Raw genomic sequence first — 257,482 nt, 5'->3', positions numbered from 1 at the left:
AGGTGGTACAGAGGCTGAGCAGCAATATTTGCACTGTGCGCTGTCCTGGATGGATCTGAATTGTTTTTGTAGGGGGTTGTGGTGGTATTGTGTTCCCCAAAATATTGTGCACCCTAATAAACTTATCTGGGGTCAGAGACAGAACAGATACACTAGATACAAAGGCTAGAAAATGGTGCGACTCACACCTTTAATCCTAGCATTTCAGAGGTAGAAATCCCTCTGGATCTCTGTGAGTTCAAGGCCACAATGGAAACAGCCAAGCATGGTGACACACGCCTTTAATCCCAGGGAGTGATGGTAGAAAGGAAAGATATATAAGGCGTGAAGACCAGAAACAAGAAGCATTTTGACCTGGTTAAGCATTTGGCCTGGTTAAGCATTCAGGCTTTTGAGCAGCAGTTCAGCTGAGAGCCATTCTGGATGAGGACTCAGAGGCCTCCAGTCTGAGGAAACAAGACCAGTTGAGGATCCGGCAAGGTGAGGTAGTTGTGGCTTGTTTTGGTTCTCTGATCTTCCATTTCACCCCAATACCTGGCTCAGGTTTGGGTTATAGCTGGGGCATTAGAGCCTATATTATTGTTTCTGGGATTTTGGCTCTTCCTTGAAAGGGACATTGTTTGCTGATATGTCCCATTTGTCCACATTTAGGCCCTATATCCCTTTGGTTAGGCTGTTTCTGTTGTTGGTTTTTTATGAATTCAGTTATCGTGCATCCTGGTAATGCGGCTGCAATTGCCACACTTTGAAAGTAAGAGGGCCCGACATCCACGCATGCTCTGATGTAATCAGAAATGCTTCCCATTTTCTTTACTTGTCTCAGTAGAGATTCACAAGTAGTGGAGGCATTTTCATAAGCCAATTGTTTTAAAATTATATCTCTTGCTTCAGAGCTGGGGACCATTCTCTCCACAGCTTCCGTCAGTCTGGCAACGAATTCTGTATATGGATCTTCTGGATTCTATGTTATATTAGTAAGCCCTGTGGTATTAGCATCAGCAGGGGGTAAGTGTTTCCATGCTGTAAGGGCTGCTGTGGTAATTGCCTTCAAGGCATCTTGTGGTAATTTTAATTGTTTGGCTGTATCAGCATATCTCCCTGTGGCCATGAACATTTCATAAGTTAAACGTCTCCTTGTCAGAGATTTGGCTGCCTGCTGTCTGGCTGTTTCCTCATATTCAGTCTTTTATAACAAGTAGGTACCTCCTGATAAACAAGCCTTAGTTAGCTACTTGGAACCAATCACAAGGGGTGAGCCACTGGTAGGTTAGACTTTCCACCAGGGTGAGCTTATATGGAGAAGTTGGGCCATAAGCAGCTGTTGCCTATTTTATTTCTTTTAGCAGTTTAAAAGGTAGGGAGGGGTTCCCATTGGGCTTCGCCTTCTATGCCTGGATAGATCACAGGGAAGCATCCTAGTGTTTCCCCTTGGAGGCAAACTTATAGGTGATAGGGTAGGGAAAGCCTGTAGGTTACTAAAAGTTAAAACACTTTTTTCCTCTGCTGCCAGTTTCCTGACAGGGTGAGGGAAGAGTACTGATACCTAGTCAATCTGCATCACAGCTTGAAATGCCTGGTAAGAGGAAACCCCTTTTGATCTAAGAAGTTCTCTGGGGTGGTAAGAGAGCTGGGCAGGAGGCCCTGATTTGCACAAGAAACAAAGCTTGTCCATCTAGTGGGCAGGCACTTGGCCTGTGAGACAAGTTGTCTCAAAAAGGGCATTTTATCTTAGTTGGGGGCCGGTGAGAGGGGGTTCAGGAGTCTAACAGATGGCCTGGTAGCTATCTGTTCCTTGGGGGTCTTTTAAGGCTTTGTTTGGGGTTGACTCTATCTTAGGAAGTAGCTCATGGAGGGTATTTGCAAAATGCAGATACCCAAAACAAATGCTAAAGAGGGGCCATGGAGCTCAGAGGCAGAAGGTTCTGTCTACGTGACTATCCAGGTACCTTGAAATGGAGATTCATATACACATACACATTTTAGGAGAATTATGAGCACAAGGAATTCATAGCAAGGCACAACTGAATATTAAGCTGCACAACACCAATAGACCCTGCTGATGGGCTTCCCACTTGACTGACCCTTGGTTTGGTCAAGGTATAGCTTATAATATACAGCTGGACTTCTATTTCATATTTCTCTGGCTCACCACAGTGCATAGATTATTAGAAATGGGTTAACTGAAGTTAAGAAAGTTAGCTACAAACAAGCCTAAGCTAAGGCTGAGCATTCATAACTAATAGTAAGTCTTCACGTCAGGGTTTGGGGGCTGGCAGTACAAGAAAGCCTGCTACATTTGAAGTCCAGTGTGTGGGCTGTATTTCCTTATGGGCCAGAAAAAGCTGGAAAAAAAAGAAAACAAGATAGAACCCAACATGGCTTCCTAGTAGCCTGGTACTTGTAGCATTTAGCATACACAGGCACAATTCTGCCATACTGCAAGCAGTGGAGCAAGCCAGAACATTAAGTTGAAACAGCCTGCTAAGAAAAATCACCTGCTGCAGCACAGCACCAAAATCCTAGAGCTGGGGCGGCTAAATGCATCTCCCAGTTAAATGCAGCTCTCTGGCCAGGCCCACAAATAAGGCTGGCTCTCATGGACCTGAGGAGGAAGCAGAACCAGCTACCAGTGTCAAGTGCTAAGTGGAGCCTGGTCAGTTAAGGCTTGGCTCTGGAGGTCAGAAAAGACTACAGACATGCAGTAAAGGCAAGTCTAGATGGGAAAAACCTCTAAACAGGTTATAGTGTACATAAAATGTGCTTAAGTGCATAAAAAAGAAAAGACACTCATGGAAAAAATAAATAGCTTATAAATAATAATGTAAAGTTTTTAAAGAGAGAATAAAGTAATATAAAAGAAAAAAACACATAAAGATGGGAAATACACAGAGAGTCTGGATCCTGTATGGTGTTGTGTTAACTTTGAATTTTTTAAATGCTGATGAGTGAACAACAGCTGCTGGGAGACAGTTGATTTGTAAAAGGGACTGATGAATTAAACCATCCTAGATATTTAAGGGATGCCTTAACTTTAAAATGGAATACAGGATATATGGAATACATATATATGGAATGGAGTTGACAAACAAAGTCTTTGCTCTAGAAAGACTACTCTCTTGAATGTAATTTTTGAATATTAATAGTGTATCATGTGAATTTATTATGCTCCAAGAGATGATCCTCATAATTATTTGAATGTTTTTATACTGATAAAAGAATCAACTTTTAAATGTTTGAAAAAGAAACCTGTTGTTTTAAAATTACAGAAATTTAACACTTGGGTTTTGGACTGGAGCTATGGCTCAGGTGTTAAGAGCACATAATGCTTTTGCAGGGAAGTCAAGTTTAATTTTATGACCTATATCAGGCAGAGATAACTTGACTCAAAAAAATGAACACAGATATAACTTTAAGATTTTTTGAGATGGGCTCTCACTATGCAACACTAACTCGCCCAGAACTCATGATTTCCTCTTTGGGAAAGAATAAAGAGAACAACAGAATTATAATTTGCATTAATTAATAAATTAATATAGAATCAATTTTGCCATATGAGGCCAGGAAGCCCAATATGTATGGCCTTACTGACACAGGCTAATGGACCGCCTTGACATATACATGCAAATGTGTTAATGACAGAGACTATACACCCTGCACAGAATTAACTGCGGATGAATCTAACACCTAAATGTTCAGTGCCGGAGTGTAGAACTTCCAGAAGACACTAGAGAATCCATGCCTCTGCACCTTAGCGAATCTGCCTCCCAAGGCGATAATGAAAGCATTACATGCTCGCGCCCTGAACAGTGTAGTCAGCAGTAAGGACAAATCTGCACACAATTCACCCAGGCCCAAGTTCTCTGCAGACACAGACCACGATGGAAGACATTCAAAGGCTGCCTGGACCAGAGAGTGGCAAGGACAGCAGGGACGTCAGGGAACTCATGTGACCTCAAGGGGCTCCTAGTCCAGTTACAGGTTGCCAGGGGCCAGGGATCCCACACTGGCTCCCACAGCTCCTCCCCTTTGGACACAGTGGCCGCGTGCTCACCGTGGCCGGATTCTGATAAGCTCCCCCGAGAGAAGCTCGCCTGACTTCCCTCACAGCTCCAGGCAACAGGACTCAGTTCACCACGGAGAGCAGCAAGTGCCTCACTCAGGGAGTCTGCAGCATGGCGGACTGGAAGTACCCTCCCACATTCTGACTGGTTAGTGTGGCCTGAGTGACAGGAGAGAGCTCCTATAGGGAGAGAGTGCTGTGAAGGGAGGCAGCACAGTGGTTCACAGCCCTGGTTTCCACCCCAGGCACAGAACTGCCCCAGACCTGCAGAGACTGGCATTGCAGCAGAACTTCAAAGATGTCCATATTATGCAACAGTTTCAATATTGTTTCAATGTCCAAAGTTTCTTCTGAAAATCAAAGCAATGTATTGAATGTGGCATCTTGTAAAATCAAAACACAAATTATACACGCCCAACATACATTAGCACACTATACACATTTCCTTTACAAAGAGGTAAGGAATTATTGGACCAAGGCAAACCTTGCAGAGAAATCACCAAATCATGCAACTGTGTAGCAGGCACATGGGGTTTCAGTTTCAAAGGTATCAGATGTCTCTTTCTCTCTGTAACTTTCCACACATCTCTCTTGGCTTCTTCCACTCCCTTCATGCATCTATTCTTGGCAGTGTCTCATAACTTGGGTCACTCAATATGTTATACCATCCAAATGCAACTCATCACAGGCTTCATCACAGATTCAGCAGCAAACTCTCACAGTCTACTCACTGGGATAAGGATTCTGCCAAACAGGTGACTTAAACAGTGCTAAATTGAAGCACAGAGGAAGAATCCATGAACTTTAAGTGTTGCCCCTTCCTTGTTGCAAGAAAAAGTTGCACATAGATTTCACCACCACACAGGGTTCTAGCTTTGGATGGACCTGGCCCTGTTGTAGGAATTTTACAGAGTCACTCTGTCTGGGGTAGACATTAGAATGGACAGCTGTTTTTTAGAAGTACTTTGACCTTACTTGAATCTTTGTGAAAAACAGTGATTCTTTTCCATGATTTGTAGAATCATATTGCTGAAGGGGCATTGCAGCCATCCCATGACTTTGGTCACAAGAGGTCTCAGGCACACCTGAACCTCTAGTATTATTGTGTGTTTAAAATGATACATAATAAAGGAGTAGAGTCATGGGGGCATGTGATACTTTCCATTTGTAAGAAATATAATTAAATTATGGGCCTTGGTTTGAGGAAATACTTTGTGTAACTATCAATAAATACACTTTTGTATGGCTGTTTGGGGTTCAGTCCATCAGAGAGGCTGGCCTTCCTGAGGCCACATAGGCCTTACAATTTCACCTTGGAGTGCCTCCTTTCTTCAACAAAACTGGACAACACAGTGCACCCTAACATGGCCCCATTCAAACAGAGCAGAGCAGATTCTGTATGAAATTGGTTTGGGGTACCTTTCTTTTCTTTCCTTAGTTAAATGGTTGGCTGGGTGGACAATGCCCTTACAAAAACATTTCTATATTTCCAGAGAAGAGGAGTTGCCTTCTCTTGAATGGCCCTAACTTCCCTGATAATTACAGCCTCTGTTTCAGCACATGGCTGCCCTCTGAAAGTACCCAGTGTTGTTTTACTTTCCAAACTAAACAGATTTCATGAACTTCTCCCCACATGGTTGCTCTTTTTCACAATAGGTCTGCATGAGTCATCAGTAATAACCATGCCATGGAATAAATGTTTTGTCAAGACAGTCCATTACTCTCTAATTAAGACTTGCTCAATTTCACAGGACATAGGCACAATACAGAGAAGTAATACTCCAAAATATTAGACAGACTACCTGTATATTGACTGTTCTATTGCTGTGAAGAACCACTATGACCAAGGTGACTCTTATAATGGAAGACCTTTAATTTGGGCTTGATTAGAGTGACAGAGGATTAGTCCACTACAATCATGAATGGAAGAATCACAATGGACAGCCTTGGCACTGAGACTTACATACTTCCAGAAAGGCTGACAAGCAGAAAGAAACATTTGTCTTGTACTGGCATTTTGAAACATTAAATCCCACCTACAATGACACACCTTAACAAAAAGGACACACCTACTCTCACAAATATTGTGGAATATTACTTTAACTCAATAAATATGACGACTTAGGAGGAAGGTCAGATGGGTTATTTTCCTGTCTCTCTGAGATAGCAGGCTTTCATACCAAATATGGCTCTGAAGGATTTATTGATAAAATCAAATGATTGAGACTTAATTACAAACAATATTTGGAGCTCCAACATGTCACCACCAAACGGACAGAAAAATCACACCAGCTGCAGACAGTCTGAAAAGCTATAAGATTTTGTATGAACCTGGTAAGTCCTCAAGGAGAAAGTTAAGTAATATTAGAAAGAAAAATCATTCTCATGTAAAGGATGGGACATATGGAATTAGGATCATATATAGTGCTATTTTAGATGCATTGAAAATAGAAGAAGAAAAATGAAAAGATAAATGATATTGATATTGTACCAATTATATTTAATATCAATCTGTTAATACATATTTTATCTTTAATAGCCATAATGCTTTTTTGTGCCAAATATGAAAAGTGAATTGACAAGATACAAGCCTTAGAAAGACTTATAAATGAAAATAAGAAAAAATACTTAGACCCAGACAGAAGAATTTAGACAATAACTTACCATGCTCCCTCATGATGGAATTGAAGAGAGGCAGACCAACGTTGTTAGAAAACCAAACTTAGTTTTTCCAGTTATTATAAAAAAAACTACCAATAGATGATAGGTATGCCCAATGTTATGAAGATGTTAAATGGGATCCTACAAAAATATTAGAGTTGAGATTGAAGGAAGCAGTCATTTTATATGGTATGCATTCACCCTATGTGAAGCAGATATTAAATTCAGGGGCAAGTCAGAATTTTCCTATATTTCTATCCCCTTCTAAGGCTTCAGCCACACCCAGCCTCTGATCTAGCCCCTAGCCTCTGGCCCTTGACTCAGATTCTGCCTATCTTCATAAAGCCATTGGTGTATACTAGGCAGCAGATGGTACTATATTACTCTTATAGCACACACTAATATTCCAGTGCTATGGCCAATGTTAATCAATTCATAGGTTTTTTTAATCAATGAATATCAATTATATTCTTGTACTTTTTTACCAGAACCTATTAAGTTTCATACATATTCAAGGTGTATGGAGCCTGTGATGGAAGGGGTGGGGAAGGTCAGGAAGAGAGGGGCCACAGCATAGGAAGAGGCAACAGGAGGCAGAGTAGGAGCTGAGCAAGAGAAAGCAATGGGAAGGACCAGGAAAAAGTGGGTGGAGATCAGTGCAAGACTGACCTTAGCACACAAGAGCTTCACACAGGCACCATGGTGCATCCACAACACCCCTGCCACACAGTCTCCGATAAACCCACACACCTATGAAGACTTCTCCAAACATGCACACATGCAAAGATGCTAGCCATGTTGACACATGCATCTCACATACCCTACACATATATCAATCACACACTGCCTAATCCCCACAAACATACAATCACATGTTTCTCAAAATGTGCGATTTGAGTCAGGGAGATGGATCAGCTGATAATGTGGCTTGATGCCAAGAGTACTGACCTGATTTCACATCCCACATGATGAGACCCAATTTTCAAGTTGTCTTCTGACTGCCACTTATACACTGTGGCATGTGCACCACCTACAGATATGCACAAAATAAATGTGATAAAATACCTTTATTAGCACATAGTTATAGCTGGTGTTCTCTCTCTCCTTTGAGGGATTCAGTGCAAATAGACCTTCAGGTCCTACTACAATGAGGGGCTAGGAGACATGGTCAGATGTGGATCCCCTACCTAGCATCTCTCAGCAAGTAGATGGGTGTGTGTCTCAAGTTGGGAGCCCTGTCACTGCTGTAGAGGCAATGGGACCTGAAAGAATGGAGTTGATAAATGAGACAGACTGAATATTCAGAGACCCAGACAATTTATACTCTGAGGATTGAACAGTTCACATGAGTAAAGTTCTCATGAGTTCAAGCTGTATACAGTAATAAGGAGATACATATGCAAAAAACAAGTATTCTCATAGAAGTATAAACATTTAATTTAAAATAGCAGCAAGAAATAATAAATAATCTAAAGTAAACTCATTCTATCCACTAAATATTTGAGGAGCCCAAAACCACTTTCCAAGAACAATTCTGTGTTTTGAATAAATAGAGGTTACATGACCCTTGTCATAATTTCCTGGGGTGTAATCACAAGCACACAGAAATCTCACAGTACTCCATTCCTGAATGGTGTTTCAAGACTTCCCCATTTTTTAATTTTTTAAATGCAGTATATCCAGACAGGTTTTTTTTTTTTTTTTTTTTTTTTTTTTTGGTTTTTCGAGACAGGGTTTCTCTGTGTAGCTTTGCGCCTTTTCCTGGAACTCACTTGGTAGCCCAGGCTGGCCTTGAACTCACAGAGATCCACCTGGCTCTGCCTCCCAAGTGCTGGGATTAAAGGCGTGCGCCACCAACGCCCGGCCCCAGACAGGTTTTGATTTAAGATTTTATAGATTAGTTTAATTCTCATTTGATGCATGAGTATTCTATAAGCAAGCAAATTATAAATATAATGAATAATATTAGAACAGTGAAATCATTGTGTGGAATAATTTGCCACCAAGAAGAAGGAATCATTATATGTTAAGTACTATTGGTTATATTACCATATTCATCAGAAAAAGCTAGAGAACAGCTTGAAAAAAGACACACATGATAAACAATTAGGATATCTTATAGAACGTAAGTCCATATTTGCTTTTAATAGGAATATGAATGTTATTTTGTTCAATGCAGATGGGAAGTTATCCAAATCCCCAGGAAAAATTAGATGCAGTTCCTTTTTTTTAGATGGATGAATAAATGTATTCTGGTCTCAAGATCCAGTTATATACAGAGTCATTAGTAATAATGACAGAGCCTGGATAAACATGTTCAGAGGCACTTACAGCAGATGCACAGGGCAAAGAAGATAGCATCATTAGAAAGACATTCTGATGAGACATGGGGCTTTTTGTGTTTCATAGAATATGCTCTCCTTTGGTATATAGGGCCTTAAAGTGATCCTAGGTGGGCAGTCATGAATTCTGATGATATGGTCAATAACTCCGTTTGCTCTGAAGCTGGAGATTTGCTATCTTTCTGGCAGTTAACACTGTCTCCCCACACTTCACCATTGCCCTTGATTGCTCAGTGTTGGAGGAGCCAAAGAGGAATTAATAATGTTTCAGTATTTCTATATGCAGTGAGAGATGTGCACCCCTTCACAACCAACCCAATTTTCTTCATCCAATTGGGCTTCTAGGTCTCAAATTGCTTAAACTAGTCAGACCTATTTACTGCAACTTCTTTTATTGTTTATTAAAAATAAAACTCAGGAGTTAAATATTAGGAAAATATATATCCTGAGAGATCCAAGAAGCACCAGAGAAATGATGATTACCTGCTCTCCTTTCCATCTCCCCTGATTGAAAAGACCACACATCACTTTAAGCCCCTCCATAATTATTCTGTATGTCCTCCTAGCTTCCTCTGAGTCCACCAGAAAATTCGATGGGCCACTCCCGCAAATTTAGTGTGGACTTCACCCCCTGAACCAAGGTCCAACTCTATTGGCAGTCTTGGAGGGATAGCACAAACAAATCTTTTTTTTTCTTTTTCCCTTTTTCTCTAAATAAAAAGAAAGGGTTTTAACTCTAACATGATAAAACCATACACAATAAGAACAATTATCAAGTAATAAATACACTCACAATGTCCAGTCCATTAGTATTTTGCAAATTCAAAGAAAATACTCCATTATCTATTCTTAGGGAGTTCAAAATTTTGTACCTGATTGAGTTTCTATGATGACTACAGAAATATGTAACTATATCTAATCTTCAACTCCATTAGAGACCCAAGGATATAATATTACCTGATTGGACAAGAAGTGCAGGGCAAACAACTTCCAAATCTAGGAAATGACAGAGATATCTGGCTGTCTGGACAGTCATTCCAAGGTTCCTCTGCAATGATGGAGCATCCATCTTCAGCCTATAGGTATAGAATATCTGAAAGACATCTCTGTGAAGCAAGAATTTTGAAGGATTGCCCAACCTTGTCTTGGCAAATTTGGCAGTTGCCTTCTTTTGTGTCCTGCTTATTCAATTTGGACAGCATACTGTCAGCAGTCAAGGTAAGGTGAATTTCTTGCCTAATGGCTAACTTTCCCAAAGATGAAAGCAAACTCCACATGGAGGTTCTTCAATGTTTATCATCCTTGTTTACAGTAGATTGGTGCTGCCAGGAGCAGATGGGTCTCACTGTCATGAAAAGCTTTGTGTAATTAAAACATTTTAAATGTCATACTCTGTAGGTATCTGAAGTATTTGAAGACTGCCTAGCTAAAGTATATTTTTATTTGACCTTGAAAACTTACCTATCATGACTATAAATTTGATTGTTACAGAGGAATAACTACCAACCTATAATTCTTTCATAGACTAAAACCTTACATTACATTTTTAAATGAGCTTCATAGGTACAATACCTTAAACAAGAGTGGAAACATATAATACAGTATAACAAAAATGACCTTAAATTGTATCAATGTACAAAAATACCTTAAACACGTATAAAAATTTATGCACAGCATAACAAAAATAACCTCAAAATTGTTATCAGTATACAAAAATCCATGCCAATGTAGAATATTTGATACTAGTAGTTACTCTTTTAGTTTTAAAGTAGATTCAATACCTTTCTACCCTTTTATTCTATCATTTCTATATCCCCCTTTTTATTTTCAGAAAGAGATCCATGAATCTACTTTCCTTTGCTTAGTTTTCTCCCTGACCATGACCAATGACAACTTGTAACCAAACCCCCTAAATGATGCAAACATTCATCTAATGACCAAACACCACCTTCCCCATTTCTTGAGAACATGGGCACTGTGTTCTTAAAATTACTTCCTGTTATCTGGGGGGAGATATTGGAATCTTTAGAGGACCCTAAAAATTGAGATAAAGATCAAGTTCTGAGAGAGCTAGATGTTTTTCAGTCTTGGTGTGATGGGAAAGTGCAGGGCTTATCTGAAGTCCTAGCTGGAGTAGTCTATGAGGCTGGACCATCTTAGCTAACTGCTTTGAAGTTGTCCTTAGCAGTTTGTAATCCAAAGCTGACCTTTAGGCGATATTTGTCAGGTTAATGGAATTATCACAATCCAGGTGGATTCATAATTGTGAGGCCCCAGCATTCTTTTGGAGACTTCAAAGTCACTATAAGGAATGGTCATGTTTCACTGCAGAAAACTTAAATATTTTAGATGTCATATGCAGCAGATCTCAGAGAGATTATAGAACCATCATCTACTGAATATATCCAGGGTACACAAGCTTAATTCCTACTTACCTGCTTCTGATTCAAACATGAAATCAGGTACAGGAAGCTAGATGAAGCCTATTTCTGGAATTAGTATTCTATATGACCATTAATACCACAATAGAAAGTATATATATATATATATATATATATATATATATATATATATATATATAAAATCTTATAAATTTTGAGATAATATTTATACCTTAAGGAAAGTTTTAAAGAGTCAAAAAACCCCAAAGATTATGAGATTAGTGCAATAGAATAGTCCCTTAATTTGGTTTTCTTCTATCCTATACCAGGTAGCTCTTTTGATATGGGACAGACTTTGGATTTTCATCTAACAAGCATGCTTGGGCTTAGAGAAGAAGGGGCCACATTTCAACTCCAATGCTAGTTTTAAATTTTAACTGAGTTGTGAATACATAAAGACCATTACCTTATACATCTGTAGAGAATAGTAGACAAAAGATTTGGGAAGATTTATGGTGTGTTTTTTCTGTTGGAAATGCATTATACCATTAAGCCAATTTACTATTTGTTTGGGGACTTTGTTTTCTGGATGGTTTATCCTTCAGATGTCTCAAGTCCAGGAGTCTTCAGATTCTTCAGTTAGATGCTTTTATTCTTCTGGGAAGCTAAAACTAAAACCCTCCACCAACCTTAACTCTGCAAAGTTTCCCTTCATGGCAGGTTATATCTGATAAATGAAAGACATTTGTTAGTTTTATAAGTTAATTTAGATGGAATGGCCATGAATTAATAAACTGTCACCTATCCTAATAAAGAAGTCTCTCCTGTTCAAATCTAATCTTTATCAATCTTGATGGTATCCACAGACTTTCTTCTTCTGTAGAAACAAAAGTAAAACCTCTTATGTAACATAACACATATCCTTCTTTACATTCTGAGGTCAACACATTTTGAAGTATATAGGCTTATTTAATTCAACAGTTTTCCCCATCATTTAATGTCTCTACACAGCTGTTGTTTCTTTCTCATTAGTATTTGAAAAAATTTAAAGTTAATAGGGCATGGTGTAATCTACCTCTGGGGATTATTTTTTACCCCTTTCTGTTTGTTAAACTTATCTTTTAAAGTGTGATTAGATCTCTCTATAATTATTTGTTCTGTAGGACTGTGTAGTATACTTGTAATATGCTTTATATTGTAATATACAAAAAAAAGTGTCATTTTATTAGGGACATATGCTGGAACATTGTCAATCTCAATTTGTACAAGTATCCTCATGATGGCCATAACTTCTAACAAATGTGTAATTACAGAATCAGCCTTTTCATAACTTGAAGCAGTTTCCATTGAAATCCTGAATAAATATATATGGTATGGTGTACATATATTAATTTTCCAAACTCTGCAAAATGAAACATACCCACTTGGCAAATTTCATTTTTTAGAGTTCCCTTTGGTAATGGAGGTAATGCAGATAATGTAGATAATGGAATTTGTTTATACATAAGAAGAAAAATTTCTTATAATTTCCTTTGCTTGTTGCTGAGTGATAGGAAAATCTTTCTTCAAACCTTTGCTATTAACATATTTCTTATAAAATTCTGAGGCCTCTAGCACATTTCCTGTGAATAGCTGATCAATTTCATCATTACTTTGTTCTAGAGGACATGGTAAATCTCCATGGGATTTGATATGTGTTATATGCAAAGGATGATTTCTATTTCTGATTACATGCTGGAGTTGAACAAATAGCCAAGTTAATACTGAATCATCTGGAAGAAGTGCAGGGTTACAATATGTAAAACAGCTCTTTCTGCATATTATGAGTCATTAACTATATTAAAAGATTTAGGAAACTCTAATGATACCACAGGAATTGCACACAGCTTTGTTTTTTTAACTGAATAATAAAGGCTTTTATCCATTTTATTTTCCTGCCTTTGCACATTTATTTGCATCAGTAGAGAGTTCTGAGACTCCATAAATTGGTGTCCCTTTTACTATATGAGGGAGAATCTAATTAGTTCTCTTTATAAACTGAAGTCTCTGAGATATTTGTTGTTAATATCTTAAAAAAATTATTGTAAGCTCTTTGCCAATGTTCATTTTCTGCCCATAATGAGGAAATCTCAGCATCAGAAAAACATATAACAATTGCTGCTGAGTCTATTTTTGCTAATTAATGAAGTCTCATTTTTTCTTTCAGAAAAATTTTCCCTTCAGAAAACTTTTCTGCATGGGTCTTATTTTTTCAGTCTATTTATGTGCTAAAATTATCCATTCTCAAGGATATTAGATATCTAATATATTCTAAGATATTATCTTCTCTCTGCATAAGAATTACTGGAGGAGAATGAGAAGGCAAAATAATTAAAATACAACCAAGTTGTGTATTCAAGTTATTCACATGTGCATCCTGTAATTCCTTTTCTACCAGAGTAAATTCTCTAAACCCCAGCTGATAATTATCTCAGACTATTTAAGTACTTACCACCTTGTAAGATTTGAAATAAATTACTTAGCTATTGAGTACATAATCAAATTCTGGGCTGAAGCCAGTTAGTATCTACCAGCAATTTTGAAAATCACTCAGAATTTGTATTTGATCTCTTCTGATTTGTACTTTATGTGGTCAAATTATCTGTAAGCCTATCTTATATCCAAGATAATTGATAGACTCTGTTCTTTCTTTTTTTTTTTTCAGGAGAAATTTGTAAACCCCAGCAAGGCAAAATTCTTTTTACTTGATCAATTTTTTTTAAGGTATCTGGGTCTAAACCAGCTAGTAAGATATAATCCATATAATGAATAGTCTAAGACTGAAGAAGCCATTTATGAATTAATTCTCACAGCTTTGTACAAAATATTAACACAAGGTGGGGCCTTTTAACATTCCATGTGGAAGAATTTTTCACTGAGACCTTTTTAACAGTTTGAACATTTTTATAAGTAGAAACTGTGAAGACAATCTTTTCTCTATCTTTTCATAAAGGTATGGTAAAAAAGTAATCTTTTAAACCAAACACTATAATAGACCATCACTTAGGTAATAAGGCAAGGGAATCTCAGGCTGTAAAGAGTCCATTGGTTGAATCACCTTATTTATGACTCAAATCTGTTAACATTCTCCATTTTCCAGATTTCTTTTTAATGACAAATAGAGCAGAATTCTGAGGACAGGTCAATTCTTCAGTATTTTGAGCATTTAACTGCTCCTGTGCCATCTACTCTCGCATCTGTAATTTTTCTGATTTAAAAGCCATTGTTCCACCCACACAGGTCTGTCAGTTAACCATTTTAAAGGTAGATCATCTGGTAACTTTGAAAGACCATCAGCCATTGTGTCCTGCTTATGTATAGCTTGAAGAGTCTGTAACTGTTCTTGATAATATCTTTCAATATTTCTCTCAGAAGCATTCTTTATTTTATGGTTTATTTCAGAGATTGAGAAATGTTAATCTGTGGTTTCCATTGCTGCAACAAGTCACATCCCCAGGAATTCCTGGCTATACTAGCCACAGATGGCTTAAAATTTTATATATGTCCTTCTGGCTCCATACACTCAATCACTCTTGCACATTATTTTATCCAAGAGAAAGCTCTAATACCTAGATGATAAATATTTACCTCATGGAGAGGAAAATCTGGATGCCAAGATTTTGGTGAAATTATTGTTAGATCTGCTCTTCTGTCTATTAAACCTTCCATTTCAATGCCATATATTGGTATGTTAAGCTTTTGTCTCTGTTCATTTATGGAAATTTGCCAAAATACTTGTTTTCTGATCTTTCCTGAAATTTTGTTTTCTCTACAGATGCTGTTCTGTTCTTGATTACATTCAAAACGTTGATGTTTTTAACAACAGGCATTAGAATTAGTTTTCTAATTCTTCTTTGGATGAGCTTCTCTGAAGCTGATAGGGAATGATTTTTTTCAAATTTGATATCAGAACCTGGGGGATGCCCATCAAAGAATTTCCCAATGGTAAAGGATTACTTTGCCTGTCCTTCATTGATCTGCATTCATTAGTCAATGCCCAGATTTGCCACACCTTCTGCATTATCCAGAATGCTTGGATCTTCTTTCTGGATTATCTCTAGAAAAAATTGTTTCTAGGAACACCTTTCTTACAAATGACCTCACTTACCAAAATTAAAGAATGAGACATTTTGATTTTTCATAAAATTTTTAGTAATTACTTCTCCTATTAGAGTAGCATCATACACATTAGATTCATTATCAGCCATATTTCTAGACTCTTCATCTATTGCTGCTGATCTTACCTCTAAAGGTGTAATGACCCTATTGCATTCTGAGTTGGAATTTTCAAAAGCCAACAATTCGATAAATATTTGTCTGACTTCTCATCTTTTACTGTTCTACTTACAGCTGAAGTCAATCTTTGAAAAAAAAGTGATGACTTCTATTGGGCCTTGTATAGTTTTAATAAATAACTCAGACTTCTCCTGATTCTTCAACCTTATTCCAAGGATTTAAAGCTGCTAAAGGATGAAACACCAACCTGTAATCATCAAATTCATTCTGCCTTTGTAACTCAGCTTATTGACTTTCATCTAACAACTGAACTTGGTAAACATTACTGCCTCTAGCCTTATTTCATTGTATTCTGGTCCTAGCTTCCTTTTTCCACTATGTTCACTATTGTAACTGGGGACTAGCTTTTATTATTGCTTTACCAAATCTTCCCAGTCTTGGGAGTTTTTCTTTACTGAGTTCCCATGAATTTAACATCTACTTCACATGTGGTGAATGCGTACCATATGACATGACTGCTACCTTAAATCTCCTCAAATCTAACATTTCTACAAGATTTTATTTAGCTTCTTCATAACCTTGGGGTTGCCTATCATGTGCTAGAAGTTATTGTATAGTAACTGGATAAATCAACATTGGTTTTCTAACACCCTTAGGCCTCTCCTCTTCAGTTTCATCAGGCAGTGACATGATAGGTTCTTGTCTAAATTCCACTGTCTATGTTGGAGTATTTTTCTTATTCTCATTTAAAAGTCTTTCTAAAGCTTGTATCTTATCAATCCACTTTTCATTTTTGGCACAAAAAACCACTATGGCTAGTAAAGATAAAATATGAATTACCAGATTGACAGTAATTATACTCGATATTATATCAATCTCAGTTGAGTTATTTATATTTTCATTTTCTGATTTTATTTTCAAGCCATCTAAATTAGCATTGTAGAGTCCTAATGCCCTGGATTACATTTTCCTTTTTTAACATGGGAAAGATTTTTTCCTTTTAATATTAGTTAATTCTCACCTTGAAGACTTTCCATGTGTCTTACCAAGTCTGATGGCTTCTCAGTTTGTGCACAGCTGGAGTGATTTCTCTGTCCCTCTGGTCACTTTACCCATTGGAGTACTAAGTGTTGTGTTTGACTAAATCTCAGTCATTTAATTTAAATGATAAAGACTCAGGAGCCAGATGCTGGAGAGAAAGTCTGCTCTTTCAGAGAGCCAGTGGAAGCAGCAAGCTGACCTTCCTTCTCTGCTGATGTCCCCCCAAAAGACTCCCTCTTCTCCTCTGCCATCTCAAAAAAATCCAAATTGAATGTCCCTCTTTTCTACTTTCTGTGCACCTCTCAATATGTCTTCCTGACTCCCTCTTTCTCTCTGTTTATTCTTATTCACTTCTGTCAACTTGTTACTTGCCCCAATTCTTGACCTATGCTTGAATTTATTTAATCCTGTTTACAATAAGCAAAAAGCTTTGAATTAAAGGTGCGTGCTAGGACTGAGCCACACCATAACTAGAAACAGTTTTTTTCAATAAATAATGCAGCCTTGAGATACACTTGAGATACAGTGTGATCAAGTATCCTTCAACACAATTAGAGTACCAAAAGGGGAGGTGTCCAGGGTGATCACCTGCAATGAGAAGATAAAGATTCAAAGTTTGGGATCAGTAGATTTCCTTTAAGCAGATGGCTCATGTTTATCTGAATATGGTCCAGGCATGGAGTCATGTTGGAATTCTCAAATGTTGGCTAATTGTCCTAAGTCTCACTATCTGTAGAGAGGTGACAGGGCTTCACAAACAACCATGCCCCCAAACCATCACTGAGAGATTCTATACAGAAGCTTAATGCCTAATCCATTCCCCAAGCTCCTCATTAGAGATTCTAAGCAGAGACTTTATCCCTAAGAAATGTCCCAAGATCTTCATTAGGGTTTTCTAAACAGGGATTGAGTCAGATTAACATTCCATGTTTTCTTTAAATATTGCATAGCAGTGGTGTTTATTGCCATAACTGAGTTTTGGGTCCAGAAGCTCAAACTATCATGGGCTCTCTCCTGCCCCATCCCTGCCATCACCCAGTGTTCCACACTGGTTATATTTCCCTTTCACAGTGAGTTTCCCTTTCACAGTGAGCTTATAATTTTTGGTTGAATTGTTGTGATGTGGGTGGTATAACAGAAGTTGTAATACAGTCAGTTGTAGCAGAGTGATAAACATCAGAGGGCCAGAATGGAGCCAGTCATGTCATGATGGGGCCAGTTGAGCACCATTGGTAAGGACACAGGCTGGTCTCCTAGTACATAATGAATCCTGTTAATTACCCTGCAAGCTAAGGAAGATGGTCCCTGAGGTGTCAGCTTGTAGAGGTGAAGGATAGAGGCTAAACAGCTGCACTGTGTCCTCAACAGCCCTGGGCCTGCACCAGCTGCATCTATAGCAAGACACAACCATACACCTCTGCACCTGAAACAAAACCGTACTTTCAGTGGCCATAGATGGCTGAAGCAGGGACATGACCCAGGCTGGATCCTGAAAGCTATGCCTCTCTGTACAGCAATTGTTCTCTCTCTATGTCTCATCACTTGACTGGCCTCCACAGAGCCAGCAGTGCCTCCATCCTCTGCAGGAAGTCTATCATTTGGCCTCTTAGTTTCTCTCCCTCCTCAGATCTAGCCAGGATAGCCTGCTGCACGTTCAAAGCCTCCTTTGACATAAAGGCATCTTTGGCAAATTCTGCAATCTGGAGTGGGCAGGAGGCTTCATGAGCAGCCACACTGAACCAGGGAGAAACCAGTGACATTTTCACTTGCCACATTGGTACAGGGTCACAGGTTCAGGACAGGAACTGAGCTAATTCAAGACTTCTATTTGTATACCTAATATGCTGAACATGTCCCTCATGTTTGAGAAGGAAAAAACATCTAAAGAAAGAATAATTTTGTGACCCCTGAAGGGATTCCAAATTGCATTCTGATGTTTATCAACAAAGTTTTAATGACTCACTGCCTTCTCTATTCACAGAACACAGAAACCAGTCACTGTGTGGCCTACAGGTCATCAAATACTTTGTCTATTTGGCTTTTAATAGAAAGTCACCATGCCTTCTCTGTTCTTAGGGTCTCTGTTGGCACATCTTGGGGAACACTGGAGTCTGGAGATGTCTGACCATGCACAATAACCCATAAAGTCAACTTGAATTTTATTATCAATTTATGGGATGCCCAGTGTTGATTTGTGACCTCCACACTTGCACATGCACACACAAAGCACATAAAAATGATAAAATTTGGGGCAAGTAAGATGATTCATGGGGTAAAGAAACTTGCTGTCTATCCTGTCTTTTTACCTGAGTTCCATTCCTGGGATGCATTGTGGGATAATTTTTACACTGTGTAAAGATGTGTTACTGTGATTGATATAATAAAAATCTAAATGGACAATAGCTAGGCAGGAGAGTATAGGCAGGACTTCTGGGCAGAGAGAAAATTCTGGGAGGTAAAAGAGAGTGAGAGTTACCAAGAAGATGCAAAAAAGTAAGACATACAGAATGGGATTTAGGTAAAATCCACATGCAGACATAAATTAATAGAAATGTGTTAATTTAAGTTATGAGATAGTTGGAAACAAGCCTAAACTAAGGCCAAGCTTTCATAATTAATATGAAGTTTCCATGTCATTAATTAGGAGCACACTGGAGGGACAGAGAAAGACTCATTACAGGGACCCACATGATTGAAGGAGAAAACTGATTTAGGTAAGTTGTCCTCTGACCTCCACACATGCACCCTCATATCCCTACTTTAATAAATACATGCAATTTTTAAAAACTTTGTAAGGGTGTACATGGGAAATGGTTTCAAATTCTGTATTATGATCCATTTACTGACTGTGTGACTGTGAGTGGTTTCATCTCCCCATGTGCAAGTGTTACAGCTCTGGAGGGAAAGGCATCCTGACTTGTCAGAAAGTCAGTCTATACCTGCAATTATTACAGCTCTGAAGGGAAAGGTATCCTGACTTGTTAGTAAGTCAGGCTACACCTACTGCTGTGAAGGGAGGTATCCTGAATACCTATATCTGTGAGGAGAAAGGTATCTTGACTTGTCAGGAAGTCATGCTGGGGTGTGGTAGAGGATGATCTCCCTGCAGGATGTGGCAATCTTGCTTCTCTCCCAGAGAAAGCCATTACAACTGAGCTCTGCTTCATTCCCAGCAGAAGTATCCATTTCTTCTCAGCTTCAACCCAAGATGGTACTTCTTCTGCTTCACTCTGCTGAGGGGGGAAACCTCTGCAGAAATATAGCAATCTGCTCTGGCTCAAGCAAAAACTTACTTCTGCTCCTTTCTCCAGGGAATGTCCCAGCAGAGGTATCAGTTGCTTCTTCTGTTCCCCCCCCCCTCCGCCCCAAGGGAGCTTCCCAGCAAAGATTCTGCTCTACTCTGATGAAAGAAGGTCTTCACTCAAACTCTTTCAGGAGATTTATTTGGGAAGGAAGAATCCAGGAGAGTGGCCGCTTCTGCCAGGGTGGAGAAGGACAGCTGCCAACTGAACAGGAAGAGGAGCTTATATAGGGCTTCTTAGGGGCAGAGTTTTTCCAGGGAGATTTTCAGGGAGGGAATTGGTCAGATTTCAATTTCCTTGAGCTTGGACAAGCTCAAATTGGCTAGATTTTGTGCTCAGAGATTAGCTGGTTTTCCTGGTCAGGGATTGGTTGGTTTTCCTGGTCAGGGATTGGTTGGTTTCCTGTTCAGTTGGTCAGGGGCAGATTTGGCTCTGGTTTCAGGGCCAATGTGTGTTTCTTTCACTGGCCCTTTTCAGCCTTTGGCTATAGTTTCAGGGCCAGGGTGTATTTCTTTCACTGGCTCTGGTTCCTAGACCAAAGTGTATTTCTTTGCCTCTGATTTCAGGGTCAGAGTGTGTTTCTTTGTTTCTCATTTCATGGCCAAAGTGTTTCTTTAACTAGCTCTGGATTCAGGGTCAGGGTGGCTTTTTTTTTGACTGAAACTGGTTTCAGGGACAGGCTGAGTTACTTTGGCTGGTTCTTTTAATCTATACTTTTTTTGAGACAGAGTCTTTCTCTATTACTAAGGCTGGCCTTGAACTAACACTGTTGGCCTTAACCTCCTGTTCCTTTGCCTTAGCCTCCTATACATCTGGAGAACAGGCCTAGACCACCAAGGGAGGATACAGGGCACAGACAGGCTTAACTGTATGTGCAGGAATACACAGCTAGTTGCCAGAGTTGCATGGCAAGATCAGAATGTTCTTAGGGTCTTTTATTAAAAGAGATAGGTAAGCTCTCCAAACTTGTTACCATGGTTACAATAACCAGATGGAGCATCATTACCCAGAAATGCTCTAGCTGAGACTCTCTTCCATCCATGTACCTCAATTTGCAATGTGAGAAGTCAGAGGATTTTGCAATATCTTGACATCTGGGAGGTTCTTTAGTTTTGTATAATTACAGCCTAGTGCACCATGACAGCAGAAAGGAACCTTTCTGCCATTCTCTTTGTCCTTGTCCAGGGACTCCTGGATACAACTCTGGGCCTTGTATGGCCATGCAGCTTCTCTGTGCCCTGGCTTCCTCACATGGTGGTCCAGGTCTGTTTTTCAGGTACATAGGAGGCTGAGGAAAAGGAACAGGAGGTCAAGGGCTACAGTGTTAGTTCAAGGCCAGCCTAGGCAACTGAGAAAGACTCTATCTCAAAAGAGCACACAATTTCTTTTAACAAAAATGCTTGTTTGCAGAAAATTGTTTGTTGTTGAGACAGGGTGTCAGTGTGGACCTTTGTATCACCAAGTCAGATACATCAGTGTTTTCAGCTCAGATGGATCTCATTGGGTAGAGCACTAGCTATGGTGATATTTTATTTGTATTAAAATGTTATTTGTATGTTAATAAATAAAGTTGCCTGGGGGTCAGAGCTATTAGCAAGCCGTAGGAAAGCAGGGCAGTGGTGGCGTACGCTTGTAATCTCAGCACTTGGTAGGCAGAGCTGGGTAAGTCTCTGTGTGTTCAGGGATACAGTCATTATTGGATACACATGCCTTTAATCAATACCAATCATGGAAAACCTGGAGGCCTATACAGACAGGCCGTGAGGAGGCGGTCATGTGGTTGGGTTTACAACCAATGAGAAGGCAGAACAGGAACTCTATATAAAGACTTTAACATAGGGGTATCTCTGGTTCGGAGAGGTAGGACCACCGCAGGAGGAAGGGTAAGGTTTTAGCTCTTAGCTCTGACCTCTTGGCTTTCTTCTTTGCATTGGTTCGGTGTTTCTTATTTAATAAGAAGGTTGGTTACATCTACAACTAGCACAGTATGCACCGGGCCTCTGCACAAACATAGCATAGTAGTGAAACCTGTCATCTCAGAAGTTGGAGGTGGATACAGTAAGGTCATGATTTCAAAGTCTGCTGAACTTCCTAAGACTCTTTTTTAAACAAAATCCCCAAAACTATGATTAAAAAATATGAGGACTCAGTGAATGCTCTGGCCTGTCTCTGTTGGTAAAGGTGTTTGCAATCAAGTCTGATGGACATGGTTTGGTCCTTAGTATACACATAGTAGAAGGAGAAGACATAGGCTGTCTTCTGACTTTAGAACTATACTATTCATGTGCACACACAAAGACAAGAATGATAAATTAAATCTTAAAAGAAATATAAAGAGTGAGAGATGGTTCAGCAATTTGTTACCTGGCGTGGACTGCAAGGTGAAAATTGCATCTTGACAAAGTTCTGGCATTTTGACTTTACAGATCACAATTCCCCAGCACCTTTTTAATTCCATTTTTAATAATTCTCACTACTTGTTATTGGAGTTTGCTTATGCATTTTGCTTTGGTAAATTTTGTGAGGGCTTCATTGGAAGATGAGGATGTATACAATGGCAGTCTCTTTAAACAAAATAATTTCTTTGGAAAATATCCACATCATCCTGGAATCATGTAGCATGACAACTCTGCCTACTTCTACACAAGACACCCCATTGTCCATCCTCCACACACATTCCCACCCCTAATTACACCAAGACTAGAAAACTTAAAGATTTACTAACTGGACAATGTCTTCTCAAGGATGGAAGCACAATATGGAGGGAAACAATGAGTTCACACCTAGATAGGCATTTAGATACTTGCTGAACTTATCACTTTTTGTTTCATGAAAAATGCTGTGATAAGGTTGATGGATGCTTTCATCACAGAATCATTAAGTCCTCTTTCAATCTCATTTCTGGCTAAATTATTGTGCAAATATAGAGTATAAGAGGTGTAGCATTGTAGTTGAAAGTTTTCCTGTATCCCACCTGGTCCACAGCTGCTTAGACCCAAGTATACACACAGAGGCTTATATTAATTAACACTGCTTGGCCATAAGCTCAGGCCTACCACTGACTAGCTCTTACATTTAAACTCAGTCCATTTCTGTTAATCTATATGTTGCCACATGTTCTGTGGCTTTACCTGTGTGCCATCACATGCTGCTTCCTGGATGGTGGGCTGGTGTCTCCTGACTCAGCCTTCCAGCCTTCCCACAGTTCTTCTTGTCTGCTTATCCCGCCTATACTTCTTACCTAGCTACTGGGCAATCAGCATTTTATTTATCAGCCAATCAGAGCAACACATTCACAGCATACAGAGCAATATCACTCATCATTTCCCCTTTTCTTTCTATTTAAAAGAAGGTTTTAACTTCAACATAGTGAAATTACATACAACAAAACAGTTATCTAGCAAGAATTACAGTTACAATATCTAGTCCATTTGAATTTGGCAAAATTAAATATTCTATTTATCCTATATTTGTGAGTCTAAAGTTTCATATCTAATTTATCTGTTATTATAACCTAGGAAAACTACAACTTTCTAGGCTTCAACTACATCAAAGACCCCAGAAGGATATAATATTACCTAAGTAAAAAGGAAAGGCATTGTAAGCAACTTCCAAAATTCTGGAAATGACAGAGACAGCTTGCTGCCTAGACAGTCACCCAAAGTTCCTCTGCAACATTGGGGCATCCATTTTTCAGCCTACAGGCCTAGAATCTCTCAGTTGCTTCTTCCTGCATCCTATAGAATGTCTGGCAATTTCCTCTGCGAAGCAGGAACCCAAAGGACCATTTAGCCTTGTTTTGGCAAACTCAGTGGTCATTTTCCTATGGGTCCTGCATGTCCAGTTTATACAACATATTATCAGCAGTCCAGGAAAGAGCAGTTTCTTGCCCAAATGGCTATTTTTGCCAGGAAGAAGATAAACTCCATATGGAGTGTCTTCGATGCTCATCTTTCTCTTTGAAGTAAATCAGTGCTGCCAGGAACAGACATGTCTCACTGTCCAGAAAGTCTAAGTTTTTAAAACATTTTAAATGCCATATTCTGTACATCTATGAAGTGTTTAAAGATTACCTACCCAATTGAAATATATCTATGTATACCTAGAAAACTTAACTAACATGACTATAAATTTGACTATCATAGACTAATGATTAATCTGTATTTCTTTTTTTTTTTTTGGTTTTTTGAGACAGGGTTTCTCTGTAGTTTTGCACCTTTCCTGGAACTCACTTTGTAGACCAGGCTGGCCTCAAACTCACAGAGATCCACCTGGCTCTGCCTCCCGAGTGCTGGGATTAAAGGCGTGCGCCACCACCGCTGGGCTAATCTGTATTTCTTAATTATCCATTACAATTTAAATGAGTTAAATAAATATAATACCTTAAATGAGAATAGAAATATATATATACAATACAGCAAAAATTAAGTTTAAATTTATAATAAACTAAAATCTATAGCAATGTAAAACATTTATCCTGTATTTCTATATCATATCCCCCTTTCTTCTTTTAGAAAAAGATTTTATTTATAATCAACCTGCTTTAAATAAAAATAAACATTCATAAACAATATTTTAGGAATTTGGGCATAGCTTCTCATATTACTTTCTATGGTGGTATTGTGTTCCCCAAAATATTGTGCACCCTAATAAACTTATCTGGGGTCAAAGAACAGAACAGCCACTAGATACAGAGGCTAGAAAATGGTGGCACTCACACCTTTAATCCTAGCATTCCAGAGGCAGAAATCCCTCTGGATCTCTGTGAGTTCAAGGTCACATTGGAAACAGCCAGGCATGGTGACACACGCCTTTAATCCCAAGAAGTGAGTCTTTAATCCCAGGGGGTGATGGCAGATAGCAGAAAGGTATATAAGGTGTGAAGACCAGGAACTAGAAGCATTTGGATGGTTAAGCTTTCAGGCTTTTGAACAGCAGTTCAGCTGAGATTCATTCTGGATGAGGACTGAGAGGCATCCAGTCTGAGGAAACAGAATCAGCTGAGGAATTGGCAAGGTGAGGTAGCTGTGGCTTGTTTTGCTTCTCTGATCTTCCAGCATTCACCCCAATAACTGGCCTCAGGTTTGTTTTTATTAATAAGAACTTTTAAGATTCCTGCTACAACTTTCTGCTGATAGAAGGGGCTGGTAATCTTATGGGGATCCTGAGAATATTAAGAATTATAGTTAAATCTTGGCTGTAGCATCTGTGAGGATGGATCATCTCAGTCAGTTGCTTTGAAGCTGATTTTGGATGTTGGATGATCTGGGCCATGGCGTCATCAGAGACCTTTCAGGGGGTCTTGACTGATCAAACCATGTATGTCTAGAAGCAATCCATAGGTTCTCATCTTCTGTGGAAACAAAAGCAGAACTTTTTTCCCAAAGCAACATATCGTTAGACACAAAATTTGAAGTCAAGATACCTTTAAAATGTACATATTGGTTTAACTTAGAGGCCTTTACAATAAAATGTCTCTCTGTAGTTAAAAATTCCAAAGACAATATAATCCAGACTCTGTGTGTGATTTCCATCTTTACATGGCTTATTTTTTATATTACTTTTACTGTTTCTTTAAAAGACTTTATTTTTTAAAACTATTTATTTATATAACTGCATATATTCCGTTTCCTCTCTCTTCTAAGCCTACATACATTTTTACATATAATGTAAACCATTTAAAATTTTATTCCACCTGAATCTGCCTTATTGTGAATCTATTGCTTTAAACTGCAGTGGCTAGTACTGAAGCAGACTGACTGACTCTGCCCACTTCAGCTTCCCAATATGGTGGTGGTACATTTGCCACCAACTCTGGGGGCCATGCACACCACTAACTCCTGGAAGCAGTGGGTTTATGCCTTCATCAAAGCAGCATGTAGCCCAGAAACTTTTTTTGTCTGTACTAGCAAAAGCTAAATCCACCATGCAGCATACTGCACAGCTTGGAGAAACCTCTGTATAATTTGGCGGCAATCCACCATGCATGCTGTAGCTCTAGCCAGCACACTAAGAACCTGCCAAAGCTGGGGACACATCACTGTACCTCAGTCCGCCATGAGTGACATGAACTAGGAAGGTGCTAGTTAGCTACATTTATAATCTTGGCTACACTTATAATCTCTTCTTAAGCTCTCTCAGGTTTTAGGTGGAAACTTGTCACCATGCCTGGGTGCCATTTGTAGCCAGAAAGTTTCTCTGGTCCCATCAAGCCCCCACAGTCCCACTGGCCTGCTTATAAAATAATAACTCATAAGCTTATATTAATTATAAATGATTGGCCATTAGCTCAGGCTTATCACTGACTAGCTCTTACACTTAAATTAACCCATAATTCTTATCTATGTTTAGCCATGTGGCTTGGTACATTTTCTCAGTTCTGCCTTGACATGTTGCTTCCTCTGTGTCTGGCTGGTGACTCCTGACAAAGGTAAATTTCCAGCTACATAGCATTTTTTCAATAAAGAATTAGTTATCCTGATTCTCCCTCAGACCATGTCACTCTCCTTCCTTCACTGACTCCACACCTCCTCTTTGGGACATCAACTCCACTAGAATTGGACTCTGGCAAGTATCTCTTTGCAGAAAACAAATCTCAGTTTCCACATGGCACCCACAGCACACATCTGTACCTCCAAAGTTCCAAGGGATTCAACCATCTCTTCTTGCAGAATGGACAGTGACCTTGTGAGTGGACAGAAATGCAGACAGATACCCATGCTCACTGTGAAATATACCTTAATGAGAGTCTAATGGTTGAGGCCACTCATCTGGAAGACCTTTCACTTGTCCTCTCATACCTGGACCCCAGATATACCAGATGCTTTTGTAGCTGGGTTATGTGGTCTGGCAGGATGCCCAGAACATGTGTCCTAGCATTTACTGGCTTCATCCCAGGTGGAGCAAGGTATGATCAAGGCTTCCACCACTCCCCAAATTGATGAGTATCTCTGTGCATGTTTTTATAGTTATATACTTGGTAAAGCTATTTTATCACATTTTCTTTCTATTGTGTGTATCTGCTGGTAGGTGCACAGATGACACAGAACACAGGTTGCAGTCAGAGGACAGGTAAGAATTGGTTCTCTCCTTCCACCTTGTGGGAAGCAAAGTTAGGTCAGTAGGATTGTCATAAAGCCACATTATTGGCTGCTCCATCTTGCTGAGCCTGACTTTGAGCAATATGGGAGTATATTCTTGTGGTATGTATTTGAGAGGGACTGGTACATTTATATTTGTAGGCCATGTGTAATGAATGTGTCAGTTTGGCTGCTATCTTTCATGCATGTTTGGAGAAGTCTTCATGGGTGATTTGGGGTTGTGTGTGGCAAAGGTGTTGCTAAGGCACAATGTTGCCTGTGTGAAGCTCTGGCATGTCAGGTTTGGTCTGGCAATGACAAATTTGGCCAAACTTATTAAGCCAGCCCAGCTATCTTTGTTCCACCCAACTCTGCACTTGTAGTTCCCATTTCTTTCTCTGGCTCAGCCTCTGCCATACACACTACTGGACCCTCCTTGGATGTGGTCCTGCCCATCCTGCCACTGCCAGCACTGGATCCACCCACTGTGACAAATTCCTCACTCAACCCTGTCCAAATTCTTCTGCAACTTTCCCCTAACTTCATCCCCATCCAAGTCTCCAACCACATTTAGAATCTGTTCCTGATCCCGGCATCTGACCCCACTCTGCCCAGTCTGTCTCTGTGCCCACAGATGCACCCCAACATTCTCATCTCACCCTCTGGCCTTAATACTGCCAGGCCCCATACACTTCCCTGCATAATACTTGGAAACAGAGGGAATTGTAATGGGAGTAGAAACCTTAGGTATATTGGCAACTTCTTCTTGTAACTTGCTTGTGCCTTCAAGGACATGCTTAGCCAAATCACAAATATATCACTTACATTTGATAATAGATTCCTGCTGTGAACATTCTAATTTATGACTTGATGAGTCAGATAGCACCCAGCTCATGATGGGCAGGAAACTCAGGTTTCATATGACATTGTGGCCCATTGTCAAATGTTCAGGTTCCACTAAGGCCTAAGAGTATGCAAATAGCTGTCTCTGAAACAAAGAATAGTTGTCTATAGATGGTGTTAGAGCCTTGCTCCAAGTTCACAAAGGTTTCATCTTTGATAAAACTATAGGATACAAGCAAAGGCTCCTAAGATCATTCCTATCTGCCACAGACATTGAATCCCATCAGGTCTGCTGGTCCAAGTGGTAGAGAAGCCTGCATAGCAACCTGGGCCCATTGAAGACCTTCTCCTTTTCCAGGACACATAAACCTTGCAGATTTCCAAGTCACTTGGTCTATGGGCTGGAATAATACACCCAAGTGCTGTCTTTGGAATCCAAACAGGCACACTAAATGTTGTGCTTCTTTCTTGATGGTGGGAAGGGCATGGTACAATAACTTTTCCTTCATCTTAGAAGAAATATCTCTGCATGTTCCACATCACTAAACTCATAAGCATTTCAATGAGGTAGAATACCCTTGAATTATGTCTCATCCTCTAATGGGCATATGTGTTACAAATGAGTTCAAAGGGGTTGCTGCTTACTGCTCATGTGGTCCAATCAACATAATAGTTCACCAATGTGATATTTTCTGAAAGTGTCAGGAGATTGAGATCCCTTCTAACCATGATATGACACAGTGAGGGAGAGGTAACTTATTATAGGTGTTAAACTGTGAAGGAAACAGCCTAATGCCATTTTTCATTCCATAGTTTTAAGTAGATTGGTTAGTACATGGTTAGATGTTAAAATTTTTGATTTTTCTGAAATTGCACTGGAAATAACAATTGCAATTCATGACGCCAAAAAGGAGTTGGTAAATGAAGTTAGCTTTCCCACAGAATCTCCTTAGTCCTCATCAAAATGGAGAGAATTCAAGATTAGACTGATTAGTAAATTACTAATCATGATTCAGGATCTTTTTCAGAAAATGGAAGATATGTATATAAAAGAGGCTCCAGTAAGGAAGCCGAGGGAGCTGTCATCTTCATTCATGTCAATGGTGCTTTACTTTTGATTTTGCCTGAATAAAGAAATTCAACTTTTTTGCTTCTTTTATCAAATATAATGTTTGGTCATTAAGTTTATATTCATTCCAGGAATATTCCATGAATATCACTTCTTCATGATTAATATCTTCCTTAATTATTGGACCAATAGTCCAAGTTAATGATCAAGTAACCCAAAATCAAACAGGGATCTTTCCCTTGTTTATATGTCTTTTCATTTCCCTTTTGAACTCTGTCACACACTTCATCTGAACTGCCTTCTTCTGGAAACCAGGGCTTATAAACAATTTTCAGGTAATGTAATAGTTGTGCTTTTAATACTGGTGCTCCTCCTTACTTTTAAAATGATTCACTAGCTCAACATAAGTCAAAGCCTCTCCAGGTTCTGCACCATTATTCTCACTCACCTCCTTCTATGAGAGTCCTCATTCTCTTATCTTGTAGCCAATTACTTGTCCCTGTTAAGGAACCACCTGTAAACATTCTAGAAACTCTGGAAGAATTGATCTGATAAATGAGGCACACTACAGTCTTATACAATAGTCCCTTTATTCAAAGCCTGAGATCATTTATTATCTTAGGGTTAAGAAAGGTCACCTGAGTAAAGTTTTAGGGTGTGCAAGCTGTATACAGTGACAAAAACAATCCACATTGGACATAAAGACATATAAAACATAGTTTAATTGAATAACAAAATTATAGAGTATGAGTAACATGAAGGAAACTCACACCTAACTGCTGTATTGGGAGGAACACAAAAACATATTCCAATGACAGTTCTGTGTTTTGAAGAAACCGAAGTCACAATTGTCTTGTTTTATTTTCTTGAAGTGTACACACAAGCAGTAAAAATTCTCTTCACATGACTTCATTCCAGGACAGTGTTCCAAAAATAAACATGAATAAAAGTAATTTTATTTAAAAAAAAATAACAAATACATGAAGAAAACTCTTTTCAAAATATGGAGTCTCCTTTTCTCATCATTTTGCCACACACAAAAATACATATGTACATGTACACATATACATATACATATTTCTGCCTTTATACCATTAACATTCCTGGTGCCCAAAGAAAGCATAAAATTGCATCCAACCTGCTTGATTAGGATTTACAGGTATTTCTGATCCACCTAATTTGGGTGCTAGGAACCACACTTGCAGCCTAACAGCAGCAATGCTACTGAGTCAACTCTCCAGCTCCCAAATATGTCATTATAATTCAGAAAATGAAGATATTCCCTTACACCTTCTGCCTTCCATCATTTGCAGGTGACAAAAGTCCCTGCTACCTGATCAATGAAGGATTGAGTGAATTTCCATTCCTTTGTAAATGGTTTCTACACATCGATTATTTTAATTGTTAGTACAATTCTCTTGATGTGAATGACCACAACTGATTTAGCTGTGGAGAGATGAGTTCACATTATGCTAGGGAAAGTTCTACAATGTTGTTTATACTATTAAAATGTGATTTTTTTTTAAAATTTAAGGTGAACAAGTCTTTTGCCTGCATGTATGTCTGTTTGAGGGTATTGGATCCCCTAGAACTGGACTTAGAGACAGTTGTGAGCTTCTATTTGTTTGTTTGTTTTGCTTGTTTTTGTTTTATATTTTGAGACAAGATTTCTTTGTGTAACTTTGCAGCCTGTCCTAGAACTCACTTTGTAGACCAGGCTGGCCTCAAACTCACAGAGATCCACCTGCCTACTGAGTGCTGGGATTAAAGGTACACGCCACCACCGCCTGGCTCAGTTGTGAGCTTATAGCTGGGTACTAAGTATTAAACCTGGGTCCTGTGGAAATGTACCCCTTTCCACATTACTTTTTTGGATTTTTTTTTTGAGAAAAGGTCTCTAAATATACCCAAGGCCTTCCTGGAACTTAATATCATCTGGCCATCAGGCTTTGCAGCAACGATATTGACCTACTGACAAAATTTTCTGCCATTCACTTGTGCTTCTGAGAATATGTTAAGAACAAATGTTTAGTCATCAGAATGAAGTAACATGATTCAAAAATAATGGATGACAGCATAAATATAATTTTCATTTGCAAATATGCTTTACTATTCAAAGAATCATATGTTTCTATATTCTTGGAGTATAATATGTTTACAACTTGTAAAGGAGACAGTGTTTTAACTGTGACTCTACTAATCCTACATAATCACCAATGAGATAGCTCAGTGGGAAAAATGTATGTGGACTGCAAGGCTTTACCTCATTTATTAGGTTCATGGAGATTTTCACCAGTGTGAATTTTTCATGATTTTGAAAGTTACTGCAACATGCAAAGACTTTACTACACTGATTACATTCATAGCGTTTTCCACCAGAATGTCTTCTTTTATGTATTTGGAGATAACTGGAATGTGTAAATATTCCATTGATATTTATACCTTTTCATTTTAGTGTGAGTTGTATGTATTTAATGAAGACTGTGACAAGCAAACGATCTATAACATTGACTATTCATAGAGTTTTCATTCCAAGTAAGTTCTTTGGTGCACTCTTAAGGAGGAATCAGATCAGAGTTTATCATGTTGACTACATTCGTAGAGATCCTCTTCATTATTGGTTGCTTTCTGTGTTTGAAGATACCCTTAATGGCTAAAGCATTTAGTGTATGGTTCACATTTTTTACTCCCCTTCCCATATGAGGTTTTTGTTTCTTTGAAGAGAACTGGAAGGACTCAGAACTTTGCTACAATGATTGCATTCATAACATTTTCTGAGACTGAGTGCAAAGTGATCTAGTATAGACAGACAAATTTCCATATTCCTTGTAATCATAAGGGTTTTCTCCAATGTGAGTTTATTGATGTATTCCCACTGAAGTTGGAAAATCAATTAGTTGTAAGTTTGTATCACAGTCATCATGCCTTCTCATAGTAGGGACTACTACATATCTTCCAGCTGTTCTGAGAGAGACAGAAGTACAATGTTTCTTTCCATATCCCTTATGCTCAAATGGCTTGTATCCAGAGTGACAGATGATGTACCTGGTAAATTAAGAATTAAAAAAAAGATTTTACCCTTGCATTCACATAGTCTAATATCTTGTGCCTCATACAGATGTTGATATTGATTCAGGTTTCTACACCATGACAACCTCATTGTCCCTCATGAAGTGCTCCTAAGAGCACCAATCTCCAAAAAGGGTTGTCTTCTTATATTAAAAAGTGATGGAAAGCTTACATTCTTACCCTTAGATGTGAGGTTCCAGTAGATTTCCAGCATCACATCTTTGTAGAGACTCTTTTGGGAAGGGTCTACCAAAGCTCATTCTTCATGAGTGAAGTTCACATGCATATCCTCATAAAGAATTGCATTGTATCCTAAAATATCCCATATATATGTATATATATACATCCCATATATATATACACATATATATACACACACAATAGAAATATTGAGAATGATACACTTCATTGACAATATATTTACATAATTCTTTGTGCTGGATAAGCTCTATGACACGGGTCATTAATAGCAAGTGAAGACACTAATGCATTTTAAAAGAAAACAGAAAAGGAGAATGACACCTTCCATTTGTGTGCTTACCAAATAGAATATGTCATTCCAGGAGAAATGCCTAGTAAAATATACAGAGAGACATGCGAAAAGAGTAATACCGTTTAGAATACATCCACAAAATTTTATTACAATTGTTAACTTCAGAAAAGGATTGACAATATGGGCAGAACTTTAATCCCAAATCTCAGAAGTCAGAGAGAGGTGAAATACTGTGATTTCCATGACAGCTTGGTCTATGTAGAGATTTCTGGGACAACCTAATGTACATAGTGAGACCCTGTATCAAACAAATAAACAAAAATAGCAAGCAAACAAAAAATAGAAAGCACTCAGTGCTCACTCACAATTCCTCCATAGAATTAAACGTTCACTCAAATTCTGTACTTTTCTATCATAAACTGCAATGATTCCTTTAAACTATGAGGCTAATAATTCCTAGGAAGGAAAGTATTTTTAAGAAGTTACTGACTGACAGTTCAACAAGTTTTCAAAAAAATTAGTAAAGAAAATGCTGATCCTAAAGTAGTAAAACAAACAACATCAACAAAGGGATGAAGTATATTAAGATGGCTCAAAAAATAAGATCACCTGTTGCTTTTGAAGAGGTCCTAGATCAGTTCCCTTGAGGTTTTCAACTATTCCTGTCATCAGGTCAAGAGAATCCAATGCTCTCTTCTGATTTCTGTAAACAATTGGAAGACAAGCCATAAACACCCATATATGTGTGTGTGTGTATACACACATATATATGCATATATGTGTGTAAGTATGTATATATATGCAAAAGATTTACACATTTGAAAACAATTTAAAACTTTAAAAGCATACACAAAGTTAGGGACAACAGTAGACACCTGCAATTCAGTGATTAAGAAGATCACTACTAATTTCATGAATGCATGTATTCTTGGTCTGAAAAATGACACTCAAAAGTCATGAGGTGGATAAAGTTCAGTACTTGCTTGACATGTACAAATACCCGATTCAATCAGTGAAAAATATAAACATAAAATTATCAGACAAAAAAAATTAATTATCAAGGAAAAGCAATTGTTTCTATTTTACTTTACATTATTTAGGAATTGGAGTCTGTAATGGTGTTGATTGTGTGGTTACATGAGAAGGAAGGGGGTTGCTTATTATCAACCACACAAAGAAGTGTGGTGATGGTATAAACACTCAAAGTCCTTCCCCTGAAAAGACTTCCTCCTAAGGGTTTCATAAGTCACTAATGAAGACCACAAACCTAAGACAAATGTTCAAATACAGCATAGTATCTGGAAGTTTTTTCATTCAATCCTCTATATTTGAGACAGATCATGATAGGCTCACAGTCAAATCATGATGCAAAGTGCATTTAGCCTAATTTCAAAGATCCCTATATTTTCCAACTGTCCCAACATTGTTCTAATGTTTAAAGTTTCTTCTGACACTCAACTCAAATCTCTGGACTATGATATCTTGTAATGTCAAAACACAAATTATATATACCCGACATGTAATGACACAAAATACACATTTCTCTTTCAGTGAATTAAGGAAATGCTGGAAGAAGACAAGTATGAAACCCTATAGGGCAAACACCAAATCCTGCAGCTCTATGTCAGCCACCTGGGGTTTTAGTTTCACAGGGCTTAGTTGGTTCTTCCTTACTGCAATACCTCATACATCTCTCTCTTTGGCTACTTCCAAATCCTACATGAATCTTTCATTGCAGGTGTCTCAAAGCTTAGGTATCTCAACATATTCTTACCTGAAAATGCAACTCAGACTTCATTTCATGGCTTCATGCAAGGAAGTCTCATAGTCTCCTCACTGAGGTGAGGCCCCCAAGTTCTAGACCCAACACTAAGGCTGTAGGTTATTATTATCATTGAGACAGGGTGTCCTGTAGCCCCAGGTAACATTGAATGCCTTGTTTAACCAAGATAGCCCTGAACTTAACCTTCCTTCCTTCATTTCCAAGTGCTAGGATTATCAGCTTCAGGGCTACAGTTTTTAAAGTGGTTAGAGCAGAGCTACCTCATTAAATGACACAAAGAAAATAGGGATACATGAGATTTGACCATTATTGGCAAAGGGAAAAACAGGTGCAAATGCCCTGAGGTGATAATGTGCTTGACAACCCAAAGCACTGCAACATGGTTAAAGCAGTATCAGCAGAGAACCATGAAAAACAATGGACTTGGGAGGACTTGATGTTATAACGAACTTTATTTGTCAGGCCTTTGGTTTTGAGAATAAATAATGTGAATAGTAACATGACCTAATTTGTTGTTTAGATCTCTGGCACATTACACATGGTTCAGTGGTTAAAGAAAACTGCTGGATTTTTCAGAGGACCCAGGTTTGATTCCATGTTACCCAATGGACACTCAATGATCAGTAACTCTAGTTCCAGAGTAATCAATGCCTTTTCTGACATTCTCAGACTGCAGACATATACATGGTACATGGACATACATGCAGGCAAATACCAATACATATACCATAAAACAATAATTTACAAAAATAGAAAAGGTCTGACTGCTGAGTTAAAACATAAATGTTTGAAGAACTAGAGATTTTTGGACGTGATTAGAATAAGTTCAAAAGGGCCATAGGAATGGCTAAGTGGTTACCAGCACTTGATGCTCCTCCAAAGAACTTGGGTTTGGTTTCCAGTACCCATGTTGTCACACAAAAACACCTATATCTCTAGGTCTAGGAGATCTGAAACTTTTCTGGTCTCCATGGAACCAGGTATACCATCTGTACATAGGCATAAAAGCATGAAAAACATTTATACATAGCAAATGATATTTAAAATTCTATTAAAAAGAAAAAGATTATAGGACCTGAAGATGTAGCTCAGTTGGAAGCATACTTGCCTAGCATGCATGAATCCCTCAGTTCAATTCCTATTCCATAAAGAGGACAAGGATAGTGTGGTGGTTTGAAAGAAAATGGCCCTCAAAGAAAGTGGCAATATAAGGAGGGGTGACTTTGTTGGAGTAGGTGTGGCATTTTTGGAGAAAGTGTGTCATTATGGTGGTGGGCTTTGAGGTCTCATATATGCTCAAGATACTACCTGGTGTCCCAGATCATTTCCTGTTCCCTGCAAGATATAGGACTCTCATCTACTTCTCCAGTACCATGTCTGCCTGCACACTTCCATGTCCGAGCATGATGATAATAGACTGGCTCTTTGAACTGTAAGTGAGCCATCCCCCCAAAAGTGTTTTTCTTTATTAGAATTACCATCGTCACCGTGTCTCTTCACAGCAATAGAAATCCTAAGACAGATAAGGATGCCTGTCATTCCAGCACTTAAGAGGTGGAGGTAAACTGATCAGAAGTTCAAGGTCATTCTTGGGTTCATAGGGAGTTTGAGGTCAGCCTGGGCTATGAGACTCTGCCCCAAGAAACAAGAACACAAAATGAGTCACAAAAGAATATCCCAGGAAAGAGAAGAACAAAGCATTTAGGATGCATATCAAAAAGGAGTTATGAAAGATCACAAATCTGGAATAAGTGTTGATTTCATTCATAGTCAAAAGAATTGGCAACCCGAGGGTGTGAATTGAAATTGGTCCTAAGCAAACTTCATATGCACACTTACCACTGAGCAAACTTTCCAGCCTATTTAAACTGTTTAAGTACAACTACAATGTAGTTTTGGCTTCTGAATGTTATTACCAGAAGACATATACATGTTTATCTTGGAGGAAGAACACTTTTAAAATGTCCCAGCAATGGCTGCATTTAAAGGAATTAGAAATTTACTTTTCACAAGCAACAGTCCATAGAATTAAATGAACAATCTTTCTTTGTCAAATTATATCCATTATATCCCTATATAATTATATATGGCTCTGAAAATAAAATATTGAGTATTAGGCTAAGGACTGTAGCCTGCAGAACAGAGGTCTCACTAAAATTTATCTTTAGTGAAATGTCTTTGTCAGGTAGATATGGAATCCTGACATCTGTCATCATTAACAGGGATGTGGAAACAAGAGAATTTGGAGTTCAAGGTCAGTCTTAGCCCATTGAGATCCTACCTAAAAAAAGTTTCTCTAAGTGACACATAAAGGTGCCAATTGATTAAAGGGAGTTATAGGAGAAATAGAGAAATAGTATCACATAAAAGCATTTCATTTTCATTGTATTAATTATCTCTTAATCATACATATTCATAAGTTGAGTTATGCATCACTAATTGAACCAGGTTAGCATTAGACTTCTTGCCCTGCCACCAAAATACTAGGATGAGAAGTGTGAGCCCTTATGCTCCATTAAAAAATATACTTATTAAATTCATGTATAATACATATATATATATATATATATATATGGGTATCTATATCTATCTATCTATCTATCTATCTATCTATCTATCTATCTATCTATCTATCTATCTATGGCAACCTCTAGGAGAAGGGCAAAAATAAAGTGAAAGTGACAGATTAGTTTTAAAATATTTTAACATTTGCCAATGGAAAGTCTAACCATGAAACAGTCATCACCATTGGGTCTACTAGAGGCAAGAAAAACTTTGCACTTTATTTCTCAAGAACATAATGTGGAATTTGCACATAATGTGCCCAGGTGAGATCTTAGTCCTACAATAAGGAAATTGTTTTGTGTTGTTGGACCAAGGTCTCATTCTGTGTTCTGATCTGACCTCTAGCTAGTGGTGATCTTCCTGCTTCAGCTTTTCAAATGCTGGAATTACAGGTGTGCGTCACCATGACTGACTGAAGGAAATTTGGTGTAAAAATTGACTCAGTAGTACATTATTTGCCTACCATTTGTGAAGCACTGGGGTTTGATCTTTAGCCCACAGGAGCTCATTGCTGTGGCTTCATTGCTCATCCAAATGCCCATAAGCATATAAAATATCTGTTAGTGTCTTCAAACCAAAATTAATCAAAAGAGATGGGGAATGACAGTATACAGTCATCAAAGGAAAAGTCCACCATGATGATGTCTCAATTTTTTTTTACATGTACCACATTTTCTTTATTCTTTTTTTTATTTTATAATAAAATTCAGTTCTACATATCAGCCACGGATTCCCTTGTTCTCCCCACTTCTGGCCCCCTCCCCCCTAACATACCCCCATTCCCACCTCCTCCAGGGCAAAGCCTCCCCCAAGGACTGAGATCAACCTGGTAGACTCAGTCCAGGCAGGTTCAGTCCCCTCCTCCCAGGCCGAACCAAGTGACCCTGCATAAGTCCCAGGCTTCAAACAGCCAACTCATGCAATGAGCACAGGACCCGGTCCCACTGCCTGGATGCCTCCCAAACAGATCAAGCCAATCAACTGTCTCACCCATTCAGAGGGCCTGATCCAGTTGGGGGCCCCTCAGCCAGTGGTTCATAGTTCAGGTGTTTCCATTCATTTGACTATTTGTCCCTGTGCTTTATCCAACCTTGGTCTTAACAATTCTCGCTCATATAAACCCTCCTCTTTCACACTAATTGGACTCCCAGAGCTCCACCCGGGGCCTAGCCATGGATCTCTGCATCCAGTTCCCTCAGTCATTGGATGGGGTTTCTAGCACGACAATTAGGGTGTTTGGCCATCCCATCACCAGAGTAGGTCAGTTCGGGCTGTCTCTCAACCATTGCCAGCAGTCTATTGTGGGGATTTCATTGTGGATTTCTGTGGGCCTCTATAGCACTTTGCTTCTTCCTATTCTCATGTGGTCTTCATTTACCATAACCTCCTATTCCTTGTTCTCCCTCTCTGTTCTTGATCCAGCTGGGATCTCCCCTTCCCCCAAGCTCTCTTTCCCTCGACCCTCGCCCTACATTACCCCCACTCATGTCCAGGCTGTTGATGTAGATCTCATCCATTTCTCCATCACTGGGCAATCCCCGTGTCTTTCTTGGGGTCTTGTTTTCCAGGTAGCCTCCCTGGTGATGTGAGTAGCAGTCCAGTCATCCTTGTTCCACATCTAGTATCCCCCTATGAGTGAGTACATACCATGTTTGTCTTTCTGAGTCTGGGTTACCTCACTCAGGATGATTTTTTCTAGATCCATCCATTTGCCTGCAAACCTCATGATGTCATTATTTTTCTCTGCTGAGTAGTATTCCATTGTGTATATGTACCACATTTTATTTATCCATTTTTCAGTTGAAGGGCATCTAGGTTGTTTCCAGGTTCTGGCTATTACAAACAATGCTGATATGAACATAGCTGAGCAAGTGCCCTTGTGGTATGATTGAGCATTCCTTGGGTATATGCCCAAGAGTGGTATAGCTGGATCTTGGGGGAGATTGATTCCCAGTTTTCTAAGAAAGCATCCATATTGATTTCCAAAGTGGTTGTACAAGCTTGCATTCCCACCAGCAGTGGAGGAGAGTTCCCCTAGCTCCACATCCTCACCAGCATAAGGTGTCTTCAGTGCTTTTTATCTTCACCATTCTGACAGGCTTAAGGTGGTATCTCAGAGTTGTTTTGATTTGCATTTCCCTGATAATTAGGGATGTTGAGCAGTTCCTTAAATATCTTTCAGCCATTTGAGTTTCCTCTGTTGAGAATTCTCTGTTTAGTTCTATAGCCCATTTCTTAATTGGACTGTTGGGCATTTTGATGTCTAATGTCTTGAGTTCCTTATATATTCTGGATATCAGTCCTCTGTCAGATGTGGGGTTGGTGAAGACCTTTTCCCATTCTGTAGGCTGTGGCTTTGCCTTGTTGACAGTATCCTTTGCTCTACAAAAGCTTCTCAGTTTCAAGAGGTCCCATTGATTGATTGTTTCTCTCAGTGTCTGAGCTACTGGTGTTATATTTAGGAAGTGATCTCCTATGTCAATGCGTACAAGACTACTTCCTACTTTCTCTTCTAGCAGGTTCAGAATAGCTGGATTTATGTTGAGGTCTTTGATCCACTTGGACTTAAGTTTTGTGCACAGTGATAGATATGGATCTATTAGAAGCCTTCTACACGTTGATATCCAGTTATGCCAGCACCATTTGTTGAAGATGCTTTCTTTTTTCCATTGTACACTTTTGGCTTCTTTGTCAAAAATTATATGTTCATAGGTGTGCAGATTAATGTCAGCATCTTCAATTCGATTCCATTGGTCCACATGTCAGGTTTTTATGCCAGTACCAAGCTGTTTTTATTACTGTAGCTCTATAGTAGAGCTTGAAGTCAGGGATCTTGATGCCTCCAGAGGTTGTTTTATTGTACAGGGTTCTTTTGGCTATCCTGGGTTTTTTGTTTTTCCATATGAAGTTGAGTATTATTCTTTCCAGGTCTGTGAAGAATTGTGTTGGTATTTTGATGGGGATTGCATTGAATCTGTAGATTGCTTTTGGTAAAATTGCCATTTTTACTATGTTAGTCCTGCCTATCCATGAGCATGGGAGATCTTTCCATTTTCTGACCTCTTCTTCAATTTCTTTTTTCAGGGACTTAAAAGTTCTTGTCATATAGGTCCTTCACTTGCTTGGTTAGTGTTACCCCAAGGTATTTTATGTCATTTGTGGCTATTGTAAAGGGTGATGTATCTCTAATTTCCTTCTCAGCCTCTTTGTCAATTGTTTATAGGAGGGCTACTTTTTTTTTAGTTGATCTTGTATCCTGCTATGTTGCTGAAGGTGTTTATAAGCTGTATCAGTTCCTTGGTGGAATCTTTGGGGTCACTCAAGTATACTATCATGTTACCTGCAAATAGGGAAAGCTTGACTTCTTCCTTTCCAATTTCTATCCCCTTAATCTCCTTATGTTGTCTTATTGCTCTGGCTAGAACTTCAAGTACTGTATTGAATAAGTATGGGGAGAGTGGACAGCCTTGCCTCGTTCCTGATTTTAGTGGAATTGCTTTGAGTTTCTCTCCATTTACTTTGATGCTGGCTGTTGGCTTGCTGTAAATTGCCTTTATTATCTTGAGGTATGTTCCCTGTATTCCTGATCGCTCCAAGACCTTTATCACGAAGGAGGGGTGTTGGATTTTGTCAAATGCCTTTTCTGCATTTAGTGAGATGATCATGTGTTTTTTTTCTTTGAGTTTGTTTATATGGTGTATTACATTGACAGACTTTTGTATGTTGAACCGCCCTTGCATCCCTGGGATGAAGCGTACTTGATCATGGTGGATAATTGTTTTGATGTGTTCTTGGAGTCTGTTTGCCAGTATTTTATTGAGTATTTTTGCATCAATGTTCATGAGGGAGATCAGTCTGTAGTTCTAATTTTTCGTTGTATCCTTGTTTAGTTTAGGAATCAAGGTAATTGTAGCCTCATAGAAGGAGTTTGGTAATGTTCCTTCTGTTTCTTTTGTGTGGAACAATTTAGAGAGTATTGGTATTAACTCTTCTTTGAAGTTCTGGTAGAATTCTGCACTGAAACCATCTGGTCCTGGGCTTTTTTTGGTTGGGAGACTTTTAATGACTGTTTCTATTTCCTTAGGGGTTATTGGACTATTTAAATAGTTTATCTGGTCTTGATTTAACTTAGATATGTGGTACCTATCCAGAAAATTATCCATTTCTTTTAGATTTTCCAGTTTTGTGGAGTAGAGTTTTTTGAAGTATGACCTGATGATTCTCTGGATTTCCTCAATGTCTGTTGTTATGTCCCCCTTTTCATTTCTGATTTTGTTGATTTGGATGCTCTCTCTCTCTGTCTTTTGGTTAGTTTGTAAGGGCTTGTCTATCTTGTTGATTTTCTCAAAGAACCAACTCTTTGTTTCATTAATTTTTTTGTATTGTTCTCTTTGTTTCTATTTTATTGATTTCAGCTCTCAATGTGATAATTTCCTGGCATCTATTCTTCCTGGGAGGCTTTGTTTCTTCTTGTTCTAGAGATTTCAGGTGTGCTGTTAAGTCACTAGTGTGAGATTTCTCCAACTTCTTTATGTGGGCATTTAGTGCTATGAATTTCCCTCTTAGCACTGCTTTCATAGTGTCCTATAAGTTTGGGTATGTGTCTTAATTTTCGTTGATCTCTAGGAAGTCTTTAATTTCTTTCTTTATTTCTTCCTTAACCCATTGGTGATTCAGTTGAGCATTATTCAGTTTCCATGAGATTGTAGGCTTTCTGTAGTTTTTGTTGTTGTTGAAATCTAACTTGAAACCATGGTGGTCTGATAGAACACTTGGAGGTTATTCCAATTGTTTTGTATCTGTTGAGATTTGCTTTGTGGCCAAGTATGTGGTCAATTTTAGAGAAGGTTCCATGGGGTGCTGAGAAGAAGGTATATTCTTTTTTGTTAGGATGGAATGTTCTGAAGATATCGATTAAGTCCATTTGAGTCATGGCATCAGTTAAGTCCTTTATTTCTCTGTTAAGTTTCGATTTGGGGGATCTGTCCAGTGGTGAAAGCGGGGTGCTGAGGTCTCCCACTATTAATGTGTGGGGTTTTATATGTGGATTAAACTTTAGTAATGTTTCTTTTACATATGTGGGTGCCCTTGTGTTTGGGGCATAAATGTTCAGAATTGAAACTTCATCTTGGTGGATCTTTCCTGTGATGAGTATGTAATGCCCTTTTTGATCTCTTTTGATTGATTTTAGTTTGAAGTCTATTTTGCTGAATATCAGGATGGCTACACCAGCTTGTTTCTTAAGACCATTTGATTGGAAAGTCTTTTCCCAGCCTTTTATTCTTAGGTAGTGTCTATCTTTGAATTTGAGATGTGTTTCTTGTATGCAGCAGAAAGATGGGTCCTGCTTTCGTATCCATTCTGTAAGCCTATGTCTTTTTATAGGTGGATTAAGTCCATTGATATTAAGGGATATTAATGACCAGTGATTGTTCATTCCTGTTATATTTTGGTGGTAGTGTGTGTGTACTTCTCTTCTTTGGGGTTTACTGCTGTGGCTTTATCTATTGCCTGTGTTTTCAAGGGTGTATCTGACTTCCTTACGTTGGAATTTTCCTTCTAGTGCTTTCTGTAGGGCTGGGTTTGTGGATAAGTATTGTTTAAATCTGGCTTTGCCTTGGAATGTCTTGTTCACTCTGTCTATGATGATTGAAAGTTTTGTTGGGTATATTAATCTAGGCTGGCATCCATGGTCTCTTAGTATCTGCATTACATCTGTCCAGGTCCTTCTGGCTTTCAAAGTCTCCATTGAGAAATCGGGTGTTATTCTGATGGGTTTGCCTTTGTAAGTCACTTGGCCTTTTTCCTTAACTGCTCTTAATACTCTTTCTTTATTCTGTACGTTTAGTTGTTTAATTATTATGTGGTAAGGGAACTTTTTTGGGGGGTCTAGTCTGTTTGGTGTTCTATAGGCTTCTTGTATCTTCATAGGTATTTCCTTCTTTAAGTTGGGAAAGTTTTCTTCTATGATCTTGTTGAATATATTTTCTGTGCCTTTGAGTTGGTATTCTTCTTTTTCTATCCCTATTATTTGTAGGTTTGGTCTTTTCATGGAGTCCCATATTTCTTGGACATTTTGGGTCATGAGTTTGTTGGCTTTAGTGTTTTCTTTGACTGATGAATCTCTTTCTTCTACCGTATCTTCAACACCAGAGATCCTCTCTTCCATCTCTTGCATTCTGTTGGTTATACTTGCATCTGAAGTTCCCAATCGTTTACTCAGATTTTCTATTTTCATCATTCCCTCTGTTTGTGTCTTCTTCATTTTTTCTATTTCCCTTTTCAGGTCTTGGACTGTTTCCTTCATTTGTTTCATTGCTTTTTCATGATTTTCTTTCAGTGCTTTATTGTTTTCTTCCAGGACTTTATTGTTTTCTTCTACTTTATTTGTCCTTTCCTCTAGTTTTTTATAGCATTTTTCCCAGTTTTTGTCTTTTCCTCTATATAAGCCTCTACCTTCTTCATGATGTTATTCATAAGGCTGTTTTCTTCTGCTTCTTCCAATTTTTGATGTTCAGGTCCAGATGTTGGAGGAGGGCTAGGTTCTGGTGATGCTTTATTGCTCTTCATTTTGTTGTATGTACTTCTGCCTTGATGTCTTTCCATCTCCTTGTAGTTCGTTCTTGGTCTTATCAGCACACTTGGTCCAGATAGAGGTGACAGATTCAGGAAGTCTCTCTCTCTTGTCCAGATGGGAGCTCTCTTGTCCAAATGGGAACTCTGGGGCAGGACGGAAACTCTTTTCCAGACAGGAAGTCTGGGGTAAGATGGGCGCTCTTGTCCAGAAGGGAAGTCTCTTGTCTAGAAGGGAAGTCTGGGGGCAGGATGGGAGCTGGGGGCCGGTCTCTAAGTCTCAGGAAGTGGCTGGGGTCTCCGGCGGATGGGCGTGGGGGCAGGGAGTGGAGACTGTAGGGTCTGCCGGGGGTCTTGGAGAAGGGGAGCCCTCCCGGCAGGGCCAGAAGGGAACCTGCCCGGTGGCCAGAACCCGGGGCCAAGCTGGGCAGGCCTTCCCTGGAGTGGCTGGTGCCCAGGGATGGGGTCTAGGCTGAGCCCAGGCACTTACCTCTGATCCTGAAGGGAAGTCCGGGGCAGGATGGGAACTGGGGGCTGGTCTCCAAGTCTCAGGAAGTGTCTGGGGTCTCGGCCGGATGGGGGCAGGGTGTGGAGATTTCAGGGTCTGCTGGGGGTCTAAGCGAAGGGGGGTCTTCCCAGTAGGGCTAGAAGGGAACCTGCCCCATGGCCAGAACCTGGGGCCACGTTGGGCAGGTCTTCCCCAGAGTGGCTGTTGCCCAGGGATGGGATCTAGGCTGAGCCTAGACACTCACCTAGCAATGTCTCAATTTCTGACATCTATTCTCCAAACACAAGAGCACCCTCATTTGAAAAAAGAAAGACTACTACAGCTTAAATTGAATACTGACCTTCACACCCTGATAGTGGAAGATGTCAATACCACATTCTCACCCATGGAAGGCAATCTAGATAAAAACTAAACAGAGAAATACTGAAGCTACCAGACATTATAAACCAAATAGGACTAAGTAATATTTACAGAACCCTTCACCTAAACACTAAAGAATACACCTTCATCTCAGTCCCGTAAAATGTCCCAGACCTTAGGAGGACCCCAGACTTTAGCACAACTGAATTATGATGGAAATATAATACAGGCTGTAAAACTGAGCATATATACAACACCACCTGCCAAAACTAAAAACAAAAACATAGTAAAGCAAAGTCCAAATTTATGCCAAAATCTATAAATGAACTAACTTTGCTCTTTAGGTTCTATAGTTCTGCTTCTGGCTATCTGTTCTTGTTAACTGAAGTATGTCAGCTCAGAATGTGATTTTTGTGCATAAAAACTCATCCTGAAAGAGGAATGGGGCTACATTGGGAACACAAACCTTCAGTGTAGTTCCAGGCTGGCTAGTAAAGACATTTTATTGTCTAAAATCCATGCCTGAATAGTATTCTCTCATGAATTTCCACATTTCTGGATATCCTACTGAGTTCACAGAGACCAGACCACAGAACACCAGGTGTCTCAGGGAGGAGGAGGAGTGCATGCTCAGGTGACTACTAGAGGGTATCCAACCACAGATATTCCAGGTCCCCAAGGGTCATAGTTAGGATTTTATTGCTATGAAGAGACACTATGACCAGGTCAACTCTTATAAAAACTTTAATTGGGACTGGCTTACAGTTCAGAACTTTAGTCCATTATCATCACAGCAAGAACCTTGGTGGCATACAGGCAGATATGGTGCTGGAAAAGGAGCTGAGAGTTGTATGTCTTGATCTACAAGCAGCAGCAGCAGGAGGAGGAGGAGACTGAGACACACAGATTTCAAAACCCACATCTACTGTCATTCATTTCCTCAACCAAGTCTACATCTACTCCAACAAGGCCACACCCCTAATAGTGCCAGTCCCTATGGGCCAAGCATTCAAACACATGAATCTATGGGGGGCCACTCCTATTCAAACTACCATATCCCATACCTTGGCCCTCACAGGCTTGTAATCATAACATAATGCATTCAGTTCACATTCAAAAGTCCCCACAGTCTATAACACTCTCAAACTTGTTTAAAAGTCCACAGTTCAAAATCTCTTCTAAGATTCATGTGCTCTCTTAACTATAACTCCCTGTCAAATCAAAATATAAAAGCAGATCATATACTTCCAACATACAGTGGCACAGGATATACACTACCATTACAAATGGAGGAAAGGGGATCATAGAAAGGAAACACTGGACCAAGCAAGATTGACACCATTTGGGCAAAGTCCAAACTCTGCATCTCCATCTATGATGTCAAAGTACTCTTTAGAATGCCAACTCCTTTCATCTGTGTTGACTGCAACACACATTTTTCTCTTGGGCTGGTTCCACTCCCTGTTAGCAGTTCTCCTTGGCATGTATCCCACAGTTCTGCATCTCCAAATCTACAAGGCAATCCAGGCTTCACCTTGATAGCTTCACACAATAGCCTCTCTAGGACTCCATTCAAGGACACCCCTGTCACATGCCTTTGGTGCCCAGACATGGGACAAGAATTTCCACCCAAAACATGAAAAAGCTTTTAAAAAGGCTTCTAAAATGGAGCCAAGAGCAGCTTCCTAGTTGTGTCTCTCAAAAAAGCTGTGATACAGAGACGCTGAGGCCTGAGGGCTTGAGTTACAGTATGGTGGGTTTGAGGCTTGTTGGCTGAAACACAGCATGGCAGATTCCTGCTGCAGTACACAGAGGCATCTCCAAGCCACACAGTACACTGCATGATGGATTTAGCTTTTGCTAGTTACATTTGAAAAAAAGGTTTCTGGGCTACATGCTTCTGGATGGAGGCATGGACCTACTGCCTCCCAGAGTCAGCGAAGAGCATCACTCCCAGAACTTGTGGTGAATTACCCTGCCATGTTGGAAAGGTAAGGTGGGCAAAGCCAGCAGCCAATGCTGTTATTTTAGTCCTAATAATGCTGCAGTTTAAAGCAACAGATTCACAGTAAAGCAGATTCAGATAAAATAAACCTCTAAATGGTTTACAATTTGTATAAAAATATACATAGGCTTGAAAGAGAGAGAAAATATATAGACAGTTATATAAAGAAATAGAAAGTCTTAAAAAATAAAGTCTTTAAAAAGAAAGTAAAGGTAATATAAAAAATAAGCCATGTAAAGATAAAAATTACACAGAGAGTCTAGATTATATTGTCTTTGGGATTTTTAACTGTAGAAAGATATTTGATTGTAAAAGCTATTGAGTTAAGCCAATATATACATTTTAAAGGTATCTGGACTTCAAAGTTTATGTCTAAGGATATGTTGCTTTGGAAAGATGTTCTGCTTTTGTTTCCACAGAAGATGAGAACCTGTGGATTGCTTCTAGGCTAATATGCTTTGACTAGCCAAGACCTTCTGAAAGGTCTCCAATGACACCACGGCCCAGATCATCCAACATCCAAAATCAACTTCAAAGCCACTGGCTCAGAGAATACAGCCTCACAGACTACTCCAGTCAGGACTTGACCATAATTCTAAAATTTTCTTTGTATCCCCATAAGATTACCAATACCCTCTATCAGCAGGAATAGCCTAGAAAACTATGCTCACGTTCCCCAAAAATGGATTATGGATGTTTGTCTTTGTTTAGGTTGTTGGTTACAAAATGTTTTTGGTCATAGTCAATCTCCTCCCAAAAGAAGAAAGGGGGATATGATATAAAAATATAGGATAAATATTCTACATTGCTATAGATTTTAGTTTATTGATACAAATTTAATTTTGTTATACTTTATATATATTTCTACTCTTGTTTAAGGTATTATGTTTATGTATGTAACTCATTTAAATTGTAATGGATAATTAAAATACAGATTAATAATTAGTCTATGATAGTCAAACTTATAGTCATGTTAAGTTTTCTAGGTATACACAGATATAATTCAATTACTAGGTAATCTTCAAACACTTCAAAGACCTACAGAATATGACATTTAAAATGTTTTAAAAACTTAGACTTTCTGGACAGTGAGATATGTCTGTTCCCGGCAGCACTGATTTACTTCAAAGAGAAAGATGGGCATCGAAGACACTCCATATAGAGTTTATCTTCTTTTTTTTATCTCAAAAATAGCCATTTGGGCAAGAAACTGTTCTTGCCTGGACTGCTTGACAAAATGTTGTATCAACTGGACATGCAAGACCCATAGGAAGGCGACCACTGAACTTTACAAGGTGAGATGGTCCTTCAGGTTCCTGCTTTGAAGAAGAAACTGCCAGACATTTTACAGAACACACACACACACACACACACACACACACACACACACACACACACACACACAAATGATTGAGAGACTAAGTCTATGGGCTAAAGAATGGATGCCCCAACGTTGCAGAAAAACTTTGGGTAACTGTCCAGATAGCCAGCTGTCTATGTCTTTCTGGATTTTTGAAAGTTGCTAACAATGCTCCTCCTATTTACTTAGATAATATTATATTCTTCTGAGGTCTTTGATAAAGTTGAAGACTAGATAGTTATACTTTTCCTTGGTTATGAAGCTTAGCTGAGTGTGATCATGCCCTGAAGTTGCCACTGTCTTTATTCCATTTCTTAATCTGTTTATCTCCCTGAAAATAGGACATAGCCCCATTCTTCTTCCTGGTGCCCCCTTTCTCTTCAAATTGTACATTTTTAATTTTTCATTGTTCACCTTGCTCCTTTTCATTATAAATCATCATAAGAGTGAAGACTAGTAACCACACCACAAAGTCAATCTAGACTGTTTTGAGATTTCCTCTGTCAAAGGAATTAATCCCAAACCTTTCACTTTAGCCACAGGCAGACTCTTAGGACAAGGGCAGAAATCACACACATTCTTCACCAAAATATAACAAAACCAGTTTCTTGGCAATATACTAACATTCTTCTCTTCTCAAACCTCTTAAGCTGGGCACCCACAGTTCAAATCACACCTCATCACCACTGTCCTCCATGCTCTAACATGGTCTATTAAGCAGCTCTTAAAGCATTCCATTGCTTTCCTAACTCAAAATCCCAAGGTTCAAATTCCTTCAAACAAAAACACAGTCAGACCAATCACAGCAATAGCCCAGTCCCTAGTACCAATGTCTCCATTAACTAGGGTTTTATTACTGTGAAGAGACATCATGACCACAGGAATTCTTGGAAAGGAAAATATTTAATTGTAACATTTAATTATATTTCAGAGGTTTAGTCCATTGTCATCATGAGAAGAAGCATGGAAGCAATATTCTGGATAATGAGCTGAGAGTTCTACATCCTGATCAGCAGGCAGCAGAAGGAGACCAAAGCACATTAGACCTAGATTTAGCATTTGAGACTTGAAAGCCTACTACACATTGACCCACTTCTTCCAACAAGGCTGAAGATGTTTCCTAAACCTCTGTACAAAAATTGGTGAAATGGCTTTTAAATATTTTTAACACCTGAAAGGAGACAGCTGACTCTTCTCAGCAGGTTCAGCTACAACAGAAGGCTGTGCTCCAAGTTCATGCCCTGGCAGCTGCTCTGAGGCCATTGGCACTGCCGCAGAGGGAACAGGGGAAGTCCACAAGGGTCCATCCCACTAGGGCCCAGCTAAAGTCAACTCCACCAGGGGCCTGCTTCAAATACGGGGCCAGAAAGGCCATTGGTCCTGATGCTGCCCTAATCCTCAGCTACAAACAAGGACATGCCCTGTCTGCCGGCAGCCTGGCCACTGGAAGTCAGAATGCCCCCATGCAGGCTCATCCTATATGCCATGCCACAGAGGTCCAGCTCCACCAGCACAGGCATCTAAGACTCTTCCAGCCTTTGAGCTCCTCAACCTGGCAAAGGACTGATGGCACCCAGACTCAGGGACTCCCATCACCCTTGCCAAGCCAAGGGTAATGCTCCAGGTAGCAGATAAGTCCACCATGCTCCTGGTGGGCATGGAGGCTAATTTTTCTTTCTATGTTGACCTTTTACTCAATACCACAGTTCCCTTGCCGATTTCTGTCACAGGGGTGGATGGGACTCCCTCCTTTCTGCCTAAGACCCTGCCACTCCCTGGCATTCTTGCAGGATGATTCTTTTTACACTCTTTTCTAGTCATACCCATTTGTCTGATATATTTATTTGGCCACTGTATCCTCAGGCAATTTGGGGCCTCCCTCTTCTTGGCCTTCACATTCTCTTTCAACTCCCATCTTCTTTCCTTAATTGCCTCACAGGTCTCTGCAACCCTTCTCCCTGTCCCTTCTTCCTCTGATACCCCTTCCCACTTCTGCCTGGAGATCTGTGGGGGCCTTACACTCATCCTGGCCTAGTCTCCTAGACCAGCCTCACACAGATCCCTATTTCACTATCTTTGTTAATGGAAGCTCCTTTATAGACAGATCAGGAAACTGCCAGGTGGCTTATGTGTTAGTCACTTCCACTAAAACAGTTGAAGCAACCAGCCTGCCAGTGGGGATCTCTTCTCAAAAAATTGCCTTAACTAGAGCACTCCAAATAGCTAAGAGTCAATGGGCTAACATCTACACCAATTCTAAATATGCCTTTTTAGTAGCACTTACCCATTGGAAGGAAAGTGTCTTTCTCACTACCAAGGGCACTCACATTGTCAATGGATCCCTTATAGCGAAGCTCTTGGAGATCCTACAGCTCCCTGCAGAGGTATCTATAATCCACTGCTGGGGACATCAGTGCTCCAAGGACCCATTGGCCTTAGGCAATGCCAGAGCTGACTTGGTAGCCCAGTGACCAGCCTCCAGGCCCACTGGATCAATAGTACATGTATTGTTTTTGAAACCCTCCTATCAGCCCTGTTACCAACCAGAGGAGAGAAATAAACTCCCAAATAAAGGGGCCATACAGACAAAAGATGGATGGTTCTACATAAACAAATGCCTCATCCTCCCTCAGGATCAGGCACTCTCCATCATTTTAGACATCCACCAAACCTTATATATATATATATATATAGTCCCCAAGGCTTTGTTCCACTTCTTAGAGACCCTCTTTTTTTTTTTAATTTATTTTGCAATACAATTCAGTTCTACATATCAGCCACGGATTCCCTTGTTCTCTCCCCTCCCGTCCCCCTCACCTTCCCCCCAACCCCCCCCCCCCATTCCCATCTCCTCCAGGGCAAAGCCTTCCCCACAGACTGAGGTCAACCTGGTAGACTCAGTCCAGGTAGGTCTAGTCCCCTCCTCCCAGGCCGAGCCAAACAATCCTGCATAGGCCCCAGGTTTCAAACAGCCAACTCATGCAATGAGCACAAGATCTGGTCCCACTGCCTGGATGCCTCCCAAACAGATCAAGCCAATCAACTGTCTCACCCATTCAGAGGGCCTGATCCAGTTGGTGACCCCTCAGCCATTGGTTCATAGTTCATGTGTTTCCATTCATTTGGCTATTTGTCCCTGTGCTTTATCCAACCTTGGTCTCAACAATTCTCGCTCATATAAACCCTCCTCATTCTCGCTAATTGGACTCCCAGAGATCCACCCGGGGCCTAGTCATGGATCTCTGCATCCAGATCCCTCAGTAGTTGGATGAGGTTTCTAGCACAACAATTAGGGTGTTTGGCCATCCCATCACCAGAGTAGGTCAGTTCGGGCTGTCTCTCGACCATTGCCAGCAGTCTGTTGTGTGGGTATCTTTGTGGATTTCTGTGGGCCTCTCTAGCACTTTGCTTCTTCCTATTCTCATGTGGTCTTCATTTACCATGGTCTCCTATTCCTTGTTCTCCCTCTCTGTTGTTGATCCAGCTGGGATCTCCCGCTCCCCCAAACTTAGAGACCCTCTTTTATTCCACCCACCTTTGAGCCCATATTTTACCAGTCTACTCCTGACAGATGTGTGCCAATGCTAATCCACAGGGGACCCTCCAGACACACCTGATATAGCACCAGTTCCAAGGATACCAACTGGTTAAGGACTGGCAAGTTGACTTCACCCACAGGCTCATTCACAAAAAACTCCGCTATCTCCTAACTCTTACTGACAATTTTACAGAATGGATAGAGGCATTCCCCACTTCCAGAGAAACAGCAGATGTGGTGGTCCAGGATCATCAAGCTCATGTCTGAAGCCCTCAATATCTCCTGGAAACTCCATATTCCCTACCACCCACAATCCTGAGGAAAGGTGGACAGGGCCAATGGACTCATCAAACAACAACTCAACAAGCTTTCTATTGAACTCAACTTTTCTTTGCCTTCCCTCCTTTCCACTGTACTTACCCAGATCCAGGCCACTCCACACTCTCATATAGGCCTATCTTTTGAGATGCTTTACAGAGGGCCATTGTTCCTTAGCCACCATCTCTTGGCCCTCCATTGGCCAAAGACCTACCCTACTTTTCCCTCCTATGATCCTTTCTCCATTCACATGCTGACAGTTATCTCCCTGCCTCCATGCCAACAGAACCAACTGCTCCTGAGCCCACCCCACTCTCCCTGAGGAACCAGGTACTCCTCAAGAAATTATCTTCTAAGTCTCGAGAGTCCTGGCAGGCAGGACCCTACACTGTGATCCTCACTACCCCTTCAGGTGCCAAGATCCTGGGACATCAGTACTGGTACCATCTCTCCAGGCTCTAGCAGGCTTCTACCCAAGATGAATGGTTTGTAGAGCAACTGAGACCCTCCACCCTCTGGTTTTCCAGAATGTCTCAAAGAGAGCCATGATGGTCAGCCTATCTGCTCTTCTGTCTTGTTCATTTGCCTTTGTCTATTTTGTCTTATGTGCTATACTTTCCCCCAAAATGTTCATATCTTTTAACCCAAAGCCATAGCCTTTGCTATGACACCAAGGTGTCAGTCAATCTGTTCCAGCTTGAATAGGCACCTGCATATTTCTGGGTAAAGAGTATTGCTACTGTATCAATGAATCTGGCCCGGTGGAATCAAATATTGATTCACTTCAGAAATTGTTTGAAGACCTTTGCCAATACAACCAGGACAAATCTCTATTCCATTCTTTCTGACAATCTTTATTCTTCCCATAGCTAGCCCCATTCATATGGCCAGGGGTAATACTCTATTTTTTCCTCTAAGCATCTTGCCTTCTCTGCTTCCTCCCATAATGGATTTCTGAGGTCTCCAGAGTGGCTGTTAATGGAATGCTTCTTCACCCCTACCTCCTGCTGAGCATAAGCCCTCTGACTCATGACTCCCCTCCCCACATCATCACAAGTCAGAAGTAGTGAGATTTGAATCAGCACCCATGTCCCCCAAAATGTTGGGATGTTCAGCTGGAACCTCCAGATCACTCCTGCTTGATACAGAAAGCACCATTCCTCTCTCTCCAGACTCCACCTTCTCAAAGAATACCGAAAAAAGTAAAAGTGCCAAAGAGCCAAATTCTGCATTCTTGAAGGCTGCAGCAGCTCCTCCCCTAAAGTTGCCTGCAGCCCAAGTCCCTATCTAATGTGCTCAGCTTTTGACCATACTTGGGCACAAACATAGCTTATGGCAGACATGTCATCACCCCTCGCCTACAGGCTATATAAGCTCCCTACTTTAGTTTGGGTGCATGACTTCTCCAGCCCCAATCTCTGGAGCTGAAGGACTCTCTCAGGAGTTGCTTTGCTCAAATATACATATTTGCTTTTTCAATTCAGCATGATCTGGCTTACTCTGTCAATGAAGAAACCTGTTATTACAATACAGAAAACCTATTAACCCATATGGTGGGGGGCCAAAAAGGGCATAGCAGGAGAGAGGACACTTACTAAGCAGGGGAGGAGAGATGGATGGTGAAGTAAGGTGGATGGAAGATGCAGCTGAAGAGGCAGACTCTAGAGTCAAATGTGATAGGTGGCATGACAGCAGAAGCAAATGACCCATACATATCTTAGGAGAGTCAAATCAGCAGCTTGGTTCAGAGCCACAGAGTTCCTTGGGGAGGGAACGCATATAAGCCACTCATGGATTTTACTGTTACACCTTGTCTGTTGTGTGACACAATGAAAGAGATAGAAAAGCAGCTTCATGAAACAGCAAAACCTTTATGAAATCACCACACAATCAGAGTTGATGGTTGATCAGACCTTCAGGACAATGACTGGGGAGCCTTACTTTTCCTTGACAGCCTTAAGCAGGACAGAAACAGGGCTTATAAGCATAAAACCATAACTATTTGTTGCCACATTACAGTTATAATTTTCACCAATTAGGAGTCAAAGATTAGGGAATTTCCTTGTGTGTACCACCATTGTCAACTGACACAACATGTAAAATTTTCAATCTAACCAATCATTCAATTTGTTGTTTCTGCTGATAGAAATAGACATATTTTAGAGAACTTAGGGGTATAACAGACCATTTCCATTGTCTAAGGAGGAGGTTTTTCAACTATTGTGAAGTTCCCAGCTCCCCTAGGGCTAGGAAACTGAATTTTATTTCACCCTACAGGTAAAATAGAATCTGAAGTCAAAATGGCAGTGCTTAGTACAAGGTGCTTTTGCCTGCTCCCTTGAGCATCAGATGAATGCCAAAAATAAATAAAAGGGAAAGAAAATGACATGACTGCTCCTAGGTGTGTTGGAGGAGAAATTTTATTGTAGATGTGTGGGAGAACATAGCCACAGACAGGGACATCTGGGAGATTCCAGAGTGGCTATGACCAGACTGAGCTGAGCCATGTGTAGAGGGGGAAGGGGAAGAAAGAGAGAGGGCAGAGGGAATCCAGTTGGAGCAGCCAGGAGGTCATAGGTCCAATGGAAGGGTGGGTGACCAAAATGTCTCTGGATTATATACTGAAGAGCCTCTTAATGAAGGTAAGCTAAACCCTTGAGATAGAGAGTTCAGGGTAGGGGGTGGGGTATACCAGCCATGTCCTGTAGGAACTGAGGGATGCTGGGAGAACCTGGTGGTCAGGTTTAGCTTTGATATATTAAATAGTCACCTCAGATATTTGTCCAGGGTTTGAAACTTAAAACTACTCTTATCTGTTTATGACTATTGAGTATTTAGATTTTCTTCTAAAGTTCTTTTGGGAAACTCTCAGTTAATTCTATAAAAATATAACACCTGAAATAGAGCAAGTTATTAGCTTATTAAATAATGTGCCTGCTAAAGCAGTAGCTCATAGAAATGGTTTCTTACTAGTCAGCAGCCCACAAAATTCTTGTTGCACTGAATGAAATGCTGGCAAATTGTTTATTCCACACTGGTCATAACTGGTAGGTCACAGTAACATATTACTAAGGAACTTTTAAAAAATAAAGATCTTTGTTCCAAGACAATATAAAAATACTCTATGAGTATTGCCTACAGTTACATCTTAAAACCCTAATTGGGTATAGTGATACAAGCCTTTTATGACAGCATTAGGGAGGCAGAGGCAGGCAGACCTCTGAGCTCAAAGCCAGCCTGGTCAATAAAGTGAGTTCCAAGACATCCAGGGCTAAAAAGAGAAACTGTGTCTTGAAAAAGAAACAAAAATCCTATAGTATTTGCTTTTATAGATGGCTCTTGAAAAGGACAAACAGCAAATTTACACCCAGATTCCATGATCCACACAAAAGATTGTACCTACTCTGGGTTATACAGAATAAAAGTATAATATTGCTGTAATCAATCAGCTTTTATTAGATGTTTCTCATCCATTGAATATTTTCTATATTTGTTTGTTATTATTATTATTATTTTTTTTTTTTTGCTTTTAGAGATGGGGTTTCTCTGTGTACCAGACTGTCTTGGAACTCATAGAAATCCACCTGCTTCTGCCTTTGCCTCCTGAGTGCTGGAATTAAAGGCATGCACCACCATGCCTGGCTGTCACTGAATCTTTTTACTGACTTTGCTGTTTATTTAAATTTGGATCATAGTTTTTTTTGGATGGACTAAAAAGAATCAAAGGCTTACAGTCACAATGGATAGCGTTGAAACCCCCGTTTGCACATCTTTCTCCAAAATGGGTATCCTTCCTCCAAAATGGTTCAGCATTAACTGATCTCATATATAAATTAGCACATAAAGGATAAAGATGCACTAAGAGGAGAAAGTGATCTAACTTGAGAGAAAAAAATATTGCAAATGGATTGTGAATGTAGAAAGGATATAGTAGAAGAAAACATTTGGAATGAGGTACTTGAGAATGGAGTCTAGTTCGCAGAAAGTTGAAATGGATGGAACATGAGTAGTTTGGAGAGAGAAATGTAAAGGAGACAAAAATTGGAACAAAGGACTTAATGTACTCTATCTGTTTCCTGCTTAAAAAAATAATAATAAATGAATAAATCCAATCTTACTGAAGGATGAGAGCTGGTAACTCCATCTCTCTAAAACACTAGCAGGAAAAACCTGCCAAGAAGGAAAGCCAGGATCATCTGAGACTGTTGTTGTTGTTAAAAGGCAGCATCTATAAAATTTATTAGTCCTAATGAGTCCCCTGCTTATTATTTTATCTATTTTTTAAACTATGGAGACAATAGCAATTCTCCAAAATATTTTAGATTAGAATGGATTTTGTACAATGATAAATTCCTAAGGATATAAAGATATACTCAAGTTAACAAAAACTAACTCTGTGTGTGTGTGTGGTTCCTGTTTTGGCAATTTGTATCTTTCCTAAGGCAAAATTATTTCTGGCAGCATAAAAACTACTATCTTTCAATTAGAAAATACCATTGTAATTTTGAAACTAGCTATACCTTAGTATGTATGGATATATATGTACCTATATTCATATATATATATATAAATTCAAGTTTTAATTGTATTTATTTTTAGATCACAAAGGACGTTCTCTTTGCATTTCCACCTGCTTTTTGCAAGCAGCATTTAAATTTAAATCACTGTAATTCTTATGTGCCTTCCTCTTCCTCTCAAGTGTTGGAATTAAAGGTGTGTGCTTCCCAAGTTCTATGATTAAAAGAGTGAACTACTACTTGGCTACTAATTCCTTAAAACTGTTATTCTCATAAGGCTGTCCTAGTTTAATTTGGTTCTCCATTTCCCTCTATTTTTTAGTATTAGGAGTGAACTTCCAAGTTTTTCCAATGTGTAATCTATCATTTTTGCTGATTTATTCTGAATTTATTTCCTGGAAGATTTTTATATTCTAGTCTTAAACACATCACCAATTTGCCCACTATTTCATTATTTTCAGACATTTTGTCTGTCTTGCCTGTTTGAGCTACACAGAATTTGATGTCCTTGCTAAGTCTTTCTAGGTTTTGCCATTTCCAGTCATGTCTCCCATGAACAGATATCTTTGCCATTTAGCTGCCAGTTAGTGGTTTTCCAATTTGATGACCATATAGCTATACCATTGCACATGCCCCATGAATGGGAGAAGATAGTGATTTTCCTATTGTTTTCCTAGTTGTTTGTCTTATAGCCAATAGTGCTGTGCTGATTTTGTGATTCCTTCCTCAGTAATGGCCATTCCATCCCCAGGTCTACAGGCGGCCACTTTCCATTTAGTTTATGTTCCATCTATGGTTGAAGAGTCATCAGTAAAACATGAATTTGCCAACTGTTGTGACCATTTAGTTGGCCCCCACAGTACAATATGTGCTTCTGTTGGGGGAGGGGTAACCAGTTTATAGATGGGGATTATGGGCAGCTGAGCTATTTCCTCAATGTGGGAAAGGCACAGACCCTTTTGCTACCACATTCTGGTCACAAAGGAATACATTTCCACAGTAATACCTTTCCTTCCATTGCTAAGTCTGGAAAGGACTCTGCCTTCAAATGGATCCAATCCACCATTGTAAGCAGCACCCTTATGAGCAAAGGGTAGTTTGGCAATGACTGTATATAAGGTTCTCCATTCCTCATAAAATTTCCAGATTTGTTTCTTAAAGACAGAATATTCTCCCAATATGGAAATCATTTGTAATAGAAACCAACAGGCAAATGTTGATGGCTCCTTTTGGCTTTATGAAGAGTCCCCAGTTGCCAATTCACCAATAATTATGACATCCATAATTAGGGTATCATCTTGTTCAATATTGGTCAGGGTTGTGTAACACTGTAGAGGGATTTTAAAACATAACCTATAAAAATGACATGTGATTTCTTTAGTGCACAATCATACCAATTAGGAGCTATATCTGAGTTTTGTTCTTGGGTGGCAGGAATAAAGGCGTTCACCACCAACTTTTCACTGCAACACTAGAATTTAGAAAACAACTAACTTATAAAGATCTGGGTATCTCTGCTGGGATTAAAGGCATGAACTAAACCCACCCAGCTCAAAAAACTTATCTTATCTCCAAATCACTCTAACTCTTAGAGATTTGGAAAACTAGTTTGAACTGTAGTAACCATTTGAACTTACTTAAAACATTCTAAAGCTCTTAACTGTGTTTTGAATAACAATAAAATATCCTTTTATTTAAGGAGAAAGTTCAAAAGCTGATGTCCAAGATGGTGTGGGCCACATGACAATTTACAGTCTAGCATTCTAACATGGAATTAATAAAAGTGGTTTAAAAAATATCTTGCCGGTAAGGCAAGAGTGCCCTTGGTAAATTATCACTAAAAATTATTATTATAGCTTATTTTTAATTATTTCACGTTTGATCAAATGAAAGACATTTGTTAGCCTTTTAAAGTTAGTTCGGTTCGAATGACCTACCTGTCTGATGAACCTCTTCTCATTCAGGAGGTCTCTCCTGTTTGAATCTAATCTTTATCAATCTTGATGGTATCCACAGCTTTTTTTATCCTGTAGAAATAAAAGCAAAACCTCTTCCCCAATGTAGCACACATTCCAGTTTCCATTCTGAGGTCAACACATCTTTAAAATATACAGGCTGTTTTAATTCAGCAGGTTTTTTTTCATATCCAATGTCTCTCTGCAGCTGTTGTTCCTCCCTCATTAGCATTTTAAAAAATTAAAATTAAAACAGAGTTGTGTCACCTATCCCTGAGGGTCTTTATTACTCCTATCTGTTTGATAAGCACATCTTTTCAAGTGCAATTAGATCTTTCTATAACTATCTTGTAGGATTATCTGGTGTACCTGTGATATGTTTTATGTTGCAATATTTTCATTTTACTAGAGACTTTTGCTGAAGCATTGTCAGTCTTAATTTGGTCATGTATCCCCATAACGGCCATGACTTCTAATAAATGAGTAATTATGGAATCAGCCTTTTCAGAACTTAAAGCATTTGCCCATTGAAATTCTGCATATGTATCTATGGTATGGTGCACATACTTTATCCAAACTCTGAAAAAATGAAACACATTCATTTGCCAAATTTCATTTTCTTGGGCACATTTAGGTTACTTCCTGCAAGTAATGGAGTTTGGATATACAGGGAACAAGTAAGTCATTTCCTTATAATTTCCTTGTGTATTCCTTTGCTATTAACATGGCATTTTTTACAAAATTCTGAGACTTCTAGCACATTTCTTATTAATAGCTGATCAATTTCATCATTACCTCATGCTAGAAGGCCTGTAGATCCCTATGGGATCTGATATGTGTTATGTACAATGGATGATTTCTATTTTTGATTACTCATAGCAGTTGAATGACTAGCAAAGTTAATATTGAATCACCCGGAATAAATTTAGTGGTTTCAATATGTAAAACAACTCTTTCTGAATATTGAGTGTCAGTAACTATATTAAGAGAGTCAGGAAAATATAATACTACTACTACGAGAATGGCATACAGCTGTGGTTTTCTAACTGAATCCTAAGGACATTGAGCCACATATTTTTCCTGAATTACAACCTGCCTGTCCTAATTTATTTGATTAGTTGAGAACACAGGTGCTCCAGAAATTGGTGTCCTTTTTATTATACAAGTCCCTTATACTATTTACAATTAGTTCTTTTTATAAACTGAAGTCTCTTGCTTTTGGGATATTTGTTGTTAATCTCACCCAAAAAACTTACTGCAAACTCTTTGTCAATGTTCATTTTCTGTCCATAATGAGGAAATTTCAGCATGAGTAAAATCTACCACAATTTCTGCTGGTCCTATTCCTGATAATTGATGAAGTCTCATTTTTCCTTTCAGAATCAATTCAGAAACCTTTTCTACATAGGTCTTTAGTTTTGGACTCTGTGTGCTAAAAATATCCTTTCTAAGATATTATCTTCTGTGTAAGAATTCCTGTGAGAATGAATACAAGGCAAAATAACTAAAATTCAGTCAAGGTTTGGGTCCATGTGATCAACATGTGCATCCTGTAATTTCTTTTTTACAAGAGTCAATTCTCTCTCAGCCTCAGCCGTTAATTTTCTCAGACTATTTAAGTCCTTATCACCTTCTAAGATTTGAAATAAATTACTTAGTTCTTGAGTAGCTATTCTAATTGTAGGTCACAGACTGTTAATACCTTCCAACAATTTTTGAAAATATTAAGATTTCATAATTGATCTCTCCAGATTTGTACTTTGTGTAAACTTATCTTATATCCTAGTAATTCATTGGATCGCCTCTTGGTATTTTTCAGGATTAATTTATGATCCCCAGCAAGGCAAAATTCTGTATAGGAGAGTAAGGCATGTATACACAGAATATGGAAAGATCCTCAGGAATAGGCATTGTGCCAACTATTGAGAGAAAGTTCCCTGGACACCAATCATATAAAATCAATGATAAGATCTAGTATATTCAAATGGGGGAAACGCAATGTAAAATAATGGATGGAAAGATCTATCTTTTACAATACATAGGAGCTTATATTAGTGGAAGAAGTATGGTATCATGAGATGAGGAAAGAGTGCCTTATCAAAGTCTGCCTTTTATAGAGACTGAGACATAAGGGCCTCTTGTAGAAAAGAGAACTGTATGCAATCATATCTTGCAGACATGAAACAAATGTCTGGGTTTGAAAATTGTTGTCCTTAAAGCATCGTGCCCATGTCTATTACTTTTTAACTTTGTAACTGCAAGTAGCTGCCAGGTGACGTAAGTACAGTGAGAACAGGATGTGTCTGGTTCAATATTTAGTTAAGCTTGCAAAAATGCTGAACTCTGTGTCTAGACCAAGGTTATGTAGGTGGTGGGAAGATGTATTTGGGAAAGCATAAAGGGGAACTATGGAGGCTTTCATAATAATTATGATGCATTCCTTAAAATACACTCTATTTCTTAAAAGTCAAATATAGGAGGCAATAATAAAACTGTTTCTGTAAGCCTGGTAGAAAAAAAAAACACTGTTTAAGTATAAATAAAGATGGTCAAAACTATTTGGGGTCACTTGAGTCAATCCATCTGATGGTCAAAATTTTTCCTTACATCAATACCCCATCCTTGCCTAAGGACCTGAAACCAAGCTGTAGGCGAACCCTGGCAGATAGGGAATGATTTAATCAAATTTAATATTGGAGACTGCAGGAGGCCTATCAGGGCATTTACCAATGGCAAATAGTTATCCTGACTGTCTTTTGTTGATCTGAATTTATTAGTCCAATGCTGGCTTTTGCCATACTTTCTGCATTTTCCTCAAGACTATGATCTTCCTTGTGGATTATCTCTAGAAAAAGTACTGTTTCTGGGAACACCTTGCCTATAGTCCCTTTTCAAATGACCTTGACATTTTGATTGTTTTTAAACTATTAGAAATTTCTTCTCCTTTCAGAGCAGCATCATAAACATTATATCCAACATCAGCCACATTTCTAGTTTCTTCATCTATTGCTGCTGATCTTGCCTCTAAAGGTGTAATGACCCTTTTGCATCCCGAATTGGAATTTTCAAAAGCCAAAGATTTGATAAATATTTGTTTGACTTCTCATCTTTTACTATTCTATTTACAGCTAAAGTCAATCTTTGTAAAAAAAAAAGTGATGACTTCTATTGGGCTTTGTATAGTTTTAATAAATAACTCAGACCTCTCTCCTGATTCTTCAACCTTGGTCCAAGCATTTAAAGCTGCTAAAGGATGTAACATCAACCTGTAATCATCAAATTCAATCTGCCTTTGTAACTCAACTTATTGACCTTCATCTAACAACTGATCTTGGGAAACATTAATACCTCTTCACTGTTTTATGACCCTAGCTTCCTCTTTCCATTATCATCACCACTGTAACTGAGGATCAGCTTCCAAAATTGCTTTTGCCAAATCTTTCCAGTCTTGGAGGTTAATTCTTTTCTGAGTTCCCATGAATTTATCTCTGCATCACATAGGGTGAATGCATACCATATGAAATGACTGCTACATTAAATCTCCTCAAATTTAATATTTCTATAGGACTTCATTTAACTTCTTCATAATCTTGGGGTTGCCTATCATGTGCTAGAAGCTCTTGTATAGTAACTGGATAAACTAAGGTTGATTTTCTAACAACTTTGGGCCCCTCCTCTTCAGTTTCCTCAAGCAGTGGCATTGTAGGTTCTTGTCTAAATTTCACTGCCTGTGTCTGAATATTTTTCATATTTTCATTTAAAAGTCTTTCTACAGCATGTATCTTATCAATCCACTTTTCATTTTTGGTACAAAAACAACTATGGATATTAAAGACACAATATGATTCACCAGACTGATAATTACAGTAATTATACTTGTTATTATGTTGATCTCAGTTGTCATTTATCTTTTCATTCACCTTCTATTTTCAAGCTGTCCAAATTAGTGTCCTAATGTTATGTATTGTGACATTTTCCATCTTTAACACGGGATTTTTTTCTTTTAATATTTCATAACTTTCTCCTTGAACATTTCTCAGGTGTCTTACCAAATTTCATTTGGCCCATAGCTAGAGTAATTTCTCTGTCCCTTTGTTCATTCCACCCATTGGAGTGCCAAATATTGTTTTTGACTAAATCTCAATCATTTCATTTAAACAATAATGACTCAGGAGCCAGATGCTGGGGAGAAAACTTGCTATCTCAGAGAGGCAGAGGATGCAGCAAGCTGACCTTCCTTCTCAGATGACATCCCCCCAAAGACTCCCCTTTCTCTTCTGCCATCTCAAACAGAAACCTCAAATTGAATGTCCCTCTTTTCTACTTCCTGTTCATCTCTCTATATGTCCTCCTGACTCCCTCTTTCTCTCCATGGTTTTCTCTTGCTCACTTCCGGTCAACTGGTTGCTTGTCCCAATCTTGACCTATGCTTGACTTTATTTAATCCTGTTTACAATAAGCAGAAAGCTCTTGGATTAAAGGTGTGTGCTAAGGCTAAGCCACATCATTACTAGAAACGGGATTTTTCAGTAAATAATACAATCTCGGGATTCACAGTATAATCAAGTATCCTTCAACACGATCAGGGTCCCAAAAGGGGTGTGTGTGTTCAGGGTGATCACCTGTGATGAGAGAATGTTTGAGATCAGTAGATCTTGCTTAAGCAGATGCTTCATGCTTGTCAGAACATGGTCCAGGCATGGAGTCATGTTAGAATATTCAGTTGTTGGCTACATTGTCCCAGGTCTCACCATGTGTAGAGTTTACAGGGCTCCACCACCAACTATGTCCATTGCCCAACACTGAGAGAGTCTATACAGGAGCTCAATGATTAACCTATGTCACAAACTCCTCATTGGGGATACTAGGCAGAGGCTTCACCCCTAATAAATGCCCCCAAGATATTCATTGGGGTTTTCTAGACAGGGACTTTACCCCTGAGTCACAGCAACATTTCATGTTTTTTTAAAATATTACATGGCAGTCATGTTTATTGCCATAACTAAGTTTTGCATCCAGAAGCTCAAACTGTCATGGGAGCCCACCTGCCTCATCCCTGCCATCACCCAGTGTTCCACACTGGTTATGTTTCCTTTTCACAGTGAGATTATACTCTTTGGTGGATTCTTCTGATGTAGGTGGCATAACAGAATTTGTAACATGTTGAGTGTAATAGAGTAATGAGAATCAGAGGGACGGAATTTAGGGAGCCATGGTATGACAGGGTTAGCTGAGCACCACTGGTAAGGTCCCAAGCTGGTCTCCCAATGCATAATGAGTCCCATTTCTCACTCTGCTGGCTAGGGAAGGTACATAATGATTTCCATTCAACAATATGCTCCACAAGACTTCAGTTTGCAGAAATGAAGGATAGAGACTGAATGGCTGTACTGTGTATCCTCAATAATTGTGGATATGCATCAACTGCATCTCTATCTACACCTAACCACACACCTCTCCACCAGAATCAAGACCCCACCATCAGTGGTCATAGATGGCTGAAGCAGGGACCTGTCCCTTATGCATCACACCCTGGCTCGATCTAACAAGCTATCCCTGTCTCTCTATGCCCCATCAACTGACTGTCCTCCACAGAACCAGCATTACCTCCACCCTCTGCAGCAAGACTGTCATTTGGCCTCTCAGTGCCCTCCCCATCCTCAGAGCTAGCCATGAGGGCCTGCTGCACCTTCAATGCCTCCTTTAGCATAAAGACTTCTTTGGCAAGTTCTGTAATCTGGAGGTGGCAGGGGCTTCATGAGTGGCCACCCTGAACCATAGAGAACCCAGTGACATCTTCCCTTGGCAGCTTGGTACAGTCTCATTGATTAAAGACAAGAGTTGAGCCTACTCAGAACTGGTATTTTTATATCCCAGGTGCTAAAAATGTTCCTCATACTTATAAATGTTTGAGACAGAAAAAATCCAAAGAAAGAATTACTTTGTGACCCTTGAAGAGATTCCAAATCACATTTTTATGTTTATCAATAAAGTATTAATGACTCACTGTAAGCCCCTTCAGTCAATGAGTGGCCAAAACCCTCCACTGAGGACCTCTAATTGCCAGGTTCCACCCGCAGAGTACTCTAACTGCTGGAATCTGTCTCCACCCTACAATGTAAAAATCCCAATCTCTGGACATGAAATCCCACCAATCTCCACCCTGGATAGCTCCATCCTGAAAAGTTCCACCCCCTTCCCAAGAAACTCAATATAAGCCACATATTCTCTTCAGTTTGTTGCTGTTTCTCACCCAAGTAGAGGCAGCCACCATCTTTTTTTCCCCTCCCAATAAATCTCTTGTGTGAGGCTTGTTGTTCAATATGACTTCATTATATTCCTGGCTCCTGACTGCCAGAATACCCTTTCATCCAAGCTTCAGTGCTTACATTTGGTGATGTTACTTGATACTCTCTCCTAGTGCCTGCATTTTCCCTTATGATCTAAGCTGCACTGGGCCCCTAACCCTCATCTCCATTGGTGATTGGTGGACATGGAATCCGACCAATCTCCACCCTGGAAAGCTCCAACTCAATAAGTTCTACCCCTTTCCAAAGAAACTCTATATAAGTCCTGCATCCTGTTCAGTTTGCTGCTGATTCTTCCCTGAGCAGAGGCACCCAATCTTCTGATTTTTTGTTCCCAATAAATCTCGTGTGAGGTTTGTTGTGTGGTGTGACTTTGTGGTAGTCTTTGGCTCCCAGCTGCCAGGATTGTTTTCCATCCAAGCTGTAATGCTTACACTCATTGCTCTGCCTACCTACAGCACAAAGAAACCAGACACATCACCTACATGTCATCAAATACTTTGTCTATTTGGCCCTTCATAGAAAACCACCATACCTCCCCTGTCTTAGGGTCTCTGCTAGCACATCTTTGGTAACACTAGAGTCTGGAGATGCCTAGTCCTGCCCAGTAACCCTTAAGTCAACTTGGATTTTATTATCAATTTAGGGGATGCCCAACATTGACCTGTGACCTCCATACTTGCATATGTACACAAACAGCACACACAAATGATACAACTGGGCACCACTGAGATGATTCTAGGGGTAAAGACACTTGCTGCCTAGCCTGTCTTTCTACCTGAGTTCCATCCTTGGGACCTACTTTGGGATAGTCTTTTCACCCTGTGTAAAGATGTGTTGTGATGATTGGTATTTAAAAAGCTAAATGGCAAATAGCTAGGCAGGAGAGCATAGGTAGGACTTCCAGACAGAGAGAGAACTATGGAAGGAAAAAGAGAGGTTGAACCACCAGCCAGATGTGAAACAAGTCAGACATACAGAATAGGAGGGAAAAGCTACATGGCAGAACTTAAGTTAATTGAAATGAGTTAATTTAAGTTATAAGACCTAGTTGGAAACAAGCATAAGCTAAGGCCAAGATTTCACAATTAATAAGAAGTCTCCATATCATTATTTGAGAGCAGGCTGCTAGGACAGAGACTCATTATATGTACCCAAATGGTTGAAAGAGAAAAACAGATTCATATAACTTGTGCTTGACCTCCATACATGCAAGCCCTCACCACTACATTAATAAATACATGCAATATTAAAAACTTTATAAGGGTAGTTGGGAAATGGGTTCAAATCCTAGTTTATTATCCATATGCTGGCTGTGTGATTTCTGTGTAAGTAGCTTAACCTCCCTGTGTCTGGTATCAACAGACAGAAGTAAAGCTTTCCACACTTGTTACCACAGTTACAATAGCCATATGGTATTGTATGGTTATTGTACCCAGAATTGCTCTAACCGAGACTCTTCTTCCTCTGTGTCTCAGTTCCCTAAATGAGAAGTGGAAGGATTTCATAATACTGTGCCATCTGAGAGGCTCTTCAGTTTTGTGTAATAGCTCAGTGGGCCCTGACATTGAGCAGAAGGGAACCCTCTTTTTTTCATTCTCCTTGTCCTTGTCCAGGGACTCCTGGGCACAGCTCTGGCACTGATATTCACACTTTACCTCTATATAGAACAACTAGAGCTGCTTGGCTATGGCCAGGTGGGCTTCAGTTGTGTGCGTCTCTCATTTCATAAACAATGCCTCACACTGTGTTTGTGGCTCTAGCCCACATGAAACTCTCAGAACATGTAGACCTGAAAAAGGATAGGACCTCAGCCTGTTCTTATCCTCCCATTCTGAACTGATGACATTCCACCACAAAGAAGGTACTGGATTCTGACCTGACCCTAAGAACATTCTGATCTTGTCATGCACCTCTGACAACTAGCTGTGTATTACTGGACACATAGTTAAGCCTCTCTGTTCCTTGGCTTCCTCACTCAATAGTACAGACCTGTTCTCCAGGTACATAGGAGACTGAGACCAAGGGTCAAGAGTTCAAGGACTACCGTGTTATTTTAAGGTTAGCCTAGGCACTGATAGAGATGCTCTCTGAAAACACACACATACACACAATTTTGTTTAACCAATTTTTTGTTTGTTTGCAGTTTCTGTTTTTTGGACAGGGTTTCATTGTGGACCTATGTATCACCAAGCCGGCTACATCAATGTTTTCAGCTCAGATGGTACTCATTGGGTAGAGCACTATCCCAGCATGCACCAGGCCTCCGCATAAACAGAGCATGTTGGTGAAACCTGTCATCCCAGAGTTGGAGGAGGAAGCAGGAAGGTCATGATTTCATGGTCATCCTGAACTTCATGAGCCTGTTTTAAAAACAACACCCCCCAAACAATGATTAGCCAAAAATATCAGGGCTCAGTAGATATTGTAGCATGGCTCACCAGGTAAAATTGCTTGCAACCAAGACTGATGGACATGGTTTGATCTTTAGGACCCACATGATAGAAGGAGAGGACTGGGTCATACAGGCTGTCTTCTGACATTAGAAATATAGTATTCATGTACACATACAAAGACAAGAATGATAAATTAAATCTTAATGAAATAAAAAAGGGTAAGAGCTGATTCAGCAGTTTAGTACCTGGTGTTGGCCACATGATGACCATTGCTGCTTGACAATTTTCCAGCATTTTGACTTTGCAGATCACATTTCTCCAGCATCTTTTTACTTCCATTTTTAATAATTCACACTATGTTTTAAGGGAGTTTCCTTATGCCTTTTCCTATGGGAAATTTTGTGAGGGCTTTGGTGGAAGATGAGGATGCATACACTGGAAGTTTCCTTAAAAAAATAATTCCTTGGAAAAAAATCCCCATCAGCAAGGAACCATAAATTGTGATAACCCTGCCTACACCCACACAAGAATACCCATTGTCCTGCCCTGATTACATCAAGAATGGAGAAGTTGAAGATTTACTAACTGGACACACCTGGTCCCAAGGATGGAAGCACACTATTAAAGAGAAACAATGGGCTCGTGCCCAGATAGGCATTTAGATACTTGATGAACTTGTCACTTTTTGCTGCAAGAAAAATGTGATAAAGTTGATGGCTGCTTTCATCCTGGAATCATTAATTCTGCTTTTAATCTTGCTTGTGGCTAAAGTATTATGCAATTTTAGAGTATAAAAGGTGAAACTTTTTTTTTTCAATAAAGTGGCAGCTATCCTGATTCACACTCAGATCCTATCAGCCTCCTTCCTTCACTGACAACACACCTCCTCTTTGGAACCTGAACCCATTGGAGCTGGATTCTGGCAAGTACCTCTTGCAGAAAACCTGGTTCTGTTTTCAGTACCTACATGGGGGTTCACATGTGTAACTTCAAAGTTTCAAGGGATCCAATCACTTCTTCTTGCTGAATGGATAGTGGCCTGTGTGTGTGGACAGATATGCAGACAGATATCCATGCTCAGGATGAATGATACCTTAAAGATAGCAGGTGGCAGAAGACATTTGTGTGGAAGACCTCACTCATGTCCTCTCATGCTTGGACACCTGCCCTAACAGCTGCTTCTGTAGCCAGGTTATGTGGTCTGGCAGGGAGCCCAGACAATGTGCTCTATCTCTTACTGTCTGCACCCCAGGTAGAACAGATATCCTTAAGGTTCCCACAACCTACCAAACAGATAAGAATCTTTGTGCATGTGTAATTATGTATTGGTAAAGATATTTTATTACATTTTATTTCTTTTGTGTACATCTGGAGGAAGGTACACATGCCACAGTGCATTTGGCAGAAAGGAAAACTTGAGAATTGGTTCTCTGCTCCCATTATGTGGAGAGCAAACTTAGGTAAGTAGGATTGGCAACAAGCCACATTATTATTATTATTATTATTATTATTATTATTATTATTTATCTTGCTGACTCTGAGTATACATTTTGGGAAATATGAAAGTATATATTTATAGTATGTATCTGAGTGTGACTGGTATATTTATATGTGTAGGGCATGTGTGTCAGCATGGTTGACATATTTGCGTGTGTGTGTAGTAGTTTTTAATGGTGTTTGGGTTTGTGGGAGTCTTGTGTGGGAGATGTAAATGCACAAGGCTGCCTGTGTGAAGCTCTGGCATGTAAGGCTTGGCTTGGCACTGACAGACTTGGCCAAACTTATCAAGCCCAGCCCACCTAGTTCCACCCACCCATACACTTGTAGTTCCCATTCATCTCTCTGGCCTAGCCTTTGCCCTGCCCACTCCTGAACCCCCCTTGGATGTAGCCCCCCCAACCCACCTCTGCCAGCATTGGCTCCACCCACTTTGATGAATGCCCCCCATCAGCCCTGTCGAAATCCTCCAACTTTAGCCAAATTTCAACCCCCTTACAAATCTCCAACTACTTCTAGCCTCTTTTTCTACACCAAGTCTCTGACCACACCCTGCCCAGCCTGTTTTTGCACTCACACCAACAAACATTCCTGTCCCTACTTTTTCCCTCACCCACCTCAGTGAGTCTATAGTCTATATATATACACTTAGCAGCAGAGGGAATGGTAATGGGAGTAGAAACCTTAGGCATTTGTGCAATTTCTTCATATAACTTGCTTGTGTCTTCAGGACATGCTTAGCCAAATCACAAATGTATCACTTCCACTTGATAATAGATTGCTTCTGTGAACATCCTAATTTATGATTTGATGGGCAGGTAGCTCAGGCTGCATGGTAATGTGCTGTCCAATGTGCAGTTTCCAATAAGGCCCAATAGCATGTCAATAGCTATTTCTAAAAGGGAGAATAGTTGTTGGCAGATGGTGGTAGTATCACTCCAAGATCCAAAAGTTCTTTTCTTTGATACAACCACAGGGGACCAGCAAAGGCTCCTAAGGGCAGCCCTATCTGCCACTGACATTTTGAGTAGCATCCACTTGGGTGGTACAAGTGGTAGAGCAGCCTGAACCTGTTGAAGACTCCTGTTCCAGGGCCACAAAAAGCTAGTAGCTTATCAAGTCACTTGGTATATGTGCTGGAATAATACTCCCAAGAGAGGAATATGCTGTATCCAGATTCCAAAGAGCTCCACTAAATATTGTGCTTCTTTCTTGGTAGTGGGAGGAGACAGGTACACTAACTTGTCTGTTACCTTAGAAGGAATATGTCTGCATGCCACACACCAATGAATTCCTAAGAATTTCAATGAGGTAGAAGGTCTTTGAATTTTGGTTGGACTTGTCTCATCCACTGATGAGCATATGTCTTACCAATGAATTCAAAGTGGTTGCTTCCTCTTGAACACATGGTCCAATTAACATAATGCCATAAAAGTAGTTTCACCAATGTGTTTTGCGGAAGAGTCAGGCAATCAAGATCCCTTCTAAGTTATGACACAGGAGGGGGAGGTAAAATATTATTGATATAAAACTGTGAAGCAAGACAGTCCAGTGATATCTATTCTTCTATAGTTTTAAAAAGATTGGTGAATAATTAGACATTAAACATTTTGACTTGGCTGCAACTGCACTGGAAATAACAATCACAGTTCATGAGGCCAGGAAGGAATTGATAAAAGAAGTTAGCTTTCCCAGGGACTCTCTTAAGTCCTCATCAAAATGGAGAAGATTCAAGATTAGATTTATTAGTAAATTACTTACCCCATAATTTAGGATCTTTTTCAGAAAATGGATGATATGTATCGAAAGGAGCCTCCAGTAAGGGAGCTGTCACCTGCATCCATGCTTTACTTTTGATTTTACTTGAATAAAGAAATTCATCTTTTTTGCCCCTTTTACCAATTTTAAAGTTTGATCATGCAGCTTAAAACATGGAGTTTCTCTCTCTCTTACACACACACACACATACACACACACACCTATACACCATCACCATACCTGGTACCCAAAGAAGGCAGAAAAGTTCCAGTCCTCCTGGACCAGTATTTACAGGTACTTCTGAGCTACCTGATGTGGGTGCTAGGAACCAAATTTGGATACCCAACAGCAGCAGTACTACTGGGTTCAGTCTCCAGCTCCGAAAGATACCATTATAACACAAAAAATGAAGATTCCCTTTGCCTCTTCTATCTTCTATTATTTGCAGGTGATCAAAGTCCCAGCTACTTGGTCAATGAAGGACTAAACGGTTTTCAATCCCTTTGTGAAAGGACTCCTCACATTGCTTATTTTAATTGTTAACATGATTCTTAATGTGAATGAATTCAATGAGAGATTTAGTTGAGTAGAGAAGAGTTCACATTATGCTAGGAAAAGTTCCATAATGTGATATATACTTTTTAAAAAATGTTTACTTTTATTTTATGGGAAAATATGCTTTGCCTGCATTTATGGCTGTATTAGGGTGTTGGATATCCTGAAACAAACTGTCCTCAAATTCAGAGATATCCACTTCCAAGTGCTGAGATTACAACAGTGCATCTCTAGATACAGGTGAGATATGTTCTTTAAATGATCTATCTTTGAATCAGATACTGAAAGAATAATATAAGTTAAAAACATAATATAAACAGGAAGAATCTTTTTTAATGAGCAATAATACTTCTTGGGATTTTTGAATATATTAATCCGGTAAATTGTATCCTATGTTGTCAATATTTTGGCTAATTCTTTAAATTGTAAATGTCCTTCCTTTAAAAACTTTTTAACTGGCTGGATGTTGGTGGCACATACCTTTTATCCCAGCACCTGGGAGGCAGAGGCAGGCAGGGTTCTTTGAGTTTAAGGTCAGCCTGGTCTACAGAATGAGTTCCAGGATAGCTAGGGCTACTCAGAGAAACTTTGTCTCAAAAAGAAAAAAACTAATTATGTGTAAATATAGTGCCATGGTGTGTTGTGGGAATTTCATCTGTTCAACCAATGGCTTTGGGTTAAAAAGCCCTAGGGCGTGGTCTTGTCTGGGTATGTGACTGCTCAGGAGCTGAGGAGGAGGGGTTATGCACTCTCCTGGGGGTCGAAACCAGATCAAGCTGTGGAGAGCAGCTTGGGTTTGGTCCTCATCACCCTCGGACAGAATGGCAGCTGGATCAGCAGTGGCATTTACTTGTTCCATATTCATAAGTGTGATCCCCATTTTATTCCTTAATAAATAAGTCTTCTTCCCAGACATCTGCGGATTTCTCGCATTAATGGTGTGCATGTGCCCATCAGAGGACAACTTACTGGTGTCTGTTCTCTCCTTTCACTATTTGAGTATTAGAGATCAAATTGAGGCAGTCAAGTTTGGCAGTAAGTGCCCTAAATTGTTGAATGAACTCATTGGACCTTATTTTACCTTCAAAAAATATACATGGTGTGTTGGTGTGTGAGTGTGCATACAACCCAACTATAGTAATCAGAGAAAAGCTTCTATGATTAATATGTTCATTATCCCAGAGAATGAACTCAGGTCACCAGGCTTAGCAGCAACATTTACCCACTGATAAAATTCTCTTCCATTCATTTGTGTTTCTGAGAAAATGTTAAGAACAAGTATTTAGTCCTTGGAATTAGTAACATGATTCAAAAATTATGGATGACAACATAAATATGATTTTCATTTGCAAGTAGGTTTTATTATTCAAACTATCGTGTGTTCCTGTATTCATCAAATGCAGTATGTTTACAACTTGAAAAGGACACAATATGTTAATGGTGGACTGGCTCTATTAATTGTACTCAAGCACTAGTTAGATATAGCTCAGTGGGATAAATATAGGTTGAGTGCAAGTCTTTACCTCATTTATTAAGTTCATGGGGATTTTCACCAGTGTGAATTTTTTCATGATTTTGAAGTTTTTGGCAACATGTAAAGACTTTATCACACTGATTGCACTCATAAGGTTGTTGTTGAGCCTGATTTCTTTCATGACTGTGAAGATGACTTTTATATGCAAAGGATTTACCACATTGACTCCATTCATAGGATTTTTCTTCAGTCTGAGTTCTTTCATTTATTTGAAGATGATTGTTACATGCAAAGTCTCTACTACATTGATTATATCCATAGGGTTTCTCTCCAGTGTGACTCCTTCCATGTCTGTTAAAATGACTTTTATATGCAAAAGCTTTACTACATTGACTGCATCCATAGGGTTTCTCTCCAGTATGACTTCTTTCATGCCTATGAAGATCACTTTTACATGCAAAGGCTTTACCACATTGATTACATTCATAGGGTTTCTCTCCAGTATGACTTCTTTCATGTATTTGAAGATGACTGTTCTGTACAAAGGCTTTACCACATTGATTACATTCATAGGGTTTCTCTCCATTATGACTTCTTTCATGCCTATGAAGACTACTCTTTTGTGCAAAGGCTTTACAACATTGACTACATTCATAGGGTTTCTCTCCTGTATGACTTCTTTCATGCCTGTGAAGATGACTTTTATATGTAAAGGCTTTACCACATTGATTACATCCATAGGGTTTATCTCCAGTATGATTTCTTTCATGCCTGTGAAGATCACTTTTACATACAAAGGCTTTACTGCATTGACTACATTCATAGGGTTTCTCTCCAGTATGACTTCTTTCATGTATTTGAAGATAACTGTTCTGTGCAAAGACTTTACCACATTGATTACATTTATAGGGTTTCTGTCCGGTATGAATTATTTCATGCCTGTGAAGATTACTCTTCTGTGTAAAGGCTTTACCACACTGATTACATTCATAGGGTTTCTCTCCAGAATGACTTCTTTTATGTCTTTGGAGATAACTGGGACATTCAAAGGATTTATCACACTGATCATATTCATACCTTTTCTCACTAGTATGAGTTTGACTAACTAGATGAAGACTGTGACATGTTAAAGCTTGGCCACTTTCACTATATACATAGGGTTTTAATTCCAAATATGTTCTTTGGTGTACTTTTATAGAGGAATCAGATCTAAAAGATTTATCATGTTGATTATATTCATAGAGATCCTCTTCATTATTGGTTGTTTTGTATGTTTGAAGATATCTATAATGGTTAAAGCCTTTAGTAGATGGCTCACACTTAGTATTTCCTCTTCCCACATGATTGTTTTTATATCTTTGAAGAGAACTCAGAGTTTTACCACACTGATTGCATGCATAACATTTTCTTATACTGTGAGTCACACCACATGTGCAAAGCAAACCAGTATAGACAGATAAATTTCCATATTTCCTGTAGTCATAAAGTTTTTCTTCAATGTGTGTTTGTTGATATATTCCTACTGAAGTTGGAAAACCAATTAACTGTAAACTTGTACCACAGTCGTATCTTCTCATAGTGGGGACTACTACATATTTTCTAACTGTTCTGAGAGAGACAGAAGAACAATACATTTTTCCACATCCCATATGCTCACATGGCTTGTATCCAGAGTGACAGATGATATACCTATTAAAGGAAGAATAACAAATAAAAGGTTTACACATTGCAGTCACATAGTCTAATGTTTTGTGTCTCATACAGGTGTGGTACAGTGATTCAGGTTTCTTCACCATTGACAGTCTCCTTGTCTCTCATAAAGTGCTTCACTCACTAAAATATGCTGTCACTCACTTCAAGTACTTGAGGAACACTAGCTTTAATATGAAAGATTTATATATAAAAGTTCTTAGACATACACTAATCCCCTTATCAATGTGAATACCTTTTATGATAATTGAAACATATGAAAATAAGTAGACTGACACCCTACAACATGACTCTCATAAGGCCATGATTTAGTTGTGACATGTTATGGTGTTGTTTGCTGGTTTTGTCCTTAAAGAAATGCTTTGCAAACCATGATCAGCTACCTAACACTGGAGTATATAATGTTGTGAGAATTTAATAATCATCACAGAGCTGTGCTTATTTACACTGTTATTTTTCATTAAAAGTTAAAGGTAGTTGGGTGGTAGTGGCACATGCCTTTAATCCTAGCACTGAGGAGACAGAAGCAGGTGAATCTCTGTGAATTTGAGGCCAGCCTGGTCTACAGAGTGAGTTCTAGGACAAGCTCTAAAGCTGCACAGAGAAACCCTGTCACAGAAAAAAATGATCAGGGTACATTAACATTTCTTCAGAGGTCAATATGTATTAGCTTACATATAAAAATTACCTTCCATGTCTTCTAGAACTCTGACCATGTTCTTTAATATTGGTGTCTTCCCATTTGTACCCTAAAATACAGTATCAGAAAATATATATTACTAGAAATTAGGAACAAAGGAAATTATTATCTTTCATGAACCTTTGGAAAAAAATGCATGATTTATTTACCAGATTCTTCCTCTTTAACATTCAAAATTATAAGAGAGTACCAATGTACAAGGAAGATTTATCCTCTTAAGTTAAAAAGTGACAGAAAGCTCACATTCTTACCTATAATAGTGAGGTTCCAGTAGGTTTCCTGCATCACATCTTTGTAGAGTCTCTTCTGGGAAGGATCCAGCAAAGCCCACTCTTCATGAGTGAAGTTCACATGCACATCCTCATACGTCACTGCATCCTAAAGTATCTCATATATGTACATAATAGAAATGTTGAGACTGTCCGCATTGCAAATGTACACTTCATTGAGAATATACTTACATAATTCTGTGTGCTTGATACAGTCTATAACATGGGTCATAGAATTTCAAATGAAGTTACCAACCCATTTTAAAAAGAATTAAAGAAAGAGAAAGATATCTTCCATTTCTTTGCCCAGTGAATAAATAGGCAATGCAAGAGAAATGCCTAGTAATATATAGAGAGAGGCATGGAAACAAAGATTTTATCAAAATTATTAAGTTCAAAAAAGGATAGACAGTATAGGTGTGGTGGTGCACATCATTAATCCCAAATCTCAGAAGGCAAAGGTTATGTGATTACCAAGCCAGCCTAGTGTATGTAGAGATTTCCAGGACAGCCAAAGGTACATAGTGAGACCCTGTCTCAAAGGAAAAAACAAACAAAAAATAGAAAGCACTCAGGGGCTTACTTGAAATTCCTCCACAGAATTAAACATCCACTCCAATTCTGTACTTATTTATCATAAACTGGAGTGACATCTATTAAACTATAAAGCTAATAATTTCTAGGAAGAAAAGCATTTTAATAAGTTTTTGACTGACGGATCAAAGAGTTCTCAACAACATTAGTAAAGTAAATGCTGATCCTAAAATAATAAAGCAATAAAAAGTGATGGCATATATAAAGTTTAGTTAAGAGGTAATATCACCTCTGGCTTTTGAAGAGGTCTTAGATCAATGCCCATCACTCGGTGTAGGTTAGAAACTATTCCCAACATCAGGTCAAGGGAACCCAGTGCTCTCTTCTGATGTCAGTAAATATCAGACACACAAGTGATACACATCCATATATATGGACAAAAGATTCAGACATTGGAAAAGTTAAAAAATGTAAAAACATACACAAAGTTAGGGACAATGTTACACACCTGCAATTCCCTGATTTAGGAGATCACAATTAATTTCATAAATGCATACATTCATGTTCTGAAAAGTGATACGCTCTGCCAAAGTTTGTAAGTCATGATACAGGTAAAATTCAGCACAAGAGCAAATACTTGACATGTACAAAAACCTAATTCAATCAGCCAAAATTATAAACATAAAAATATCACACAAGAAAAATAGATTAGCAAGGAAAGGCAATGACTTTTATTTTACCTTACATTATTTAGGAATGGAGTCTCTAATGGTAGTGATGGAATGGCTACATGAGAAGGAAAGGGGGCTGCTCAGTTTCAACCACACAAGGAAGTGTGGTGATGGGTGTAACCACTCAGAGCCCTTCCACAGAGACTACATTACTCTGGAAGGGCTCCTCCTTCTAAGGGCTTCATGAGCCATCAACGAAGGTCATACACCAAAGACAAGGGCTCAAATACAGTATGTTTTTATTCCACCCACATTTTGACACAGGACACAATAGGCTCACAGAAATCCACCATCATGCAAATTGCATTTAATCTAATTCAAGAATCCTATATTATGTAATAGCCCATACACTGTTGGAATGTCTAAAGTTTCTTCTAACACTCAATGCAAACTCTTGAGTGTGACATCATGTAGTGTCAGACACAAGTTATATCTACCCAACACACAATGGTACAGAATATACATTTCCCTTTCAAAGAATTATTGAAAGAAGACAAGTCTGAAACCCTGCAGGGTTAATACCAAATCCTGCAGCTCTGTGTCAGACACCACGGGCTTCAGGTTCAAAGGGCTTAGATGGCTCTTTATCTCTACAACTTCTCTGCAATCTTTCTCTTTGACTACTTCCACTTCCTACATGCACCCATGACAGGTGTCTCAAAGCTTGGGAATCTCAACATACTGTTACCTAAAACTGCAAGCCAGGATTAATCTTCATGGCTTCATGAAGGAAGTTTCACAGTCAACTCACTATGGCCCAGGAGCTCTAGACCAAACACTAAGAGTGCAGGTTATTATTATGATTGAGACAGGGTGTCATATAGCCACAGCTAACCTTGACTGCAATTTGTAATCTAGATAACACTGAACTTGATCTTGCCTTAATTTTCAAGTGCTAGGATTATGGGCAACATCCACTACTCTGGTTAAAGTGGTTGGAGCAGGGCTTCCTCATTCATTGACACAAAGGAAATAAGGGATACATGAGAGTTGACCATTCCTTGCAAAGGAAAAAACAGGTGCAAAGCCCCTGAGGTTATAATGTGCTTGACAACCCACAGGACTGAAGAACGGTTACAGCAGAATCAACAGAAAGCTAGGAAAAACAGTGGATTTGTAAGGAGCTGATTCCCCAAGGACCTTCACTGTCAGGCCTTCAGTTGTGAGAATTAATAATGTGTATAGTAACATGATCTAATTTGTTGTTTAGATCTGATACTTTACAGTTGGCTCAATGGTAAAGATCACTGTTGACTCTTCTAGAGGATCCAGGTTTGATTCCTTGTAACCCCATGAAGAATCAATGATCAGTAACTCCAGTTCCAGAGGCTTCAATGCCCTCTTCTGGCATTCTCAGATTGCAGACATGTACATACTACACGGTCATATATGAAGGTAAAATATCCATACTAAACCATAAAACAATAATTTACAAAAAAGAAAGATCTGATACTGAGTTAAAAGATAAATGTTTGAAAAATTAGAGAATTTGGGGGTGATTACAATCATACTACCTGGGGCCAAAGTGGTTACCAGCACTTGATGCTCCTCCAAAATGACCTGGGTTTGGTTCCCAGCACCCATGTGGTCACTCACAACCACCTGTAACTCCAGTTCTAAGAGATCTGACTCTTTTTCTGGTCTCCATGGGCACCAGGTGTACACACTGTACACAGGCATATAAGCAAGAAAACATTCATACATAACAAAATTATAATTTAAGTCCTATTAAAAAGAAAAAGAATAAAGGATCTGAAGCTGTATCTTAGTTGGTAGCATACTCATCTTGCATGCATGAATCCCTCAGTTCAATTCCTATTCCACAAAGGGGATAAGGATCAGGATGCCCGCAATCATCTGGATAACAATATTACCGAGCACCTGCGACTGCTTGGTGGGCATGTTTCACTAAATGTGCCTCTTCAGATGCTTTTGAAACTAAGTAGACAAGTTGATCGGGCCATGATGGTATTAAAAGTTGTCATTTCTGAATTAAAACAAGTTAGATTCCTTTATGAAAATGACCCTACAAAACTTAAAAGGCTTAGACTTACTTATCATGACATAAAGGAAACTATGTATGGCTTTGGAAAAATGTGTCATTTCTATGCTGATTGATCAGGAGTGGTTTTTAAAAATATTGCCATGGTTGGGGACATGACTGATAACAGTCTCTGTTCTCTTGGTCCCCCTGACTAATTACTTTGATATCAGCACTGATTGAGCCTTTTACTTACATTCTAATTGGAATAATGTTGGGGCCCTACATGTTAAACTAAAACAGAATGAGTCCATGATTTGACTCATTAAGTTCAGTTGGGAATGTAACAGGCCCCTGATTTTAGTAAGCCCCTACACCTTAGCATAACTGACTCCATGATGTAAGTGCCATTCAGGCTTCAAAACTCAGCACATAGAAAGCACCACCTTGCAAAAAAAAAAACCAAGGCCTAATCCATCAAAGTCCATATTTATGGGAAGTCTATAAACACAGTAACCTTACTTTTTAGTTTATAGTTCTGCTTCTGGCTAACCATTCTTGTTAACTGATGTATGTCAACCCAGATCAGGGATTTTGTGATTAAAAGCTCATTCTGAAAGAGGTAAGCAGCTACACTGGGATCCAGAAAACCCATTGTACTAGCAGGCCAGATAATAAAGACCTTCTATTGGCTTACATCCATGTCCCAGCAGTATTCTCTGGTGAATACCCCACCACAAGTACCTCATGGAACGAATTTTCTCCAAAACTGATCCCATATTCAGACACAAAGCAAGTCTCAACATATACAACGAAATTTAAATAACTTCTTGCATCCTGTTAGACCACCACAGATTAAAGTTAAATATCAACAATGGCAGAAGCATCAAAAAGCTTACAAACTCCTAGAACCAGAACACCTCTCTAATGAATGTAAAATGGGTCAAAATAGAAATAAAGAAATTAAAGACCTTTTAGAAATAACTATACAACAGACTGAATGTTTTATCAAGAAATATGTCTATTACTCTTTAATTTAGCTTTACTTGATTTCACAGGACATATACAGAATGCAGAGAAATAATATGCAAAAATATTACACAAAGAACCTTAGTTCTATTGCTATGAAGAAGCACCATGACAAAAGCAAATTTTATAATGGAAGGCCTTTGATTTGGGGATTGAGTGTTGTGGAATGATATTTTTGTACACAGTAAATATGTATTACTCTCATTGGCTAATAAAGAGCTGATTGGCCAATGGCTAGACATGATTTTCGGGACAGAGAAAATGCTAAGAAGAGAGTGGAGTCTCAGGAGTGAGGAGGAGACACCATAAGATACAGAGGGAGAAGGATGGAAAATACATACATGAGGTAAACGAGCCAGAGGGCAACACATAGATGAACAATGGGTTAATTTAAGTTATAAGAGGCAGCAAAAGACAAACATAAGCTATTGGCTGAGGATTTATTAATATTGGGTCTCAGTGTGGTTATTTGAGAACTGACTGTCTGGAAAGAAAAGTCTGCCTACAAATGGTGCCCATTGTGGGGCACCTACATCCATGTAAGACCTGAGAAATCTTCACAAAGGTTCTAACCACTTAAAAATGGTGCAAAATGTGGCTTCCTAGTCTCATGTCTCTTATGCTTTCCTCAGTACTGAGATGTGTCTCCGAGCTGGTCCCTGTGGGTTTGAGGCCCCATTGCAGGCCCCTCCAGAGCAAGCTCTGCCAGCATGCCATGAACTAAGCCACATGGTGGGTTTAAGTTTTCCTCATGCTGAGAGAAAAGATTACAGTTACATAGTTAAGACAGCTCCAGATGGAAAAAACTCTAAATGGGTTAAAGTATGTTTAAAAATGTACATAGGCTTGGGAGAAAAAAGAGAAATTATATACAGTCAGAGAAAAAATAGTTTAAAAATAAAAAAATATATAAAAAATGTTTATATAAAAAATAAAGTAATACAAAGAAAAAAGCCACATAAAGATGGAAAATACATGGGGAGTCTGGATCCTATATGTTATTGTCTTTTCTTTAAATGTTGTCTTTTCTTTGAATGTTTTGACTACTGATAAAGGAATGATAGCTGATAATAGACATTTGATTATGAAAGCTGCTAGATTAAACCAACCGATTTATTTTAAAAATATATTGATTTCAAAATGTAAGCAAAAGGTATGTTGTTTTGGGGGAGAGGTTATACTTTTATTGCCACAGGAAATTAGAGACTATGGATTTATTCCATATGGGATGGGATATGGGTCAGGTTTGATTGGAGAAGACCCCTTAAAAATTCTGGCCACAGACATAAAGAAATAAACTTAGAAAAGCTACAAAACATGTAACATATATTTTACCTGTACAAACATAAAACAAGAAATCATCTTTGGCTACCTTGTGTATAACACAGAGTCTATATGTATTAATATAGACATGTATGTTACCTTTAAAAGTTTATGAATTTTCAGAACAAGGGGACCAGATATCAATGAAAACAGATGGCCCAAGTGACTCCACATCTCAAAATGCTTCTGTTACAGTCTCCTCAGAATTCTGCCTCCGGAACAGCTTCAAGGTTGCTGGCTGAGATAGTCTACCTCACAAACTACTCCAGCCAAGACATAACCTTTATGCTTATTTTTCTCAAGGTTCCCCCAAAGATATCAGTGCCCACAGACAACAGGAAGTAGTCTAGAGAATGATACCCACATTCCCAAGAGATGAGGTATGTGTGGGTTTTGGTTATTCAATGGATTATAAATGTTTGTCATTGCTTAGGGGCATTGGTTACAAGATGTTATTTGTCATAGTCAGGAAAAAAACTAAAGAGTTAAATTCAAAGATCTCTTTCTAAAGGAAAAGGGGGGGGGAAATGATATAGGAGTGATGAGATAAAAGGGTAGATTATTGAATCTACTTTAATCCAAAAAGCAACTATTAATCTTCAATATTTTACATTGGTATGGATACAAATTTAAAGTTACTTTTGTTATTTTGTATGTTTCCACTCTGAAGATATTTTTGTAAATTGACACAAATTATCATGGTATCTCTCATCGCATTCTCCCTCCCTCCCTGTTCCACCTCAACCATCCTATTCCCTTATGCCCTACCCCTTACCCCTCCATTGCCAACCCTCATCCCTAGTATACTCATGGAGATCTCATCTATTTCCCTTTCTCAGGGCAGTCCATGAGTCCCTCTTTGGGTCTTCCCTGTTAGTTAGCTTCTCTGGAGTTGTGGGTTGTTGCCTGATTACCCTTGCTTTATATTTAGTATCCATTTATGAGTGGGTACATACCATGTTTGTCCTTTGAGTCTGGGTTACCTCACTTAAGATGACATTTTCTAGATCTAGCCACAACAGAGAGAGACATCATGGGGATAGAGAGAAACCTGGTACTAGGGAAGTTGCCAGGAATCCATAAGGATGACTCTAGCTAGGGCTACTAGCAATAGCAGAGAGGGTGCCTGAACTGAACTGGCTTGCCCCAGAGATCAGACTGGTGAATACCCTAACTATCATCACAGAACTTTTCTCCAACGACTGATGGAAGCAGATGCAGAGATCCACAACCAATCACTAGATAGAGCTCCAGGAGTCCAATCAAAGAGAGAGAAGAGGGATTCTATGAGCAAGTGCATCAGGATCATGATGGGGAAACATTCAGGGATGACCAAACCAAACTAGAGGGACTCATGAAAGTTGGATCAATGGCTGTAGATCCTACATGGGACTGGACTAGGCACTTTGCATGGTGAGCCAGTTGTGTAGCTTGATCTGTTTGGGAGGCCCCCTGGCGGTAGGATAAGAATTCATCTCTGTTGCATGACTGGGCCTTGTGGAGCCCATGACCTATGATGGGACACCTCATGCAGCCTTGAGGCAGGGGGAAGGGCTTGGACTTGCCTCTACTGAAAGTGCCTCCCCATGGGAGGCCTTGCCTTCTTGTGGGGGGAGTAGGATGCTGGAGGGGGGGTGGGAAGAGGGAAGAGGAGGGTCTTTGATTGGTGTGTAAAATGAATGAAAAAATTTTCTTAAAGAAAGGAAATTGACAGAAATTTAAGGTTATTTTTGTTATATTGTACATATGTTTATACTTTTGTTTAAGGCATTGTACCTATGCAGCTCGTGCTATACATTTCATTTAATTATGCAAGGTAATGTTTTAGTACTTGAAAGATATTTATGGGCCGGAGAGATGGTTCAGTGGTTAAGAGCACTGGCTGCTCTTCTAAAGGTTCTGAGTTCAATTCCCAGCACCCACATGGTAGCTCAGAACCATCTGTAATGAGATCTGGAGCCCTCTTCTGGCCTGCAGGCATATATACAGGCAGAACACTATATGCATAATAAATAAATAAAAAAGAAAGAAGGATATTTAGGATAATAAAGAAATACAGGTCAATAGTCACCCATAACTATCAAACTTATAGTCATGTTTGTTTACAAGATTATATAGAGATATATTTTAGATAGATAGGTGACCTTCAAACATGTCAAAGACCTACAGATAGAATATAGCATTTAAAATATTTTAATAACATAGGCTTTTCTTGACAATGAGACATGTCTGCTCCTGGTGGCACCAATCCACTTTAAAAAAAAAAATGATGAGCACTGAAGAAACTCCATATGGAGTTTGCTTTCTTTGTGGAAAAAACTAGCCATTTGGGCAAGAAACTGCTCTTGCCTCAACTGCTGACAGTAGGCTGTTCAAATTGGACAAGCAGGATACACAGAACAGTCACTGGTGAATTTTGCCAAAACAGGGGAGAACAGTCCTTCAAAATTTCCTGCTACACAGAAAAGTTTGTCAGATATTCTAGGCCTGTAGGCCAAAGATGGATGTCCCAGTGTTACAGAGGAACATTGGGTGACTGTTCAGGCAGCCAGCTGTTTTTGTAATTTCTTCATTTTGCAAGACGTTTGCTCTGTACTTCCTGTTTATTCAGGTAATAGTATATTATTCTCAGGTCTTTGATGGGGTTAAAGACTAGATAGTTACAGTTCTTCCTAATCATGGTAGAAAGTCAATTAGGTACAAAACTTTGGACTCTTCAGAAGAGGACAGCTAACGGAGTAATCTCTCTAAATTTTCCAATTACAAATGGATTCGGCATTGAGAATGTATTTCTTACTTGATAATTGTTTTCATTCTATGTAGTTTCATTTTGGTTAAGGTTATTACCTTTCCTTTCTCTTTGGACATTACCTGATAACCATTCTTATGGTATAGTTTTACTATGTTAGTTAGAAAGTTTCCCTTTTAATTGGACAAAAAAGGGAAGAAGTTACAGGAATCTTATCTACACTGTGGCCTGATGTCCACTTAGAGTCAGGTGTTGGATTAAGTGGTGGGGTTTACATTCAGCTGATCAGGATGGACCATAGTTTCCCCAGACTCAAGAAAAAGTGGCCTCAAGAGAAGGGGAGGCAGAGTCGGAAGGTTGTGTGGGTGTGTCATGGCCACAGTGATTGTCTCAGGTTCTTATCTTATATTTGCCCCCGAGTTTTATATTATAATAAATAGTAAAAGAAATCACAATAATTGAATATAGTGACAGAGGGTTAGTCCATTATCATCTTGAAAGGAAGCTTCAATAGGCATGCATGAAGTTGAGTGCTGCATCCTGATACACAGGCAGGCAGGAAGAAAGAAGCACTTACCTTGCCTTGGTCTTTTGAAACCTCAAAGCCCACCTACAGTGGCACACCATAACAAACAAGACACACCCACTCCACAAGGGGATACCACTCAATTTTACACAATTACTTCCACTAATTGGGGACTAAGCATTCAAATATAGGAGACTCAGGCTGTTGACTAAATATAAACCATGAGAGGAACAGAGCCTAAGAAGAAAGAGCTCTAAAGGAAAAGAGTAAACAATATTAAAGCAAACAGAGAGAGAGGAAGAGGGAAAGAGACAGAAAGACAGGTAGAGAATAAAGACAACAGGCACAAGCACCTTGGCCTAAGTACAGTCATTTTGACTTCAGACGCCATTTTACCTGTAGGTGAAATGAAGCTCAGGTTCCCAATCCCTAGGAGAGCTGGGAACCTTCTCAGAGTGTCTGACCTCATCCCTAAACCATAGAAATAGTAATTATGCACCTTTAGTTGTCTCAAAACATTAGCTGTTCCTAACAACAAAAGGAACAAATGAATCTGACTGGTTAGACTGAAAGACTGACATTGGATGTCAGTTGACAAAGATGGAACTCTCAAGGAATCTCCTAATCTCTAAATCCTGATTGGTAACAACTGTAACTAACTTGGCAACAAATGTTTGTGATTTTTGTGCTTAAAAACTCCAGTTCTGCTCCCCCCCCCCCACTTAGGGTTGTCAAGAGAAACAAGGCTCCCAAGTCCTTGTCCTGCAGTCCTGATTGATCAGTGACCCACTTATGAGGTGATTTAATAAAATCTTTGGAACATAAAAGTGTTGTCTCTCTCCTTCCTCATGGTGCATAATGAGCTACATGTAAGAGAGAGAGAGAGAGAGAGAAAGAGAGAGAGAGAGAGAGAGAGAGAGAGAGAGAGAGAGAGAGAGAGAGAGAGAGAGAGAGAGAGAGGAGAGAAGGGAACAGTGTTTCCTTCAAATAGGAGTGAGCCAACTCCTCTGGCTGGGCAATAGGCTTCCTTAATATAACCTTCTTTATCCCATCTGAGGAAAGATTAAATAATTCAAGGCCTCCAAATTTAGGTTTAAGTACCTACATTTTCTTTGAGTGCATGCATTCTCCCCTGTTTCCTGCCCTACTGAGTTCTCTCAGAGAGCCTGCAAAACCTTAGACTAGGTCTGGTAGAAGCAATAAAGGCAGTCTCTCAGAAGGCAGTCACTTGGTGTGGGAAAATGTGACTGTTGAAGACGATGCCATCTGGAAGCTGCACTTCTAACTGGGTAGAAGTGCCTCACAAGACTATTAGGAATTTAAATTTGATTTAACTATTTTTTTTTCTGAGGTTTCTCTGTGTAGCCCTAGCTGTCCTGGAACTCATTCTATAGACAAGGTTGGCCTGGAACTCAGAGATCTGCCTGCCTCTGCTTCCAAAGTGCTGGAATTAAAGGTGTGTACCACCACAACTTGGTTGATTTAACTACTTTAACAAGTTGTAATCCAAAGGTCTTAAATTCCCACCAACATGGAGAGTCAGATTTGTCTGATCTGATCACAGCTCAGACCATACTCAACTGAGATAAAATGGGGCTAGCAACATTTTATGTCTGAGGACTGAGAAGATGGTGAAACATCTGGATGAAAAATGCTTGGCTTCCACAGTTACAATCTGTGTGGTAAGAAACATGGATGGATTCAACTGTCTCTACTTGATGCCACAGAATTCTTTCCTCTGTTGCTTAGCTGTGTGGGGCCTACCTGCCAAGGCCATAGGTACCATTTCCTATATTCATGCTAACCTAATTAAAGTGTCTTTTTAAAGGAAAGGGTTTAACTGTGCATATTTAACCTTTGGGAAATTAGAATCCACCAGGTCTTGTACCTGATGGAGGATGGGCTCACCTTAGCAGTGAGTTGGGCTTGAGTAGAAATCTACCTTGTGGCTTGCTGCCATCTTGGCTAATATGTTAATATTAGACAATAGAGAATGAGAGCTGTTGATTCAGTAAAATTCCAATAAAAAGTTTGACAATTAAAAGCCAGATGTTGTGACATGTGCCTTTAATCCCAGCACTCAAAGGCAGTGGATCTCAGTGAGTTAAAGGCCAGGCTGGTCTACAAAGCAAGTTCCAGGACAGCCAGGGTTGTTACACAAAAAAAGTCTGTGTGTGTGTTGTGGGGGCGGGTGTCAAAAGTCTAACAATTTATGCTACCAACAACAGAAATTGGATAAGAAAAGGTCACCATGAATGAAAAATGATCAACACATGAATAAACAGTACACAGAGTGACATCACCTGACTTCAAACTTCCAAATGCAACTGCAATAAAGACTGTACTGTCACTGGGCGGTGGTGGCACACACCTTTAATCCCAGCATTAGGTAGGAAGAGGCAGTAAGATCTCTGAGTTTGAAACCAGCCTGGTCCATAGAGTGAGTTCCATGATAGCCTGGGCTACATAGAAAAACCCTGTCTTGAAAAACAAAACAAAACAAAACAAACAAACAAACAGGGACTGGACTGTCTGTGAAAGAATAAAGAGGTCAACAGACAGAACATGAGAGCAAACTAAGAAATAAAAGCAAAATTACTATAGAGTAAATTTTGACCCATGAGGCCAGAAAACCCAGTAAGTCTGGCATAACACACATGACTGGACCACCCTGGCATCTATACTCTGTGTTAATGACACAGACTTTACACCCTGCACAGAATTAACTGCAGAAGGATACTACACCTGAATGTTCAGTGCCACGTGCAGAACTTCTAGAAGAAACCAGAGCTCTGTGACTTAAGGAATCTGCCTTCCCTGGCAACAAGGGCTCCTGTAACCCATGCTTTGTGTAGGCATAGCAGGAAAAGCTAAGTCATTCAGAGGTCCCATTTCTGCCTGGTAGTTGCAGGGACCTCAAGGGACCAGACTGAATTGCTCTAAATACTGAGATTCCGGCCACTGGTTCCCACAGACCCAGGACAAACCCTAGATGGGCTACTGCAACTCCAGGGCATGGAGACTCCTTACTCACCATGTCTGGATTCCTAGCTTGACCTGTTCTCCTCACAACTCCCAGCAGCGGGTCACAGCACAGGACAGATCAAGAAGGTCTCCCTCAGTCTGGAAAGGAAGCCTGGAGCATGGCAGACTGAAAGTACCTACCCCATTCTGACTGATGTGTCCTGCTGGAGGCTGTGATTGGCTAGTAAGGTCCGAGTGACATGTCCCTTAGGGACAGAGTTGTGAAGTGTCACAGCACAATGTTTCCTAGCTCTGCCTTCCAACCTAGATACAGAACTGTCCCAGACTTGCAGAGAAAGGCATTGCAGTGGAACTTGAACCTGGACTGCAAAATTGTCCCTGAAAATTTCCTGAACTCAGTAGGCACCTCTTCTTTGTCTGTACACAGGGGCTCTAGCATACAATGGTCTTAAAACAACTTTCAGTGGAGCAAATCCACTGTCTCACAGCTTAAAGTACACTCAGTCCACCCAAGTCAAATTTAAACCACTGGATTGATATTCCTCAGGCATTGGCAATTTTAAAAAGACACATGAGGATTTCTCACTCCTCTCAGCTGCACATTGCTATCCACAACACTAACAATTTCCAACCTTCTGTGGTGACACTGACCTAGCACAGTCTTTTTTGTTGGTTTGTTTTTGTTTTTCAAGACAGGGTGAAGGCAGGACTTCAAAACTTTAAGCCTGATATATAGTGAGAATTCCAATACAGGCAGGGCTACACAAAGAAATGCCATCTTGAGGGAAAAGAATTTAAACAAGCTGGGCCTGTGACACCGAACTCCAACAGCGAGGGTTCATGTGATTAGGGTGACTGGAATGAGATGTTCAAGACAGAAGGTTTGGGATCAGCATGTCTTGCATAAGCTGATGGCTCATGCTAAGCAAGTTAGTTCATAAAAAGTACAGACTAGCCAGACACTGTGGTGCGCACCTTTATTCCCAGAACTTGGGGGCAGAGGCAGGCAAATCTTTTTAATTTCAGGGCCAGCCTGGTGTACAAAGAGAGTTCCATGGCATCCAGGGCTGTTACACAGATGGAACCTTCCCTTAAAAAAAAATAAAAAAGGGGGGGGTCCCCAGCTGTTACCCGGGAACACCCAGCCAACTCGGTCCCAGTTGCTGGCCAGCAGGCAGGGCTCCTGCTGGAAGGCTCCCCATTCACCACCAACATCCCTCAGCAGCAGACCCTGCAATCTACATGCCCTGCCCCCATTCCCATCTGCCAGAGACCCCAGCCACTTCCTGAGACTTGGAAACCAACCCTCAGCCCTATTCAGACCTAGAAGTGAGCGACTGCTTTCATACCCAGAGAGGCCCACCCCTAGGATCCATCACTGGGTCTGAGTCATTCCTCCGGAACACCCGGCCAACTCAGCCCCAGTTGCTGGCAAGCAGGCAGGGCTCCTGCTGGAAGGCTCCCTGTTCACCAACACCCCTCAGCAGCAGACCCTGCAATCTACATTCCCTGCCCCCATTCCCATCTGCCAGAGACCCCAGCCACTTCCTGAGGCTTGGAAACCAACCCCCAGCTCTATTTGGGCTTAGAGAGAGTGCTCTCATTGGACAAAGGGCTGTCATTGGACCAAGAGTAACCTCAGCAGACAGGGAATCTGACAGCCCTCATTAGACCAAGAATGGTTTTCTGAGAAGTAGAATCCGCCACCACTCATTGGACCAAGAGAGGCTTCCTGAAACATAGAATCAGTCAGCTTTGACTGGACCAAGAGTCCTGAGAAGACCAAGAAAGCATCTGTGACTCACAGAATCAACTAGCTTGGGTTGACCCAAGAGCAGCTCCCTGAGACACAGAATCTGCCTGCTCCAATTAGACCAAGAGCTAAGATTAGATCCAGAAGGGTCCCCTGAGACACAGAAACAACAAGCAGAGAATGGACCAACAGCAACTCACTCAGACACAGGCACCTCGTATAACCATTAGAGGAGGAGATGGGCAGACGTCAAGGCAGAAGTACATACAACAACATGAAGAGCAATACAGCATCACCAGAACCTAGCTCTCCTCCAACAGCAAGACCTGAACATCACAAGACAGAAGAAGCAGAAGAAAGCGACCTTAAGAATAGTACCATGAAGATGCTAGAGGCCTTTCAAGAAAAAATGAAAAATGAAATTGAGGAACAATAAACAAAAAAGTGGAAGAAATCAATAAAGAAATTGAGAAAAAGACAAACAAAAAAATTGGAAGAAATAGAGGAAAAGACAAATAAATTGGAAGAAAGCAAAAAATCCCTTAAAGAAAACGATGAAAAAGCAATGAAACAGGTGAGGGAAACAGTTCAAGATCTGAAAAGGGATATAGGAACAATGAAGACACAGAGGGAATGCTGGAAACAGAAAACCTGAGTAAACAAACAGGAACTATAGATACAAGCATAACCAACAGAATAGAAGAGATGGAAGCGAGAATCTCTGGCATAGAGGATATAATACAGGTAATAGATTTGTCAGTCAAAGAAAACACCAAAGCCAAAAAAGTCGTAACACAAAACATCCAAGAAATCTGGCACTCCATGAAAAGGCCAAACCTAATAATATCCCTAATAATAGTGATAGAAGAAGGAGAATACCAACTCAAAGGCACAGAAAATGTATTCGACAAAATCATGGAAGAAAACTTTCCCAACTTAAAGAAGGAAATACCTATGAAAATACAAGAAGCTTATGAAACATCAAATAGACTAGATCCCTCACTACATAATAATTAAACCACTAAACATACAGAATAAAGAAAGAATATTAAGAGCAGCAAAGTAAAAAGGCCAAGTGACTTATAAAAGCAGACCCATCAGAATAACACCTGACTTCTCAATGGAGACTCTGAAAGCCAGGAAACACAGATGCACGCATAACCAACAGAATACAAGAGATGGAAGAGAGAATCTCTGGTGCAGAGGATACAATAGAGGAAATGGATTCGTTAGTAAAAGAAAACACCAGAGCCAAAAAAGTCATAACACAAAATGTCCAAGAACTCTGGGACACCATGAAAAGACCAAACCTAAGAATAATAGGGATAGAGGAAGGAGAAGAATACCAACTCAAAAACACAGAAAATATATTCAACAAGATAATAGAAGAAAACTTTCCCAACTTAAAGAAGGAAATACCTATGAAGATACAAGAAGTCTATAGAACACCAAACAGACTAGACCACCCAAAAAAAGTCCCCTTGCCACATAATAATTAAACAACTAAACGTACAGAATAAAGAAAGAATATTAAGAGCAGCAAAGGAAAAAGGCCAAGTGACTTACAAAGGCAAACCAATTGGAATAACACCCGACTTCTCAATGGAGACTTTGAAAGCCAGAAGGACCTGGACAGATGTAATGCAGACACTAAGAGACCATGGATACCAGCCTAGACTAACATACCCAGCAAAACCTTCAATCATCATAGATGGAGTGAACAAGACATTCCAAGACAAAACCAGATTTAAACAACACTTATCCATAAATCCAGCCCTACAGAAAGCACTAGAAGGAAAATTCCAACCTAAGGAAGTCATATACACCCACAAAAACACAGGCAATAGATAACCCCACAGCAGTAAACCCCAATGAAAAGATGTACACACACACTACCACCAAAAGATAACAGAAACTAACAATCACTGGTCATTAATATCCCTTAATATCAATGGACTTAATTCACCTATAAAAAGACACAGGCTTACAGAACGGATATGAAAGCAGGACCCATCTTTCTGCTGCATACAAGAAACACACCTTAATTTCAAAGATAGACACTATCTCAGAATAAAAGGCTGGAAAAAGTCTTTCCAATCAAATGGTCTTAAGAAGCAAGCTGGTGTAGACATCCTAATATCCAGCAAAATAGACTTCAAACTAAAATCAATCAAAAGTGATCAAGAAGGACATTACATACTCACCACAAGAAAGATCCACCAAGATGAAGTTTCAATTCTGAACATTTATGCCCCAAACACAAGGACACCCACATATGTAAAAGAAACATTACTAAAGCTTAAATCACACATAAAACCCCACACATAGTGGGAGACTTCAACACCCCACTCTCACAACTGGACAGATCTGCCAAATCGAAACTTAACAGAGAAATAAAGGACTTAACTGATGTTATTACTCAAATGGACTTAATCGATATCTACAGAACATTCCATCCTAACCAAAAAGAATATACCTTCTTCTCAGCATCCCATAGAACCTTCTCTAAAATCAACCACATACTCGGCCACAAAGCAAATCTCAACAGATACAAAAAAATTGGAATAACCTCCTGTGTTCTATCAGACCACCATGGTTTAAAGTTAGATTTCAACAACAAAAATTACAGAACGCCTACAATCTCATGGAAACTTAATAATGCTCAAATGAATCACTAATGGGTCAAGGAAGAAATAAAGAAAGAAACTAAAGACTTCCTAGAGATCAATGAAAATGAATATACCACATACCCAAACTTATGGGACACTATGAAAGCAGTACTAAGAGGAAAATTCATAGCACTAAATGCCCACATGAAGAAATTGGAGAAATCTCACACTAGTGACTTAACAGCACATCTGAAAGCTCTAGAACAAGAAGCAAAGTCATCCAGGAGGAATAGACTCCAGGAAATAATCAAATTAAGAGCTGAAATCAAAAGGCTGGAGAGATGGCTCAAAGGTTAAGAGCACCAACTGCTCTTACAGAGGTCCTGAGATCAATTCCCAGCACCCACATGGTGGCACACAACCATCTGTCATGAGATCTGACACCCTCTTCTGTGTACATAATAAATAAATAAATCTTAAAAAAGAACAGTTTTAAAAAAGCCGGGCAGTGGTGGCACACACCTTTAATCCCAGCACTTGGGAGGCAGAGGCAGGCAGATCTCTGTGAGTTCAAGGCCAGCCTGGGCTACAGAGTAAGTTCCAGGGAAGGCACAAAGCTGCACAGAGAAACCTTGTCTCAAAAAACAAAAAACAAAACAAAACAAAAAAAAAGCAAAAAAAAAAATAGAAACAGAGAACAAAACAAAGACTCAATGAAACAAAGAGTTGGTTCTTTGAGAAAATCAACAAGATAGATAAGCCCTTATCCAAACTAACCAAAAGGCAGAGAGAGAGCATCCAAATTAGCAAAATCAGAAATGATAAGGGAGACATAACAAATAACATTGAGGAAATCCAGAGAATCATCAGGTCATACTTCAAAAACCTATACTCCACAAAACTGGAAAATCTAAAAGAAATGGATAATTTTCTGGATAGGTACCACATACCTAAGTTAAATCAAGACTAGAAAACTACTTAAATAGACCAATAACACCTAAGGAAGTAGAAACAGTCGATAAAAGTCTCCCAACCAAAAAAAGTCCAGGACCAGATGGTTTCAGCGCAGAATTCTACCAGATCTTCAAAGAAGAGTTAATACCAATACTCTTTAAATTGTTCCACACAATAGAAACAGAAGGAACATTACCAAACTCCTTCAATGAGGATACAATTACCCTGATTCCCAAGCCAAACAAAGATGCAACAAAGAAAGAGAACTACAGACCAATCTCCCTCATGAACATTGATGCAAAAATACTCAATAAAATACTGGCAAACAGACTCCAAGAACACATCAAAACAATTATCCACCATGATCAAGTAGGCTTCATCCCAGGGATGCAAGGGTGGTTCAACATATGAAAGTCTGTCAATGTAATACACCATATAAACAAACTCAAAGAAAAAAAACACATGATCATCTCACTAGATACTGAAAAGGCATTTGACAAAATCCAACACCCCTTCATAATAAAGGTCTTAGAGAGATCAGGAATACAGGGAACATCCCTGAACATAATAAAAGCAATTTACAGCAAGCCAACAGCCAGCATCAAAGTAAAAGGAGAGAAACTCAAAGTGATTCCACTAAAATCAGGAACAAGATAAGGATGTCAACTCTCCCCATACTTACTCAATATAGTACTTGAAGTTCTAGCCAGAGCAATAAGACAACATAAGGAGATGAAGGGGATACAAATTGGAAAGGAAGAAATCAAGCTTTCACTATTTGCAGACGACATGATAGTATACATAAGTGACCCCAAAAATTCAACCAAGGAACTCTTACAGCTTATAAACACCTTCAACAATGTAGCAGGATACAAGATTAACTCAAAAAAAATCAGTAGCCCTCCTATGTACAAATGACAAATGGGCTGAGAAAGAAATCAGAGATACATCACCCTTTACAATAGCCACAAATGATATAAAATACCTTGGGATAACTCTAACTAAGCAAGCAAAGGACCTGTATGACAAGAACTTTAAGTCCCTGAAGAAAGAAATTGAAGATGTCAAAAAATGGAAAGATCTCCCATGCTCATGGATAGGCAGGATTAACATAGTAAAAAGAGCAATCTTACCAAAAGCAATCTACAGATTCAATGCAATCCCCATCAAAATACCAACACAATTCCTCACAGACCTGGAAAGAACAATACTCAATTTCATATGGAAAAACAAAAAACTCAGGATAGCCAAAAGAACCCTGTACAATAAAACAACCTCTGGAGGCATCACGATTCCTGACTTCAAGCTCTACTATAGAGCTACAGTAATAAAAACAGCTTGGTACTGGCATAAAAACCGACATGTGGACCAATGGAATGGAACTGAAGACCGTGACATTAATCCGCACATGTATGAACACCTAATTTTTGACAAAGAAGGGAAAGTGTACAATGGAAAAAAGAATGCATCTTCAACAAATGGTGCTGGCATAACTGGATGTCAACATGTAGAAGATTGCAAATAGATCCTTATATGTCACCATGCATAAAACTTAAGTCCAAGTGGATCAAAGACCTCAACATAAATCCAATTACTCTGAACCTGCTAGAAGAGAAAGTAGGAAGTAGTCTTGAATGCACTGGCACCGGAGATCACTTCCTAATATAATAACACCAGTAGCACAGACACTGAGAGAAAAATTAATAAATGGGACCTTTTGAAACTGAGAAGCTATTGTAGGGCAAATGATACTGTCAACAAGGCAAAGCGACCACCTACAGAATGGGAAAAGATCTTGACCAACCCCACATATGACAGAGGGCTGATATCGAGAACATATAAAGAACTCAAGAAATTAGACATCAAAATAACAACAGTCTAATTAAAAAATGGGCTATAGAGCTAAACAGAGAATTTTCAACAGAAGAAGCTCAAATGGCTGAGAGACATTTAAGGAATTGCTCAACATCCTTAGTCATCAGGGAAATGCAAATCAAAATGACTCTGAGATACCATCTTACACCCGTCAGAATGGCTAAGATGAAAAACACTGAAGACAGCTTATGTTGGAGAGGATGTGGAGCAAGGGGAACACTTCTACACTGTTGGTGAAATGCAAGCTTGTACAGCCACTTTGGAAATCAATATGGCGCTTTCTTAGAAAATTGGGAATCAACCTCCCTCAAGACCCAGCTATACCACTCTTGGGCATATACCCAAGGAATGCTCAATCATACCACAAGTACACATGCTCAACTGTGTTCATAGCAACATTATTTGTAATAGCCGGAACCTGGAAACAACCTAGATGCCCTTCAACTGAAGAATGGACAAACAAAATGTGGTACATATATACAATGGAGTACTACTCAGCAGAGAAAAACAATGACATCATGAGGTTTGCGGACAAGTGGATGGAACTAGAAAAAAATCATCCTGAGTAAGGTAACCCAGACTCAGAAAAACAAACATGATATGTACTCACTCATAAGTGGATACTAGATGTAAAGCAAAGGATAACCAGACTGCAACTCACAACTCCAGGGAGGACAGCTAGTAAAGAGGACCCTAAGAAAGACACAGGGATCGCCCAATGACAGAGAAATATATGAGATCTACATGAGCAAACTGGGGGTGGGGCGGTAATGGAGGGCAAGGTTCGGGGAAAAGAGAGCTTAAGGGAGAGGGAGGTCCCAGCTGGATCAGGAGCAGAGTGGGAGAACGGAGAGGGAGGAACCATGATGAATGAAGACCCAAGGAGAATAGGAAGAAGCAGAGTGCTATAAAGGTCCCCAGAAATCCATAAAGATACCTCCACTCTAGACTACTGTCAATGGTTGAAAGAGTGCCTGAGCTGACCTGCTCTGGTGATCAGATGGCCTGTCATGATAGAACTCTCATTCAGTGTCTGATGGAAGTGGATGCAGAGATCCATGTCTGAGCCCCAGGTGGAGCTCCGGGAGTTCAATTAGCAAGAGAGAGGAGGAATTGTATGGGCAAGAGATATTGAGACCATGGTTGGAGGAAGCACAGGGACAAACAGCCAAACTAGTGGAAACGTATGAACTGTGAACCAATGGTGGAGGAACCCCCATGGAACTGGATCAGGCCCTATGGATAAGTGAGACAGTTGATTAGTTTGAACTGTTTGGGAGGCCCCCAGGCAGTAGAGCCAGGACCTGTTCTTGGTGCATGGGCTGGCTTTTTGGAGCCTGGGGCCTATGCTGGGACACTTTGTTCAGCCTTGGTGTGGGAGGAGGGGACTGGACCTGCCTTGACTGAGTCTACCAGGCTGGGCTGACTCCCCAGGGGAGACCTTGCCTTGGAGGAGGTGGGAATGGGGGGTGAGATGCGGGGAAGGGCTGGAGGGTGGGAGGAGGGAGGACGGGGGAATCCATGGCTGATAGGTGAAATTAAGTTAATTATAAAATAAAAATACTATTTTAAAAAAAAAGCTGGATGGTGGTGGCACACACCTCTAATCTAGCACTTGGAAGGCAGAGTCAGGGGGATCTCTGTGAGTTCGAGGCCAGCCTGGTCTGCAGAGTGAGTTCCAGGATAGGCACCAAAACTTCAGAGAAATCCTGTCTGGAAAAAAACAAACAATCAAAAAAGAAGTACAGCTCTGATACACTCTTTGCAAGTGGAGAATGCGGCAGTCAGCAGAAACATAATTTAGCATTGTTGGGAAGAACACAAATAACCTCAGACTGAGCTCACAGCGACCATGAGAATGATAACTGCAGCCTCTCAGGCTGAAGAGCCTGGTTCCCTTGACTCTTTTTGATCAAGCACCAGACCAGAACTTTCCAAGTCAACTCCTGGTCAAGGACACAGAACTAGTGTACCCTTGGTACTTTCATCAGGGCCTCTGAGAAAACCTTTCATGGGTCTCGCTCCCTAAAGGACCAATTCCAACCCAAACAAGCAAAAACACACATGAAAATGGAAACATTAAGTATCAATGCATGGAAAGATAAGGCTTAGAAAGAAGGGCTGGTAGAGACTGGAGATTAAATCAACATAATAGGTAATAAGAAACTACTAATGACACCAAAAGTTCATTTTTAAAAATCATAATTGACACACATTTAGCTCTGTTACTTTTAAAAAGAAAGACTCAAATTGTTCTTCTCCCACATGAATTTAAGCTTACAATGGTGGTGCAGCCCTGGAATCCCACCACATGAAAGACTGAAGTAGGCCCATCACAAGTTTAAGGCCTGCCACGGCTACAGACTGAATTGACAATACTTGGGCAACCAGCCCCTGACTCAAAACAACTTTTTTGTTTAGGGCTCAGTGTAAAGATGCTGGTCACGCGTGGGTGGGGTTTCAGATTGAGTACCTAGTATTTTCAACCCCCAAGGAAAATAGAGCTACTACAGTCAATACTCTTAAATAGGTGGTTAGAAGGTAGTGTTGTAACTGGAACCAGCTAGTTGGCTGAGTAAGTCATTTGCAACCAAGTCTCAGGACCTGAGGTGAACACCCTGGAGAGAAACCACTTCTTCAGTTTGTCCTCTGACCCTCACACATATGCTTTGGCATATGTGTCCACATATGTCTCAAAGGCCCAAATTCAGAATTCTTAAAAAGAAAACTGAAAACAATATGAAAAACAAAAAAGCAGCAAATTTAAAATTCCAGGAAAATAGCTAGCAACGTGTTAGTATGACCGTTTACCAGAATGGAACCACACTGCCAGGACGGCAACAGGAAGTCAGGCATTCACAGTTAACTTCCTACCAAGTTATCAAGTTATCTCTGCGCAGCTTCCTTAAGGTACAATGGGAACAAATGAAGAGTTTTTCATGGAAATTTTTATCTCCTGGTCACTTTCTTTTTATTAAACAAATAACTCTACTCCAAGTTGGCAAATAAAAGAAAAACAAAGAAAGAAAGACAGAATGCAAAGAAATTTGTAATAAAATGAGTAAGAATCACAAATACAAATCCAATCCTTAGCAGGATGCACCATGGTCTGTCTCTGTGTATGGACTTTGCCTCAGGCCTGCTCAGGCAGTGCTTACACAGCATCCAGACTGAAGATTGAGTCTCCTCTACTGCCATCAGCTCATTACAAAGCTCCTTTGTGACAGGAACATTTATTGTGGGCTCTTCTCAAATCTGAGGATCTGGGACCTCAAGAGTGGGCCGTTCACCAGACACCTGGGCAGTGACTCCCCCAATGGCTAAGGTGCTGTCATGTGTGAGTCCTCCATACTGCTGTCCTGTGCCTATGACATACACTACTGGGATATCCACACGCTGCCAGGTGGATGAAAACCCCATGACCAACCTTCTACTTTAGTGCTGTACAGATGTGGGACAGGTGCCAAAGGGTTTGTCTTCATGCTTTCCATCTGACAGACTCCATTCTACCATCCATAGATTCACTAAAAAGCATCATTATGACGCTGTGCCATCTAACAGCCTTCATATTCTTGAAATACAGGCCACCATAGTCTCAGGCTGTGCATGCAATCCACTCTGGGACTCTTGGCTGGAAGGTGAAGTGATATCTTGATCCTTTCCCCAGCCCTGCAGTACTCCTAGAATGTTCCTTTGACATCTGGGGACAGACAGTAGGGCCTGTTTTTTAAATCTTATTTTACATGTATGGGTGCTTTGCCTGCATGCATGTCTATCTTCCTTGTCTATGAAGTGCCCTTGGAGGTCAGAAGAAGCTTTTGGATCTGCTGGGATTGAAATTACAGATAGTTGATGTCCATTATATGGGTGCTGGGAACTGAACCCCTATCCTCTGGAAGAAAAACCAATGCTTTTAACTGGGAAGCTATCGCTCCAGCCCCAGTGGAAGTAAGTTTTCTAACCAGCCTGCAATGAAGTGTTTTGGCTTAAAACTTTGACCCCCGAGTTCCTGGGAATAAAAATATAGTATTAAGTATCTGAATAAAGGACAGGTGAAATGGTTCATCCTGGTCTGCAGAGGACCAAATTTCAATGCCTTTCATCTACATGGCAGCTTAAAGCCATCTGTAACTGCAATCTCAGAGGACCTGACACTGTCCTCTAGCTTTTTCAAGGAACTGCACCCACATGGTACACACACATACATGTAGGAAAAACACTCATCCTCCTAAATAAAATTTAAGATTTTAATATGAGAAACACGGAATCATTTTTTTTTTAAATGTAGTGCAGGGAAATACATCCCAAGTCATCACAAGGCCTGCCCAAGCAACAGAAGGAATTCTAGGTCAGCCTGCCCCACTTTTAAAATACTTTGTTTTCATGTTTGTGTGAAATGTGGGGGGTGGGTGCATGTGAGATGTGGGACATGTGCATACCATGGTGCTTGTGTGGATCCAAAGATGACTTTGCGGAGGATCTCCTTACAACTTTTAGGTGGGCTTTGGGGATTGATTTTAGGTGGTCACATTCTTTGTATGCCTGCAAACACATCTTTGCTCACTGTGCCATCTCCTTGGCCTAACCTATCCAGTTTTATGCACCTTGTTTCATTTGTAGATTGGTTATGTCATTGAGACAGGACCAAAATATGCATTCTTGCCAAACTGAAACTCACCGTTAGACCAGGGTTGCTCAGAACTCAGAGAAATTTGCTTGTCTCTGCCTACAGAGTCCTGGGATTAAAGGGATGCTGTTAAGAAACACTGAGCTGGTTGCCTTGGACATCCTATTCTAGATCTGTCAGCACCATTGGCACAGCACAGTTGCTTAGCTGTGCCTGTGACATCAGGGAAATGAGCACGTGGCTATTTCTAGCCCAGTGTTCAGAAACCAGTGAGCTCTAAGAATGGATTATAGCCTGACAAGTTGCAGAGCCATGATGAGGTAGCACTGGGGTTTGGCTTTGAAGGTGTTGGCCAGACCCCAAAGTCCACCCTCAAGGGCTCACCATAGGGTTGCATAGTCAGAATTTTAGCAAGATTTGGAGTTAGAGGGTGTGGAACCTGTGTTTTCTAGGAGACATTCAGAGGGGACAAGAAAATAAGAGGAACTATCCATCTTTTTTCATCTTCCAGATCTGGAAGCCAGGAAGAAGGCCTAGCTCTTGCCAATATGACTGGTCAGAATGGGTGCAGATATGATTTTAGGTCATGGGCCTTAGGCATGGCCTCTGTAACTTCACCAGGGAATTGCAGGCTTTAGGCAGCTCCTACATATCTCATCTTGGTAGCCCATGTCCTAAATTAACATCCACATTTTACTTGGCTTGAGTTTGACTGTACTTCCAAGACTGGTGAAGTGGTGGCACTAGGGGTGGAGGGTACTCTAACACTTATGATTTCCATCAACCTAACTGCACATTTCCTTAGAACTGATAATTATGTAGGAGGAGTAAACTGGATGTAGGTACAAATGAATAGGTTACTTCTACAAAAGTAAAAATACTGCTGGACTTTAAATAAAAGAATTTACACAATGAACCCAATACTCTGATATTCTTAACCAAAAGTGCTCACAGTAAAATCTGAACTGAAAGGATGGTGTCAAGATCTTGGTACCCACTGTCTTGTTATCTTAGAGTCATGAGAAGCTATTTAAAGGTTAAAATCTAGAAGATGTGATGATTAGATTTGTGTTTGAAAAACTAGAACCCTAAGAATTTACTGGGAGTTGGAAAGTGTCAAAACTAAAGCCAAATTCTGGGTAAAATGATTAAAATAGAACTTAGTATACTGTTGACATGGGAATAAGAATTCACTGGAACTAAACCTAGCCTGAAATTATAGAGGTATTTAACTAGGAGAATTGGGGCCATTAAAGGGGTGTAAGGGCTGAGTAAAGACAGGAAAGTGAAAATGTGTGCAAAAGTAGATAAGTGATGATGAGATTGGCATCCTCAGATTTGATCTGCCTACCCAGTCTTTTAATGGCTGGGAAATCTTACTTTGTTTCCCAGGACCCACGTGGTAGAAAGAGAGAGCCAACTCTCACAATTTCTTATCTGGGATCCACATAGGACAACGACATTGGCATGCTCCTCCCCATACAAGCTAACAAACAGATACATATGATTTAAAAAAGGAAATGTATCTATATTCTCATAAGGAAAGCCACTGATCTCCTCAAACTTGGCAAGGATCCTGCCTGTTTCCTTCCCCATGGCAAAGATCAATGGTGTGTTCCACATTACTCCACTCCTACCTTATACTTCAACTTGTTGATCATCTGTCTCATTCAAAGCACCCTATTCCTGAAACAGATCCTCAAGAAAGAAATCCAGTTCATCAGCAACATATAGCTTATATCAGAAGGAACCAAACTGAAGCCATTTTGGATAGAACTGCCATTTTAAATAAAGATCAAATAAAGTTTAAGTTCCCAAGACCTAACTGGTTGGCAAAGTGAGACATGAATGGTGGGCAAGCCATCCTGTCACATAAGTAAACCAACCATGTGGGAGGCCAGCTCCCACCTTTTAAAGGGTTCCTATCAGGAGGAGAGAGAGACATATGAAACTTTTAGATACAAAGAATAGCTTTAGGAGGATCTGGATCAAGACCCAACAGCACCTTCTGCCTCTTCAAAAGGGCTTTTTATAACAATGCAGGGAGGCAGGACAAAACACCTCCCCCTTGCTAGATCAAAGCACACCGCACAGCCACGTGTAGACCCTTCCAAACACCTGGTAACCACACCGTGGTCAAATCATCCCCTTATGGAGCCCTGCTGTGTGAAGCAAGCTCAGATTCTTGGACCCTGAGTAAGTTCTCACTAGGAAACCTCTGTGGGTCTCTACACAACCAATGAGAAAAAGATAAGTGTATCACAAAGAAACGTTCCTAGAAGTCTCTAATCCCTGAATCCTGATTTATGAAAAGTGTAACTTGGCACAGATATTTGCAGTTTTCAGGGTTAAAGCTCTGTAATATTCTGCCTAGGGGTCAAAGTTCAGCTCCTGAGTCTCTTTTGTGACTCTAATCAATCAGTAGTAACTTGATTACAACAGTTTTTTTCTGCAATGACTTGGTGTCTGAGTTGTGTTGGCTCCAAGTAGACTCCATAATGTTGTTGGGTGGAAGCCCCCTAGTAGAGACCACTTTCTACTTGTGTCTGTTTATATCACCAAACATAGAATAAATATATTTCTTTTTTCTTGTGAAATACTCCTTAGATATATTTAGAACTTTGGAAGTGGAGTATGAAAGAATATTGTATGATGAAGCATTTCATTATTAGTTTGAAGTGCTGAGTAATACTGTGAACATAAGAGAACACTGAGCCCAGTCTTTCAGTCTTTCAGTATCATTTGTGCTAGCTAGTGTTTCAACCTACTTATTAATTTATTTGTTTACTCATTCATTTATTTATTCATTTATGGGACAAGGTATCATGTATCTCAAGCTTGCCTCAAAAGCCCTATGTAGTCAATGACAACCACAAACATTTGAATCTTTTTATTTCATTGTTTGGTGGTGTGTTGTGTTGTATTTTGTTTTACTTGAAGACAAGTTGTATTACTGTAGTCCATGTTGGCCTGTATTTGCTCTCCACTTGTCTCAGGCTCCCAAGTGTTGTCATTACAGCTGTTCACCTAGTGTATGCTACACAGAGCACAAATCACAAACTTAGTACAATGCCAAGCCAAAACTCCACATAAAGAGCTTCAAGTCCAGATTTGACGGTTTTTTGTAAAGTGTAGACTTTTGTATTGAGAAAAGGAAAGACATCTTTATGAAGAATGTAGGGCCTCCAAAACCTGAAAGTGTAAATAAAGTGATTCCCTAGTGAAGGCAGGCTTCACCACTGCTAACATAAACACCAAGAGCTGTCCTAAAAGTTATGCAGTAGGAGAAGGTCACCAAAACTCACAGTTGGTTTATACCTGGTTGGTCAGAAGGACAATGGACATCCCAAGTGTGGGCTCTTCTGGTTCTGAACACTTTACTTTGTGAAATCTAATATTTTACAGGTAGTGTCAGAAGTGGATTAAATTATAGACAGCTTGTGCCAAGAGAACTGATGATATGAGGGAGATCATATGCAGTGTCTGAAGTATATGTAGATAAAGTATGTTTCAGGGGCTGAAGTTGTAGCTCATTTGGTAGACTGATTTTGTAGCATGCAAGAAACATTGGGTTTAATTCCTAGCACTACATAAAATAGATATTATTGTGCATGCCTACAATATTGGCAATTGACACAGAGGAGCAAGAGGATTGGAAGTAAAATGTCATCCTGGAACATATAACAAGTTTTAGGTCACCCAGAAAGACATTAGATCTACCTACTCACACATACCCAATCAACTAGATGGATTTTAAACTTAAAAGAACTCGGGTAAACAAGCCCAAAGCAAAATTGAGCCCATTATTCCAGAAATTAAAAATGACAATTGGCCTAGGGTATCAAAATTTATCCTAGGGGCCACTGTCCACTGCTGACCCCATTAACCAATTGCTTTTAAATGTTGAGAGAATTGTAGTTGCTACCTGTCTGGTGGAGGAAAAACCCAAAAATAGGATATGTAAAGCCCCCCACCAGTCCTTGAGTCACCCAAATATTTGTTGTTCAGAAAATATCAGGCTATAGGCTGTTACAAGACCTTAAAAAATTAAATGAAAATCTTGGAGTCTATGGGAACTTTATAGCCTGGCTTGCCATCTCCCACGGCCATAAGATATGCTTGCATATTTCCACAGGATGCTGACTTGCCTTATGGATCATGGATCGCTTGATCACACCATATAACCAGGCTGCTGCAGGACAAAGGCACTCCTAGCTGACAGTCTGATTACAGGCTGTTATTTACCTCTAGATTCCTAATAATTGGGCTTCTACTTTATAAATGAATTGATACAATTCCAGATCCTTTTGATGAACTGTTCATCAATGATATCAAAACGTATAGATCTGATATATTTATAAATGACACATTTCAGATTTCTTCCTCTAGCTGCTGTTTTGTTGAGACTTTAAGGAGTTTGGGCAGAGACCTTTGCCAAGACTTTCCCTTAGGAGGGTTGAGCAGAAAAAGTAACAACTTTTCACCAGAACCGGAGGAAATTGCTACATTTCTGCAAGGGATTCCCCTTTAGCAGAGTGTCCCAGAAGAAGTAACATCTTGGGCTGGAGCTGAGAAGAAATGGACACCTCTCTTAGTACATTCACTTAGGAGAACAGAGCAGAAGTGGATAGCTTATCTGCAAAGGCTTTATCACATTGATTACATTCACAGGGTTTCTCTCCAGGATGACTTTTTTCATGCTTGTGAAGATGACTTTTCTGTGCAAAGGCTTCACCATACTGATCACAGCCATAGTTTCTCACCAGTATGATTTCTTTCATGCATGTGAAGAGGACTACTACATGCAAAAGCTTTACTACATTGAAGCTTTATTACATTGATTACATTACAGGGTTTCACTCCAGTATGAATTCCTTCATGACAGAGTAGACTACTTTTATATGCAAAGGCTTTTCCATATTGATTACATTCATAGTGTTTCTTTCCTCTATGACTTCTTTCATGACTGTGAAGATTACTTTTCTGTGTAAATACTTTCCCATATTGATTACATTCATAGGGCTTCTCTCCTGTATGACTTTTTTCATTACTGTGAAGATTGTTCTCTGCAAAGGATATATACTTTTTAAGTTATTAATTTTTACTTTATATGAAAAGTTGTTTTGCATGCACATATAGCTAATGAGGCTGTCATATCTCCTGAAAAAGGAATTACAAACAGTTGTGAGCTTCTATGTGGATGATAAGAATTGAACCTGGGTCTTGTGGCAATGCATCCATATTTCCGGTTTTTCTTTTTTGATTTTTTGAGAAAGGACCACTCTATATACCTACAGCCATTCTGAAACAAAATACCAGGTCATCAGGCTTAGCAGGAAACACATTTACCCACTGATAAAATTCTCTGCCATTTGTTTCTGAGAATATGTTAAGAACAAGTATTTAGCCCGTAATAAAGTAACATGATCCAAAAAACAACAGCTAACAACTTTGGTAGTTTGAATATAACTGGCCCCCATAATCTCATAGGGAGTGCCACTATTAGGTGTGGCTTTATTGGAGGAAGTGTTTCACTGTGGGGGTGGCCTTTGAGCATAGGTTTCCTATGCTCAGGATACTGCTGAGTGTCTGTTGGCTTCCCGATGCCTGCAAGGTGTAGCACTCTCAACTCCAGCACCTCGTCTGACTACACGCCACCATTCTCCCTGTCATAACGATAATGGACTGAAGCTCTGAAACTATAAGCAAGTCATACCAACTGAATGTTTTCTTTATAAGAGTTGCCATGGTCATGGTGACTCTTCAGAGCAATGAAAACCCAAACTAAGACAACAGAATAAGTATCATTTTCATTTGCAAATAGGCTTTATTATTCAAATTATCCTGTGTTCCTGCCTTCTTGAAACACAATGTTTACAACTTGAAAAGGAGACAATATTTTAACAATGGCTTGTCTCTATGAATCTTACTCAAGCACTGGTGAGATAGCTCAGTGGGAAAAATGTATGTGGACTGCAAGGCTATACCTCATTTATTAGGTTCATGGGGAATTCTACCACTGTGAAATTTTCCATGATTTTAAATGTTACTGTAATGTGCAAACATTTTACCACATTGACCACATTCGTAGGATTTCTCTCTAGTATGACTTCTTTCATGCCTGTGAATATGACACTTATCTGCAAAGGCTTTATCACATCGATTACACTCATAGGGTTTCACTCCATATGACTTCTTTCATGCATGTGAAGAGGACTACTACATGCAAAAGCTTTACTACATTGATTACATTACAGGGTTTTACTCCAGTATGAATTCCTTCATGACAGAGTAGACTACTTTTATATGCAAAGGCTTTTCCATATTGATTACATTCATAGTGTTTCTTTCCTCTATGACTTCTTTCATGACTGTGAAGATGACTATTACATGCAAAGGCTTTACCACATTGATTACATTTATAGGGTTTCACTCCAGTATGACTTCTTTCATAACTGAGAAAATGGCTTTTACATGCAAAGGCTTTTCCACATTGATTACATTCATAGGATTTCTCTCCTCTATGACTTCTCTCATTACTGTGAAGATTGTTCTCTGCAAAGGCATTGCCACACTGATTACATTCATAGAGTTTCTCTCTACTATGCCTTCTTTTGTGACTGAGAAGATTAGTCTTCCATGCAAAGCCTTTACCACACAGATTACATTCATATGGTTTCTCTCCAGTATGTGTTCTTTCATGACTGAGATGACTTTTATTAGCGAAGGCTTTATAACATTCATAGGTTTTCTCTCCCCAATGACTTCTTTCGTGACTGAGAAGATTCTTCTGTGCAAAGTCATTACCACATTGACTACATCCATAGGGTTTCTCTCCAGTATGACTTGTTGTATGTATGTGAAGATAAGGCAGACATACAAAGGCTCTACCACATTGATGATATTCATACCTTTTCTCTCTACCATGAATTCTATGTACTTGATGAAGACTGTGACAAAGGTGTTATCACTTTGATCATATTCCCAGGGTTTTACTTCCAAATGAGTTATTTGCTGTACTTCTAAAGAGGAATCAGATATAAAGGCTTTATCACATTGATGACATTCATAGAGATCCTCCTCATTATTGGCTGTTTTGTGTGTTTGAAGATATCCGTAACAGCTGAAGTCTTTAGTAGATAGTTCACATTTACTACTTCCTCTTCCCATATGTATTTTTTCATGTCTTTGAAGAGAACTGGAAGAACTCACAGTTTTACCACACTGACTGCATTCATAACAATTTCTTATCATGTGAGTCATGCTACAAGTGCAAAGGGATTTAGTACAGATAAATTTCCATATTTTTTGTATTCATAAGGTTTTTCTGCAATGTAAGTTTGTTGGTGCATTTCCACTGAAGTTGGCATGCCAATTACTTGTAAACTTGTATCACAGTCATCATTTCTGCTCATAGTGGGGACTACTACATATCTTTTAATTGTTCTTAGAGAGACAGAAGAACAATGTTTATTTCCATGTCCCTTATGCTCACATGGCTTGAATCTATAGGGGCAGATGATATACCTAATTAAAGGGAAAATAATCAAGAAAAGGTTTTCACATTGCATTTACATAGTCTAATGTTTTATGTCTCTTACAGATGTGGTATAGAGATTCAGGTTTCTACACAATGATAAATTTCTTGTCTCTCAGAAACTGCTCTTCTCACTAAACTATGGTAAGTTACTCATTAAAAGTATATGAGGAATACTAGTTTTGATATGGAAGATTTGTTTATAAAAGGTCTTGGACATTCACTAATCCACTTATCAATGTGAATACCTTTTATGATAATTGAATGGTATGAAAGTAAGTAGATAGACTGTTCTACAGCATGCCCCTGATATGGCTATGATTAAAATTGTGACATCTGTTGTGGCATTGTTTCCTTGTCTTGTCCTTAAAGGAATGCTTTGCAAACAATGATCAGCTACTTGACACTGGAGCACAAGTGTTGTGAGAATTTAATAATCATCACAAAGCTGAGCTTATCTGCATTGTTGATTTTCATTAAAACGTCAGGATACATTAACATTTCTTCGGAGGTACATATGTATCAGCTTGCACATGAAAATTACCTTCCATGTCTTCTAAAACTTTGACAATGTTCTTCAATATTGTGGTCTTCCCATTTGTACCCTAAAATACAGTACCAGAAAATGTATGTGATATATTACTGGAAATTAGGCACAAGTGAAATTACTATCTTTCTTGATCCTTTGAACAATGCCTGATTTATTCACCAAATTCTACCTCTTTCACATGCAAAAATCACAACCACAAGTATCCAAGAAAGTCTTATCTCCTTAAGTTAAAAAGTGACAGAAAGCTCACATTCTTACCTACAGCAGAGAGGTTCCAGTAGGTTTCCAGCATCACATTTTTGTAGAGACTCTTCTGGGAAGGATCCAGCAAAGCCCACTCTTCATGAATGAAGTTCACATGTACATCCTCATAGGTCACCACTTCCTAAAGTATCCCATATATGTACATAATAGAAATGTTGAGACTGTCTGCACTGCAAATGTACACTTCATTGAGAATATATTTACATAATGCTTTGTGCTCCATATATTCTACAACATGGGTCATAGAATTTCAAATGCAGTCACCAACTCATTGTATAAGGAAACAGAAGAGGAGAATGATGCCTTCCATTTCTATGCCCGCTGAATAGAATATGGCATTGCAGAAGAAATGCCTAGTAATATATACAGAGAAACATGCAAACAGTTTAACACTATTTAGAATACATCAGCAAAATTTTATCCAAATTGTTAACTTCAAAAAAGGGTAGACAATATGGGTGTGGTGGTGCACACCTTTAACCCCAAATGCCAGGAGGCAGAGACAGTTGAAACTATTATTCCAGGCTAGCCTGGTCTATGTAGAGATTACCAGGACAGCTAAAGTTAGACTAATGTGAGACTCTGTCTGAAACAACAACAACAAAAAAGAAAGCACTTAAGGGCTCCCTCAAAATTCCTCCATTGTATTAAACATTCACTCCAATTCTGTACTCGTGTATTACAAACTGGATTGACCCCTTGTAAGTTATAAGGCTAGTAATTCCTAGGAAGGAAGGAATTTTTAATAAATTACTGACTGCTGGGTAGTGGTGGTACATGCCTTTAATCCTAGCACTCAGGGGGCAGAGTCAGGTGGATATCTGTGAGTTCGAGGCCAGTCTGGTCTACAGAGCAAGATTCAGGACAGGCACCAAAACTACACAGAGAAACTCTGTCTCAAAAAAACCAAATGAATGAATGAATGAATGAATGAATGAGTAAATAAATAAGTAAATAACTGACTGATCAAAGCATTCTCAAAACTACTACTAAAGCAATAAAACAACAAACTACAATAACAAAAATGATGGAATATATAAAGATGAACCAACAGATAAGATCATCTTTTGCTTTTAAAGAGGTTCTAGATCTATTCCCAGCACTCACTGGAGGCACACAACTATTCCTATTATCAGGTCACAAGAATCCAATGCTGACTTCAGTAAATGCTAGGCAGAGAACTGATAGTCACTCACAACCCCCTGTGCAGGATTAGAATCAAACCACATGGGGCCAAAGAGATGAGCAGTGGTTACCAGCACTCAATACTCAAAGTACCTAGTTTTGGTTCCCATCACCCATATGGTTACTCACAACCACCTGTAATTCCAGTTCTAGGGGATCTGACTTTCTTCTGATCTCCATTGGCACCAGGCATATACATTGTACACAGGCATGTAAGTGGGCAAAGCATTCATATGTAACAAAATTATAATTAAAAATCCAATTAAAATGAAAAAGAATAAAAAGGGTGAGGATTCAGCTTAATTGATAGCATACCTGTCTAGCATGCATTAAGCCCTGAGTTCAATTTCTGTTACATAAAGGAGGCAAGGATTGGGATGGCTATAATCACAACACTTGAGTGGTGGAGGTAGAAGGATCAGAAGTTCAAGGGCATTATTGGGGACATAGGAAGTTTGACACCACGACTTAAGAAGGAAGAACACAAAAATAATCACACAAGAATATTCCAGGACAAAGAAGAGTAAAGCGTTTGGGATACAAGTTACTAGAGTTATGAAATGACACAAACCTGGAATATTTCATTCATAGTCAAAAGAAATGGCAAATTGGGTGTGGGAACTGAACTCTGTCTTCTGCAAGGCCCATATGCACACTTAGCACTGAGCCATCTTTCCAGCCCCTAGAAACTACATACAGAGTAGCTTTGGTTACCAGCAGAAGACATACACATGGTTATCTTGGAGTAAGAAGACATTTAGAATACCCCAGCAATGGCTTGTATCTAAAGAAAACCAGAATTTACTGTCCACAAGCAAGAGTTCATAGGTTCAAAACAGTCCTTGATTCTCAAGTTACATCCATCACATCCCTATATAATTATGTATGATTCTAAAAATAAAATACTGAGAATTAGGCTAAAGAGTACAGCCTGCAGAATAGGTCTCACTAAAATCAAGCCTTTATTGAAAAGCCCTTTACAGCTGGGCATGGAGACCTGACAGCCCTGATCTCACCAAATGGGAGGTAGAAGCAAGACAATCGAGAATGTCTTAGCTAGTCTTAGCCCAGGGAGCTTCTGTAGTTCTACTTCTGGCTAACTGTTCATGTTAACTTAAGCATGTAAACCCCAAACATGGTATTTTTTTGTGCTTAAAAGTTCATCCTGAAAGAGGCATGGGGCTACACTGATATCCTAAACACTCAGTGAGTACAGACCAGCTAATAGACATTCTATTGGCTTAAACCCATGGCCAAGCAGTCTTCCCTGGTGAATACTCACAACATTTGGAGATCCCACTGAGTTCCCAGAAACAAGACCCTCAGAAGACTGAGAGGTCTCTGAGCCTCTTGGAGAGGGGGGGAGTGCAATGGTCAGGGGACTACTAGGAGTGTGCAACCTGAGATAATCTAGGTACTCAGGTGTCTAAGCTGGGATTGTACTGTTGTGAAGAGACATCATGACCACAGCAATTCTTATAAAGGTAAACATTTGATTGAGGCTGGCTTACAATTCAGAGGTTTAGTCCATTATTGTCATGGTAAGAAGCATGGTGACATGCATGGACATGGGGCTGGAGAAGCAGGTGCAGAAGACAAAGACACACAGATCTCAAAGCCCACCTCCACAGTCATTCACTTCCTCCAACAAGGCCACATCTACTCCAACAAGGCCAGCCTCCTAATAGTGCCACTCCTTATAAGTCAAGCATGAGTCTATGGGGGTCATTTCTATTTAAACCACACCAGGGCTCCCTTTGATCAAGTACTGCCTAATGCTTCAGAGGGGTCTGCCACCTCCACCACAAAAGGAAACAAATTAGAAACTCCCCTGTTCTGTCACCTTTGAAGGTTAAGTCTTACTGAGGTGCCTTCTGTTTAGACACAAAGAAGAGGCCAGATATGCATGCTGATCCACCCCAGAAACAATGGATCCCTTTGTCTGTTCAGTTGTATGAATATGTGAGGGCCACCCTGGTTGTTTTTAATGAATGTCTGTCTCTCTCTGTGTGTGTCTCTACATGTCTTTCTATGTGTTTCCATAAGTTTTGTTTCACTGTATTGACCAGAAGCTTTCTCTGGTGTGAAACTCTCTTCCAGCAGGTTGAAGAAGTACACTCTTTCCTGCGGGGGACTCAAATCCTTTTGGCTCTGCCAAGGCACCCATAAAAGAAAATGAACCTCTCCACCTGTCCCACTCTAGAAGCACTTGCTCATTTTGTTGTTTGACTCCTGCTCACATTCAATGTTGGTCCCTAGGTCCAGATGGGGAGGGGTTGGGCCTCTACTGCAAGCCCCAAGCCCTCTACCATGTAATTGAAATGCACACAGGGTGGGGGGAAATAGTTTCCCTAGGTGAGCATTCCCTCCACTTTGTGCTGCTCTAAGTAGTTCCAGGGGAAAGAGAAAACTCCTCCTGGGCTGAACCAAAATGAAAAGAGAAAGTTCCACTACTGCCTCTTTCATAACTTATATCTCTTTTTCACCAATGATCTGTAAAACAAATCAATCTCTCTGAAAAAAGTAAAAACGCTGCTCCTGGGCTGGGCAAGGGAATTGCTGCCAGGCAATGCAGCCTGGAAAGAACAGATATTCCCTTCTCTCTAAAACTGACCAAGGAGACTTTAAGCAATTTCACAGTGTACTTTTTAGAAAGATTAAAGACAGCTGCTAAAAAGATTTCCTTTGTCACTCAGCCAGTCAGGGTATTTGAAAAATGTTATAAAAGCATAAAGAAATTTAGAGGTATAAGCAGGTCCAAGTTGCTGTAGGTAGTGCAAAACCTGGTTTAAGAACAAAAAAAGCAATCAGGACAGGAACTTTTGCATGAACTGAAAGCCATCATCACATTCTTTGATAATGAGACACAAAGCAAAAGTTTGGTATCTTCCCCTCTATCAGAAGAATATCTCCTAGCTGAAAGTTCTGTCTACAATCAAAAGATAAACATTACCCATGACCGTGGAAACAAAAGGGGAAATTGTAGTCCATATTGCCTAGATTGAAGAGACAAGCATCCTGGTGCCCTGTCAGTCACAATGGAATATGCTTCTCCTGCATATAAAGAAACCTGGGACCTCTAATTCCCAGGAGTCTGGTTCTTCCAGAGAAACAGGTATACACTGTCTTGGACATCAAAGATGAATTCTTCGGTCTCACACTGGTACAGAGATGAGTCACCCCTTCTTTGCTTTTAAATGGACGGACTCAGGGAGAGGTTACAGTGTGCAATATCCCTGGACAAGGTTGCCCTAGGAGTTAAAGACACTAAATGCAGAGTTCCTGACCTTCCTTTAGAGCTTTCCTGGGAAAGCAGATTATAAAAGGGCCACCGAGGGACTGCTGCAAGAGTTACAGACCTCGGACTACAAAATGTTGGCTAAGAAAGCCCAACTTTGTAGAAACCTACCTAATTCACTAACAGCTGAAGGAAGGCAAAAGGAGCCTGCATCAGAGGATTGCTTCCATCCTTCAGACACCAATTCCAAAGACTAAGAAACAGGTTCAAGAGTTCCTAGGAGTAGCTGGATATTGCTACCTCTGGATTACCAGTTGGTAGAAATTGCAAAGCCTCTATCTACCAGCACCAAGGGAGGCACTGCGTCTCTAATCTGGACTGAGAGTAAACAAAAGGAATTTAAGGCTTTAAAAAGTTTTGCCTTACTCCAGCCATAGAATTTCCAGATGTCTCCAAACCTTTTCATCTGCTTCTCCATGAAACAAGACAAAAGGGGTTTTAACCCAAACTTTGGGGCCATGGAAATGAACTGTGACATACATGCACAAAGGATTGAACCTTGTATCCACAGGTTGGCCCACCTTTCTAAGAGCAATGGTAGCTAATGCTAGTGCAATGAATGGAAACAAAAACAAGTTGACTCTCAGTCAAGATCTTATACACACAGCACACAACATGGATGATGCCTCCTATGAGGAGCACCAATACACTGGCTGTGTAATGCCTGTGTGATCCAGTACCAGGTCCTACTCCTGGCCCACCCAAAACTCTAATTTGAGTCACCTACCATCATCAATTTGTCTATACTCTTGCGTGTTGACACAGGGGCTCCTCCTCAGGTGATGAAAAATGAAACCAGGTATGTGGGAGCTGCAACAGCTCCAGTAACTGAAACAATAAGGACTCACAACAGGTACCTTAGACCAGAGAGCAGAACTGATTGATCTGACCCAGGCTCTCAGGTAGAAAAAAGGAAAGTCCTCTACCATATACACAGTCACTATGCTTTTACTGCCGGGCATGTCAACAGTAGGATCTACAGAGAAAGAGGGCTTTTCACTGCTGGGAAAAAGCATATTAAAAAATCTTGGCCCTCCTATAGGCTATTTGGCTTCCCCTACAAATTGCTATCTCCCACTGCTAGGCTTCTGATCTGGCTGCCCACCAAACCAGTGGGGTCTGTTGATATTCTGATGACATACCATGACCCTTTACTGCCTGAGACGCCATGGTTAAAAAAAAAAATGGGCAGCTCAAAACCATAGAATGATGGACACCAGAGGGAAGGACCATTCTCCCCAAAACAACTGATTGAGCTGTTGGTAATTACTCTTCACCAGGATACTTATCTGGAGTCTACAAAACTTCCTAAGGTGCTCAGACCAGGGCATATTTGGATAGCCTAGTGTGGTGGTATTATGTTACCCAAAATATTGTGCACCCTAATAAACTTATCTGGAGTCAGAGAACGGAACAGCCACTAGATACAGAGGCTAGAAAATGGTGGCACTCACACCTTTAATCCTACCCTTCTGGAGGCATGGATCTCTGTGAGTTCAAGGCTACACTGGAAATAGTCAAGCATGGTGACTCATGCCTTTAATCCCAGAAAGTGAGCCTTTAATCCCAGGGAGTGATGACAGAAAGCAGAAAGGTATATAAAGTGTGAAGTCCAGAAACTAGAAGCATTTGACTGGTTAAGCTTTTAGGCTTTGAGCAGCACAGCTCAGCTTAGAGGCTTCCAGTCTGAGGAAACAGGATCAGCTGCGGAATTGGCAAGGTGAGGTGGCTGTGGTTTGTTCGGCTTCTCTGATCTTCCAGCATTCACCCCAATAACCGGCCTCAGGTTTGATCTTATTAATAAGACTCTTTAAGACTCATGCTATACAGCCTAGCAAGGGATGTCTCAGGCAGATGACAGGTTTGTGCTCAAGTGAATCTAAAACAGAGAGCCCCTACCCAGGAAAGCATCCAAATGACAGAACAAGACCCCAAGATCTCTGGGAAAACTGACTTCACCAAGATCCACTCTGCTTGGGGAAGTTAAAAGTACTTGCTAGTTTTTATAGATACCATCTCTGGATCAGTAAAAGTGTTCCCGACCCAGACTAAAACTACTCAGATAATACCTAAAACAGCTCCTTCAGGAAGGGGTCCCCTGATTTGGCCTACCCCAAGCAAGGAGGTCTAACAATGGCCTGGCTTTCATCATCAAATTTCTCAACTAAGAGCTAAAGCTTTAGATATAGAATGAAAACTCCATTGTGAATACAGACCTCAGAGTTCTGGCCAGGTAAAAAGGATAAAAAAGACATTTAAAAAAAAAAAAAAAAAACCACTTTAACAAAACTCTCATTAGACTCTACCAAAGAATGGGCGGCCTTCTTCCTGTTCTTTGTTTCTGCCAGCAGCAATCCATACAGGGAGGGATTTAGCCCCCCTCAGAGATGATGTTTGTAAAAACCTTCCCAACTGTTTCCAAGGCCTAGAAAACAAACAGTCTGCTGAACTCTAACCACTAGTTTCTCAAGTCACTACAGGCATCCAGTCCTCCATAATGGCTGTTCATTGGATTATCTTAGAGACCCAGCTGACCTCTGAGTACACCGCAAGTTGCCCTTGTTCCAGTTCAATGATACTGTTGGGGTCAAGTGAGTAGCCAAAGGAACAGTGGAACTAACCCAGAAAGGACCCAAAAAGGTAATTATCTTCATTCCCATGGCTGTGAAGATAGCTCGCATTACACCATTTACCTACCACACTGAGGTCCAGAAAGTAGAAGCCAAAGATGCTGCCAAATGGACTGTCTCTGGACTACAGACCCATTAAAGTTAGGTTTCATTGGGTACCCAAGACTTTCAAATCCCTGTCCCTCTACCTCCTCCTGAGTCTTACATTTCATTTGGTATGAGTGCAGCGTCAGGGTTCAACCACCATTGCCTGAAGGCCTGAACTTGGGAACTAAGAAGACAGATACACAAAAGTAAGTACAAACCAGCAACCCATATTCATTTTGACCTTTGCTCACCAAAGCCCACTTTAAATGTCTGGCTATATTAGAGAAAAGGAAGATGGGGGTTTATCTTTTGAGATAGAAATACAGAGTTTACAATTCTATGCATGGCCATGTGGCTAGGCTCCATGGTTGCCAGAAACAAGGGAGTTTCCATGAAGAAAAAAAAAGGGTTTGTGAACTGAAGATTCCTGGCAAAGTTCTTTAAAAAGATTCTGGCCTTTAGGAAACTGAAAAATCAGATTCTATGCCACAGGAAGGGACCATGTGAGTGGAGTTAATCATTCCCAGCCAGAAATTGGCCAGGATTGTTGGCTGTGCTTAGACACCTGGCCCCCATCATACTACACAGGGATAGGAACTAACCAGACTGTCAGCCTTTGACTGACAATACTTACAGTGACTGACAGTAACCCAAATTAATGTTCTCCTTTATGGGTTAATTCATCAGGATAACAACAATATTACTGAGCCACTGAGACTACTTGGTGGGCATGTACCAATGGTTTCACTAAATGTCCCTCTTCTGACACTTTCCAAATTAAGTAGACAGGTTTATCAGGACCTGATAGTATTAAAAGTTTGCATTTCTGAATTGAAACAACAGTTAGAGTCCCTTACAAAAAAGATCCTACAAAATTGAAAAGTCTTAGACTTACTTCTCATGATATAAAGGAAACTATGGCTTTGTAAAAAAATCTGTTGTGTCTATACTAATTGATCAAGAGTAATTAAAAAAATATTGTGGTTGGAAAAATAATTGATACCAGTCTGTTCTCTTGGTTCCCCTAGATAACTACTCCATTATTGTTCTGATTGGACTAATGGCAGAGTCCCTGAATCTTAAAATAAAACAGGATGACTTCATGATTTGGTTCATTCACTAGGTCCAGTGGGGAATGTAACAGGCCCCAGACCCTCAGACCTCATCACAACTGACTCCATAATGGAAGTGGCATTTAGGCTGTAAAACTCAGGAGGTAGACAACACCATCTGCCAAAAAAAAAAAAACAAAGGCCTAATCCATTAAGATTCATATTTATGGGAAGTCTATAAATGTACTAAACTTACTTTTTAGTCTGTAGTTCTGCATCTCGCTAAACATTCTTGTTAACTGAAATATGTCAACCCAGAACATGGTTTTCCTGCTTAAAAGCACAAACTGAAAAAGGCTCAGGCCTACATTGGGATCTAGAACACTCAGTGTAGCAGGATGGCAAATAAAGATTTTTCTGTTGGCATAAATCCATGTCCTAGCAGTCTTCTCTGGTGAATGCCCCACAAGCACCTGATGGAACTTTCTCCAAAATTGACCATATACATAGACACAAAGCAAGTCTGAAGAGATGTAAGAACACTAAAATAATTCCGTGCATCTTATCAGATCACCACAGATTAGAGCTAGATATCAATCACAGCAGAAGCATCAGAAAGCTTACAAACTCTTGGAACCTGAACATCCCTATAATGAATGAATAAAGGGTAAAAATAAAATAAAGAAATAAAGACATTCTATAAATAACATACCACAGATGGAATGTTTTCTCAAGAAATCAGTTCTTTACTCTTTCATTTAGCCTTACTTGATTTCACAGGACATGAACAGAATACAGAGAGGTAATATGCCAAAATATTACACAAACAACCTATCTTACTGACTGTTCTATTGCTGTGAATAAGTACTATGACTAAGGCAACTCTTATAATGGAAGGATTTTAATTTGGGGATTGATTATAGTGACAGAGCATTCATCCATTATCATCTTGAAAGGAAGCTTCAGTGGGTAGGCATGGGGCTGAGTTTTATATCCCAATACACAGGAAGGCAGGAGAAAGAAACACTTCTCTTTCCCTGGTCTTTTGAAACCTCAAAGCCCACATACACATCTTAACAACAAGACACTCCTACCCCCATAAGGGCATACAACTCAATTTTACACAATTACTTCCATTAATTGGGGACTAAGCATTCAATGATAGAAACCTGGGGGTGTTGAGCAAATATACACAATGACAGGATACAATCTAAGATAAGAAGAAAGAGCTCTAAAGGAAAAGAGTGAAAGTTATTAAAGCAAACAGAGACAGGAAGAGAGGGAGAGAGGAGACAAAGACAGAGGGAAGGAAAAAATATTTCCAAATATTAGGAGGAGCCAACTTCTCTGGCTGGGTTACAGGCTTCCTTAATATAACCTTCCCTACCCCATTTAAGAAGAGATTAACACATTTCGTACTACACATGCTATCTGTTAGGGGACCTCACAAGTTTCCTTTCCTGTTTTGCGTGTCATCTGTTAAGGACCCCCATGAATTTTCTCATGTTTCAAGTGCCATCTGTTATGGATCTTAGATGTAAACACACTGTCTTGTCCACATGGAAAGGAGCGATCTCATGGGTGGAAACTGCAGGTTAATGTATGAAAAATTATATAATTGCAGGAACCCATTAAGCACTGTAGTTACACTGTATTTTGGTCATTCAAACAGTCTTCGTCTTCAAGTTCCTGGCACTTTTGGAAATGCCCTTGCTCAGAATAAGGAGGGAAACCAACGAAACTGATACACTTCTGGAAATATTTAATAATTTATCCAATATTCCTAGTGAGATCAAAGATGTGGATGACTGTTTTGATGATTCTGGAGATGATTCTACAAACAGTGAAATTATTAGCCCTGTAAGGAAGAACAAGGTGGTGGTGTTTTCAAGTGATTCCAACACTGACGAAGCTACTGATAACTGTTGGTTTGAAACTGACACACCACCACGCTTACAGATGTTTGTAGGTTATGCTTAGGTCACTACATTTCTGACTCAATGTGACTCTGTACCCTCCATTACTAATCTTTTTTTGGTGATGAATCTTTTGAGATGTGCAAAGAGTTGCCCAACTATCATGATCAAATTGTAATGAAATGCAAAACACCATCTAGAACACTAAAGTGGTCTCCAGTTACACAAAAGGACACCAAGAAATTTCTTGGCCTAATTATTCTTATGAGTCAAACAGGAAAAGACAGCTTGAAAACTACTGGTGAACAGATCCTTTGATATGTACCTCTATATTTTCACAGACCAAGAATTGCCATAGATTTGAGTAAATATGGACATTCTGACATTTCAACAATCATGCCAAAATGGACAGTCACTCGGAGATATTTTCAAGATCCAACTTCCGGTGGATTATTTCCTGCCTAAATTTCACATAATATACAAACCAAAGCAGCAGTTTTCTTTGGACGAGGGAATGATACCATGGAGAGGACATTTAAAATTTCACATGTACAACCCAGTGAAAATAACAGAATACAGTTTACTTGTTCAGATGGTGTATGAGAGTGACACCGGCTATATCTGCAATATACACTGTTGAAGGAAAGAAACTGTAAGAAACTGTTCTTTCAGTCCTTGGACCCAGTCTTGGCAGATGGCATCATATTTACCAAGATAATTATTGCAACGCTACATCTGCTGATGAACTGCTGCTACAGAACAAAGCTAGAGTCTGTGGGACTGTTAGGGAGAGTAGAGGTGTACCAAGAAATTTAAAAATGAAAGCATCAAAAAGGAAGAAAACTGACATTCTTCTCCTAGCATGGAAAGACAAGGGGGTTGCCTGAATGATATCAACAATCCATGACACTTCTGTCTCAACAACAGGAAAAAAAAAATAGAAAACGGGAGAGAATATTGTAAACCCACCTGCATCAAGGAATGGAAGGCGCTGACACTGCAGCTCAATTCCTTTCGTGTTGTTCCACTCTAAGAAAAACCATGAAACGGACAAAGTAGTGCTGTATCTTATAAACTGTGGTCTTTTTGATTCCCTTAGCGTGTACAACGTCCTCAATCCACAAGCAAAACTGAAGTACAAACAGTCTCTGCTCTCGGTGGTGAGAGACTGGATAATAGATGACAATAATGAAGGCTCTCTGGAACCAAAGGCAAACCTGTCCAGCCCTTCCCCTGGGGTTGGAAGGACAGCACTTCATAACAATCCACTGAAAAGGCTGTCAGGTGATAGGAAGCAGCATGTGGAAAGAACTTCATGTACTTCAGCGAGTAGAAAGAAAAAAAATTCCTATGAGACCCTGTAGAATTTGTACTGCCTATGGGAAAATGAGTTAATCTAGATACTTATGTAAATTTTGTTTGATCCCTCTTCATAGAGGAAAATGTTTTTACTCAGTACCATATGTTATAAAAGTACTAGGAACTTTGTTTAATTAGTTGTTCAATTGTCTTTGTAAATAAAAATGTTATAGCTACTGAAAAACAACACCTAAAGTGCATTATGATCTGTAATTATGATGATTTAAATAATGTGCAGTTTGCCCCAAAACGTGCTGTTCCAGGCGTATGTCTTAAGAGATTTCTATGCAGTACAAAATACATTAAAGAATTCAAGGCCTCCAAACTTAGGTTTAAGTCCATATCTTTTCTCTGAGTGCATGGCATTATCCCTTGTTCCCTCAGAGAACCTGGGAAACCTTGGATCAGGTTTGGTATGCTGAAATGTGACTGCTGTAGATGATGCCATCCAAAGCTGCATTTCTAAATGGGCAGAAGTGCCATACAAGACTTCGAAGGTTTGAAATTTGATCTTACTATTTTAACAAGTTGAAATCTTAAGGTCATCCATTACAGCCAACACAGAGAATTAGAAATCTGTCTGATCACAGCCCAGACCAGACTCAACTGGGATAAAATGGGGCCAAGCAACATCTTGTGTCTGGGGACTGAGAAGGTGAAAGACCTACATGACAATTGGCTTCCACAGTACAATCTGTGTGGTAAGACACATGGAAGGACTCAACTGTCTCTGCTTGAAGCCATGAAATCTTTCATCTGTTCCTTAGCTATGTGGGACCTACCTCCCTAGGACAGCAGTACCATCTCATGCTAGCCTAATTAAAGTATCTTTTTAATGACTCAGCAATTAAGAGCACTGGCTGCTCTTCCAGAGGACCTGGGTTCAATTCCCAGCACCTACATGTCTGTAACTCCAGTTCTAGGGGACTCGATACCCTCACACAGATATGCATGCAGGCAAAACACCAATGCTATGTAAAGTAGAAAATAAATAAATAATTAAAGTATCTTTTTAAAGGAAAAGGTGCAATCATGCACAATTAACCTTTGAAAAGTGGGGATCCCACTGGGACTTGTGCCTAATGGAGGATGGGCTCGCTTTAGCAGAAAGCTGGGGTAACCTTGAGTATAAAGCGCATGCCTTTAATCCCAGTACTCAGGAGGCAGGGGCAGGTGGATCTCTGTGAGTTCAAGGTCAGCCTGGTCTACAAAAGCAAGTTCCAGGTTTTTAGCAAGAGCTACACAGAGAAACACTGTCTCAATAAACAAATAACAATAACAACAAAAAGACTGTGCTGTCTGGGAAGAGATCAACAGAACATGCAAGCAAACTTAGAAACAAAAACACTATTAATAAGACACAAGACCAGAAAAACCAGTAAGTCTAGCCTTACTGACATAGGTGCTTGGACCACTGTGGCGGCTACACGCAAATGTGTTAATGACACAAACTTTACACCTTGCACAGAATTAAATGTGGAGAGATCCTACACCTAAATGTTCATTGCCAAGTACAGAATTTCTAGAAACACTTGAGAAACTGGGGCTCTGCAAGGTGGCAAATCTGCCTTCCACAATGACATAAATAGACTGCAAGCACATGCTTTGAAACATGATGTCAACAACAAGGATATTTCCACAACTGGGCTCCAACTCCCCTGGCTCTGCCCGTGGAGTAATGTCATTCAAGTCTGCTGGTTCCTTCAAAGCCGCGGGAGTGACAGTAACAACACTGTTACAGTAACACCTTCCACAGTAAAGATGAAAAGGGCACATGCTAGCCTTGCATGATGCCATCAGCAACAAGGATGTTTCCACACAAGGGCTCCACTCCCCATGCTCTGCACAGGCGTAGTCAGCAGAGAAATGCCATTCAGAAGTCCTGTTTCCCCTTGGAGTTGCCAGCTATCTCAGGGAACCTGAGATCTCTGGCGACATTGAGGGTCCAGTCGGTTCCCACTGTCCTGCTCCCAGGACTCCTCCCTGCTCCCCTAGCCCCTCCCCGTGGGAACCCAGGCTCCTCACTCACCATGACGCAGACTCCGACCTGGCCCCACTCTCCTCACAGCTCCCTGTAGTGGGTCACAGCGCAGCACATAGAAATACACGAGTATCCTTAAGGCACAGAGCCCAAGAACCTGCAGCATGGCAGACCAGAAGTTCCACCCCCATTCTGACTGGCAGTCTATCTGGAGTCGCTGATTGGCTAGTGATGCCTGAGTGACATGGGTAGCTCCCTTAGAGACAGAGTGCTGTGGTTCCCAGCCCAGGCTTCCACTCCAGGCACAGAACTGTCCCAGAGCAGTAGAGACTGGCATGCAGCAGAACTCGCACCTGGACTGCAAAGTCGTCCCCGCACTGTACCCGCACTCAGTAGGCACCTCCTCCTGGGCACAGGGTACCTAGCAGACGGAGATCATTAAACAATGTACAGTAGTGTGATCGCCCTGCCTCACAGCTGAAGGGGAGGGAGACCAGTCCACCCAGGTCAAATATAAACCATCTGACTGATATTCACCAGGCAGGAGCAAGCAATATCAATAAGGCACACACTTCTCTCAACTGCACACTGGTAATCAAGACTGTAACACTTTCCAGGCTTCTGTGGTGGCACTGGCCTATCATGCCAGCATTTGAGAGGTGGAGGGAGGACATCAAAAGTTTAAATCTGGTCTAGAGAGCTAGTTCCAGGACAGCCAGGGCTACACAAAGAAACCCTGTCTCAAAGAACCAATAAATAAATAAACAAACAAACAAATAAATAAAATTAAATCAGCTTGGTCTGTGACACCGAACACCAACACTTAGGATCCCCAAAGGGGTGGGAGGTGACCAGGGTGACCACCTGGGATAAGATGTTAAAGATAGAAGGTTTGGGATCAGTATGTCTTGAATAAGCTGTGATGGCTCTTGTAAGCAAGTTCATTAAGGTGTACAGGGCTGATACAGTATTTGCAGGTAGAGAATGGGACAGTCAACAGAAAGATAACTTAGCAATGATGGCAAGAACACAGGATACCTCAGACTGAGCTCACAGTGCCCATGAGACTGAAAACCACAGCATCTCAGCCTGAAGAGGCTGGTTCCCTTGAGTCCAAGAGGCTGGCTCAAGCACCTGACCAGACCTTGTCAAGTCAGCTCTTGGGCAGAACACAAAAGTAGTGTTCTTAGCACTTTCATCAGGGCCTCTGAGAAAGTTTCCACAGACCTGGCTCCCAAAAGGCCCACCTACAACCTAAACAACAACAACAAAAAAAACACATGTGAAAATGTAAAAAAATACAAAAATAAAAAAAAATTAATGCATGGAAAGGTAGGGCATAGAAAGAAAGAATAGTAGAGATTGGAGATGAAATAGACACAATAGGGAATAAGAAAATATTAACAACACCAAAGGTTTATTTTATTTATTTATATATTTATTTATTTATTGGTTTTTCTCTGTGTAACAGTCCTGGCTGTCCTGGAACTTGCTCTGTAGACCAGGCTGACCTTCAACTCACAGAGACCTGCCTGCCTCTGCCTCCCAAGTGCTAGGATTAAAGGCAGGCACATGCCATAACTGATATGAATTTAGCTCTATTACTTTTAAAAAGAAGGCAGTCAAATTGCTAATCTCCAAAAAGAATTTCGAGCTGAATGTGGTAGTGCAGTCCTGGAATCCCAGCACATGGAAGGTTGAGGCAGGTGCATCCTAAGTTTAAGGCCTGGTATGGCTACAGACTGAATTAACAAAAAACTTGGGCAACTTAACCAGACCCTCCCTCAAAATAGTGTTTTGTTTAAGGCTAAGTGGACAGATCCTTGCCAAACATGGGAAGGGCTTTAGACTAAGTACCCAGTATTCTCTACCCCAAAAATAAAAATAGAGCACCTACAATGAATATATTGAAATAGGTGGATTAGAAGGGAGTGTATGACAGGAACCAGCCAGTTGTTTAAATGACTAAAGACACCTGCAACCAAGGCTGAGGACTTGTGGTCATCCTAGGAGAGAACCCATTCCTCCAACTTGTCCTCTGTCCTTCACGAGTGTGCTGTGGCATATGTGTTCATACATGTCTCATTGCCCAAAGTCAGAACTAAACAAAACCCTGAAAACAATGAGAAAAAAAAGCAGCAAACCAGCTTAGCTATGTGGTAGTTCAACCTTTGAACAAAATAGAGCTCTTTCACTACACTACCAGGATGGCAGTAGGAAGCAAAGCATTCATAGTTAACTTCCTACCAAGTTATCTCTTCACAGCTCCCTTATGTCCTGCCCACTTTCTTTTGCGTTAAACAACTAACTCTATTATTCCATGTTGGCAAAGAGAAGAAAAAGAAAGAGAGACAGAAAGCTTTGTAATAAAATGAGTAAGAATCATGAATACAGGATCTGTCAAATCAATCCCTTAAGCAGGATGCACCAAAGTCTGTCTCTGTGGTATGGACATTGTCATAGGCCTGCTCAGACAGTGCTTACACAGTATCCAGACTGAAGACTGAGTCTGTTTTATGGCCATCAGCTTATTATCGAGCTCCTTTGTGATGGGAATAGTTTATTGGGGACCCTTCTCACCTCTGAGGATCTGGGACCTCAAGAGTTCACCATACATCTGGGCAGTGACTCCCCCAGGGGCTAAGGTCCTGAAACTGCTGTCCTGTGACACTTACATATACTACCTGGATGTACGTCCAGCTGCTGGGTAGATGACAACCATCCATGGCCAACCTCCTCCTGTGCTGTTGCATAGATGTGGAGTAGGCACCAGAAGGCTTGCTTGCATGCCTTTCATCTGAGAGACCCTACTCTGCAGTCCTGAGATTCACCACCAAGCATTATCATCATTCTGCACTGTCTAGAATTTCCCATATTCTGGACTGTTAAAACTGAGGATAGGCCACCATTTCTTGACAGATCTGCAGGTAAGCCACTGAGGGTCATCGCTTGCCTGGCAGATGAAGTGATACATGATCCTTTCTCCAGTCTTTCTGTGCTCCTAGACTTTTCCTTTGACATCTGGGAACAGAAAGTAGTGAGTGGTAGAAGTACCTGTTTTTTACAACCTTATTATACATGTATATGTGCTTTGCCTGCATGTATGTCTGTCCTCCATGTCTGTGATATACCCTTGGAAGTCACCAGAAGCTTGTTGGATCCGCTGGGACTGGAATTACAGAAGGTCCATGTGGGTGCTGGGAACTGAACCCCAGTCTTCTGGAAGAACAACCAATGCGTTTAACTTCAGAGCCATCTCTCCAGCGCACATAGAAGTATGTTTTCAAACCAGCCTGCAATGAAATATTTTGGCCTAACACCCAAGTTGCTCCTGGGAATAAAAATACATTATTATGTATCTGAATAAAGGTCTGGAGAGATGTCTAACATGTTCACAGCACTGGCCATTCTTGCAGAGGACCAAATTTTAATTCTTCCCATCTACATGACATCTCAAACCCATCTGTAATTGCAGTTCCAGAGGACCTGAAACCCACTTCTAGCTTCTTCAGAGCATTCCATGCACATAGTGCAAAAACACATATAGGAAAAATACCCATCCACCTAAATAAAATTTAAGATCTTAAGAACAGAAACACAGGATAATTTCTGGATCCATGGTGCAGGGACACACACCCCAATTCATATCAAGTCCTGCCTGAGCAACAGAAGGAATTCTTGTCTCACTTTTAAAATACTTTGTTATTGTGTTTCTGTGAGTGGTGGGGGAGCATGTAAATATCACGGCTCTTGTGGCGTTCAAAAGACAACTTTGTGGAGTCTCTCCTTGCAAGTTTTAGGTGGGTTTTTAGGACTGAATTCAGTTGGTCATATGCTTCATATGCTTGCAAACAACTGTGTTCACTGAGCGATCTCCTTCGTTCAGTCTGTCCAATGTAATGCACCCTGTTTTGTTTGTTGTTAGGTTTGTTGTTGAGACAGTACCACACTATGTTTTCTTGCTGGCCTGAAACTCACCATTGGAACAGGGTGGCCCAGAACTCTGAGGAATCTGCCAGTGGCTGCCTCCAGACTGCTGGGATTAAAGGGATGCTGCTCAAAATGCTGGGCTGCCCTCCTTGAAGATGCTGTCCTACCGCTGTCAGCACCACGGCACAGCACAGTTGCTCAGCTGTGCCGTGACATGGGGGCAAAGAGCAAGTGGCTATTTGTAAGCTCAGTGTTCAGAAGCCAGTGGGCACTAAGAATGTTTCATAGCATGACATTTTGCAGAGCCATGTTGAGGTGGCCCTAGGGACTGACTTTGATGATGTTGGCCAGATCCCAAAGTCAGACCTCAGGGGATCACCAAAGAGTTGCATGGTCAGCATTTTAGCAAGATGGATCTTTGGAGGTGGAGGAGTATGGAAACTGGCTTTTCCAGAAAACATTGAGAGGCCAAGAAAATCTAAGCAACTATTCACCCCTTTTCATCTTCCAGGTTCAGAAACCAGGAACAAGGCCTACCTCTTGGCCACATGGCTGATTGGGATGGGTGCAGATATGATTTTAGGCCATGGGCCTCAGGTGCAGCCTCTGTAACCTCACCAGGGACCTGCAAAACCATGGAAACAGGCCTTGGGCAGCTCCACACATCTCATCTTGGTAGCCCAAGTCCTAAATTATGAATTATTGTCTTGAGTTTGACTGTACTTCCAAGATTGGTGAAGTGAGGTCTGTGGTAGTGGCATTAGGGATGGAGCGTCCTCTAAGACTCAACATTTCCACCCACTCAACTGCACATGGCCTTATCACTGATAATTATGAAGGAGGGGCAAACTGGGTGTAGGTGCTGTGACACATATAAACATTTCTGCAGGGGTTCCCCTTTAGCATAGTGAAGCACAAGAAGCAACATCTTGGTCCAGAGACAAGAAGCCGAGATCTGCTGGGAAGCCCCTTTAGAAGTAGGAGGGCATAAAATAGCCAGTCACCGATGGTTCAATTAAACTGGATTAAATGGAAACCTGGATGAGTAACCTCTGAAGTGGAGAACAGAGGGCAACTGCCAGAGCCTATGTCCTGCTGAATTTAACTCCTGGGGCTAGAGGAATGTAAATACATTCTGCTGTTACTACTTCTGTTTGATTAGGAAGTCTTTACCCAAACTCTTCAGGAGACTTTTAAACAATATATCAAGGTGAAATGATACATGCCTGTAATTTAAGCATCAGACTAGCATGGGCTGCACAGGGAGGTGCAGGAGATCAGGGGCCACATTAAAGGATTCTATCTCATTTTGTGAGGTGCTACAATGCGACCCAGAGCCTTGTATATGCTAGGTCAAGTGCAGTACCCTTCCCCTACATCCCCAACACTCTGGTTTCCATTGCAAGTCTTACTTGGAGGAATTTTTTTCCACAGGTTATGACATCATGCCTGATTTTTTTGTTGGGCACAAGGTTTCACTATGTAGACCTGACTGATCTGGAACCACATGCAAACACTAGGTTGAACTTACTTTGATCCTTCTGCCTCTGCCTCCTGAGAACTAGTATTACACTTGTGCACCACCACTCAGAGCTGTTTCTGTGTTGGAGAAACAGGTCTCAACTAGCCCATGCTGGCCTCAAGGTCAATAACCAACCAATGTTAGCCTTGCATTTTTTTCCCTACCAAGCTACATCCTCCAGGTAGCAACATTTCAATAGTAAACACTGAGGTTAGGCATAATGACATGCACTTTTATTATCAGCACTGGAGCGCATAACAACAGACACAGAAGAAATCCAGACTCATAAGGACATACTTTAAAAACTGTACTCAGCCAAATAGGAAATCTAAACCAAATAGATAATTTTCTCAATAGGCACCACTTGCTAAAATTAAATAAAAATTGGATAAATAACTTAAATAGACATACAACACCTAAGGAAATAGAAGCAGTCATTAAACTATCATCCCTCCCTCCCCCACACCGCCAAAGAAAAAAAACCCAGGGCCAGATGGTTTTAGTGCAGAATTCTACCAGATGTTCTAATAAGAGTTAATACTAATACTACTCAAATTATTCCACAAAATAGAAACAGAAGGAACAGCCTGGCAGTGGTGACCCACTTTAATTAATTCAAGTGGTGACCTTTAATCCCAGCACTTGGGAGGAAGAGGTGGGTGGATTTTTCTGAGTTCAAAGCCAGCCTAGTCTACAAAAGCTAGTTAATTTCATGACAGCCAGAGCTGCTGCACAGAGAAACCCATCTCTAAAAACCAACATATATTATTTTTCTTTTTATTTGTAACATAAAAAATCATATTATTAAATTATATTATCATAAATTATATATATATATATATAGAAACAAAAAAAGGAATATTGCCAAATTCATTTTAGGAGGACACAGCTTGAAACCCAAAGCACATAAAGACCCAACAAAGAAAGTTATAAACCAACTTCCCTTATGAACATAGATGCAAAACTTGTCAATAAAATACTCACAAACCAAATCCAAGAACACATCAAAAAGATTATCCACCCATGATCAAGTAGGCTTCATCCCAATGCAGAAATGATCAACTTACAAAAATTAAGGAAAGTAACCACCATGTAAACAAACCGAAAGAAAAGAAATACAAGATCATCTCATAAGATTCAGAAAAGTCCTTTGACAAAAATCGAACACCCCTTCATGACAAAAGTCCTGCAGAGATAAGGGATACAGGTAACATACCTAAACAAAATAAGGGCAATTTCCAGCAAGCATACAGTCAACATAAAATTAAATGGAGAGAAACTCAGTTATTCACCTAAACTCAGGAACAAGACAAGACTGTCCACTTGCACCTTATCTGTTCAATATAGAACTTTAACTAGAGCAATAAGACAACTAAATGAGATCAAGGGGATAAAATTGGAAAGGAAGAAGCAAAAGTATTTTTACTTGCAGATGATGTGATAGAACTAGTAAGTGGCCCAAAAAATTCCACAGAGGAACTCCTATGGCTGATAAACACTTTCAGCAAAGTGGCTGGATATACAATTATCTCACAAAAATAAATAGCTCTCCTACGTACAAATGACAAAAGAGCTAAGAAAGAAAACAGGAGTGACACCTTTCAAAACTGTCTCGAATTATATAAAATACCTTGGGGTAACTCTAACCAAGCAAGTGAAAGGCTTTTATGATAAAACTTCAAGTCTTTGGGGACAGAAATTGAAGAAGACATGAGAAGTTGAAAAGATCTCCCAAGCTCATAGACTAGTAGGGCTGACATAGTAAAATTGGCAATCCTACCCAAAGCAATCTACACATTCAATGCAATCCCCATCAAAATCCCAACACAATGTTTACAGATCATGAAAGAACAATTCTCAACATCAAATGGATAAACGTCCAGGATAGCTAAAGCAATTCTGATCAATAAAGGAACTGCTGGAGGTCTCACTATTCCAGATTGTATCTTTTACCACAGAGGTATAGTAGTAAAACCACATGGTATTGACATAAAAACAGACACAATGCTCAATGAAATTGAAATGAAGGCCAAGAATAAACCCACACTCCTATAAGCACCTGAGGTTTTTTTTTTTTTTTAAGAAATAGAAATACATACTGTTCTGAAGACTAACATCTTCAACAAATAATGCTGGTCAAACTGGATGTCTGTATGTAGAAGAATGAAAAACAGATCTATACTAATCATCCTGCACAGAACTCAAGTCCACCTTTTTTAAGAGACAGTATGACCCTACCCTGTGTTAAATGTTAGCTGCTAAGTGTTGTATGCTTACACACAAGCCATAGTCAAATGCCCTGTGTCTCAATTCTCTCACCAGACTGAAGTGGGTCAACCAGGTTTGCACTTACCAACATGAGAGAGTTGCCTAATCAGAAATTTCAGTGGCTCAAGCTAACCTCCCCAAATTGTATACACACCAATTTGGTTTTCCTTCATTCATATGACATGATTTAACACATACTTGGGAAGTACACAGAAAGGCACTCACTCTGCCCAATCAAACTGGTCTTTATAACAGAGACACCTGCAGGTTGATGACTTAATCTCTAATCTAGCTATTGCCTAGCCTATTTTCCTCTACGCTATACACAATAAACTATTCCTTCTATTCTGGTCTCAATAGAGAAGCTATGTTTCATACACAAATCATTTTCCTGTTAGTATAATCTGTGACTCAAACAGGTAGTTTTACAAGTGTGGAACTACAAACGTTTAATCAAGAATTGAGGAGGTTCAGTCAGGAGGACAACAGGGTCAATGCCCTGTGGACCTAAACATCTCAGGATCAAGGCAAAGAAAGTCAACATAACAAACCTTGTCTCAAAATATTTCCTGAAACCTTGAAGGTGCAACTATTCTGGAAATAATGTGCCATCACAATGAGAAGTCATGCCACACACTTAGAGATTGAGAAAAATCTCTTCAGTAATTACAAGTCTCCAGCTCTACTTAACACACACAGAGGAGCTGGCTGGGAACAGATCTGCTAACTTGTATACACAATAGGCTTATGCATTCCACATATGCTGTCAACTTCAAGAAATGCTGGTTACCATCCCTTCTATCATGGCTTGCTCAGTTGGCTTCCTTATACAATTCAGCATCACCTGCCCAGGGCAGCACCAACCACAGTGGGATGGGCCCTATTACGTCAATGTGACTCTAGCTTCTGTCAAGCTGACCAAATCTAACCAGCATACCTACTGAGTCATATCCCAAATCCCAAAGACAGATTGTTAAGCAAACCTCAACTCTCTTAACACTTGTTTTTCAGCATATACTTGTGCGTACACACACACACACACATATATATAAAGTTTTGAAAATCAAGTTTAGGACTAGAGAGATGGCTCAGCAGTTTCCACCACTTGTTGCTCTTGTAGAAGTCCTGGGTTTGGTTCCCAACTCTAACATGGTGGCACACAATCATCCCTAAATGCTGTTGTAGGGGATCTGATGCCTCCTTCTGTCTTCTGTGGGCACAAAACACATGTGGTAAACATACACATGTGCAAGCAAATCACCCATGTGGTGATATATTGTGTATCAAATAAAGTTTGCCTGAGGATCAGAGGACAGAACCAGCCACTAGATTAAACATACAGGCCAGGCAGTGGTAGCACACATCCTTAATCCTAGCACTCAGGAGGCAGAGATCCATCTGGATCTCTGTGAGTTCAAAGCCACCCTGGACTACATGAGATTGACTCAGTCCAGGAAAGAAACAGAGCCAGGCAGTGGTGGCACACACCTTTAATCCTAGCACGTGGTAGTCACACACCTTAATCCCAGCACTTGAGATCTCATGCCTTTGCTGCAAGTATTTGGGAAGCACACACATCATTAATCCCAGCACTAGGAAGGAAGTGAAATGGCTGGGCGGAGAAAGGCATATAAGGGGAGAGGACACAAGAACTAAGGCCTTTTGGCTGAGACCCTTTCAGCTGAGGACTCAGGGGCATTCAGTCTGAGGATTCATGGAGAGAGGATCGGCTGAGGAACTGGCGAGGTGAGAAGTGGCTGTGGCTTGTTTCCTCTGATCTTTCAGCATTTACCCTAACACCTGGCTCCGGGGTTTTATTAAACCATTTAGGATTTGTACAACACACTCATACACATGAAATAAAATATTGAAAAATTAAAAACACATACCCTCATACATCTTATGTCACCATAATTAAATAAGCCAGAAATACACACAAATGTGACAAATATCTGTAGCAAAAACTATAATTTTGTAATTAAAAGAATCAAGATACTCGATCAAAGGAGAGAAATTCCATGATTGTAAGACAGGAAGACTCAGTATTATTCCAGTACGGAATTTAAGCTATAGATTCAGCAACACTCCAATAAAAAGTCTAACAATTTTTCTATCCATTACAGAAAACTGATGACAAAAGGTCATCATGAATGAAAAAAAAAATGATCAACACAATATTAGGTAAACAGCACACACTCTTGATACCATCTGACTTTAAAACTTCCCATACAACTGCAATAAGGATTGTACTATCTGGGAAAGAATTAAGAGATCAACAGATCATGAGAGCAAACTCAAATAAAAACACAATGTAGTCAAAAATTTTAACACATGAGGCCAGGAAACCCAGTAAGTCTGGCCTTGCTGACACACGTGACTGGACCACCCTGGCATCTACATGCAAATGGGTTTATGACACAGACTTTACGCCATGCACAGAATTAACTGCAGGCGAATCCTACACCTGAATGTTCAGGGCCAAGTGCAGAACTTCTAGAAGACACTAGAGAGACCACGGCTCTGCGAGTTAACAAGTCTACTTCCCAGGAGACAATGAAACTCTCACATGTGGGGCCTGAACAGTGTAGTCAGCAATAGGACATATCCACACAGTGTCTTGTCCCCTCCCCCGCTCTCCCCTCCCCGGCATCCCCGTGTTCTGCACAGCCGCAGCCGCCGCAGCCCACAGATATAAGTCATTCAGAGGCCACAGGGCCGGACAGAGAACAGGAGGGGCCTCAGGGAACCCACGGACCTCATGGGGCTCCGCGTCGGCCGCCGGTTCCTACAGCCCCGGGACCCCACCCCGGCTCCCGCGGCTCCTCCCCGCGTGGGGACGGCGACCCTTCGCTCACCATGGCGGATTCCGAGCTCTCCCGGCTCTCCTCACTGCTCCCGGCAGCGGGTCAGCGCAACTGTAACGGCGTCTCCCTCAGCCCTGGAGCCGCGGAGCGTGCAGCATGGCGGACCGGAAGTGCCCTCCCCTATCCTGAATGGTAGTAAGCTTCGGAGCCCTGATTTGCTAGTGTGGCCTGAGTGACAGGAGCAGATCCCTTAGAGACACATTACTGTGAAGGGACACAGCGTTAGGGTCCCCAGCCCTGGCTTCCACCCCAGGCTCAGAACTGCAGAGATTGTCATTGCAGCAGAACTTGAGCGTGAACAGCAAAATTGTCCTCCCACTTTCCCTGCACTCGGTAAGCTCTTCCCCTTCTTCCTCCTGTGCACAGGATGTCAGGTCTCAAACCTGGGACCAACGGCTGAGGTGCCTATTTAACAAAGAAGACACTGGCTGCCAGATTCTCCCAGCATCCCTCAGTCCCTATCTGTTATGGGGTTTGGCTGGCATACCCTACCCCCTATTCTGAACTTCCCCAGCCCAGGGTCTGGGCTGCCCTTCCCTATAATCCAAACATTTCAGTAACTTGACTTTTTTCCCCCCATCTACCCATTACCTTCCTGGCCTCTTGGTCTGTCTCTCCTCTCCCCTAGCTCCTCTTCTCACATGGATCAGGCTCATTTCCACTCTGGACTCTCCCAGATGTCCCTGCATTTCCCTACATTCTGCCTTTTATCTACAATAAACGATCTCTTCCACCATACCTAGCAGCAGCCATGTCCTTTCCTCTTATATTTCTTTTCTTTTTTATTAAGAAATTTCCTGTTCATTTTGCATACCAACCACAGATCTCCTCCGCTCCTTCCTTCCATCCTCTAGTCTTTCCTCCTATCCCAACCCCCATTCCCACCTGCTCCAAAGCAAGGCCTCCCTTAGGGAGTAAGCAGAGCCTGATACACTTAGTTGAGGCAGGTCCAAGCCCCTCCCCTGGACCAAGGCTGTGTAAGGTGTCCCACCATAGGCAGTGGGCTCTAAAAAGCCCGCTCATGCCCTAGGGATGGATCCTGATCCCATTGCCAGTGGACCCCCGTAAGCAGATCAAGCTACACAACTAACTGTCTTGCTTATGCAGAGGGCCTAGTCCAGTCCCATAGAGGCTCCACAGCTATTGGTCCACAGTTTGTGAGTTCCCATTAGTTTGGTTTGGTTGTCTGTGTACATTTCCCCATCATGATCTTAATGCCCCTTGCTCATAGAATCCCTCCTCTCTCTCTTGGAATGGACTCCTGGAGCTTGGCCTAGTGCTTGGCTGTGGATCTCTGCATCTGCTTCATCGGTTACTGGAGAAAGGCTCTATGATGACAGTTAGGGTATTCACTAATCTGATTGCTGGGGTAGGCTACTTCAGGCACCCTCTCCACTATAGCTAGTAGTCTAAGGTGGGGTCATCTTTGTGGATTTCTGGGAAATCCTAGCACCCAGTTTCTCCCTATCCCCATGGTGTCTCCCTCTATCATGGTATCTCTTTCATTGCTCTTCCATTCCATCCCTGTTCCAGCTCAATCATTCCATTCCCTTATGTTCTCTTCCACCATCCCCTACCCTCCATTGCCCCCCCCCTCATTCCCCCAGTTTACTCATGGAGATCTCAATCATTTCCTCTTCCCAGGGCTATCCATTTGTCCCACTTGGGGTTCTCCTTGTTAGCTAGCCTCTCTGGAGCTGTGGGTTGTAGTCAGGTTATCCTTTGCCTTTCATCTAGTATCCACTTATAAGTGGGTACATACCATGTTTCTCCTTCTGAGTCTGGGTTACCTCACTCAGGATAATATTTTCTAGTTTCATCCATTTGCCTGCAAATTTCATGATGTCATTGTTTTTTACTGTTAAGTAGTATTATATTGTATATATGTGCCATATTTTCTTTATCCATTATTCAGTTGAAGGGCATTTAGGTTGTTTCCAGATTCTGGCTATTACAAACAATGCTGCTATGAACATAGGTGAGCATGTGTCCACCTGGTATGATTGAGCGTTCCTTGGGTACATGAGATCTGAGTACATGAGACTCAGATCCCCAAAACATATACCCACCATCATGCAAAGTAATCTTTCTACTATGTTCTAATTTAATTTACAATTGAAACACTGTTTTCTCCCTTCCAATTATATTCTCTCTCTCTCTCTCTCTCTCTCTCTCTCTCTCTCTCTCTCTCTCTTTCTCTCTCTGTTTGTTCAGGTGAGGATTGTCAAGGCACATGCACTAATCAGAGGACACCCTATAGGAGTTCCTTCACTCTTTCCACAATATGGCTTCTGAGATGGAACTAATGTATGTAGGTTTGGTTACAAGTGTCTCTACCCATTGGACTAATACCCACTCATACCACCCATATCTAAGCATTCTACACATTTCTATCAAGAGTAGTGAGTTCTTGGAAGCTTTACGTGTGGAATGTGGTTATTGTGATATGGACTCTCATTGAATGACTTTTTTGCACACTGCATCAGACAGCCTTTTTGATATGTCAGGGTATGGCAATTGACTTGGAAATGATTGGTGACCTAACAATCTTAAGTGTGTCCTTGCTGAAATTGGTAACTCAGGAATATCTCTACCCTAGGACTCCACTATTGCCTTTATTTAAAAAGTTAAGTCCTTACTGCCAGAAATCCTAAAAGTGAAGATTTAAGCACATGAGAGAATAATTACAAGGCACAGAGCAGAAACACAGTGGCCTAGATCACATATGTGTGTTGACTTAAACACTTCTTTGGCCAGGACACATATTGAACCCATCCCATGTTACCTCTATACTCAAGTTGGTAGCCACCTTTTCTGTGTTTATTGTTCCATACTCATATGTATACATGAGCAGAATCTAATTTTGTTGTCTGTGTATATACGGTTTGAAGTCTGCCTATTGTGCTGCATTGTAAAATGTTCTAATTTAATTTACAATTGAAACACTGTTTTCATCCCTGTGAGATGTTAATTCTTCTGCCTGACAATAGTTAATAGTTATTTTGTTGATAGTTATTTATGTGGGTGGTATGACTACACAGCTTTCCTTCTTCCACATTCATGCATCTGTTTAGGCATTCATTTTCTAGAAAGCACTGTTTCTTGACAGACTTCCTCATATTATAGCTTTTACATTATCTGTGATCCTATTCTGTGTTGTTCCCTGAGATGTAGATGTGCAGGATCTCTAATGTAGATGTATTTTAGGGGACTGGTTTTCCCATGCTTTTCTGATATCTGCAGGGTGTTCAGTTGTAGTTTTTTGTGTAGGCTCTGTTTTCTCCAATGACTGGGTAATAGCTACACTCCTCTGTATGTGTAATGAGATGTAGTATGTAGTAAGAAATTATGGTTCTCTGGGAAACAGAAATATAGGATTCTATCATAAGGCCCATATGGTGATATTTTATTTGTACTAAAATGTTATTTGTATGTTAATAAATAAAGTTGCCCGGAGGTCAGAGCTATTAGCAAACCATAGGAAAGCAGGGCAGTGGTGGCATACGCTTGTAATCCCAGCACTTGGTAGGCATAGCTAGGTAAGTCTCTGTGTGATCAGGGATACAGCCAGTATTGGATACACATGCCTTTAATTTCAATACCAATCATAGAAAACCTGGAGGTCTATACAGACAGGCCGTGACGAGGCGGTCATGTGGTTGGGTTTACAACCAATGAGAAGGCAGAACAGAAAGTCTATATAAAGACTTTAACACAGGAAGTAGCTCTGGTTCAGAGAGGTAGGACCACCGCAGGAGAAAGGGTAAGGTTTTAGCTCTCTGACCTCTTGGCTTTCTTCTTTGCATTGGTTCTGTGTTTCTTATTTAATAAGACGGTTGGTTACTTCTATACTTGGTGCCCAATGTGACAAGAATCCATTAAAAACCGCTTGGCTTGGCTTGGTGGCAGGTCCATTTTCCAGCCTGGGTGACCCGGCTCCCTAGCTCAGGCCGAGGTCTGACTGACCCGCAGCTGTTGCTACTTGCTTAAAGCTGGTGCTACAAACAACTCAGGACTGCCCTGCCAAACAGGGCCCCTGCATGTAAAGCCAAGGCTTGACTCAGCTCAAGCAGCTACGCTTTCTTGCTCTGTCTCTCTCTCTCTCTCTCTCTCTCTCTCTCTCTCTCTCTCTCTCTCTCTCTCTCTCTCTCTCTCTGGATTCACACCTCAGACACAAGGTGGCTGTTTTGAAATTCCCTCAGATTCCTACTGTTCTATGCAGACTTGGTAAGTCAATCAACATATCTTTTTAAAAGAGAATTTTTTTTCTACATTAAAAAAAATGAGCTTTATGTGTACAATGGAAGAAAATTGGGCTTTGTTTGAAATTTTAGGCACTCTGACAATGGAACAACTATATGAGAAGATTAATATTGATCAATTATTCAGTTTATTACTTTTCTTATCCTCATTTTACTATTTAAAAAGATAGTCAATTTAAGTGCCAGGATAACAGTCTTAGAAAAACCTGTTAAACCTGTAAAAATGAATTATAGAGAAATTCAAATTCAGACAGAAGAAATTAACAGTGAAGTTGTTTCAAAATTGGATCATAAGGTTACAGAAAGAAAGCCTGTTTTCACACAATCACCCTTAATTTATCCGGTAGCCATACAGCAGCTATCTGGTGAAGAGAATGAACAAAATACTTGGATTCCATTTGAAATGTTAGACTTACGAAGATTTAAGGAGGCAATAGCATCTTATGGCATGCATTCCCCATATGTAAAGCAAATGTTAAACACCTGGTCAACTTGTAATAGGATTCTACCAAAGGACTGGCGGGATTTGGCACAGGCTGTTCTTGAACCCGGACAAAATCTCCAGTGGAAAATGTGGTTCAATAATGAGGCTAAAAATATAGAAAAACATTGGAGGGATAAAGGAATACAAGCCTGCCAGGATCAGCATATTGGAGAAGGCCAATATGCTTCAGTACAAACACAATGTTTATATGATGTCCAAACCCTAATTCTATGTCAAACGGCAGCCTTGAATGCATGGGACAGAGTTGAGGAACCAGGAAAAAAAACTGAGTCATTTACAAAGGTTATATAGGGCCCAAAAGAATCTTTCACAGATTTCTTACAAAGATTGACTTCAGGAGTACAGAGAATGGTCCTGAATTCAAAGGCTAGTCAGATAATAATTGAATCTTTGGTTTTTCAGAATGCAAATGCAGCTGCAAAAGAATAATCAGACCACTAAAGGCAAGATCTGCACCTTTGGGAGATTGGATTAGAGACACGGTTAATATTGAGGCTTATGACCATGATGATATTTGGGTAGGAGAAGCAATTTCAAAAGGTTTGAGAAATGTTAGATGTTTTGGATGAGGAAAGCAAGGACATTTGAAAAGGGACTGTAAACATGTCATTCCTAGAAATAATGTTTCTTCAAGGAACACTGGCAACAGAATGCCCCTTCCTTCTGGAGTATGCAGAAGGTGTGGTAAGGGAAAACACTGGACCAACAAATGTAGATCAACAAGGGACAGACAGGGTAATCCTTTGCCTCGGGCTTCAGGAAACTCCCAGAGGGGCCTCAGGCAGGCCCCCACAGTAAATCCAGTTCAAACCTTTCCTGAAGTTGTAGAGGAAACCTCTACTCAAAGCAACTAAATAACCAAATGCCTATTGGAATAAATCATGTTGGTCGGGATGATGAAACAGAGAGAATAGGAAATTCAGGAAAAAAAAAAAGAAAATTTTTTGGCAAACTTCTATTAATGAACAAAGACCCAAACTAACAATAAAAATAAATGGTGTTTTGTTGTCTGGTCTGGTAGACACAGGTGCGGACATTACCATAATTGCACCAGAATTTTGGCATCCAACTTGGCCTCTTCAGGAGGTAAACGTTCAACTGTTAGGAATTGGGACATTATCTTGAGTGAAACAGAGTGCAAGATGGCTCGATGTATAGGTCCAGAAGGACAGAAAGGAAAATTAAAACCATATATGGCTAACATAGCTATGAACCTGTGGGGTCGAGACTTGTTACAACAATGGAATACTCAGATTAACATCCCTCCAATTTCAGAAACAAATCATAAACTAGTACATGTTTCAGAGAGAAATATTAGAAGATATTATTCTAATGAGTGGTCACCAGCCATCCATGTCATACAAGAACAGGGCACAACAACTGATAATCTTCCAAAAACACCAACAGCTCTACCTTTAAAATGGTCAACAGACAAGCCTGTATGGGTTCAGCAATGGCCTTTAACAACAGAGAAACTCCAGGCTTTAGAAGAGCTGGTAGAAGAACAGTTAAATGCTCATTATATTGAAGAATCAACCAGCCCTTGGAATTCTCCTGTATTTGTTATTAAAAAGAAATCTGGTAAATGGAGAATGGTAACAGACCTTAGAGCAATTAACAAAGTAATTCAGCCAATGGGCTCTCTATAATCTGGAATCCCTTTGCCTACTCTGTTACCAAAAGGATGGCCTCTCATAGTTATTGATTTAAAAGACTGTTTCTTTTCAATACCCTTACAAGAAAAAGACAGAGAAAGATTTGCTTTCACAGTGCCTACTTATAATAATTCTCAACCAGTTAAAAGATTTCAATGGAGGGTTCTCCCACAGGGAATGTTGAATAGCCCAACTCTGTGCCAATATTTTGTACAACAGCTATTGGAAGTGGTATGTAAAAAATATCCTAAATCTATAATTTATCATTATATGGATGATATTTTATTAGCTGACTCAAATGCAGATACCTTAGAAAGAATGTTTGAAGAAATAAAGAAAATTTTGCCTTGCTGGGGATTACAAATTGCTCCAGAAAAGATACAAAGAGGTGACTCTATTAATTATTTAGGATATAAAATAGAGCTACAAAAAATTAGACCTCAAAAGGTGCAAATTAGGAGAGATCGACTACAGACTCTTATTGACTTTCAAAGATTATTTTGAGACATTTCTCATCTAAGAACTATTGTTGGGGTAAAAAATGATGAACTGAGTAATTTGTTCAAAACCTTAGAAGGTGACAAGGACTTAAATAGTCCAAGAGAATTATCACCTGAAGCTGAGAAAGAACTGGCCTTGGTAGAAAAGAAAGTACATGAAGGGCACGTAGATCGTATTGATCCAAAGCTGGATTGCATTTTGATTATTTTACCTTCTAGGCATTCTCTTACAGGAATATTAATGCAGAGGGAAGATATTGCATTGGAATGGATATTTTTACAAAATAAACCAAATAAAATATTAAAAACTTATGTGGAAAGAATCTGACTTGATTTGGAAAGGAAAATTGAGACTTCGTCAATTAACAGGAATAGACCCAGCAGAAATTGTCATACCTTTAACTAAGGAGGACATTGAAAAATTATGGATAGAAAGTGAACCTTGGCAAAAAGCTTGCAGTAATTTTTTTGGGAGAAATTTACAGCAAATATCCCAAAAGCGATAGAATTGATCTTATAAAGAGAGCTGATTGGATCTTGCCTCAAATTGTGCAGAAAAAACCCATATCTGGAGTTCGTACATTTTATACAGATGCCAACAAACAAGGAAAGGCAGGTTACAAATCAGAAAATTTAAGTAAAGTGGTTCAAAGTCCTTATAATTCAGTTCAAAAATCAGAATTGTATGCTATTCTGTTGGTATTAATGGATTTTTCAGAACCTCTCAACATAGTAACTGACTCTCAGTATGCTGAAAGAGTAGTATTACATATTGAGACTGCAGAATTTATCCCTGATGCTTCAGAATTAACTTCACTATTCATTCAATTACAAGATACAATCAGGAAAAGGAGTCATCCTTTATATATAACTCACATCCGATCCCATACTGGTCTGCCAGGCCATCTAGCACAAGGCAATGATGAGATTGATAAATTATTGATAGGAAATGTGCTGGAGGCCTCAGAATTTCATAAAAAACATCATGTCAATAGTAAAGGTTTAAAAAAGGATTTTTCCATAACCTGGCAACAAGCCAAAGAAATAGTAAAGAAATGTCCTACTTGTTCCTTCTACAATCAAACGCCAGCAGGATGTAACCCAAAGGGTACTCAGAGGAATGAAATCTGGCAGATGGACGTGTTTCACTTTGCAGAATTTGGAAAACTGAAATATGTACACCACACCATCGATACTTATTCAGGATTTCAATGGTTAACTGCTTTGAGTTCTGAAAAAGCTGATTCTGTAATCACTCATTTGCTAGAAGTTATGGCCATCATGGCTATACCTGCACAAATTAAAACTGACAATGCTCCATCATATGTCTCTGTCAGAAGAGCCATCTGATATAGGACAGAATAAAACCAAAATTAAAGGACTATTCTATTGCCACTAATCTCATAATTCTTTGATTCTATTTTGACTCTTTAAATCTTTTCTTAAGGTATAAATTTTACATCAAAATTTATAAAATTACTATATATATATATATATATATATGTATGTATATTTCAAACCTTTGTCAAGATATTGATGGTCATATAGAGTACTAACTAATCCTAAAAAGAGGCTTCATCTACCTTCCTGTACATGATTTTGGGTTTGAGTTTCTATCAGTTTTCTCCAGGTAACCAGGACAGCATCTAACAGTGACTTTGAAGTCTCCAAAAAGATGATGGGGCCCCACAATGACAATTCCATCAGGACAGTGATAATACCACTAAGCTGACAAATACCACCTGAAGATAGGTTTTGGACTACAAACTGCTAAGGACAATTGTGAGATGGCTAGCTGAGATGATCCAGGCTCACAGACTACTTGAGCAAGGACTTGAAACAAGCCTGCTTTTTTGCATTATGCAGAGACTGAGCAAAAAAAGATACAGCAACCTCTCCCAGGACTTGACAACTAACCAAAAGCTCTTCTTTTCAGGATCCCCTAAAGATGCCTTCACCCCCAGACAGCAGGAATTAATTTCAAGAACATGATGCTCACATTCCCAAGAGGGGGGGCTGTTGGTTTTTGGTCATTCAATGGGTTATGGATAATTGTCTTTGCTTAGGATGGTTGGTTACAAGTTGGTAATTGATAATAATCAGGAATAAATTTAAACAAGGAGATTAGATTCAGGATTTTTGTTTGAAAAAAGAAAAAGAAAAAAGAGGAAATAGATAATAAGTAGATTATTGAATCTACTCTGAAAAAAAATATATAGAAATGATGGATAAAGGGTAGATTATTGAACCTATTCTGAAAATAAAAAAGAGAGAATATGGATATTATAAGATAAAAAGGTAAATTATTGAATCCACTTTTAAAAGGCAACTACTAATTTTAAATATTTTACATTGGATTTGATTTTTGTATATTATATACAAATTTTGTATATTGATATAAATTTGAGATTGATTTTATTAAAACATATTATACCTATATTTCTAATCTCGTTCAAGGTATTGTACCTATACAGTTCATTTAACAATGTAATGCAAATTGCCAGTTCTTGAAAGTTATTATTACCAACTAATTTGGATATAAAGAAATGAAAGATAGTAGTTAATCATTACAATTTAACTTGTAGTCATATTAAGTATGTTTTCAAGTCAAATGGAAATATATTTTAGATAGACAGATCAACTTCAAACACTTCAGAGAGCTACAGAACTTAACATTTAAGATGTTTTAATAACATAGTTTTTTTTCTTTCTTTTTATGACAGTGAGACATGTCTGCTCCTGGCAGCACCAGTCTACTTCAGAAAAGATGATGGGCATTGAAGAAACTCCTTATGGAGTTTACTTTCATTGTGGCAATAGTTAGCCACTGGGCAAGAAAATACACTTAACTCAACTGCTGAACAGTATGCTGCCCAAAATGGACAAGCAAGACACAAAAGAAAAGACTGCTGATCATTGCCAAGACAAGGTAGGAAAGCTCTATAGAAAATCTTGCTTCACAGATGAGTCTGTCAGATATGCTAGACTTGTAGGACAAAGATGGATGCCCCAACATTGCAGAGGAAACTCAGGTGACTGTCCAGGAAGCCAGCTGTTTCTGTCATTCCTCACATATTTTGGAAGTCACTTGTTTGTGCTTCCTGTTTATTTCTTTCTCGGGTCTCTGAGGGAGTTGAAGATTAGATAGCTATAGTTATAGTTTTCCTTGTTAACAAATTCAGAAAAGAAATGCACTAAAGAGTTGTAAAATATATAAATTTAGAAAACACCAAATGATTGTTTTTGGTTTGTAATACAAGTTAGGATAGAGAGTAATTTAGGTACATTTTGAACTCACCAAAATAGGAAAGATAATGGAATATTTTTGCTGAATTTGTCAAATGCAAATAGACTAGACATTGTTGATGTATTTATTGCCTGTATATATTTTATACAGTTATTGTACTTATTGTATATAGTTTTTTTAATATTAGTTATAACTATTTTTAGACAAAAAAAGGGGGAAATGTCATGATTTTTTTTTTGTGCTCTAACAAGTAAAGTTTGCTGGGGATCTTGGGACAAAGCTAGCCACTATATTAAACACAGAGGTCAGGCAGTGGTAGCACATGCCTTTAATCTTAGCATTCAGGAGGCAGAGATTCATCTGAATCTCTGTGAGTTCATGGCCACACTGGGAACAGAGCCAGCCATGGTACAAATGCCTTTAATTGCAGCATTAGTTAACCATACAGGTCTGGAGGTCTGTACAAACAGACAGGAAGTGATAGAACTGGCCAGAAAGAGGAAGTAAGGCAGTCTCAGATGTTCAGAGTTAGTGAAAGGAGAATACTGGGTTTATGCATGTTTGTGCCATATGAGTCCAAAGTAAATACTCAGGGATTTTATGAGACATCAACATTCACTTTTTGAAATAGGAGGGAAGAAAAAATATCAGATTGATTTATAGATTGTAGTTTTTCTGTATTTTCTTAGAGTTCATTGAATGTGATATGTTATATTATAAAACAGGTAAGATATTTTACCTTAATGGTTTTCAGACTGGCACTTCACAAAACTTAGATCTTAGAACCACCTTAATGCTTGTCATTTTCCTCATATGATAGGTTGTGTTCTGTACCCTTCAGCTTCCTGATGGGCCATTTCACTCTATCCTGAGAGATCATGACCCATTTCCAAATCTCCATCAACTCTTCCCCAAGACAAATATCTTACTCTTGCCATGATCATTTTGATGGATTATTTCAGCTGGATCTGTGTAGCTAGAGTTTTTCTGCCTGGCCCACAGTCAGGACAAATCTCTTTCACCTGTCAGTCCCACAGCCACTCAGACCCAATCAAGTAAACACAGAGACATATTGGTTACAAACTGTATGGCTGTGGCAGGCTTCATGCTAACTGTTTTTATAGCTTAAATTAATCCATTTCTATAAATCTATACCTTGCCACGTTGCTCGTGGCTTACTGGCATCTTCACATACTATTTCTTATCGTGGGGGCAGGCAGTGTCTCTGCCTCAGCCTTCCACTTCCCAGCTTTATTCTCCTCCTTCTCCCGCCTATACTTCCTGCCTGGCCACTGGCCAATCAGTGATTTATTTATTGACCAATCAGCAACACACTTGACATACAGACCATCCCACAGCAGATCTGGTCACAACAGATGACAAAAAAAGTATTAAATTTTTATCAGAGATAAGAAAAGATGCAAATTAACAAAGCAGAGCCTCTTTAGCCTTTGTGAATGTGATTCCAAGAATCACCTTTATACAGTTATACAAGAAACCGGCATGTATGTATCATTATCTAGTTATGATATCATCAGCAAAAGTTATCATATATGGTGACACTAATTCTCTTTAAGCTTTGAAATTTCAAATTTTGAAAAATGAAAAATATAGACACACAGAAAACCTGGGTCACAAATTCACAATTGTCTGTTATTACAAATAACAGAAATGTCATCTCTGCCTTAGTATATGGAACTTTTTCATTTCACACAGTCATAGTAAAATTTGTGGATTTAGAACTCTTACTCATACTATGAAGTCTTGCAAATACTCAGAACATATGTCCTTTGGAATACTGGGGAGGCTGAATTTGACCACAAGTTTAACATCTGCTTCACAAACGGAGAATGCATGACATATGAGGCTATCAATTCTTTGAATAGTCTCAGATCTAACATTTGCACAAGAGTCCATTCAGCTCTTACACAGTCTGGGGGATATGTATCATTTGGTAATTCCTGTAAGGTTACTGGATAATTTAAGGTTGGCAGTTTGAAATCCTTAGGCTGTTTCTCTGTAACATTTAATGCGATGCTGATACTTGTTCTTTAAATTCCTCTGTCTGGGTCTGAATATATCTATGATTATTTATTTATTTATTTATTTATTTATTTATTTATTTATTTTAGGAGCTGAGCACGGAACCCAGGTCCTTGTGCTTGCTAGGCAAGCACGCTACCACTGAGCTAAATCCCCAACCCCCATCTCTGATCTTTTTAAACAAGCTTTTCTAAAACTTTTATCTTGGCACTCATATAACAAACTTTTTTAATGATAAAATAAAAATGATAAAACAAATAATATTTATAATTGACATTACATAAATCCCATCTAAATTAATTATCCTCTCATCTAATTGTTCCATTTTCAAACTATGCATTGTGTAATCATATAAGGACCTAACTCTCTCCATCATAATAGTGTTTTCCATTTTTTAATGTGGGAAAAACTCTTTCTTTTAACTAATTCTATCCTTTAAGAATTCCCAATTGCCACAGGCAATGAGATTTTTTTGTGAATTCATGCCCTGAAGTTGGGGCATCCGATGTAGCACAAATCCTAACTGGTCTTAATAATAAAAATCCAGAGCCAGATATCAGGGTAACAAGCTGGGGGTGCCCTTAAAGATTATTATCAAACATTTGGACCTGAAAAGGTTCCAGTAACTGCTGTTTCTTATCGGAAATTAATAGATGAAATTTTATCACAGAAACATCAGGATTCTGTCATTGCAAATGTAATTATAAAAAGGAAGAAAAATCCTTCAGGTACAGAAATATAAGAAGGAATCAAAGAAAAAAAAGATTTAGAACAAAAGGATAGAAAAAAGGAGAAAGAGTGTGAGGATCTCATGACCTTTGAGAGTGATGTTGAAGAAGATAAGAAGGCAGTCAGTAAACTCTCAGAAATAGAAAATAAAAAGGTTGAAATTGAAATTAAAGGACCCATGGAAGGACAAAATATCACACCCGGAGGGAGCAAGATAAAAAAAAATAATTAAAAAAAGGTAAAAAATGGCTGATAAAAAGACACCCTTGAGTTAAAATCAAGATCATACCATTTGGAGGGAGCTAAACCTAAGATGAAAAAATATATCCACCTTTGACAGAATTTTTAGATACCAAGGATGATCTAAGTGATGAGGCTGGGATGACTTGGGGGAAGAAGCAACTAGATAACATAATCCAGACTGGCCGCTTGTCACTCAACGTCCTCAATCTTAAAGCCCTTTCCCCAGTGCCCTGTCCTTGACATGTCCAGTTCTCAACCCTAGAAAAGAGCTTCAAGACAAGATAGGGTTTATCAAAGAACAAATAAAACTAGAAAAAGAGTATCAGGACCTTATAGTTCAACTAGAGGGTTTAAAAACAGGAAAATCCAAGAGTGAGGCCAAACAAGGAAAATCCTGTAACAAAAAGTCACCTATGAGGAGGACAGCTCCGAAATTTTCCCCGAAACCAGAATTTACACCAGAATTAGATGAAATAGAAGCATTCCCAGTAACTGAAACACTGGATGCACAAGGGCAGGCCTGCCTGGTAACATTCAGGTTTCGTTTTCAAATTAATTAAAGAATTAAAGACAGTGGTAGCACAGCATGGGGCCACAGCTCCCTATACTACAGCAATTGAGGAGTCAGTGGCCGAGAATTGGCTCACACCTGGAGACTGGCAGACACTTGCTAGAGCAACTCTAGCTGGAGGGGATTATCTTCTGTGGAAGTTTGAGTTGGTCCACACATGTGAAGATACTGCCAGGCGCAATGTGCAAACCGGCAATGGATGGAATTTAGACATGCTGATAGGAGAAGGGAATCATGCTAGCAGTGAAGTTCAAATGCAATATGTTGCAGGTATATTTGCACAAGTCCAAGTGGCCCCAACTAAAGCCTGGAGAAAACTGCCAGTGAAAGGGGACATGAGCTCTTCTCTAGCTAACATCAAACAAGGGCCAGATGAGCCTTTTGCAAACTTTATCCATCGTTTAATAACTGCAGCTGGCAGGATCTTTGGCAACACTGATGCAGGTATGGACTTTGTCAAACAACTAGCTTTTGAAAATGCCAATGCTGCCTGACAAGCAGCCATCCACCCGTACAAGAAAAAGACTGATTTTTCAGGTTATATACTCCTCTGCTCAGATATTGGAGCCACTTATGAGCAAGGTCTTACTATGGTTGTTGTTATGCAAGGGTATACAGGTAGACAATTTCTATCCCAACAAAATAAAAATAAGGGTTTTACTTATGGGGAAACTGGACATTTTGCTAAGGAGTGTAAGGGACATAAAAATACAATGGCTTGCATCACAGATATAAAAGAAAACATTGGGCTAGTAAATGCAGATCCAAGACAGATGCTCAAGGACAACCCCTGCCTCAGGTTCAGGGAAATGGGAAAAGAGACCAGAACCAGGCCCCCAGACCCAAACAAATCTTTGGGGCAGTCAGTTTTGTTCCAGCAAACAACAATCCATTTCAAACCTCCTCAGAGCCACAACAGGAAGTGCGGGATTGGACTTCAGTTCCACCACCCACCCAGTATTAATACCTGAGACGAGGATCCATGCCCTACCCACTGGAGTCTTTGGCCTTTTACCTAAGGAAACATTTGGCCTTATAGTGGGACGTAGCAGTTCCACACTCAATGGGTTACAGGTACTCCCTGGAGTTATAGATAATGACTACTCTGGAGAAATTAAGGTTAAGGCATCTTCCCCAAAAAATATTAATACCATTATAACAGGACAAAGGTTTGTACAATTGCTACTTCTCCCCTTATTCTTCACCTCTAATAAAGTAGCTACAATCCAAAGAGGCAATAAGGGCTTTGGATCATCAGATATTTACTGGGCAGTAGTATCATCACAGAAGACTCTCATGACCATATGGCTGGATGGCAAGGAATTCTTGGGTCTGGTTGATACAGGTGCAGATGTTACCATTATTAAAAAGGAAGAATGGCCCATGGCTTGGTCATTAGATGCTACCTTGACCCCTTTGAAGGGAATAGGACAAAGTCAAAACCATGAAAGGAGTTCAAAAATTTTAAATGGGAAAGATCAGGAAAGTAATCAAGGTACCATACAACCTTATGTTATAGCCAGATTATCAATCAACTTCTTGGCTAGAGATTTGCCTCAACTTGGAATAATCATGTGCAGTCCTAATGATGTTGTTACCACTCAAATGTTGAAAAATGGGTACTTACCAGGTAGAGGCTTAGGAAAATATGCAACAGGAATACTAAAACCTCTGGAGGCCACCTCTAGATCATACAGAGCAGGATTAGGCCATTTTTCATAGGGCCCATTGATACTCCTGTGACTCATGCAGAAAAAAAATCACCTGGTCATCTGAAGAGCCTGTGTGGGTCGATCAATGGCCTGTTACCCATGAAAAATTATTGACTGAACAGCAGCTGGTACAGGAGCAGCTTGAAGCTGGCTGTATCATCCCTGGTAATGCTCCTTGGAATACTCCTAACTTTGTTATTAAGAAAAAAATCAGATAAATGACAGCTATTACAAGATTTAAGGGCAGTGAATAAAATGATGGTATTGATGGAAGCCTTTCAACCTGGCCTCCCTTTACCCATTGCCATACCTTTGGGACATTTCAAAGTTATCATAGACTTGAAAGATTGCTTTTTCACCATCCCCTTTCATCCAGATGATCAAAAATGCTTTGTATTCAGCCTACCTGCCATCAATTTTAAAGAACCAATGAGGAGATGTCAACAGCCACAGGGCATGGCTAATAGTCCCACTTTATGCAAATCTTATGTTGCTCTTGCAATGCAATCAGTAAGAAATCACTGGCCAGAAATGTATATAATCCACTATATGGATGATATTTTGATAGCTGGAAAAGATGGTGGCAAGGTTTTAAAATGTTATGATGAGCTTTAAAATGCCTTGCAAAGTAAGGGACTGGAGATAACACCTGATAAAGTTCAGGTAACAGATCCATATACTTATCTTGGGTTCCAAATGATGGGGTCTAAAATTTCCTCTCAGAAATTAGAGTTAAGATTAGGTAATCTTAAAAACCTAAATGATTTTCAAAAACTTCTTGGAGATATTAACTGGCTTATCCCATATTTGAATCTCAGTAAGAGTGTGTAAAAACTCTTTATGATATATTACCTGGAAATGCTAGTGCCATGTCTCCCTGTGAGCTTACTCTGGAAGGGAGAAAAGCTATTCAAATAGTAGAATAAGCCATCAGATCACAAGCTGTCACATTTATGGATTATGATAAACCTTTGAAATTTATTATATGTAGAACAGTTCTTTCACCAACTGCTGTTTTTTGCCAGACTGCACCTTTAATGTGGATACATCTCCCAGCCACACCCAAAAGGGACATTGGACCTTATTATCAGGCTGTATCTGATCTTATAATTTTAGGGAGAGAACAAGGAAGGTGCTATTTTGGTAGAGAACCAGATGTTATTATACAACTTTATACCAAAAAAAATTGATTGGCTTATGGAAGCTACTGAATTCTGGCCTATTGCTTTGGCCTCATATTTAGGAATCTTAGATAATCATTACCCTCCAGATAAACTTATTGATTTTGCCAATAAACATGAATTTGTATTCTCTATGTGACATCATTTGTTCCCTTGAGGGATGCCCTATTGGTATTCACTGATGGCTCCTCAACAGACACAACTACTTATGCTTATAATGATGAAGTAGTGCAATTTACTACAAATGGCTCCTCTGCTCAAGTAACAGAGCTACATGCTGTCATCGCAGTTTTTTCAGCATTTTCTGATCAATCTTTTAATATCTATACAGATAGTGCTTACATTGCATGCCCTATACCTTTACTGGAAACTACCAGTCAAATTAAAAATGTTTCCAACACTGGGGATTTGTTTAGGCAATTGCAAACACTTATTCAAAGGAGAACTTGCCCTTTCTTCATAGGGCACTTAAGTGCTCATTCTGGATCCCAGGACCTTTGGCTGAGGGAAATCAGAAAGCCGAACCAGCCACTCGCCCAGGATCCTCTAACTGCTATGGGATGTTCTGTATGGCAAATGTGTTGCTCTGATTGGTCAATAAATAAAATACTGATTGGCCAGTGGCTAGGCAGGAAGTATAGGTGGGACTAACAGAGAGAAGAAAAGAAAGAACAGGAAGGCAGAAGGAGACACTGCCAGTCGCCACCATGACAAACAGCATGTGAAGATGCCGGTAAGCCACAAGCTACGTGGCAAGGTATAGATTTATAGAAATGGATTATTTTAAGATATAAGAACAGTTAGCAAGAAGCCTGCCATGGCCATACAGTTTGTAAGCAATATAAGTCTCTGTGTTTACTTGGTTGGGTCTGAGTGGCTGTGGGACTGGCAGGTGAGAGAGATTTGTCCTGACTGTGGGCCAGGCAGGAAATCTCTAGCTACATCTAATCATCTAGTGATTGTGGTCGGTTCTGATAAAACTCCTGAGTTGTTTGAGCTCGAGAAAGTCATCAATTGTACCACATCAATGCACAACTCTTTGGCTTATGCACAATATTACTAGGGATCAGGCAAGACAAATAGATACACATTGTCCATCTTGTGCCATACAACTCCCAGTTCCTCATCTTGGAGTTAATCCCAGAGGATTAGTGCCTAATGCACTGTGGCAAATGGATGTCACTCACATCCCCTAATTTGGCAACCTTAAATATGTACATGTAATAATAGATACATTTAGTGGATTTATATATGACTCCCTGCAACCTGGTGAAGCCACCAGGCATGTTATTAGCCATATGCTGATTGCTTTTACAGTCCTACGATGACCACAACAGATTAAAACAGATAATGGTCCAGGTTACACCAGCTCAGCCTTTTCTCAATTCTGCAAATGCCTTAATATTCAACATGTTACCAGTATCCCATACAATCCTCAAGGCCAAGGATAGTTGAAAGAGCACATCTTTCCTTGAAACTTACCATTGATCAAATAAAAAAGGGGGAATGGTATCCTATAAGGGGGTCACCTAGAAATATATCATCTCATTCCCCTTTCATAATTAATTTTTTAAATTTTGATGCAAATGGACGATCAGCAGCTACTCATTTTTTGGCTTATGGATACCCCAAAGCAATTTGCATCTGTATTATGGAAAGGCCCCATAAACAATTTTTGGCATGGCCCAGATCCAGTTAACATTTGGGGAAGAGGTTCAGTATGCATGGGGAAGAGGTTCAGTCTAAAGAAATGAAATCTGCAATATGGCTTCCAGAATACCTGGTCAAGCAAATTGATCAAATTCAAAAAAATTGAGGATAACAGTATAAATGACTCCAAAGATGAAGGGTTGTCCTGAGAACATTTTTATTTTTTCTATTTCAGATAATAAAGCTAAAAGCCTGGACTATGCTACTCCCAGCTGATGGTGGATTTGGGCCACCAGTGAATCCTAGAGAACTAATTAGGGCCCTGCTTGGCCCTCCCTGTGAGTGCTGTGGAGGCAATAGAGGGACCAGGCCCACCTAGATCACCCAGATCACAGATTGTGGGCAAAAAGTAGCCTATCCTACCTATTCACATGGTATTGGTGGAGGGTACAAGCAGCAGTGGGTCTGTGTCAATAAACCAAAAATTATACCCACTAACGGTCTTCCAGAACCATGCCCTAGTGGTTGCTAATATGCCTCAGAAATGCACTCAACCTGTTATGACCTTGTTCAAGAGTGCAAGGGGACAGATAGTAAGACGTATTTCACTGCCAGTTTGCAAAGGAATTACTGTGGCTCTTTGGAGGCGATTGGTCTGTCACCCCTCAGGTCCTTGGCAATTGTAAATATGCCTAAGCCTCGTGTATGGGTAACCCTAGTAAGGAGCTCTGCTGGAATAAAGTGGCCCTGATTCATGTACCTGGTGGGGTGACCCTCAAGATACAATCAAAGAAAACATAGTTCAAAACCAGGTTCAAAAAAAAGCATAGTTCAAAACCTCACCCCCCTTGCCTATATCTACCCTGAGATTTCTTGAATAAACAAGACTTGATCAGAATCCTGTCTTGTCTCCATCTTTCCTGTCTCTTGTCTCCCACATTCCCACTTCCTCCCTAGGGTCTCTGTTGACTTACCTGTGGGTCAGAACAGTGTAGGAGAAAGTTTGTTGTATATAAAAGGGAGAGGTTATCCAGTAGCCAGAGGTAGACATACCAGGGAGGATCCAGAATGGTCATGACCCTGAGATGAGGTATGTGAGGACAAGGGGAAGGAGAAGTGCAGAGGAGATAGTGTAACCAGATGCAGCAGCCACAAGGGCCAAAGGTACAAAATGGGTGGGTAACCAAAAGTCTGGATCATATAAGTTTGAGCCTCTGGGGGAAAAGCATTCCAGTCCTTGTGCTGTAGAATTAAAGGTAGAGGGAAAGGTATGCCAGGTATACTCTATAACAGGTAGGGACTGAGGGATGCTAGGAGAACCTCGAGGCCAAGTCTGCTTTCCTATGTTACTAGGAACCTCAGATTTTGTCCTGGTTTGAAACTTCTTTTTTTTTATTTTGTTATTTTGAGACATAGTTTCCTGTGTAACTGCCCTAGCTGTCCTGGAAATTACTCTGTAGACCAAGTAGGACTCAGCCTCCCAGAGATCTATCTGTCATCTCTCCATCCTGAGTGCTGAGATCAAAAATGTTTACCATAACTGCCCTACAAAACTTTACATTCTGTGGTGATTGGAAAGAAATTGGTGAGTTACCAGTAGGCAGGCAAAAATCCTGTAGTCATTCTTGACTACCGCCTCTACATTGGACCCTGTAATTTACAAGTCCCACTTAGTCCCCCAAACCTACCAATCCTCCGAGACCACAGCTGCTCTCTCAGACAGACTCTGCCAGCTCCAATTGGACCAAGAAGTGAGTGACTATTCTCCCAGCCAGTCACCCCAGCCTCTAGGCCTCTAGGCCTTAGGCCCAGGGGCACAACTCATGCCCCCATAGCACCTCCCATTGAAGCCCCAGTTTCAGGCCAGCAGGCAAAACTCCTACATGAAGGTCTGACCACCACCATGCCCAATCAGACCCTGCAATCTACAAGCATCACTCCATTCCCCAAACCCACCCATCCCCAAAAACCACAGCTGTTCCCTGAGACACAAACATGACCCGTGCCAATTAGACCAAGAGCAGCTTCCTAAGACACAGACACCATTTGCATCAATTGGAGGAAGAGATGGATAGATGCCAGTACAAGAATATATTCAAGCTGCCCCAGTTGCTGACCAGCAGGGAAGAATCCTGCAGGCAGGTTTCCCCATCCAAACCACACATCAGACCCTGCAATTTATAAGACCCACACCATACCCAGAACCTACCTATCTCCCTGCCATGCCAGTAGCTTCCTGAGATACAGAATTCGCCAGCTTTGGTTGGACCAAGTGGTGACTGACTCTTCTCACCTCTGGACCTAGGCCCTGGAACACAACCATCCCTAGGAACCCTCACCCACCCCTGTCCCAGTTGACAGCCAGCAGGGAAGACTACTGTGGGAAGGCTCCCCCATGAAAATCCCCTATTGGAACTTGTAATCTACAGGACCTACTCCCTACCCCAAACCTACCCATCTCCCTATGATGTCAGTCATTTCCTGAGACACAGAATCTGCTAGCTCTCATTGGACCAAGAGCAGGTCCCTGAGACACAGAATTCATCAGCTCCAATTACACCAAGAACTAACATTGAGAATGGCCCCATGAGCCATAGATACAGCAAGCACAGATTGGACTAAGAGCAGTTCACTCAGACACTGGCACCTCTTGCACCTATTGGAGGAAGAGATGGATTGAGGCCAGTGCAAAAATACATACAACAGAATAAAGAGCTATATGGCATCACCAGAACCTAGCAGTTCTACAACAGCAAGACCTGAACATCACAATGTAGAAGCAGGAGAAAGCAACCTTAAAATTAACTTTATGAAGATTAATAGAGGCCTTTAAAGAGGGAATAAAAAATTCTCTTTAAGAAATTGAGGAAAGGAGAAACAAAAAATTGGAAGAAATCAATAAATCCCTCAAAGAAGGCCAAGAAAATCATAAGAGAGCAATTAAACAGGTAAAGGAAACAGTTAAAGACCTGAAAATTGAAATAAAAACAATGAAGAAGACACAAACTGAGGGAATGCTGGAAATAGAAAACCTGAGTAAACAAACAGGAACTATAGATGCAAGCATAACCAACAGAATAGAAGAGATGGAAGCGAGAATCTCTGGCATAGAGGATATAATACAGGAAATAGATTTGTCAGTCAAAGAAAACACCAAAGCCAAAAAAGTCATAACACAAAACATCCAAGAAATCTGGCACTCCATGAAAAGGCCAAACATAGTAAAAATGGCAATTTTACCAAAAGCAATCTACAGATTCAATGCAATCCCCATCAAAATACCAACACAATTCTTCACAGACCTGGAAAGAATAATACTCAACTTCATATGGAAAAACAAAAAACCCAGGATAGCCAAAAGAATCCTGTACAATAAAACAACCTCTGGAGGCATCACGATCCCTGACTTCAAGCTCTACTATAGAGCTACAGTAATAAAAACAGCTTGGTACTGGCATAAAAACTGACATGTGGACCAATGGAATCGAATTAAAGACCCTGACATTAATCCGCACACCTATGAACATATAATTTTTGACAAAGAAGCCCAAAGTGTACAACGGAAAAAAGAAAGCATCTTCAACAAATGGTGCTGGCATAACTGGATATCAACATGTAGAAGGCTGCAAATAAATCCATATCTATCACCGTGCACAAAACTTAAGTCCAAGTGGATCAAAGACCTCAACATAAATCCAGCTACTCTGAACCTGCTAGAAGAGAAAGTAGGAAGTAGTCTTGAACGCATTGGCATAGGAGATCACTTCCTAAATATAACACCAGTAGCTCAGACACTGAGAGAAACAATTAATCAATGGGACCTCTTGAAACTGAGAAGCTTTTGTAGAGCAAAGGATACTGTCAACAAGGCAGAGCCACAGCCTACAGAATGGGAAAAGGTCTTCACCAACCCCACATCTGACAGAAGACTGATATCCAGAATATATAAGGAACTCAAGAAATTAGACATCAAAATGTCCAACAGTCCAATTAAGAAATGGGTATAGAACTAAACAGAGAATTCTCAACAGAGGAAATTCAAATGGCTGAAAGACATTTAAGGAATTGCTCAACATCCCTAATTATCAGGGAAATGCAAATCAAAACAACTCTGAGATACCACCTTATGCCTGTCAGAATGGCTAAGATCAAAAACACTGAAGACACCTTATGCTGGTGAGGATGTAGAGCTAGGGGAACTCTCCTCCACTGCTGGTGGGAATGCAAGCTTGTACAACCACTTTGGAAATCAATATGGTGCTTTCTTAGAAAATTGGGAATCAATCTCCCCCAAGATCCAGCTATACCACTCTTGGGCATATACCCAAGGAATGCTCAATCATACCACAAGGGCACTTGCTCAGCTATGTTCATATCAGCATTGTTTGTAATAGCCAGAACGTGGGAACAACCTAGATGCCCTTCAACTGAAGAATGGATAAATAAAATGTGGTACATATACACAATGGAATACTACTCAGCAGAGAAAAACAATGACATCATGAGTTTTGCAGGCAAATGGATGGATCTAGAAAAAATCATCCTGAGTGAGGTAACCCAGACTCAGAAAGACAAACATGGTGTGTACTCACTCATTGGAGGATACTAGATGTGGAACAAGGGTGACTAGACTGCTACTCACAACACCAGGGAGGCTACCTGGAAAACAGGACCCCAAGAAAGACACAGGGATCACCCAATGACGGAGAAATGGATGAGATCTACATGAACAGCCTGGACATGAGTGGGGGTAGTGAAGGGTGAGGGCCAAGGGAAAGAGACCTTGGGGGAGTGGGAGATCCCAGCTGGATCAAGAACAGAGAGGGAGAACAAGGAATAGGAGGTTATGGTAAATGAAGACCACATGAGAATAGGAAGAAGCAAAGTGCTAGAGACGCCCACAGAAATCCACAAAGATACCCCCACAATAGACTGCTGGCAACGGTCGAGAGACAGCCCGAGCTGACCTACTCTGGTAATAGGATGGCCAAACACCCTAATTGTCGTGCTAGAAACCCCATCCAATGACTGAGGAAACTGGATGCAGAGATCCACGGCTAGGCCCCGGGTGGAGCTCCGGGAATCCAATTGGTGAGAAAGAGGAGGGTTTATATGAGGGAGAATTGTTGAGACCAAGGTTGGATAAAGCACAGGGACAAATAGCCAAATGAATGGAAACACATGAACTATGAACCAATGGCTGAGGGGCTCCCAACTGGATCAGGCCCTCTGAATGGGTGAGACAGTTGATTGGCTTGATCTGTTTGGGAGGCATCCAGGCAGTGGGACCAGGTCCTGTGCTCAGTGCATGAGTTGGCTGTTTGAAACCTGGGGCTTATGCAGGGACGCTTGGCTCAGCCTGGGAGGAGGGGACTAGACCTGCCTGGACTGAGTCTACCAGGTTGATCTCAGTCCTCGGGGGAAGGCTTTGCCCTGGAGGAGGTAGGAATGGGGGGTGGATTGGGGGGAAGGGGAGGGGGCGGGAGGAGGGAGAACAAGGGAATCTGTGGCTGATATGTTGAACTAAATTATATGTAAAATAGAATTAAATTAAATTAAAAAAAGAAAGAATATTAAGAGCAGCAAAGAAAAAAGGCCAAGTGATTTATAAAAGCAGACCCATCAGACCCTGACTTTTCAATGGAGACTCTGAAAGCCACAAGGTCCTGGCCAGATGTAATGCAGACATTAAGAGACCATGGATGCCAGCACAGACTACTATACCTAGCAAAATTTTGATCACCATAGATGGAGTAAACAAGACATTCTCAGACAAAACCTGATTTAAACAATACCTATCCACAAACCTGGCCCTAGAGAAAGCACTATAAGGAAAACTCCAACTAAAGGAAGTCAGAAGCACCCACGAAAACACATGCAATAGATGACCCCAAAGTAGTAAATCCCAAAGAAGGGAAATACACACACACTACCACCATAAGACAAACAGGAATTAACAATCACTGGCCATTAATAGCCCTTAATATCAATGGACTCAATTCACCTATAAAAAGACACAGGCTAACAGAATGGATACACATTCAGGATCCATCCTTTGGCTACATACAAGAAACACACCTCAACTTAAAATATAGATACTACTTCAGAGTAAAAGGCTGGAAAAAGACTTTCCAATCAAATGGACTTAAGAAGCAAGCTGGTATAGCTATCCTAATATCTAACAAAATAGACTTCAAACTAAAAACAGTCAAAAGAGATTGAGAAGTACATTACATATTCATCACAGAAAAATCCACTAAGATGAAGTCTGAATTCTAAACATTTATGCCCCAATACAATATGCCCCAAATACCCACATATATAAATGAAACATTACTAAAGCTTAAATCGTGCATCTAACATCACATATTAATAGTGAGATACTTTAACATCCCACTCTCAACAATGGACAGATCTGCCAGACTGAAACTTAACAGAGAAATAAGGGACCTAACAGATGTTATAACTCAAATGGACTTAATAGATATCTACAGAACATTCCATCCTAACAAAAGGAATATATGTTCTTCTCAGCACCTCATGGAACCTTCTATAAAATCGACCACATACTCGGTCACAAAGCAAATCTCAACAGATACAAAAAAATTGGATTAACCTCCTGTATTATACCAGACCACCATGGCTTCAAGTTAGATTTTAACAACCACAAAAATTAAAGAAAGCCTACAATTCCATGGAAACTGAACAATACTCAACTGAATCACCAATGGATCAAGGAAGAAATAAAGAAAGAAATTAAAGACTTTCTAGAATTCAATGAAAATGTGTCCCCAGTCAGCAGGAAGTAGTATAGAAAACTATGCCCAAATTACCAAAATATTGTTTGTAAATATTTGTTTTCATTTAAGGTGGGTTGGTTACAAACCAATTGTTATTGGTCATAGCTTTAAAAAAGGCTAACCAAAGGAGTTATAGTCAGAGATCTCTTTTTTTGTCTATTTTGTTAGATATTAGGGTAGCTACACCAGCTTGTTTCTTAGGTCCAGTTAGATTGGAAAGTTTTTTACCCAATCTTTTACTATGAGGTAATGTCTGTCTTTCAGATTGAGGTGTGTTTCTTGTATGCAGCAGAAGGATGGATCCTGTTTTTGTATCCATTCTGTGAGCCTGTGTCTTTTTATAGGCAAATTGAGTCCATTGATATTAATGGTTATTAGTGACCAGTGTTTCTTAATTTGTGTTATTTTTTGGTGGTAATGTGTATGTGTTTCCCTTCTTTGGCATTTGTTGATGTGAAGTTATCTGTTATCTGTGTTTTGGTGGTTGCAGCTTGCTTCCTCGGGTTGGAATTTTCCTTCTAGTACTTTCTGTAGGGCTGGAATTGTGTGTCTGGTGTGCCAATATGGATTTGCATTTCTGAAGGTTGTGTGTGACTGTTTTTCTGAAGAGTCTATGTGGGACAGTGTGTCCATAAAGGATTATGTAGGTGTCAACTGCACACAAGATATGAGGCTGTATTCAAGTGTGTGTGTGAGATGAACTCATTTCCTATTCTGCCTTTCCTCCTGTCACTCACTCCTCCACTTAGCACAGCATCTATCCACAATTTAGCCTACCATTGTTTGTGTAAGAGAAGACCTTGGTGATGGCTTAGTTATAGGTCTGAGAACAGAGGGAAGAAAGAAAAAACAGGAGGCCATTCAAACTCACAGCTTAAGGGCTGGAGAAATGGCTCAGTGGTAAAGAGAACTTTCTGCTCTTGCAGAGGATCCTGGTTTGATTACCAGTTCCAGAGGCTCTAACACCCTCTTCTGGCCTCCACAGGCACCAGGTGTGTTAGATGCAGGGCAAACACTCACATACATATGATAAAAATAAGCTGCTCATCTTTATGTACAAACACACACACACACACACACACACACACACACACACACACACACACACACACACACACCCCTGTACAGCCTTAGGCTACATCAACAAAGAAAAAGAGAACATTAAAAAATACAAACAAACAAACAAAAAAATCTTTTCTGCATATTCCTTTCCTGAAGGCTGAAGTTAACCCCGCAAGGCCACATCATATCACATTCTGATCTGGTTAAGAAGTACCAACAACTCTCCACTTCTTTCCCTCAGTCCCTCCCCCACACCGCATTAGAAGACAAAAGCTCCCTGGGTAGCCCAGGCTGGCCTGAAACTTGCCATTCTGCTGCTGTTTCTCAAGTGCTGGGATGATAGCCCTGCATCACCACACCAAGCTCACACAAGTCTGTTTTTGGATGAACCTTCTATCCCAGGACAATGACTGTTTTGTGGAGTTGGTGCTATTGCACATCTACAGCCAGTGTATAAGATGTTAATGTAATTGTACATTTCTTCTCCCTCGGGGCTTATTATAACACCCCATGGTCCCTTTAGATCATTCGAGGTCTTCTCCCCCATTGCTTTCTGGCCATGTTGGCGGTGGCCCTTAGCTTTGGATATCATCTGTTTAGTGAGACAAGCCCTTCACTTTCAAAGGCCTCTTAGTCTTGAAAGTCTGACTCGTTTTTGAGGTTTAGGGCTCAGAAGGACCTTCTTGTCTTCCCCTTATCTCCAAGGGGTGGCTGGAATGGCTCATTACACTTGAGAGTTGAGGGGACAAGGGGTGAGACCCATCCGTTAACCCTTTACCTTGCAGAGGTTGGAGATCCTGGAAAGGCCAGTTTCAGACTAAGTAGCTTAGGAGACAGGGGCTGAGAGAAGGCCTAGAACCAGAAGAAACCAGAACAACTGGCTCCTTGTATGCGACATGCCTGACAGCTCCCGGGGCTCTTCCCAGGTGGAGGATACTTTCAAGTCAAGTATTATAAAAGGTAACATTTATTACATCTTAATAAGCATACAAAGAATTCATTTTCATTATAGCATTCCCCCGAAGGATTAATGTTAATTTTATAAAGAGTCACAGAGTCAAATCCTGTGTGATCTCATTCATGTGCAAGCTACAGATCCTGACCTTGAACAGAGAGTAGAATAGCGATTATGAGAGGGGAGACAGGGAAGAGGAGAGTGATGAGACTGTTCGACAATTTATGCTTTTATAAAGGATTAGAAGACAGGAGTTGGAGTGTTCCTGGCTAATGGGGATGAAAGTGGTAAGGAACTTGATCTGGCATCATAGTTTGCCTTCTTGTTCTGAGGTTTCACTGTGCCCTGTGAGTGGAAGCAATTATCACATAATTATCCACTGAGACAAAAGGGAAGTATTAACATAGTGACAAATCACAGCTGTATTATGTTTACAGTGATCTAGGCAGGCATGGTGAAGGTGTGGAAGACAGCCTTGCATTTGAGTTCAGCCCTGTACCTTTTGGATTTCTGCTTATTTATTGAATTGTTTTTAATTGTTAATTACTCCCTGCTGGCCCTTCTTTCCCTCTAGTTCTGGGATGGGACTCAGGGCCTCATGTACACTTGATGAATGCTCTATTCCTGAGCCATGCCCTATTACTCCATCACTCGTGTGTGCTTTTACTAGCCTACAGTCAGCCTTTAAAAAAAAATCACATGTATTCAGTGTGTGCGTGTGTGCACGTACGCACCCTCGAGCATGCGCAAAGCAGTCAGAGGACAGTCTGTGGGAGTTAGTTCTCTCCTTTCACCGTGTGGGGCCAGGACTGACCTCAGGCCATCCAGCTTGGCAGCAATCCTCTTTACCCATCAAACCACCTTGTCCTCCCCACCCCCACTTCTGCAAATTGTTTGTTTTGTGAACTCTATTCCAGCAACTCACCTTTGCCGCTGAAGATTGAAAGCACCTGCAGAAATACCCAGTGAATGAACGCAGCTGTGTGCCAATACCATGATTAAAAAATGCCAACAACACAGATATCAGGCCAGATTTGACTCACAGACTATCATGTCAACTCCCACACTACCTTGTTGTTTGTAGATCTCAGAGAGAATTTGTTCCAGACACACCCTCCATCCTAGGTAGACTCCAAACCCCTTGTATTTCAAAAGTCTTTTACATAAAATGGCATCATATTTGCACAGAACGCATTCCTGTCTTCTTTCATATTTAGCTCATCTCTACATTGTGTTTAATGCCTAGAACAGTGGGTAAAGGAGCTTGTCACCAAACTTGAAGTCCTGTGTTCAATCTCTGGGACTTACATGGCGGAGGAGAGAATGGCCTCCCAAAAGTTGTCCTCTGACCACACACACGCAGTAATAAATATAAGAATAACTCCACCTAGCACAACTTCAATACTGTGCATAGTTGCTATGCTATATTGTTTAGGGAATAAGAGGAAAAGTCTGTTCATGCCCAGTACAGATGCAAAGTGAACAACTTTTTATCAATTGATTGATCGATTTTTGGTGCTGAGAATTAAATCCAAGCCTTTGCACATGCTAAACTCACACTACCATTAATTTAAAAAAAATTCTTTTGAGGCTGGAGAGATGGCTCAACATTTAAGAGTGCCTGTTGCTCTCACAGAGAACCCAGATTCTGCTCCCAGCACCCACAGGGCAGCTCACAACTCCCTGTAGCTCTTGTTCCGGGGGATCCAAGGCCCTTTTCTGGACTCTGTGGTCACCGCACACACGGTGCACATATATACATGGAGTCAAACACTCACACACATAAAATAGAAATTATTTTTATCTTTTTAATTACGTGTATTCACATGTGGCTATGTACACTTGAGTTCAGTGACTGCAGAGACAGAAGAACGAGTTGGACCCTCTGGCTCTGAGCCACCCGACCTGGTCCTTTCAAAGAACAGCAAGCATTGTTAACCTCTGAACCGTCTCTCCAGCCTTACCGTTGAGTTTTAAAAAGTATTCCTTGGTGGTTTCATACATGAGCACGTGTATATTTAGATCATGTCTAACTCTCTTCTTTTTCCTCTTCAACTCTTCTTGACTCCTCCTGACTCCTCCTAACTTCAGGTTGCTGCCTCCTCCTCCTCCTCTTTATCTTCCCTTCCTCTAAAGAATCCACTGAGTCCATTTAGTGCTGCCCCGATGCCCATGAGTATAGGCACCAACCACTGGAGCACGGGCATCCTATCATGGGCCACACCACTGAAGAAAACTGCCCTTTCTTCCTCCAGAACCCATCAAATGTCAAGAGCTCTTGAAGCTAGATGTGTGCTGATTGATTGACTTTCTGATATGGGGGTCTTTCTATCCAACTCAGGCTGGCCTTGAACTCCTGCTTCTGCTGTCTCAGCCTCCTAAATGCCGAGATGATGGGAGTGCAGCTCTAGGCTTGACTCACTGAACACTTCACATCCAGTGTTGGTTTTATCTGAGGAGGTTGATTTGTGGATCTGCAGAGCCAGCTGCCTGGACTATAGGAAAGAGACAAGTGTTCAGACTCCTGACTGGTTTGGACTCTGTTGATTGCTCTTGGGATTCATAGGTGATTTCCAGTCATCATTTGGTAACTAGGAACATGATGTCCCTGAGGAGAGGGAGAGACTGCTCATCTTCTGTGCAGTCCTGTGTCTGTGAGTGTTCAGAGCAAGGTGAGAAGCAACACTGTGGCTTCAGAGGACCAGTTCATTTGGAGCAAAATCCTGAATGGGGCTTTGTAATGAGAAGCAGTTGCAGGATACAGGGCATGGAAAGCCTAGTCAGGCGACTTGTCTTTTGGAAACAGGTGGAGAAATCAGACAGATACAGAGAGCTGCCATCTTAGAAGACAGCCACGTGGGTAGTGGCATCAAAACAATGCTGGAACAGTTCAATGCTGCACTGGTGGTGCATGCCTGTAATCCCAGCTACTTGGGAAGCTGAGGGGATCAGTACTGAGAATTGAACTTGGAGCCTTGAACATGGCAGGCAAGTACTTTACCACTGAGCTATATAGTCTGGCCCTCTTTAAAAGAGAATTTTATTTTCGGTTTTGGTGTGTGTGTGTGTGTGTGTGTGTGTGTGTGTGTGTGTGTGTGTGTGTGTGTACATGTGAGTGCAGATGCCAATGAGGCCAGAAGGGGGCATAGCAGTTCTGAGCTGCCTGATGTGGGTGCTGGGAATGGAACTCTACAGAAGCAATATGCACCCTCAATCACTGAGCCATCTCCCACCCCTTTCCCAATAGCTCTCTTTTTTACTTTTTATTTTGAGACAGGGTCCTACTAAGTTGCAGGTGCTGGCCTTAAACTTGTAAACTGCCGTCCCCCACCATCCTCTAGAGTAGCTGTCAAAGGCTGTGTCAAAAGCCACAGTTTCTAAGCTGTTTTGTAACTTCCAAGTGTTTGGCTGCTAAACAGATTGGCCAATTTTATATTTATGTGCATTTTATTTAATTCATGGAAAACACATCATCCCATTTTGGTTATCTTTTAAAAAGTAAGTCAATAAGGATAAATAAATACGGACACATGCAAAAAAGGGACACAAAGTCTGAGGTTTCACTCCAAAAGAGGGTCATGAACCTCAAGCTGGGACTAGAATTGTCATCATTTCTTTCCCAGCGACCCCTCCCTCACAACATTGCTGTCCTGGTCACACACACAGAGCAGCCACATTAGTTAGGTGCCACTGTTTACCAGGCACCAGCTGATTTTGTCCTTGTGAAAAGTCGACTATGGGCGTCTTCGGGCTGGACACCCAACTACTGTGGTTAGGGCGACTAGCCTAAAGGTGCCCTTTCAAGAGCTCTTATGCATTGGGCATTCAGCAAAGGCCTGGCACTTTAGTTTGAGAGCTGCAGCAGCAGCTCCCAGTTGCTTGGGATGATCTCAGTGAAGGAGGCTGGAGGTAGAAAACCTGAAAGGTGTGCAGCATTTGTGTGTGTGTGTGTGTGTGTGTGTGTGTGTGTGTGTGTGTGTGTGTGTGTGTGTTTTCTACCCTGTCTCTAACCACCCTCTCTGGTGTTTGGGTCCGAAGACCTTAACCTTTTGCTGCTGGGATAAAAACTGAATCCGATCCCAGGCAGGCTCTCAGTCCCCCTTGCCTGACTTCTGAGCTGCAAGTGCCCGCCCCTCCACCTTACCCACTCCTTTCCCGGATTCTTCCCTCACCAGACCTGGTCTCCTCTGTCTCAGGAGAGAGGCTATGAGCAGCCACAGCATCAGTCTGTTCCTGAGGGAGAGCGGCCAGCGCCTGGGTGGTGTGGGCTGTCTGCAGGGACTTCAGGACAGTTGGCAGCAGAGAGCACTGCGCATGCACCTGTGTCTGCAGCCCAGGACCATAGAGCACTCTGCGCAGAAAAGTCTTCATCTTGCTCACAGTCAGCACTGTGATCATTGGTGAACTCTGCTTCTATGAGGTGGAACTTCTATTAACTACCCACCCCCCGACTCTGGTGCACTCATCTCACAAGTCCCCAGCCCATCAGAGGACTCAGGTAGAGAGGGCACATACACAAACACAGCTGTACGAATACGATGTGATGTCACATGTGTGGGTATGGGCATACACAAGTACACTGAACAGACATGCACTTTATGACTACACACAGAGAAGGATAAATATATCTTACATATGAATATATCCTACATATCTTAATTTAGAGGTGCAGTCACATAAACTGTGCTAATGTTCATAAAAATATGCAGCTATCCATCATACCCTTGGGAGATTGGTTCTGGCAAACACTACCCCATTTTATTTAAGGAACTTGATTGTCTATTGGTTTGGGTATCCACAAGCATTTGTTATGTGTGGCTGCTCAAGTCCCTTAAATAAAATGGGGTAGTGTGTGTATAGGATCTGTGGCTCTCTTGCTCTCTAGGTTACTTGTAACACCCAAAGCAATGTAACTGCTAGGTAAACAGTTGTTATATTGTATTGTCTAGGAAATATTGGTAAGAGAAAAAAATCTCTACATGTTCAACAGACACAACTTAAATAATTATGTGTAGGTTGTATAAAATAAAGGGTTCCTCATGACATCTTCATATCTATATACAATGTGCTTTGATCATATTCTTTTTCTGTCACCCCCTCTTACTTAGTCACCCTCTGCTGGTTCCTTTTCTCTCCCCAAATAGCCCCCTTTCTGCTTTCAACAGATAATTTTCCCCCTAAAAATTTCCATGTGTACTTGATTAATTCGACAGTGTGTATTCCAAGGATACCACAGCCAGCTATCCATCATACCCTTCTTTCACACACTCATCTATGCATTTACATCTACATGCTTAGAAGTCCAATTGCATATGCACTTCCATATTTGAAAGTGATAACATAGAGCTGGAGAGATGACTCAGTGGTTATGAGCACTGGCTGTTCTTCCAGAGGTCCTGAGTTCAATTCCCACATAATGGCTCACAGCCATCTGTAATGAGGTCTGGTACCTTCTTCTGGCCCACAGGAGAACACTGTGTGCATAATCTTAAAAAAATAAAAAGAAAGTGGTAACACAGACAAAAGAGTCACACTTACAGACACACCCAAGAAATGCATGTACATATCTTTGTATAAGATCCTATGTGCATATGAATGTGCACATACACGCCTATGCACACACAAATGCATACAGTGCACATATATATCCATGTGCACACAACTACATGCACACATTCATTCACACAAATGCTCATCATGCACACACACATATATATACCCATGCTCACACAAATGTACACATACTTACACACATACACACATGCACATACATACCCATGTATACATCTTTTTACACATGCCCATTCACTCACAAATACCCACATCTGTATATACACAAGCACATACACACATACCCTTGCACAAATGTACCCATGCACACACAAATCCACGTAATACCCATGTACACAAATGCACTCCTAGAATAGTCACTGCTCACCCTACTATAATCTTTTAGAGATGGATGGACAGTGCTTGGGGCTGAGATTCATAGTTCATTCCATGAACCCTTCCTTTATGGCTCTACGGAACAGCCTGGCATTTGCCTAGCACCCATACCAGCTCTCATACCACCAGATCAAGTACTTCTCTTTTCCTGGTAAACTGCTCAAGAGGATGCTGCAGATGCTGGTGCTCCCCCTCATTGTCTCCGGCCTTGTCACAGGTGAGACCCCAAGCCACTGTGCATCTCCAGGAACCATTCTGAGCCCACACTTGAGAACAGAGCCAGGGTTTCCCCACCCATGGGGCTTCTTTCCCAACACATCGACTCAAGCTGTGCCCAGGTCTTGCTTCAGTCTTGCTGTCACAGGATCCATGTGGCCCAATAACTTCCTTGTACTTGTTGTTGAAGGTAAAATCCCATCCTGCCAGAGCTCTGGGGTACCCAGAGGGGAAAGAAAGGCTGTGGAGGTCAGGGGAGGCAGCTGGGATATGGGGTAGATGATAGATGGAATGTGGGTGAACAGGTAGGAGGTGAGTGGGATGGAGGTGCCAGGATGGAGGGTGGAGGAAGGGAAGGAGCTATGATGGGTTATGTTGTAGATGTAACCAACCTGCTTATTAAATAAGAAACACAGAACCAATGCAAAGAAGAAAGCCAAGAGGTCAGAGCTAAGAGCTAAAACCTTACCCTTCCTCCTGCGGTGGTCCTACCTCTCCAAACCAGAGCTACCCCTGTGTTAAAGTCTTTATATAGAGTTCCTGTTCTGCCTTCTCATTGGTTGTAAACCCAACCACATGACCGCCTTGTCACGGCCTGTCTGTATAGGCCTCCAGGTTTTCTATGATTGGTATTGAAATTAAAGGCGTGTGTATCCAATACTGGCTGTATCCCTGAACACACAGAGACTTACCTAGCTCTGCCTACCAAGTGCTGGGATTACAAGCATGCGCCACCACTGCCCTGCTTTCCTATGGCTTGCTAATAGCTCTGACCCCCGGGCAACTTTATTTATTAACATACAAATAACATTTTAATACAAATAAAATATCACCATATTTCCCCTTTTCTATTTTAATAAAAAGAAAAAAAGAAAAAGGTTATAACTAACAAAAGAAAAACTATATACAAAAGTACAATGACTATATACAATATATACAAGTAATAAATACCTAGACAATGTCTAGTCCATTTGTATTTGACAAATTCAGAGAAAATAATTTCATTATCTATCCTATTTTGTTAAGTCCAAAATGTATCTAATTCACTTTCTATCCTAATTAATCTTCAACTATAACTAACTAACCTTCAACTATAACTAACTAATCTTCAACTCCCTCAGAGACCCAAGAAGGAAATAATATTAGCTAACAAAATAAAAACGAGAAGTATATGCAAGCAACCTCCAAAAAATTGTGAGTTGACAGAAACAGCCAGCTGCCTGGACAATCATCTGAGGTTTCTCTGCAGTGTTGGGTCATCATCTTCAGCCTATAGGCTTAGCGTATCTGACAGACTCATTTGTGAAGTAGGATGTACACAAGGTCAACAGTTCAACCTCACATCTCAGCATCCTGTTCTTCTCCACATCCCTCTATCAAATGCCAGTCTACTATTGAGAGGCATGAGCTTAGTTACTCTTCAAGAATAACTGTTTCAGCTGCTGTTCCATTGCACATCAGAGGCCATCGACCCACTGCCTGTTCAGTTGCCTTTGAAGAAAAGGGCACTGTACCTTTTTTGAATTGCGAAGGCCACTTCAGGGATGGTGCCATATTGTCCTGGCCTCTGAAGATGCCTTTTGATAAAGCCATAACCACACTTGTTTTGGCAAGAATCAGTAATCCTTGTCCTGTCCCTTGTTGATCTACATTCGTTGGTCCAGTGTTTTCCCTTACCACACCTTCTGCATACTCCAGAAGGAAGGGGCATTCTGTTGCCAGTGTTCCTTGAAGAAACATTATTTCTAGGAATGACCTGTTTACAATCCCTTTTCAAATGTCCTTGCTTTCCACATCCAAAACATCTAACATTGCTCAAACCTTTTGAAATTGCTTTTCCTACCCACATATCATCATGGTCATAAGCCTCAACATTAACTGTACCTCTAATCCAATCTTCCAAAGGTGCAGATCTTGCCTTTAACTGCCTGATTATTCTTTTGCATGCTGCATTTGCATTCTCAAAGGCCAAAGATTCAATTATTATATGACTAGCCTCTGAATCGGGACCATTTTCTGTACTACTGAAGTCAATCTTTGTAAGAAATCTGTGAAAGATTCTTTGGGGCCCTGTATAACCTTTGTAAATGACTCAGTTTTTTTTCCTGGTTCTTCAACTCTGTCCCATGCATTCAAAGCTGCCATTCGACACAGAACTAGGGTTTGGACATCATATAAACATTGTGTTTGTACTGAAGCATATTGGCCTTCTCCAATAAGCTGATCCTGGCAGACTTGTATTCCGCTATCCCTCCATTGTTTTTCTATATTTTTAGCCTCATTATTGAACCACATTTTCCACTGGAGATTTTGTCCGGGTTCAAGAACAGCCTGTGCCAATTCCCGCCAGTCCTTTGGTACAATCCTATTACAAGTTGACCAGGTGTTTAACATTTGCTTTACATATGGGGAGTGCATGCCATAAGATGCTATTGCCTCCTTAAATCTTCATAAGTCTAACATTTTAACTGGAGCCCAAGTATTTTGTTCATTCTCTTCATCAGGTAGCTGCTGTACGGCTACCAGATAAATTAAGGGTGATTGTGTGAAAACAGGCTTTCTTTCTGTAACCTTATGATCCAATTTTGAAACAACTTCACTATTTATTTCTTCTGTCTGAATTTGAATTTCTCTATAATTCATCTTTACTGGTTTAACATGTTTTTCTAAGACTGTTATCCTGGCACTTAAGTTGACTATCTTTTTAAATAGTAAAATGAGGATAAGAAAAATAATAAACTGAATAATTCGATCAATATTAATCTTTTCATATAGTTGTTCCATTGTCAGAGTGCCTAAAATTTTAAACAAAGCCCAATTTTCTTCCAATGGACACATGAATCCCATTTTTTTAATGTAGAAAAAAATTCTCTTTTAAATAAATGTTAATTGACTTACCAAGTCTGGGTAGAATAGTAGAATTCCAGGGAATTTCAAAACAGCCACCTGGTGTTAGAGGTGTGAATCCAGAGAGAGAAAGAGAGAGAGAGAGAGAGAGAGAGAAAGTGTAGCCGCTTGAGCCAAGTCAAGCCTTGGCTTTACAGGCAGGGGCCCTATTCGGCAGGGCAGGTCTGAGTTGTTTGTAGCAGTTGCAAGTAGCTCCAGCTGCGGGTCAGTCAGACCTGGGCCTCAGCTAGGCAGCTGGGCCGCCCAGGCCGGAAACCAGACCTGCCGCCAAACCAAGCTAAGCCAAGCGGTTTTTAATGGATTCTTGTCACGTTGGGCTCCAAATGTAGATATAACCAACCTTCTTATTAAATAAGAAACATAGAACCAATGCAAAGAAGAAAGCCAAGAGGTCAGAGCTAAGAGCTAACACCTTACCCTTCCTCCTGCTGTGGTCCTACCTCTCCGAAACAGAGCTACCCCTGTGTTAAAGTCTTTATATAGAGTTCCTGTTCTGCCTTTTCATTGGTTGTAAACCCAACCACATGACTGCCTCCTCACGGCCTGTCTGTATAGGCCTCCAGGTTTTCCATGATTGGTATAGATTAAAGGCATGTGTATCCAATAATGGCTGTATCCCTGAACACACAGAGACTTACCTAGCTCTGCCTACCAAGTGCTGGGATTACAAGAGTACGCCACCACTGCCCTGCTTTCCTATGGCTTGCTAATAGCTCTGACCCCCAGGCAACTTTATTTATTAACATACAAATAACATTTTAATACAAATAAAATATCACCATATACAAGTTTGTAATAAACTAGTTTTCTAACTTTAATTAGAATACATCAACAAAATTACACTGGAAAAAAACTTTTGAGTTTAAAGCATATGTAAATTCTTCTGTCTGTTTTGGTTTACTTAGCACATGTAGTATGACTCACATGATAGAAAAATGTCAGGAATGCAATCAGTGTGGTAAAGCTCTTAGTTCTTTCACTTCTCTTCAAAGACATAAAAAAACAGTACTGGAAATGGAAGAAATAAAGGTGAGCCATGTATTAAAAGCTTTAACCATCACAGGTATTTTCATAGACAAAAAAGAACTAAAAATGAAGTGGATCTCTATGAATGTATTCAGTATGATAATGCTTTAGATCTGATTTCTCTTCATAGTTTTACAAAGGAACTTATTTGGAAATAAAACCCTATGAATATGATCAAGATGATATAGTCTTGGCATGTAACAGTCATCATCAAGTACATAGAACTCATACTAGAGAGACAAGTTGTGAATATCATCAATGTGGTAAAGCCTTTGCACATAAAAGTTATCTACAAGTACATGAAAGAAGTCATGCTGTAAAGAAACCTTATGAACATAATCAATGTGGTAAAGCCTTTGCACAGAAAAGTCATCTTCACATTATTGAAAGAAATCATACTGGAGAGAAGCCCTATTGTAGCTTGAGTTTTCCTGCCTGGAACAGTCAGGACAAATCTCTCTCACCTGCCAGTCCCACAGCCGTTCAAACTTGACCAAGTAAACACAGAGACTTATATTGGTTACAAACTGTATGGCCGTAGCAGGCTTCTTGCTAACTGTTCTTACAGCTTAAATTAACCCATTTCTATTAATCTATACCTTGCCACGTGGCTCGTGGCTTACCGGCATCTTCACATGCTGTTTCTCATCGTGGCAGCTGGCAGTGTCTCTCTGACTCAGCCTTCCACTTCCCAGCTTTATTCTCCTCCTTGTCCCGCCTACACTTCCTGCCTAGCCAATGGCCAATCAGTGTTTTATTTATTGACTAATTAGCAACACATTTGCCATACAGAACATCCCACAGCACTTCCCCCCCCCTTTTTTTTCCAAAAAGGAAGATTTTAACCTTAACAAAGTAAAATTACATATAATTTGGGAATTTGGGCGTAGCTTCTCTTACTACTTCCTGCTGGAGGGGGGCGCTGTATCTTATGGGGAAACAAAGAAAATTTTAGGATTATGGAATAGTCCATGAGGCTGTATCGTCTGAGCCAGATGCCTTCAAACTGTTCTGAATGTTGGATCATCTGGGCCATGGTGTCATCAGAGACCTTTCAGGGGGTCTTGGCTGGTCAAACCTGATGTATCTTAATCTGGAACAAATCCATAGCCTCTGGCTTTCTGTGGAAACAAAAGAGACTCTTTTCCAAAGCAACATATCCTTATATCCAAATTTTGAAGTCAAGGTATCTTTAAAATATATATATCGGTTTAACTCAACATCTTTTACAATCAAATGTTTTTCTGCAGTTAAAAATCCCAAAGACAACACAATCCAGATTCTCTGTGTAATATCCATTTTTACGTGGCTTATTTTTTATACTACCTTTACTGTCTCTTTAATGACTTTATTTTTAAAAACTATGTATTTGTTTCTATAACTGTATATATCACCTTTTTTTGTCTCTTTCAAGCCTACGTATATTTTACACACATTGTAAACTATTACATCTGAATCTGTCTTATTGTGAATCTATTGCCTTAAACTGCAGCAGCTGTGGCTGCTGGCTCCGCCCACCTCAGCTTCCCAACATGGCGGTGGTTTACCACCAGCTCTGGGAGCTATCTCGGGTCTATGCTTTTATCCAAGCAGCGTGTAGCCCAGAAACCTCTTTTTTTTTGTACTAGTAAAGGTTAAATCCACCATGCAGCTTAATGTGCCACTTGCAGAGGCCTCATTCCCACCATACTGCAGGTCAAGTGTGCACGCTAGGAACCCTCCAGTAGCTCAAACCAGCAGCTGCCGCTCATTTGAGAGAGACAATTAGGAACTGTTTTAGCTCCATTTTAGAATCTTTTTTCTCAGTTTTTAGGTAGAAACTCTTGCCACCACGTTGGACGCCATTTGTAGCTTGAGTTTTCCTGCCTGGCCCACAGTCAGGACAAATCTCTCTCACCTGCCAGTCCCACAGCTGTTCAAACCTGACCAAGTAAACACAGAGACTTATATTGGTTACAAACTGTATGGCCGTAGCAGGCTTCTTGCTAACTGTTCTTACAGCTTAAATTAACCCATTTCTATTAATCTATACCTTGCCACGTGGCTTGTGGCTTACCGGCATCTTCACATGCTGTTTCTCATCGTGGCAGCTGGCAGTGTCTCTCTGACTCAGCCTTCCACTTCCCAGCTTTATTCTCCTCCTTGTCCTGCCTACACTTCCTGCCTAGCCAATGGCCAATCAGTGTTTTATTTATTGACTAATTAGCAACACATTTGCCATACAGAACATCCCACAGCACCCTATGAATGTAATCAACGTGGTATGGTCTTTCCATATCACAGTAATATCTTGAAAGGAGTCACACTGGAGAGAAACTCTATGGGTATAAAGAATGTGTTAAAGCCTTTGTACATCTCAGTCACCTTCAAAGACATAAAAGAAGTCATACAGGAGAGAAATTCTATTAATGTAATCAATGTGCTAAAGCTGTTGCATGTAATAGTGGTCTTCAAAGGCATGGAAGAACTCATAATGGAGAGAAACACTATGAAGGTAAACAATGTGGTGATGTCTTTCCATATCACAGTAATCTTCAAATTCATGAAAGAAGTCATACTGCAGAGAATTTCTATGAATGTAATGAGTGTGATAAAGCCTTTGCACAAAGAAAAATAGCCTCCAAGCATGAAAGAATTCATTCAGGTGAAAAATCTCATGAACCTAGTAAATGAACTAATGCCATGTACAACACATGCATTTTCCCACTGAGCTCTCTCATTAGGCTCAAGTAATATTAGTAGAACTGTTCCATCATTAAAATATTGTCTCATTTTAAAATCATAAACATATTGCCATCCAAGAATACAGGAACTTATGAATTTGAATGATAAACCTTATCATAAATAAAAATGATGTTTATACTGCCACGCATTTTATTTGGATTGTTAGTTCATTTTAAGGACTGAAAACTTGTTCTTAGCACTTTCACAAAAACACAAATGAATGGCAAAAATTGTCTCAGGGGATAAAGGTGGTTGTTGCTAACCTTGATGACCTGAATTTAGTCTCTGTAAGACCCACATTAATCATAAAAGCTTTTTCTTAATTATGACACTTAGGCTGTTGCATATGTACACCCACACACCTTCACATATGCGAATACTTTTGAAATAAGGGCCCATGAGTTACTGGATTTACTGGATTAGGGAACTTGCAGCCAACCTTGTCTGCCTCAGTTTGACCTCTATCACTCACATGAGAAAGTAGAGAATAGATGCCCGTAAGTTGTCCTATGACCGGCACATACACCCGTGTTACAGGTGTGCACAAACAGTTGAAATCCTTTTTAGAGTTAAAATTAACAAACCAAAGAAATTAACCCAAATATTTATAACATAGGACAAGATTTATCAGTTGAAATTAATATATTGTAGGGTACAGGAAATATTACTGTTCATTCAAACAACGATGGTTCTAGCATAAATCTTACTTTTTCCTTTCATATCTAATTCAAAGAAATATCAATGCAAAAACATTTCAACTGGGTGTAATGGTGCATGCTTGTAATTCCAGCAGTTGGGAGACAGAGGCAGGTGGATCTCTACTAGTTTTATGCCAGCCCAGTCACACAGATTTTAGAGCCTGTGAGGCAGTCCTTCCCTCAGGCTTATATTATTTATGATATGGATGATATCCTGTTAGCCATTTCAAAAGAGCTACAATCCATATATGACATGAATCACGATATGCTACATAAAATTGGTTCATTAAAGAACAAAGATTAGACACTGTGCAATATATGGGACAACTAGTTACTAGAACAACTGAAAAACAAAAAATGTCTATTAGATAAGACAATTTAAAATCACCCAATGATATTCAGAAATTCTTAGGGCATATTAATTGGCTACATCATACTTTAGAAATACCTAACTATACACTAACCATTTTACTTAAAACTGTAGAAAGAGAGACGACAGTGGATCATCCTCAAATAGTGCCTGGAGAGACAAAATAACAACTACAACTATTTAAATCCAACTAAAAGAGGCATTTCTGTAGCATGTTGATTCTGCCTTTACTTATTTCCCTTACTAACATGTCTCCTACAAGTATTATAGCACAAAAGGATAAACCTTTGGGATGGATAATGGTCAGAAAATACTAACTGCTTTCCTTACTCTTCTTGTTCAATTAGCAAATCAGGACAGGACCCTGTATCAACAATTATATGGATTTCATTGTTGCCACATTACATTACCCTAAACTAACTGTGCTTAAACACATTAAAGAACTCTATGGACTTTCAAATAATTTGCAGATTACTAGAGATGGATAGGAAACGATTATCCAGCTGGAAAATTATGGGAGTTTCTTATACTAACTGACATTAAAATTACAAAAGTTGTACAACCTTCTAGATGTAACCAACGGTCTTATTAAATAAGAAACACAGAGCCGATTCAGAGAAGAAAGCCAAGAGGTCAGAGCTAAGAGCCTCACCCTTCCTGATTCAGGGATCCTCTTCAGCCAAGAGAGCTCTCCGAAAGGGGCCTACTTCCTGTGTGTATGTCTTTATATACTCTAGCTGTTCTGCCTTCTCATTGGTTGTAAACCCAAACATGTGACTGCCTCATCACTGCCTGTATGTACCGCCATGCAGGTCCTTAAAGGCGTGCGCCACCGCTGCCACACACTTGCTATGGCTCTAATAGCTCTGACCCCCAGGCAACTTTATTTATTAACATACAATTAAAATCACATTTCATTACAAGTAAAATACCACCACATTTCCCCTTTTCTATTTTAATAAAAAGGAAAAAAAGAAAAAGGTTTTAACTAACAAAAGAAAAACTATATACAAAAGTACAATGACTATATACAATATATACAAGTAATAAATGTCTAAACAATGTCTAGTCCATTTGTATTTGACAATTCAGAGAAAATAATTTCATTATCTATCCTATTTTGTTAAGTCCAAAATGTATCTAATTCACTTTCTATCCTAATTAATCTTCAACTATAACTAACTAACCTTCAACTATAACTAACTAATCTTCAACTCCCTCAGAGACCCAAGAAGGAAATAATATTAGCTAACAAAAATAAAAACAGGAAGTGCATACAAGCAACTTCCAAAAAATTTGTGAGTTGACAGAAACAGCCAGCTGCCTAGACAGTCACCTGAGGTTTCTCCGCAATGCTGGGGCATCATCTTCAACCTATAGGCTTAGCATATCTGACAGATTCATTTGTGAAGTAGGATGTACACAAGGTCAACAGTTCAACCTCACATTGGGTGAGAGAGTCCATGTACCAGAAACACCTGAATTCCACTAGTGTCATGTCATGATTCAGGATTTTAAATTCTGGAAATTGTTGATGGTTTTTGAATTCAGCTGTCCATTCTTCTTGGCTGTGTATATATGGCTTCATCTCAGCATCCTGTTCTTCTCCACATCCCTCTATCAAATGCCAGTCTACTATTGAGAGGCATGAGCTTAGTTACTCTTCAAGAATAACTGTTTCAGCTGCTGTTCCATTGCACATCAGAAGCCATCGGCCCACTGCCTGTTCAGCTGCCTTTGAAGAAAAGGGCACTGTACCTTTTCTGAGTTGCTAAGGCCACTTCAGGGATGGTGCCATATTGTCCTGGCCTCAGAAGATGCCTTTTGATAAAGCCATAGCCACACTTGTTTTGGCAAGAATCAGTAGTCCTTTGTTTCATGTCCTGTCTGTCCATTTTGTCAGCAGTTGATTCGAGGATACTTTGTTGTCCAATGGCTAACTTTTGCCACAATGAAAGTTAACTCCATATGCAGTTTCTTCAATGCCCATATTTTCTCTAAAGTAGATTGGTACTGCCAGGAGCCGACATGTCTCATAATCATAACAAAAAAGAAAAAATTTTCTAAGTTATTAAAACATTTTAAATGCCATATTCTGTAGATCTCTGAAGGGTTTGAAGATGACATGTCTAAAATATATCTGCTCAATTTTTAAAACATATCTAATATGACTACAAGTTCTATTGTAATGTCTAACTACTAACTTTCATTTCTTTATATCCTAATAGTTGGTAATAATAACATTCAAGGATCAGAAAATTGAATTGTTAAATGAACAGTATAAGTACAATTAGAAATATATATATAGCATTTTCTAACAATATCAATTTCAATATCTGTATAATTTGTATACAATATAAAACAATCCAATCCAATGTAAAATATTTAAAACTAGTAATTGTCTTTTTCTTCTTCTTTCTTTCTCTCTTTTTTTTAAACAAGAACCTTAAATCTAATCTCCTTTGCTTAGCCTTTTTCCTAACCCTTGACAACAACTTGTAACCAACCCCCCAAACAATGAAAATTATCCCAGACCCAAAACCCATTAAAAAGACCAAGAAACCACCCGCCCCACACCACCTCTTTGGAAATGTGGGCGTCGTATTCTTAAAATTGCTTCCTGCTGGGTATGGGCGAAGGTATCTTTATCCTGAAAAGAAAAATTTTAGGTTAATTTAGGAAAGGTAACTATGTCCTTCATTATCCAGTCTGTGTATAATGCCAAAGTTCAGGGTTTATCTCAAGTCCTTATTCAAGTAGTCTTTGAGACTGGATCATCTCAGCTAGTCATCTCAAAATTGCTCTGAGCACCTTGTAGTTCAAAGCTGATCTGTAGATGATGTTTGTCAGCTTAGTGATGTTATTATTGTCCACGTGGAATTGTTGTTGTTGTGGGGCCCCAACTTCTTCCTGGAGAGTTCAGTTGATGTTAGGCCTGGCCGTGATTTCCTGCAGAAAACTGATAAGAGACTCGAACACAAAGACATATATATATGCAGCTAATTGAAGCCTTTTTTCTAGAATTAATTAGTACTCTATATGATCATTCATATCTTAAAGTTTAAAATGTATATATATAACTATATAACTATATATATTAATCTTGTAAATTTTGATATAAAATTTATACTTTAAGAAAAGTTTTAAAGAATCAGAATAGAATCAAAGAGTTGAGATTAGTAATAGAATAGTCCCTTAATTAATTTGGCTTTTCTCCTGTCCCATAGCAGAAGATGGCTCTTTTATTCTGGCATGATACAGGGAGTTTGCATTTTCCTTTTAACAACATGCTTGAGTTTAAAGAAGGAGAGAGCCATTCTCCAACTCCAAAGTCAGCTTTAAATTTTAATTGAACTGGGACTATTAGAAGACCAATAGTGTTAAATTTTTAGAAAAAAGCAGAAACAAACCTTTAGGAAGACATAACATTTTTTAGATAATATATACCCATATGCCATTTCACTCTGTTTCCTGGGATATATGATTTGTCCCTTTTCTTCAGTTGTCTCATTTGTCCAGTGTTCTTCAGATTCCTTAAACTTCATTCTCCTAAAAGACAAAAACAAAAACCTTTCCCCAAGACTAATTTTGGGGATGTTCCTTTTTGGCAAGTTATTATCTGATTAAATGAAAAGACATGTGTTACTGGTATAAGTTAGTTTTAATTGGATGTTCATGCTGGTTGAAGAACTATCACCTCATCTAATTAAGAGGTTTCTCTTGTTCAAATCGAACCTTTATCAATTTTGATGGTACCCACATCTTATCTTCTCCTGTAAAAACAAAAGCAAAACCTCGTCCCCAACGTAACACATAGCCTGGTTTCCATTCTGAGGTCAGCACATCCTTAAAGTATATAGGCTGATTTAATTCTGTAGTTTTTTCTATTATCCAATGTCTCTCTGTAGCTGTTGTTCCTTTCTCATTGGCATTAAGAAAATTCAAAGTTAATAGAGCATTATGCAGTCTGTTTCTGGGGGTTTTTGTTACCCCTTTCTGTTTATTTAGCATATCCTTTAGAGTTCTGTTTGATCTTTCTATAACTGCTTGACCTGTAGGATTATGTGGTATGCCTGTAATATGCTTTATATTGTAATAAGTAAAAAACTGTTTCATTTTAACAGAGACATATGATGGAGCATTATCAGTTTTGATTTGTGCAGGTATACTCATGATGGCCATAACTTCTAACAAATGAGTAATTACAGAATCAGCTTTTTCAGAACTCAAAGCAGTTGCCCACTGAAATCCTGAATAAGTATCGATAGTGTGGTGTACATATTTCAATTTTCCAAATTCTGCAAAGTGAAACATGTCCATCTGCCAGATTTCATTCCTCTGAGTACCCTTTGGGTTACATCCTGGTGGTAATGGTGTTTGATTGTAGAAGAAACAAGTAGGACATTTCTTTACTATTTCTTTGGCTTGTTGCCAGGTTATGGAAAAATCCTTTTTTAAACCTTTACTATTGACATGATGTTTTTTATGAAATTCTGAGGCCTCCAGCACATTTCCTATCAATAATTTATCAATCTCATCATTGCTTGTGCTAGAGGGCCTGGCAGACCAGTATAGGATCGAATGTGAGTTACATATAAAGGATGACTCCTTTTCCTGATTGTATCTTGTAATTGAATAAATAGTGAAGTTAATTCTGAAGCATCAGGGATAAATTCTGTAGTCTCAATATGTAATACTACTCTTTCAACATACTGAGAGTCAGTTACTATGTTGAGAGGTTCTGAAAAATCCATTAATACCAACAGAATAGCATACAATTCTGATTTTTGAGCTGAATTAAAAGGACTTTGAACCACTTTACTTAAATTTTCTGATTTGTAACCTGCCTTTCCTTGTTTGTTGGCATCTGTATAAAATGTACGAACTCCAGATATGGGTTTTTCCCATACAATTCGAGGCAAGATCCAATCAGCTCTCTTTATAAGATCAATTCTATCGCTTTTGGGATATTTGCTGTTAATTTCTCCCAAAAAATTACTGCAAGCTCTTTGCCAAGGTTCACTTCCTGTCCATAATTTTTCTATGTCCTCCTTAGTTAAAGGTTGACAATTTCTGCTGGGTCTATCCCTGCTAATTGACGAAGTCTCAATTTTCCTTTCCAAATCAAGTCAGAGATTTTTTCCACATAAGTTTTTAATTTTTTATTTGGTTTATTTGGTAAAGATATCCATTCTAATATAATATCTTCCCTCTGCATTAATATTCCTGTAGGAGAATGTCTAGAAGGTAAAATAACCAAAATGCAATCCAGCTTTGGATCAATACGATCTACATGCCCTTCATGTACTTTCTTTTCTACCAAGGCCAATTCTTTCTCAGCTTCAGGTGATAATTCTCTTGGACTATTTAAGTCCTTATCACCTTCTAAGGTTTTGAACAAATTATGCAGTTCATCATTTTTTACCCCAATAATAGTTCGTAGATGAGAAATATCTCCAAATAATCTTTGAAAGTCATTAAGAGTCTGTAGTCTATCTCTCCTAATTTGCACCTTTTGGGGTCTAATTTTTTGTAGCTCTATTTTATATCCTAAATAACTAATAGAATCCCCTCTTTGTATCTTTTCAGGAGCAATTTGTAATCCCCAGCAAGGCAAAATTTTCTTTACTTCTTCAAACATTCTTTCTAAGGTATCTGCATTTGAGTCAGCTAATAAAATATCATCCATATAATGATAAATTATAGATTTAGGAAATTTTTTACATACCACTTCCAATGGCTGTTGTACAAAATATTGGCACAGAGTTGGGCTATTCAACATTCCCTGTGGGAGGACCCTCCATTGAAATCTTTTAACCGGTTGAGAATTATTATAAGTAGGCACTGTGAAAGCAAATCTTTCTCTGTCTTTTTCTTATAAGGGTATTGAAAAGAAACAGTCTTTTAAATCAATAACTATGAGAGGCCATCCTTTTGGTAACAGAGTAGGCAAAGGAATTCCAGATTGTAAAGAGCCCATTGGCTGAATTACTTTGTTAATTGCTCTAAGGTCTGTTACCATTCTCCATTTACCAGATTTCTTCTTAATAACAAATACAGGAGAATTCCAAGGGCTGGTTGATTCCTCAATATGCTGAGCATTTAACTGTTCTTCTACCAGCTCTTCCAAAGCCTGAAGTTTCTCTGTTGTTAAAGGCCATTGCTGGACCCATACAGGCTTGTCTGTTAACCATTTTAAAGGTAGAGTTGTTGTTTTTGGAAGATCATCAGTTGTTGTGCCCTGTTCTTTATAATATGGATGGCTGGTGACCACTCAGAATAATGCCTTCTAATATTTCTCCCAGAAACGTGCTAGTTTATGATTTGTTTCTGAGATTGGAGGGATGTTAATCTGAGTATTCCATTGTTGTAACAAGTCTTGACCCCACAGGTTAATAGCTATGTTAGCTACATATGGTTTCAATTTTCCTCTCTGTCCTTCTGGACCTATACATTCGAGCCATCTTGCACTCTGTTTCACCTGAGATAATGTCCCAATACCTAACAGTTGAACTTTTACCTCCTGAAGAGGGCAAGTTGGATGCCAAAATTCTAGTGCAATTATGGTAACGTCTGCACCTGTGTCTACCAGACCAGACAACAAAACACCATTTATTTTTATTGATAATTTTGGTCTTTGTTCATTAATAGAAGTTTGCCAAAAAATTTTCTTTATGTTTTCTCCTGAATTTTCTATTCTCTCTGTTTCATCATCCTGACCAGCATGACTTATTCCAATAGGCATTTGGTTATTTAATTGCTCTGAGTAGGGGTTTCCTCTATGACTGCAGGAAAGGTTTGAACTGGATTTGCTATTGGGGCCTGCATGAGGCCCCTCTGGGAGTTTCCCGAAGACTGAGGCAAAGGATTACCCTGTCTGTCCCTTGTTGATCTACACTTGTTGGTCCAGTGTTTTCCCTTACCACACCTTCTGCATACTCCAGAAGGAAGGGGCATTCTGTTGCCATTGTTCCTTGAAGAAACATTGTTTCTAGGAATGACCTGTTTACAATCCCTTTTCAAATGTCCTTGCTTTCCACATCCAAACATCTAACATTGCTCAAACCTTTTGAAATTGCTTCTTCTAATCACGTATCATCATGCTCATGAGCTTCAACATTAACTGTGTCTCTAATCCAATCTTCCAAAGGTGCAGATCTTGCCTTTAACGGCCTGATTATTGTTTTGCATGTTGCATTCGCATTCTCAAAGGCCAAAGATTCAATTATTATCTTACTTGCTTCTGAATCCGGGACCATTCTCTTTACTGCTGAAGCCAGTCTTTGTAAAAAAAATCTGTGAAAGATTCTTTTGGGCCTTGTACAACCTTTGTAAATGACTCAGTTTTTTTTCCTGGTTCCTCAACTCTGTCCCATGCATTCAAGGCTGCTGTTCGACATAAAATTAGGGTTTGGACATCATATAAACACTGTGCTTGTGCTGAAGCATATTGACCTTCTCCAATAAGCTGATCCTGGCAGACTTGTATTCCTTTATCCCTCCACTGTTTTTCTATGTTTTTAGCTTCATCCTTGAACCAAGTTAGCCATTGAAGCCTTTGACTGGGTTCAAGAACAGCTTGTGCCAGCTCCCGCCATTCCTGTGGTACAATCCTATTACAAATTGACCAAGAGTTTAACATTTGCTTTACATATGGGGAATGCATACCATAAGATACTATTGCCTCCTTAAACCTTCATAAATCTAACATTTCAATTGGAGACCAAATATTTTGTGTAGTCATTTGATCAGGCAACTGTTGTACGGTTACTGGACAAACTAAGGGTGACTGTGTGAAAACAGGCTTTCTTTCTGTAACCCTATGATCCAATCTTGAAGCAACTTCACTGTTAGTTTCTTCTGTCTGAGTTTTTACAGATTTATCAAGTTTTTCTAAAGCTGTCACCCTGGCACTTAAATTGACTATCTTTTTAAATACTAAAATGAGGATAAGCATAGTAATAAAATGCATAATTCGATCAACATTAATCTTCTCATATAGCTGTTCCATTGTCAGACTGCTTAAAATTGCAAACAAAGCCCAATTTTCTTTCAATGTACACAGAAAACCCATTTTTTTTCAATGTGAAAAAAATTTCTCTTTTAAATAGTTTCCTTTAAAATATTTGATATGTTAAGTGACTTACCAAGTCCGCGTAGAACAGTACCAATCCAAGGGAGTTTCAAAACAGCCACCTAGTGTCCGAGGTGTGAATCCAGAGAGAGAGAGAGAGAGAGAGAGAGAGAGAGAGAGAGAGAGAGAGAGAGAGAACACGCAAGAACCATAGGTTCTGCCTAAGAGCTTGAATCCAGCCACGTGTTCCAGCTTGAGCCTAGTCAAGCCTTGGCTCTGGCTACCTTAAGCTCCAACCACGTGTGTTGGCTTTACAGGCAGGGGCCCTGTTCGGCAGGGCAGGCCTGAGTTGTCTATAGCACCGACTTTAAGCAAGTAGCTCAAGGTTAGTCCTGCCTGAGGCCAAGCCGACCTGGGCCCGGCCGGGCTAGGGAGCTGGCCACCCTGGCGGGAAACCAGACCTGCCACCAAGCCAAGTTAAGCAGTTTTTAATGGATTCTTGTCATGTTGGGCGCCAAATGTAGATGTAACCAACGGTCTTATTAAATAAGAAACACAGAGCCGATTCAGAGAAGAAAGCCAAGAGGTCAGAGCTAAGAGCCTCACCCTTCCTGATTCAGGGATCCTCTTCAGCCAAGAGAGCTCTCCGAAAGGGGCCTACTTCCTGTGTGTATGTCTTTATATACTCTAGCTGTTCTGCCTTCTCATTGGTTGTAAACCCAAACATGTGACTGCCTCATCACTGCCTGTATGTACCGCCCTCCAGGTCCTTAAAGGCGTGTGCCACCGCCGCCACGCACTTGCTATGGCTCTAATAGCTCTGACCACCAGGCAACTTTATTTATTAACATACAATTAAAATCACATTTCAGTACAAGTAAAATACCACCACAACCTTCTCCTATTCCACAAACAGATACTTAACTTATTGGTAGCACTTCTAATGGATAGGAGGGATTCATGGTCCAGAGATTTACCCATATATTATTGTTTTTTTTTCCTGAGCTTGACAGGTGAAATTGCCTGTTTTGATTCATGTATTACAGTAATTATCAATCTTTAAATATTGTTTCAGAATCTGTTCATGTTGTAAGAATATTTTCAGCAATAGAAACTGTTCTAATTATATTCAAATCCTGTTATGCTCCCAATACTACATGGACTATAAAGTATGATAGAAAAACCACAACTATCCTTTGTGTATTACTCAACTTGTCCACACTCTAACCTTTCTGTAAAGAGTGGACTATTAATCATATTACAGGCATCAGAGTTGAGGCATAAATGAAAGTGCACATTGAACAATAAAACAACAATTATTAAAAAATAAAAGAGAAAGAGCCACAAGGAGCTTGTGTTTTCCTCATTTAGTCTTGTTTTGAAGTTTGCCTCAAGCTGATATGTGTTCAAAAGCACAAAACATTCCTCCACAGAGTATTCTATACCACCTTTAGATAGGGCTGTATGGCTTAAAAAACTTGATAGAATTCCAGTTGGATAAAGATTTGGGAAGGGATATGTTTCTGTCACTATTGGGAGATCCACAGAATCATATGGATCCACTGAATTATTCAATTCTTCCAGCCCAGGGCCATCAAGGACAACTGTACACAGCAAGGGGATAGTGGAAGTGACAAGAAAGATAGCAACCCTCTAGCTAAAGGGCAAACAGAGATATCAAGCATATCATCAGAGCTCAAGTTGTCCCACCAGTGGTCAAGATAAAACCCTATACATCAATGGAGAAAATATTCTATGAAATACACAGAGTCCTATGTCATCTGAGAAATGTTTTCAGCAAGTGTTAGTTGCTTTGACCAGTGCATCTGCAGTGGGTACCATGAGTGTGTGTATTGGTCTAGCATTACTTATCCTTTGTGTGTATGTATTACTCATCAACTTGTGGATTGGATGGATGCATCTCCTGTTATTAATAAAGATGTCTCTGCATTTATGACTGGATCTTGAGACTATAATAGAGTCATTCATTTATCTTAAGAAGGGAGTGCATTTAATTTTTCCTTGGGATTTTCACATTTGCATAGGACATCATAAAATTTGTATTCCTAGTAAAGTTTAAATGGAGTAAGTTTCAAGAGATACCAGAACTACTTATCATATGGGTCTCTTTTCAATCTGTTCACTAGATTTTCCTGACCCTCAGGATAATGAAACAAGTAATACTGTTCATAGTTTTGATTCTTGTTCTTGATTGCAGAGAACAAGTTTATAATTTGCTTGCTTATAGCATACTTATATATCAAATGACAATAAACTCTATCTGCATCTGAAATCAAAACCACTCAGGATATCCTGAATTTAAAAATTTTTTAAATGGGCCAAATGGTGGAGTATGGTCCAGGACTGGAGTCATGTAAGAGGAATTCTGGGTGCTTGCAAGAACACTTCAAGCAAACAGGACAGGATTCTTGTGACCCTAGTTTCTTCAAAACATGGCATTATTATTGGAATGTATTTTTGTGCTACTCTTGGGTGTAGCAAATGGAAATGAGTTTACTTCAGATTTCTCATTATTGTTTATTATTGTTATTCAATTAAATGTTTAAACTATCCTTTACATTCCCTGTAGAAAATCATGATTTGCAAGTGTGGCATGTCTTACAATAGTATACAGCTGAAGCTCAGGAGAACTTTACTCATTGACCTTTCTTCACCCATAGAGTAAAAGTTGTCTGAGGCTCTGAATAATTTTGGCTATTGCATGAGACTCTGGTCATGTCATTTGCAGGTTCCATTCTTCCAGGTCCCACTGCCTGTAAAGGAGAGACTGATGAGGACTATTGGGGTCCAGCCCCTTGACAGCCCTCTCCCAGGGTCCATGGAAGGATCTACCAACCAGCTGAGAAGTCTATTTTTAAGAATAGTGAATGAATCTACATACACAAAACTCTTAGTTCATACACTTTATTTTTTTTTGAGTCAGTTCTCTTTCTACACACCTTCTATTTTGCTTTGTTACTTAGCTCCTTTCTTGCCTGATTCTCTCTACATCTTTCTGCTGTTCAACTCTCTCTACATCTTTCTGCTCTCTCTACATCTTTTACCTGTTCCCTCTTAGTGATGTCTTAACTCCTTCATCTTAGTTTTGCCCATCTTGGTCTTTCTCATCTCATTCTTACTCACCTAGTTCTTCCTCGAGTCTGGCTCTTCCTCATCTTCCATCTCATCCTTCTAGTTCTAGTGCTCCAATCTAGTTCTCCAATCTACTTCTCCTCCAATCTAGTTCTCTTCCAATCTAGTTCTTTCCCAACTCTCTGGGGTTTACAGTTATATACCCATGCAATAGCAATGCTCAAGCTAAGGCCAGGTCATCAGGCTTGAATTCTTACAGGGTCATCAAGGCAGATAAGAGTTTTCCTCAGACAGTGACTGTCAGGCTTTCTTTTATAACCCAAAAGGGGAGTGGTTAAAAGAGGAGGTCAACTAAGAGCTAAAATTGGGTAACAGATCAGAAAAAGGGAATTTATGTGCTCAAACTACATTCCTAGAAGTGGCTAGGCAAAATGTTAGGAATCTATAATATTAGTACAAATTATGAGTGAAATAAAACTTTATATTTCTTTAGAGCTTAAACTGTCTCAATATAACTCAGTTGTGCTGTTTACTGGCAGGGAGGGGATATCTAGGCAGCTGTGACATAGCTTGATATACCTGGTATGCAAAAAATTCCTCTTGTCCTCAGTCAAATGTCAAAAAAGAAGTTTTAGAAATACTACTAGGGTTGTACAGGAGGGTATGAGCTTAATTTGCACAAGAAACAAAGTTATATACCTAACATCTGCTTAACCTAGGCGGTGTCTCCATATGGATATTTACTTTAATTCTGGAGACCAGGTAGTCTGAAATGCTTTGTCCTTGGATGTTAGCTAAAGGAAATATCTGATTCTAATGCTAAAAAAGAAAAGCAGAAGGCCTGGGGGCAGGAAACCTTGTCTGTGTGACTGTATCCAAATACCTTAATAGTATATGTCCAAAGAATGATCTTAATCCACACTGTTTAGTATTTCTTAGGAAAAAGAATCAATTGGGAAAACTATGAAGGTACACATGAAGTTCAGAGCAGGAAATAGCTGATACATTAAAAGCGAATAACACCAAATACTCCTTGAGATTTGGCTTTTCCTCTGGAAGAATTCCTTGACTTTTCCAGATATATCTTTACCATATTCAGCTGAATTCTTACTATATTCCTGCAGCTCATAGCAAGAGACAATGGTATGCCCTCACAACCTGCAAACTTTTTGTTTTATAAAGCTAGGGTCTCACATACTACAATTCTTTTGAATTAGAGCAGTGATGGCTCTAAAAGGTCGTGTGAACACTGAACCAAATACTTTATAGTGGTAAGTTTCACTTGTTGGAATTGTACCTTAACGAGGTAAAAACACTATAATGAATCTATGACTTTGTTACTTTATTTCAATAAAATCCTTTGCTTATAAATGGCAAGAAATGAAGGAATTTAAAAGTCCAATTTCTGTGCTACCAAGATTGTTGAAAGGTACTCACAGACAAGCCTTATTACTTGAGATCAATCTTGCAATGAAAAAGGTATCAACTCCAGAACACTATGCTCTCACCTCTATATATATACCCTTGCATATACAGCCAACCTTGAGGACTTCACCCTCTTGCTTTCACCTACCAGTTCCTGGGATGACAAATTCCATGAACAATTCTTGTTTACATAGAGGCCTGGTGCATGCTGGGCCATCATTCCACACATTGAGATTCACCTGAGCTTGAAAAGATTGATATACCAAACTTGGTCATGCACAGCTGCACATTGAGACCTTCTTAAAATCAAAACAAAACAAAATACAAACAAACCAAAAACTTCATTACAAAAGAGTGTATCTGAGTGTTTGTGTGTGTTTTGAGAAAGGGTCTCTCTCAGTTGCCTAGGCTGCCTTTGAACTCACACTATAGCTCGTGAACTCCTGACACTCCTGCATCAGTATCTACGTTTCTAGATCACAAGCGTGCACCACCAAGTGAGAAAGATAGGGCACACAGAGGCTTAACTACCTGTCACATGATGCACAGCCAGTAGCCAGAGGTAGCACAGCAGGATTAGAATATTTCTTGGGTCGAGTTGGAATCCAGAACCTTCCTTGAGGTAGAAAGCCATGTGCTTCCCATGAAGGGTGGGAAGAGCACCAGTATCTAAGCCTATTTGAACACTAAATATTCAGAGAATCTTGTGTCATCTAGAGCCAAAGACACAGCATAAGTCATTGATTACTAAGAAGAGGCATGTGGCCCAGTATCAGCTTACCACAGCCTAGATGCAGCACTATGGGATTTGTACAAAGTTCAAGAGGGCATCCCAGCCCCAGTACTATGCCCAGGAGGCCCTAGACAAGGCCAAGGATAAGGACAAGAAGATGGGTTCCCACCTTGCTCAGTCATGGCCCATGAACCTGACATTATATAGAACTGAGGATCTTACCAGTTGGCATGGTCTAATGAAATGGTCTTATGACCATTTCTAACATGGGAATTTGGGGCATAGAGAACAAAGAGATTCATAAATAGAGCCACACTTGGTGTGGATGCCAAAACTGGTAATTGTAACCATGGTAACAGAATTCAGCCCTTACTGTACTCTCTAATTATCCCTCTTTAAAGTAATAGGCACAGAGTGATGAAGCCATTCACAAAAGGTCACAAGACACAAAATGGATCATTAGCCAGTATTTGAACCTGTTTTCCATCTAACATTTTAATGTTCTTTAAATTACATATTTATTAATGTGGGGGACAGGGCTGGCATATATGGAGGTCAGAGGACAGCTTGCCTGAATCTTTTTTCTCCTTCCACCATGTAAGACCCAAGGTTCAAACTCAGGCAGAGACAGGCATGCCAGCAAGTGCCTTTACTCCCTGAGCCATTTCACAGGGTCACAGTTGGATCTTTTGTGTGTGCTCTTTGTGTGCATGTGCATGTGTGGTGGCCAAAGATTAACCTTGGACATCCCATGAAATGAGATTAAAATGCAAATGGTGATTATGGGTTACTGGGCATGGCCAGGCTGCCTCAGACTCTAGTTTTCACTTGATTTACCAACAGATACCCAGGAGTTGAAGAGCTAATGAGACAAAGTATTTCCTGGACTATAGGCAATATTGGGTCTTGTTCCAATTTCATGTGAGCAAACAAGGCTGTGTGTCAAGAAAACTTGGTTAATAGATGCCAAAGTGTGATTTCAAATCCCTCCAGGGTTACAAAAAAAGATATTTCATTGGATCCCCCCCAGACATATTAGGAACATTATAGCCACTGGGCTATATCAATAAAAGTCCCTAGTCAGCTTGGCTACTGGTGTGAATCAGTGACCCTTTACTAAGCTGCCCAGTAGAGGTGCAGATGTCCCTGGTGCCTGCCTGGATAAGTGTAGCCACTCACCGAGTGTTTTCCCCCACCATATCGCAGAACTGTCGAAAATATCTTCATGCTGAAGAAGGCTCTGAAGGTGCTGTTGGCCTGCTCAGAAATCGTTGAGGAAGAGGAAACTCTGTGTGGCCAGGTGATAGCCTTGCACTAGAAGATTGAGGTCCTGGCTCTGTGGAGCAGCAGGTAGGTGACAAAAGCTACAGACAGAACAGTCACGGAGCAGACAGGGATAGCTAGCAGGACCTAGGCTGATCAGTGTACCTCAGGGTCACTTTCCTGAGTCAGTCATCAGTGACATCTGAACATGGGATTTTGACTCAGGCACAGAGGTATGTGAGTGTGTCTGGGTATGGATGGGCCTCCCCTTCCAAATCCCCTCCTCTCCTTCCTTCTACTCCACTCTTTCTCTTTGTTTTGAGGCATGGTCTTTATTTTATTTATTTATTTATTTTTAACTTCAACATTGTCTGACTGATCTCTGGATCCTGTTTGGAAGCATCCACATTGTATCTCCTGTCAGTCTGTACAGGCCTAAAAAAAAAACCCATGCCCTACCCTGCTGCCTCCCCACTTCTCACTGCCATGAAGAAAGTCCTTGGCTGGGACTTTGGTGACCCATGGGAAAGAGGCCTCTGCACAGCCATCTTAGCTGTGTCACATGTCTGTCTTCCATTACTACATTAGCACTCAAGAGACCAGTGCCACAGTTCCAAAGTTCACAGAAGGAAACTGGCAGCTCTTCATCTCTTTTAACAGCATGAGCTTGGCTGCTTCCTGATTCTGTCTGTCTCCCCTCTCTTCCTTCCTCATCAGGCCCCCGAGAAAAGCAAAGAGAAGTAAGGTTGCAGAGCAGGTAGTCCTGGCCACACCGCATCCTGCAACAAACAGCTTCTAAACCTTCAGATCCAGATCCAGGGTTCTCTTGAGGTAAAATCAGCACAAAAGATTGCACAGTTCCAGGATCAAAAGGTGCTAGGAAACACGGTCTGCATGCTCCCCGCTTTCCCTCTGCCACTGCAGACTGCTCCCCGACATCTAGGCACCGAACGCCCCTCAAATTAAAGATGCTCCCGTGGCTCAGCCTCTCCATGTCCTCACACAGCCTTCCTCAGCCCCACAGGCTGTTAATAACACATCAAAGTGCTCTCTGTAAGTCTTCTTTTCCAGAACGGAAGTAGCTGGATCGTCACCGTTCTTGCTTCATTGCTTTGAGAAGGGGATAAAAGTCACGGATCTCTTCTCTCTCCCAAGGAAATTGTACATGAGACCATTTTTCACTTTCAATTTCAAGGGAACTCCTTGAGTTATTCAGAGAATGCCTTCTTCTTGCGCTCACGGGAGCGGTTGCGCCGCTTCCTGTTGGATTCCTCCTTCTCCTTCTGCTCCTGGAGGGCCTGCGCCTCCATGTCTGATTTTCTTCAGCTGTTTGGCCGCCTGAGCCATGGCGGGTCGCCGCGTTCGGTCCCCGCCTTCCGGGCCCCGCACTCTGCGATACGCCGGCGGCGACACCTTCGCGGGCAGAGCCGCCGGCTCCCTCAGCTGTGCTGAGTGCGAGCTGCTCACCCGCGGCGGCCAAGGTTGCGGCGCCCGGAGGGCGGGCGCGGGGCGCAGAGGGCGAGGAGAGGCCGGCGCGCCGCTACCCGAGCCCCGGGGTGGCGCCTCCCGCTGCGGCCGGAGCTCGCTCGCCCGCGCCCCGCCCCGGCTCTGGGATCGCCGCGCGCCCTCGCCGCGCCTGCCCGCCCCGGGCCCCCCTCTCCTGCGGCGGCGGCGCGGGGGGCGGGAGAGAGGAGGCTCGTACTGCGGCGCCGGCCGCGGAGGGCGGACTCGCGGGCTCGCGGGAGGCACGGGGGCAGCTCCGCGCGGCCACCCCACCAGGCTGGGAGCAGGGCGCTGGCAGCGCCGGGTCCCCACTGCAGCGAGGCCTCGGAGCGCGGCGGAGAGGGGGCGGGGAGGACGGGGAGGCTTGCCTTTGGGCGACCGGAACAAAGCGGGAGCGCTCAGCCTGAGCCCGAACCAGGCGACCCTGCGGCCCCGCGTGCCTGACGCCGGCGGAAACGCCAGCATCGCCGGGCCAGGCTGCGGAGCGTGGGACCTGGGCGCCGCTGCGGTACGGTCTGCGCTAGCACCGAGCCGGGCCAGGGGCGCCCTCCGGGAAGGGCCGTGGCTCCTGCCTGAGAGCCTGATTTGGCCCTGTCAAAGCAAGGGGTTCTTTCATTTGCAGATTTACCAGCTATAGGTAGAAAACGTGTCCAAGCGTCAAGTAATTCTTTTTCTTTTCGCTCTGTTTGGACAGGAGTGGAACTGGGTCTCCTCACCAGGGACGGCCCACCCTGCATTAGCAGGTCTCTCCCCACCCTCCTAGGTACTGTAGTCCGGACCTGTTCTCAGCTGTAAAGACCCTTACCAGCTGGGGTCATGCAGCTACCATCGCAGACTGTGGGAGGGGGAAGTGGCTTACGCTCATTTCACCACTCAGTCTTGTGACAGGCGGGGAAACTGAGGCCCCGACCTATGAACATTGTTGCCTTTCAGTCTGCTGCAGCTCCAACCTACTCCTTCCCTGTCCTGCGGGATGCTAAGTACAGAGTTTTGGACACCAGTGTTTGAGACTTGGGGAAGTCATTATGAAACAGCCTGCTTCCTCCTGCCCCAACCCCACCCCTACCCACAGCCTGTGTAGAGGCGTGGTCTTATGTGACCCTGGATGACCTCAAATTCACTATGTAGCCAAGGATGACCTTGAACCTCTAATCCCTCTGCCTCCCCTTCCCTTGTCCCTACAGATGGAGGCCTAGGAGCATGGTGCTGTAGTGGTTTTATGTAATGTATGTAATTCAGGTGAGTCTCCTGGCTCCTGACTCTATCTCAGAGCTCCAACTCTCCTTCAGTATTCCTCTGCCACTGCCCAGGCCTCAGTTTCCTCTTACGTTCTGAGACAGGCTTGTGGCTTCTGGGAACATCCATGTCCACAGACCTATCTCACGGAGCACTAACAAACTTGGGTTTGAGTGGGGAAAATGCAGGGGTCAGTAGAGTACCCAAGAGGTGCACCAGGCTGTGCATTTGCCTGTGTCCCCTACCATCTCACTGCAGGGACAGATGAATGAGGACGTGCAGTTCATTCTCAGGCAGATCCTGCAGATGCAGCAGTTGGAGGCTTAGGGTCAATGAGGACATGGTTCAGGTCCTCAAATCTCCAACCTTCACCTCTGCAATCCAAAGCCTCAGGGACAACCCTCCCTAGGCCTCAGGATGATGAATGGGGCACATAATGCATTGGAATGGCAGCCTGGCACTTTACTGATGGTGCCCAGTTGGTCTCACCACCCTACACTCTCGGGTCCCTACCCTTTGACCCTCTGATTCCCATCATTCTTTATCTGATATGACTCTTCATATGCCACCTACATTAGAACTGTCCACTCAGGGGTATATGGTCACTACAAGTGGGAGAAATAACCAGGGCAGGGATAAGGCAGGTGGATTCAAAAGAAATTCTGATCTTCTGGACCCAAAACACAGTTACAGCAATAAACATGATTGTAGTGCAATATGTACAGAACCCAAGGTATGGAGTTGTGGGTCAGGGGTGGAGACCCTACCTATGATACCCCACTGAGTGGCTGGAGGCATGCCTTGGGGTTGGAATCTTTGTCTACAATCCTCCTTGATGGGTTGAGGGCATGGTCAGTGGGAGCATCTACCTAGAATCCCCCTTGAGGGGCTGGGGCCATGGTCAGGTATATAACCTTATCACATCCCTAGATTTGTGGTACCTGGGACAATGGATCCATCGTTGAGGGAGACTAAAGTTTCAAGCAATGACTATCTTTACTCACCTCCTCAGACAATATATATTCTGAGATTTAAGAAAGCTCACATGAGTAAATACAATCACTAGGACAAGCAAAATGTGGCAAAGGCATGTTTTGGCATAGACTCATAAACATTTAATTGAATAACTGCATCAAGCAAGAATAATAAAAAGTAAATGCAGCACTATCCACTACACCTTGGAGAAGCATAAACAAAAACATTCCAACACCAATTCTGTGTTTCTATGAAACTGAGGTCACAAGACTTTTGTCTGGTTTTCTTGGAATGTTCTCACAAGCTCTCAGAATTCTCACATGACTATGTTCCTGGACTGTATTCTATCAAACATGAAACAACAACTTATACATGACCTACTAACTCCAATCTTTCTATATTTATCTTCTCAACCCAGGTCCCCACACTGGACACCTCTACTTTTGGGATCCTAATTTCTGTTGGTTTGTTGTTGTTTTTTTTTTTTTCCAATCATGGAATGTTTTGGTGTTCTAATCCACAGGGAAAGAATAAAGACTTCGATTCTATTCCAATTTAGATTAAATGAATTTATTTTTATTGCGAGCAGAAGGAAGGCAGCCTTAGAGCCAATACAATATGCTGTGTGGAAGTGGGGGCGGGCAGGTAAGGTCAGGTTTGAAGGCAGACATCAGAATGGTGCGTGTTACAACTATCCATGGATTCCACAACTGGGCAGGAAAATTGTTTTACTTCCCTCAGTTGTTCCTCCCTTTCCTGCTATATAGTAATAAAAAGACCAATTCGGCCTTTCAAAAAAGCGATACGGAAGTTTTACATAAGCAAAGGCAGCTATTAATATTTCACAGGCATTATCCTATTACTGTCTCAGCTGCAGGGTACTAGGTTCTCCCAGAGCATTGGCTTTTGCATTCAAGAGCAAAAGTCATGCCTGGCTCCATATTAAGCTTCTTTAGCTATCAAAGGGGACCTATGTAAATCATTACTCTGGTCTGAGTACTCTAATTGTAGGTTTAAGTCAGTTCATTTCTGGGCAGGCAAAAACAGTGCCATCATATTAGGGCTGGCTGACATGGCCTCACAAGACTAAACTGGTTTAAATTTTAGTGTTCTGCTTCCACCTGCAAATCCTGGCATGATGGGCCAGTGCCACCACAGACGTTTGAAAATGTGTTGAAGTTTTGGCAAAAGTGGTACAACTGATAGAGGTGTGGGCAATTCTAGATGTTCCTTATTGAAACTGCTGATGCCTAATGATGTATATCCTGTACCATTACATGTTGGAAGTATGTAATCTGCTTTTTGATTTTCATTTTATAGGGGATTACAGTTAAAAGATTACCAAATCTCAGAAGAGATTTTAAGCTTTGGACTTCATAACATTGTTGAGACTGTGATAAACTGTGGGGACTTTTGAAGTTTGACTAAACACATTTTACATTATGATATTGTTACAAGCTTATGGGGACCTGGGAATGGAATGTGGTGGTTAAAATGTAATTGCCCGCCCCCCAATCACATAGGGAGAGGCTATTAGGAGGTGTGGCTTTGTTGGAGTAGGTATGGCCTTGTTGGTGGAAGTGTGTCTCTGTGGAGGTCTTTGAGGTCTCAAATATATGACAAAGTCACACCCAGTGTCACAGTTCACTTCCTGTTGCCTTCAGATCAATATCTATCCAGAATCACAGACCTGGAAAAATGGAGCCCCAAAATGAAGCAGACTAAAGTTTCATGAAATAGCTAATTTTATTCAGAGTACTACACAATTTTTATTCTTAAGGTTTAAAAAAGTTGTAAGCAAAGTTCTCATGAGTTAAGGATGTACACAATCCCAAGGACAAACTGCGGCAAAACAGGTTCTTCCATAGAGGCATACGAAATATAGTCTGCATGTTTCGATGACTGCCACCACCAAGCAAAAAGGAGTAACCTAAGGCAAAAGCATTACTATCTGCTATACCTGAAAGAAGCACAAAAGTACATTCCAGAAACAATCCTGTGGTTTGAAGGACAAGATACTTTTGCTGTTTTCTTGGAGTGTAAATATAAGCACTCAGAATTCTCCTCACATTACTTCATTCCTTGACATTTTTCCAACTACACAATTTAATTAATTTAAAAAATAACATATATATGAAGAAAGTCCTCTTCACAATATGGAGGCGTGCGCGCGCACACGCGCACACACACACACACACACACACACATACACACACACACACACACACATACACACACACATACACACACACACACACACACACACACACACACACACACACACACACACAATCATGTCATTGCACCATGTGTATACCTGGTACACAAGGAAACCAGAAGAATGCATCATATCTTCTTAACCAGGAATTATAGGTATTTCTGAGTTGTGTGATGTGCGTGCTAGTAACCAAACTTTGGTTTCCAACAGTAGAAGTACTAATGAGTTGACTCTCCATCCCATGAATGTGTCATTATAATGCAAAAGATTAAGTTACAATGCCCCATTATTTCTTTTGTCTTCAGTCACTGAGAAATGATGAAAGTCTCTGCTACAAGGTCATCAAAGGAATGAATAGATTTTTATCCCTCTGTAAATGGACTCTGCACATTGCTTCTAATTGTCATTGTTAACACACTTCTCTTGATGTGAATAAAAACAGCAAAAGGTTTAGTAGAGATTCCAAATTATATTAGGAAAAGTTTTATAATGTGACATTTATAATGTGACATTGCTATTTATTTATTTATTTATTTATTTATTTATTTATTTATTTATTTATGGGTAGGATCTCTCTACATAGCATGGTGTTCCTGGGAAAAGTTTTATAACGTGACATTTATAATCACTATATGGAACAAGCTGACCTCGAACATACAAAGTTCTGCCTGCCTCTGTCACCCAAGTGCTGAGATTACAAGCATTCACCACTATGCTCACCTGAGATATGTTTTTCAAATGACCCATCTTTGAATCAGAGAATGAAAGGGTTATGTAAGATTTAAACAGGAACCACCATTGTATTGGTGAACAGTGATACTTCTTGGAATTCTATAATGAAATTCAACTGGTAAATCATTTCCTATGTTCTCCATATTTTGGTTATTTTGCTTGTTACTTTCATATTTTTCAAAATTTTAACACTGTGTATACACCTGTGCAATGGTTTGCATGTACCAGTCAGAGGACCATTTACAGATGCATGTTATCTACTTCCTCTATGTGAGGACTAGAGATGAAACGAAGATAGTCAAGCTTGGCAAGTGCCTTAAACTGGTGGATGACCTCACTGGCCATTATATTGGTTTCAAAAATATTTATGTATGTGGTTGTATGTGGATGTGCATATGCCACAGTCCATGTGAACTATTCTGAGGAAAACTTGTATGAGTAATGTGAGGCTCCCAGAAAATGGACTCAGGTCAACAGGTTTAGCAGCAACCACCTTTGACCACTGGAACAATTTGCCGGTATTCATTTATGTTCCTGAGAGAGTGGTAAGAACAAGTGTTTAGTCCTCAAAATAAACTAACTTAACCAAAAAATGGATGGCATTATAAACAGCACTTTCATTTTAAAATATGTTTCATTATTCAAATTGAGCTGTGTTTTTCTATCCTATCATGGCAGGATGGTTACAATTTCAAAATGAGACAATATTTTATTGATGAAATGGTTCTAATCATACCAGTGAGACAACTCAGTGTAAAAAATGAGTGTTATGAAAGGTTTTACTGCATTTATTACATTCATGGAATGTCTTTCCAGTATATTTTCCTGCCTTTGAAGAGACAGTAACCTGAAAAAGCTTTACCACATTGACTATATTCACAGGATTTCCTTTGTGTGTTTCAAGATTTCACTGGTGTGCCAAAGCTTTACTGCATCAAATACATTATTTTGCTGTCTCTCACATATGATTTTCTCCATGGTTACAAAGACTACTGTAATGTACAAAGGGATCAGAAAGTGGGTGAAGGAAATCCCAGCCCAGTCTCTGGGATGAAGAGTTCAGAGTCATTGGGAGGGTATACCTGGTACTCTTGACACAGAAAAAAACTGGTAGCCATTGGCTGCTTTGACACATTAATAGAAAACTCAGCACTTTGTCACAAATTTGAGATTTAACAAGCATAATCTCAAAAATTATTTTAAAGCATTAAATCAAGCTTCATGGTCCCATGTGCTCAAGAGACTAAAAATTTGGAGCATACCAAGGATTAATCACACCTTTCCTCTCTAGCTGTACATTTTCAGCCAGAAAAGTAACAGCCCAGACAGTCAGAATCATACCCATGTGTTCAGCACTTTTGTTCTGTTTGAACTAGTGCAACTACAGTAATTAGGTTTCTAGAAGGAAATTTACTTGTTTGTCCAAATTCTTTAGAGTTCTGGTCTGTGGACACTCCATAATTATTTATCAGGACATTTTTGATCACTTAAAGTTGATTATCTGACTAATCACTGAAAATCCCAAATGCACGCAAATATAGACCCATCAACCTTCTTCCTGCCACCTCCCTTTCTCTACTGTGAATATACCAGCTTGCAAGTGGACAATGGATTCTGATTCTTACAGAGGTCCCTATGCATTTGCAACTCCCCAACAAAAGACTGAGCTCTATTACAACACCTATTCCCTTGTCTTATGCTCCTTCTCACTGACCTGCATAACTGTATTCCCAGCACCAGATGGCACAGGCAATTTTATGTGTTCAAAGCAATTCTTAATGGCACAGTACAAGGCACATTTGGCACAATGTGCTGGATTGTTACCAACTTGATATAGCCTAACATCATCTAAGAAGAGGGAACCTCAATTGAGAAAATGCCTATAAACATTGAGGTGTAAGCTGGAGTTTAAAGCTATTTATTAAATAGTGATTGATGGGGGAGAGACCAGCTTATTGTAAGTGGGTTCAACCCAAGGGTCAGTGGTCCTGGGTTCTACATGAAAACAGGCTGGGCAAGCCATGGAGAACACCAGAGTAAGCAGCACTCTTCCATGGCCTCTGCATCAACTCCTGCCTCCAGGTTCCTACCCTATTTGAGTTCTTGTCCTTATTTCCTTTGATGATGAACAGTAATAAGGAAGTGTAATCCAAATAAATTGTTTCCTCCCTAACTCATGTTTGGTCATTGTGTTTCATCACAGCAATAGAAACCAAAACTAAGACCTTGCTCTAAAAAGAAATACAAAACCAACCATGTATAAAAAAAATCAAAATTCTTAATGATTGGGAGACAATGGGGAATAGAAGTAAATAGATTAGTGATCTATGTAAAAAAATACAATAGAAAAAGGTGATACTATAGTATCTGAATGAGAATGGCCCCCATAGGCCATGTTTTAATACTTACTCATCCTGGAGTGGTACTACTAAGGAGGGATTAGGAGGTGTGGCATGGTTGAAGAAGGTATGGCCTAATTGGAGCAAGTATAGCACTGGGGATAGGCTTTGAGGTTTCAAGGGCACAAGCCAGGCACAGTGCCTTTCTCTCCTACTGCCTGCAGATCTGGATGTAAAACTATCAGCCATCATGTCTGCCTGTGTGCTGCCATGATCCTCACAATAATGATAATAGAATAAATATATGAAACTATAAATAAATTCTTTTCTTTAAAATACTTGCTCTTTATAGCTATAGAACACTGGACAAGAAAGAAGGTGGTGCCAGGGAACAGGGTACTGCTGGGACGGGCCAGACCATGCTACTTGGTGGAATGTGATCTTTGAGGCTTTGGATTAGAAAAGTGGTTGAACACTTTATGTGGGACTTAATAGGTCATACTAGGAATATTAGGGATGTGGAAGTCAGTGGTACTGAGTGAAATGTAGATTATAATAGACCTGCTCAAAGGTTTTAGAGGAGAGTATTAGTAAGTGGCCTAGAGATACTTTGGCCAAGTATTTCCTGTGATACTTTGGCAAAGAATGTGGCTGCTTTCTGCCCTGATTCTGAAGGAGGGTAAATTTAAGAGGTTTAGATTAATTGCATTGTCAAGATAGCCTATTATTGACATGTCTTGTGGATTTTAGAGGGCCCTCTTGAGCAGATTTATAATGAAAGGCAGCAATCTGATCAAGGGAAAAAAATGTACATTTTTGAGCAGCAAAGGAGAGACAGGAAGTATAATAGAGCTAGGTCTGATGCACAAAGAGATAAAAACTTTAAATAAGTCTGATGATAGATGGTCCAAAGGGAGTGGTGACCTCACAGCAAGAACCCACTTAGCTAGGCTTCCAAATTGTGAAATGGGATTAAAGAGAAGCTTAAGCAGGGAAGGCAAACATCAGTGGAAAGCTGGTGTAAGTGTAATTGAAGGGGGCGGCCAAGTCCAGCCCCAGCAAGCAGCAGAACTGGGCAGATTTGGTTTGGGTTCTGGCTTTAAAGTCAAGGATATTGGAAAAGTGTTGTGGAATCTCCCTCTGAAACTAAGGACAGCTCCTGAGGCCAGGCATGTGTAAGGGGTGTCTGTCCATGAAAGCCCACAGAAACCATCTCCTGAAGCTGTGAAGGTGGAGCTTGTATTGTGTTGGAGACTCCAAAATGTTGGAGATCCCAGAGTCATTAGATACCTGCCAAGGAAACCTGCTAACAGGATGTGGAACCAGCCTAAGGCAGAGAGGAGTGTTACTGTCAACAAAGCTGAAAGGAATTGGAGATCTGAAGAGTGCTTTGACATCAGACATGGAGATACAGAATGTGTCATCTGCCAAGTTGATTTTTTGCCTTGCTTTGTTCCAGTATTTCCTTACTGTGCTTCTATTCCACACTTTTGTTGTTGTTGTTATTGTTGTTTTTAAGAAAAAAAATTATTCATTTTACATACCAATCACAGATCCCCCTTTTTCCCCTCTTCTCTCTTCCTGCCCCTCCATCCTCCCCCCAAACCATCCCCCCATTCCCTCCTACAACAAGGTAAGACCTCCCATGGGGAGTCAGCAGAGCCTGGCACATTCAGTAGAGGCAGGTCCAAGCCCCTTCCCCTGCCTCCATCCCACCATAGGTAGTGGGCTCCAAAAAGTCTGATCATTCACCAAGGATGGATCCTGATCCTGCTGCCAGGGGGCCCCTTAAGCAGATCAAGCTATGGGATGGTGGAGCTGGGGGAGGGACGGAGTGGGAGAGCCATGAAGGAAACAAGCCATAATGGAAGGAAACATCATGGGGATGGGGAGAGATTTGGTGCTAGGTAAGTTCAAGGAATCCACAGGGATGACCCCAGATTAGATTGCTAGCAACAGTGGAGAGGGTGCCTGAGCTGGTTTACCCCAGTGATCAGATCAGTGAATACCCTAACTGTCATCACAGAGCCTTTCTCCAGAACTGATGGGAGCAGATGCAGAGATCCACAGCCAAACACCAGGCCAAGCTCCAGGAGTTCCGTCAAAGAGAGAGAAGAGGGATTCTACGAGCAAGGGGAATCAAGATCATGATGGGGAAACCTACAGAGACAACCAAACCAAACTAGTGGGAACTCATGAAATTTAGACCAACACCTGCGGAGCCTCCATGGACTGAGCTAGGCCCTCTGTATAAGTGAGACAGTTGTATAACTTCCTAGATATAACACCAGTATCACAGACACTAAGAACAACAATTAATAGATGGTACCTCCTGAAACTGAGAATTTTCTGTAAGGCAAAGGACATGGGAAATAAGACAAAATGACAGCCTATAGAATGGGAGATCTTCACCAACCCCACATCTGAAAGCTCTCCAAAATATATAAAGAACTCAAGAAACTAAACATCAAAATACCGAACAATCCAATTTAAAAAATGGACTACAGAGCTAACCAGAAAATTCTCAACAGAAAAATCTCAAATGGCCAAAAGACATTTAAGGAATTGCTTAACATTCTTAGTCATCAGGGAAATGCAAATCAAAATGACTCTGAGATACCATCTTACACCTGTCAGATGACTAAGATCAAAAACACTGAAAACAGGTTATGCTGGAGAGAATGTGGAACAAGGGGAACACGCCTCCACTGTTGGTGGAAGTGCAAACTTGTACAGCCACTTTGGAAATCAGTATGGCGGTTTCTCAGAAAATTGGGAATCAATCTTCCTTAAGACCCAGCTATGCCACTCTTGGGCATATACCCAAGAAATGCTCAATCATGCCACAAGGACACATGCACAACTATGTTCATAGAAGCATTATTTGTAATAGCCAAAACCTGAAAACAACTTAGATGCCCCTCAACCAAAGGATGGATTAAGAAAATGTGGTACATATACATTACTCAGCAGTAAAAAACAATGACATGAAATTTGCAGACAAATGAATGGAACTAGAAAATATCATCCTGAGTGAGGTAACCCAGACTCAGAAGGACAAACATGGTATGTATTCACTCATAAGTGGATACTCCATGTAAAGCAAAGGATAACCAAAATACAACCCACAGCTCCAGAGACACTAGCTAACAAGGAGGACCCAAAGAGGGACACGTGGACCACCCTGGGAAGGGAAAATAGATGAGATCTCCATGAGTGAATTGGGGATGAGGGGCAACAATGGTAGGTAGGGGATGGGAGATGAGAACATTCCATCCTTTTGTAATGGTAATATTTATGATGGGAAACTGCATGTTGGAAGTATGTGATCTGTTTCAGAGTGGCCCCTATAGGGCAATATGTTTGAATGTTTAGTCATCATGGAATGCTTTGGAGGGATTAGATGGTATAGTCTTGTAGGCATGGATGTGGTCTTTTTGGAGGAAGTGTGTCACTGTAAGTCGGCTTTAAGGTTCAAGTTACCAAGCTAGGTCCAGAACCTTTCTCTTTATGCTGCTTGTGGATAGGATGTCGATCTTTAATATACCATGTCTGGTTATGTGCTGCCATGGCCCCCATGATGCCAAAATGGACTAAACTTCTGAAACTGTAAGTAAACCCTGTTAAAATGCTTTCCATTATGAGACTGTTTCCTCCTGCAGTGTACACAATAAACTATTCCTTCTATTTTGTCTCAAATGAAAACTTACATTGCACACACAAATCATTTTCCTACTACTGTAATGAACAGCCCATTGTGTGACTCAAAAGGGTTCTATTAAAATTGTCTGATGTTACAAACATTTAATACAAGAATTTAGGAGGTTGGGTCAGGAGGACAAGGTCAATACCATGTGTGACTACACATGGGGATAAGGAAATATGAGTCAACATGAGTCATCATAAGGGAACTTGTTTCACAAGTATTTTTCTGAAAGGCTGGATATGAAGCTGTTTTAGATTTAATGAGCCTTCCCAATGGTAAATCATTCCTTACACAAACAGCTTAATAAAGAATAGACTCTTTAATAATAACAACTCTCCAGATCTGTGTAATGCTCAAGAGGATCTGTCCAGGAACAGATTTGCTAATTCATATCCACCATAGGCTTAGGCTCTGCACATCTGCTATAACCCAGGAGAAATGTTGCTTTCTGCCCTGCTAGCATGGCTTACTCAGTTTGCTTTCTTATACAACTCAGGATCACCTGCCCAGTAGGATAGGCCCTGTTCCATTAATCATTACTCAAGAAAATACTCTATAGATTTTCCTACATGTCAATTTGTTGTAGGAATTAAGCAGAGTCCCTGTATCTAGGATAAACATTAGAGTGAATATTTGTTTTTGAGAAGTACTTTGACCATGAAAAAATCATTGTAGAAATAATGATTGTTTCCTGTGATTTGTAGAATTGTGTTTCTGAGGGATCATTACAGCCTGCGCATGATTTTGGTCAATAGACACTTTTGGCATACCTGAAGCTCTTGGATTATTGGGTACCGAATCCAGTACACACAATGACTAAAGAAGCAGGAGCATGATCCTTTCCTTTAGAGAAAATATAGATTAGGAACCTTTGTATGAGAAACTCATGTGTAAGAATCCATAAATATGCCTGTCAATGGTGGTTTCAGGTTGAGTCAACAGAGGATTGACATTCCTGTTGCCACACAGGCCTAAAAATTTCATCTTAGAGTGACCTCTTTCTTTTACCAATTCATCCAACCCAGAACACCCAAAATAATTCTAACTCTAGCTTCTATCAACCTACCAAATCTAATAAGCATACCTAGAGAGTCATCTCGACTTCCAAACACAGATTTTTTTAAACAAACATCAACTCTCTTAATACTCACTTTTCAGTGTGTGGATCTGAATGCACACACACAAAATTTTGATAATCTGTCAAATTTAGGACTGGAGAGATGGCTCAGTATTTAAGTCTACTTACTCTTCTCATAGAAGACATGAATTTCATTTCCAGCATTAATACTGTGGTACACAATCATGCTTACATCCTGTTGTAGGGGATCTGATGCCCCTTCTCTCTTCTATGGGCATCAGACATACAAGGAAGCAAAACACACATAAAGGTAAAATTAAATAAATATAGTAAATAAAAAACACCCCCATGTTTCTTTTGTCATGATGAACAAAACAGCCAGAAATTACAAATTAGAAATGTTACAAATATCTGTAGGACTATGCTATACCCAAGCACCTCATTGGGGATTCAGGCAGAGGCTTCAGCACTAAGAAATACCAAAAGATCGTCATTGGGTTTTCTAGGCAGGGTACTTATCCATGAGCCACAACAATGTTCTCAGGTTTCTTTAAAGATTGTATATCATGCATGTTTACTGCCATAAGTGAGTTTCAGGTCCAGAAGCTCAATCTGTCTTCTGACCCTACCCGCCAAAATGTTAAGTTTCCCCTAAGGTCCAATAGTATGCCAAAAGTTGTTTATAAGGACCCGCAAAGGCCCCTAAGAGCATCCATATCTGACATTAACACTCCACATACCACTGGTATGCCAGTCCAAGTAGTATAGAAGCCTGCACAGCCGCCAGCACCTGTTGAAGAGCCTTCTTCTGTTCCAGGTCCACACAAGCCAAAATAACACACCCAAGAGAGCAATGTGCTGTCTCCAGAATCCAAACAGGCACACTAAGCATTGTGCTTCTTTTTTCGTCGTGTGAGGGGCAGGTGCAATGACTTACCCTTTACATTAGAAGTAGTATCTCTGTAAAGCAATCATCACTGGACTCCTAAGAATATCAATGAGATTAGACCTTTGAATTTTGGTTGGATTTATGACCCATCCTTGATGGGCATATGTGTTACTAATGAGTTCAAAGTGGTTGCTACCTGCTGCTCACATGGTCCAATCAACATAATACCATCAAAATAGTTCATCAATGTGATATTTTGTCGAAGAGACAGGTGATTGAGATCCCTTCTAAGTTACGACATTTAGGGACAGAAAGGTAATAAATTATTTATTGATGTAAAACTGTGAAGGAAAACAGTCCAGTGCTATCTATCCTTCTATAGTTTTAAGTAGATTGGTTAGTGCATAATTAGAGGTTAAACATTTTGATTTTGTTGAAATTGCACTGGGAATAACTGTGGTTCATGAAGTCAGGAAGGACAATTGGTAAATGAAGTTAGCTTTCCAACAGACTCTCCTAAGTTCTCATCAAAATGAAGAGAATTCAAGAGCAGATTGATTAGTAAATTACTCAGCTCATGCTTCAGGGTCTTTTCCAGAACACAGATATGTCCCTAAAGGAGGCTCTAGGGAGGGAGCTGAGGGAGCTGAGGGAGCTGAGGGAGCTGGCACCTGCATCCATGTCAGTGGTGCTTTGCTCTCAATTTTGCAGGAACAAAAAATTCATCTTTACCTCTTTTACCAATTTTACACTTTGGTCATGAAGTTTATATTCATTCCAAGAACTTGATTTCACTTCTTCATGATTAATATCCTCCTTAATATTGTGAAAACAGTCCAAGTTAAGGACCAAGTGACCCAAAAATCAAAAGGGATCTTTTCCCCCTTCTTTATATGTCTTTTCATTTTCCTTTAGAACTCTGTCCTATACTTCTTCACCTAAATTGCCTTCTTCTGGAACAGGAGTTAAAAACAATTTGCACACAGTATAATAGTTATGCTTTTAATACTTGTGCTTCTACTTACTTTTAAAATGATCCAAAATAAGTCCAAAATAAGGCAAAGCCTTCTCTGGTATCTGCACCATTATTCTCACTCACCTCCTTCTCTGAGAGAGCTCGCTCTTTCATTTCATCAGCCAATTTTTGGCCCCTGTTCAAGAAACACTTGTCACCATTGTAGAGATGGAGAGCCCAGGGAGAATTGTGCTGATAAATGAGGGATACTAAAGGCTCATCCAAAAACCTACTTTATTAAGAGCCCTAGATAATTTATACTCTGGGGTTTAAGAAAGATTATGTGAGTAAAGTTCTAGTGTGTTCAAACTATACAATGACAAAAGCAATCCACATACAAACATACAAAAATGTTTTCCCATGAAGGTATATAAAGCATAGTTCAACTGAATAAAAACAAACAATGATGAGTAATGTGAAGTAAGCTCACTCCTGTTATATTGTGAAGAACACAAAAACACATTCCAAGAAAAATTCTGAGTTTTGAAGAAACTGAAGTCACAATTGCCTTGTCCTGTTTTCTTGAAGTGTACACACAAACACTCAATTCTCCTCACATGACTTCATTCCAGGTCAATATTCCGACAAACACATGAACAAAAATAATTTTAAGAAAAGAAACATAACATATACATAAAGATAGATCTTTTTAAATATGGAGTCTCTCGCCTATCACACACACACACACAAATATATACATAAATAATGATATATGTGTATGTATATGCATATATCTGCCTTTATTCCATTAACATACCTGGTGCCCAAGGAGGCATTAAAAGTGAGTCAGACCTCTGAACCAGGATTTACAGATACTTCTGAGTCACCTGACGTAGGTGCTAGGAACCAAACTTGGATAACCAACAGCAGTGGTGTGATGGGTGATGTTGCTCTGCATGCTGTGAATGTGTTGCTCTGATTGGCTGATAAATAAAATGCTGATTGGCCAGTAGCTGGTAGAAAGTATAGGCAGGATAAGCAGACAAGGAGAATTCTGGGAAGAGGAAGGCTGAGTAAGGAGTCACCAGCCAAACACAGAGGAAGCAAGATGTGAAGGCAGAACTGAGAAAAGGTACCAAGCCATGTGGCTAAATATAAATAAGAATTATGGGTTAATTTAAGTGTAAGAGTTAGTCAGTAATAAGCTTGAGCTAATGGCCATACAGTTCATAAATAATATAAACCTTTGTGTGTTTCCTTGGATCCAAGTGGCTGTGGGACCAGCAGGTGAGAGAGATTTGTCCTGACTGCAGGCCAAGTGGGACACAGGAGAAAACTTTCAGCTACAGCAGTACTACTGAGTCAACTCTCCAGGTCACAAAGATGTCCTTATAGTACAAAAAATGAAGATGCTCCCGACCCTTTACCCCTTCTGCCTTCCATCATTTGCAGGTGATGAAAGCCCTTGATACTTCTTCAGTGAAGATTTCAATCCCTTTGTGAATGGACTCTGCACATTGCTTATTTTAATTGTTAACACAATTCTCTTGGTGTGAATGACCCCAACAAATGACTTAGCTGAGTAGAAATGAGTCCACATTATGCTAGAGAAAGTTACACTATGTGACAAATACTTTCAAAAATGATTATTTATTTTTCTTTTATATCAAAAAGTGTTTTGAGTGAATGTATGCCTGTATGACCTGTTGTATCCCCTAGAACTGGACTTTAAGACAGTTGTGAGCTTCTATGTGAGTGCTGAGAATTGATCCTGAGTCCTGTGGAAATGCAACCATATTTCCAGATCCCTGTTTTGAATTTTTTGAGAAAAGATCTCTATTTATAAAAAGGCCATCCTGGAACACAATATCAGGTAATCAGGCTTAGCAGCAATCAAATTTGGTGATAAAATTCTCTGCCATTAATTTTTGTTTCTGAGAATATGATAAGAACAAGTATTTAGTCCTCAGAATACAGTAACATGATCCAAAAATAATGATTGACAATATAAATATCAGTTTCATTTGAAAATATATTTTATTATTGAAATTATCATGTTTCTGTATTCTTGGAACACAATATGTTAACAACTTGAAAGCGACAATATTTTAACTAAGGAGAGGCTCTACTAACTCAAGCACCAGTGAGACAGCTCGGTGGGAAAAACATGTGGACTGCAAGGCTTGACTCACTCATTAGGTTCATGGGGATTTTCACCAGTATGAAATTTTTCATGATTCTGAAGGACAATGCAACATGGCAAGACTTTACCACACTGACTACATTCATTGGGTTTTTGTCGAGAATAATTTCTTTCAAGATTGTGAGGATAATTGTTCTGTGAAAAGTCTTTACCACATTGATTACCTTCATATGGTTTGTCTCCAATAAGGGTTCTTTCCTTTATCTGAAGGGGACTGTTACATGCAAAATCTCTACCGTACTGATTATACCCATAGGGTTTCTCTCCAATATGACATCTTTCATGACTCTGAAGATGGGTTTTACGTGCAAATGCTTTATCACATTGATTACATTCATAGGGTTTCTCTCCAGTATGACATTTTTCGTGCCTGTGAAGATTACTGCTACGTGCAAAAGATTTCCCACATTGATTACATTCATAGGGTTTCTCCCCAGTATGAATTCTTTTATGACTGAGAAGATGACTCTTCCTTGCAAAGGCTTTATCACATTGATTACATTCATAGGCTTTCTCTCCTGTATGACTTCTTTTATGAATGAGAAAATTCTCCAGTGTAAAGGCTTTAGTGCTTTGATTACATAGATAGAGTTTCTCTCCAATATGTTTTCTTTCATGACTAAAAAGATTACTCTTCTGTGCAAAGGCTTTACCACACTGCTTACATTGATACGGTTTCTCTCCAGTATGAATTCTTTGATGACTACGGAGATTACTCTTCTGTGCAAAGGCTTTACTACATTGATTACATTCATAGGGTTTCTCTCCAGTATGGATTCTTTCATGACTTCGAAGATCACTCTTCTGTGCAAAGGCTTTACCACATTGATTACAACCATAGGGTTTCTCTCCAGTATGACTTCTTTCATGACTGAGAAGATTACACTTCTCTGCAAAGGCTTTACCACAGTGATTACATTCATAGGGTTTCTCTCCAGTATGAATTCTTTCATGAATGAGAAGCTTATACTTGTGTGCAAAGGCTTTACCACAGTAATTACATTCATAGGGTTTCTCTCCAGTATGACTTCTTTCATGCCTGTGAAGATGACTCTTCTGTATAAAGGCTTTACCACATTGATTACATTCATAGGGTTTCTCTCCAGTATGAATTCTTTTATGTATTTGAAGATAACTAGAACATGCATAGGCTTTATCACATTGAGTACATCCATAGGGTTTCTCTCCAGTATAAATTTTTTTATATATTTGAAGATAACTGGGACTTGTAAAAGCTTTATCACATTGCTGATATTCATAGTTTTTCACTCTAGAATGAGTTCTATGTATTTGATGAAGACTGTGACATGTAGAGACTTCATCACTTTGATTATATTCATAGGGCTTTTCCTCTAAATGAGTTATTTGGTGTACTTTTATAGAGGAATCATATCTAAAGGTACTATCATGTTGATTACATTCATAGAGATCCTCTTCATTATTGGTTGTTTTGTGTGTTTGCGGATAACTGTGATGGCTAAAGTCATCAGTACAAAGCTCACATTTATCACTTCCTCTTCCCATATGAGATTTTTCACATCTTTGAAAAGAACTGGAAGAACTCAGAGTTTTACAACACTGATTGCATGCATAATATTTTTTTATACTGTGAGTCACACTACATGTGCAAAGTGAATCAGTACAGACAGAAGAATTTCCATATTCCTTGTACTCATAAGGGTTTTCTCCAATGTGAGAGTATAAACTTGTATCACATTCATCATGTCTTCTCACAGTGGGGACTACTACATATCTTATAATTGTTCCAGGAGAAACAGAGGTATATTGCTTCTTTCCATATCCCTTATGCTCACATGAGTTGTATGCACACTGACAGTTGATATACCTATTAAAGGAAGAACAACAAATAAAAGATTTTCATATTACATTCCCACAGTCTAACATTTTGTGCCTCAGAGATGTGGTACATGGATTCATGTTTCTACACCACAATAAATTCCTTGTCTCTCATAAAGTTCTCCTCTCACTAAACAACGGTAAGTCACTCACTACAAATGTATGAGGAACACTAGCATTAATATGGAAGCTTTGCTTATAAAATGTCTTAGACATACACTAATCCCCTTATCAATGTATATACCTTATGTGATGATTGAACGGCATGACAATTCTACACCACGCCTCTCATATGGCTATGATTAAAATTGTGACATTTGTATAGCATTGTTTCCTTGTCTTATCCTTAATGGAATGCTTTCCAAACGTGATCAGCTACCTGACATTGGAGTACATGGTGTTGTGAGAATTTAATAAACATCACACAGCTGTGCTAATTTACACTGTTGCTTTTCTTTAAAAGTTTAGGGTACATTAACATTTCTTCCAAGGTACATTGTACCAGATTGCACAGGAAAATTACCTTCCATGTCTTCTAGAACTTTGATAATATTCTTCAATATTGTAGTCTTCCCATTTGTAACCTAAAATACAGTACCAGAAAATGTATGTGATATATTATTGGAAATTAGACACAAGTGAAATTACTATCTTTCATGAATCTTTGAACAATGCCTGATTTATTCACTAGATCCTTCCTCTTTCACATTTGAAATCACAGAAGAGCAACAATCTCCAAGAAATGCTTATCTCCTTAAGTTAAAAAGTGACAGAATGCTCACATTCTTACCTATAGAAGTGAGGTTCCAGTAGGTTTCCAACATCACATCTTTGTACAGACTCTTCTGGGAAGGATCCAGCAAAGCCCACTCTTCATGAGTAAAGTTCACATGCAAATCCTCATAGGTCACTGCATCCTAAAGTATTCCATATATGCACATAATAGAAATGTTGAGACTGACTGCATTGCAAATATACATTTCATTGAAAATATATTTACATAATTCATTCTGCTCGTTATATTCTATCTCATAGGTCATAAAATATCAAATGCAGTCATCATCACATTTTAAAAGGAAACAGAAAAGGTGAATCATGCCTTCCATTTGTGCCCTCAAAACAGAATAGAGCATTGCATAAGAAATGCTTAGTAATATATACAGAGAGACATGCAAATAGATTAACACTATTTAGTATATATTAACAAAGTATTATCAAAATTATTAAATTCGAAAAACAATAGACAATATGGGTGTGGTGGTGTCAACCTTTAATCTCAAAACTCAGGAGGCAAAGGCAGGTAATATTTCTGATTTCCAAGCCAGCTGGTCTGTGTAGAGATTTCCAGGACAGCCAGAGGTACATAGTAAGATCCTGTCTCAAACAAACAAATGAACAGAATGCACTCATAGGCTCACTTGAAATTCCTCCATAGCGTTAAAACATTCACTCCAATTCTGTACTTCTCAAACATAAACTGGAGTGACCCCTGATAAACTCCAAGGCTAACAAGTCCTAGGAAGGAATGCAGTTTTAGTAAGTTACTGGCAGATCAAAGAGGTCTCAAAAACATTAGTAAAGTAAATGCTGATCTTAAAAAAACAATAATAAAAAATTATAGATGTGTCAACAGATAAGATTGCCTGTTGCTTTTGAAGAAGTCCTAGATCAGTTCTCAGCACTCACTTGTGATTGCCAACTATTACTACCATTAGTTCAAGAGAATTCAATGCTATCTTCAAACGCCAGTAAATACCAAGCAGACAAGTGATAGTCACTCACAACCAACTGTAACTACAGCCCTAGGGGGATCTGGCTCTTTCTGGTCTCCATGGGCACCAGGCAAACACAGTATACACAGGCATTATAAGTAGGCAAAACAGTCATACATAGCAAAATTATAGTTTATATCCTAGCAAATCAAAAAGAATAAAGGGGCTGAAGATGTAACTCAGTTGGTAGCATTCTTGCTTAGCATGGATGAATCTCTCAGTTCAATTCATGTTTCATAAAGGGGACAAGCCTGGGATGCTTGTAACCAAAGCTCTTGAGAGGCGGAGGTAGCAGGATCAGAAACTGAAGGTCATTCTTTGGGGACATAGGAAGTTTGAAGGCAGCCTGGGCTATATGATACCCCGCCTTAAGAAACAAAAACACAAAAAGAATCACAAAAGAATGTCCCAGGAGAAAGAAGAAGAAAAAACATATGGGACACAAGTTACTAGAAAGTTATGAAAGGCCACAAAGCTGGAATAGGCATTGACTTCATTCATAGTCGGCAGAAATGGCAACCTGGGTGTGGGAACTGAACTCTTTCTCCTGCAAACTTCATAGGCACACTTTCCACTGAGCCATCTTTCCAGCACCTAGAAACTGTTTATGTACAATAGAGCTTCAGTTTCTGACTTTTATTACCAGCAGAAGACCTATTTATCTTGGAAGAAGACTTTTAGAATGCCCCATCAATGGCTATATCTAAAGGAAACAGGAATTTACTCTCCACAAGCAAGAACTCATAGGATGAAATGAACAGTCATTGTTTGTCAAGTAATGACCATCACAACCTGATATAATTATGTATGGCTCTGAAAATAAAATATTGAAATTTAGGCTAATGACTGCAGCCTACAGAAGAGGTTTCCCTAAAATTAAGTCTTGAGTAAAAGGTCTTTTTCAGATAGGCATGGAGGCCTGACACCCTTGATCTCACCAACTGGGAGGTAGAGGCAAGAATATCAAGGCCAGTCTTAATCCCATGAGGTCCTAAGTAAAAAAAGAAGAAGAAGAAAAAAAGTCTAAGGAGACACATAAAGGTCAAGAACTTATACTCACAGTATACCACAGCATGGTTCAGGCCCTCCTCTGAGGAACACCAAAACATTGACTATCTAATGCTTGTCTGACCAAGCACCAGGCCCTACTTACTGGCTCAACCAAGTCTAATTTGAGAAACCCACCACCATCAATTCAGCTACCCTCATGCTTGATGATATAGAAACTCATCCATGACTGTCAGGAGATGTAAATGAAACCAGGTATCCTGGAGCATCAGCAGTTCCATTAACTGAAATAATTTGGGCCATATACAGAGATTTAGCCCCAGTGAGATTATTCTTGAGAAACTTCCCCCACTGCTTCCAAGGCTCAGAGACAAACAACTGGCAAAAGTGTCTAACCCTTATTTTCTCAAGGCACTAGAGACACTCTAGTTCTCCATAATGGCTAGTCATCGGACTATTCAAGAGACCCAGCTGACCTCCGAGTCTACCACCAGTTTCCTCTCATTCCAGTCCAATGATACTGTCTGGTCAAGAGAGTAGGCAAGGACACCAGATCTAACCTGGAAAGGACCCTAAAACGTGATTCTCTCTACTCTATGGCAGTCAAGATAGCTGGCATTATATCACAGACACACCACACCCAGGTCAAGAAAGCAGAAGTCACAGATGCTGCTAAATGGAGTGTCTCTGAACAATGGACTCATTAAAATTAATGTTTCATTGGGTCCCCAAGCCCTTCCACTCCATATCCCTCTAACTCCTCCTGAGTCTTACATTTGGCATGAATACAGGGTCATGCTCCAACTCCCACAGCTCTTAGGCCTGAACCTGGGAACTAAAAAAGACAGACAGAGGAAGGTTTTATCTAATTTAACTACAGACCAGCAACTCTTATTCATTTTGATCTTTGCTCACTGAAGCCCACTTTAAATGTCTAGTTGTATTAGAGAAAGAAAAAATATGGAGGTTTATCTTTTGATATAGATATATATATAGTCTATAATTCTATGCATACCCTGTGGCTGGGTGCCCTGATTTCCAGAAACAAGGGAATTTCCATTACAAAAAAAAAAAATGGATTTGTGAAACTGAGTCCTCCAGAAAAGTTCACAAAAAAGATTCTAGATTTTGTGAAACAGGAACAACCTGCAGAATCACACTCTATGCTACAGGAAGGAGCCCTGGGGATGGAATTAATCAGTCCAAACCAGAAATTGGCCAGAATTGCTGGTTACACTTAAACACCTGGCCCCTGTCATACTACATAGGAATAGGAACTAACCAGACTGTCAGTCCATTGACTAATGAAACTCACTGTGACTGGGGGCAGCCCAAAATTAATGTCCTGCTTTATGAGTTAATTCATCAGGATAACAATATTGCTGAATCCCTGAGATGGTTTGGTTTGCATGTAGCCATGATTTCACTATATGTGCCTCTTCCAAACCAAGTAGACAGGTTGATCAGGACAAGATGGTATTGAAAGTTTCCATTTCTGAATTAAAACAACAGTTAGATTCCCTTACAAAAAATATATTACAAAATCAAAAAAACTTAGACTTACTTCTCATGAGATAAAGGAAAATATGTATAGCTTTGGAAGAAACCTGTTGTTCCAATAATAATTGATCAGTAGTAATTTAAAAAAAAGTCATGTTTAAGGAAATACTTGATACCAGTCTCTGTTCTCTTGGTCCCTCGGGCTAACTACTCCACTATCAGTATGGACTGGGCCTATAATTCTCATTCATATTGGAATAATGGCGGGGGCTCTGCATATTAAACGAAAACAGGATGAGTCCATGATTTGATTTATTCATTTAGTCCAGGGGTGAATGTAACAGGCCCCAGAACTCAGTAGGCCCAAGATCTTAGAACAATTGACTCAATAATGGAGGTGGCATTCTGGCTGCAAAACTGAGCAGTTAAACACCACCATCTGTCAAAAATATAAACAAAGGCCTATTCCATCCAAGTCCATATTTGTGGGAATTCTCTAAATGTACTAACCTTGCTTTTTAGTCTGTAGTTCTCCTTCTGGTTAACTGTTCTTGTTAACTGAGCTATGTCACCCCAGAACATGATTTTTATGCTTAAAAGCTCATCCTGAAAAAGGCGAGGACTAAACTGGAATCCAGAACACGAAGTGTAGTAGCAGGTCAGCTAATAAAAACTTTCTATTGGCTTAAACCCATGTCTCAGGAGTCTACTCTGTTGACTACCTACAATAAGTACCTCATGGAACTCTATGTGAACACTAGGTTGAACCTGCTCCCATCATTCTGCTTCTGCCACTGAGTCTTGGTATTATGTTTGTCCATCACCACCCACAGATGTTTTTGTTTTGGAGTGACAGGGTGTCAAGTAGTCCAGGTTGACCTCAAGTTCAGTAAATTACTGAGGTTAGCCTTGCATCTGCCACGTAGTAACATTTTAATAGCAAACACTGAGGCTAGGCATAATCATATGCACTTTGAATATCAGCACTGAAGGATATAACAACAGACATGGAGGAAATCTAGAAAATCATAAGGCCATACTTTAAAAACTATATTCATCCAAATTGTGAAACCTAAAAGAAATGGGTAATTTTTTCAATAGGTACCATTTACTAAAGTTAAATGAAGATTATATTAAAAAAAAAAACAGGCCTATAACACCTAAGAAAATGAAAGGAGTAATTAAGAGTCTGCAAACCAAAAAAGTCTAAGGCAAGATGCTTTTATGGCAGAATTTTACCAGACTTTCATAAAAGAGTTACTGCTAATACTACTCAAATTATTCCACAAAAAGAAACAGAAGAAACATTGTCTAATTCATTTTATAAGGCCACAATTACCCTGAACCCAAACCATATAAAGATGCAAAAAAGAAAATGACAAATCTTTTCTCCTTATGAACCAAGATATAAAACTTGTCAATAAAATATTACCAAACTAAATGTAAGATCACATCAAAAATATCATCCACCATGCTCAAGTAGGCTTCCTTCAAGAGATGCTGTGATGGGTCAATATTCAAAAATCAAGAAATGTAATCCATCATATAAACAAATGGAAAAAATATATGCTTAGCTCATTGGATGCAGAAAAGGCCTTTGACAAAATCCAACACTCCTTTATGATAAAAGTTCTGCAGGGAAAAGGGATAGAAGGAACACGTCTAATCAAAATAAAGGCAATTTCCAGCAAGCCTGCAGCTTGGTAAATGGAAACAAACTCAGAGTTATTCACCTAAAGTTAGGCTGCTATTTGGCCACCAACTTGGGTTTCCTTTATTCATACTGTATTAAATAATAAATAGTGGGAAAGTACACAGGAAGATATTCCCCCTGCCCCATCAGATCCTTCTTTATGTCAGAGACACCTGCAGCTCAATGACATAAACAACCTCTAATCTAGCTATTGCCTAGAGTGTTTGCCCCCGAAGTGTACACAATATTCTCTCACCACATCTATTCAATATAGAGCTGGAAGTCTCAGCTAGGATGATAAAACAACCGAGAGAGATCAAGGGAATACAAATTGAAAAGGAAGAAGTCAAAGTATTTTTATTTGCAGATGATGTGATACTATATGAAAGTGACCCTACAAATTGCACAGAGGAACTCCTATGGCTAAAAAATCACTTTCAACAAAGTGGCTGGATACACAATTAACTCACAAAATTCAGTAGCTCTCCTATGAACAAATGATTAAAGGACTGAGAAAGAAAGCAGGGGAATGACAACTTTCAAAATAGTGTCAAATTATACAAAATATCTTGGGGTAACCCTAACCAAGGAAGCAAAAGACTTGAATGATAAAAACATCAAGTCTTTGAAGACAGAAATTGAAGAAGAGATAAGATAAAAAGATCTCCATGCTCATGGATTAGTAGGATTAACATAATAAAAATGGCCATCCTACCAAAAGTAACTACATATTCATTGCAAAGTCCCCATCAAAGTCTGAATATAGTTCTTTACAGATATTGAAAGGACAATTCTCGACTTCAAATGTAAAAACAAAAAATCTAGGACAGCAATGCAATCCTGAACAATAAAAGAATAGCTGAAGGTCTCATCATTCCAGACTGCATGTTGTACTCCAGAGGAATAGAAATAAAAATCATGTGGTATTGGAATAAAAACATTATTTTTTAATTAATTAAGAAAATAAAATTAAACATGCAAATGCCTACCCAGAATAAATGAAGATAAATTCATACATACATACATATATACATGAATGTAAAAATATCAAGTTCTTAGCCTGGAGCAGCCCATGGAGTGATATCATTCAGAGACTGCTGGCTCCAGCACAAATACAGGAGTGGCAGGAACAACACCGGATGTCAAGAGACCTCAAGGGGGCCTCAAGGGACAAGAGGGGACCACTAGGACATGTCGTGATCTCATAGGACCACAGGGCACCTCAAGGGACTTTATTGGGTGTGAAATCCCACTGTCAATTCCCACAGCCCTGGGAGGGTCACACACTGACTCCCATGGCTCCTCCCCATGTAGGGACAACAGTCCCTCCCACACCATGGTATGGATTCTGAGCTCAATCTGCTCTCCTCACAAGAAAACCCAAAGAACCAAGAGGGCCTCATAGTCCCAGAACCAGGTCTGAAGCATGGTGGACTGGAAGTGTCCTCCACATCCTGACTGGTGGTCTGTCTGGTTGCCCTCATGGGCCAATGAGAAATGAGTGACAGGAGCAGCTCCCTTACAGACAGAGTGCCATGAAGGGACATAGCACAGTGGTTTCTAGCACTGGCTCCCACCCAAGGCACAGAACTGTCCCAGGCCTGCAGAGTTAGCATTGCAGCAGAACCTGGACGTCAAAGTCTTCCTTGAACTATCTCTGCACTCAACAGGCACTTCCCATTCTTCCTCCTGGACACAAAAAAAACAGGGAGTTTTGCATACACAGATCATTACTCAACGTGCAGTGGAGTAATCCCCCTGCCTCACAGATGAAGAGGCCCCCAGCCCATTTAGATCAAGTTTGAAACACATGATGGGTATTCAGCAGACATCAGCAATTTCAGTAAGGCATGCCTAAGATTGCTCACACCTCTCAGCTGCACAATGGTACCCTAAACATTAATACTTTCCAGCCTTCTAGCCGGCCGGTAGTGGTGTACGCCTTTAATCCCTGCACTCAGGAAGCAGAGCCAGGTGGATCTATGTGAGTTTGAGGCCAGCCTGGTCTACAGAGCGAGATCCAGGACAGGTACCAAAAGTACATGGAGAAACTCTGTCTCGAAAACCAAAACAAACAAACAAACAAACAAACAAACAAACAAACAAACAAAAACCCTGTCCAGCCTTCTGTGTAAGGATTGGAGTACTTTTACTTCAGATTATTCATTACTGCTTGCTGCTGTTACTTAAGTAACTATATATGCTTCTACGAAACACATGTTTTCCATGTCTGGATTGTCCTGGTCACTGTACATGGTTTTAATTTACTCATCCTTCAGTTTAAATTGTCTGAGGCTATGAATAAAGTTGGCTATTGAATGAGATTTTAGTCTACCTCATTCATCTGCTCCTTTCTCCCAGGTTCCATTGGCACACACAGGGGTGTGCCAACACAGCCTCCAAACTTTTCTTTTTAAAGACAAGGTCTCACATGATCCAATGCTTTTGGAATTAGAGCAGTCATGGCTATGTAAAGTAGTGTCAATGGTGAACCAAACCGATTAAAACACCAAATTTCACTTGTGTGAATTATGTATCAAGAAGGTAGAAACACTATAATGAGTGTCTGACTTTACTATTTTTTCATTGAAACTGATTGCTTATGAACACCAAGAAAAGAAGAAATTTGAGTCTTAACTCCTGTGCCAGCAAGATTGCTTAAAGGTACTTACAGCCAAGCCTAAAGATCTGAGTTCATATCTAGGAATCCATACAGTACCAATTCATGGACACTGTCATCTGAACTCCACATGTAAACTGTTGCATATACAGCCACTTCCCAACCTGCTGTAAGTATGCACATATGTGTGCCCTCCCAGAACAAAGAAAAATTCATATATACATACATACATGAATGTAAAAATATTAAGTTCTTAGCCATATGTTCACCTACGGCAATGCTCTTTCTTACTCAGGCAGTATCAATGGTCTTGACACCAACCCCAAGTCACCAAGATAAAACAAATTCTGAGCTCACTGTTCAGAAAGGCTAGACTCTTTCCATTTTCTCCATTTGTTCATTTATTATTAGTGTACAGGATATTACACTGTAGTCTAAACTGGCCTGGATATACAACGTACTACTGACTGGGCTGTACTTCAGGAAACCATCTGCCTCAGCATTCTAAGTGAAAGCACAAGCATGAGCCAAGATGCCCAGTTTCCACATCTTAAAAACAATGAACTAATAGCTGAGGTAGGACTACTTCCACATATTTTCAATTATGTATTTCCTGAACTCAGAATGTCATTGACAAATTCGTCATGACAAATGACCAAGAGTGGTACATTAACATTATGTGAAGAATATGGGGATGTGCAGAGAAAGGCATTAAGACTAACATATGAAAGAAGCCAGGGGATGCGGCTGAGACTGTTTGGCTAGGATGCTCCCAGTGAAGGGCTCTAACAGGCCAGACTATGCCAAACACAGATCAGAGTATAGCAAATATGGTGCCTACAGAATTTACCTTTCTACACCCTGCAAATTATTATCACACATTCCTAAAGCTAACCACCAAAGTCTATTCCTTTTTTGGCCACTGACTCCTTGCTATGACTGATCACCAAAGTCCAACTATTAAAACATCAACTTCCCATGATAAAAATTCATTATTTTGACTAACCTAATTAAAATACCCAAATAGAACTTACCATTGTATCCTAGTTTATTCTAACACATACCTCTTTTCTCTTAAAATAAACACTTGCAAAGATACTTGCACTGTTTCTGCCCAATTCAGATTCAGCCACCTGTTACTTTGCCTTCCTTAATAAAGAATCTCTGCATTTGTTTTGTGTTTGGAAATTGGTGTTTGAGTGTGGTCTGTGCCTAGTCCAGGGTCCAGAGGAGAGCACCCTGCATTACATGGTTCCCTTCCCAGAGCCCTAGGTTCCATTATCAGTATGGCCAAAGCAGGCATGACAACTCATGACTGTCATCCCAGCACTCAGGAGGCAGCAGCGGGAGATTGCAATTTGGAGTTATCCTCAGCTACAAAGAAGAATTTCATTTTCACATCACAGCAGCAGAGGGATGATTTTGAATTCTGGCTGCTTCTTCCATTTACAGGTTGGAACTTAAGCCCTGAGAACCATACCTGGGTTCAATCTCCATCCCTATTCTTTACCTTGTCTAGTGTCTTCCATTTGCATATGGTGGACCCTTAGTAGAGCCTAGCCTGCTGGGTCTACCTAAGTCACACTTTTCTTCTGAAAACCTTGGTAACAACAGCTGAACATTTCTCTCCAGCTGGGTTATTTCCTAGTAGTCAGACTGTTTGCCCTGGGTTACATCAGACCTTGTCTCAGAAAAAAAAAAAAAAAAAAGGAAGGATAAAAGGGAGGAAGGGAGGGAGGGAGGGAGGGAGAGAGAGAGAGAGAGAGAGAGAGAGAGAGAGAGAGAGAGAGAGAGAAGGAAGGAAGGAAGGAAGGAAGGAAGGAAGGAAGGAAGGAAGGAAGGAAGGAAGGAAGGATAGGAAAGTCAGTTGGCAGAGAAACACTGGGAACCTTTTTCTACCTGCACTCCATGTAACAAATGATATGCATAAGAAAAGTCTAAGATAAAGTGGAAATGCTGGGTATTATGTAAATAACCTAAAAAGATAAGGAGCTGGGAGAATAGATCACAGGGAAAAGCACACTTACTGTGCAAAGCATGACTCTGAGTTCAGCACTGTATCCACTGAGTGGATCCTGGCCCAGTCAGTCCCTGTGTCCTACCTCCCTGTGATGGCTATTCTTGGTTGTCCACTTGATCACATTTGGAATGAACTAAAATACAAAAATGGAGGGCACATCTGTGAGGGTTTTTTTTTCTTGATTTAAAGTAGGTAGGTGTACTCATAATATGAATCTGTGAGGTAGAAAGACATAGGCCTTTAACCTGCATCCTGAAGCCAGAAGACACATCATTTTTCTGGGTCACACCTTCAGAAGCTTTCACTCTTTGCCCTTTTTCCCTCACCTTTGTATTAAGTCTGTTTCTTCACTGGCATTGCAGCATACTTCTTCCAGACTGAAGGGTTTACTGAAGACCAGCAGATTCATAGACACTCATGGACTGAGCAACTTCTGCATTCCTAGAATTTCCAATCACAGCCAGCCATTGTTAGATTCATTGTACTGCTGCCTAAAAGTCATTTCAATAAATCCTCTTTCTCTGTGTGTGTGTATACATATATGTATGTACAATCATTCTTTAAGTTTTGTTACTCTAAAGAATTGAGACTAATACAGATTTGATAACAGACTTCCCCCCATCATTGAATTATTTTAATGGACTCTGCATATTGTGCTCAAACAGCTCCTCTATTAGAAACTGCAAGACTTAAAACCAATCACAATACTAGTGTTATTTTACAACCATTTGTCTCTCTTCAGACATCTATACAAAAAAAAATTCAGCATTTTTTTCATAGCTCATTCTTGCTCATTCTTATTTGCAAGGTCTATTAACATCTGCCAATGCTCAAGCCAAGGGACTGGCCTCTTCCTTGCCCCAAGTTCTTTCTTCTCAGGCCACTCAAAAAAATCCCACAAATTTTTTCAGCAAAATGTAAAATCATTACAAGTACAATTCTCTTTGCCTTGTGAGCAAGCAAAGAAAATTATCAGGACCTGTCCTTGTTCTTCCTTTACTCTGTTGTCATCTGCCGGCAGAATTAATCATTAGAAGTTAAAATCCAACACGGTTTGGCGAACAGATAATACTCATATCTCAGAATTTGACCATTTAAAATATGTTCACCTAACAGTAGAAACCTATTCAAATAAGATTAGTACTTCTGCTCACAGAGGCAAAATGACCTCAAATACCATTAGTCATTTATTATACACCTTTTCCTTTTTATGATTACTGTGGTGATATTTTATTTGTGCTTTAATAAATAAAGCTTAGCTGGAGATCAGAGGAAAAGCCATCCACAACACAGAAGTCATGCAATGTTAGCACACGCCTTTAACCCTATCACTTGGCAGGCAGGATCTCTGTGTGTTCAAGGCCACACTGGAAACAGAGCCAGGTGTGGTAGCACATGCCTTAAATTCCAAAACTAGTTAACCATGAAGCTCTGGAGGTCTATACAGACAGGAAGCATAGGAAGAGGAAGTGATGTAGATGAATAGATAGAGCAAATCAGATGGCAGAACAGCAAGGCATATAGACCTGGGTAGACAGGAAGTAACTCATATTTGGATGCTGCAGAGTTGATGAGGTAAGGTTGGCTGGTGGCTTTCCCTATTTCCTTTATCTCTCTAAGGTTGTCACCCCTATATTTGGGTCCGTGTTTTTTATTTAATAAAACCATTTACAAATTCATCTACAATTGGCACCCAATGAATGTGGCAAGAATTCATTAAAAAGCCGCTTATGGGCTTACAGGGCCCCTGGCTCAGGCCCCATTACACGCTCAGGCTGGAGCATGTGGCCGGACTGTCTTTGGCTTTCTTTTTCCTGGTGGGTGGTGGGCTCCTTCCAGATTCCCATCTCAGACTGCCACCATACTAAGTAGCTGCTTTGAAATTCCCAGACTTCTGCGGTTCTTTGCAGTTGACAGATTTGGTAAGTCAAGTAAGATATCTTAAAGGATGTTAAAAGAGAATTTTTTCCCACATTAAAAAGTGGGAAACACTTTTACAATGGAAGGAATTTGGTCTCTGTTTGATACCACATTAGGCAGTCTGAAAATGGAACAATTAAATGAGAAGATAATTAAAGTTGATGGGATGTACATAACATCAATTATGAATATTATTTGCCTGATCATTTTTATTTTAGTATTAACAAGGTTGGTCAATTTAAGTGCTGAGATAAAAGCTTTAGAAAAACCTGTTAAAATGAATCATAGAGAAATTCAGACCCAGACAGAATAATATAAAGGTGAAATTATCTCAGGATTGAATTATACAGTTACAGAGAGGCAGCCTGTTTTCAAACAACAAAACTTATCTATCCGGTAACCTTACAGGAACTGCCAAATGCTCATGTACAAGCTAACTGGACTCCAGTGGAAATGTTAGATTTAAGGAGATTTTAAAGAAACTATTTAGATAGATAGATAGATAGATAGATAGATAGATACTATATAGTATTTTAAAAAGTACAGTATAGTATGGCATGCATTGTCCATTTGTAAAGCAGATGTTAAACTCATGGTCAATTTGTAATAGAATTATCCCTCAGGACTGGAAAGAATTAATTACAGCTGTCCTAGAGGCCAGTCCATAGTTACAGTGGAGAACCTGGTTTAAAGAGGAGGCTAAAATGATAGAACAACAATGTAGGACTAGAGGTGTGGAAATTTCTCAGGATCAGCTTCTTGAAGAGGGTGATTATGCTGATATACAAAGACAATGTTTATGATAACTAAACCCTAATTCTATGCCACATGGCAGCCATGAATGCGTGGGACAGAATTGAGGAAGAAGGAAAAAAAGTTGAGTCATTTACAAAGGTTATACAATACCTCAGAGAATCCTTCATGGATTTCTTACAAAGGATGTCTTCAGCATTAAACAGAATGATACCAAATTCGGAAGCTAGACAGGTACTAATTGAATTTTTGGCTTTTGAGAACAAGAATCCAGCATGCAAAAGAATAATCAGGCCATTAAAGGTCAGATCAGTACCCTTGGAGGATTGGATAAGGGACACAATTAATATTGAGTCTCATGACCATGATGATATGTGGATAGGAGAAGTGATATCAAAAGCTTTGAGGAAAAATAATGTCAAATGTTTTAATTGTGATAAACAAGGTCATTTGAAAAGAGTGTAAACAGGGCATTTCTAGAAATAATGTTTATTCAAGGAACAAAGGCAACAGAATGTCCCTCCCTTCAGGATTATGCAGAAAGTATGGTAAGGGTAAACACTGGACTAATGAATGAAGATCAACTAGGGACAGACAAGGTAATCCTTTGCCTCTGACATCGGGAAATTCCTTCAGGAGCCTCAAGCAGGGCCCCACGGAAAATTCCATTCAGACCTTTCCTGCCATCATAGAAGAAACCCCTTCTGAGAGCAATTAAATAACAAAATGCCTATTGGAATAAAACAGGCTTCTCGGAGTGATAGAACAGCTGTACCAGAACAGGAACAGGAAATTCACGAGAAACCATAAGCAGAATTTTTTGGCAAACTTTTATAAATGAACAAAGACCAAAATTAAAAATATGAATAAATGATGTTCTCTCAGAAGGTTTGGTAGACACAGGTGTGGATATTACAATAATTGCACCAGAATTTTGGCATCCAAATTGGTGTCTTTAGGAGGTAAATGCTCAGCTGTTAGGGATTGGAACATTATCTCAAGTGAAATAGAGTGCAGGATGGCTCAAATGTATAGGGCCAGAAGGACAGAGAGGAAAATGAAAGCCATATGTGGCTAATATAGCTATGAATTTATGGGGCCATAATCTTTTACAACAATGAAATACCCAGATTAATATTCCTCCAACCTCAGAAACAAACCATAAACTAACACATGTTTCTGAGAGAAATATTAGGAGCTATTATTATAAAGAACAGTCACTGGACAACCAGATTCTACAAGAACAGGGCACAAGAACTACTGATCTTTCAAAGACACCAACAGCTCTACCTTTAAAATGGTTAACAGACAAGTCTGTATGGGTTCAGCAATGGACTTTAGCAACAGAAAAACTGCAGGCTTTAGAAGACCTGGTACAAGAGCAGTTAAATGCTCAGCATACTGAAGAATCTACCAGCCCTTAGAATTCTGCTGTATTTGTTATTAAAAAGAAATCTGGTAGTCAGGCGGTAGAGGTGCGCGTCTTTAATCCTAGCACTTGGGAGGCAGAGGCAGGCGGATCTCTGTTACTTCAAGGCTAGCTTGGTCTACAAAGCAAGTCCCAGGACAACCAAGGCTATTACATAAAGAAACCCTGTCTCGAAAAACAAAAACAAAAAAAGAAATCTGGTAAATGGAGAATGGTAACAGACCTAAGAGCAATTAACAAGAAATTCAGCCAATGGGCTCTCTATAATCTGAAATTCCTTTGCCTACTTTATTACTGAAAGGATGGCCTCTTATAGTTACCAATTTAAAAGACTGTTTCTTCTCAATACCCTTACAAGAAAAAGACAGAAAGATTTGACTTCACGGTGCCTACATTTCATAATTCTCAGCTAGTTAAGAGATATCAATGGAGGGTTCTCCCACAGGGAATGTTAAGTAGCCTAACCCTGTGCCAATATTTTATACAACAGCTATTGGAAGTAATACATAAACAATTTCCTAAATCTATAGTTTATCAGTACATGGACGGTATTTTACTAGCTGATTCAAATGCAGATAATTTAGAAACAATGTTTGAAGAAGTAAAGAAAATTTTGCCTTATTGGGGATTATACATTGCTCCTGAAAAGATACAAAGAGGAGATTCTATTAATTATTTAGGGCATAAAATAGGTCTACAAAAAATTAGACCCCAAAAGGTGCAAATTAGGAGAGATAGATTACAGACTCTTAATGACTTTCAAAGGCAATTCGGAGCCATTTCCCATCTATGAACTGTTGTTGGGGTAAAAAAATGATGAAAGGAGTAATTTGTTCAAAACTTGAGAAGGTGACAAGGACCAAATAGTCCAAGAGAATTATCAGCTGAAGCTGAGAGAGAATAGGCCTTGGTGGAAAAGAAAGTACAGGAAGGACATGTGGATTGTGCGGATCCAAAGCTTGATGGCATTTTGATTATTTTACCCTCTAAACATTATCCTACAGGAATTTTAATGCAGAAGGAAGTTATTATATTGGAATGCATATTTTTACCAAATAAACAGTAAAAAATTAAAAACTTATGTGGAAAAGATCTCTAACTTGATCCTAAAAGGAAAATTGAGACTTTGTCAATTAGCAGGAATAGACCCAACAAAAATTGTAGTACCTTTAACTAAGGATGAAATTGATAAAATTATGGGCAGAAAGTGAACTTTGGCAAAGAGCTTGCAGTAATTTTTTGGGAGAGATTAACAGCAAATATCCCAAAAGGAATAGAATTCAACATATAAAGAGAGCTGATTGGATTCTGCCTTGCATTGTTCAGGAAACACCCATATCTGGAGCCATTACATTTTATGCAGATGCAAACAAACAAAGAAAGACAGGTTACAAGTCAGAAAATTTAAGTAAAGTGGTTCAAAATCCTTATAATTTGGTTCAAAAATTGGAACTGTATGCTATTCTGTTGGTATTAACCCATTTTTCTGAACCTCTCAACATAGTTACTGACTCTCAGTATGGTGAAAGAGTGGTCTTACATATTGAGACTGCAGAAATTGTCCCTGATGAGTCAGAATTAATTTTGTTATTTATTCAGTTACAAGATATAATCAGGAATAGAAAGCATCCCTTATATATAACTCACATCCGATCTCATATGGGTATGCCAGGCCCTCTAGCACAAGGTAATGACAAGATTGATAAATTATTGATAGGAAATGTGCTGGATGCCTCAGAATTTCATATAAAAAAATCATATCAATAGTAAAGGTTTAAAAAGGATTTTTCCATAACCTGGCAACATGCCAAGGAAATTATAAGAAAATGTCCTACTTGCTCTTTTTACAATCAGACTTCACTACCAGCAGGATGTAACCCAAAGAATACTCAGAGGAATGAAATCTGCCAGATGGATGTGTTTCACTTTCCAGAATTTGGAAAACTGATATATGTACACCACACCATCAATACTTATTCAGGATTTCAATGGGCAACTGCTTTGAGTTCTGAAAAAGCTGATTCTGTAATCACTCATTTGCTAGAAGTTATGGCCATCATGGGTATACCTGCACAAATCAAAACTGATAATGCTCCATCATATGTCTCTGTTAAAATGAAACAGTTTTTTGCTTATTACAATATAAACCATGTTACAGGTATACCACATAATCCTACAGGTCAAGCAGTTATAGAAAGTTTGAACAACTCTAAAGGACATGCTAAATAAACAAAAAGGAGTAACAAAACCCCCCAGAAATAGACTACATAATGCTCTATTAACTTTGAATTTTCTCAATGCTAATGAGAAAGGAACAACAACTATGGAGAGACACTGGATAATAGGAAAAAAACTACAGAATTAAATCAACCTATATACTTTAAGGATGTGCTGACCTCAGAATGGAAACCAGGATATGTGTTATGTTGGGGACAAGGTTTTGCTTTTTCTACAGGAGAATAAAAGCTATGGATACCACCAAAATTGATAAAGGTTCAATTAGAACAAGACAGACCTCTTAATTAGAAGAGGCGATAGTTCATCAACCAGCATGACCATCCAATTTAAATTTACTTATACAACTAACAAATGCTTTCATTTAATCAGATATAACTTGCCAAAAGGTAACTTCCCCAAAGTTAGGCTTGGGGAAGGGTTTTTGTTTTTGTCTTTCAGGAGAATGGAGGCTAAGAAATCTGTAGAATACTGGACAAATGAGACATCTGAAGAAAAGGGACAAATCATCCAGAAAAAAAAAATGTCCCAAGAAAAAGAGTAAATTGGCCTATTGGTATATCACATATAAAATTTCATAAGTCTTCCTAAATGTTTGTTTCTGCTCTTCTCTACAGACACTTAACATAAATGGTCTTTGTAATCCCAGTTCAATTAAAAACTAAAGCTGGCTTTGGAATTGGAGAATGGCTCTCTCCTTCTCTAAACCCAAGCATGTTTGTTAAAAGGAAAATGCAAAACTCTGTATTGTGTCAGAAGAGCCATCTGATATGGGACAGAAGAAAACCAAAATTAAGGGACTATTCTATTGCCACTAATCTCAATTCTTTGATTCTATTTTGATTCTTTAAACTTTTCTTAAGGTATGAATTTTATATCAAAATTTATAAGATTAATATACATATTAAACTTTTGTCATGATATTAATGGTCATATAAAGTACTAACTAATTCTAGAAAAAAGGCTTCATTTAGCTGCCTATATATGTTTTTGTGGTGGAGTCTCTATCAGTTTTCTGCAGGGAATCATGACCAGGCCTAACAGCAAATCTGAAGTCTCCAGAATGCTGTGGGATGTTCTGTATGGCAAATGTGTTGCTGATTAGTCAATAAATAAAACACTGATTGGCCATTGGCTAGGCAGGAAGTGTAGGCGGGACAAGGAGGAGAATAAAGCTGGGAAGTGGAAGGCTGAGGCAGAGAGACACTGCCAGCCACCACGATGACAAACAGCATGTGAAGATGCCGGTAAGCCACGAGCCATGTGGCAAGGTATAGATTAATGGAAATGGATTAATTTAAGCTGTAAGAACAGTTAGCAAGAAGCTTGCCATGGCCATACAGTTTGCAACCAATATAAGTCTCTGTGTTTACTTGGTTGGGTCTGAGGGGCTGTGGGACTGGCAGGTGAGAAAGATTTGTCCTGACTGTGGGCCAGGCAGGAAAACTCTAGGTACACCAGAACAATGATGGGGCCCCACAATGATGATTCCACATGGACAATAATAATACCACTAAGCTGACAAACATCGCCCAAAGATCAGCTTTGGACTACAAACTTCTCAGGACAATTTTGAAATGGCCAGCTGAGATGATCTGGCCTCAAAGACTATTCAAGCAAAGACTTGAGATAAGCCCTGCACTTTCATATTATGCAGAGACTAGACAACAAATGATACAGCTATCTCTCCTAGGACTTGACAATTAACCCAAAATTTTTCTTTTCAGGATCCACTAAAGATGCCTTCACCCACAAACACCAGGAAGCAATTTTAAGAACACAACACCCACATTCCCAAGAGGTGGGGCAGGTGGTTTTTAGTCTTTCAATGGGTTTTGGGTTTGGAATAATTGTCATTGTTTAGGATGGCTGGTTACAAGTTTTTATTGTTAATGGGTCAGGAAAGAGGCTAAACAAAGGAGGTTAGATTTAGGGTTCTTGCTTGAAAAAAAGAAAAAGAACAAAAGAGGATATAGATAATAGGTAGATTATTGAATCTACTCTGAAAAAAAAGATAGCATAAAGGGCAGATTATTGAATCTACTTGGAAAAGAAAAAAGAGAGGACATAGATATGATATAGATAAAAAGGTAGATTATTGATCTACTTTTAAAAGACAACTACTTGTTTTAAGTACTTTACATTGGATTGAATTTTTGTACATTGTATACAAATTATATATAATGATACAAATTTGAGATTGATTTTGTTAGAAAATACTGTACGTATATTTTTAATGTTGTTCCAGATATTGTACCTATACGGTTCATTTAAAAATGTTATGCAATTTGCTAATCCTTGAATGTTATTATTACCAACTATTAGGATATAAAGAAATGAAAGTTAGTAGTTAGACATTACAATTGAACTTGTAGTCATATTAGTTATGTTTTCAAAGTCAAGCAGAGACGTATTTTAGATAGACAGGTCATCTTCAAACCCTTCAGAGATCTACAGAATATGGCACTTAAGATATTTTAATAGCGCCGGGCGGTGGTGACGCACGCCTTTAATCCCAGCACTCGGGAGGCAGAGCCAGGTGGATCTCTCTGAGTTGGAGGCCAGCCTGGGCTACCAAGTGAGTTCCAGGAAAAGGCACAAAGCTACACAGAGAAACCCTGTCTCAGAAAAAAAAAAAAAGATATTTTAATAGCATAGATTATTTTTCCTTTTTTTTTTTTTTAATGACTATGAGACATGTCTGCTCCTGGCAGCACCAATCTACTTCAGAAAAGATATGGGCATTGAATAAACTGCATATGGAGTTAACTTTCACTGTGGCAAAAGTTAGTCACTGGGCAAGAAAGTGCCCTCGCATCAACTGCTGACAGTATGCTGTCCAAAATGGACAAGCAGGACACAAAATAAAGGACTACCAATCCTTGCCAAGACAAGTGTGGTTGCAGCTTTGGCAACAGGTGTCCTCTGAGGCCAGGACAATATGACACTACCACTGAAGTAGCTTTGCAATCCAGAAAGGGTACAGTGCCCCTTTCTTTGAAGGCAGCTGAACAGGCAGTGGACCAATAGCTCCTGGTGTGCAGTGGAACAGGAGCTGGAACAGTTACTCTTGGAGGAGTAACTAGGCTGACTGAGTCTGGCTTCTCAATGGTAGACTGGTATTTAATAAAGGAGATGCAGCCACCCACAATCCGAGAAGAATGGGAAACTGAATTCAAAAAACATCAGCAATTTCCAGAATTTAAAATCCTGAATCACAACAGGACACTGGTGGAATTCAAGGTTATCTGGTACATGGAACACTTGCACCAAATGTGAGGTCGAGCTGCTGGCCTTGTGTACATCCTACTTCACAAATGAGTCTGTGAGATACGCTAAGCCTGTAGGTTGAAGATGATGCCCCAATGTGTAAAGAAACCTTGGGTGACTGTCCAGGAAGCTAGCCGTTTCTATCATAACTAACATTTTTTGGAAGTCGCTTGTTTGTGCCTCCTATTTTACTAGGTAATATTATTTCCTTCTCAGGTCTCTGAGAAAGCTGAAGATTAGATAGTTATAGTTGTAGTTTTCTTTGTTAAAAAATTCAGAAAAGAAACTCACTAAGATGTGTTAAGTGATTAAGTTTGAAAGACATTATAAGATAGTTTTCTGTTGGTAATACAAGATAGGATAGAAAGTGAATTAGACACATTTTGCACTCACCAAAATAGGATAGATAATGAAATATTTTCAGTGAATTTGTCAAACACAAATGGACTAGACATTGTTGATATATTTATTGCCTGCATATATTGTATATAGTTATTGCACTTATTTTTTTACTATTTTTTTATTAGACGAAAAAGGGAAATGTGATATTTTATTTGTGTTGAAATATGGTGATCTTTTATTTGTGCTTTAATAAATAAAGCTTGGCTGGAGATCAGAGGAAAAGCCATCCATAACACAGAAGTCATGCAGTGTTAGAACACACCTTTAATCCTATCACTTGGCAGGCAGGATCTCTGTATGTTCAAGGCCACACTGGAAACAGAGCCAGGTGTGGTAGCACACACCTTAAATTCCAAAACTAGTTAACCATGGAGGTCTGGAGTTCTGTACAGACAGACAGGAAGTAACAGAGCTGTGTAGGAAGAGGAAGTGATGTAGCTGAATGGAGACAGCAAATCAGATGGCAGAACAGCAAGGCATATAGACCTGGGTAAAAAGGAAGTAACTCACATTTGGAAGCTGCGGAGTTGATGAGGTAAGGTTGGCTGGTGGCTTTCCCTACTTCCCTGATCTCTCTAAGGCTGTCACCCCTATAGTTAGGTCCATGTTTTTTATTTAATAAGACCTTTTACAAATCTATCTACAGATTACCACAACAAATAAAAACTGATAATACCCCTTTTATACCACCAAATGCTTTAGAGAAATTTTTAGTGTATGGAATATTAATCATCATGGTACTGGAATCCCTTACAATCCTCTAGGATAAACTATTGTGGAACAATACCATCAACTACCGAAACAACAAATATATAACATAAATGGAGGATTTACATCCACCAAAATCCCTGTTGTATCCAGATATGTTAACTTCAATTTTTTCACTATAAAGATAATGCTTCTACTGTCCCAAGTATTTTGCCCTAAAGGAGACAAAGCCTAAAGAATATGTTAAATGAAAATATCTAGAGGCTAATCAATGGAAACATGGGTGGAAGCTTATGTCTCTTTCCAGAAAATGAAAAACAAAGTACCAGACGGTTCCTGCTGTAATATATACAACTTGGACAGCATCCCAGGGACCACCAGACAAATGAAACATCTAAAGATAGGCAACAACCAATGAGATCAGTCCAGACTTCAGCATAATTAAGTACTCTTTAGAAAGCTGATAGTGGAAACTATAATTGTATGAAGATGAAAAATGGAATATCTGATTACTGCTTACTAAAGTTGTTATTACAGTACCTAAAACAGAGTTATCTGTTGTCAATGATTTAGAAAATAACTTCTGGCTTCATTTTGCACTTGGCTGTAAACAAGAACAATCTTTTAGTATCAGAGGAGATCCATCTATTCCTGGGCTCCTAAAAAGAAATTTATTTGGCATAGGAGCCACACATGAGCACTATGCATAAATAACAGGACAATACAGAATCTTCCCCATATATATATATTTATAGGGTTTTCCCTGATATCCTTGTCAATGGTGTTTTTCTATCACATTGTTTATGCTTTCAATGTTCTTGTATCCCTTCTTATTGCAATTCTGCTTCTGTTTACACCCTTCCCTTTGGTAAACAGCTGCCTTTGGGATGGACCTTTTTGTTGTTGTTTTGAGAGGGGTGCTATTTCTACTGCCCTTCCTGTGGGTTATAAACGGTTATAAATGGAATAGTCTCTACTACACTTATTTTGCTCAGCAAATCTCTGCAAGTGAACAACAGAATTCAAGGTCTTCCTGAGAATTATGATGATTCTTGACATTTACTGGATCCTATAACCATTGCAGTCACATGGGGTCTGTTATTGCATATTCCAGGACTAGTTGGGAATACAAAGAAAAGCCTCAAAAATGGCCTATATGATTAGTATACCTGTAAACGTTACAGCAAACATATCAGCAGAAATTAATCTAGAGATGGGTGATTTGGGGACCACAGTTTTACAAAATAGAGCTACTATAGATTATATTACTCAAGCATAATCTTGATTGCCAACAATTACCTGGCATGTATTGCTTGAAAGTCAGATATTCCCAAATACTATTAAAGGTCAAATTAATGACCTACACAAAAAGATAGACAGAACCTCTCAAGTGAACATTGAGTGGCCTTCCTGGTTAAGATGACTTTTCACTATTAATGGTCCTCTGTTAGCTAGTCTTGTAATTCTCTTATGCTTGCTTATATTTTACTAACCATGAAGGGAATCCATTCTGGTATGGCCTCTATTATTGCCATTATTTTTTTTTAAATCTTAGAAATGGGGAGATGAAGAATTCACTAGGACCTTGTACTCACCAAGAAGCACTAAGAGAACCAAGAATGTTAATCATATAGGGGTGTCTCCTCAATGGAGGAGAGGAAATCAAATACCTGCATTCCATTCAGAAAACTGAGAATGGATTTTTGTAATGACCTAGTGACCGCTTTATTATCTGTAGGGACAAATCACCCTAATTCCCCAGAGTGATTATTCCAGACTCCCCCTTCTCTATACCCTTTCATTTGAGAGGAGATACCACATGTACCCCATGGCCTGCTGACCTCTATGCTACACTGGTGAGAGACCACATTAGATTCTAGGCTTTTTTGCAATAGAACCCAACCTAATAGTGACATGTACTTTGTAAGAGTTTCTATCTATATAGTCATATCTTAACCTTTATTGTTCACTGGAATTGAAATGATTATGGGAATTATTGTTGCCTAGAGACCCTTTTCCAAATTCTATTGTGTATACACATGCCTACAATAAACTGCCTGATATTAGACTCATCAGAGTCTGACCCAGATTGACAAAATCAATGTGCATTGAGTTTAATTCTCATTTCTTCGTGTAGTTCACTTCCCTGTCTGACACCTGCATGCTTTGATACAGGAATACGCCAGAAGTAGCAACTATAGCAGTAACAGCAGTAATTCCCAGAACAGTAGCAAAAAGTACTCAAACCGTTCTTTAGCCCTTTCCTTCATTTGATCCAATATATGATGAAGGACAGACATTGAGAAAGATTCTTCCCAGGCTGAATCTGCCCGTACAGGTACCCAAACACCAATCTGGGTTCAAAGGACATAAATGCTCTGGCAGCTCAAAGTAATAGGGGTACTAGCATTTAAAATGTATACAAAGAAAAATTGGAACAAGACATATATCCTTTGGATTGATTCAAAGTACTTTTCCCAATCATAAACAAATAAGAGAGATGAACACATGCTGCTGTGGGATGTTCTGTATGGCAAATGTGTTGCTCTGATTGATCAATAAATAAATCACTGATTGGCCAGTGGCTAGGCAGGAAGTATAGGCGGAACAAGGAGGAGAATAAAGCTGGGAAGTGAAAGGCTGAGTCAGAGAGACACTGCCAGCCCAGCCGCCACAATGAGAAACAGCATGTGAAGATGCCAGTAAGCACGAGCCATGTGGCAAGGTATAGATTTATAGAAATGGATTAATTTAAGCTGTAAGAACAGTTAGCAAGAAGCCTGTCACGGCCATACAGTTTGTAAGCAATATAAGTCTCTGTGTTTACTTGGTCGGGTCTGAGCGGCTGTGGGACTGGCAGGTGAGAGAGATTTGTCCTGACTGTGGGCCAGGCAGGAAAACTCAAGCTACAACATGCCATAATAGTATGAGTTCCACTTTTTGTACAAGGGAACATAGTCTCATTGTTAGAAGTATTTTCCATATATTCCCCTTCCAAGAATTAAGCTGATACTAGATTCCATAGATGTTCTTGAGTAGCTCATCCCTCTATATGAGGAGTGACAGGGACAGGGGAATTCCTGGCCACAGGCCATACTAACCCCACAGAACCATTACTATGAGTGGTAGTGGTATTATTACTGAACCTCATCTTATTTCTTTGCTTTCCCATTTGGTGTGAGCAGAACCTACATGGCTCCGATCACTACCATAGGATGTATTAATAAGACTATGAACCTCTGGTCCTCTGCATTATTCCCAATGTATCTATTCACTTAACTCTGAGACAACAGCAGTGTTGCAAGGGAGAAAATGAGGTGAAATGAAATGATCGGTAGTAATATTCCCGTTAAACCCTTTAGCTACTAAAATGAACATGGTCTACTTCACTTCATTTTTTCTTCCCTAAAACTATTCCCTAGATATGACTTTCACCCAATACAGATAGGAAGTGCATCCCTATATCATAAGATGAAATCAAATCTAAGCCCTTTTCATTGGGGAACAAAGGACCTCTACTGTCACCGGGTCCTGGAATCTAATTAGTCAGTATAAATTGGAATACTGGGATCTCCCCAGTGCACTACTGGGTTTAAGGGAGGGTTAGGAATAGAAGTCCAATAAGAAAAATTCTTTGCTTTACTTACTTGAGCAGTGGTGATTGCTAACAGGGCCAAGAACAAGGATTCAAGTGTTTATTTTACCCCATATAAGAACCATCTCTTCATTGGCTAATTTTTTCAGCTGCCCTCAGGTAGGAAAGGTACAATTCTCTGTGGAAGGGAATAGTTTGGTAATTGTTTTGGGAGTCTGACTCAAAGTTATATGAGCCATTTGTTCGGTAGGCAAGAAAAGGTAAAGCTGTGGCCATTTACTCATCTCTCAATTTCGGCAGTCTAAAAATCTAACCATTACCTGTATCTATGGAAGCATAAGGATACCCTTTCCCCCATTTATAACATTTCTTTTTTTTTTTTTTTTTTTTTTTTTTTTGGTTTTTTGAGACAGGGTTTCTCTGTGTAGCTTTGCGCCTCTCCTGGAACTCACTTGGTAGCCCAGGCTGGCCTCGAACTCACAGAGATCCACCTGGCTCTGCCTCCCGAGTGCTGGGATTAAAGGCGTGCGCCACCTTTTTTCCAATGTAAAGATTCTTCTTCTTTATACCAAATAGGTTGTAGTACAATACCCTCAATATTTTCCCCAATAATACATTAATAATGAATTTTAGCAGGCAGATGATAATTATCATTACAATTCAAAAAAGTTAAAGTAAATAATGAGTAGAATAGGATGTTGGCAGAATTAAGGGCTTTCCCCCTTTTAGTTTAATTAACATGCTTTAATGTTCTGATCTTTCAATGATGCCCTGTCCTTAAGGAATATAAGAGATGTCAGTAATATGTTTAATATTTCAAGGTTGTAAAAAATTTTTAAAATTTTAGTGACATATAAATTGGAACATTTTCCATCTAATTTGTTGACGAATACCCATGATATTAAAAGCTTTTTAAAAATGTAATATAACAGATGAAGCATTTTTATTACTTAATGCAGTGGCCAAATGAAATGTAGAAAATCTATCAATACAATGATGTATGTATTGCAACCTATCAAAATCTTTCTTTTCAAGACAGGGTTTCTCTGTGTAGCTCTGGCTGTACTGGAACTCAGTTAAAGACCAGGCTGCCCTTGAACTCAGAAATCTACTGCCCCTGCCTCCCTAGTGCTAGGACTAAAGGTTGTGGCCACCACCACCCAGCTACCAAAAAAATTTTCATGTGCATTACATCCATTTGCTATATCTCATTCAATATATTACCTCTGGGGTATTTATCAGAAGACAATCAAGACCTATGAAAAGTTTGACAATTTTCACAATGTGAAATTTTGCCATTTTTTGAGTTAATGGAAATTTTCTTTTTTAAGGCACTCCATTTAGCATGTGATTCTGTATGAAATTTAATAGCTTTAGGTAAAAAGGTACAATGGTATATTTGATATGCATTGATTAATAAATCTATGAATTAATTAACATCGGCCATAGGACTGGAAGATTAGTGAGTGCTATGATAAGAATATTAAAATGCCGTCTGCTGCAAAGTATACAGCAATAACCTCATGGAGGTAGGCAGGGTGTGGGGGTGTGGGGCATGGGGCAAGGGGCTGGAGGCTGGAATAGAGGCTGGGTGTGGCTGAAGCTTTGGAAGCAGAAAGAAATGGGAGGAAAGTCCATGGAGGGCAGGCACAGTGAAGGGGAGGGGCCATTATCAAGGGAAATGGAGCCAGTGCTGGAAGGGGTCGGGGGGAGGTCAGGGTGGAAAGAGACATAGCATAGGAAGGGGCAGCTTAGGAGGTGAGCAAGAGAAAGCAATGGGAAGGACCAGGGCAAGGTAGGTGGAGCCAAGACCATTGGGCGTGGCTTGATACATGATACTTGGGGTGAAGCCTTCTTTAGTGCCAGACCTACCTAGACATGCAAGAGCTTCACACAGGCACCATGGTACGTCCACAACCCCGCCACCCCAGCCTCCTATAAATCCACACACCCATGACTTCTCCAAATACAGACACACACACACACACACACACACACACACACACACACACACACACACACACAAAATGATGGCAGCCAGGCTGATATAGGCATCATGCATGTCTCACACATATAAATGTACATACAGGCTACTCCCACAAACATACACTCATAAATTTCTCAAAATGTATAGAGTCAGAGAGATGGATCAGCTGAGAAAACGGCTTGATGCCAACACTACTGACCTGAATTTGCTTCCCACATGATGAAAACCAATGCCCCCTATGCACAGTGGCATGTGTGCATCACTGACAGAATGTTTGGTCAAGAAATCAGTCCATTACTCTTTCATTCAGTCTCACTCGATTTCACAGGACATGCACAGATATAGAGAGATAATACGACAAAATATTAATCACTCTGGATCAGGTTAGTCTTGAACTTCTGCATCTGCCTCAAAAGTATTAGGATGACAGGTGTTAGGCCTCATGCTCAACTAATTAAATGTACTGATCAAATCAAAGTACAATAGAGAGATATATGGCAACTTCCTGAAGAATAGAAAAAAATAAAAAGAAAGAGGCAGATTAATTTTAAAGACTTTTAACTCTTGCCAAAGGAAAATCTAACCATGTAACAGGAATCACCACTTGGTTTCTTATGGGCCTAGGAAATCTTTGCATTTTATTTCTCAATGACAAACTGTAGAATATGCACAGTTTATGCCTTGGCGAGATCTCAGTTTTGTGTTTTTATAGCAAGGTCTCATTCTCTGCTCATTCTGGGATGGCCTCAAGCTAGTGTTGGGATTCCAGGTGTGAGTCACCATGACTGGCTGAAGGAAATTCTGGATAAAAGCTGATCTAGTATCAGATTATTTGCCTATCATGTGTGAGGCGTTTGGGTTTGATCCCTAGTCCTGGAAAAAAAACCAAAATAACTAGTGTGGCCTCGTTGCTCATACAGTATGTCATAAGCATATGAAATGTATGGGAAGTGGCTCTTCAAACCAAAATTAATTAAAAGACATGGGGAAGGTGTTGCGACCACCTCGACCAGCAAGGAAGACACAACACCGAGCTCTTCTTTCTGCCGTTTATTCAGGAACCTTGAACAATCTTCTGACCCCGAGGAAAGCCAGCCCATGCCCTTTATAGCCACTGGGCAACCAACCCTGTAGTGCCACGTGGACAATGCCAATAGGGTCAGACATACGCAAGCAAGCCAGATTCCACGCCGAAGCCAAATAAGGAGTTGTTTATCCCAGAGAACACCCGCCATCGGGAAGGCGGAAGCCGGACGCCGGCGCCATCTTTGAGGCACGGCCGTACACGGCTCTCTACAGGAAGGAAGTACATATTCATCAATGGAAAAATCTACCAAGACTACATTTCAATTCTTAACATCTATTCCCCAAACAAAAGGACACCCTCGTTTGTAAAAGAAACACTACTACAGCTTAAATTACATATTGACCCTCACAAAGTAATAGTGGGAGATGTAAATACCCCATTCCCACTCATAGACAGGTCATCTAGACAAAAACTAAACAGAAATATCAGAGCTAACAGACATTATACACCAAAAGAACCTAGCAGATATTTACAGAATATTTCACCCAAACACAAAAGAATACACCTTCTCAACACCTCATGGAACTTTCTCCAAGACTGGCTACAAATTCAGATACAAAGCTAGTCTCAACAGATACAAAAAAAAAAAATTGAAATAAGTTCCTGCATCCTATCAGACTACCACACACTAAAGCTGGATATCAACATCAGCAGAAGCATCAGAAAGCTTACAAACCCGTGGAACCTCAACACCTCTCTACCGAATGAATAATGGGTCAATATAGAGATAAAGGTCAGAAATTAAAGACTTTCTAGAAACTACCATACTGCAGATGAAATGTTTGGTCAGGAAATCGGTCCATTACACTTCCATTGAGCCTTATTCAACCTCACTGGACATGGACAGGATACATAGAGATAATACACCAAAATATTAAATGAATAATGTGTCTTACTGATTGTTCTATTGCTGCAAAGAAGCACTATGACCAAGGCAACTCTTATAATGAACGGCTTTTAATTCTGGGATTGATTACAGTGACAGAGGGTTAGCCCATTATCACCTTGAAAGGGAGCTTCAGAGGGCATGCATGGAGCTGAGTGTTATATCCTGATACACAGGCAGGCAGGATGAAAGAAACACTTGCCTTGAACTGGTATTGTGAAATCTCAAAGCCCACCTACACTGACACACCTATACAAACAAGACACACGTACTCCAAAAGGGCACACCTCCTAATTTTACACAATTAGTTCCACTCATTGGGGACCAAGAATTTGGAGATAGGAGCCTGAGGGTGTTGAGTAAATACGAAGCCTGTCAGGAACACAACCTAAGAAGAAAGGGCTCTAAACTAAAAGCGTGAAAGCTATTGAGAGAAACAGAGAGAGAAGGGGACAGAGAGAGGAAGAGAAAAAAGGAACGGAGGGAGGGAAGGAGAAAGAAAGAGATAGAAAGAGAGAGGGAAGAAATAGTTCTTCCAAATGGGGAGAGAGCCAACTCCTCTGGCTGGTTACAGGATTCCTTAATAAAACATTTCCCGCTGGGCAGTGGTGGCACACGCCTTTAATCCCAGCACTCAGGAGGCAGAGGCAGGCAGATCTCTGTGAGTTTGAGGCCAGCCTGGACTACCAAGCGAGTTCCAGGAAAGGCGCAAAGCCACACAGAGAAACCCTGTCTCAAAAACCAAACAAACAAACAACAACAACAACAAAAAACACATTTCCCACCCCATCTAATAAGAGATTGAACAATTCAAGATCTCCAAACTCAAGTTTACATCTCTATCATTTCTCTTAGTACATGGCATTATACCTTATTTCTCTCCCTACCCAGTTCTTTTATAGAACCTGGGAAACCTAGGATCAGGTCTGGTGGACACAATAAAGGAAGTCTCTTGGTGTGGTTAAGTGTGCCTGTTGTAGATGATACCATCTGGAAGCTGCATTTCTAACTGGGTAGAAATGTCTCAGAAGGCTACTTTGGGTTTAAATTTGATTTAACTATTTTAACAAGTTGAAATCTGAAAATCTTCAATTCCAGTCAACATTAAAAGTCAGAAATCTGTGTGATCACAGCAGAGACCATAAATCAAATGAGATAAAATAGGGCCAAGCAACATCTTGTGTCTGGGTACTAAGAAGAATATGAAAGATCTGGATGACAACGCTTTGCTTCCACAGTACAATCTGTGTGGTAAGACACAGGGATGGACCCAACTGTCTCTGCTATGGAATACTTCCCTCTGTTCCTTAGCTGTGTGGGGCCTACCTGCCAAGGGCATAGGTAACATCCCCTCCTACATTCATGCTAACCTCACAATGGTGTTTTCTTAAAGAAAAGGGTGTGACAGTTCACATTTAACCTTTGACAAGTGTGGATCCCACTTGGACCTGTAACTGATGGAGGACGGGATCGTCTCAGCTACCCTTGAGTAGAAAGCAACCTTGTGGTTTGCTGCCATCTTGGCTATTATGTCAACAGTATATTACCACAATACAGAATTTGGCTATCCTTTCAGCAACAGTCCAATAAAATATCTAACAATTTATTCTTCCAACAACAGGAAACTGATGACTGAATTCATTCTGAATAAAAAATAATCATCAACACAAGATTAAATAAATAGCACACAGTACAACAGCTGACTTTAAAACTTAGAATACAACTGCAATAAAGACTGTATTATCTGGGAAAGAACAAAGAGATCATCAGAACATGAGAGGAAACAGAAAAAAAAAACAAAACTACAATTAAAATAGAGTCAAGTTTTACAAATAAGGTGAGGAAACCCAGTAAGCCTGACCTTACTAACCCAGGAAGATAGAACCACTGTGGCCTCTACATGCAATTATGTTCATATTTACACCCTGCACAGAATTAACTGCAGATGGACCCTACACCTGAATGTTCAGTGCCAAGTGCAGAACTTCAAGAAGATATTAGAGAAACTAGAGTTCAGTTAGTTAGCAAATCTCCTTTCCCTTGGCACAGTAAAAGCAGCTGAGGCTCATTGCATGTTAATGTCAGCAACAAGGATGTTTCCACTAAAGAGTTTCTGCTTTCCATGCTCTGCAAACTGTAACAAGTGAAACTAAGTCACTCAGAGGCCCAATTTCCTACTAGGAGCTGAAGACCTCTGGGAACCAAACAGTATGGCACCAGACATGAAGTCTGGCCACAGGTTCCCATCAGCACCCCCCATCCTGGACAAATTCTACATGGGCTCTGGTGGCTCCTCCCCTTGTAGGGATTGTAGCCCTTAACTCACTATGGTGTGGATTCCAAGTTCGCCCCACTCTCCTCACAGTTCTCAGCAGCAGATCACAGGTAAACATACAGGAATACCAGAGCCTCCCACAGCCCCTGGACCTCTTAGCCTGAAGCATGGAAGACTAGAAATGCCATCCCCATTCTGAATGTGGGTTGCCCTAGTGGCCCTGACAGGAGGCCAATTGGCTAGTAAGGTCTGAGTGACAGGAGCACCTCCCTTAGGAACATGGTGCTGTGAAGAGATACAGCACAGTAGATCCAAGCCCTGGCTTCCACTCCAGACACAAAACTGTCCTGGATTTGCAGAGACTGCATTGCAGTAGAACTTGTACCTGGCCTCTAAAACTTAACCCTACACTTACTTACTCCTGCACTCAGTAAGTACCTCAGCAACTCTAAGAAGGCTCATCTATATTTTCTCACATCTCTCTCAGGTACACATTGTTAACCAAAACAGTAACACTTTACCAACCTTCTGTGGTGGTACTGGCCTATAATGACAGCATTTGGGAGGTTGAGCCACACAGCAAAAGGTTAAATCACCTTGGTTTATGACACCAAAAAACAAGCAATTAGGGTCACAAAAGGGAAGGTGACTAGGATTGGGACGTGGGATGAAATATAAAATTTAGAAAGTTTGGGATCAGTTGATGGCTCATGCTTAAGTTCCTTAAGATGTACAACTCTGATACACTAGTGTTGGTAGAGAATAAGACACTCAGTGGGTAGAAAATTTAGCAATGTTGGAAAAAGCAACACAGGATACCTCAGACTGAGCTCACAGTGGCCATGAAGAGCCTGGTTCCCTTGACTCCTTCATGAAGCTCATTTAAGCATTGGACCAGACCTTCCCAAGTCTGCCCACGGGCAGGATACAAAAGTAGTGTTCCTTGGTGCTTTCATCATGGTATCTGAGAAAATTTTGAACAGGCCAGGCTCCCAAAAGGCCCAACTTCAACCTACATAAACAAAAACACATATGAAAATGGAAACACAGGGATTAACACAGGGAAAAAAGGGGCTTAGAAAAAAACACTAGTAGAGATTGGAGGAGGAATCCACATAACAGGGAATAAAAAAATATTAATGACACCAAAAGGTGATTTTAAAAACTGTAATTGATATACCTTTAACTGAAATACTTTTAAAAGAAGACAGACTCAAATTGTTAATTCCCCACATGAATTTAGAGCTGGGAATGCTGGTGCTATCCTGGAATGCCACCACATGGAAGGATGAGGCAGGAGCATCACAAGTTTAAGGCCTGTTGTGGCTGCCGACTAAGTTGACAAAAAAAACTTGGGTAACTTTATCAGATCTTGCCTCAAAATAACTTTTTGTTTATAACTCTGTGGAGAGATGCTGGCCAAGCATGGGAGAGCTCTAAATGAGTACCCAGTCTTCTCTACCCCAAAAGTGAAAACAGAGCAACTACACCAATATACTGAAATGGGTGGGTTAGAAGGGAGTGCTCTGACAGGAACCAGCTAGTTGGCTGAGTGAGTACAGACACTTGCAACCAAGTCTGAGGGCCTGAGGTCGATACCCAAGGGAGAACCCACGCCTCCAACTTGTCCTCTGACCTTCACACATATGCTGTGGCATGCGTGTTGATATGTTTCTCAATGACCTGAATTCAGAACTTTTAAAAAGAAAATTGAAAACAAGAAGAACAAAAATGCACCAAAACTAAAACATCCAGCAAAATAGCTAGCTATGCTGCATGTAGCGCAACCACTGACCAAAACAGAACTCCTTCAGAATAGGGCCAGGATGGCAACAGGGAGCAAAGCACTCACAGTTCACTCCCTATCAAGTTATGACTGCAGAGCTCCCTTAGGGTGAAATAGGAACAAATAGTTTTTCACAGAATTACTTTTCTTCTAGGTACTTTCTTTTGGATTAAACAACTAACTCTACTCCAAGTTTGTAAAGAAAAGAAAAACAAAGAAAGACAGATGAAAAGCAAGGAAATTCATAATAAGAATGATGAATGCAGGGGCTGTCAAATTACACCTAAGGCAGGATGCACCCAGGTCTGTCTCTGTTCTATAGACTTTGCGTCAGGCCTGTTTAGACAGTGCTTACACAGCATCCAGACTGGATGCTGGATCATGTATGAATCTTCCTCACTGCTGTCCTGGGCCTATGACACTTACAGATGTCACTGGGATTTCCACACAGATGCAGAGAGGTGACAACCACACATGGTCATCCTCTAACTGTATTGCTATATAGATGTGGAACAGGAGCAAGAGGCCTTGCCTGCATCCCATCCATCTGAGAGACCCCACTCTGCAGTCCTGAGAGTCACCACCAAACATCATCATCACTATGCTGTGCTATCTAACAGCCTCCATATCCTGTACTGTTAACACCCAGGACAGACCACCCTTTTGTGAAGATTATGCAGGTAAGCCACTCTGGGACATCTCTTACCTGGCAGGTGAGTGATACTTTGTTCCCTTCCCCAGCCCTGCTGTGCTGCTAGATGGTTTCTTTGACATCTGGGAACAGAAAGTAGTGAGTGGTAGAAGGAACTGTGTTTTTAAACTATTGTAAATGTATGGGTGCTTTGCGTACATGTATGTCTGTCCTCCACATCTGTGAAGTGTCTTCAGAGATTAGAAGAGACGTGGTGGATCCCCTGGGACCCAAATTACAGACAGTTGTTCATCATGTGGGTGCTGGGAATTGAACCCAAATCCTCAGGAAGAACAATCAGTGCTTTTAACTGTGGAGACATCTCTCCAGCCCAGGTAGAACTAAGTTTTCAAAACAGCTACAATCAAAGGTTTTAACCTAATGTGACTCCTAAGTTGCTTCTGGAAAATAGAAATACAGTAGTGCATATCCGAATAAAGGGCTGGAAAGATGCTTCATCACTTTCAGACCACTGGATGCTCTTGAAGAGGATCAAATTTCAATCATTACATACACAGGCCAGCTCAAAACCATTTGTATCTGCAGTCCCAGAGCACCTCCTAGGTCCTTAGGGGCACTGAATGCATGTGGTGCACACACATACATGTAGGAATAATACCCATCCACAAAAATAAAATTTAAGATCTTAAAAACAGAAACACAGGATCTTCTGGATATGTGGTGCAGAGTCACACCTCCCCCCTCCCCAACTCATCATAAGGCCTATCTGAGCTACAGAAAGGATGCTAGGCTAGGCTGTGCCACTTTTAAATACTTTGTTATTATGTTTCTGTGAGGGGGGGAGATGGTATGTACATACTATGGTGCTTATGGGGCTCAAAAGACAACTCTGTGATGTCTCTCGTTACATCTTTTACATGGGCTTTGGGGACTGAATTCAGGTAATCATGTGCTTCACATGCACACAAACACCTTTGCTCACTAAGCCATCTCCTTGACCCAGCCTATCAAATTACATGCAACCTTTTTTCTTTGTTCTTTGGTTGTGTTGTTGAGACAGTACCACACTGTGTATTCTTGCTGGCATGAAACTCACCATTAGACCAGGGTAGCCTGGAACTCAGAGGAATCTGTCTCTGCCTCCAGAGTAACAAGATTAAAGGGATGCTGTTAACAACACTGGGCTGTAAAGAAAAGAATTTACAGGATGAACTTGACACTTTGGTATCCTTAACCAAAAGTGGCCACAAGTAAAACCTGAACTGAGAGGACAGTGTCAAGATGCTGGTATCCACTGTCTTGTTATCTTAGTGTCATGAGAAGCTATTACAAGGGTAAAATCTGGAAGATTCGAGAATTCGATCTGTGTTTGTAAAACTATAATGCTATAGAATAAACTGGGAATTGGAGAGTGTCAAAGGAAATCCAGACACTGGGTAAAATATTAAGACACATCTTACTATACAATTGACATGGGAAAAAGAATCCACTGGGACTGAACTTGGCCTGGAACTGTAGAGGTGACTGACTAGATATAGTAAGGATATGAGGGCTGAGCAAATTCAGAAACTGAAAATGTGTGAAAACGTGGTTAAAGGAAGGTGGGCTTTGTGTCCTCAGACTTGATCTTCCTACCCAGCTTCCTGATAGCTGGGAATTCCGATTTTGTTTGATCCCCAGGACTCATATAGTGGAAAGAGAGAAGAAATTCATACAAGTTGTTATCAGGGATCCACATGGGGACCATGACATGGGCATGTCCCTCCCCATACAAGCTAGTAAACAAATAATTATCATTTAAAAAATTAAAATATATCTACATTTTCATAAGCAAAGCCATTCATCCCCTCAAACTTGGCAAAGATCCAGCTTCAGTTTCCTTTCCCAATGCTGTCATCAAAGGTGTGCCCCACACTCCTCCACCCCTACCATACAATTCACCTTTTTGATCATCTGTCTCATTCAAGGCACCCAATTCCTGAAACAGGAACTCAAGCCCACTGAAATACAGTTCATCAGTAACTATTTCAGGGGTAGTATGGGATTGACCACTTATTAAAGACCATTGTCTAGTTGTATTTGTTTACATCATCATACATAGTAAAAGTACTCTACCCCTGACCTACATCCCCAGCACCCTGGTTTCCATGCCAGTTACCCTGAAACCAAACCACATAAAGATGCAACAACGAGAATCAAGGACCTTTTCCTCTTATGAACACAGAATCAAAACTTGTCAACACTCAAAAACCAAATCCAAGAACACATCAGAACAATCATCTACCCATGCTCAAATAGGCTTCATCCAAGATATTCAGGGATGGGTCAAGATGCAAAAACCAAGAAATGTAATCCATCATATAAGCAATCAGAAAGAAAAAAAAAAACTACATTATCACCACATTAGATGGAGAAAAGACCTTTGACAAAAATCCAACTTCCCAGATAAAATCCCTTCATGATAAAAGTTCTTCAGAAATAAGGGAGACAAGGAATACCTAATCAGAATAAAGCAATTTCCAATAAGCCTATAGCCAACTTCAAATTAAATGGAGAGAAACTCAAAGTTATTCACCTAAAATCAGGAACAAAACGGTCTTTCTACTCTCACCATGTCTATTCAATATAGAACTAGAAGTCTTAGCTAGAGCAATAAAACAACTGAAGGAGATCAAGGGGGTAAAATTGGAAAGGAAGAAATCAAAGTATTTTTATTTGCAGATGATGTGATAGGGTACCTAAGTGGCCCTAAAAATTCCACAGAACTCCTATGGCTGAAAAACACTTTGAGCAAAGTAATTTGCGTACATAATTAACTCAAAAAAATCAGTAGCTCTCCTTTGTACAAATGATGAAAGGAATAAGAAAGAAAGCAGGAAAATAACACCTTTCAAAATAGCCCAAAATTACATTTAAAATTTCTCACAGTAACTCTAACCTAGCAGCAAAAGACTTATGTGATAAAAACTTCAAGTCTTTGAAGACAGAAACTGAAGAAGATATGAGAAAATAGAAAGAACTCCTACACTCATGGATTGGTAGGACTAACATAGTAAAAATGGCAATACTACCAAAAGCAATCAACAGATTCAATGCAGTCCCCATCAATATCCCAACACAATTCTTTACAGACCTTGAAAGGACAATTCTTAACTTCAAGTGGGAAAAAAAAGCAAAAAAAACAAGATAGCTAATGCCATTCTGAACAATAAGAGAACTGCTGAGGTTCACACCATTCCAGATTACATGCTGTACTGCAGAGGTATAGTAATAAAAACCACATAGCATTGGCATAAAAACAGACACATCAATTAATGGAATAAAATTTAAGACCAAGACATGAACCCACACCGCTATGGACATCTGGTTTTTGATAGAGATGCCAGAAATACACACTGGAAAACAGACAGCATCTTCAACAAATGGTGATAGACAAAACTTGATGTCTGCATTTAGAAAAATGCAAATAGATCTATACTCATCATCCTGCACAGAATTCAACTCCACATTATAGGAGGCTGTATGACCCTGCCCTGTGTGAAATGTTAGCTGCTGAGTACTGTATGCTACACACAAGCCACAGCCAAATGCCCAGTGTCTCAATGCTCTCACCTGACTAAAGTGAGACAACTGAATTTGCACTTACCAACATGAGAGAGTTGCCCAGTTGGAAATTTGAGTGGCTCAGGCTAACCTCCCCAAATTGTACACCCACCAATTTGGTTTGCCCTTATTCACATGGTATGAATTAATGCATACTGGGAAAGTACACAGAAAAGCACTCATCCTGCCCAATCATGTCCTTTTTTATGACAGATACCTACAAGTCAATGACTTAAACAACCTCTAATCTAGCTATTGCCTCGCCTGCTTCCCTGCAGTATACACAATAAACTAATTTCCTTCTGTTCTGGTCTCAATGGAGAAGCTATGTCCCACACACTAATGAATAGCCCACTCTGTGACTCAAGGGGGTTAGTATTAGAAGTGTGTGTTCCTACAAACCTTTCAAATTCCTACAAGAATTAAGGAGATTGAGTCAGGGTGATTGCAGAGTCAATGCCCTGTGGGCCTAAACACTGGAATCAAGGCAAAAAAAGTCAACATAATGAACCTTGTCTCAAAATATTTTTCTGAAAGCTGGAAGGTGTAACTGTTCTGGAATTAATGTGCCATCACAATGAGAAATCATGTCACACACTTAGAGATTAATTCAGAAAAAAATCTCTTCAGTAATTATAAGTCTCCAGCTCTACCAAATACACAGAGGAGGGGACAAAGAATATATTGGCTAATTATATACACCACAGGCTTATGCACTCCACATATGCTGTCAACCTGGATAAATGCTATTTACTGCCTTCCTGCTATCATGGCTTGCTCAGTTTGATTCCTTATAGGAGTCAGGACCACCTGCCCAGGACAGCTCCACCTACAGTGGGATGGGCCCTATTACATCAATCACTAATCAAGAAAACACCCTTATAGGTTTACCTACAGACCCATGTGACTCTAGCTTGTGTCAAGCTGACCAAATCTAACCAGCCTATCTACTGAGTCATCTCTCAAACCCCAAAGACAGATTTATAAGCAAACCTCAACTCTCTTAACATTTGCTTTTCAGCATATACTTGTGCCCGCGCGCGCGCGCGCACACACACACACACAAGTTTTGAAAATCTGTTGAGTTTAGGACTGGAGATGGCTCAGCATTTACCACCACTTTTTGGTCTTGTAGACGTCCTGGGTTTGGTTCTCAACACTAACATGGTGGTACAGAATCAATCATCCCTAGATGCTGTTACAGAAGATCTGATGCCTCCTTTTGTCTTCTATGGGCACAAAACATACATGTGGTGATCAGACACATATGCAAGCAAATCACTCTTAAACATGAAATAAAATAACATAGAAAAATTAAAAACATATACCCTCATATCTCATATAGGTCATCATAGATAAATAAGCCAGAAATATACAGAAATGTGACAAATATCTGTAGACAAAACTATAACTTTGTAATTAAAGAATTCAAGAAACTTGATCAAAGGAGAGAAATTCCGTAATTGTACACAGGAAGCCTAAATATAATTTCAGAACAGACTTTGAGCTATAGATTCAGCAACAGTCCAATAAAAAGTCTAGCAACTTTTATTATCTACAACAGAAAAATGACGACAAAGGTCATCATGAATGAAAAAAATGATCAACACAAGATTAGGTAAATAGCACACATTCTGATACCATCTGACTTTAAAACTTCCCATACAACTGCAATAAAGATTGTACTGTCTGGGAAAGAATAAACAGATCAAAAACTTAGAAACAAAATCACAATTAAAACAGTGTTGATTTGAACACAAGAGGCCAGGAAACCCAGTAATCCTGGCCTTCCTAACACACATGACTGGACCACCCTGGAATCTACATGCAAATGTGTTAATGACACAGAATTTACACCCTGCACAGAATTAACTGCAGGCAGATCTACCTACACCTGAATGTTCAGTGCCAAGTGCAGAACTTTTAGAAGACAGTAGAGAAAGTGGAGCTGTCATTTAGCAAACCTGCTTTTCAAGCCGATGATGATAGCGGGGCATGCGCACACAATGCATGGTGAGGTCACAATAAGGAACTAGCCACAAAAAGTACCCACATCCCCGTGTTCTTTGCAGCCGTAGCTGCAATACGCAGATGGAAGTTATTCAGAGGCCGGGAGTTGTAGGGACAGCTCGGATCTCATGGACCTCACGGGGCGAGGATCCGCCAGCGGTTCCCACAGCCCCGGGACCCTACACCGGCTCCCGCGGCTCCTCCCCTCGTGGAAACGGCGGCCCCTCACTCACCATGGCGGATTCCGAGCTCGCCCGGCTCTCCTCTCAGCAACCGGCAGCGGGTCGCAGCGCAGCACACGGAACCCAAGCGTCTTTTTGGGCCTAGAGCCTCGGAGTCGGCTGCTTGGCTGACCGGAAGTGCCCTCCCTTATTCTGACTGACAGTCGGCTTGAGAGCCCTAATTGGTTAATGCGTCCTGAGTGACAGAAGCAACTCCCTTTGGGACAGAACGTTGTGAAGGAACACAGTACAGCGTTTCCCTCCTCTGGCTTCCACTCCTGGCACAGAACTGCCCCAGACCTGCAGAGATTGGCATTGCCCCAGAACTTTAGCCGGAACTGCAAAGTCGTCCCTGCACTCAATGGGCACTGCACCTTCCTCCTCCTGGGCACAGGGTGTTAGGCTTCAAACCTGGGATTAAAGGTTGAGGTGCATATTTCACTTATAAAAGACACTAGCTGTCAGGTTCTCACTGCCTCCCTCAGTCCCTACCTATGACAGGATATGGTTGCCATGCACCGCCCCCTACCCTGAACTTCTCCAGCCCTTCCCTATACAATCCAACCATTCTGATAACCCGGTTTCTTTTTGTTGTTGTTTTTGTTTTTTTCCAATCTACCCTTCTTCCTGACCTCTTGGTTTGCCTCTCCCCGTCTCTCCCTACCTCCTCTTGTCACATGGCTCAGGCTCATGTCCACTCTGGACTCTCCCAGATGTCCCTGTCTCTCCCTAGACCCTCTTACGAATAACAGACTTTCTCCTCTACCTTACCTAGGAGCAGTCATGTCCTTTCCTTTTATAGTTTTTTGTTTTTGTTTTCCAATCTGGTGCCTGAACCCGGAACCAGTCATGTCTTTCCTTTTTTATTTTTATTTTTCCATTCACAGCATCCTAGGCATACACAAATCATTACTTAATGTGCAGTGCAGTGATTCCCTGGCTCACAAGAGAAATGACGCCCAGCCCCTCTAGGTCCAGTTTAAACAACCTGATTGACATTCAGCAGGCATCAACAATTTCAATAAGGCTCACCTAGGATTGCTCACACTTCTCTCAGCAGTACATTGTTGGCCAAATATGAACCCTTTACTGGCCTTATGTGGTGGCACTGATGTTTCATGACAGCACTGGGGAAGTGGAGGCAAGACATCAAAACTTTAAACCAGCTCAACCTGTGTGACACGAAAAGCCAAAAATTTAGATCCCGAAGGGGAGGTGACCAGGGAGATATCAGTAGGTCTTGCATAAGCTGATGGCTCATGCTAAAGAAGTTTATTAAGAACTAAAGCTCTGATACACTATTTGTAGGGGCAGAACGGAACAGTCAGCAGAAAGCTAATTAAGCCACATTGTCAAGACACACAGAATACCTCAGACTCAGCTCACAGTGGGCATGAGACACAGAACTTGGCACATCCATCAGGGCATCTGAGAAAGCCTTGGGTTGGCCTGGCTCCCAAAAGACCCATCTCCAACCTAAATAAAAACACATATGAAAATGGAAACAAAGGGATCAATGCATGGAAAGCTAGGGCTTACAAAGAAAGACTAGTAGAGATTACAGATTAAATGGGCATAATAGCTAATAAGAAAATATTAATAACACCACCAAAAGTTAATTTTAAAAACCATAATTGATATACCTTAAGATACATTACTTTTAAAAGAAGACAGATTCAAATTGCTGATTTCCCAAATGAATTTAGAGCTGAGAGTGGTGGTGATGCCCTGGAATCCCACCACATGGAAGGATGAGGCAGGAGCATCACAAGTTTAAGGCCTGGTGTGGCTACAGACTAAGTTGACAAAAACTTGGGCAAGTTAACCAGACCCTGCCTCAAAATAACTTTTTGCTTAAACCTCAGTGGACAGATGCTTGCCAAGCATGGGAGAGCTCTAGAATGAGTACCCAGTGTTCTCTACCCAAAAATGACAACAGAGCAACTACACCAATATACTGAAATGGGTGGGTTAGAAGGGGGTGCTCTGACAGGAACCAGCTAGTTGGCTCAGTGAGTACAGACACTTCCAACCAAGTCTGAAGTCTGAGATCAACTGAGGAGAGAATCCATATCTCCAACTTGTCCTCTGACCTTCACACATGTGCTATGGCGTGTGTGTCCACACATGTCTAAATGACCCAAATTCAGAATTTGTAAAAAGAAAACTGAAAACATGAAAGACAAAAATTCACCAAAACTAAAAAATCCAGAAAAATAGCTAGCTAGCCACATGGTACCTCAGCCATTGACCAAAATAGAAGTCCTGCAGCACACTGCCAGAGTAAGTGTCTGGACTGGCAAGCCACCTGCCCCTAAGCCCTTTGTAGCACTATGGCAGATGGCAGAGTGAGGTGATGGGCTCCCACCATCCCAGAGAGAACGAAAAGTGTTTGAACCTTTGCTGGGACCAGCCAACTACTGGGTCAGACTTCAACTCTGGGAGTTGAGGAATCGTTTCTGGGGCACTAGTCAGGTTTGCTATGAAACTGAGAAAGGACAAAGAGAACCAGCCATTTCCACGGACAGCCATACCTCTGGCCAGCTATGGAAAATGTTTTCATTTTATAAAGATTTGGGAAGGGATACACTTCTGCCATTGTAGGGAGATCCACTGAATCATTATGGATTTCTCTTCAGCTCTTCCAGTACGGGACAATCAAGGACAATTGTACACAGCAAAGAGACAGTGTAAGTGACAAGAAAGAGAACAACCTTCTAGCTAAAGGACAAAAGGAGATAACGAGCATATCGTCAATTTCCAATTGGCCCACTGGTGGTCAAGGTAAAAACCTATACATCAAGGGAGAAAATATGAAACACAGAGTCCGAGGTCATCTGAGAATTTTTTTCATCAAGTGTTACCTACTTTGACCCATGCATCTGCAGTGAGTGCCACTGAGTATGTGTATTGGGCTAACATTAATCAGCCTTTGTATAAAATTATGGATTGTCACACAGCTTCTGTAATTAATACTAATGTCTCTGTGTTTATGACTGGATCTTGAGACTGTATTAGAATCGTTCATTCATCTTAAGAAGGGAGTGCATTTGCTTTGTCCTCGGGATCTGAATCACTTCACATTTGCATAAGACATTGTAACATTTATATTTCTATTAAGGTCAAAGTAGAATAAGTTCCAAGAGATACCAGAACTACTCGTCATATGGATCTCTTTTCAATCTATTCCCTAGATTTTTGTGACCATCATGATAATGCAACCAATAACACTGTTCATAATTTTATTCTTATTTTTTGTTGCAGGAAATGTTTCTAATTTGTTTGCTCCTAAAATACTCATACATTAAATGACAATAAATTTTATTTACATCTGAAATCTAAACCTCTCAGGATATCCTGCATTTTAAAAAAATTTAAAAGGGGGATGAATAGTAGAACATGGACAAGGACTGCAGTCATGTAAGGAAAATTCTGGGTGCTTGTAAGAACATTTCAAGAAAACAAGACAGGATTCTTGTGATCTCAGATTCTTCAAAATATGGCATTATTATTGGAATGTGTTTTTGTGCTACTCTCAGGTGTAGCAAACAGAAATGAGTTTACCTCAAATTTCTCATTATTGTTTATTATTGTTATTCAATTAAATGTTTAAACTATCCTTTACATACCCCTGTAGAAAATCATGATTTCCAAGTCCGGCATGTCTTGTGATGGTATACAGCTTAAATTCTGGCTTCTAGCTGTGTATCCCATGACATGTAGTCAAGCCTCTCTGTGCTTTCCTTTACTCATTTGATCTTCCTTAACCCATAGAGTAGGAATTGTCTGGGGCTCTTAATAAGTTCGGCAACTTCATGAAACTGTATTCACCACATTTACAGGCTCCATTCTCCCAGGTCCCACGGCCTATACAGGAGAGACAAGGGTGGGCCGTCACAATCTGCAAACTTTTTGTTTTTTAAAGATAGGGTCTCATATAGTCCAATGTTTTTGAATTGGAACAGTAATGGCTATAAAATGTCATATCAATGGTGAACCAAATACTCTAAAATGGTGATTTTCACTTGTTGGAACTTTACTTCAATTAGGTAAAATCACTATAATGAACTCTGACTTTATTACTTTATTTCAGTAAAACCCTTTGCTTATAAATGCCAAGAAAAGAAGAAATGTTAAAGGCCAGTTTCTGTGCCACAAAGATTGTTGAAAGGTACTTGCAGCTTATCCTAATGACTAGAGTTCAAATCTTATAATAAAAAGGGTATCAACTCCTGAACACTCTGCTCTCACCTCTACATATGCACTCTTACATATACAGGTGAATTTGAACTCATCACCCACCTGCCTCCACTTACAAATTCCTGGGATGACAAGTTCCATGAACAATCTTTCTTTACACAGAGGCCTGGTGCATGCTAGGACATCTTCCTATGCGTTGAGATTCATCTGAGCTTGAAAACGTTGATAGAGCAGACTTGGTGATGAATAGCTACACATTGAACCTCTCAAAAACAAAACGAAACAAAACAAAATGCAAACAAATGAAAGAATTCATTACAATTGAGCCTGTCTCTCTCCGTGTGTGTGTGTGTGTGTGTGTGTGTGTGTGTGTGTGTGTGTGTGTGTGTGTGTGTGTGTTTTGATACAAGGTCTCTCTCAGTTGCCTGTGCTGCATTTGAACTCACACTGGAGCCCTTAAACTTCTAAGCCTCCTCCATCAACTTCTAAGTTCTTGGATTACAAGCCTTCACCACCAAGTGAGGAAGGTAGGGCACAGAGAGGCTTAACTACCTGTCACAGGATACACAGCCAGTAGCCAGAGGTGCAAGGCAGGACTAGAATATTCCTCGGGTCAAGTGGGAATCCAGAACCTTCCTTGAAGTAGAAAGCCAACTGCTCTGCATAGAAGAATATGAAGAGCACCAGGATCCAAGCCTCTTTTATTTCAGATGTTCAGAGAATCATGGATGGTCTAGGGCCACAGTGAAGCATGAGGCATTAAGAGGAGCCTAAGAAGAGCCATAGGCATGTGGCCCAGGTCCAGGTGGGCACAGCCCGGGAGCAGCATTGTGGGCTTTTTACAGAGTTCAAAAGGGCATCCCAGTCCAAAACCATGCACAAGAATTCCTGCACAAGGCCAAAGATAAGGACAATAATATAAGTACCCTCCTTGTTCACTATCATGGCCCACGAAGCTGAGGTTACACAGAACAGATCCTCAAAGCTGGAAAGGTCTTATAAAATCAGACCATCTCTACTAGGGTAATTTGGGACATAGGGAACAAAGTGATTCATGGATACAGTCATTCTGCATGTGGATGGTCCAACTGGTAATTGTAACCATGGTCACAGAGTTTAGCCCTTACTGCTCTCTCTAACTATCCCTACTTGAAATAACAGGCACAGAGTGCTGAAGCCACTCAAACAAGGTCACACAGTCACAAAACCAATCATTTGTCAGGATTTGAACCTCTTACCACCTACCTTTTTGATGTTCTTTAAATTACATGTATTTAATAATGTGGGGGACAGGGCAGGCATATATGAAGGAAAGAGTGCAACTTGCCTGAATGATTTTTCTCCTTCAACCATGGGATCAAACTCGGGGTTACAAATAAAGGTATTTCCTTGGATTTTCCCCCAAAACCTATCAGGAATGCTTTTAGCCCCTGGGCTATAACAATAAAAGTTCCCAGTAAGCTTGGGAACTGGCCCGAATTAATGACCCTATACCAAGCTTCCCAGGAGAGGTTCAGAGGTTGCTGCCTGGATGACTGTGGCCATACACAGGGGGCTTTCCCACACGATATCACAGAACTGTCCAAAGGTATCTTCATCCTGAGGGGGGCACTGAAGTTGCAGCAGGCCTTCCAAGAAAGCTTCAAGGAGGAGGAAGCTCTGTGTGGCCAGGTGACAGCATTGCAGCAGGTGACTGAGGTACTGGCTCTGTGGATCATGGGATCAGGTGATGGGAGCCACAGGCAGAGCAGTCTGGATGAAGACACGGATGGCTGGCAGGATCCAGACTGGGCAATACACCGTAGGGTCACATTCCTGAGTCAGTCATCAGTAGCCACTGAACATTAGGTTTTTGCTTCAGGTACAGAGGTATGTGAGTGTGTCTGGCTACGAATGGAACTTCCCTTCCACAGCGGCCTCCTCTCCTTCCCTCCACTCCTGCTTCCTTTTGTTTTGAGTCAGGGTCTCATATGACACTGACTGACCTCAAATTCACTGTGTAGCCAGGAATGACCTTGAAACTGTGATCCCTCTGCCTCCCCCTCCCCTTACCCTGCAGACGGAGCCCTGAAGCACGGTGCTATAGTGGCTTTATGTAGCAGCCATCTCCTGTATGTCATTTGGGTAAGTTCCCTGACTTCTGACTCCATCTAGCAGTCCCCACTCTCCTTCAGCATTCCTCTGTCACACCCTGGGCCTCAGTTTCCCCTTCTGTTCTAGGACAGGCTTGTGACTTCAGGGAACATCCCTGTCCACAGACCTAACTCACAGAGTATTAACAAACTTTGATTTGAGTGGGGGAAAATGCAGGGGTCAGTGGAGCACCCAACACGTGCACCAGGCTGTACATCTGCCTTTCTGCCATACCGTCTCACTACAGGGACAGATGGATGAGGGCATGCAGTTCATTCTCGGGCAGATCCTGTAGATGCAGCAGTTGCAGGCTTACAGTTAATGAGGACACAACTCAGGTAATCAATGTACATTCTTTACTTCTGCAAGCCTCAGGGACAACCTTCTCTAGGCCACAGGGTGATGAACAGGACTCATAAGACATCGGAAGGCAAGCCTGGTGCTTTACCAATGATGCCCAGCTGACCCCATCACCCTACACTATCAGCTCCCTTTCCTCAGGCCATCAGATTCCCATCATTCCTTATCTGATATGACTCCTTATATGCCACCTACATCAGAATTGTCTACCTAAGAATATAAGCCTACTGCCAAAGGGAGAAATAACCAGTGTTAGGTGAGGGCAGGGGGTCCAGAAGAAAGTCTGATCTTTTGGACCCAAAACACAGTTATGGTAACAAACATGAGTTCAGTGCGATATGTATAGAAACCTAGGTATGGAATTGTGGCTAAGGGGTAGAAACCCTGCCTATGACATCCCACTAAATGGCTGGAGGCATTCGTTAGGGGTGGAGCCTCTGCCTAGAATCCCCTTTGAGGGTGGGGGTCATGGTCAGATGGGAGCCTTTCCCTAGAATCTACCAGGGAGGGCCTAGAGGCCTGGTCCAATGTGGATCCATATCACATCTGTAGTGTCAATGGTACCTGGGACAATGGAGCCAGAATTGAGGCAGACTAAAGTCACATGCAATAGCCAAATTTATTCACCTCAACAGACAATATACTCTGAGGTATAAGAAAGGTCACATGAGTAAATTCTCCTGAGTTCAAGCAGTATACAATCACTAGGACAAGCAATATGTAGCAAAAGCATGTTTTTCCATAGAGTCAGACATTTAGTTGAATGACTACATCAAGCAAGAATGGTTAATTTGAAGTAATTTTACTCCTATCCACTACACCTTGGAGAAGCAAAAAAAAAAAAAAATTCCACAAACAATTCTGTGTTTCTAAGAAACTGAGGTCACAATATTTTTGTCTGGTTGTCTTGGAGTGTTCTCACAAGCTCTGAAATTCTCACATGACTATGCTGCTGCATTGTGTTCTGTCAAGCATAAACCAACAGCTTATTGAAGACCTACTAATCCCAATCTTCTATCTTTAACTTCCTAAACCAGGTCCTCACCCTGGGCACCTCTACTTTGGAGACCCTGATTTTTTTTGGTTTTGATCATAGAATGGCTTAGTGTTCCAATCCTGAGGGAGAGGCCAAAGACTTAGACTCTATTCCAATTTAGATTAAATGAATTTATTCTTATTGCTAGCAGAAGGAAAGCAGCCTTAGAGACAAGACAACATGGTGTGTGGAAGGGGGTAAGGTGGGGTTTTTAAGCAGACATCAGAAAGTTGAGTATTACAACTATCCATGGAATCCACAGCTGGACAGAAAAATTGTTTTACTTCCCTCAGTTATTTATGCCTTTCCTGCTAGACAGCAATAAAAAGATCAGTTCATCATTTCCCATAGTAACAAGGAAGTTTTACAGAAGCAAAGGCAGCTATTCATACCTCATAGACATTATCCCATTATTATCCCACCTGCAGGCTACTAGGAGCCAGAGCAAAATGTCAACGGTCCTTAAGTCATGCCTAGTTACACAGTAAGTTTCTTTAGCTATCACAGGGGACCCATGTAAATTATTACTCTGGTCTGAGTACTCTAATGACTTAGGTCACTTCATTTCTGGGCAGGGATAAACACTGCTATCATTTTACGGCTGGCTGACATGGCCTCACAAGGCCAAACTGGATTAAATTTTGGTGTTCTGTTTCTACCTCCAAATTGCTGGCATGATGGGCCAGTGCCACCACAGAAGGCTGGAGAAGTGTTAAAGACTTGGCTAAAATTGTGCAGTTAAGAGAGGTATGGGCAATTCTAGGTGTGCCTTATTGAAATTGTTGATAACCTGGTGATGTATATCCTGTGCCATTGTATGTTAGAAGTATGTGATCTGCTTTTTGATTTTGATTTTATAGGGGATTACAGTTAAGAGATTGAATGACTCGCAGGAGAGACTTTGAACTTTGGACTTTATTACTTTGTTGAGACTGTGATAAACTGTGGGGACTTTTGAAGTTGGACTAAATGCATTTTGCACTATGATATTGTTACAAGCTTATGGGGACCAGGGAGTAAAATGTGGTGGTTGGAATGTAACTGCCCTTGTTTTTTTTTTTTTTTTTTTTTTTGGTTTTTTCGAGACAGGGTTTCTCTGTGTAGCTTTGCGCCTTTCCTGGAACTCACTTGGTGGTAGTCCAGGCTGGCCTCGAACTCACAGAGATCCGCCTGGCTCTGCCTCCCGAGTGCTGGGATTAAAGGCGTGCGCCACCACCGCCCGGCTGTAACTGCCCTTGTTATCACAAAGGAAGACCCAAAATTAAACAGGGATATTTCCCCTTCTTTATATGCCTTTTCAATATTCTTTTTTTAATTTTATAATTTAACTTAATTTTACATATCAGCCACGAATTCCCCTGTCTTCCCTCCTTCCGCCCCCCCATCCGTCCTTCCCCCAACTCACCCCCCATTCCCATCTCCTCCAGGGCAAGGACTCCCCCTGGGGATTCAGCTCAGCCTGGTAGATTCAGTCCAGGCAGGTCCAGTCCCCTCCTCCCTTCACCCAGGCTGAGCAAAGTATCCCTGCATAGGCCCAAGCTCCAAACAGCCAGCCCATGCACTAAGGACAGGTCCCAGTCCCACTGCCTGGATGCCTCCCAAACAGTTCAAGCTAATCGACTGTCTCACTTATCCAGAGGGCCTGATCCAGTTGGGGGCTCCTCAGAGATTGGTTCATAGTTCATGTGTTTCCACTAGTTTGGCTATTTGTCCCTGTGCTTTTTCCAATCATGGTCTCCACAACTCTGGTTTATACAATCCCTCCTCTTTCTCGCCGATTGGACTCCCGGAGCTCCACGGTGGATCTCTGCATCTGCTTCCATCAGTCACTGGATGAGAGTTCTACCATGATAGTTAAGGTGTTTGGCCATCCGATCACCAGAGTAGGTTAGCTCGGGCATTCTCTCGACCCTTGCCAGTAGTCTATTGTGGAGGTATCTTTGTGGATTTCTGGGGACCTCTCTAGCACTTTGCTTCTTCCTATTCCCATGGGGTCTTCCTTTATCATGGTCTCTCTTTCCTTGTTCTCCCTCTCTGTTCTTGATCCAGCTGGGATCTCCCACTCACCTAAGCTCTCTTTCCCTCGACCCTTGCCCTTCATTACCCCTCCATGTCCAGTTTGCTCATGTAGATCTCATCCATTTCTCTGTCATTGGGCAATCCCTGTGTATTTCTTAGGGTTCTCTTTACTAGGTAGCCTCCCTGGAGTTATGAGTAGCAGTCTAGTCACCCTTTGAAATCAATATTCTTTCAGAATATGTCTCATACCTCCTCATCTAAAGTTCTAAGGATTACAATCATAAATCTGAAATAAATATAATAGTTGTTATTTTAATATCTGTGTTAATCCTTTTTTTAAAAAATGATATACAAGCTTGTGGTAGCTTGAATATAGTTGGCTCCCACAATCTCATAGGGAGTAGCATGGTTAGGAGGTTTGGCCTTGTTGGAGTAGTTATTGCCTTGTTGGAGGAAGTGGGTCACTGTGATGGGGGAGGCTTTTTGGTTTTTGTGCTCATACTGCCCAGTGTCTCAGTTGATTTCCTATATCACTACACAAGATACTTGGGCTGTTTTTTTGGAGTATTATCATAAGCTCTCAGAATTCTCATACTACTACATTCCTTGACCTTTTTTCAACTACACAATTTAGTTAAATTAATTTAAAATATAACATATAAATGAAGAAAGCCCTTTTTACAATATGGAGGCACATACACATGTGTGCATGCACACACACACACAAACACACACACAGACACACACAGAGGCACAAACCCAATCATGCCATTCCATCATGTGACTCCCTGGTACCCAAAGAATCCAGAAAGTGCACCATGTCTTCCTGACTAGGAATTATAGGGAGTTCTGAGCCATTTGATGTGTGTGCTAGGAACCAAACTTTTGTCACTAACAGCAGCAGTACTACTGAACCGACTCTCCATCCCATGAATGTGTCACTATAAAGCAGAAGATGAAGTGAAAATGCTCCATCATTTCTTCTGTCTTCTACCACTGGGAAATGAGGAAAGTCCATGCTTCATGGTCATCAAAGGAATGAATAGATTTCTATCCCTCTGAAAATGGAGTCTTCACATTGCTTCATATTGTCATTGTTTTTTATTAATTTATTTTTTTATTTTTATTTTTTTACATTTTATAAAATCTTTATTGACAAATAATTCATGTAGTATACAATTTGCCTATTTGCACAATTTGATAAAATTCAGTCCAGCATCCTCATAGGCCCACGACACCATCATCTCTTTCTATTTTAGAACATTGCTGTCTTTAATTTCATACACACATATAATGTATGGTGATTTCATTCCCTCTTATTTTTTAAATGAACATAATACAATTTGAAATTGTAACTATTTTTAAGTTCACATTTCAGTGGCATGAATTACATTCAAGATATTAATTACACTCATGATATTCATTATTTACACTCATGATATTAATTACATTTGTGGTATTCATTGATTACATTCACAGTATTCATTCAATAACTATATTTATGGTATTCATTAATTGCATTAATTGTATTGATTAATTACATTTATGATATTATGTTGTGATACTACTGTCTGTTTGTGGGGCTCTTCCATCAAACAAAAGAGAAACTCTGTACTTAGGAAATCATTACTCTATATTCTTTTCTTCTTCAGCTTGAGATAACATCTAATCTTTCTGTCTCTATGAATTTGTATATTCTATATCATAATGTCATTGTTAACACACTCATCTTGCTGTGAAGGAAGACAACAAAAGCTTTAGTTGAAAATAGATGATTCCAGATTATATTAGGAAAGTTTCTATAATGTGATATTTATTTATTTGTTTGTTTTGTTTTGTTTTGTTCTTTATTTAGAGCCAAGATCACTCTACATAGCATGGCAGTCCTGGAATTCACTATGTGAACTACGCTGACCACAAACTCACAGAGATTTGCCTTCCTCTTGTCTCTCAAGTGCAGGGGTTACAAGCATTCACAACTACGCTCAGCTGAGATATCTTTCTAAATGACCTATCTTTGAATCAGAGTATTAAAGTGTAATATAAGATTTAAACAGGAACCACCATTGTTTTGATGAACAGTAATACTTCTTGGAATTCTACAATGTATTAATTTTAATTGGTAAACCATTTCCCAT

At 40.2% G+C, this 257,482-nt stretch overlaps 2 protein-coding genes, 1 long non-coding RNA gene and 2 other non-coding genes across 23 annotated transcripts; 3 read left to right on the top strand and 2 right to left on the bottom strand.

Annotated features, from left to right (window-relative positions):
• Window positions 1-29,624: 29,624 nt before the first annotated feature.
• Window positions 29,625-131,026, bottom strand: LOC128115864 (zinc finger protein 431-like). 12 transcript variants are annotated; one of them, XR_008220304.1, is made up of 6 exons: window positions 130,875-131,006; window positions 106,786-106,912; window positions 106,522-106,582; window positions 33,225-33,318; window positions 32,303-32,411; window positions 29,625-32,098 (listed from the first exon to the last, which is right to left on the bottom strand). XR_008220304.1 is itself a non-coding variant. In XM_052746993.1 (5 exons), exons 1-5 carry the CDS (start codon window positions 130,875-130,877, stop codon window positions 32,063-32,065), a joined length of 321 nt encoding a protein of 106 aa, XP_052602953.1. In that variant the 5' UTR covers window positions 130,878-131,007; the 3' UTR covers window positions 29,625-32,062. The 12 variants fall into 12 exon arrangements, 5 of the variants coding, with proteins under 5 accessions (XP_052602953.1, XP_052602952.1, XP_052602954.1 ...); XR_008220302.1 differs by having other exon boundaries at window positions 32,303-32,434; window positions 130,875-131,004; XR_008220307.1 differs by lacking the exons at window positions 106,522-106,582; window positions 106,786-106,912 and adding an exon at window positions 58,080-58,169 and having other exon boundaries at window positions 32,303-32,434; window positions 130,875-131,000.
• On the top strand, window positions 98,602-98,743 carry LOC128116143 (small nucleolar RNA SNORA43). The gene has a single exon (XR_008220399.1). It is a non-coding gene; the product is annotated as a small nucleolar RNA SNORA43 (small nucleolar RNA).
• Window positions 124,387-124,527, top strand: LOC128116142 (small nucleolar RNA SNORA43). Its single transcript, XR_008220398.1, has one exon. It is a non-coding gene; the product is annotated as a small nucleolar RNA SNORA43 (small nucleolar RNA).
• A 54-nt stretch (window positions 131,027-131,080) lies between the features above and the next one.
• Window positions 131,081-187,452, top strand: LOC128115865 (uncharacterized). 3 transcript variants are annotated; one of them, XR_008220311.1, is made up of 4 exons: window positions 131,081-131,216; window positions 140,529-140,734; window positions 157,829-158,003; window positions 186,417-187,452. It is a non-coding gene; the product is annotated as an uncharacterized LOC128115865 (long non-coding RNA). The 3 variants fall into 3 exon arrangements; XR_008220310.1 differs by lacking the exon at window positions 157,829-158,003 and adding an exon at window positions 133,098-133,190 and having other exon boundaries at window positions 131,086-131,216; XR_008220309.1 differs by lacking the exon at window positions 157,829-158,003 and having other exon boundaries at window positions 131,086-131,216.
• A 4,457-nt stretch (window positions 187,453-191,909) lies between these two features.
• On the bottom strand, window positions 191,910-245,746 carry LOC128115861 (zinc finger protein 431-like). Of its 6 annotated transcripts, XM_052746986.1 has the most exons (7): window positions 245,609-245,746; window positions 240,859-240,946; window positions 239,817-239,884; window positions 238,144-238,336; window positions 206,955-207,081; window positions 206,688-206,748; window positions 191,910-206,153 (listed from the first exon to the last, which is right to left on the bottom strand). In XM_052746986.1, the coding sequence occupies exons 5-7, from the start codon at window positions 206,986-206,988 to the stop codon at window positions 204,293-204,295; spliced, it is 1,956 nt and encodes a 651-aa protein (XP_052602946.1). In that variant the 5' UTR covers window positions 206,989-207,081; window positions 238,144-238,336; window positions 239,817-239,884; window positions 240,859-240,946; window positions 245,609-245,746; the 3' UTR covers window positions 191,910-204,292. The 6 variants fall into 6 exon arrangements, with proteins under 6 accessions (XP_052602946.1, XP_052602947.1, XP_052602949.1 ...); XM_052746987.1 differs by lacking the exon at window positions 238,144-238,336; XM_052746989.1 differs by lacking the exons at window positions 238,144-238,336; window positions 240,859-240,946.
• Window positions 245,747-257,482: the final 11,736 nt, after the last annotated feature.

The sequence above is a fragment of the Peromyscus californicus genome, unplaced genomic scaffold (assembly GCF_007827085.1).
Source record: "Peromyscus californicus insignis strain IS unplaced genomic scaffold, ASM782708v3 Scaffold_1__1_contigs__length_55948999, whole genome shotgun sequence".
In the NCBI taxonomy this organism is placed as follows: Eukaryota; Metazoa; Chordata; class Mammalia; order Rodentia; family Cricetidae; genus Peromyscus; species Peromyscus californicus.
Note: the sequence above shows the minus strand (reverse complement) of the source record. Positions and strands in the feature narration are given on the sequence as shown.

What these genes read in the sequence shown, in the direction of transcription:
- LOC128115864 (XM_052746991.1), bottom strand. An exon ending in CTGGAACCTCACTATTATAG is followed by an intron (nt 74,545 to 74,746) that starts GTAAGAATGTGA and finishes ACTGTATTTTAG; the next exon opens with GGTACAAATGGGAAGACACC. An exon ending in AGTTCTAGAAGACATGGAAG is followed by an intron (nt 73,775 to 74,483) that starts GTAATTTTTATA and finishes TTCCTTTAATAG; the next exon opens with GTATATCATCTGTCACTCTG.
- LOC128115861 (XM_052746984.1), bottom strand. An exon ending in CTGGAACCTCACTTCTATAG is followed by an intron (nt 206,749 to 206,954) that starts GTAAGAATGTGA and finishes ACTGTATTTTAG; the next exon opens with GTTACAAATGGGAAGACTAC. An exon ending in AGTTCTAGAAGACATGGAAG is followed by an intron (nt 206,154 to 206,687) that starts GTAATTTTCCTG and finishes TTCCTTTAATAG; the next exon opens with GTATATCAACTGTCAGTGTG.